Source organism: Cynocephalus volans, chromosome 2 (genome assembly GCF_027409185.1).
Source record: "Cynocephalus volans isolate mCynVol1 chromosome 2, mCynVol1.pri, whole genome shotgun sequence".
In the NCBI taxonomy this organism is placed as follows: domain Eukaryota; kingdom Metazoa; phylum Chordata; class Mammalia; order Dermoptera; family Cynocephalidae; genus Cynocephalus; species Cynocephalus volans.
Genome location: NC_084461.1, coordinates 12,946,367 through 13,234,724, shown reverse-complemented (window position 1 = coordinate 13,234,724; position 288,358 = coordinate 12,946,367). Strand labels below are relative to the sequence as shown.

The 288,358-nt window shown below is 38.6% G+C and overlaps 2 protein-coding genes across 2 annotated transcripts; both read left to right on the top strand.

Moving 5' to 3' along the window:
• Positions 1-17,473: 17,473 nt before the first annotated feature.
• Positions 17,474-18,006, top strand: LOC134369924 (small ribosomal subunit protein eS24-like). Its single transcript, XM_063086765.1, has one exon. It carries the CDS (start codon positions 17,507-17,509, stop codon positions 17,897-17,899), a length of 393 nt encoding a protein of 130 aa, XP_062942835.1. The 5' UTR covers positions 17,474-17,506; the 3' UTR covers positions 17,900-18,006.
• Positions 18,007-46,426: 28,420 nt separating this feature from the next.
• On the top strand, positions 46,427-268,918 carry DNAH5 (dynein axonemal heavy chain 5). The gene is made up of 79 exons (XM_063087541.1): positions 46,427-46,435; positions 46,703-46,837; positions 51,127-51,211; positions 54,672-54,832; positions 55,813-56,034; positions 57,285-57,422; positions 58,117-58,293; positions 60,137-60,250; positions 60,912-61,019; positions 62,699-62,821; positions 63,748-63,963; positions 66,857-66,964; positions 77,603-77,688; positions 78,181-78,502; positions 79,324-79,530; positions 85,059-85,230; positions 89,131-89,276; positions 97,568-97,733; positions 98,537-98,773; positions 101,788-101,978; positions 102,064-102,151; positions 106,817-106,950; positions 110,750-110,951; positions 111,516-111,751; positions 114,307-114,525; positions 115,595-115,657; positions 115,963-116,201; positions 116,944-117,184; positions 118,841-119,040; positions 123,638-123,791; positions 125,513-125,676; positions 128,472-128,628; positions 131,831-132,043; positions 132,866-133,090; positions 134,568-134,740; positions 143,198-143,376; positions 143,760-143,947; positions 144,298-144,492; positions 147,555-147,689; positions 148,522-148,629; positions 150,725-150,878; positions 155,141-155,287; positions 158,122-158,363; positions 160,827-161,003; positions 161,847-162,048; positions 162,911-163,053; positions 163,786-163,920; positions 173,156-173,278; positions 173,469-173,682; positions 174,964-175,187; positions 177,101-177,299; positions 179,887-180,059; positions 184,371-184,501; positions 187,715-187,868; positions 188,356-188,623; positions 197,556-197,787; positions 198,955-199,069; positions 199,332-199,508; positions 201,909-202,112; positions 205,232-205,411; positions 208,790-208,927; positions 212,003-212,138; positions 212,766-213,082; positions 213,702-213,857; positions 215,089-215,271; positions 225,020-225,263; positions 226,272-226,386; positions 226,881-227,071; positions 236,848-236,969; positions 238,807-238,956; positions 244,741-244,986; positions 247,461-247,680; positions 249,043-249,248; positions 249,884-250,087; positions 251,948-252,163; positions 253,763-253,975; positions 257,282-257,434; positions 257,852-258,083; positions 268,767-268,918. The coding sequence occupies exons 1-79, from the start codon at positions 46,427-46,429 to the stop codon at positions 268,916-268,918; spliced, it is 13,824 nt and encodes a 4,607-aa protein (XP_062943611.1).
• Positions 268,919-288,358: the final 19,440 nt, after the last annotated feature.

Genomic DNA, 288,358 nt, shown 5'->3' with positions numbered 1-288,358 from the left:
GTTATTATAGATGTGTAGGGATTTGTTACTGCCATTTTGTTACTTTTATTCTGGTTGGTTTTTAGATCCTTTTTTCCAGTCTTACTGTCTTTCTTTGTGATTAAGTGGTTTTCTCTAGCACTATATTTTGATTTCTCACTATTTATTTTTACCATGTCTATTATAGGTCTTTGTGTTATGGTTACTATAAGGCTTACAAAAAGCATGTTATAGTTATAACAGATTATTTTAGACTAATAAGAACTTAATCCTGATTGCTAAGAAAATAGAAAAAACAAAACCAACTCCATGCTTTGACATCATTCCCTCCCACTTTTTAATTTGCTTCAAGTTATACCTTTTAACATTGCCTGTCTCTTATATGGTTGCTGAGTCTTTTACTACCTTGTTGGGTTTGTCCTTTTGTTTACATAGTAAGGATACAAGTGGTTTATTCACTACCCTTACAGCATTGGAGTATTCGAGATTTTCTGTGTACTTACTTTACTAGTGAGTTTTTTATCTTCAGATATTTTCATGTTATACTTTAGTGTCATCTTCTTTTAGTTTGAAGAGCTCCCTTAAGCATTTCTTGTAAGGCAGGTCTAATGTATTTTTTGAGTGTGTGTGAAGAAGAGGGAATTTATTCAATCATCCATCAAATATTAATTCTGAATATCTGTTTTGTGCCAGATACTCTATTAGGCATTGAGGATATGGGAGTAAGCAGATGATGAATCTCTGATAGAACTTGCAATCCATCAAGAAGTATTTACTTTAAGAGAATGAAAAGACAAGGTAATTGGGAGAATAAGAGAAAATATTTTCAAATCACATTTATGTACAGAATACGAGGGCACTTCAAAAAGTCTGTGGAAAAACAGAATGAAAAGATAATACAAATCATTCCACAAAGTTTTTGAAGTACTCTCATATATAAAGAACTCTCAAACACAAAACAACAAACAACCCAATTTAAAAATTGGCAAAAGCCTTGAACAGACACTTCAGTAAAGAAGGCAAATATGCACATGAAAGATGTTCAACAACATTAGCTATTATAGAAATGTTAATTAATGAAATGTTACTACATACCTATTAGGATAGCTAAAATAAAAATTACTGACAACACCAAGTGCTAGTGAGGATGTGGAGCAACTAGAACTCTCATACATTGCTGGTAGGAATACAAAATGGTACAGCCACTTTGGAAAACAAGTTAGCAGTGTTTTTTTTGTTTGTTTTTGTTTAATAACAATGTTATTGAGATCTAAATCACATAGCACACAATTCATCCATTTAAAGTGTATAATTCCCTGGTTTTGAATATATTCACAAGCTGTACAATCATCACCCCAATCCATTTAAAAACATTTCCATCACCTCAATAATCTCATACCCATTAGCAGTATCTGCCCATTTCCCCAACCCTTCCAGTGCTGGGCAACCAATCTACTTTGTTTTTTATATATATATTTTTTATTTTATTTTTATTTTTGGCCACGAAACAAGTCTTAATACACTTAAAAAGACTAAGATCATAGAAAATAATGGAAAATATGTTCTCTGACCACAATAACAGAAGGAAATTTAGAAAATTCACAAATTTGGGGAAATTAAATATCACTCTCTTAAATAAACAATTGGTATAAAGATAAATCACAGGTAAATTAGAGTACTTTGTGATAAAAATCAAAGCACAACATATCAAAATTTATAGGATGCAGGGCTCATGCAGTGCTTAGAGGAAAATTTATGCTTGTAAACACCTATATTAGAAACAAGAAAAATTTCAAAGCAGTAATGTAAACTTCTACCTTAAGAAAACAGAAAAATGAGCAAACTAAACCAAAATCAAATAAATATATGTAGGAAATAACGAAGATTACAATAGAAATGTATGACATAGGAATTATAAAACAATAGAGAAAATCAACAAAACCAAAAGTTGATTCTTTTAAAAGATCAACAAAATTTGCCAACCTTTATCTAGACTAACCAAGATAAAAACAGAGAAGACTGAAATTACAAAATCGGAAATAAAGCAGAGGCATTATTACATTGTCTTTATGGTTTTTTGTGGTGGTAAGATTTAGTTTCTTTCTCTTGCTTATTTGCATTTTTGTCATACCAGTCGGTTTTGTTTTTTCTTATGTATTCATGGTAGTGGTTATAATTTTCTGGATTCCAGATGCAGGACTTTCTTCAGGAATTCCTGTAGGGCTGGTCATGTGATGGTGAACTCTGCAGTTTTTGTCTGGAACATACACAATTTCTGAAGGATAGCCTTGCTGGGTATAGCATTCTTGGCTGGCAGTTTTCTTTGTTTCTTTTTTGAATATGTCATCCCATTTTCTTCTGGCTTGTAGAGTTTTTGTTGAGAAGTCTGCTGTTAGTGTGATAGGGGCTCCCTTATAGGTAACTTGACACTTTTATCTTGCTTCTTTTAAGATTCTTTCTTTGTCTTTGACCTTTTCCAGTTTGACTATAATGTGTCTTGGAGAGGATCTTTTGGAGTTGAATGTGTTGGGGGATCTTTGAGCCTCCTGGATCTAAAGGTCCATGTCTCTGCCTATACCTGGGAAGTTTTCCCTTATTATTTCAGTGAATAGGTTTTCCATGCCTTTTCCTTTCTTCTCCTCTTCTGGAACACCCATGATATGAATGTCATGTGCTTAATGTTGTCTGCTAGTTCTCTTAGGTTTTCTTCATTTTTAAAGTTCTTTTTTCCTTTTTTTTTTTTTGTCTATCTGGGTTATTTTGAAAAGACTATCTTCAAGAGCAGAAATTATTTCTTCTGCTTATTCTAACCTGCTACTTAAATTATCAGTTGTTTTTTATTTCATTAAGTAAATCTTTTATTTCCATGAGTTCTGCTATATTCTTTTTTAAGGTATTAATCTCTTTGTAAATTTCATCCTTCATATTCTGTATCTTTCCCCCCTCATTTCATTATGTTATCTGACTGAGTATTCTCATGTCTCAGTGAGTTTCCTTAAGATTGTTGCTTGGAGTTCCTTTTCAGTCATTTCAAGTTTTCTGCTCTGTAGGGTCTGGTATTTGAGAATTACTGTATTGTTTCATTGTTGTTGTATTTCCCTGGATTCTCATATTTCTAGTGTCTCTACATTGTCTGGTCATCTGGTAGGGCATTTGCTTCTTCCATTACTCTGGAATAGGCTTTGAGGGGAGAGGCATCCACTTCTTTTTCTGGCCACTGCTGGTGACTCTCCTTGTGTCAGTGCCATTGAGTGTCTGGTGGGCTGCCTGTGCAGTGGCTGTGGTACTGTTATTGTGTTGAGCTTTTTTTGTGGCAGTGGATGTGGTGGGCCATGCACATGGAAGTGGTGTTTTCAGCATGCTCTCTTGCTTGCTTCAAATTTGAGGGGGCTCCCCTTGATTCCTGTCTAGGACCCTAGGCATTGCTGTCTTGCCTGCATCTGGGTGGAGTGGGTGGCTTCCCTCAGCTCCTGCATAGGCCCCTGGTCTTTGTTGTCTTGCCTGCTTCCAGGCAGAGGGGGTGGCTGCCTTTGGCCAAGGCAGATCTAGTTTTGTTGAATTCCCTTAGCTTTTATTTGTCTGGGAAAGATTTTATTTCTCCTTTACATTTGAACCTCAGTTTTGCTGGATATAGAATTCTTCATCGACTGTCATTTACCCTTAGCACTTTGAGTATATCATCCCACTCTCTCCTGATCTGTAGGATTTCTGCTGAGAAGCTTACTGATAGCCTTATTAGGGCTCTGTTGAATGTTATATGTTTCTTTTCTCTTTCTGCTTTCAGTATTCTTTCTTTTTTTGATTTTTTATAATTTAATTATGATGTGCCTTGGGGTGTTCCTCTGTGGATTGAATTTGATTGGTGACCTCTGAGCTTCCTGTATCTGCATGCTGTCATCTTTCTCCATAGTTGGGAAACTTCCAGAAATTATTTTTTTAAATATGCTTTCTAGATCTCTTTCTTTTTCGTCTTCTTTAGATACACTAATTATGTGGAGATCATTTTGCTTGAAGGAGTCCTATAATTGCTGCAATTCTATTTCACTTTTTCTTATTCTTTATTCTTTTTGCTCCACTGGATAATTTCTTATGTTCTATCAAGCTCACTGATTCTTTCTTCTGTTTGATCAAGTCTACTGTTGGAGCTTTCTGTTGACTTTTTCATTTCAGATAATGTATTCTTTATTTCTAGAATTCCTATTTTGTTTTTTCAAAAAGTGATTCTATTTCTTTGTCAAGTTTCTCATTCTACTCCTGGATTGTTTTCCAAATATTGTTTAATTTTTTTATTGATATTTTCTTATGACTTCCTGAACATCTTTAAGAGGATTATTCTGAACTCTTGTCAGACATTTCATAAATCCATGGTTCTTCTGTGTCCACTTCTGGCACTTTGTTGGTTTCCTTTTGGTGTCATATTTCTCTATTCTTTCTTGATCTTTGTGTCTTTACATTGCTGCCTGGGCATTAGAGGAGACAGCTACCTCTTCCTGGTTTTATAGGTGTTGTTTGGTGGTGTTAGACCTTTCCTGCTCAATGTCAGAACTTTGTCTCTGGTCTGTGTTTTTCTTTTTCTTTTCATTCTGTGGTGGATTATTAGCAACCACCATCACTTAAAAACTGTGCTGGAACTAATTTGCTGTCCTGCAGTTAATTCCCAAATTGGGGGAAACTTCCTGTGGGGATTGGAAGTTGAATTCTGTGCCTGAGCTAAATTGCTGCCTTATGTTCTTTCTCATACTGAGAAAAACTTTTTGTGTGGACTGGATTTTAAACATTGGCCTTTTAGTCACTTCCAGGTCATTTGGGGTCACCAAAAACACCAGTAGGCTGTGTGAAAGTTCTAGCCCAGGACTGAGTGAGTCTTTCCCACAAACTGTGCTCTCTGCTCTTCTGTTGCACTGACTGGTCTCCACTGCATTGTGCTTGTGCCAATCAGAAGGCAGATCAGCTGCCTACGCTGCTCCCTAGTGCACTCCTGGTAGATCAGCTCCCACCCCTACTGCACCACAAACATTTTCCATAGGGCTGGCCCTGCACAAGTCCCCTGTGAAAATTCGCCCACCTCTGAATGCTTTCTTCTTCTGTGGCCCCTCCTTCCCTTGAAGGTGCAGGGGAAGCTTGCAAGCAGCTTTGCTGGTCTGGGAAATGGGATGGTGCACTCCGAAGTGATTTTTTTTTTTTTTTTTTTGCTAGCAGTCCCAACACTCTTCTCCCCTGCAGGCTCCAAGTAGATTCATGCACAGGGCACTCCTGCAGCTTTGCCATCTTTGTGCTGGTAGCTGCTCCGTGTGCTGGTAGCTGCTCCATGTGTGACTGGGGCTGGGTCTGATGGGGTAAACTCTCCTCCCATTCACTGTGGTTTTCTCTGTCTTCTTGGACTTTGCAGGGTCTCCTCCTCTTTCCCCAAGGTCCAGTGATTACAGGATGGCAGTTTTTGTTTTTTAAAAGTTGTGAGTTGATTAGTTGTGGGGGTGGGGGAGCAATGCCTGGATTGTGTATTTTGTCATCTTGGTGGTGTCACCAAACAATGAAGATTAGTTTTTAAAAAGTGTGTTTATTCCTGCCTTGTTTACTAGAGAACATTGTAGTGACAATAAAGAATTTTGCTTCATGCTTCTTACAGAAGACACTCAAACTTCTTTACAAAATTTGACCCTGACCATGTTTTTAAGAGGTTAAGACACATTTACCTCTTTTGCAGGAGAATTTTTCCTGAAGTCTGTGCTGAGGGACAGAGGACAAGAAATAGTTCTCTTGATTTTAGGCTTCTTGAGTTTCCAAGATGTATTTGTGTTCCCTCCCTCATCATGTAAACCCAGCCAAAGAAAGATGAAGGGCTCCCTCTCCATGCCCTTCTGTTTTCTCTCTTCACTGCCTCTGTCCTTTCTCTCACCACTGCTCTTCCTCCAGCTTCTTCCTCCCCTCCCTTGTTATTCCTTCCTCTCCCCAATTCCTGCTCTTGTCCCCTCCAGTCTGGGTCTACCTGCATCCTGTTAAAAGGGAATAATTCAGGAGGACACCTCCCTCCATCTGTAGTGCTAAGAGCATCAGCCTGGCTGAACTGACTCGTTTCTTTTTAGCTGTAGACATAGACTTAATTTGTTCACTTGCAGCCTCTATCTCAAAGAAGACAAACTTTTAAACGGTGCAGACTAATATTTAAGTTTTGCTCTACTTTCAGCTTTTACCACTCCCCTTTTTAACAATGTGGTTTTCTTTTACTTAGAAAAAAAAAAATTATGGCTTTCATGCCAGTCAGGTTGAGGCATGCTCTGGAGAGGCAAAGTCAAGACTTGTAAAGTGTGGGGTTGTAAATCCAGCCCCTAGACACCTACGGTGCTCTGAGAGGGAAGCAGCCAGCATGGAATAGTTTAGAAAACAAAACAAAACAAAACCAAAAAATCCCCTTGCCTCTTATTTCAAAGATTCTATTTGCATGTTTCTTGATCTTTGCAGTTAGTTTATTTGAGGTTAAACATTTCAGTGTTATCTATTTTTCAGTTTACATGTTTCCTTTGCTTGTTTAAAAACAAGATTCCCTTTAATAATAAAAACTTAAAGGCATTAAATAATTTTTTGAAGTTTTAAAAGCAAATATGTACTATTCCCTGTGGTACACAGTATCTCCTCTCCCTCTCTCCCTTCCTTCCTTCTCACTTTCATTTTTAATTTATCGTTTTTATTTATTTTTTCCTCTTGTTTTATTAGCACAGAACCTGAAGCTCAAATTCCTTGATCTGACTCCTGGATCTACCACTTATGCCTTGGGTTGGATGTCCCTCCAAAACTTACTACTCACTATAACTGTTGAGGGTGGGAAATCCTATTATGGCAATTGAAAGGTGGGACTTTGAAGAGGTGATTAGATTGTAGGACTGTGCAGTAGTGAATGGATTGAAAATGGTGGTCAGGGGCGTGGTTCTGAGGACTTAAAAGAAGAGCACATGAGAGGTTAGTCTCTTTCTGCTCTGCCATCTTCTGCAATGTGAGACCCCTGGGTCACTGTTGCCACCACCAAGACCCTCACCAGATGTGTTTCCTGGACTTTCGACTTCCTAGCCTCCAAAACTGTAAGCAATGAATTTCACTTTCTTACAAATTACCCAGTTCCATGTATTTCGTTATAAGCAACAGAAATGGACTAATACAGCTTATTAGCTGCATGGCCTTGAGTAGCTAACTTTACCTCCATTTGCTTCAATGATTTTATCTCCAAAAATGGGGTAGCAATAGTACCTACTTTATAGGCACTTTGTGAGGATTAAGTGAGTCGAAATTTATAAAGTGCTTAGAACAGGGCCTAGTATAGAGTAATAATACTAGTAATTAAATAAAAATAAAGATAGAAGTAAACCTAGGAAATGCAGCTAAAAAAAAAAAGAACACAAAAATACTCTGTAAGCCTACCTCTCAGTCTCAGAAATGATCACTCTCTCTCCCCACAAATACGCATATGCAATTTGTTTTGCTTTCATTTAAAACTTTTTTACAAAAATTGGATCATACTCTTTTGGAGTCTGATTTTTTTTTCCATTTTACAACATATTGTTAACACGTTTCAACGTCATTAAAATGCCTCTTCAGCAGAATTTTTAATGGTTGCATGGAATTCAATTGTTTAGCTCTTCAGTAAATTATTTATGAATCTCTTATTGTGAGGCTGCAAAGTTTTTGTTGTAAAGTATTATTTCCTCACATGAATAATTACAAAGAAATGTATATTTTCCTGCTGTTATTGTAATATTCCTACACGTCTGTTCCATCCCTCAGGCAACACATCCCCCCACTGCCTGGCTTTTGTCACCTCCCTTGAGCCTTCCATGACCTGTCAATACACAGCCTCATTTCTGCTCTGACTTCGTTTGAGAAATGCTATGCTAGAAGATATTTTTGGTTGTCAAAACATCTTGTTTAAATAGCAAATACACATCCCCCCCCCAAGTTAAAGAACAACAGAACTAAAGACCTCATTAAACATTCTGTAATACAAATGCCTCCCTCTCAAGACTGGGAGACCCAAGGAGCAGTAGCAATGAAATTTATGTTGCTCATGGAGAAGTAAAACATACTCTATGATTTAAATTTCTCCTACTTTAATTTCGTCTATGAAAAAACAATTTTCCACTTTTTGAATTGTGATAGTTCTTACATTCTCACACTATATATAGCCTAGTAAATTTCAATTTGTCAAAATAGCAAATTCTTATTCACTTAAATAAGAGCTGAGGCAACTCTGGTGTGAATCTTTAAATAGGCAAAGAATCCAATGGATGGTCAAAGCTCACCACCTAGCGGCTTTCCACAAAGTGGCTTCTTTCAATTTGGTCCTTTTTTGGTTTGGGTTTTCATGTGCCAGGTTTGTATAGTTCATTTGCATGTTCTATGTTTGTTTATCTCCAGGCAAAAGTAGGCATTATTTGAGGCGTTCTACTGAAGTATCTTATTAAATTTTCTTGTGTTTGATAGATAGTGAGGCATTAAACTTAGTTTATTTACTAATGTTATCTTATTTTCATTCTCTTGTGTGGGAAATCAGTTAGTGATATGTTGCTGAAGTAACTCTGAGGGTAATTTACTTGGAGGGATATCAATTGTTTTATGGTTTGTGCTTCTCTTACTTTACTATATTACTGCATTTTCCATTACCAGAAAGAAAACCAGCCAGGACTTTGTCATCTCTACCTTATTTAACTTTTATGTTTACCATAGACCTTATTTTAATCAACAGCATCTTGGAATGAATTCCCTAAAAAGCAGAGCCTGAGGCAAGGATCTGTGTTATTGGTTTATCAGGAGTGCAACCCCAGGGAAGCAAGAGGGGGAAGAGTGGAGACTCAGAGAAGGCAGGAAAATCAATATGAGATTATGTTATTTTCTGGCTGCTTCCAGGTAGCAATTTTGGGGCCAATCTGCCATGCAGCTGCATGATCCTAGGGCGGTCCAGGTGGGGGAGGGAGGAGAATTTATCCCGTGCTTAAGCTTCCTGTTCGTGAGCATTTTGCATCATTGGCCTTATTTCCCTGCACTGCCTGGTTGTGCATCATGAGTGACACGCAAATCCCAATAGTCTGTGGCCACAGGGAAGCCCTGGGGCAGCAGGCAAGAGGCGTGCAGTTTGTTTAACCCAGATTCTACCCACAGGAATCTATAGAGGAACCAGATAAATAATGGCTATGTAATGGTTATGGATCTTATTATGGTTTATAGTAAGTGTGTCCTACTGGATTCCATACCTTTGCAGTAATGACATCTTGTGCGGGTTAGGATTCTTTTGGTTGCAGGAAATATAAGCAAACTAATGCAGAAAAAGGGGAATGGGCCAGGGTTGTCTTGGGGAATCACAGCGTGGGTACTGATGATGCTGGGTCTGAGGAAGGGGCAAGAACCAGGACTGGCAGGTAACCCGGACCTCTCATCTGTACACGCGACATGTCTGCTTTGTTCTGTCCTCTCTTTCTGATGACTGGCTTTGTTTGCTTCCATAGTATTTGCAGACAGAAGCAGCCAACCCATGGTTTCTGAGCTCTCATGTTTATAGCCACCAGACAGCTGGATTCTCTCTTAGCTCTAATCCAAATTCCAGGAATGGAAACTCAGATTGGTCCAGCTTGGTCAGGTGTTCTCCTGTGATCCAGTCAACCCTGTAGGGTGGAGAGGTGGGGCCATTTCTGAAACGACTGTAGTGGCCTAGAAGCAGTAGAGAGAGGCTACCAGGGAAGGGGGTGGGGCAGTACTATATTCTGGGCTGATACATGGATGGACACACAATTTTCCATCCCTGGGCTGCTGGGCTGCTCAGATGCACACACATAGTCCTTCCAATCCCCTAATTATTTCCCAAACAGCCACCCCCACTCTCCCCACCCCCTCCGCCTCCCACAGGAGACCTCTTGAGGTTGTGTCTGGCTTTTGCACTTACTGGTGATTTCTCCAGGTCTCCTGCTAGTGGTCACTTCTTTGGCATGGTCATGATCTAGGCCAGGGAGTGCTTCTACTGCCGCCAGGGACTACGTGCTAAATTATTTAATAACCCCGAAGACACTGATGTAACATCATGGAGAGGGAAAAATGAGGATGAGGGCTGATGAAACCGAAATGCCCATTTGAAAATAAACTGAAAGGAGCAGAGGTCTCAGTGAAACCACTGGTGGTTGGTCGTGGGTCCAGCACACATGCCATTTGTGGACAGGATTAGTGTATTAGTCTGTTTCTGTTACTTATAACAAAATATATAGAACTGGGTATTTTATAAAGAAAGTGAAATTTAATGCTTACAGTTTCAGAGGCTAGGAGGTCCAAAGTCCAGGGAACACATCTGGTGAGGGTCTTGGTGATGGTGACAGTGACCCAGAGGCCTGACATTGCAGGATGGAGGAAACAGAGAGAGAAAAACTCTTTGTGGGGTCTCCTTCTAAAGTCCTCAGAACCACACCCCCGACCACCATTATTAATCCATTCACTGTAGCACGTTCCTACAATGCAATCACCTCTTCAAGGCCCCACCTTCCAATTGCCATAGTGGGATTTCCCACCCTCAACAGACACAGTGTGGATTAAGCTTTGATGAGGTTGAGGGCATCCAATCTACAGCAGTTAGGGAGGTGAATGCGGGTCAGGGATTCTTGTGGGCATCCTGTTGTTGGCTGGGAAGTGGTGTGAGGTCCTTGCTTGTCTGTTTCCTCCCAGCACTGCCCATAGAAAGGAATTCCCTGACTAAGGTTTCTTCTGGACAGTTTCCTGTCAGGGACAGGGTTCAGGAGCTATACAGCTTTAATGGGTAGATAAATTTCCTATGGCTCTTGTAATTAATTACCATGAACTTAGTGGCTTAAAACAGCACAAATTTATCATCTAACAGTACTGTAGGTTAGAAATCTGCTTTTGGTCTCACTGGGCTAAAATGAAGGTGTTTGCAGGGCTGTATTCCTTTCTGGAGGCTCCAGGGGAGAATCCATTCCTTCGCTTTTTCCAGCTTCTGCAGACTGCTGTTTTCCTTGGCTCCTGGCCCCTTCAGAACTGCAATGATGCCTCTCTCTGATCATGCTTCTTAGTCACACGTCTTCTCAGATCCCCTCTCCTGCCTTCCTCTTCCACTTTTTAAGGTCCCTATGATTACATTGAGTTCTTCGGATAATCCAGGGTAATCTCAACATTTTAAGAACAGGAGATTAGAAGAGAGGAGAGAACAGCACGGTCCATTTCTCTTTTAGTTCCAAATCAGAAAACCCACTTGTGCCACCCCTTCCCATAGGCAAGAACGTGCGAGGGCCGGGGAGGGAGACCAGGAATGTGACTCTACCTGAATTTCCTCGACATGGAAGTGTGAGACATGGGGCACAACTAACATTCAGCCCCATCTACTCATTAATCTCTTTAATAAAAGGTCAACTTTGAGCCATGCATGGTGCTGGGTGCCAGGGCGCAAGGCCTCCCCAAGCTCATGATCAGGTGTAGAAGTGTTTCTTCAAAAGTGCATTTCCTAGACTGCTGACATCTGAATCATTTGGATTTCCACTCAATGCATATTTTTCCAGCACCTGCTATGAACCGGGTCCTCTTCTGGGTACTGGGAATACAGCAGTGAACACAACAGACCACATCTCTGCCCTCCTTAACTTCAATTCCAGTGGGGATTGTAGGTACTATGTCAGGTGCTGATAAGTGCTGTGGGCAAACGTAAGCAAGGGGGCTGGAGAATGCTGTGGAGAGTGGGTGTGGTGATGGGGCTTGCTATTTTAAATAGGGTGGTTGGAAGCTCCCTCACTGATAAGGCATGTAAGCAGGGACCTGAGGACTTGAGAGAATCATGTAGATACCTGGCAAACAGGGTTCCAGGTCATGGGACCATCATGTGCAAAGGTCCTGTGGCCTGAGTGGGCTTGGCATGTTAATGGAACAGCTGAGGGATGTCATGTGCCTGGAAGGGAGTAAGCAAAGAGGAAACGTAGTAGGGGATGGAGTAAGAGAGGTATGCGGAAGATCACGGTGGCCTAGTAGGAAGAACATGACTTGAACTCCATTTTGAAAGGACATTTCTGGTTTCTGTGCCAGAAAGTAGAAGGGGACATTTGGAAGCTGTTGCAACAGTTCAGGTGAGAGGTGATGGCGGCTTGGCCCAGAGTGGTAGTGTGGATGAGCTCAGAAGTCGTCAGAGTCCGGATGTAGCAGAGCTGATGCTGGATTGGAAGTGAAAGCAGGTGAGAGAGCAGAGTCACGGTGTTTTGCCTTAGCACTGGAATGATGGGGAAATTGGGGGAGGAGCAGGTTTGGGATGGAAGTAGGATGTGATTTGGGAAATGCTGTTTGATGTCTGAGTATGAGATGTCCGCACAGATAACTGGGACTTGGATGACCATGTCTGGAGTTCAGAGGAGTGGTCAGGGTTGGAGATAGGAATCTGGAGGTTGAATGAGATCATCTAGGGTAAGAGTGAATGGAGAAGGGGGCTGAAGCCCACGCTCTGAGCTAACTAGGCCTTCAGAGGTCTGGGAGGTGAGAGACTGAGAAGGAGAAGCCAGCAGGTCAGAGCAGGGTCAGGAGAGGGAACGTCCTGGTCAAGTGAGGAAGGGGTTCCAAGGCCAAGGAGGACCAACTTTGCCAAAAGCAGCTGACAGGTGAGGCGGAGACAGAGCTTCCCAGTGGACTCGGCCACGTGCAGTTCCTGGTGCCCTGAGGAGCTGTTTCAGTGTAGCCGAGGGGACAAAGGCCAGACTGGGGTGAGCTCAAGAGACAATGAGGAATGCAAGGGGGATAAGGAGTGAGTAGAAACCATTCTTTACAGGTGTTTGGATGAGAGGAGAGTAGCTGGGAGTGGAGGTCAAGAAGGGGTTCATTCATTCCACACACATTTGTTGAGCATCTACTGTGTCTCAGGCACAGCTTTAGGAGTTTGGGTTACATCTGTGAGCTAAACCAAAAAATCCCTGTCCTGGTGAAGCTTACATTTCAGTTGAGGGAGACAATAAGCAATAGCATTAAACACACTTTATTGGTATTTAGAAGATGATTCATGCTATGGAAAGAAAGAAGGGAGAGAATATGGAGCTTCATATATGTGTGGTGGGACTGAAAGTTTGAATAGGGTGGTTGAGTAGGCCTGGTGACAAAGGTGACATTTGAGGAAGGACTTGCAGGAGGTGTAGATGTTGGCCATGAGGACATATGGGGGAAGACCATTGTGGCAAAGGGAACAACAGAGGCAAAAGCCCTAAGTTGGAGGGTGGCTGGAGGGAGCCAAGAGGAGAGGACCAGGAGGTGAGTCCAGGACGGGGAGGGGCTGGGGTTTGCATAAACGGAATGAAGTCCTGGAGCCCGTGGTGGGCAAGTTGGTTTTTATTCTGAAGTGAGGAGCCAGTGGAGGGCAGAGGGGGCTGCTGGGTGAGATGGAGTGGTGGGGCCAGGTGGCAGTAGTTGTTTTAGACAGGGTATTCCAGATAAACAGAAGCAATAGGATGTGTGTGTACAGGTGGTCCCCAACTTAACAGTGGTTCCATTTAAGGTTTTTTGACTTTATGAAGATACCCACACAACCATTCTGTTTTTCACTTCCAGCACAATAATCAATTAATTACATGAGATATTCAGCACTTTATAATAAAATAGGATTTGTGTTAGATGTTTTTCCCCAACTGTAGGCTGGTGTAAGTGTTCTGAGCACGATTAAGGTGGGCTAGGCTAAGCTGTGGAGTTCAGTAGGTTAGGCGGATTAAATGCATTTTCAACTTATGCTATTTTCAACTCACAGTGGGTTTTCAGGATGTACCCCACTGTAAGTCAAGGAGCATCCGTATATAAGTATGTGTATATTCATATGTATATACATGGTACACACACACACACAGTGGCTGGAGACCCAGCGGGGAGTGGATGTTGCAGCTCTAGTCCAAAGACAGTCTCAAAGCGGAATTCCCTCTTCCATGGGGGACTTCGTCTTTGTTCCGTTTCAGGCCTTCAGTTGATTGGATGAGGCCCACCCCCGTTATGGAGGGTAATCTGCTGTACTCAAAGTCTGATAATATCAAGTTAATCTTATCCAAAAATTGCCTTCATGGTAACATCTACACTAGTGTTTGACCAAATATCTGAGTACCATGCCAAGTTGACCCATAAAATTACACAGCACAGTAGTGGTGACAGGTGTTGGGGTCTGGAAGAGAGAGGCGTCCCTTTGGACCCAGCTGCAGGTAGGTGCTTTTATGAGCTTTGGGCCATTCTTTGCGCATGAATATGCTCAATATCCTCCTCTCATTAGGGATGATGCCTGGTCCCATGAGCATCCAAGCTGCACCAGCTGTTTCCCTCAGACCTCACAGAGGACCCAGTGGAGATTATGTGTGCAGCCCCTTCCCATGGGGGTCATGCATGAGCCATGGTTTAGGGCCTGAAATGTTTTCTGGGAGAGTTGCCTCTCTGCCCTTCTCTCCTGTTCCTCTCCTGAGATACTGTGCAAGACTCTCTTCTCCAGTGGCCCAAATACTGTAAAGGAAAGAAACCCCCTCAAAACCCTTCTGTGATTCAACTGTTAGGAACCACCCTCCCTGAAGACTTTCCCAGCTCATCTTATATGTCCAGATGTATCGAGATGGAGTTGAATCGTACTTGGCCTGGGCTGGGACCCAGGATACAGATGTGAGAGATCTGGGACAAGTCCCTCCACCCTCAAAGGAGGATTTGGAATTGCCAGTCTGGCAATGAACCAGAGAGGCAAGAAACGGGGAGGATTTAGCCACAGCCAGGAAAGAGGAAGGCAGAGGACAGAATTGAGGGGAGAGAGAAAACTTTGGAACATCTGTGTGTAGGAAATCCTGAAACAGTTTTGGGATATGAGAAAATCAGGGAGCAGAGGTAAGGGGCTTTTGAGCATTGTTACTATGGGTTATGAATTGAATCCCCTTCATATTCATGGAGATATGCAAGCAATAATTAGAATTAAAAAAAAATTGTCTGAGATTTTATATAACACTCCATGCAGAGACTGAGCCATGTGCACTTTGTCTTTTAAGATAGGGATACAAATATCTCCTTGACCACCATATGGTAGAAAAGTAAGAAAGCTTTGCAATCAGACAGACCCTCCCATTCTAGCTGGGAGACCTACTGCGAGATGCTTCTCAAAGCAGTGGGTTTTCCCTCTGTAAGATGCACTGAGTCAAGCTATCATGCAGGGTTGGGCTGGGGACCCAATGAGAGGAAACATGTGGAAGCCCTTTCTGCACACAGCGCTTGCTCAGCAGGCGTTACTGAGCCTTCCCCAGCACTCCCCGTTTTCTGCCCTGCCCCTCATCTAATAGACCTGAATAGATATTCTGCTTCTCCTGAGCTGATGTAATCGTCCAAACACCTCTGACTCTTCGCATGGCAATTTTTTTCCCCTGGGGGAATCAGGGGCTTCTATAGATTGAATGTTTGTGTCCCCCACAAATTCATATGTTAAAATTCCAACCCCCAGTGTGATGGCATTAGGAGGTGGTGTCTTTGGGAAGTGATTAGATCTTGAAGGTGGAGCCCTCATGAATGGGATTAGTATAATTATAAAAGAGATCCTAGAGAGCTCCCTTGACCCTTCTACCATGTAAGGACACAGCGAGAAGGTGCCATCTATGAACCAGAAGTGGGCCCTCACCAGACACCAAATCTGCTGGCACCTTGATCTTGGACTTTCCAGTCTTCAGAACTGTGAGAAATAAATTTCTCTTGTTTGTAAGCTACCCACTTTACGGTAATTTGTTTTATAGCAGCCTGAATGGATGAGGACGGGCTGAGGGGGCGCAGATGTGTGGTCCCACGCCCTTCACACAGGCTTTTCCAGCAAAATTGAGGAGAATTAGGGAGATGTTGAAGGCAAGCCTTGACTTGAGTGACCACTGCATGAATGAGCAGAGGCTGAGAAGTTACAGCTCCTAAAAGGGTGCTAGCAATATTAATCTTTTTCTTCAACTAATGATTCCTGAGTTGCAATCAATGAGCTGTCTGTCCTACCAAGATTGCTAAAGTGAGTGACACTTTGTAATGAAACATTTTCCAAATACCAGTGCATCCATCCTTAGTGACAGAATGTCTTGGAGGGTAGCTCCATCTTGTGGAGAAGACCAAAAATATTTTAGTGACATACTGCTCAAGGTTAAGGAATTGAGACAAAATAAATTTGAATTTTAATATTATTACTCTTTGTGGAAAACATGTTGAAGTTTTATATAATCAGACTAGAACATTTTGTATGAAACTTATAAATGTTATTATTCATAGGTGATAAAGTCACTTCATCAGATGATACGAACTCTTCCTAATTGCACTGATACCTAAAAAGAAATAGCTTATATGGCTTACTCAATTTTTTGCACAGAGCTATTTTCACAATTCTAATGCATTCCCCTATGTTAGTTTTAAGCAAATATAGGACAAAGTAAGCTTGTGATGATCTTGAACTTGAGTAAGGATTCCTATAAGCTTGCGGAGGCTAGATAAACCATCTAGGTGTAGAACTAGACTGATGAGAAGGTTTTGTGTTACATAATTGGAACATTCTCTGTTTTTCTAGCAGTTTAACAATGCTTCGAAATACAACATATTGATACATTTTTCCCTCTCCAGGTATGATAAATGTTAAGAAAAGGGCTGAAGTGGGATCTAGCATCATTTCTTACTAGAGAATCTTAAACCGTCTCTTTACCTTCAAATATGCGAAAAGACCATGAGCAAGGAACCCTGAGTTCTTGCCCTAGTGTGTCATCACCTGCCTCCAACATTTGGGGAATGTCACCAAACCTCTCTGGCTATCAGTTTCCTAATGTGTCCTGAGAGGAAGTTGGAAAAGATGATCTTGTAAGATTTTGCTTTTCAGGTTCTAAGAGTGGGAGAGAACCAGAAGCATCAAGTGCTGCCCAGGAGGAGAGGAGCAGGTGCTCTCTGCTGCTCAGAACCGCAGGTGTGGGTTGAGAGAGGTGGCTGGAAATGTGAGCTTCCTGCTCAGGGCCTTTACCTGTGCCTTCAAGACCTGATGGACAGTGTGAGATAATAGGAAATATATATTTGATCTCTGTGCCTGGCTTCTGACATAGAGCTCTTAAAACCCTTGTAATTTCTTGAGTGATCGGGGTGCTAAGCAGCATCTATTGTTATAATATTAGGTCTTAGACCTAGGTTCCTGACACAAGAGCTTCTAAGACCCTTGGAATTTCCCGAGTGTCTTTTGTATGCTAGTGAAATAACCCGTGGCTGGGGGCCCCTAGGTAGATTCAGGCTGGGGGCTGGGGTTGCCAGAGGAACTAACCATGTGATTAGAGGGTTGGAACTTTGAGCCCCCCTCCTGCTCCCCCATTGTGTCATTTAGGGTCCAACTCGGTTTCTCTTCACCCTGTTTCTTGCATTTGCTCCCCCAGAGTTGCCTGAATCCAACAAATTCCTTAAAGTCTAAAGGGACTGAAAGCACTTTTGCAGGAGGCTGTATGAAAAACTGAAGATTTGTGTATTTTTAAAAGGAAAAGGGCTCTTTTCCTCCTTGACTTCCCGAGCGTAGGCCGCCATCATGAATGACACAGTAACTATCCGGACCAGGAAGTTCATGACCAACCGACTACTTCAGAGGAAACAAATGGTCATTGACGTTCTTCACCCTGGGAAGGCAACAGTACCTAAGACAGAAATTCGGGAAAAACTAGCCAAAATGTACAAGACTACACCAGATATCATCTTTGTGTTTGGATTCAGAACACATTTTGGTGGTGGCAAGACAACTGGCTTTGGCATGATTTATGATTCCTTGGATTATGCAAAGAAAAATGAACCCAAACACAGACTCGCAAGACATGGCTTGTATGAGAAGAAAAAGACCTCAAGAAAACAGCAAAAGGAACGCAAGAACAGAATGAAGAAAGTCAGGGGGACTGCAAAGGCCAGTGTTGGTGCTGGCAAAAAGTGAGCTGGAGATTGGATAACAGAAGGAGTAAAGATTCTGCAATGACTTCATCTGTGATAATTTTGTGACGTTTTCACAAGAGGACTAATAAATTGTAAAAAAACTTAAAAAAAAAATAAATAAAAGGAAAAGGGCTCTCTTCCCATTGCAGGGAAGCAGTGGTAGAACTCATTCAGAATTCCAGAGAGGGGACTTGGGAGCAGGGAAAGAATGAAGGAGACCCCAGGTGGTAAAAACCCCCTTCAGTTCCCACCCTTTCTCTGCTCTGGGTCCCACCTTCAGGGCCCCGTTCCTTCTCTCAAGTACCTGGGGAGTGCCAGAGACATGTGCTGGGCACTGAGCTGATCCCGAAAGGGACCTGCACTCAGGGCATCATGAGGCAGAGCCCAGTCCTTAAGTCAGGACTGGTTTGGCCAAGTCAGCCTGACTAGGGGCACCCTTCCCCGACCCTTGTGACCTAGCATTCCTCACTGTCACCTTCCTTCCTCTCTCTACCAGACAGACCTCTTGAGTTTTTAGTGGAACTTGTTATATGCAAAATGGTCTGTATTTGCAATTTCGAGTTCTGCAAGGACCCAATAGTAATTTAAAAGGAGTCTTTTTCTAAATTTAAAAGCAGCTGAGAGATATAAAATTACTTCATGATTAATGACCAACTTATAAAAGTATTGTAGGAGATTGTGACTTCGATGACTTCTGCTCTTTTAAATGCATTAAGGTTTTCTGTGTTCTAATAAATGATTAACTTTGTTAAGCCTCTATGGCACTATAAAAGAGTAATTTGGGGGGATTATAAGGTTTAATATATTTCTATTAAAACATTCTATTAGAACACTCTTTAACAATAGTTTTTCTGTTAATGTTACCAGTGTTTCTGACAGGTTTTGCTTATTTCTTGTAATACTGTTTTTTGGTACTTAGCTACCCATAGGGGATTAGACTTTTTTTTTTTTTTAAATAAAAGTAAAATGATCCAAATATTTAAGCTTTTTTTCTTCAATTCTACTTTGTATGATAGTAATATTGAAGCAGCTATTCGTTTTCTGAATGAGTGCTGTATCTTTATCCAGTTTTAAACATCAAATCAATAGATGGAAAATTATCAGAGGAAAGATAGGAAGGACATGAGCAGGCAATTCAGCAAAGTAAAAAAAAATCAACAAAACACGGATGGTTAATAAATATTCTTAAAATGTTCATTTTCACTATTGTCAAAGACTTGAAAGTTAAACTTGCAAGGAGATAACAGTGGTGACTTATTGTTTCTTACCTATCGTGTAGGCAAAGATGAAACAAAATTACATTAAATTTCTTCATGGCTCAGTTTTGGGAGCTTGTGTGTGTCCAGAAATTTATCCATGTCCTCCAGATTTTCAAACTTGTTGGCGTACAGTTGTTTATAGTAGTCTTAAGTGATTCCTTGTATTTCAGATGAATCAGTTGTAATATCACCTTTTTCATTTCTAATTTTTGTTATTTGAATCTTCTCCTTTTTTTTGTTAGCCATGCTAATGGTTTGTCAATTTTATTTATCTTTTCAAAAAACCAACTTTTTGATTCATTGATCTTTTGTATTGTTTTTTGGGTTTCAATTTCATTCAGTTCTGCTCTGATCTTAATGATTTCTTTCCGTCTGCTAACTTTAGGTTTGGATTGTTCTTGTTTTTCTAGTTCTTTAAGGTGAAGTGTTAGGTTGTTCACTTGCCATCTTCCGTTCTTCTGAAGTGAGCATTTAATGCAATAAATTTCCCCCTTAATACTGCTTTTGCAGTATCCCACAGGTTTTGGTGGGAGAAAATATTTGCGAAATATACATCTGACAAAGGATTAATATCCAGAATATATAAGGAACTCAAACAACTTTACAAGAAAGAAACAAGCAAACCAATTAAAAAATGGGCAAAAGAGCTAAGTAGGCATTTCTCTAAGGAAGATATACAAATGACCAACAGACATATGAAAAAATGCTCAACATCACTCAGCATCCGGGAAATGCAAATCAAAACTACACTGAGATACCATCTCACCCCAGTTAGGATGGCTAAAATCCAAAAGACCCTGGACGATAAATGCTGGCGAGGTTGCGGAGAAAAAGGAACTCTCATACATTGTTGGTGGGACTGCAAAATGGTGTAGCCTCTATGGAAAATGGTATGGAGGTTCCTCAAACAATTGCAGATAGATCTACCATACGACCCAGCTATCCCACTGTTGGGAATATACCCAGAGGAATGGAAATCATCAAGTCGAAGGTATACCTGTTCCCCAGTGTTCATCGCAGCACTCTTTACAATAGCCAAGAGTTGGAACCAGCCCAAATGTCCATCATCGGATGAGTGGATACGGAAAATGTGGTACATCTACACAATGGAATACTACTCAGCTATAAAAACGAATGAAATACTGCCATTTGCAACAACATGGATGGACCTTGAGAGAATTATATTAAGTGAAACAAGTCAGGCACAGAAAGAGAAATACCACATGTTTTCACTTATTGGTGGGAGCTAAAAATAAATAAATAAATTCACACACACACAAAAAAACCCTGGGGGGGGGGGGAAGAAGACATAACAACTGCAATTCCTTGAAGTTGATACGACAAGCAAACAGAAAGGACATTGTTTGGTGGGAGGGGGGAGAGGGAGGAGGGAGGGGGGTTTTGGTAAAGGGCCACAATAATCAACCACATTGTATATCTACAAAAAAAAAAAAAAATTAAAAAAATACATTAAATTTATCATGACAACCAAAGGGTATACTTTTTAAGGGATAATTTTTTTTTCTGATAATTTATTGGAATAAATAAGCCGTGATCTATACAAGGATTTATACACAGGAATATTCATTACAGTGTTATTTATAATAGTGAAAAATTGGAACCAATCTAAAAGTAAAAAACAAATAGACATCAGCTAAGTTAATTAAGACCTATCTAATCAATATGATATGCAACCATTAAATCATATTTTACAGATTATTCAGTAATATGAGAAAGTCTTCATGAAACTTTTTAAACTAAAAATAAAGGTATATATATGCATATATAGACACATATGTATGTGTGTATATATATATTTTATGAAAATGGGAGCTATGGCATGTCTCATAGGCTGGAATAATATATGATAACAGTGTTCAAATTATGATGATATTTATTTTTCTAATGTTTCCCACAATAAATATTTACAATTCTTATAATAAAACATCAAAAACTGTATTTCAAAACATTAGTAATGGAATTGTTTAGAAGAGATTAAGGATCTTAAAGAAGACAATAATATTACACTTTAAATAAAAGAAAATGATCAGTCAACTTAGTGAATTCATTATGTAACTATCAATATTGGGATTGCTATATGCATATATTAGCATGTTTTTCTTATTTAGAGATTGATATCAAAGTTTTGGCCTCTTCAGTGTACCATCTTCCACGCAGTCAGATGTATTTTATTAGTTATGATTCTTTTATTATTTAGCTTGGCTCATGTGATGTAGGCAGGCAAAGTTTCTAAATTGGGAACTTTTGAAAAAGAAACTATTGGAACACAAAGACAGGTTTTTTATGGCTTCGAATTGTAAGAGCAGTCTTTGGATTCTCTTCCATTAAAACATTCAATAATTTTTCCACCATTCTATCTTCTTTGTAAACATGAGACAGTAAATGTAAATTGTTGGTAATCTTTGATGTACTCCTTAGACATGGGTCTGTTTTGCACTTCTTCAGCTGTGCAGGCAATGGGTGAGTTATACTTTCAGCCACTGGATGGCAGCTAACCTCCACTAGCAGTCAGCTGTTTCCAGAATCCCTCTTTCCCTAGTATAGACTGCTTTATTTAGTATATTGTGCTTGAAAGGAAAAAAGAACCAACATGTAGTATCTCTGGATTAATCTCATTTTATTAACCTCTGAACATAAGATTTTATAGGGCATGAGACTGAAATGCTGTAAATCTTGTAACTGGAATTCTGAGGATTTCTTCTTGGAAAAGAAAAAGCCCGATAAAGCTAGGACTGTGGGTTGCAGGTACAGAGCTCTTTTCATGTGTCTATAGGTCCGTTATTAATAGTAGAACTTTACCAATTTCACACCCCTGCATCACAAATAATATTGCAACAATTCCCTGTAAGGAAAATATTTGCAAACATTAGCCGATGGCTTTGAGTAATGGTAAGTTAATGCTCAGTATGTTGAAATTCACTCTTATGAATAATTCAGTTCACAAAATTCCAGTTTGCAATTCTATCCCATTTGATAATCACTCAGTAAAATGGTAATAAAAAAGAGCACCTGCCTTATATTTCAATGCAAGAAAAAATATGAGAGTTGATAGTGATGTAAACCTCATGCTTCAGTCTAGGCTAATAGAGGAATGTAGAAATGCAGAAAAAGCAAGTTTGCATCCTCTAATTAACTAGGGGCACAGACAAGAAAAGTGACACTTATGGGAGGGGCTAGAATTTGCCTTCTACATTTATCAATGCTTCTATTGCACATCCCCAAACACTGCTATCACTATCTATAGCAGCAAATTGGAAAAAAAAAAAATGACAAGAATGAGAACAACAATGGCAAAAAGAGGACACTTCAAGGGGATTAAAAAATAGAGGTATTACTTAAAGAAAGGAAATATTTTAGTTTATTACTATACACATATAGGTAACTAAAAATTATCATTCAATATGTATTTAATGAGCACCTATTGTGTGTCAGATGCTGTGCTAATCTCAGTATTCAAAGCCCTTGTTTAAAAGAAACCCTAGTATAAATCATATTTCTCAAATGTAATATTATTTAGTCTGACTACTATTAGAATAGAGGAATGAACAATAGAATTTCAGAGAGGGGGCCCTGAGATTCAGGAAGAACTTCACAGAGGGAGGGAAATGGGAACAGGTTCTTGACAGATGAATGGGACAGTGGCCGGCACAGAAGCAGGACGTGTGTTTCAGGCAGATTATGAAAGTGCATTTAGGGAAGCATGTACCTGGTCAGAGTGCACCATGCGATGGGGGTCTGGAGGGGCTGCAGGGAAGGGCGGGAGATTCTCGCAGTTCTTTCTTCATCATTACATGCTCTTGGTGAGGACCTCCCCTCCCCTCAGGCCTTGATTTTCTCTATATATACTAGAATAAAATTTTTACTTTGAAATGCAAGTTTCGAACTGATCTGTAATAAGGCTTAATCTCTACAAGAATTGAATAGAACTAATTAGGGATCAACTCTAAATGGAGTGCTTTCCCTTTCAAAAACTTTTTACAGGACAAACTTTTGTGATTTAAAAATGTTTTCCATTTCATTAATTTTCTTTAGAAAAAAGAGAAGTGTAATTCTCAAACGGGGATAACAGTTTGGAGAAAAATGGCCTTCAACTGTAGTTCTTTAGTCGTAATTGCCTCCCATTTTCTCCCAGGAGACTGCCGTGTGCATCTTTGAGCATTTTCTGGATTAGAAAAGCAATAGATTTTCTCCTATTGCTCTACATCACTCAACAAATTAACCCCTTCAAGTTTTGTTTTTCTGTGCTCTCTTATTATTATGTCATGAATTGGGCACATCCTGTTTTCTCCTTTTCGTTGTTTGGCAATGAAACCCACTCATGAAGACATGTTGTCTTGGACTGCCTTCACCTTCATGTTGATTGTGTGATCCTAACTTGTTTCAAAATGATGCTCCGAATGGCAAGAGCATTGGTGATGATGTGAGATATTTGGCTGAGAGATGATTTTCCTTTTAGGCTTTATGGTAAGGAAAGAGGGAGACCAAAAGTGGGTGGGAATGTTAAGAGAGAATGAGGAAGAGGCGACCTGGACGTGGAAGGTGGAATGGCAGAGAGATGAACAGTGGGGTGGTTTAATGGGGATCGGGGATATACTGTTCTTCTAGAATTTTCTATTGGAGCAGATTCAAATGTTAACCCTCTGTTTTGGAAAAGCGGTAGGAATAAAGCAGAAAAGCAGAGAAACTATTTTCTCTTGGCCTGCTCTAGCTCACTTTAAGAGCACTTACCTCAGGAATATGTTTTCATTTATTTTCTTCTATTATAAAAGGAAAATCCTACAGACTTTAGTTAGCTTTGAATTTTTTCCCTTTAAGTTTTAGGTGTGCTCTTGCTCCTACTTTATTCAGTGTTTTAGACTGATTTAAAAATTGAAATTTATAAAAAGTTCTTATCTTTTCAATCTTATTACATATTAAGGGTATATTTCACATATTTTGACTCACGAGCTTGATACAGCAGCCTGGATTCCCACATGTCTCGATAGGATCTTACAGTTTAATATTTTATTGTTGACTAGTTGTTTCCTTATTTAGTTTTATCTCCTTTGCTAGATTACAGACTCAGGGAAGGAGCTATGTCTTAATAACATTATTGTGGGTATATCAGAGAAGCTTAATAAATATACAGTGGTTGTCTTTGGTGCTATTAATGAGCTATAGTTAACTGTTTTCTTAAACTATATAGCATTTCTTTCTAAATCATACCTAAAATATGGAATTAACTTTGTTACCACCTAGAAAAGGAATTATGCATCAGGTTTGATATTTAGGGTCTTTCTTTGCTATCTTTGTTTCTATTAAAAGAGAAATAGTCCTATGTTTTTGATGATGTAATGTTTGAAATTTAAAACAACCCAAAGAAAGTAATTATTCAGATTGTTTTTATGTCAAATGCTAAATCACAGGTAAGTTCTATATTTTCAAAATTCTTTCCTTCTCCTGGCTATCATATTTTCATACCTAGGTACATTTATGTCCCCAACTTGGAATTTACTTCAGTCCATGAAAGTTGACTTATGGAGTTAACTGCGCCATTTCATTTAGATGTCTGAATCTACACATTTGATGTGGGGCCACATTTGAATATAAGGCCCAGTGTTAACTGTTTCCAGTAGAGAGTCAATAACAGATGGAAAATCAGGAAGCCGGCAATGCTTTAAGAAGCAGGAACTAGATACTGCATTATAAAGCAAATTGCTAAATCTACTTGTAATAGGAATGTATGTATATATTCCCTGGGTGTCCTGTCACTTCTGCTGTGTCAGGAAGTTGTAATGCTGGTTTTGATAAGAAGTAAGCTTGAAACTCATCCTCAAAGAAGCTCTGAAGGAATATTTGGTCTGCATAGAGTTTCTGTATTTTAGTTTTGTTAGCAATAAAATGAACTTATTCTTTATGTGTGTGGTAAACGGAGTTTGTGTTTGAACTTTGAAATGCTATTTTAGCATTTTTATGGTTGAAGAAAACAGCAATGTCTGAGATTTGTCTGTTAACATCGATAGGTAGTAATGACATTTATTACAAGTTATGTTATGCTGTCTAAGAAAGGTGAAATACAGAAAACACCAGGTAGATAAATTGGGTTATTTTTGTCTTCCTTGGCAGTATACATTTTGTTTTGTTGGTGGTGGACTAACTCTAATATAGTTTGTAACTGTAGGTAGTTGGGGGTTTAAAGCCCTAATTAGACCCTCGATGAGGTTATAAATGTTCGTTCATTTACTAAGCAGTTCTTCCGCTGCCCTCTGAGCTTGCAATGGTATTGGTGGAGGTTGAGAGTCACCAAAAGCATAGCCCCTGTGCCTGCTCTGAACTCTGATCTGCCGCCAACTGCTCGCTCTATTACTGTGGTGATCAAATTATTCTCTTTCTTGCTGGAAATGACTTCCTTTGATGTCTCCACAAGCCTATTCTTAAACTTTTCAAAGAGATACAAAACCTTCTTTGCAGAAACTACTGTCTGGTTTCAGATAAATGGATTTGCTGTATTGGATCCCATGCTTGCAATCAAACGTTTTTCTGCCTCTCAAATCAATGCATTCCATTTTAGTGCCAACCCCTTTGGCACGGGTGTTGAGTGCTAACCATTGGTGTTTATAAATACATCTTCCTTATTTTCATGGGTTTTCATTTATGATAAAAATAACAGTAAAAGGGGGTTTGCAAAGTCAAGGTATCACACGTTGGGAAGCTCCTCTATGATGGCGGTTAATTAATGTGCTTCCAAAGGGGTGATATTAGAGGCCCTGGGCTGGGTTATTCTTTGTTGCTTTGAGAAAATGTCTCTTGAATGGCTCAGCTAACAATTCCAAATATTGGAATTTTATTTTATACTGAATGACATTTGATTCATTTTTGTCATTAAATCTTTCTATAGGAAGGGATTTTGAGGTTACCATTTCATGATACCTTAGCACAAGAGAAAAGCAAATAGGGCCTATGTGCAATTTTAAATGAGAATTTTTATGTTCGTTGGCCAACCTAACTCTCTACTTATTTCTTTCTCTGTTTAACAAAACCTAACACAAAAGTGATAAAAAAGATCGCCCCCAGAATGATCCCTCAGTGAAACCTGAACCCTTGATCTCCATTTCCACAGCTGTCATCTTGGCTTTCTGCAGGGTTGTGAGTGTCTGCTGGTGGCACTCAGCAGGAGCGGGTGCAGCAGGCTGAGGACTTTCTCAGCATTATTCACTGCTCCTTGCCATCTTCAATCCCAGAGACCAGATCGTGGTATGGGCAGTGACTTGTATAATGAAATATATTTTTCCTTTTTTAATCTCTTTTTTTTTTTGTAGTGACTATTACAGGTATAGAACCATGGACCTTGGTATTATCAGCACCACACTGTAACAAACTGAGCTGACCAATCAGCCCAGATATACTAGAGCAGAACCAAATAAGAGTGAATATGAGTTGGAGTTTTTGTTGCTTTATATTTGGGAAAATAATCATGTATTACAATAGACAGAAATGATATTTATTGCAAGTTATGTTATGGTGTTTAAGAAAGGTGAATGGCCATATGTGCATTGGAAAAATATCAACTAAAGGGTATCATAAGGGTAAAGGTCATTAGCTCCTACTGCTTTCACAAAACTAGAATTATCACATTAATAAGGATTCTCATCTGTCTAATTAATACTAGTCATATCTTTGTTTGGATCTTGTATTTCTGAAAGCACAAGTAATTAAGGCATAGGGTCATTCCTATGCTGTTGGTTTTCCTTTAGGTTATAATTACAAATAAGCTTTAATTAAAGAAGTGTTATTTTTATGAGTTATGTATGAAATAGTGCTTAATTTTTTTTTTTTGAGAAAATTGTTTATTCACTTGACAGGGGAGAAAAAAACCTTTAATTTGGTCTTTACTTTCTACTATACACCGAAGTAATTTGAGATGGATATTTTTGTTGCAGCTCTTATCCAAAGTCATGGCATACTAGAAGAAAATAGAATGTAAATTGATCAGATCAGCTCTTTGCTAAAACCCTCATCCTATGTGAATGTAGCTATTCATTTTCCAGTGCCTGTGCCCGAGCATCTCAGTGCTCCTAGAATAAGCCTAAAACAAGAGAAAAGGCTTTTTTTACTATAAATTTATGATCACGCACTTTAAATGGGCCCTCAGTATTTCCCTTCCATCCTGAAAATTTTTCCTGGTCAATTTTCTCCTCTAGAAAAAATGTCTTTATTCTTTTCAAACCTCGAACTCTATTTCTCTTGGAAGGCTGAGCATCTTATGCGTTCATGTGACGTCCACTTACTTTCTACTTATCCTTTACATCTCAATTCAAATACTCCCCTCTATGGAAGGTTTTCTCTAACCTCCTCCAGACAAGATCAAGGCCTCCTATTTTATGTTCTCATAGCACTTTTTTTTTTTAATAAATACATGATTTTATTATTTATTATTTTTATTTTTACTTTTTTTAGTTTTGTTTTCTTTTGTCGATATACAATGTGGTTGATTATTGTGGCCCATTACGACACCTCCCTCCCACCTCCCTCTCCCCACTCCCTCCCAACAATGTCTTTTCTGTTCGCTTGTTGTATCAACTTCAAGGAATTGTGATTGTTGTGTCTTCTCCCTTCCCCCCCAGGTTGTTTGTATATTTATTTATTTATTTTTAGCTCCCACAAATAAGTGAGAACATGTGATATTTCTCTTTCTGTGCCTCACAAGGAATGATTGAATAACCAAGGTAGGCAATATGATCTGGAAAGGGTCAACATGATAAATAATAACTGTGCTGAGCAGCAGTACCAAAAGCAGGGTGCCAGAAAGACTTACTATAATAAACTCTATGGTTTGCACCTAAAATTTGATTTCCATATCTTCATTCAGAGCCCCTGAGCTTTGTGTGGTTAGGTTTGAAAGAAGAGTTTTATAAAGCACTACAGTTTTATATACAAAGAACAAATATCATGATCCAGGGAGCATCATTTGCTTAAGATTCGGGCAACTGAATGGAAAAAAAATTCCTATGGAGAAAATATCATAGATGTACCAGTACTGCAATGTTGAAGTGGTCAGTCTCAGATGATTAAATGATATCATGATTTTTCCGATATTTTATGTGCCATGTTATAAGATAGTACATGTAGAATTCATGTTAAGATAACAATGCAGTTACTTTAAGCATGTCGTATGCTTAAAGTTAAGTAGCAATGCAGATACTTTTAGCATGTGATCTAAGGTCACTCACTTAGGTTGTGAATTTTTCACAGATGGAAGGTGCCTGTAAGATCACTGGGCCACCTATCTCATGTTATTCATGGGGAAAATGGGGCCAGTATGGTGGTGGTTTATCAAAGGCTACACAACCAACCAGCATGTGCAAAAGTCAGGATCAGAAATATCGCTTCCCAAAGCCAAGAAAACATTATTTCTACAGAGATACGTAGAAGTTTCACCAGGGAAGACAGGACAAGGAGATAGGATGCCCCCAAGATAGTATTTCCTTAGTATATCCCTCTCTCAGTGCCAAACATTTCCAGTTCTTACTCTTTCTACATGAAAAGCACTATGCAGAATAACGTCGGGAAGGTGCATTTAGCACCAGGCACCTTTCTTCCTACAATCTACTCCTGCAGAAGTTGGATGCTGTGTTTAATGTTTCCTTTACTCTAAATGCATCAGCTTTCCGTATCCTCTTCTGGGATTTCTCCTCTCTTTCCCCCACTTCTCTCTTTTGAATTTTGACAGATGAGGCTTCCAGAAAACTTGTATATCTTTTTTAGCTTTTTCTGTACAATTTCAATTCATGAAAATGGTGGCCAAAGCAACAAACGATACCACTTCACTTGAAGCTTTTAGAATCATTATTTTATTTTGGCAGTGCAGCTCAAATGATTAAAACATCAAAACATTATCGGTTCCTTTATTTTCTTTTTGTGATAAGTTTTTTATAATGATGGAATAAAGAAAAAGGTCCTGGATGTTTTCGGTCTTGCATATAATTATACTGGCTTTCACGTTTTCAAGATGGAAAGACCGAAACGATGAGTAAAGAATCAGAGCTACATTTACATTTCTTTAGACATCCAGTCTCCAAAATGTACTCTTTCTCTAGATTTCTCCATTCTTGTTTGAGTTCCTTTGATTCTTTGCTTTATCCATGCTGGACAAAATGCAATAATCTCTGACAACTGTGTTTCCTTTCCTCTGCTACCAGCTGTCAGATTCCATCAGTGTGTGTGTGTGTGTGTGTGTGTGTGTTTTGGTGAGCTTTGTTTTACCTAGTCTTTACTGGTCCTTCTTTAACTAGGATTTCTATATAGGAGTAGCTTAGGGGTAGCAGAATGCTGGATGGGGACAAGGGGACATGCATATTTTTATTCAGCTTGTTTGTTCATATTTGGGTGGCTTGGGGAGACCTCTGCTACCACCCTTCTATCGAATCCTTTATTTCTTCATCCAAGGACACTGTCTTCACTGTCTCTTCACTCCACTCCTTCCTGCCTACCAGTGTAATCTTCTTAAGGAGGACTTTTGTCAATTTATTCTTCAGCGTCTTCCCAGTGCCTGCAAGGGTTGCTACCTTAGGTTGACACCCACTGTTCAGCCTTAACATACCTTTCAGGGATGAATCAATAATTTTTTCTCATAGTTGCAGCACAAAACAGGCTGTCTTGACTTCCAGCCTCCATGCCTGTTCTTGACACTTCCCACATATGTTATCTCTGCTTTTTCCTATCTATTTATTTGAATCTGGCGCTTCTTCAAAGCTTGCCTTAAATTTTATCTTCTCCAAGAAGTTTTCCTTGATTATCAGTGCTTATAAAACTGCATTGCATTTGACCTAAACCATCATCAGATGAAACATACACCACTGTGTCATTCACCAAGAAAGAAAAAACAGCTGTTGACTAAACTAGGATGCATTGTTTTCTTAGAATTTTTATTTTATTTTAACTGAAAAAGCTCTTTTAGACTTAAACATAGATCTTAAAAAATCAAATATCATCACTGTGTATCCATACAAAGATAAATGCAATGAATTAGTTAAGATATTTCTAAAACTTCTTCACATTTTAGATCTAACTCTTCCAGGATTTTATTCCAATCCACTAACACCCATTGTGCAAGTTGCGATGCTGGTCTTTCCCAGAAGGTGTCAGTGAAGATTTTTAGGAACAATCCAGGACACACATTCCTTCCTCAAATGGACCTTCAGTTGTTTGCCAACTGAAATATCAAGGTGCTGCAGTGGCCTCATCATGACACTTGGGGTGACAGCTGGTTCGCACAAGTGCTGGCAATGACACTCATGTGCCCAACTAACAGCAATGATAAGAGGATGCTGAATATAAGATGCACCAATTTTAACACGATAAAAGTGAAAAACATGTGCAACTCAGAATGGAAGAAATGTGGTGCTTTCTCATGCCACCGAACCCGTTTGCCATTTTTATATGCTGTCCCTTGTTTGGCTGTTTATAAGGCCATTAAACCGATGACTGTGTTTGATTCTGCTGGGCCTCACTAAGACATTCTTAGAGATGGTAATGTGGATGGTAACCTGCAGAGCCTGGCTTACGCTTTTTCTTGGAGTGTACTCAGAAATCAAGGGCAAAACTTCCAAAGAGCTCGAAACTGGAATTTGTGGGTTTGATTAATATCATTCCTTGGGAATTTGTCCCCACATTGATATTGCCACAAGTTGTAGTCATAACTCTTTTGCAAGTAAAACAAATATGATTATATCTTTTATTTATTAGGTGCTTCTGAGGATACAGGAGTTTTAAATATATTTAAATCCTTACCAGTCTGTTAGGCAGGTAGTTTTATTTCAAATGTATAACTTAGGAAACAAAAGCTCCAATGTCATGTAGCTGGAAGAGGACAGAGCTGGGATTTAAGTCCAGGTCTGTCTAATCCCAAAGTTGTACTTTTCTATTATGCTACATGGCATAGGTGGTACACGCAGGGCTTCAAGACCCAAAGTAGGTGACTCCATAATTTAGGGATGAGTTCAGGAAATTTTACACTTTGGAATATGTATTAGTCCATTTGTGTTGCTATAACAGAAATACCCGAGACTGGGTAATTTATAAAGAACAGAGGTTTATTTGGTTCATGATTCTGGGACAGCTGCATCTGGCATGGGCCTCAGGCGCTGGAAAGTGGCAGGCAGCCAGCAGGTACAAGCAGATCACATGGCAGGAAGAAGCAAGAGAGAGAGAGGGATGTGCCAGGGTCTTTTAAACAACCAGCTCTCACAGGAACTAATAGAGCGAGAACTCACTCATTAATCCTCCCACCCAGGGAGAGCATTAATCCATTCATGAGGGATCTGCCTCCATGACTCAAACAGCTCCCAACACTGTCACATTGGGGACCAGATTTCCGCATGAGTTTTGCGGGTACAACACATCCAAACTCTATCAGAATAACCACAAAATGGTAATAGTTCAGAACAGAGGTTCGAGTAAAGCTTTAACCTTACTTTTTAAATACACTTTCCAAAAATTTCTAATTATATTTTATTTATAATTATACATTTATTTATGTGGTATTTGTTTAATATTTACCCCCATTAAAGGCAGGAATGACCAGTTTTCATTGATTCTGAGATGTTCATTTTTCATATCTTAACATCTGTGAAATCAGAATGCCTCTTAAAATTGGTGCTGTATTTAGGTTTAATTGGCAGCATTTTATTTTCTCTTTCTGAGTGTGGCATTGAATAATTATGCATCTTCCAATTAATAATGTTTTTTAATGTTTGAGTAAATGTGTGTTTTTATTAGTTGCTCTATTTATAGTATATAGCACAGTGCCCGGCCCCATAAAAAGCACTCACAGACATTTGTTGAATGAATGAATGAAAGTGGAACTTCAAATTTTGCCTGAAGGTACTTGGATTTCTGAACGAAGTCTCCTGTGTATATATGGCCCATTGTCCACTCTTGTTTTCCCATTATGCCCGACTTAGGATTTGTGTACGGCCAATCTTTTCATGTGGGAGAGGTGCACTGTCCGTACACACAGGGCTGCACAACTCCCGGCGTAAGAGCTCCCACAGGTGGAGTCCTGCCAGTTGAAACCATTGCCTGATGGAAACTACTTGTATGAAAACCTTTCTGACTCTCTTACTGAACAATGTTTGATAACTTGTCCAACTTTCAGAAATTGATTTTCTTTCAGGGGGAATAAGGGATAGGGGGTCAGTCATAGATTCAGGCTTTTTCTCAGTGAGCCTTCTTCAGGGGTCTGGGACCATCCTAAAGATCCCTGAAGACACCTCCTGCTTCTACCTTGCCCAAAGGAGGTTGAAATTTAGCCACAGAGGCTGGAAGACTTTGCAGTTTGCTGTGAAACCTCAAGAGAGTCATGGTTACGCCTGCCAAACACAGAATGAATGCCATCAGCCGTCTGTGGAAATCTCAGAAAGCAACTCTCCCCAAGAGGTACATTGTAAATGGGCTGTTGCTGCCTAAAATACCATCAGTGAAGCACTGATTTAAATGTATCTAATGAAAGATAATCGATGATGTAATGAATTGTAACAGATGTGTCCTGAGGTCCTGTGTTGACAGAGGCTTCTTGGGACTGATAGAGCTGCTGAGCAAGGCGGCTCAGATCCACCTTCAATTCTCCGGTGCCCTTTTGACACCCGCAGAGGACAGCGACTCTGAGTGTAGGTATCTCTCTTCAATATTCATAGTTAGAACAGAAAACAGCCCTTTACCAACACACAGAAGCTGACTTAAAAAATATCCTGTAAATAAACTCAAACTTCTGTGCTCTAGTTATTTGCTTACCAAATAACATTCAGGTTAATGTTGTCTAAATGTTGTGTCTTTATTAACCCTGCATATGGAGGCCCCACACCCTAGAACTGGCTGTTGACTGGCGGAATCTCCCATATTCAGATCCCAAATTAGCACCACAGCTTTCAAGTCAGTCTCTCGTGAGGGTGAATAGCAGGATATTAGCAGGGTGAGTTTCTACTTTCCTGATTCTCCTCGTCTGACCTGATAGGATTTGAGTTGCTGGACCTTGAATTCCAAGGACTAAATCCTTGATTCAAGGAGCCCAACCTTAAATGTCTTGTCTGTCACTCATCTTGATGAGAGAAATCATACATAAGAGATCTCTCAAAGCACTTGGCAGTGTTTCCCCATTATATCTTCACAGTAAGGGTGATCAAGATGTTTAGCCACATAGGATAAATTACCAGGGTTTATGTATAGGTGGAACTGCGCAAGCACCAGTAATTTATGGACATCATTTGCTATTTGCATATGAAATAGGCTTCTTGTTCTTTATAGGGAGAAAACGGCTCCTTTGGGTCACAATTAGCCTCTCTGGCAATTAGTCACAATTAGTCACAATGCTGGCGGTTAATAGTGCACACAAAGTTGTTTAGACAAAGTAAGACTCAGTTTCTTAACCTGAGTGATGTATTCAGAGCTATGGCTTCTCTGCTTTCTGTTTTGATATGGTTTAAATTTTCTCATTGTTCAAAGAAATTATTTTCATATCTCTATTGACTCAAAGCTTATTGTTGGGTGTTGCATAGAATTAAACAAGCATCAGAAGAAGTTGTGTTGCAACCGAGCAGTTAAAATGCTTTGACGGGTGGATAAACACGATTAAGAGGCATGGTTAAGCTGCATAGTGTACACACAGTATTACCCTAACAACCTAAGGCTTTGGAACAGAGGAAGGGCCCAAGGGCAGAGACTCTAGAAGGAGAACATGAGCAGTACAGGTAGACTTTTCTTTTTTATTCTGTGAATGTGGTGAATGGTACATGCAAATTAGAACTGTGAGAGTGAAGCTGATCCTCCAGAGGACTTTTCGTTTGAAAGCCTATTGCGTGGTCTCTCAGGAGTTAGGAGACCATTCTGGAAGAGCTGACTCTGGCCAGTCCATAAGCTGTACGGATTGCTGTGATGTTTAGGATTGGCAGGAGACAGCTTTGGAAGCAGAGTGTCACCCGCGTTTTAACGGTAAGGACCTGTCACCTGTAAATCTGCATGTGTGTTATCATCTTCACATCTGGGTGGAAAAACACATAAAAATGTTCAAAGTTATACACTGATGAATTCATGAGGAACGTATTTGTTTACTAATGTTTGCATGGTGTGTAAGGCTACATGTTCTTATTACAAATTAAAAAAAAAAAAAAAAGATTTGCATCCTTAGGCTTTTCCGCCACCTAAACTGTAGCTGTGAGTAGAGACTGACAATGCATCTTTTGGGAAGACACTTGCCTGTGGCAAAAAACACATTGAGTTTAACCCGGCTTCTTAGTTTGAGCACTTTGCATTCTTTCCAACCTGTAAACTTCTGTTGGTGATTAGATAGTTAAGGCAGAGTCTAGGCTGCTCTTTGAAATCCCCCATTCTCCGTGTTCTCTGTGCCTTTAAATGAGGTCACCGACAGTGAGAAGCAAGGATGTGCCTTTGGAAGTCACATTGAAGGAGAGCTTCCTTAGCATAGGGCTCAGCTCAGCAGCTTTTTATTATGCAAACACACAGAGAGGGATTTGGAAGCGCTTCCACTGCCAATTAATGTCAGAAGAAAATGGAGATTTCTCTAGGACTCCTGTTCTCAACATTAACACATGCTTCTACTGGGCTTGATCACTGCATCTTTTTATGTATCCCCAACAGCCCAGATGATTCTCTCTAGCCTGGAAAAGAGCAGAATGCTGTCTCTGCATTTTCAACCTACTCTGCCACCTGCCCTCTCACTTCCCCAGGCGTTGTGAGTCTGATGCATCCTTCCCAAGGTGGACATCTTCCAGCCAAGCCCCTGCACTTGCTTGCTGGCAAACACTCATTGTTTAAGACCAAGTACAAGTGTTGTCTTCTCTGAGAAGCCTCCCCTGACATTTTCAGGAGGAGGTGAGCGCTTCCTTTCTGGACCATCTCAGCACTTTGCTTCTATGTCTGATAGAGCCTGGTCACATCACTGCAGTGAAATATTTGTTTACGTATCTCTTTCCCTAGATGCACTGTGAGCTCCTGGATGGCAGAGATGACATCCTCTCCATTTAAAAGTAACCTCCCCTTAACACAGAGCTTGGCACACAATACTGTAGGGGAAAAGGGAACTTTCTTTCCACCCTCTGATAATTTGAGTCTCTGATATCAACAGAGTAACAGGAGAAAAGGTATACAAATTTATTTTGTACATAGGCATGAACACCTCACAAAATACAAGACTCAAAGAAGGGCCAGGTGGTTGAAGCTTAAAGAGAATTTTGAGCTACAGAATGAAATAGGGGCGTGGGGCTTCTGGGGGCAGAGGGGATATTGCAACACAGGGTGTGGGAGGGTGAGGGAAGGAAATGCGTGATTAACAAAGCTTATCTTGTTATACAGACAGAGTGTCTCAAGTAGCAGCTCTCCGAAGACTAGGCAGTGTTGACCTTTAGTCTCCTTTCCTGTGCATTAATCTTCCCTGTCTGAGATGTTATAGGGAGGGGGCTCAGGACAATTACATTTCTTTTGGAGAAACTGCCCTTATTCACATAAGAGAACTTCAGGAAAAGCCCTTCCCTGCATTTGCTGCTCCACAGGTGTTCACAGATTGAAGTCCAAAGTGACATATTTTGGGGTATCGTTTTCAGAGCCACAACAATATACCTTAATGTATGGTGTGTAATAAATTGAATGAGTTTGACATTTCACATGTCTAAAAATGTTTCCTGTATTTCACTACCAAGTCTAAAATATTACACTGGATTATAAAACCTCAGGTATAATTATTGGAAGTAAGTTAAGTATTTTGGAGGATTCCTTTATATATTTAGGATGCTGGTTTATTTCACTCCAATGAGGTATGATATTAACAGAATTATCGTGAGAATGTTGCAGTACATTATGTAAGTAACTACGCATTTTCTATTTAGTGTGTTAAAGAAAAATTAGTCAATGATATTGGTTAAAGCATGGTAAGTAAGGATTTATTTAGAATCATTGTGATAGGTATTGGGACTCATACCGTTGGGGAGAGAGATTGGACTCAACTTTGAGTACAGCATATGCAAATGGAAATTTATAGCCAGGTTGCAGGGTGGGGGGTCAGTGGATGGAAAGCTACTAAGAGGAAAAATCAGGGGTAAGGGGGATTCTGGTTAAATCTACCTGCCAAGATTCTTGCTGAAGACAGGCCGGGGTGATCAGACATCACCTGGGCAATGGTGAAGGATGAGGATCCCAACAGGACATCGAGGGTGACCAGGTATTGAAGGTGGAGGGTTCTTGCTAAACTAACTTAACAGGATTCTTTGCTGAAACTGGATTTTACAGGTAAGTGCACAGATGTGCCTTGGGGAAGGTTCAGGAACCTGACTGAAGTTTGGTCAAGAAAAGAATCTTTGTCAACTGATATGACAATTTATTAAATTATAACTTCATGCCCTAAAATAACCATTGGGAAAGATTCCAAAGCTACCTAACATAAAACTATATGTTTGTATTTATTTAACCTTGGCCTGCAACTATTACTGTAAAGATGATATATTATAATTAGGTGACTGTAATATAATTGACTTAATCCAGAACCTACCTGCCAGTAACAACCAAATGTACCAGAAGCTCTGTGAGTTTAGAAAAGTCAAGTTATGTACCTTCCTCTTGTATAATAAACACAAATGATTTTCAGTTAAAAAACTTGAAATAATTCTGTATATATTCACTCACCTATTTGCAAAAAATATAACCCAGATGTGATGTCTGCCTTCTTTCTGCTTTTCTCATAAAGACTGCTCACTACTTAGTTACGAGTGTACAATGGACATGAACTCCAGACTTGTGAATTCTATTTTTCTTTCCTTTCCTAAAATAAAACAGAAATATATAATTTTACTGATTGACTTTGTCGACTTCCAGAAAAAAATCCCAACAACTTGAGAGATATATGACAGTCCTCTTGACTGTTAAACTCACCTAATTGCAAAGCTGGTTTTAAAATGGAGAAAAGTTTTCTCCCTATTGCAGGGCTGTGTGTGGTTCATGTTTTATACAGTATGTATTTATGCTAGGGAATACTGTTGCTCATGGACTTTCAGACTGCTACAAGTTTTCTCTCAACAGTGATTCTCTTGGGTGTAGAGGCTGTGGGGGAAACAGGCACACACTCAGCAGGGAGGCACACCCCTCTCCCCTGCTGAGAACTCTGCAGGAGGCAGCCATTGTCTCCAGTGGGTGCTTAGTGGAAGCCAAGACAAAGAGAGCCTTTGCTCCCAGGTAACTTTTGAACTCTGAAAGGCTGTCAGTTTTGTTATTCTCTGGCAAAATACCAAATCGATTTCAACATCCTCTGTTAATCAGGCACAGATCTATTGGGCCCTGTCAACAAATTTCACATATAGATGGTCAAAACAGTGTCCTTGGAGTGCTGAAAGGTGAACCGCTCTAGGATTTAGTGGGGAAGTGGGGAGGGGACAGGTACCACTTGTTAATTAAGGCTCAGTGAGTACACTCAAGCCTGAACAAGCTAATGCCCAAAGATGCCCACGTCGTCATCGTGCCATAGCCAGAACCCTGGGGGATTGTGACTGTAGGTGCAAAACGTATCCATTCCGCAAATGTCTCTTGAATGCCTACTTTGTACCAAGTGCTGTGCTCGGTGGTATGGCGGGGAAGAGCCCTTCCAACATCACAGAGTTTAGAGCTGAACTTTTTTTTATCATTCCATTTTTGCACAGTCTAGTAGGGAGAAAAAAAGAGGTCTAGAGAGTTAGAAGGACTATGCTTCTAACTCTAAATTTATGCCCTTGGACTTTCTCTGTTTAAGTTCACATGAGAACATCAAGTCAGAACCTGGTTGTACTAATTATGATCAGTTCATAAAATGACTTTCTTTGGAGCAGTGGTCTCAGGCTGGGCTGCACATTACAATTATCAGGGGCGCATTAGAGAAAAGTAGCAATGCCTGGCCCCACTCCTGACCAGAGAAGTCAGAATTTCTTGGAGGTGGGAGGCTCAGGCATCAGGATTTTAAATCTCTCAGGAGATTTTAATGAGCAGCCAGCCAGCTTTAAGCACGATGGTTTGTTGTATGAATAAGAAAAGTTTGGGAATTTCACCCCTGTCCCATATATATTGTGAACAGTGACATATGAGATTTTTCTTTTACCATATGGGCAAAAGGCACTTGAATTATGTGGTCCCTGCTGCCAGAGAGAACTCTTGGAATTCTACAAGAGAGGTACTTCTGATTTTGGAATAAAACCACTGTGGGGTTAGGGGAAAACACAATATATAGCCATGTGAAGGCTACGTCTCACTTTGGTCCAGAAATTTGGTACGCAGAAAACAGCTTCCAGGTTAGAATTTGGATGATGGAATGTTGGGGGGGAGGGGAGGTTGTGGTGATGGGGATGCCTGTGCAGCAAGTTTTGGGTTGTTTGGGCGAAAAATTCATACACAGTAAATGGTAAAGAGAGAATCTTTTATTTGCCTGGGAAGAATGACAGAGAAGGGAGTTAGTAAGTGGGATGACTTAGGGGCCCTGTAAACTCCAGCAAAAATAGACAAGATTCCAAAGCTTATTCTGGGACACAAGAAAATCGATGGTGCCTTCTTTAAGTGCTATCTCTTTGCAATAGAGGGGGAGTGTGGCTCTTGTTAAGCAAAGGAGGGCTTCACTGCAGCACCTGCTGTGAGTGGTATTAGCCAGCGTGGAGTCTCTGTCTCTTCTGGAAACTACTTTCCTGAAGTGCTGTTAATTCGGGAAGGCGGGGCAGCACTTCTTTGCAGCTGTGGTCCTTAAACGCGCAGACATGAAATGAAAGGAGAGTGAGAAAAGGCAAGATGCGAAAAGCACAGTTAGAAGTAGAGAGTTTCCAAATTGAGGTTCTCACACCCAATTAAAGAGCGAGTGAGGATGGGCCAGGCAGCAGCACAGAGCAGCCTCTTTCCTCCTGCAGAGTCTGCAAGAGGAGATGGGGTGTGGTGGGTTAAAACAGAAAGCTGGAAGACAGAGAGGGAGGCTTTTCTCTGTAGGAAGACATGGAAATGGGGTTAACTTTGTAGAGAAGGCTATAAAAGGAAAGGAGTGAGAAAACTGCTCCCTCAGTTTCCATAATTCAAAAAATTTATATGGGACGTAGGCTGTGGACCCTGAAAGAGCCCATTCTTCAAGATGGATCGTGAGTGGTTCACTGAGTCTAAATTCTGAATGGAGCTGGGTAGCTATTTGCTGACTACAGGTTACACATGTGCCCTAAGGTTTCCACAGGCTGCCTGTCTCTGCCTGTGTCACAGGTAACTGCTGTGACAAAGCCTTACCTTGCCACCTGAACTTAACCAATGGACTGCAACCTGTCAAGTGTTAACTGGCCAGAACTCAGCAAGCCAGGATCCGTCTTTTGCATAATGGGCCAAACCAATCAGAACTGAGCAAGCTCAAATCCCTTATTTGCACAGAGGACCAGAATGGGAACCTGGGTGGAAACTTTTGCCATATAAGACAATCCGTCTCTCTGTTCTGGTGGAGCCCACTTTAAATTTTGTTCACTGAATAGTCCCCCTTACATCCAAATCCTTTTCCAGTGAATTTTTTAAAACAAGGTTGAGGTTAGTTATCTTTGCTGTAAATTGAGGTGGAGTGATAACCCATACTCATGACAGAATTCCATGTAGTAGTTTATGCTGGAGTCACAACAGCACAGAAGACCTAGGAGCCAATTGACTGAAGTCTGGATCTGTGATCATGGAACTCACACTGGTCTAAAATAATTTGTTTCAGCCTTTCATTACTTGAGAGTGACTTGTAAAGTGATTGACCTGGTAATTTATCCACTGATTAGTTAGTAATTGAGGCTTTGCTCTGTGCAGGCACTGGTCTGGGCACTGTGGATATTGCAAAAATCAAAATAGAAAACATCCCTTCCCTGTAGAACTGGTGCTCTTGTAGGAATGATGAGATTCCATTGATATTTACTTTGTTCTACTGCTCAAGAGATAAGGATTAGGTTATATTTGCAGCAGATAGGTGAGCAAAACCAGCCTTGGCTATTGGGCATCCTTAAAAAAAGAAAGTAAATGCATATTTTATCAATAGACATATATTTCAGCTGGGTATGCACTTCAAATAATTTTCCCTTTCTGTTTGTGGATTTGCCCTGATTTATCTGCAGCTGAGGAAAGTGGAATAAAGTGAAATTCAGTGGCCTAATAGGAACAAACCTATGTCCTTGTCCTCTTTAGCACTATGTTCTCATCAAATGATCAACAGCCTATGGACATGAGATTGATATGGACAGCCAATGCAAAATCAGTTGTGGAAGTATTTACGTTGGTGATTTAAGATAAGAAACTTCAACAGTAATTCATAGACTCTACATTACTTACAATTATCTCAGGTGGGGATTTTAATCTGTATTACACTCTACTATGTTTGTTACATTACTATATGTACACACATACTTAAAGAACAAAACACCCAAGTCAAACAAATAGAAATATACTTACAAATATGCAACTAAACCTCACTAAAACATATCTCTTTCTTAGATTCAGACATCCAACAAGACTAATCATGTTGCCTAGAAAACCTTATTTTTATATTTCTTTGGCTGCAAAATCCATTGCTTTCCACACCCACTTCCCTGGGCAAAGGCATTGGCTGAGGACTTGGTGGACACAGTGTGAGGCAGATAAAAGTGAATTTGTCAGGTGGGAGCGGCAGCGGGAAGGTGAAAGCATGGAGCCTGGCCCAAGCAGGGAACCTGCCTCTGGGCACTTCCAGGAGTGGAGGGTGAGGTGGGGAGAGCTACCATGTACTGAGAGACCCAGGAGCACAGTGAGAGAGCCAGACACAGGGCACGTCTGCTGGAAGCCTCCTGGGTACCAGTGATACTGGCACTAAAATGTCACCGGTGTAACACAGCAAATGGTTGCTAGTTAGCTCCAGTCTCCACCTACAGCTCCTCGTATAACCCACATAGAGTATATGGGGCTTCCCAAACCCAGAGTGCCCTAAATAAACCTTGAGTGGAAATATAAGGCAAAAAGTCTATGGAATATGAATTTGAATGGATGCGAAAGTTCTTAGTTGCTTTTGGAGACCTTGATTCCCAGCCCTGCCACTTCCTTAGCTGCATGGTCTTGGGAAAGTTGTTAATGGCCTACAGTATTGATTTCCTAGTGTGGAGATAATAATGTCTGTTTCATAGGGTTTTTGTGACAATTAAACTGAAGCATGGTAAGCAAAGGATGATGAGCTAGCAATGCAGCCAGGGCAAACAGTGTAAAATGTGCCTTCCAGGAGGGTTGGTTAAAAGGGCGTTCCTGCCCCGTCACAGAGAGGCTGTTGGGCCCAGCAGTGCCGTCCTCCACCTAGTTCTGCTGGCTACCAACGGGGTCAGCCGGGCAGGCCTGGGTCAGAAACAAGCCTGCCAACAAGGCTGAGCTTTCGAAGGGCAGAGGGAGCTTAAACATTTGTAAAATTAAAAAAAAAATCATTAAAAGTTTTGTTTCACCTAAATTTTGATGTCCAGCATCAAATTCTTGGTCACCTCATTTTTAATTCAGGTGATGGTAGATGTAGTATTATCTCCAGTCTGCATGCACACGTCTTTTATCTCTTTCATAAAAATGGGACGTTTTATGCCCATTTTGTTTTTATCCCCATTTCTATAATGTCTCCCATATAGCTGGGGATTATCAACCTAGAGCCAAAATGAAAAACTGATCATGGGTGTAGTTCATACACAGTTTGTGTATATAAGCATGCAGACTTGGACTTCGGTTCTGCATAGTTAAAAGGCAAAGGCTAGTTTTTTAAAAAAATTGGATGGCTGGGTTAGTTTTGAGAAAAAGTCACAGAGCTTTCTGAAAGCACATAGCATTTGGGTCTCTGTTGGGATTTGTATTTTAAAGTCTCAAGTCTGTAGTGTATATTAACTTTTGAACCAACCAGAAGTATAGCCCATGTGTTAGAGAAGGTCCATTCTTTATGAATCTTAGCTGTCACCTAGTACAACACTTTAATTTTGGAGTTGAGGAAATTGCAGCCAGAGAGGTTAAATGATAGATGTGAGGTTTTGCAATTAGTGACAGAACTGGGACTAGAACCCATGACCCTACTCTGACATCAGTGCTCCTTCGTCTATGGGAAATTTCATGGCCTGGGAAGCAGGGCTCATTTCTTGTGAGGTAGCACTTTAGTCCCTCTCTCATGCCAAGGCAGTGGAAAAACACCTGTACACAAATTGCAGAAACGTTTTAATACCACTCTTGATTTCCTTGGACATTGAATAGGTTTCTGGCCAACCTCCCCTGCTACCCCCTCCTCCCCACTGAACAGGTGGTGCTTACTCATGCTATGTAAACAATTTTAATAGGATTCTCAAAAAACTCATTATGTAGTTGACCTCCCACCTTCTTAATCCCACTCTACTCTCATTCTCCGAGTATCCTAGACATTTCAGAGGCCAGCAGGACAGGCCAATGCCAGACTGCTTGTCACCTGACTGCTTGTTGCCACAGATCCCTAGCAGCCACAGAGCTGAGGGTTAAGTTCATGGTTTGACAATGCACTGATCTGATTACTAAATATTTGTTTGACATTAGTTGTGCTAGTTAAAAAAAACCCCTCATATTATCTCAATACCTTAGTATAATGCGATGAAAGTTGAGATTGATAAACACTGTGGTCTTCCATCTATATGGAACTAAGGTTGACTTCATACTACTTGTCTTTAGGAGATAGAACAATCAGTTTGAGTAAAAACGTATTCAGTGCTTAACATGCTTTTTAATATAGCTTTGAAAACATTTACTTTAAAACATGTTGAAAAGTTGCTTTGAATACATAAAACTGCTTTGGAAATTTCTTTCTTCCATGGTATTTAGGTAAAAATAATATAATTAATGTTCTGTTTTAGGGACTGATACTCTTTTCCTCCATTAGAATATTTTTTTCCCTCTGGTATCTTATATGATCGGGATGTACAGTAAGGAATGTGTTGCCATGGCAGAATCTTATTTAAGTTTCTGTATTCTTTGGAAGCCTTCAGTTGCTTTACATCTGGATTCTTCTCTCTACTTCTTTTATTTCTTTTTGGCTACTGAGCATTTGCTGTCTCTTTGTTTTGTTGCTGTTTCCTCTCTCCCCTGGTTGACCCCTGTGTTCTTAAGCTGTCAAATACCTTTAGTATAGACTCAGAGAGATCACTTAGAGAAAAGTCTTTTATTTCTCTCTGCCAGGAAGGCAGAAAACAGTTCAAAACAACAGGGTATCTTCCTGGTTTTAGTGACATTTGAAAAGAGATTTAAGTTTCTTCTATTTGACGTTGATGGAATGTGTACTTTGTGTCAGGACCCATGTTAGTTCTTTTTTAGAGAAGAGGTGAGGAAATAGGTAGATTGTTTATTTTTTTAAACTTAATCCCTGTCTCCTCCCACTCCCTCTCACCAAACTAAATTGTCTATCAGGTAGTCCTTCAGGCTTAGAGAAATGAATGTATATTACATAGGTCAACTGATGACCTTTCAATCACTGAGCAATCCCCAACTTTTTCCTCTTTACTTTTTCTTAAGTTTTTTTATATCTTAAAACACTCTTCCTTGACTCTACATTCCCCTTTATCTACTAGTACTACACCCTTTTCCTTTATAGTCAAGTTTCTGGAAAGAGTAGTTTATATTTAGTGTCTTTATATTTATCTTTTTCCAGTCATCCTTTTCTCAAGTCTACATACATTTCTTTTCTGTCCAACAAATGAAATTATTTTAACAAGATTACTCTATTATCTGTTGTTGCATAACAAACCACACAAAAACTTAAGGGCTGAAAGCAGCAACAACCATCTATTGTCTCTCCTGATTCTGTGGTGATTGGGCTCAGCTGGGCAGCTCTTCTGCTGCACGTGGCATTAGCTGGGTTGCAGTCATCTGTAAGCTCAATGAGATTGCAACATCTGAGATGGCTTAGCCACATGGCTGAAGGTTGATGCTGGGGTCAGCCAGGAGGTCAGCTGGGACTGCTGACTAGAATGTTTTGGTTCTCCTCCACATGGTCTCCTCATGTAGCTTGAGTTTCTCACAGTATGATGACTGAGTTCCCAGGGAGCCTTCCAAGTACAGAGGCAGAAGCTAAGATCTCTTAAAGATTAGCCTAGGACATTGCAACAATCTCACTTTCTCCCATTTTTTTTTTGGTCAGAACTGCTCACACAGCCAGGCAAATTCGAGGGGAGGGGAAAATACAGTCTGCTTCTTGATAGATTTGTGGCATGCTGCAGACATCTGGTAAACACTGTCACTAAAGATATCCTGATTAACCCAACCAATTCTCTATAGCATTAGCACTATTGGCCAGTGTACATGATTTATTGACGCTGCTGTCTCCTGCTTCCCTTTCTGTCTCTTTGCACACTCATCCTGAGAGTTCTTCACTTGTACTTCTTTCCCTCCTTGCTCCTGGCATACTGGTGTTCTCCAAGATTCTTTACCTTCTTATCTTTTCATCACCATAACTTTGTTAGAAAATCATATCTACACTCATAGTTTAAACTTTGATTTATTCATTCATTTGACAAATATTTATTGAATAACTGACATGCATATACCATCTGCTGGATGTAAGTGGTGCTGACATAACACCAAAAGATACCACTCATATTGTAGTTTTTATGTTGAGAATCTTACTTGATTTGTCTATGTCTATGTCCATGTGTGTCTATGTCTATATTCTATCAGTGGTAATCAATGGGGAAAGGGGGATTTTGTCTCACAGGGAATGTTTGGCAATGTCTGGAGACATTTTCATTCTTACAACTTGGTGGTGAGGAGCTACTGGTATCTCAAAGGTGGAGACTAAGGATACCACTAAAAACCCCACAATGCGTAGGACTGCCTCTCATAATGAGAATGATCTGGCCCATAAAGTCAATTTTGCTGGGTTGAGAACATGCATCTATATCTGTCAGAGTGGTCTGTCTGACACTTCCACCTGTGTATTGACACACCTCTAAATCCAGCACATCCAAAACCTCAGCTGGTGGTTGTGTTGTTTCAACCTGCTCCTGCTGATGCATTCCCAGTCTCTGGGAATGCTGCTATAATCCACTGGACTGCCTCCAGGCTTGCATAGCTCCAATCCACTTTGCACACTGCTGTCAGAATGATGGATTTTTCAATGCTACACAGACAGTGAAACATTCCTCTCTCCTGATTTGAAACTTGTCAATGATTCTCCATGGACTTGAGATAACATTTAAGTTTTCTAATGTGGTCCACAAAATATTTTATGACCTGATTTTTTTGCTCATTTCTCATTATGTTTTCCCAGTCCTTTTTAGTTCGGCCATACTGGCTGTCTTGTAGTTTCCAGATGTGTGATGCTTTCTTATGCCTCTTGGCCTTTGCATGTGCAGAAATGTCTAGGCTTGAGTCTCCTCCTCCTGAAAGCTTTCTTGTCACCCCACCACTACCCCTCCTCATCCCCAGGCTATAGTAGACAGCCTCCATTTTGAGACTTCTCTGAAATCCCATAAATGCTCCTGTATTTGGGGACCCATAAACCTGATGCCTCTGTGGCAACTGTAATGCCATTGTCTCATATTTATATTTTCTGCTCATATCCTGCCAGACAGTCTGTGAGCTTTTCTGAGGTTATTAAGTAATATTTGCCTCCACAGTGCTGGCACATATTTGGGGTTTAATAAATGTTTGTTGATTTAAAGAAGGGCTCTAAAGGGGCCACCTTTCCTCTTCCTAGTAGGAATTACTGGCTGGCATTAAAGATAATCTGCTTATTTCAAGAAAAGTAGTTGAATGTTCACTGGTGGCAAAGTTGTTGAATAAATTATGGTGCATCCATATTGGATATTTTGCAGCTATTATATGGGTTGGAATGGTCTGTATTAAACCAGAAAGAAGTCTATAATGTATTGTTAAGGAAGAAATGCATGAAAAAGTTTTATAGTATGATATGAATATAGATGTGTGTATATGTTTGCATATGCTTGTATGAGCATAGAGTATATGAAAACATAAGCTTCAAACCATCACCTTTGGTTATATTTAACATGCTTTATAACTGTAATTAACAATCAATAGTCAAAAAGTAAACAATGATATTCAGAAACTAATTTCAAGAGCAGATATGGACCTGTAGACAAACAACGAAGAATAGGAGATGTTGTAGAAGAATATTACTTTATTGACTTAGAAAAATGTTTACAAAAATGGAGATTTCTTTTTTCGTGTGTGTGTCAGTTGCATGCTTTTGTATGCATAGAAATAAATCTGTAAAAATTTAGAACAAAATGTTAACAGTAATAATTTCTGGATGGCAGGTGATTTTTATTTCTTCTTTTGGCTTATCTGTATTATGCAATTTCAAAACAATGAGCACATCTTATTTTCACAAAAGAAATAGCATTATCTCTAAAAATAGAAGATAGTACATAAAAACTGGTACTATTAAGCTGTCTCTTGTTCAAATACCTAAGACTTGAGAAAACAATAGTATGAAATTATTACAAAATGAATCCGTCTGAGAACAGCAGTTGCCAGATAACGTTTTTCTTTCTTTCTTCTAGCAAAGACTGAAGGAAGAGCAGGAAGCCAAGCGGGCGCGTTTGGATGGGAGGCATGACTACTTATTCGCGATTTTAGCTTCCTGTTTGGACCTGAACAAAACCGAGGTGGAAGATGCCATTCTCGAGGGGAATCAGGTGCGCTGCATCTGCGTCCTTACTGGATTGATTATGGAGGGCACAGACGGTCTGCTGACACTGTCCTGTGGCAGGAGCTCATGCTGTGCCCAGAGGAGAGTGGCTGTTTTAACAAGGATGGGGCTCCGTTCTGACTCTGTTCTGGTGCTGGCAGAATGAGCTCAGGGCTCTCCAGCTCTCAGTGTTGGACAGGGGAACTTATAGTTGTCAACTGAGTTCCACAACTCTGATGACAATGTCTGTATCTCTCTACGTCCAATGAAGCTGGGCTCTTGTGCCACTTTGGAAGCTGAGGTTGGAGAACGGAATCTCCTCTCAAGCTGGGGGATATCTCTTGTGTTTACCTCATTCTAGGCCTGGAGACTGACTTGAGCCATGGTTTCCTGCCTTTGACTTTGGTTTGACAGCTGAATCTAGTTTCTTTTGTTCCTAACCTTGATTTCCATTTTCTGCTATGATTCCTTCTCCAAATCTGGGATGTGATTTGCTTGGTGATTTGACCTTGGAAAGAGAAGGACGAAATACATGAGAATACATAATTTCCTAGACGGTGAGGAAGATGTCTCAGGAGCACTGCGATGATTCCTGAAGTTGCTGTTGTTGTTGTTGTTGTTTTTAACCAATTAGGCATTAGAAAAAGAAAGAAAGCCCTTTTCGTTAACAGGGTGCCACACCATTGATAATGCATTTCAGTGGTAGGCTTGTCAATGTTTAACAACTGGCTTTGGGCACTGTGTGTGTGTGGGGGGGGGAACTAATTTGAGGTTAGCTGATTTCTCTGATGTAAATACTCCTGCCATGGCTGATTTCACACTACAAACATGATGTTACTAAATGCTGAGCTGGAAAGAGTTGTCTTCGATTGGATTGCGTGAGCCAGTTTAAGCTGGCTCCAGAAGGCTGCTGGTTTCATGTCTTCCTGCAGGGCTGCTCTGGAGCAGCTAACACGAGTCAGGGGAGTAGTTATGGGTGTATAACATTAATAGGTGTAAATACAGAATAAATCAAGCAGGAGTTGTGGAAATGTCTTCTCTTTTTTCCTTCTCCTCATAGCTAGCTTTTATTGAATGTTTACCACATGTCAGCCCTTGTCCCAAGTGATTTACATCTATTATCTCATTTAATCTTCATCATACCAGGTGGTAGATAATATTATTCTCTAAACATGGAGGTGTAGAAGGAGACAGGGTCAGATAGCTGATTCAGCCTTGGGGAGGTCATTCCAGAGGTAAAATGCGTAATTCCACCCTGCCTCTCCATTCACACATCTGGATTTGGGATAATACAGGTAGGATAAATGAGCAAAAGTTCAGAACCGTAGAAATCCCAAGTTAGACTGCTATGGCAAATTCAGGACCCAGGAATATCAGAACCTGGAGGTTTAAAGAAAGCATCTAGCTCAGGCTTTCAAGCAAGGCTAGAGGGGTAGCAGTTATAATTCTGTCTGTGCTGGAAGCATCTCCTTCATGACATTCTTGGCTTGGGAATTAATATCAGCAAATCCTTCCTAATTCATCCCTGTAGCATCCTCAATCAAGGAAATATGACAAACAAAACAGGGCAACTTGCTTTTCCTCGTGTGTAATGGTTTAACATTTTGTTTGTAGTGTGGTGGAAATTGAAAGGGGCTTATTTTCACACTTAAATTTTCAGGCTGAATTTTATCCTTTAAAAAATTATTTTAAATTGGGGTAAAATACACATAACAGAAAACCTACCATCTTAACCATTTTAAGTGGTGCAGTAGTGTTAAGTACGTTCACGTTGCTGCGCCACCGATCTTCAGAACTCTATTTATCTTGCAAACAAAAGTTCTGCGTCCATTAAACAATAGCTCCCCTTTCTCCCTTCCCTCCAGCCCCTGGAAACCAACATTCTACTTTCTATCTCTATGAGTTTGGCTGCTGTAGGTTCCTCACATAAGTGGAGTCATACAATATTTGTCTTTTGTGACTGGTTTATTTCACTGAGCATGATGTTTTCAAGGTTCATCCATGTGGTAGTATGTGTTATTTCCTTCCTTGTTAAGGCTGAATAATATTCTGTTGTGTACATATACCACATTTTGTGTATCTATTCATGCCAGAGACCAGCTCCAGTCGAGTTGTGGGTACCCGAAAAGGGAGAGGGAGGGTCGGCGAAAATAACAAACACAGACAGAGACCTCAATGCATCAATATGCATGTTCTCTCTCTGTGGGCTATCAGCGTGTTGCAGCTGGAGCCCAGTAGAGCATGGGACAATGCCTTTTATTTAAATTTTTCTCTGCAGGGGGGTTTTGGGTATTATTTTTATTGTATCAGCAAGCTTAAATCAATAGTCCAAAAAGCAGGGAGGAACCTTTTTTAGAGGTCTGCACATCTTAGGTGATCAACTTGTGCTTCTTTTTCCTGGAATCCGGTTTATCAGATTCAAACCATTCCTTCATTGTCTGGAAGTTATCTTGTGACCTTTTTCTGTTAGCAAGCTGTGGTTAATATCCACCCTGTTAACAGGGTGCGAGCCAAATGTAAAAAGAACAGTGGATATTTGAGCAGCATTATCATGCACATTTTAAGGTTATGCATTGGCTGTGGCCCTGTAATCTTGATCTAAATGTCAAAGTGTCATTGTGCACAGCACCATCCCTCACAAAACCAGTTACATTTACCTCTTAGGTCTAATTTTGCAGGTTTAATAATTTTACAGCATATATTTTTATCCCAATATCTAATTTTTAATGATTTATTAAAACTGGACACCACCAAGTAAAGGGAATTCTACGGTTTTATTCCCATATACTTAATTTATCCCAATCATATAATTTCCCTGTTAATGCCAACCATTTTCTTGCCATTAATACAATCTCCAATAAATGATGTTTGCCAACTTACATCATATTTTGGACGTCCCCTAGGGGGATACCAAATTTTTCCTTTCCCTATTTTGTTACCCAGATGGTGGGGAGAGGATGGAAATTTCCTTTTTGAAATAACTTCACCTATTTAGGCTGCAGCTCATATTTATTTAGTCATGAGCGGTGCTTTTGAAGCATATGTTGGTGTGGTCAATTTGTCATAAAGGGACAATTTAGAATTATCCAATTTACTCGGATCCTCTGTGGGAATGTTTAGTTCAATGACCGCATAATTATTTGTGTTATTTTTATAATCTTTTGGGAATTCAGAGAACTGCTACGCTAACCAAAATATCGAAAGAGAGAGTAAAAGCAGTACGATGAAGCCAAGGCAGGCAGCCCTTCCAGTTGCAGCAAGTGCTCGTAGCTGTGGCCTTGCCGACAGCTCTCCCTCTGGTGGTCCTGCCAACTCAGAGAGGGCAGCCCATGCTGATTCCTTTAGGATCCTACCATGGTGTGGACCGTGCCATATTCATCCTTTGCTTTCACCTTTTGTGGACTCTATTGTGAGTAATGCTGCTATGAACATGGGCATACAGATATGTCGTCGAGACCCTGCTTTCAATTCTTCAGGATATTTATCCAGAAATGAAATTGCTGAATCATATGGCAATTCTATTTCTATTTTTTTGAGGAACCGCCATACTGTTTTCCAAAGTGGCCATACCGTTTCACATTCCCACTAACAGTGTATAAAATTTCCAATGTTTTTACATCCTCACCAACACCTGCTATTTTGTTTTTGTTTTTTTTGATAGTGGCCATTCTAATGAGCGTGTAGATTTTATTTTTTCTTCCTTCTCATATGAATTCCAAACTGAGAAAAAGTGCTTCCATTGGTATCAGGCTGGTTGTTGGAACCCTAGACATACCGTGAACTTCGTGGATGGGACTAAGTGGCAGGCTGCTACTGGAAAGAGTGTTCGTAGTCATACGTGTTGCATGGCAGTTCTCAGTAATTATTGCAATTTAATATTAATTATCTCCAGTGTGTTAGGCTGGGTTTTGAAAGATTTGTTCTCTCCTTCTGGTCTGCAATCGACTGGAAATGAAACGCTCATCTATATTTACATCTGCTTTCAACAGCTCAACACTTTAGGAAATTAACAAAAATGGGATGATCTCTTTTCAAATGTGTATATGTAGCAGACATTTCTATGATTAATTAAATTACTTCTTTGGGTTGAATCTTTAGTATGGTGAGACATTTATTCTTTCACAGTTTTTAAGTTGAAAAAAAAAATGCTCCCTTGTATATGGGATGCATTAGATACAGTCCTGTTTGAAATAACAAAGATGATAATAATTTTACTGTTTTATACTATCAGTGCTGATTTAAATGCGGTTCATAATTCAGAACAAAAGTCATTACTTTGTCTTTTCTTTTTCCCAGATTGAAAGAATTGATCAACTTTTTGCTGTTGGAGGTCTCCGTCACCTTATGTTTTACTATCAGGATGTGGAGGGAGCAGAAACAGGTATCCAAATTTGATGTGACATTACCCAGAAATGCTTTATCTGAGGGTGGCCTGAAGAAGAAAGCCACCGTGAGAACTGACCAGGCCTCTTGCTCCTTGGCGATGTGGGGGAACCATAGAGTGGCCGCATGGAAGAGGTTCTGGCTTCACCTCCAGGACAGAGGACAGATAATGGGGGGCATTTAGTCTGGTTGCTCTAACTTTATTGGAGATGTTTGATTTTCTTTCTCAGGGTGTGCTGGTAATAGGGGAATAATAAAGTAGAACATGTTTAGAGACTTCCTTTTCTTATATTCTAGTTCATTCTATAGAATTATGTTGTAGCACTTCTAATGAGCATCTGTTTCTCGTCTATATAGATATCATTTCTTTTTAACATAGGAATTATTTCCAGTATGGAAGTGTAATATGAATTTTTCAGTTAAATATCACATTATGTTTATTTTCTACTGACTCTGATTAAATGAGTAATATCAAATGACAGGTTTTGTCATTCTCACTTAGGAAAAATTTGCAAATATTTCTATGGATTTAACCAGCATGTATCATTCTACTTTTTAGTGCACTAATATAGTTTTTAAGGTTAAACTACAGACATAAATGAATATATTATTGTTATATTACAATATTGTACAATCTTCTCATGACCTTTTGGAAAGGAGGGTTGTTGCTCTTGGCGTAAAGTATAACTATGTTCCTTTGTTTAAAAACTGAAGAAATTATGCATGCAAATTATAACTGACTGGCGTTTCCCCAAAGTTTTCAGTTTGCTATTTTGCACTGAGAAAGTTCATTTCATTCTGACTGAAATATCAAAAGATGGAAGTTTTGATTTCTACCCCAGACTGCAAAACATAAACTCATATGAAATGTTAAGTTCATCTATGAACTGTGCTCTGGGTAAAGCTGGCCTCCTTGTGTAAATTTTACGTGGAGCAAGAAGGGGTCATAGGATGTAAACATAAATGCAAGTTCATTTTTGCATCTCACTCTACCTTAGACGTTCTCAGTGGGATAGTTCTTCTTTGGATTAAAATTCGGGCAGTCCCATGACTTTTCTGGACATTCTTAGATAAGAAAAATTCCTATGGTCATTTCAAATCACAAACATGACTTCAATTAAAAAATAAAACATGTGCAGTTGATCTAAACTAGTTGATCAAAGGTTACATTTTCTCCCCTTCTCCCCCATGAGCCCCGCACCCCCCAGCCAGAGCCTGTGAAGGTTGCTGTTTGCAGGGGAGAGGGGCATGTGGTCCTCCTCTGCTTCCTCAATTTATTCTTCCACCCATATACACATCGACTTAGCCACAGTGCCTGGTGTGCCTGGCCTGAGGCAGAGCAGAGACAAGAGGACAGGGGGGCAGGAAAGTTTTCTGTTTTTTGGTGGCTGGCTGGTAAGGGGATCCAAACCCTTGACCTTGGTGTTATCAGCACAATGCTCTAACCGAGTGAGCTAACTGGCCAGCCTGCAGGAAAGATTTTACCAGTCTGTCACTGTCATCACTGGCTGACCTTATGCTCTCTGGGCCCTTGCTTTTGTGGACACCCTGGTGGGTTCTCCCGAGGCGGCCACTGGGAGCACTGGCTGCACACCCCATGGGGATGTGCTGTCTATACCATGGCCATTGCCCTCTGCCTCGTATTTTGGTAGTATACACCACCCCAACTCACTGTGTCATCCCTCCAGCACTCCTCTTAAGCATGATTTGAGATGGCTCCAGTCAGCTCTCTTTTCAGCAGGGCTCCCACCTGGTTCCCTGGAAAGACTACTCCTCTCGTCCCTGCTATCTGTGGATGTGTCGTTAGCTCCCCAATCAGTCCCATCGCCCTCTATCTGCCTTGTTGCATGCTGTGTTTAGATTTCTGGGGTAGGTGTCATATTCCAGTCCATTTTGTCCCTCAAGCCCTGGAGACATAAGTCAGGCTCTTTAGGTAGTTGGGGTGAAGGGTCTGTTTCTTGACGAGGGTGACCCACTGTCCTGGTTTTAGCACTGAAAATTCCCTACCCCAGGAAACCCCTCAGTCCTGGGCAAACTGGGATAGTTGATACCTCATTCATGACCTGAGGTCAAAATGGAGACCCTTCACACCCTACCCTTGGCACAGCATGACAGTCCTCATGAAATCCTCCTGCAGTCTGCACTCTCTTCAGCCTTTTAGATTCTGATGCGGGGAGGGTGGGAAGGGGGAAGATATGCCTACTTTGAAATTATTGCAAAATTTATGTTTTTGCCTTAATGTTCTCTTTGTTTTCTGATATCTATAATATCTTGGTGCCTTGGTTGAAGCTTCTTGTATAATATCTTATTACTCATGAGACCCAGGTGATATTAGTCAGAAGTGGGACCCAATTTTGAATGAGTGAGAGAGAGAGAGAGATTTTCTAGTTACCTTTATTGCAGGTTCACTGTCAAATAACCAGTGCCATGGGTGGGAAGAACCATCAGGGAGGCTCACCCCGAGAGGTTCTAATCCTAGGGTTTTAGAATTCACCTTACGTTTCACTCCCCTTCCAAATTTCTCCCTTAGCATCATCCTTCTATGCCAATAATTTTGATTGAGCTACCAATTCATTTGGATATCTAAACATTTCTTGGGCAGACAAGAACACAGTGGAATAGCTCAGAGAATATTCTGTGTACTTAAATGATCCACTCAATAAACTCCATGCTTGGACACCGATGATGAATTTTCAAATACTAATAATGATAATGCATACTGAACTGGTATTTTTATATGCTTTTCTAATGCCTTTACATGTATGAACTCATTTTACCCTCACAACAATTCTAGATGATCAGTTCTAGTACTATTATTCTTATTTTTAAGATTAAAAAAATGAGGCACAGAAAGATTAGGTACCTTGCCCAAGCTCACATGACTAGGAAGCGCAGCCCAAGATTGATGTCCTGGGAATGTGACTCTAGAGCCACACTATTAACCACTACGTGGTGCTACCTTTGCACGATCTTGACTCTGTAGATAAACTGAAGGACCAGCCAGCTACACAGAGTATGACAGAGGAGAAACAGCATGGGGAGTAGGGGTTCTGAGTTTTGCAGTCAGAGCTGGGTTTTGACCTTGGCTCTGCCATCTATAGGCTGTGCAACCTGGAGCAGGTCACAGTTGCCTCAAGGCTATGAATTTTAATAATGCTCACAGGGTACCTAGCAGAGGGCCTGAAATAAGCACATGCCAACAAATGCTTTCTCTTCCCTTGCCCTTTCTTGCTGCCCCTGGAACAACAGTTTTGAAATAAAACCTGTGATCTGGAATGAAGCGGATCCTTTTAGATTCCTTTAGAGCTCAGGCTAGAGATTGTCCAAATGGTGGACCCATCTAGGGCACCTGAACGAGTGAACAATGGCAATATTTTAGCAAGGAAACTTCATTCCAAGAGGCAACCACACGGACTGTAAAGGGCATTTGTGAAACTAAAATTCTTTTGCATTGGTAGGACAACTTGACTCTCCAGGAGGGGGACATCTCGTTTCTGGAAAGATTAAAAAACCCAAGGTGTTCGTGACTGAGGGGAAAGAGGTGGCTCTTACGGGTGTGTGCGTGTTTTTCATCAGGACCGACACTTCCAAAGCCATCACTGCTGAGAACATCCACCGGGTAAGGGCCAGGGGCAGTCGTTTACCCTGAATTACCAAAAATGACTTAAAGTGCACAAAAATACTCTTCTTGTGGAGATAACCGTTGTGCTCATCACAACATCTAAACCTACTTTCATTTTTTTTTTTAATAGTGGTTACCAGAGGCAGGGAAAGGTGGGGAGGGAGGGAAGTTAATGGGGAAATATTGGTAAATGGTACAAATTTACAAAGTCACAGTTAGATAGGAAGAAGTTCTGGTGCTCTAGAGTGACAATAGCTAATAACACTGTATTGTACATTTCATGATAGCCAGAAAAGAGGATCTTGAATGTTATAACCACAATGAAATGTTAAAAGTTTAGGTGATAGATATGATAGCTATTCCGATTGGATCATTATACAATATAGGCATATATTGAAGCACCAAACTGTACCCCATAAACTTGTACAATGAAAAAAATAAATAAAATAAAAGACTACTTTCAAAGAAGCTTTTTAAAAGCATTTAAAGCAAGCAATTCAGAAGATACTTCTTTTTAATCTTTTGAGTTAGAGGACTTAACATTTAATTATTCAATTTATTAACAAAAATGGATGTAACATTCTGTGTGGGTATAACAGTGAGGTCTTTCCTTTTAGAAAGAATTTCCCATACATAATTTACTTAATTTTCATACATTTAAAATAAGATTTCTAAAAGTAGATATGTATTTTTTTCTGCCAGATAAAGTGCATTTGTACAATTCTCTCCCCAGCCTCTAATGGGAGCGTTGTCTTCTTGGAGCAAATAAACTGGTAAACATCTGGCATTCTATTTATTTCATGCTTTTATTTTGACGATGACAGTTTAGAATAGTGTAAAGCTTATTTCTTAACCAGGGTGTCAAAATAGTAATTTACTGGGTACTTGGTTAATTAACAACATTTAGAAGTGACTTAGTAGCTATGTCGTGGTTGAGGATCAATTTTGCAATAAAGACTCTCCTAATTGCTTTTCAGGAGGTGAGCTTTAACATGTTGGATGCCGCAGATGGTGGCCTGCTAAACAGCGTGAGACGTTTGCTGTCAGATATCTTCATTCCTGCTCTCAGGGCTACGAGCCACGGCTGGGGCGAGCTCGAGGGTCTTCAGGAAGCATCCAACATTCGGCAGGAGTTCTTGAGCTCTCTGGAAGGCTTTGTGAGCGTCCTATCAGGTGCCCAAGAGAGTCTGAAGGAGAAGGTATAAATGAATAAGTGATTCCTTTACAAATGATCAGAGGGTCGACAAATACAATATGGAAGTATGTGACACTTCTCTTGCAGGATTTGAAATTCCACTGTGTTGCAAATCTTGAAACAATTTTGTAGGCAATTTTATTACCCCCTCAAGATGGGATGGTGACTAGATTGAAATGTCTACAGTTTGTCATGATTAATGCATTCACGGATTCCATAAAAATGTTGGCAGTGTTGAAGGGTTGTACTCAGTCAGTCAGATGTGTGACTGCAAAGACAAGAATGTGACATGCTTGTGGCATTGCTGTGCATCCTGGAATGAAAGGAATTTGGAGCCAGAATGGGGTGTGTGTGTGTGGTGGGTGGCAGGCAGGGGGTGGGAAGAAATCCTGAAGAGGTGAAAGAAGAGGAATTGCTAGGTCTGGAGAGAGCAGGTCAGGTCCTGTGTTGCAGCCTGTGACCAAAATGGCCTTTGAGAATAAGTTTGGCAAATGTGAGATTTAGCTTCTGTGCGATTTGTGCTTCTACAGTAAGTCTGTGTTTGTAATCACTTGGGGTGAAGGGTGGTGGGTGCACACACATACGTGTGCGTGGTGGGGATGGGGGATATAACAGAACAAGTAGAAGATGACAAAGCCCAGGCCGGGCATGTATGGGGGGAGGGAAGCAGATCCTATGGTAACTATGACGATGTAATGCTCTCCCCTCCTCTCCAGGGGATCCTGATCCTACTGGGGTATTAGGAGGGGTCATTGCGCTTTCCAAAGGATGTGGAATTGGGGATTTGAGCACATTTTATCCAGATAGACACAGGATGACTCCAGCTAACATCTGAGTTATATTTGTGATTAACTGTGATGCCGGCCAGACCAAAATGAAGGTTGGGCCAAGTGAAATTGTTGTATTCTCTCTAAAAAAGTAGCGTTTTTTTTTTTCCTCTGGCCCCGCTTCATATGGTAGTAAAGGTATTAAACAAGTGGGATGGGCCCCACTCGGGAGGAGGTGTTCTCCGTGAATGGGAGAGGTCGGTGGGCCTTGGGGTGGGTCCTGGAGGTGCAGGGTGGTGGGGCAGGGCTGGCAGGCCCTCCCGGCTGGGGCAGTGCACAAAGGCCTGTGGGAGTGGAGTGGAGGTCTGTGCGGCCTTGACGGGCTCTCCAGAGCTCTGTCACAGCGCGGCAAGGTGACAAACAAGAGCCCAAAGTACATGTGTTCTAAAATAGCATCCTTTTATTATTTAATTTTCATTGTAATTAGGTGATCCTTCAAAAGTGTGACATATTTGAACTGAAAAGCCTGAAGGGACCTCTGGACTACTTGACTTTAGCTAATAACCCTGAAACAATGGGAAAAATAGAAGGTTGTATGAAAGTGTGGATCAAACAGACAGAACAGGTAATTCTCAGAAACCAAGTGTCAGAGTTTTGGATGCCATGTTCCTGAATTAGCCAGTGGTGGGAGGTATATCATATGACATTCCGTTTGCCTAAGTGTTCTACTAGAAGTCCTTAAAAAGGTGAGAAGTTCAATGTGGATTTTCATTTATGGTCATTAGTCAAGAAGAAATAGTAAGAATTCTAAGAGATGAAAGTAAATGGCTTTGTATAGTAATATAGCTAGAAAGCTGCACTTTACCAATCTTCCTTGAGGTCTAATTTACTTTGGAGTCACCCTCTGTAGAAGTACCAGGAGTTTTGTAATTCAGCTTGTCCTCCAAAAGGGAGCTTAAGACTTAACCTTTAAAAAATATTTTCATAGAATTCCTAAATAAAGAAATGAAGATAAACATGACATCAAAAAGGAAGCACAGTTAAAACTAACCAGCTTAAGGAAGACGTTTTCCTAGGATATACAGTAACAGCTCATTAAAGCTCACTAACTAGTTTTCAGTTAGAACAAATTGACTAAATTTTTGTTGAATTTTAAAAAATGGATACTTGCTAGTAAAAGGCTGTCATTCAAAGCATGTAAATGAATAAAATATATCATGATTCAGATAGCATAATTTCTTTATTTTTTGCCCGTGTATAACTTTCACATCTCCAGGCTCCCTCCCTCAATGATTCATGCTTTTCCTGTGTATTTTCAGATCCTTGCTGAAAACAATCAGCTTCGGAAGGAAGCAGATGACCTTGGGCCCCGAGCAGAGTTGGAGCACTGGAAAAAAAGACTATCCAAATTTAACTACCTTTTGGATCAGCTGAAAAGCCCCGAAGTGAAGACTGTGCTTGCAGTGCTTGCTGCGGCCAAGTCAAAACTCTTGAAGGTTGCCAGTCATTTCTTTCGGCCTTATGAAACAAGAATGAGAGTGTTCCATATGTATTTTCATGTCATAGGGTAATTAGGAACAGAAAAATGTTATTACCCTTTTTTGAAAGACTTTTTAGATTGCATAATATTGCCCTTAAAGAATTTTGGATACTGTGGAAATAGCCTCTGAATTAATCATTTGTTAACAGTTGTACATGTATGTACATGTGTTATTAGAGGGCATTGCATGTAATTATGACATAGCATGATAATATGATTATTTATATATTATGAATTCAGACCAGCTCGAAGTAGTAATTATGAAAACATACCTTCTCCATATTTATTTTTTAGTCCTGGTGTATTAATTTTATATTGTAAAACAAATTACCCCAAAACTGAGCAGCTTAAAATAACACGTATTTTTATCTCATAGTCTGTGGGTCAGGAATCTGGGTGAAGCTTCCCTGGGTGCCTCTGACTTAAAGTTTCTCATAAGGTTGCAGTTGTGGTGTGGGCTCATCTAAAGGCTCAGCTGGGGGAAGATCTGCTTCCAAGTTCATTTGTGTGGTTGTTACAGGATTCAGTTCCTTGCTGGCTGCTGGCCAGAGGCTTCCTTTTGTTCTTTACCACATGGGCCTCTCCAAAGGGTAGCTTGGTGTACAGTAGTGCTAGGCATCTGTAATTAACAATGATTTATTGTCTATTGTCAAATGGCTAAAATAGTGGAGCTTAAATGTTCTCATCACAAAGAAGCGGTAAATTTTTGCAGTTATGAATTTGCTAACTACCCTGATTTGATTACTATCATATATTGAAATATAGCTCTTTACCCCATAAATATGTACAATCAATACACTTCAATTAAATTAAAAAAAAGACATAGCAGCTGGTTTCCCTTCGAGGGAGCAAGTGAGAAATTGCAAGAGAGTGATCGACATAGAAGCCACTGTCATTTTGTAAATGAATCTTGGAAGTGACATCCTGTCAATTTTGCCATATTCTATTTATTAGAAGCAAGTCATTAGATTCAGCCTATGATCAAGGGTAAGGGATGACATGAGAGCTTGGATACAAGGCATTGGGTGATCATTGGGGACCATCACAGAGGCTGCCTAAGTCACCTGGCATTGGTGCCATAAAGACTATTTATTAGCTATTTGCATGGATGTTTCAATCCATGCAAATAATTTAAATAACCAATAATAATTTGTGTCAATAACAGTGCTTAGGTTTACCTTCTGTGATTGCTCAGAGAAATATGAGAGGTGAGCCTTGCAATACAGTTCAGAAATATCATCAGTAGGACTTCTGTGAAGTCAACTGAATGTATTGACTTGTGCTGAATCATTTCCTTTTACTTCTCCTACTTTGTGATAATCCTTCCATTTTGAATTTCCTAGCTCATAGCACTATCCTTGCATATGGTTGGCAGATAAGAAATAATTACTATATTAATGGATAAGCAAAAGTATAGGTATATAGGAAAAAGAGTTCAGGTTAGAATAGAGGAAAGATAGAAAACATGGGAGTGAGGTCCAAATGGATCCAGTAGCCAGCGGACAAGAACAGGTGTGATTTTAAAGAAAGGTGCTTCCCTCTTGGTAATCTGTGCTAGTTTGGAATGGATTTTATAAGAGAAGGCCTGAAAGTGATTCTTATGAAAATTTAGTCAAAAAAATTAAATTGTTCTTCAGCATAGCGATATCCCTCACCCCTCTGGATTCAGTTTCATGCAAGATGCACAGAACAAACTGAAAGTCTAACCCAAGGGACTTGTGGTGACTCGTAGTAGTTGCTATATTGGAAGTTCCTCTATGAATAATTGCATTTAAATTGCTTTCCTGTATTGTGCTTAGACTTGGCGTGAGATGGATATTCGAATCACCGATGCAGCTAATGAAGCGAAGGACAATGTCAAATATTTGTACACACTTGAAAAATGTTGTGACCCTTTGTACAGTGGTGATCCTGTGAGTCTGCTGTTGACCCTTTTTGTACCAGCTGAATTGAGTGTTGAATTTTGGTTCATAGGTAGTATAGTGTGTTGAAAAGGTCTTAGAAACTTTTTTTCTCAATGAAATATATATACATATTCATATACACATCTATATATCTATTTCTTTGTCTCTCATTTATCTATCAAAAAGATTTTATGAGATGTTATATTTTAAACACATTTATTGCATATTACATTTTTCATTAAATAGTGTAATTGATATTCTTGACTATACCCCAGAGAACTCTGGGAAAAGTCATTCATGATGTTTTTCTTATCTTTTAGCTTTAGGAAGTGCCTGCTTTTATTTATAACAAACTACGTGTTATTAACAATTAATCATTAATAATTGTCAGTGACAGTTAGCATTTAACTCTCTGTTGCTTGTTATTAACGTAAGTTAGTGTTTCTTGCATTGAAATAAATTTGATTAACCATGTATGACTAAAATAATAAAAATAATATTATTATTAAATATATTCAAGTAAAGCATTAGAAAATATTATTAAGTCTGTAATAAAATCTTTAACAAAAATCTTAAATAAATTTTATTCTTATGATGATGTAGTGATTAGACTATTTTGCTGAACTATATATATATATTTTTCTCAGAAAACTTTTGTGGTATCTTCCAGATATCCATGATGGATGCTATTCCTACACTTATAAGTGCAATTAAAATGATCTATAGCATCTCTCATTACTATAACACCTCTGAGAAAATCACGTCTCTGTTTGTAAAGGTAAGTGCAGAGTGTAGAGTTTATGGTCACTTATATTCTTTTGCCACTGGTCAATTTTTTGATAATTAAAAATGACCACATTAGCATAGTCCAATGTCCATGTAACTTAAAATTTTTAAAAAGTTTAGTCTACCAACAGAGGTAAAATTAAGTTTTTTTTGAGAGACTGATTCTAGCAAATCAAAAAGCATTATTTCCCAAAGTAATCATTAAAATAAGTATTTTGTTTTTATATAATAAAAATGAAAAAAGATTCTTTTTGGAATTTCTTTCCCTATATTATTTAGCACATCAGTTATTCCTATTGGGTAAATTTTAATTAAGAAAAACTTCATTTAACTGGCTATCTCCTGTTTCATATTTTATATGCCACTGTTCCAAATTTATTTGATGCCACAGTTGTTTACTTGGTATTGTTAGACCAGTAATCATGGTAATAAAAGCCACTTGCAACTTTCCAGTAATCTATAAAGCAATTATAATAATTCTGCAGAAAAACATAATGATGTTTAAACCTTTTGTCCTAACTTGTAAGTGTTTATGGTAAGCACTGTTGCTAGTCCCATTTTGAATAGTCTCTAAGAAGTAAATGACTTTTTTATTATCAGGGCAAAAATTTTCAATGTTGAATTAAAATAGAGGAATTTTTGACCCATCAAGACTTGTGTTCGGGATACTAATGCAGTAGGAGGTGTAAATCATCCTGGAAATAGAGACATCCAGACTTAAAAGCTTGATGGGAAACTATTTTTCTTCTGCTCTCATGTGAGCAGTTCAGGTGGAAAAGAGGAATGTCCACAAAATCCTTTCTCAATATCTTCACATTTTAAAACTATATGTTATAGTCAGGGGGATATTCCCTGGGTAAATGAGACAAAGTCAATTTATGTTATTAATCTAGATTTCATGCATATTATTTGCAAAACCATTTAGAATAAAATTGTAAAACCGCCATTTATCTAGTTATTGAAAAACTTTTTTTATGGAAATTTTGAAGCAAGTACGAAGGGAGAGAGGATTGTATACTGAATCACCCAGATTCAGCAACTATCAACATATCTTATTTCTCCTACACCTCTACCTCTTGCACTGCAAATCCCAGGCATCATATCCCAAGCATACAGTAAAGTCATTTAATGTTCTTTTTACTTTATTTTTGAAAAATTAAGAAGTTTGTGAAAAGAAGGTTTGAGAGATGAATAAAATATTAGCAGTTTCATGTATTAGCTTTATTTTCTCTTCTCTCTGTGGCCTTCTCCTTTTGACATTTTCACTGCAGATCCTAGTAGCATGAAAAATCAGGGTGGGTAGCACTTTACATGTGTGTATAAACTGTGGGTTAGATGTTAGAGCAGGCTACCTAAAAAGATCAGGGAAACTCACATCACTTTTAGGTAGGGAATTGAATCCTTCCTTGGTTGGTTAAGACATTCATTCTGCATGAATTCTGGCCTGAATTGCTGATTTTCTATAGTGTTTCCAATTCTGTGATTTCACAAATGATTTTGACTTTATCAAAAGGTCAGGGCTTGATCATGGTTGTGGTGGAAAAAAGTAAGCCTGAAGCTCAAGTTCACAGATTGCAAACTCTGAGAGGTACAGAGTTAAGGACCTTCTAGTCCAATTTATCACATGTAGCTGTCTTATGTACTTAACATCATTTAACTGGAAAATTCCAGGTGACGAATCAGATGATATCTGCATGTAAAGCCTACATAACCAACAATGGAACCGCTTCCATCTGGAACCAGCCACAGGATGTTGTTGTAGAAAAAATATTATCTGCAATTAAACTTAAGCAGGTAATGGTCAGCTTAGTAATACATTTAGATGTTTTGCTATTTTTATGTTATTTTTGCTGACACCATCATAAGTCATTTAGCAGTTATCATGTTATTGGTTGCTTAAAAAGAACAACCATTCTTTGTGGTTAAGAAAATGGAGTGCCAATAAACCTTCCCAGAAAATTTATTCACTTATTCTACCATCATTGGGAGTCTGTTATGTCCCAATACCACACTGTATTAGTCAGTTATCTCTTACTTAGAATATCTGAAACTGAGTAATTTATAATGGAAACAAAATTTATTTCTTATAGTCTTGGAGGCTGGGAAGTCCACGGTCCAGGGAACACATCTGGTGAGGGCTTTCACATGGAGAGAACGGCCTGAGCAGAAGAGCTCACCTGCTCACTAGCTCCGCTTTTAAAGCCATCAGAACCACACCTATTACTCCATGAATGGATCAATCCATTCACAAGAGCGCAGTCCTCACTAGCTAATCACCTCTTAAAGGCCCGGCCTTTCAAATACCATCATAGGATTCCTACTCTTCTTAATACTGTTACAATGGAGATCAAGTTTCTGGTACATGAATTTTTGGGGGACACATTTGACCCATGGAGATAGAAATGTTTCTAAGATGAGGTAGTTTCCCTTAAGCATCTTATAGATGAATGGAGAGATAGACATAGAGTGATGCTGTTATCAAAACAGTGGAATCAAGGTGGGAAACCCGTACCTTTGAGCTGTATCATGAATAACCAAGAGTTTGCTAAATTGAAAGATGGAAAAAGATGGTATTCCAGGCTGATGGATGAGTAAATGCAGAGGCACGAAGCTGTGAAAAGGCTGGCAATTCCATCCAACTTTGCTGTAGCCTTCCTTAAGAAAATAAAGTTGATACCTTTGTTATGTTCCCTTTCTTATATTTGGGTTTTCATTGTAAGGAATACCAGCACTGCTTTCATGAGACAAAACAAAAGCTTAAACAAAATCCGAATGAGAAACAATTTGAATTTAGTGAGATGTATATTTTTGGAAAATTTGAAACTTTTCACCGATGCCTTGCCAAGATAATAGACATCTTTACAACCTTGAAGACATACTCAGTCCTGCAAGATTCTAAAATTGAAGGGCTGGAAGACATGGTTACTAAATACCAGGTATTGTACTTTAAAATGATATTTGCTACCATTATTCGTAACTAAGCTTTAATATTTTATGCAAATAACTGTACTTAGGAAGATTCAGATCACCAGTCTATAATGTAAGTTATAATCTCATGGTCTTTTAACAATAAGGAAATTAGATTTATTTGAGAATTGTGGAATGATGCTAACGTGTTCTTTACAGGTGTGTGGTTATAAGAACAATTTCCCAATTGTCTAAAATTAATCACCATTAGAAAAAAGTATTTTCATTAGTAGCACAAGAAAAATGCTTCAATATAACATTAATTAATTAATTCATGTAAGAAATATTCAATGAAGGATATACTGTGTATCGGGCACTACCTGACACCAAGTTCTGAGTGGCATTGGATTATTCTGCATTTAAGCGTATTATTTGAACAGATGTTAAAAAACATAAAGGACCAGATTTAATTTTAGCTCTAACATCCCTAGTTATTTTGATTTTTAACTGCTTTCTTTTACGATGGTATCTGTGTGACTAATCTTAGTTTTGAGAGCTTGTTTGGAGGTTTTGGCGCAGCTATTCGCATACCATTAACTGAAGAATGGTCCTTTCCTTTATTGGGGAAAGCCATCCTCTTTCACCGAGTGCGCAGCTTCGGGAGGGTAGTACATGGAGACTTAGGGGAGGAAAGGGACCCCTGTCTAGCTAGCTAGATCAGCCGAATCAACCGTGGTGATCGATGGGGTGACATGTTGCAGCCAGATCGCTCTCCCTCCTAATCTTTGTTTTAGAAGTGGGCACAGTCTAAAGATTGAAATAAAGAAAAACAGTTTACAAACAAAATGGGTTTAAAAATTTTAATGTGGATGTAGTCAATGTTTTCTTGTTTGAAGACAGTGACACTAAAACAAATAATTTCTTTTTGTACTTGAATTTGAAAAGAATCATATAATTTACTGCCACATGTAAATTTTTGTACTCTAATAATTTATGCCAGTATAAGAAATCTTTTTTGTTTCCTGAGTACACCAGGTTTTGGGAGAGAAAAAAAAAAGAAAATACCTTTGTATAGCGGGAAACATTTGAAATGTGCTGTGTGCAATCTGAAAGGTTAATAATCTACACTTTGAAAGTAACAGTTTTTCAAGACAAAGAGAATACACCCATTTATTTTTCAGTTTAGAATCTAATGGTTTCATATTAGAGTGTACGGAGCATACTTCAAAGTTTATTTTTGAATAAGTTACACTGAACATCTAAATGTGGGTAAGAAGTCTGTTCTAACCTGATAAAAATACTGCGAAATTGATTTGAAAATTCAAAATGAAATACTGGGTAAAATGAAGGTAGTGAGGTAAAATGTAGATGGTGCAGGAAAGTGTAAAGTGAGCATTTCCTGGATCAGCAGAAATGTCAGCAGCTCACAATGGCGTCCCCGGGAATGAATCTCCTGCTCTTTGCTTGCCAGTCAAGGCTCTGTCCACCCCTCCAGCCTCCTTTCCTGTTCCTCAGGTCCTACCTCTGTATCATCAACTGGTTGCTTCCTCTTTGGCTTCCAGATCTTTATGTAAACGACTCTCTCAGTGAAGTCTTTCTCAAACTCTGTTCCACCTCAATCACCCTGTCCACATCGCTCATTTCAACACTGCCTGAAACTCTCACCTTCATGATCTGTTACTTACATGTATTACATAAGTGTGTGAATTACTTGATGCAGGGACATTTGTTTGTTCTCTTCATTCCTGTATTTCAGAGTTAACTGGCACATAAAAGTGTGCAATAGGTATCTGTCAAGTAAACGATTAAGTAGATTGAGATTGATTAGTGATTTAAAGGTCGCGATCAACCATTTCATTTATCTTAATACTCCTAAGTGATCATTAAATCTAATAGAGCAGGATTTCCTCAGATCCCCAAATCTTTTAAATTACTATGTTAAAAAGTAGTAATGTAGCTTTTCCATACCTTTTAAAGACCTTGTGTATGTGTATGCATATATACACATAAACTCTAAATAGAACAAATTTTGTACTTATACAACATGAAAGAGTAGGGTCTTTTAACTTGTGAACTTGACCCAAGAAGTTATGCAGTTTATACCCTATATTTGAACTGATGTTTGAATGGAAATGACTTTGAAGAGGAGATTATGGAAGGAGACCCAATATTCTTCATAAAAATTATATGCCTCTGTCAACATTGTGGACACCTCAGTTTGAGAATGGCTTAGTACCTGGTTAAGAATGAGCACAGAGCATTATAGCTCATTATTCAGAGCAAACACAACTTCTGATAATAGTATTTTCAAGGAGGTGAACTGCCTAATTTGTACTTTGGAAGTCACAGACTGCAGCTTTGCAAAGCAGTAGGAAGCAATTAATTCTAGAGAGTTTTTAAGTGGTAGTTTGTGGCTTGACATTTTATTGAAGACATCTGAGGCCTGGAAAATAGTATTTCATCTGTAGGTATTACAACATAATTATTTTCTTTCTATATTGTTTATGTTCTCTGAAAGCCTTATGTATTTTCTGAGAAGATTTAAACTTTTCAACAAAAAATATTTTAGTACATTCTACTCCGGGCTTCTTTTTTATTTTTTCAGATGTGATTAACAAGAAATTTTTTAGACAACATCTCTTATAAATTTCAGCTGTGGTTTTTATTTTATATTTTTCTTCAGAAATACATAAAACCTCATAAAAATGCTTTCCGAGTGAGTGATTTCTTTGAATGTAGTATGGCAACATTATACTGCCTGTAAAATAATGAGCACTAAGCAATGTGAGTAATTAAAGAAATGAACTCCCTTTAAACTGATTTTTTGGGAATGATTGTACAGGTTCTACATGGTAGGGTCACATTTTGTTAAGTAATGCAAGGATATTAAAATATTGTCTTATTTCTTTCATAATATTTCAGGGCATTGTTGCAGCCATAAAGAAAAAGGAATATAACTTCTTAGACCAGCGGAAAATGGATTTTGACCAGGATTATGAAGAGTTTTGCAAGCAGACTAATGACCTTCATGTAGGTTGTATAATAAAATCCCATCGACAATTGCCTGTTTATTTTTTCCTCTCTGTATAATGCTGTTTATCATTATGCATTCTGAAGGGAGAAGTGTCTTCATCATGGAGGTGATGGTTAGCAACCTCAGCCTGCATATTTTGTGATTTCAGATTAATAATTGAAGGCTCTTTTTCATAGATTAAAAGGTCATAAATATAGCTTTGGATAATGATCTGTAATCACAGACTTCTGCATGTCTTCTGTCTTAGTTCTTAGAAAATTAACTTTCATCTGCTGTTGAAACATTATGGCATTATTAGATTGTGGACATTTATTTCCACTTGTTTGTCACTCTATAGCAATGATTATGACCAGAGGTAGCTTAAGCAAGTAGTCAGCGATGTCTGGCAGATCCCAAAGGCAGGAGTTCAGCTGGCCTTAAAAATGCAGCCCCTTTCTTCTCCACCCCTTGCAATCCCCTCCCCTAGTTCACGCCAGACCAGCCATTCCCCGTGAGCAGCAAATGGCGATCATCAGTTTCTGGGGACATATCTCAGGACCAACCCCAGCTCCAGATTCCTGGGGAAGGGGTGGCTTGGCCAGTTCTAGTTGGGTGCCAAGCCCTGGACGTATCAACAGTGGGATCGTGTAGTAAACACAGGGGGGATGAGACCCACAGGGGTGGTTGGGAAGGTTTATCAGCAAAGGGAAGTCAGGGAGAGTAGGGTGCGAAGACAACCCATAGGTGTCTACCATAATTAGTCGGTAGTATTTTTAAATCCCAATGAGCTGCAGATGTGCATCTTTCTGATTATAAGAGGAAAATGGCCATTCTATTCCTTCTTTCCGAGAATTATTGATTTGAACTAAATTTGTATACTTCAAGGTAAAGAGTTCTGAGGCATCTTTGGAGGAGTGAGTCAGCGGTAGAAGAACTCATAATAAAGCTAGCTAACTCTATGTGCCAGGCACTGTTCTAAGCACTTTCTATGTATTAATTCATTTAATAATCACAATAATCCTGTAAAGCAGATACTTTATTCCTCTCATTTTGCAGAGGAGGAAACTGTGCCCTAGTAAGGTTAAGTGACTTCCCAAAGTCACAGAGATAATAAGTGGTAGAGTTGGGGTGAGCCAGGCAGTCTGGCTTTAGAATTTAAGTTTCTAACCATTAAGGTATATGACACATTTCATTTGATTAGAAGATAGAGTGCCTCTAATGTCAGCAATGATCTTTTTTGGGTGCTGATTTAGACATAAAGACAGTAGATCTTGATCTCTTTTTGTTGGAAATTGATGGACAATGGCAGATACCGATTCTACGCTCTATGGTTAGTATCCATTTGTCAGGTCTTTCTTTATGTTTCCACAATGATTTCTGATTACAATATACTTCATTAGCTCACATGTGGAATACAGGTAGAGGGTGAACACCTGGGGGACAGGGATCATGATTATTCCTCTTTGTTAATAAGAAGATGCTGATTTATTGCAATGACACAAGCATTTAATGTACAAGTATGTATTAGTCTTCTGTGCTGTCAGTTATGAATACAGAAATAAATCAAGTAGATTTGCTCCCAGAAAGAAGGCAGACTGTGATATGACTGAAATGTAAGTTCATGTATGTTAGAACACAGTGATGAATATAGCACTAAAAAAAGGGCAAATAGGGACTACAAATCACTAGTTATAAAAGAATAATACTCTGATATCATGCCAGAAAGTGAGGATTCAAAGATTAAAAGACATAATCCAAATCCTACAGAAACTTATAGAGAAGATAGGCCTGCAAAACATGACACAGAAACTGATCATTGCTACAACCTGTATGATGGTGTATTAGTCCATTTCTTTTGCTTATAACAAAATACCTGGAACTGGGTACTTTGTAAGAACATGGAATTTATTGCTTACAGATTTGGAGGCTGGGAAGTCCAAAATCCAGGGAACACATCTGGTGAGGGTCTTCTTTGGTGGTGGCTTTATGGCATTGCAGGGGTCTCCTATGGCAGAAAATGGCAGAGCAGAGAGAGCAGAGAGATAGTTCCTTAAGCTTTCTTCTTTTAAAGCCCTCAGAACCACGCCCCTGACCACCGTTTTTAATCCATTCACTACTGCACAGTCCTACAATCCAATCACCTCTTCAAAGCCCCACCTTTCAATTACCATTGTAGGATTTCTCGCCCTCCACAGTTGCAGTGGGGATTAAGCTTCTAATATGTGAACTCTGGGGACACAATCCAATCGATGCACAGCAGGTAGGATGTGAATCTAGGAAACAATGATCCCATACTTCCTCTTGGCTAGGTTAGGAAAGGCTTTAGAGAGAAGGTGATGCTTGATCTGGAATATTTGTGTTCTCCAAATAAATGGAGTGGAAATGAACAGGGTAGGTGGGCCTTTTCAAACCTGTGCCCATTTCTTATAGCACTAAGAATAAAATTTTATAAATGTTCTAAAGCCTGGATTTTAAGCATCAATCATAGATATTCACTCCCATTCTTCTTAACCTTTTTCTTTTAATCCAGCACGATTATTCATCGTGTCTTCCATCTCAAAAATGGTCTATTTCTGTGTTTGGTTTCCTGACAAGTTTTCCTTTGACTTCTTTATTCCTTTCCCTATTCTCTTTCTCTTACCTAATCATTCTACATTCTCTCCTTCAAATATTCACCCAATCTCAGGAATTCAGCCCTTGTCTCTGTAAAACCAGGGCAAAAATATTTTCCCAAGACTCTGGATGGAGGGAGTGGGGGTAGAGAGTCTTGGAGACAGGCATGAGAGGCTCACTCACTATGGTTTCTTAAGTGAAAGACTTGGGGGTCTGGTCTCCACAAGTGATTTGGATCAGGCTGTGTCCAGGGCTCCACTGTCAAGCGGATCAGAGCCTGGAATCCTGTCTAGATTTAGAGTTCATGCTAGTACTAACAGGTCAAAGAGGGACAATGTGTTGGAACCAAGTAGGCCATTGGAAGTCTAGAAACATACTGATTCCGGAAAGTAAAGCAAGGCTTTAGTAAAGGACAGACCATTTAGGTGGCAAGCTGAGTTCAAAACTGGTGAGATCTGAGACCTTAGAAGTTATAGGAACACTAGCATGAAGATTCCATAGCCAAATCCCAAAAGACTGTAAGAATGGACCTAAGGTTCAGAGACAAACGTGTCGTATAGCATAATGGTTAAAAACTTAAATTCTAAAGCCAGACTGCCTGGGTTTAACCCCAGCTCTACCACTTATTATCTCTGTGACTTTGGGAAGTCACTTAACCTTACTGGGGCACAGTTTCCTCCTCTACAAAATGAGAGGAATAAAAGTTCTGCTTTACAGGATTATTGTGATTAATGAATTAATACATAGAAAGTGCTTAGAACAGTGCCTGGCACATAGAATTAGCTAGATTTACTATGATTCCTTCTACCACTGACTCACTCTTCCAAAGATGCCTCAGAACTTTTTTTACCTTGAAGTATACAAATTTAGTTCAAATCAATAATTCTGGGAATGAAGGAATAGAATGGTCTTAAACGTTCATGAAGAACTCAGCCTAGGCTTTTGTGAAGCCAGAGCCTAGGAAAACAAGGAAAACCAGGTACAGATGAGAGGGCTCAGCAGGGATTTGCTGGTGCCTGGAGGAAAGGGAGGGAGCGGAAAGATTATAAATGCTCTAGTTCCGCATAGTTTATACATAGAGATTTTTCATGTAGTAAAATCATTTAGACGTTTATTTAGGTAGGCTAACTACACTATTCTTTACTGCAGGAACATTTTTTTGATCTGAGGATGTGATCTTTGTGGAAGAAATAATATCATTTCCAAAAACATGAATACTTTCAGTAGAAGTAGTGGCAAGTATTGAGGACAAGGACATGTTGTAACAGGCGTACAGATCCTTCAGCTGTGGGGCTTTGCTGAATGGGGCGGGGAGCATTGCGGCTTGAGCCCAGATACCTCTGTCACCTCAAGTGGCAGTATTTCCAGTGGTGACCTGAATGCTGCCAACTGATTATCTTGCCAAACTACTTCTGACCTAACATTGTCAAAAACCAAGCCCATTTAGGTACTAGTTCTTACTGCATAGTAAACTGGTTTCGCCATTTCAATACTGCATCAATAAATGGTTTAAATTTGCAGAGGCTCAAAACTTCTGTTTGGTAAGTTCAGAAAAAAGGATTGATTGGGACCTTACCTTGAAGAATAAAATGGAAAATAAATAGTAAAATAATAAAATAATTTTTCTGCATTTTATTTAACCAACTTTTAGATTTTAATTACAACACTGCACTAAATCTTGTGCTTAGTTTTTTGGTACAATTTTTTTTGAGGAAGGCCAGAATTGCATCATAGTGTAACATATGTGAGGTTCTCAGGACAACCCATAAAGGTCACTTTGGAAAATGTGTTTGAGCACTTTATGAAAGAGTTGTCTTAGAACTTTGATATTTAAGTCATTCCTTTTGTGAACATGTTTTATCTTTATTGCTTTTTTTCTAAATTTTAATTTCTGATTAATCTCACTCTGTCACATTCTCATTTGCCAGATTCTCTTATTGTGAATTTGCCTTTTTATGCCCCTTGTCAATCTTGCCAAAGGTTTGTCTGTGTTACTGTTTTCTCCAAAAAAGCAGCTTTTAAATTGTTAATCTTCCCTGTTGTTTCTTTGTTTTCAGTTTTATTACATTTTGCTTAAAATCTTTTTTTTCTTCCTTCTTTGGGTATATTTTGTTATTTTCACCTTACTTAAATTGACTGCTTAGCTCATTCATTTCAATTTCTCTTTTCTTTTCTTTTTAAAATAGATGCAGGAAAGGCTGTACCTTTTCTACTAAGGACCACTGTTGCTATTTCTTTTAATATGCAGTACACATGTTGTTCAATTTAAAAAATCACGTATTTTTCATTATGATTTGTTATTTTACTCATGGATCATAAAAGGGTATTTTTAATTTTCCTGTTGTACTCCATTGGCTCTCATTTTATTGTTGATAAATTTTTATTTTATTTGGATTCGAGAATGGGGATTATATTATATCAGTGTTTTGGCGTCACTAAGATGTCCTCTGTTACCTAGCTCATAGTTAAGTTTTGCAAATGTTCCATGTATGCTTGAAAAGAGTAGTGTTTCCTGTTGGGATTGGGTTCTTTTTATGTCACTGTATCAAGGTTCTAATTGGGTTACTCAAATATCTTATGTCCTTATTAAAATTTTTTTGTATAAAATAATTATATTTTTGCAAAAAAGTTACAGATACATATAGCAAAAAAAGAGAGTAAGCGTAAAAGTTTATATTTTGTTACATCTTCTTTGACTACGGGATTAAATGATTTTTATTTCCTATTTTTACAAAATTGTTTCTTTTCTTTTTTTTTAAACATAAAGTTCCATGGTAGTTTCTTTTTTTAATTAAAAAAAATTTTTTTAATTTTTCAATTTGTCAATATACAATGTAGATGATTTTCGTATCCCTTTATCAATTCCTTCTTTTCTTCCCTCCCCCCTCCCGCTATCAACATCGTAGCTGTTCATTTATCTTAACAAGTTCCAGGAATTATTGTGATTGTTGTGTCTTCCCCCCATTTATTTGTTTGTATATTTGTTTATTTATTTTCATTAGCTCCCACATATAAGTGAATTATATTAAGTGAAATAAGCCAGGCACAGAAAGAGATATTAAATATTTTTTAAAAAGACAATTATTTTTATTTTTAAAAAAATATTTATTTATTTATTTATTACGAATATTCATGAGATACAAAGCTAATTGTCCCCCCACCTGCCCATGATGTGGGGGCCAGATTCACACTGGGGACATACCCATTATCAGAAATTGCTTTTGTACCCTTTGTCCCCTCCCAATTATCCCCCAACTTCCCTCCCCTTCCCTCTCCCCTCAACTCTGATTTGTAGCCCTAGGAATGTTCCCTCCTTCTGCTGGATCACGGCACTACTGTGGTCTTTCTTTCCTTCCTTCTTTCTCTCTTAGCTCCCACATATGAGTGACCAGATGCAGTATTTATCCCTCTGTGCTTTGCTTGTTTCACTCAACGTAAGTTTCTCCAGGTTCATCCATTTTGTTGCAAATGGGAGTATTTGGTTTTTTTTTTTTTATGGCAGAGTAGTATTCCATAGTGTATATATACCACAATTTCCTTATCCAATCATCTATTAATGGACATTTAGGTTGGTTCCATATCTTGGCTATTGTAAACAGAGCTGCGATAAACATGGGAGTGCAGGTATCTCTTCCACCTGATAATTTCCATTCCTCTTGGTATATACCCAGAAGAGGGATTGCTGGATCATATGGAAGATCTATCTGTAGTTGTTTGAGAAACCTCCAAATTGTTTTCCAAAGTGGTTGTACTAATTTACAGTCCCACCAACAGTGCAGTAGTGTTCCCTTCTCTCCACACCCTCGCCAGCATTTGTTATTCACCATCTTTTTGATCACAGCCAGTCTGACTGGAGTGAGGTGGTATCTCAATGTGGTTTTAATTTGCATTTCCCTGATGACTAGTGATGTTGAGCATTTTTTCCTGTATCTGTTGGCCATTTGTATGTCTTCCTTTGAAAAATGTCTGTTCAGCTCCTTTGCCCATTTTTTTAATTGGGTCATTTACTTTTTACTGTATAATTGCTTAAGTTCTATGTGTATTCTGGATATTAGTCCCTTGTTGGATGCATAGTTGGCAAAAATTTTCTCCCACTCTGTAGGTTGTCTTTTCACTCTCTTGATTGTTTCCTTTGCTGTGCAGAAACTTTTTAGTTTGATATAGTCCCATTTGTTTATTTTTTCTTTTGCGGCTTGTGCTTTTGGGCTCATGTTCATAAAGCCTGTGCCCTGTCCTAACTGCTGAAGTGTTTCACCTATATTTTCCCTTAGTAATTTTATAGTTTTGGGTCTTATACCTAGGTCTTTAATCCATTTTGAGTTGATTTTAGTAAAAAGACAATTTTTAAAAGCAGTTTTAGGTTTACAGCAAAATGGAAAGAAAGGTTCAAAGACTTACCATATACCCCGTGTTCCTGGCCCCACCCCCACAATGTATAGCCTCCCCAATTATCAACATCCCTCAGCAGAGTGGTACATTTGTTACAATTGGTGAACCTATATTGACACGTCATTATTACCCGAAGTTCGTAGTTTGCATTAGGGTTCAATCTTGGTGTTGTACATTCTATGGGTTTGGACAAATGTATGATAACATGTATTTATCATTATAGCATCATGCAAAATATGGTATCTTCACTGCCCTAAAAGTCCTCCCTTCCTTGGCAACCACTATCTTTTTAGTGTCCTAACCCCTGTCAACCACTGATTTTTTTACTGTCTCCATAGTTTTGCCTTTTCTAGAATGTTATATAGTTGTATGCATACAACATGTAGCCTTTTCAGATTGGCTTATTTCATTTATTAATATGCATTTATGTTTCCTCCATGTCTTTTCATGGCTTGATAGCTCATATCTTTTTAGTGCTGAATAATATTTCACTCTTCAGTTATGATGTGCCACAGTTTATTTATTTCCAAGTTTTGGCAACTGTGAATAAGACTACTATAAACATCTGTGCAGATTTTTGTGTGAACATAACATAAGTTTTTAACTCCTTTGGGTAGATATCAAGGAGCATGATTGTTGGATTGTATAGTAAGAGTATTTTTAGTTTTGTAAGAAACCACCACACTGTCTTCCAGCATGGCTGTACCATTTTGCATTCCCACCAGCAGCGAATGAGAGTAGAGTTCCTGTTGCTTCAAATCCTTGCCAGCATTTGGTGTTTTCAGTATTCTGGGTTTTGGCCATTCTAATAGGTGTAGTGCTGTATTAAACATTTTTGATATTCTTAATCTGTTGGTTTCTAAGAATCTACAACTAAATTAGCTTGCTTTATATATTTGGGTTTGATTAGTTGGCTGCTTACAGGCCCCAAACTGTTATATCTGCCAGGGACATTCCCATTTAACACCGAAGTGACCATATTTACCTCCAGGGGTGATATAGCATATGGTTGGAATATATATAAATATATGTGCATATATATTATAGCTGAGACTCTCCTCTAATTGGTTTAAACCACTTAGAATGACTGATTCCTAGTATAGTTAGAATTATTTCTAAAATCTATTTTAAGATTTTATTTAGTGAGCTTTTTTTTCTTTGACTCCTTTTGTTTTTCCTTTTTATATTTTGTTCATTAAATTTTTATTATTTCCTTTCTTCCTCTCCTACTGGTTTGGGATGCTCTATTCATATTCCTAGTGGTTTGAGCATATATCCCTGACTTAAAGTTTAAAATTAATTGATATTTCTATCCACCTCTTATTTCAGCACTATCGTTGCTTTGCATTTAAATTTTACCTTGCTTTTGCTTTTAAACTTTCCGAACTTCTTGTTATTTAGATTTACCAACATGCTTACCAGCATGTTTACAGATTTCTTTCTTACTATTATATCTTTCAGTCCTCTCCCTCTTTTTTGAGTTCATTATCATTTTTAAAGAAGTATGTTCTTTAGTGGTTATTTCAACAAGTCTGTTAATGGTACGCTCTTTAGTCTTTGCCCCCAAATGCCTAAAAATTTCTCGATTTTGAATGTTGGTCTGATTTTACATGTAATTTTAGTTTGGAAGTTATTTACTTTCAGCACTTAGAAGATCTTTTTCTTATTGAATTTTGGCATCTATTGTTCTCGGTGAGGTATTTGTTATCAGATAGTTATTTCTTTATAGATCATTGTCTTTTCACCCTCTCCGATTGTTTTTAACGTCATTTTTCTTTTTATCTTTAGCATCTGTGTGTGAGTTTTAGGTGTGATTTTTTTTTCATTTTTCTTCTTCACAATTTGGTGTGCTTCCTCTATTTGAAGATTTAAGTCTTTTTTTTCTTTAATTGTAGAAAATTTTTTTCCATTATCATTTGAAATACTTTAGGTGCTTCTTCCAGGATTTCCAAAAGATTTCTGTTAGACCTTCTTTTTCTGTCTTCTATCTCTGTTAACCTTTTTTTTTGTATTTTCCATTTCTTTAATTCTCTGCTACATTTTGGGTGGTTTCTTTCAGAATTTTATTGCAGTTCATTAATTTTCTTTTTAGGTATATAATTTGCATCCATTGTCTTTTGAATTGTATTGATTTTCTCCTTTATATGTATGTTTTGTTTTAAAAAATCTGAGTGCTCTTATTTTATACTGTCCTTTTTTATGGTTTCTGCTTCTTTACTCTTTAATAATCTTTAACACACTTATTTTATAGTCTCTTTCAGACTGTTCTACCGTCTGTAGTACTTGAGTGTTAATTCTGTTAGGGCATTCTGCTGTTTCTCACTCAAAGATCATTTCTTCATTTGGCATTTTAAAATTTTTTCTGAGCTTATCTTCTTTAGGAGTTATTTACTTATTTTTTTCTCTGTACAGTCTTGTGAATATGGGCTTTGGAAGTGTTACTATAGAGTGGCTTTGCATTGCTTCTGCTGGGGTCCTAGTGGTTTTACCTTTCCAGACCAGCTTTTATGTTAATTTCTTGGGTTAGATCCCTTATATCTCATGTGTAGTATAAATTTGAGCTCCTTATCTAGGTGTGGAATGGTGTGGGATTTCAATTGCTTTGGGGCAGGGGGTCAGCAAACTGTGCCCAAGGGCCAAATTATGCCCTGCCTATTTGTTTATGCATTGTCTACGGCTGCTTTGGCATCACAGTGGTACACACCAGCGGTTGTGAAAGAGACCTGTTGCACAAAGCTGAAAATATCGACTATCTGGCCCTTGACAGAAGTATGAAAACCCTGTTTTATGGTGACTTTTTTATTTCCTTTCATGGTTCTGGGCAGGTGGTGTATTGGTCTTTTCTGTTGCTTATAACAGAATACCTAAAACTGGGTAGTTTATAAAGGAATGAAATTTATTTCTTACTGTTTTGAAGCCTGAGAAGTCCAAAGTCCAGGGCACACAGCAGATGAGGGCCTTCTTGGTGGTGACTCTCCACAGCAGTGCAGGGTGTCCAACAGGGAGAAGGGGCTGAACAGGAAGAGAGTTAACCTTCTCACTTGCCCTCCTTTTAAAGCCATCAGAAGCACACTCATTACTCCATGAATGGCAGTCCTCACAATCTAATCACCCCTTAAAGGCACCTCCTTTCAAATGCCCTAATTGAATTTCCCACTCTCTTAACACTGTTATAATGGGGGTCAAGTTTCCAATACATGAAGTTTCGGGGAACACATGGAAAGGTGCAAAAAGGCCTGCCGCCTACTAGGTCAACTTTCCAAGCTTGTGAGCAGTCATTTAATTCCCTTTGTATGCACTAGTCAGCACTTTAAGGGTCCCGGCTTTCTGTAGGATCTGTTGAGAGTGTGGGGATCTCATAGCTTCTCTCCCCACATTGTGGTAAAACCTCAACCACTACACTCCAGGCCCTGTGTCTGGCCAAATACCCATGGAGCCTGCCATGGTGCTAACCCATGACCACTCTGGCTTTCATATTCCTCTTTGTTTCTGGCTTCTGGGGATTTGTCCTTATTTTAAGCTCATTGAATTTTCTGTTATATTTTGTCCTGCATTATATGTGTTTGTAGAGAATGTGGAGCTCTTTTATTTTGTTGCCAAATAAATTCCCAATGCTGATCCATTGTTCATAATCAGATTTTATTCTGTTTTAGAACGAGCTGCAGAAGTTTATGGACGTGACATGTGAAAAGATTCAAAACACAAATCAAGCTCTAAGTATGTTAAAGAAGTTTGAAAGGTAAAAATTTGAAATAGTGTTTCAAGTTCTATTTTCTAAAATTGGGGTAATATGAACATAGTTTAGCTTTTATTAACATTGTTATTAGTAGCATTGTTATCATTATTTCATATTCCAATGGGAAAAAAACACCCTCAACAATCTGGATCACAAGGTCTCAGTTTTTAAGTTCTTCAGAGGATTAAGAGAATTAATCCTCTTATGGATTAAGGATTTGTTTTATTTCTGCAAATAGGGAATACTCTTAGCCTTGAAGTACTTTGTCACTGCCTATATAGTAATATTTCCTGATGCTGAAGTAATTTGAAGAACTCATCCCAGGTTAATAGTTTTGCCTACATTTAAATATTGATACTATTTTGATTGTTTTAGTATGCCACACAAATAAGTAATTCTTTTCCATTCGCATATGTTTTAAAATAAATATTAATAAATGAGATTAGTAGATATCTTTGTATTAATTCATGTCTTTTGCTTTTTGTTTTTGATCAGATTGAATATACCTAATCTTGGTATTGATGAAAAATACCGACTTATCTTTGAGAACTATGGGGCTGACATTGATATGATTTCAAAGCTGTATACAAAGCAGAAATATGATCCTCCTTTGGCTCGAAACCAGCCTCCCATTGCTGGAAAGATTTTGTGGGCTCGTCAGCTCTTCCACAGGATTCAGCAACCCATGCAGCTTTTCCAGCAGCACCCAACTCTGCTAAGGACGGCTGAAGCCAAACCGATAATTCACAGTTACAACAAGATGGCCCGGGTCCTTCTGGAGTTCGAGGTCCTCTACCACAGGGCGTGGCTTCAACAAGTGAGCCTCTAAATTTATGCTCTTCCAGAGGTCTCCACTGCTGAAGCAATCAGAACCCTTCCTTTAGCATTTGACAGTGTTATTCCTATAGAAAGTTTGGTTTGCAGGTATTTTATAAGACAGTTTGGTGAATCTAACTAATCAGCCATGAAGAAAAATAACTAAAAATCTTGAAAGAAAATTGTAATCCAGGTAACAGAAACCTATTTTTATTTAATTTACAGACTTCTCCGTGAGAAAATCCGGTTTATTTGTTCCTGTACTGAATTGGCTAGGATTTCTTTCTTTTTTAAATTCAGTAAGATCCTGAATGTGTCCATATACAGCAGTATGCCTGTTAAACAAAGCCTTAAATTTCCTTTGGCCGTAGTAGTGTTTAATCAACTTATACCCTATCAATATTTGTATTTCTTTGTAGATTCACAGGAAGTGATATCTCCATAGATAACTGAAAACTGAGTTTAGTAGGTTTAAGAAACCTTTATTAGAAAAAGTAACTGAGTAGACCTAAAGGTCCCAGGGAGCTAAATGACTTCTGAGAAGTTGCCACTATTGTAATATTCACTTATCTGTCAGATGTGAGACAGACACTTTACATTTTAAAATACTTTATTGAATTGTCTGTGCAACATCACTATCAGAACTTGAAGTCTACTTTCTGAGAGTGAATTAGACGGAAGAGTGATCCCATTGCATTCAATTTAGGAAGCTCATGTCCACGGAAGAACACTTAACGATCTTCATTCCCAGAGATGGCTGAGCGGGATATTCTGTGTATGCATTGAACTTTCTAAAAGGAAAAATGTTTATTTCTTCCACAGATTAAAGAAATCCACATAGGTCTTGAGGCTTCTTTATTAGTGAAGGCTCCAGGCACAGGAGAATTGTTTGTAAACTTTGATCCTCAGATATTCACCTTGTTTAGAGAAACAGAGTGCATGTCACAGATGGGTCTAGAAGTCTCCCCATTTGCAGCTGCCCTCTTCCAGAGAAGGGAGAGATATAAAAAGAACTTCAGTAACATGAAGGTATAGTAATCCCCCCCCCTTTCTGTCTAGCTCTAGAATGCATTAAAAAAATTTGGTGGGGTGTCACACTCGAGGAAAAGGTGGTGGCAGGATGACTGGAATGGAATGAGTCAAGGGGACAGGGCTGTGGAATGAGGCTGCAGAGTTGGCTAGGGCCAGGTGTAATGTGGGAGCCCCAACTCTGAGAGGGCACTTGCATAGTGTTTACCTGTTCCAAAGAAATCACCCAGAGGTCCAGCAGGTAGAGACACTGGTTTATTAGACTTAATGAGAGGTATTGAGGCAGCAGTCAGTCAGAAATCCATGCCGCTGTGGAATACGTGGAATACATACAACAGTTATATACTTAACAGATCAGAGTAGGGGTATAAATCATTTCCAGGCTTATGTGCAGACCTTCACCCAGCTCACATAACTCAGAGCGTGCAGGAGATCTGGTTGGGTAGATAAGTTAATCTACTGCTACTCTCCTAGTACCAGAGTGTTTGTTCATTTACTTAGGGTCCCTGCTCCCTCCAGCTTCTGTTTGTCTTAAAGAGGACCTGCCTTTCCCTGGGTAACTACCTTGGCCAGAGGTAGTCTCCCAGGAGGGAGAGGGGACTCTGGTATGTACAGGGAGGGGAGAATAGGGCTATGTCCAGCATTTACTGTACACCAGGCCATTATCGGTCTTGTAGACCAAGACTGGAATTTCAGATTTTACTTTGAGTGTACCAGGAAACCACTGGAGGACTTTGAGCCAGAGAAAAAAGCAAAGCCTATCTCCTTTATAGTAAAAATCATTCTTGCTGCTGGGTGGAAAATGGATTTTAAGGGGGACAAGAGTATCAGTGGGAAGCCAATTTAGTGGGCTGTTGCACTGTTCAAGGACGGAGATGATGGTGGCTTGAACCAGGAGAGCAGAAGAGTCAATCGGACAATTTAGATAGTTATGTCAACAGGTAGGTTATGAAAGAACTCAGGGGTAATTCCTTTGTTTTTCATGTGAGCAACTCGATGAGTTGAAGTAGGGCTACCATGTATTGCTGTGTAGGTTGCCTTCTGCACATCGTGCACAATAATGTACAGTGGCCCTGAATGTAAGTTCCGTTTATAGAGGGGGAAAAGACTGGAATTAACTAATTTTGGGGGCAGGAGGAAATCGATACTTCTTATCTTCTGCATAAGATAGTTTTTAGATAGGATATAAATATGTATCCTAACCACAGATAGGATATCTAAAAACTATCTTATGCAGAAGGTGAGAAGTATCGATTTCCTCCTGCCCCAAACCATATGGAGATGGTATCCATGCAGTTAGATGTGTAAGTCTGGAGTTCAAAGTTGGAAGCATGCTTTTGAGAGTATCAGAATATAGTTGCTATTTAATGTCATTGTCCTGGATGACAGCTCTGATGGCGAGAATACAAACAGAAGAGTAGAGGACCATTGGACCAAACACTGGGTTGCTCCAATATTAAGAGGTCTGATAGAAGAGGACTGATACACACATAAAACTAAGGGTTGATGCTTGGGGAAGAAGGAAAACAAGTGTCAAAGAAACCAAAAGTAAGAAAAAGCTTATGAAGTTGGGATTGGTCACCAGTGACAAATGCTGCTGCCCAGAGAATGAGAAAGCTGAGGTCAAAGATATGGCCATGATATTTGACAACAAGGAAACCATTGTTAAAATTTCACAGCAGTTCACATCACATGATAATACCAATTCCACACGTTTGCATTGGGTCTTACATTTTAAGCCATTTGTCAGCTCATTATTTCATTTGCTCTTTTCTACCACCACGTTAGGTAAGTAGGACAGAATACTATTATTTTATTTTATAGATGGCAAAACTTTGGCTCAGAGAAGTTAAATTACTTAGTCAAGGTCATAGCTAGTAATTGGCAGAAATAGGACCAGAACCCAGACTTGTAGTCTACTGGTATCCCACTATTTCATATCCTCACTTATAAGTGGGAGCTAAAATAGAGAAAGAAAAGAAAGAAAGAAAGAAAGAAAGAAAGAAAGAAAGAAAGAAAGAAAGAAAGAAAAGAACCACAGTACTACATTAAACTTTCACGCTATCTTAAAAAGTTAACATTGGCAAAGGACAGATATTCCTCAAATGTGGACTCAAAATATTAGTCAGCATGTTGAGCTTTCTTTTCAGACTCTTGCATGTTAGGAAAACCACATAGTCAATCTACATATTCACAAAAAATATTTTTACTAAGAAATACTAGTTATAAGATTATAAAATTACCAGTGACAACTCTCCGAGAGAGTTGTTGTTTCAGTGTAGTGGTTTACTACGAACATTTGTTATATGTCATGACTGTAGGTGAAGAATTCAAGTGGGGCTTGGCCAGGTGCTGCTTCTGCTCCGTGTGGTATTGACAGTGGTGCTCAGCTGGCCGACATTCCATCTGGAAGCTCCAAGATGGCCTCGTCTCATGTCTGGTTCTTTGGTGATGATGGCTGGAAGGTGCACTCAGCTGGGACTGTGAACTGGAGCATCTACATGGCCTTCCAGGATGGAGGCCTCAGACTAGTAGAGTTTCTTATATGGCAACCCAGGGTTCCCAGAGCAAGCGTTAAACTGAAAAAGGAGGGAGCTGTGTGGCCTTCGTGTCAGCCGCAGGTGTCTCACAATGTTGCTTCAGTTGTACTCTGTTTGGCGCCATAAGCCCACCCAGATTCAAGGGGAGGGGACATAGCCCCCACTCCATGAGGAAAGGAGGTTCAAAGGATATTTGAAAGCCACCACAGTTGTACGTGACATTTCCAGGAAGTAAATTATCATCGGGTTGACATTTATTGTATCTTGGAGGTTGAAAGAGTTAAGGGTCCACGCTCAATCTGAGTAGCTGGTAAAAGCAGATGTATTGGTAGGTTTGGGGGACAGTCTAAGTGTTGCAGAGTTATTGTGCTGGATATTTCACAGAGTTTTTAGACTTCTACAGACATGACAAAGTAGCTGAGAGTTTGTTTTCTTCATCTATTCCTCGGAAGATAGTTGAAACTAGAAAGGGATGAGCTGGCACAGGATAATAGTTACAAATATAAATTCTGAAGCCAATTTGATCTGGATTAAAACCATTATCTTTGGGTAAATAACTTTACCTTCTAAGCCTTGGTTCCTCTTTTGCAAAATAGACAAATAATGCCTCCTGGGGTTAAAAGATTAAAGGTGAGAAGTAGAAAGCCTGCTGGAGGCAGATTCTAGGAACTGCTTTCCAGATAGAATAAGTGATGGACATTAAATAAAAAGGTAAGCAGTGGATAAAATTTCAGGAAATGTCTAAGTAGCTCATAATAGAACCATCAAACTTAGACTTTTCTAAAGTGGCTTTTATGGAAATTGAAAGGCTATTATAGAAATTGTGGAAAAGTATTATATGAAAAAAAGATTATGAGGTCTGTTTGGAAATATTGGATTTGACAAAATTCTCAAATCCCTTCAGGGCTTCTTACTTCCTTATAGCAGGTTTTCCAGAATCACTAATAGTTATTGTGATTATCCAAATGGGAGATATTGTACACAGAATTTTCCAAATTTATCCATCTAGGAGCTATTTTTTGTTACAGAATCTCTTGGGCCTAGTACTCCAGGGAAAACACTGTGGAAAACATTGATCTAATATCAAGGAATACCAATATGCACATTACAAATACGGGCTTAATACCAACTGTATGTAGGAGGCACATTAAAGTTACTTTCTTATAATTAATGATTAGTAATATTGACATTAACCTGAAAGGTAGGCTGGAAGTACTATTAGGCTTATTTAAAAATGGTAACATATGAACAAACATAATATAACATTATACAACAGGTAAATTTCAATAGAGGACAAAAACCCATGAATTTCAGATCACAAGTGCTCCTTCCGATAACAACTAATTCATTAATTAGAGAAATATTGATTGATTATTTTCTATGTATCAGGTACTATTTCAGGTACACTGAACAAAGCAGACAAAATTCTTGTCCTTGTACAACTTATATTCTAGTTGCGTAAGGAAGATAATGAGCAATGAACATTGTAAACAGGTAGGTTATATAGTCTATAGGAATAAAGTAATAGGTGCTATGGAAAAAATAGAGCAGGGGATAGAGAGTGTGAGTGGTTTATGGTGGTGGTTTACAATCTTAAATAGGTAGAGCATAAGCCTAATTGAGAAGGTGGCATTTGAGTAATTATTTGGAGGTGGTGCAAAGACTTGTCCGAGACTAAGGACAAGGAAGGCAGACAGTAAAGCAGGAGCAGGTGAGAGAGGGGAAGGGTGGTTGGAGATGAGATCAGAGAAGTAATGGGGATCAGATTAGGTAGGTCTTTATAGATCAATATAATAGCCCTGAATGAGATGGAAAACCATATAGCCATGTAAGCAGAGGAGTGACAGGATCTGACTTAGATTTTTTTGAAAAGTTTATTTTATTTTTAGCTGACATATAATACCGTTGAAAGGATCACTCTTGCTGCTAAATTGAGCCTAGACTTTAGTGGGCATGGGTGGAAGCAGGGAGACAATGGTAGATCATTCCAGTAATTTAGGGAAGAGGCAATAATGGCAGTCGCGGTGGATATGGTTAACAGGTCAGACATAGGAACTCTCTCAAGGACAGAGCAAACAAGATGTCCTGATGGATATCGTGTGTGTGTGTGTGTGTGTGTGTGTGTGTGTGTGTGTGTGTGTGAGGCGGGGGGGGAGAGAGAGAGAGAGAGAGAGAGAGAGAGAGAGTCAAGGATGACTCTGAGTTTTGGCCTGTGGACTGGAAGGATGAAGTTGCCATCAGCTGAGATGGGGAATGCTGTGGGTAGAAGAGGTTTTGAGGAAGAACAAACTTTCAGTTTTGGACAGGTTAAATTTGAAATGTCTGTTAGATATCTGAGTGGAGATATTGAGTATGTTCTTGCTGTATATGAATCTAGACTTCAGGAGTGAGATCTGGGCTGGAGATGTCAATTTGTTTGTCTATGGCATATGGGTGAGATTTAAAGCTATGACACTTGATGAAATTAACACTGGATCCTGACTCTCCCAGCGTGCTTTGGGTGTTACATCAAAAATTGGCCTACTACGCCAGCAATGGGCTGAGGTAGACTCTGGTGACCCAGAGGCTTTGGGTGATTTGTGTGGTCCAGTGCCCAGAGGAGCAGGATGCACATTGTCCCAAGTTGAATGAATGAGTCTGGTGATGCACAGGCTAAGCGCAGTTACCATGACTTCACATGGTTTGGAAAAGTTATTTGACCTCAGCTTTTCTCCTCTTTTAGGTTGGGTAGGAGGTGAGAAACCTTTCCTTTTAAATTCTTCTTTTTTTAATCCTTAGTTGTATTTTATTGGATTAGGAATTTGTAATGATGAAGAGTCTTTCTTGTCTGTTCTTTTCTTATTTTGTTTTGGCCACTCTACCTACAAGGCTTTTAGAGCCCTGCAATTTTACTCTAAATAGAAGGAATCATTTTGTATAAAAAATGAGATATTAGTAGATATTTAAAGTGAGATATTAATTGATTATGAAGCCCCCACTTCATTGCAGATGATGTTGGCTGATTATCAGAGAGTGAAGTCCAAAATGCCTCCCACCATCGAGCAACTGATGGTCCCTCATTTGGCTAAAGTAGATGAAGCTCTCCAACCTGGCCTTGCTGCACTGACCTGGACGTCACTGAATATTGAGACATATCTAGAAAACAGTTTTGCAAAGATCAGTAAGTCTGTCTCAGTGCTTACTATTTCTAAGTTTTAAAGACTGAGTTCTTAACATCTGTTGTATAATTCCTTATTGAGATGGTGGTGTAGATAACGAAATGGGGACTGTTCTTGAGCTGTTCCATAAGGAATTGTACCAAAGTATATGAATGCAGTAATTTCCCGGAAACTATAAATATTTGCTATTTGATTTTATCCCCAGAGATTAACTACATATTTTCATTTATTTTTATTTTTGGACCTTTACAGTTATTCAGTTTTTTATACTAACAGGTTAGTGTATTTTGAAATCCCAGTTTGAAAGTTGTGGAGATTTGGATAGATTTGGGTGTTAAACAACAGGATACATGGGGAAAGTTTAAACAAACACTATTTTTTCTTCATGAGGGTAGAATACTCTTCAATATATGTAAGGTAGTATATTTCATAAAATACAGTTTCCCAGGATGTGTCTGGATATGCTACAAACAAGGGGTCTGGGCTCAAATGGGTCTGGGAAATCCAGAGGAAGCAGTTCGACAGGTTTCTTCTCTAAAGCACTTTTCAGAGCCTTAAATACACCAGTGTCCAGTGGTCTCCGAAAGTGGGTTCCTGTATGAGGCATTTTCCAGAATTCCCTGGCTGCCTTCTAGAAGAACACATTAGCCCCTTCCGGATCTTCTGTGGTAGGCAGCAAACACAGTTTGGAACATGGTGATGGAGGGTTTTTTCAGGAAGACTTAGACGTTGCCATTCTACTCTCCTTTCTCCTCTGTATGGCCCACTTGTCCCCACTTTCTGTAGCCCAGGGTAGATCCTACTCCCAGGAAGCCTATTCTGATTACCTCCCTTATGTGACTACTTCCTCCTGTGACCCCCTGCTGTATTTATAGTTGGGACCAGAGACTGTATATTTTGCTTGTCTTCTAATGATTTAGTAATGAAAATCAGGCTGTTTCTTAAACTTGTTTTGTATTACTTGGGTGCATAGTAGACACCCATACACTTACAGATGCATAATTGCAATCACTTTATATAGTTCGTCCTTTCCATTTTTTGATGTCCCCAACCTCATTCCTACCCCTTGAACCTATCAATTCATTTCTGGATTATTCCTTCTTGGGCCTGCCTTCTAGGTACCTCTTGTGATGCCTCGTTTTATTCTCTGTCTCTGTCTCTGTCTCTCTGTCTCTTTCTCTCTCTCTCTCTCTCCCTGCCTCCCCCCCCTCCCTTAGGTCTTTCTCTTGGTCTGGTATTTGTAGCTGTGGAAGTAGTACCTGGTCTATTTATAAGCTAAATTGTTAAGAGTTGTCTTGTCAGTAGGTTTTCACTGTACTTTCCAAACATCTTAGGGCTCAGAAGGGTCCAGCTATTTAAATAAACAGGTGCTTTATACTCAAGAATGCTTGCGAAGTACTGAGGTGGAGTGGGGAGTAGAGTGAGAAATTATGGTTGAACCTCCTGCCCTCACCTCCTTTGTTTTGCTTTATAGATTGGGAGCTAGATTCAAAGACAAATTATGAAGGGGTTCTTGGATATGAATGAAATGTGTTTTATGCTCATTACAATTTGACGGTTAAATAATATAAAATGAATTATCAGACAATTATAACAAAATAGGGGTAGAGGAAATTATAGAAGTAATCTTAAATAGTACCCTCAACTTAAAGGTTGGAAAATTATGATCCAGAGATGCTAAGTGATTTCTAATGTTACATAGATTTAAGCAATAAGAATGAGTTTAGAACCCAGTTTCCTTGCCTCTAAATCAATATTCTTTCCTAAAATACATCTTCTTGGGAAATAAAACAAGAGAAAATTGGCTAAAATTCTCTAAGGAGTCATTTATAAAATGTGTAAAAACTTCATTGTAAGAGATATCATAATCAATATAGAACAGGCTACCAAGGTAGACTTTAGTAATATTATTCCTAGAGAACATTAGAATTAGAGTGTTAACAGTTTGGATGTTTTATCAGAGTGTTAGCTGGAGACAAGGAGATAGCTTCTAAACAAACTTCTTAGTGGTCATATTCTACTGTGTTTTCCTTTTTGTAGTTTAAATTAAGGAACTAAGGTAAAACAAATGTTAAGTTTCTTTGGGAGACAAATTATGTTAAATCTCATGAACAGTTGGATTCTTTATTGGATTAGTGAGCCAACCCTTCAATTTATAGGTGGTTATTTGTATCATGCATTTAAGAGAGTACCGGCACTCTTCAAAATAACAAGCAGGACTTCTATGAACAGTTTTGTACAGTGTATGCATAAGTGTTGTGTTGATTTCTTATTACTCTGTTAAGAGTTGCCACAAGCTTAGCGGCTGAAAATAACATGATAATGGAGCTCAAAAATCTAAAAGTCTTATGGGGCTAAAATCAATATGTCATAAGGAAGGGTTTCTTCTGGAGGTTCCAGAGGAGAATCTTTTCCTTAGCCCCTGTCAGCTTCCGGAGGCTGTCTACATCTGTTGGCTTATGGCCATTCTGCCTTCAAAGCCAGCATCTTCAAATCTCTTTCTCTCTGCCTTTCCATGGTCATATTGTCTTCTGTCTTGACCCTGACCCTCCTGCCTCTCTCTTATTATAAGGATCCTTATGACTACATTAGCTTCACTTGGATAATCCAGGACAGTCTCCCCATCACAAGATCCTTAACTTGACCACTTCTGCAAAGTCCCTTTTGCCATGTCAGCTGACAGTCACAGAGGATTAGGATGTGCACAGCCTTGGGGGGCTATTTTTCAGTTGCCCACAGATGTCTTTGAAGATGCTTAGAAGAATCAATCGGTTAGAAAGAGTAAAGAATTTTATCGAGCACACGTACTTAAATAAAAGTGTTGGTTCTCTTTTAGTAGCGAGTAAGTTTAACAGGCAGAACTATTTGGTATCCTGAGTAGCCTCTTTACTGATTAGCTTAGAAACGATCAAAAACTTTTAGGCTTTTATTCTTGAGGAAGAAAAGGTATTTACTTAAGGAAGTATTTATGTCTCTGATACATCATTAGTATGTCATATGCTAATATGAGGTTCATATTAGTACATGAACTTCAAAAAGTTCATGGAGGGGCTGGGCGGCTAGCTCACTTGGTTAGAGTAGTGGTGTTGATAACACCAAAGTCAAGGGTTTGGATCCCCATACCAGCCAGCTGCCAAAAAAGAAAAAAAAATTCATGAAAAGGTGTGTGATATTTTACAATTATATTTTTCCATAAACATTTTGGAGTATCCTCATATAACATTGACTTTTCTCTATTTAATTTCAACTTCACTTCCTAGGAGAAAACAGTGTTAGAAAAAGAGATATCTTACTTCATGGTATCTATTGAAAAATGTGTTACCTCTTAGATGAATATTCATTAACCATCATTCCTACTTTTGATGTAAAATTGTTGTTAGTTTCCTTCAGAGTTAGCCTTTTCATCGTGGAAGTTAGTGTTTGATATCATTTCAGCACAACTGAAAAAAATGTACCTTATGATAGTAAGAGTTAAAAAAAAGAAAAACGGGCATTTCACTTCAGTAATATTTGTGGAATACCTCCTGTGGAATGGGCACTGGGCTAAATGTTGAAGGTGTAAGCATGTAGAAGATGAATTCCAGAAAAGACAAGACACGTGAGTAGACAGTGTGCTATCCACAGGGATGGAAGGATGCGCAGGCTACCCTGGCAGTACAGGAGGCGAGCACCACTGTAATACATGCAGATTCACAGAAAGCCTCCTGGGGTAGATGCTCTCAGATGCAGGCAGGTGGAGAGAGCTGGGAAACTGGTTAAAGAGAAGATAGCATGAGACAACTCAGTGTTAGCTGGAGACGTAAACTGAGAAAGTTTAATCCTGGTTTTACTACTGTCATTTAATCAAGTGTTGACTTTTTAAACAAACTGCTTCACTCAACCTCTTTTATTTTCTTCTAAAGAGGACCTGGAGTTGCTGCTTGACAGGGTCAATGACTTGATTGAGTTCCGCATTGCTGCCATTCTAGAAGAAATGGGCAGCACGCCTCTTTGTCACCTTCCCCAGGAGGAGCCACTCACCTGTGAAGAGTTTCTCCAAATGACAAAGGTTATTAGAAGAGTGATATTTTTTAAAAAATATATTTTTGTGATTTGTTTTTCTATAAAGGGCATTGTTTCAAAGCACAAATTAGCTTTTTTTCTCTACTTGGGATGCTGTGTGATAGATGTGATTCAAACATGGAACCCTCTGACAATAACTTGAAAATGAAGAAAATTTTATCTAAACAGTCACTTAGATATGATGAACAAATCATTTCAGCTCAGTAGGAGGGAAACTGGTGTGGAACACACTTCTGATTTTTCCATATTTTATGAAGAGTAGGACTATTTTGCAGAATAACATCTAGTAAGCTAGGGTTAATTAATGAAGAATTGCTTAAACATTTTTTTCTTTATTGGAACATAATTGATTGTACATATCTGTGGGGTACCACACTGAATATCAATACTTGTACACTATATGTGATGCTCAAATCAGGATAAGCAACATTACACAATGAAATCGTTTTTTGTGGCCCTTCAATTTCTCCCTAACCACTCCTCCCTTCCCCCTTTCCCATCTCTGGTAATCTCAGTTCTGTTCTCTCCTTTTGGAAATTCAGCATATTATTGTGATTGTTGTATCATTCTTTCTTTTTCTTTTTCTTTTACTTATTATTATTATTATTATTATTATTATTATTATTATTATTATTATTATTATTATTATTATTATTAGCTCCCAGGTATGAGTGAGGACATGTGGTATTTCTCTTTCTGTGCCTGGCTTACTTTGCTTTACATAATTTTCTCCAAGCTCATCCCTGTTGCTGCAAGTGGCAGAATTTCATTCCTTTTTATGGCTAAGTTGTATTCCATTGAGTATATATACCATGTTTTCCTTATCCAGTCATCTGATGATGGACATTTAGGTTGGTTCCGACTCTTGGCTATTGTGAATAGAGCTGTGATAAACATGCGAGTGCAGGTATCCCTTCAGCATGATGATTTCCATTCCTTTGGGTATATACCCAGGAGTGGGATTGTTGGACCATATGGCAGTTCTATCTGCACTTGTCTGAGAAACCTCTATACTGTTTCCCATATTGGCTGCACCATTTTACAGTCCCACTGACAGTGTAGGAGGGTTCCCCTGTCTCCACATCCTCGCCAGCGTTTGTTATTCTCTGTCTTCTTGATAATAGCCAGTCTAACTGGGGTGAGATGATATCTCAATGTGGTTTTGATTTGCATTTCTCTGATGCTTAGCAATGTTGAATATTTTTTCATGTGTCTTTTGGCCATTTGTATACCTTCCTTTGAGAAATGCCTATTCAGTTCCTTTTCTCATTTTTTAATTGGGTTACTTGTTTTTTTTTTTTTTTTTTTTTTACTGTTGTTTGAGTTCCTTGTATACTCTGGATATTAATCCCTTATTGAATGTATAGTTACAAATGTTTTCTCCTATTCGGTAGGTTGTCTTTTTGCTCTGTTAACTGTTTCTTTTGCTGCGTAGAAGCTTTTTAGTTTGATATAATCCTATTTGTTTGTTTTATTTTTTGCTGCCTGTGCTTTTGGGGTCATATTCATAAAGTCTTTGCCCAGTCTTACTTCTTGAAGTGTTTCCCTTATGTTTTCCTTTAGCAGTTTTGTAGTTTCAGGTCTTATATGTACATCTTTAATCCATTTTGATTTGATTTTGGTACATGGTGAGAGGTATGGGTCTAGTTTAATTCTTCTACTTATGGATGTCCAATTTTCCCAACACCATTTATTGTAGAGGCAGTCTTTTTCCCAATATAGGTTCTTGGTGCCTTTGTCAAAGATCAGTCGGCTATAAGTATGTGGGTTGATTTCTGGGTTCTCTATTCTAGTTCATTGATCTGAGTGTCTGTTTTTATGCCAGTATCATGCTGTTTTGGTAAATATAGCTTTGTAGTATACTTTGAGGTCAGGTAGTGTAATACCATTAGCTTTATTTATTTGCTTTTTTGCTCAGGATTGCTTTGGCTGTTCAGGGTCTTTTGTTATTCCATATGAATGTTAGGATTGGTTTTTCTATTTCTGTGAAGAATATCACTGGCATTTTGATGGGGATTGCATTGAATCTGTAGATCACTTTGGGTGGTATGGACATTTTCACATGTTGATTCTTCCAATGCAAGAGCATGGAATGTATTTCTATCATTTTGTGTCCTCTTTAATTTCCTTCAGCGGTGGTCTGTAGTCCTCGTTATAGAGACCTTTCACCTCCTTGTTTAAGTTGATTCCTAGGTATTTTATTTTTTTGGTGTCTGTGTAAATGGGTTAGCTTTCTTGATTTCTTTTTTCTGCTAGTTTGTTGTTGGGGTATAAAAATGCTATTGATTTTTGTTTGTTGATTTTGTATCCTGAAAATTTACTGAAATCACTTATTAGCTCTTAGAGTTTTTTGGTAGAGTCTTCAGGTTTTTTTTAATATATAGGATCATGTCATCTGCAAACAGGGACAGTTTGACTTCGTCTTTTCCAATTTGGATGCCCTTTATTTCTTTCTCTTCTCCTGATTGCTCTGGCTAGTACTTCCAATACTATGTTAAATAGGAGTAGTGAGAGTGGGCATCCTTGTCTTGTGCCTGTTATTAAGGAAAAGGCTTTCAGATTTTCCCCTTTCAGGATGATATTGGCAGTGGGTTTGTTATATATGGCTTTTATAGTGTTGAGATATTTTCATTCTATACCTAATTTGATGAGAGTCTTTACCATGAAGGGATGTTGAATTTTGTCAAGTGCTTTTTCTGTGTCTGTTGAGATAATTGTGTTTTTGTCTTTGATTTTGATGATGTGGTATATCATATTTATTGACGTGCATATATTGAGCCATCCTTGTATCCCTGGGATGAAACCCTCTTGATCATAGTGTATAATTATTTTGATGTGTTGCTGTATTGTGATTGCTAATATTTTGTCAAGGATTTTTGCATCTGTTTTCATCAAAGATATTGGCCTGTAGTTTTCTTTTTTTGCTGTATCTTTGGTTTTGGGATTAGGGTGATGTTTGCCTCATAAATGAGTTTGGGAGAATGGCCTCTGTTTCAATATTTTGGAGTAGTTTGTAGAGAATTGGTATTAATTCTTTTTTAAAGGTTCAGTAGAATTCTGTAGTGAAGTCATATGGTCCTAGACTTTTCTTTGTTGGGAGACTGCTGATTACAGTTTCAATCTCTTCGATTGTTATTAGTCTATTCAGATTTTCTTTGTCTTCTTGCCTCACTCTTGGTGTTTGTGTGTATTCAGAAATTTATCCATTTCCTCTAGATTTTCAAATTTGTTGGTGTATCGTGTTTGTAGTAGTCTATAATGATCCCTTGTATTTCTGAGGTATTGGTTGTAATATCACCTTTTTCATTTCTAATTTTTGTTACTTGTGTCTTCTCTCTTCTTTTTTTAGTTAGCCTTGCTAATGATTTGTCAATTTTATTTATCTTTTCAAAAAACCAACTTTTTCTTTCATTGATCTTTTGTATTGGTTTTTGGATTTCAATTTCATTTAGTTCTGCTCTGATCTTATTTATTTTTTTCCATGCACTAATTCTGAGGTTGGATTTTTCTTATTTTTCTAGTTCTTCGAGGTGTGGTGTTAGGTTGTTTATTAGAAATCTTTCTATTCTTTTGATGTAAGCATTTATTGAACTAAACTTCCTTCTAGTACTGCTTTTGCAGTATCTTACAGGTTCTGATATGATATCTTTATTTTCATTGGTTTCAAGAAATTTTTTGATTTCCTGTTTAATTTCTTCTTGGACCCATAGGTTGTTCAGGAGCATGTTGTTTAATTTCCATGTATTTTTATAGTTTCCTGAGTTTTGCTTGTTATTTATTTCTAGTTTTAATCCATTGTGGTCTGAGAAGATTCTTGAAATGATTTCAATTTTTAAAAAATTTGTTAAGACTTGATTTGTGACCTAACTTGTGGTCTATCCTGGAGAATGTTCCATGTGCTGATGAGAAGAATGTATATTCTGTAGTTGTTGGATTAAAAGTTCTATAGATATCTGCCAAGTCCAGTTGGTGCTAAGTGTAGTTTAAGTCCTGTGTTTTTGTGTTGCTTTGTTGCCTAAATGATCTGTTCATTGCTGAGAGGTGCGTTCAGGTCCCCAACTATTATTGTATTGGGGTCTATCTCACACAGGAGTAATCTCCTAGAAGTGGTGCTCTCTGAAGAGCCCCTTCACAATGTCTTTTTAGCATCACTTACAATATTCCCAATGGACATCCTGATGAAAGGGACTCTTCAGTGATGATTTTAATATGGGGTGTCAGGGTCCCCAAGACCACTCCAACTAGGAGAACTCATGGAACTCAGCACGTAGTTGCACTCAAGGCTGACACTTCTTACTGTGACATGATGAGGAGACTCTGCTGGATGATAAGGGAAGAAGATAGGCAGAGTCTGGGGGAATCCCTCTGCAGGCCTCCTTATGCTTTCTCTCTCACAGGAGGGCTCACACAAACTCACTTCCTCCACAGCAAAGAAAATGCAGCAACCTGTGTTCTGCATTCTGCCCAGGGAAGCCCATTAGGGCCTCAATGCCCAAGGATTTTATTGGGTCTGATTCCATAGGCATGCTCTGCCTAGCATGGACCAAAATCCCAGGCTCCCAGAAGGAAAGCAAGTGTTCAGCATAAACCATATTGTTTGCACTAGCAGTTGAGGCATGGCCAACCATCAATATCATCTGAGCAATCATGGGAATCCTCCTGAAATCCAAGCTCCCAGATGCCAGCCAAGGGCCAACCTCACAAGCAGACCTGAGATTGCTCTCCTTAAAAGCATGTGTTTTAAGTTTAAAAGAAAGTTTTAGAATATTTACAAAATGGGAAAAATATCATTTTTATCATCACCATTGTAATAGTTTTGATGTATTTTATGCATCTTAATAAAGTTGTGAACCTTATTATACGTACAGCAGGTTTTGAATAGTGTTTTTTTCTTAGTTAACATTTCTTCAGAAAATATTTTTCACGTTGCCATATAGCTTTCATATTCACACTTTTAAAGATGCCTTCAGAATAGTCTATTGAGTTCAGAATATTCAAACCATAGTTTAGTTACCAGTTTCTTCTTGCTGGACATTTAGATAGCTTCCAAAGTTTTGCTATTTTGCCAAGAGCTGCAGTGACTATATTTATGTATCATATTTTTTCCTCCTTTAGGATTATTTCCTCCCCCCACGTAAGATTATTGAGTCAAAGAGTATGGCTTTATTTGATGACTGAAGATATTTGTAGCCAAATTGCTTTCCAAAAGGTTGTTAACTTGCAATGCCACCAGCAATGCAATGGTACCAACTTCACTGCCTTCCAAGAAACACTGTTTTATTATAATTTTCCAATTTTAGTTTAAATAGCAAAATCATGGGGCCTAATTTTAATTTGCAGTTTTGATAACCAATATAAGTGAATAACTTCTCTTGAATTTGTTTACTTTTTAAAATTCAATTATTTCTTCAACAATTTTTGTGGAGCTCCTATCCGAACCACTGTTGGGGATATATAGCAGTAAGCAAAACAGATAAAATCCCAGGCATCATGGAGCCAGCTTTCAAGTGGAGGATACAGAAAAACAAACAAACAGATAAGCCAATAGGCAAATGACATGTCAGGTGGTGATAAGTTCAATGGAAAAAAAATTAGGAGGGTAACGGAGAAAAGAAGTACTTGACAGAAAGTTGTTATTTTATGTCTATGTCCAGGAATGACTTCTGTGATTATATCTGAGCAGAGGAGGTGTGAGAGCAAGCCATGTGCACATCCTTGCGGAAGAGCATATCAGGAAGAGAAAACAGCAGGTGCAAAGGCCCTGAGGTAGAGGCATGTTGTTATGGTAGCTGGAAGAAGGTGTTGGGTTGAAGTCCACTGAGGATGTTCATAGGCTGAGGAGAAAAATCAAGTGGTGAGGAAGAAAGGGGGTGGTTGGTGAGCATGGTCTCTGGGGAAGCAGGAGAAGTCGTGATTCAGAACTCAGGTTGTGAGATTATTCTCGAATCGAAGGAGAACCATTGCATTCACTAAAACAGGAGAAAAAGGGGTTCATGGTGGGGGCCGATTTGTCTTCTGGATGAGGGTTTGGGGTTAGGGAGTTGGGTGAGTCCCCTTGTCATGGCTTCCATGTGCTTTGTGTGGTAGAAGTCAAGGTCGTTAGCTGAGTATGATGAGGACGGAGGTTGTAAAGATTTGAGGACACAGGGATTTGAGGACACAGCTATTACGGGGCCTGGTTGATAAAAGGGACTGTAGTCATGAGGGATGATTCCTGGGTAGTACGAGGGGCCAGATTGAGTTTGGGGACCATGAATTTCCAGTGCCAAGCATCTGCATCACCATGATCTCTGTGTGCAAGTGGAGAGGGTAGACCACCTGGTTCATTTGGTTGAGATTCTCTGGGGTGGAGCAGTGTAAGGAATGATGGAGTGAAGGATATTTGCAAAAGAATGGTTGAAATCAGAAATCATCTTGTGATGGGAGGGCATGAGCCAGGGGCTATGTGAGTAGACCTGGAGCCAACGTGGGGTCTGCCAGAGCTGAAGCTCCATGCTGATTCATCAAGGACAAGGCTACTCAGGATTTGAAGACAGAGCCTTTCAGTGGGTCCCAATGTCCAGGTGTCATCACGGGGGTGAGTTGTTGAAATGAAGCAGGGTGAGTGGAAGCAGTGTCTTTGATTTATTTTGTTGACATAGGGAACATTTTAATGAATCTGTTTATTACTACTTTCTCCACATTCTGTTTATATTCTGCTGTGTTAATTTCTATGCTGTTTACATTTTTATGATTATGTCTTCTTTTAGAGAATTAAGAGATTTAAACCATTCTATTAGAACTATACTAGCCTTTGAGAGGTTATTAATTCTGTCTTCCAGAATCCTCACTAAAAAGGAATTTTGTAATTTCAAATGTGTGTTTGTATTACTGAGAGGACTAGAAGGACTGCTGGAAAGTTAATTGAGGGAGCGCTTCTGGCATTGAGAACGAGGTATCACATCGTGTGTTTCTTTTTAAGGTAGAGTCAGAGGAATTAAGATGCAGACTTTAAAAAATATTAGCCATCTTTCAGAGAATTACATATATAAATGAGGTGAAGGAGCTTGGCAAATGTTCAGGTCCTGCAGTTGTGTGCTTTGCTGACCTGTGATGGTAACAAGTGCTTCTTGAATCCTTCTGTGTCAGGCACTGCTCTCAGCATTTTGCATGCATCATCATATGGAATACTTGCAAAAATCTAAGGTGGGTTCTACCATTATCACCATTTTATGGATGGGGAAACTGAGGCCAAGAAGGATTTTCCAGAATCATGCAGAGCTAGGATTTGAACCCAGGAAATTTGGTGTCAGAGTTTATACTTGTTACTAGGTGATGCTTATTCCACTGCCTCCCTTACCTAATCTCTGACCTACCTCTTTTTCTTTGTCTCTTTTTTTGTAACTGTCCCTAAGGTAGGGGTGAAGATTGGTGTTGGGTAAAGTTCTGAGTTGAGAGTGAAGTTTTATCCTTTCTTTCATGATAAAGTAGTCTGTTTCTAGACACATCAGAATGTTCCTGTGTTAATGGCATCAAAGTGCCATGTGTCCTGCAGCAGTGGAGGGGAGGTGAAGGTCATTGTGGTGAGGAGGTGACAGAAGCACGAGGCTGATATTTGAAGGGGATGGTCCAGGACACATAAGAGTATCTTGGGATGCATAATGGTGGACATGGAGCTGGAGACCATGACTGACGGACAGAGTCTGTTGTTTCATGGACTGACTTTCCAATCAGGTGGCAAATCACTGATTCTGTCTATACCATCTATCTATCTATGTATCTATCGATCCACCCACCCATCTATCATTGTCTGTCTAATCTCCTACAGGATCAATCACAGTGCCCCTACTCATATCAGTTTATATTTGTGAAATCTCATTCTTCAGAAATGTGTAATCCAGTTAAAGGGAAGGGAAATTTCTTTGAAATTAATTAGGACATTACCATGGCTTGTTGGCAAAGATAAGGAGAGAAGGAAGGCTAGCTAGAGCAGATTTATGTAATATGAAGAAAAACTTCACAGGAAGAGAGGCTGCTGACGGCTTTCAGAATTATTTCCTTCTTTGCTAGAGATGTAAGTGTAATTTTGGTCCATTCACACTGTGCCAGTTGGTTCCCTTGTCTTCAACGCATTCCTTTACAGGACACCCGGCCTGGGCTAGTGTGGAGGGTATGGCCACCGGGGGCTGAAATCCCACCCGGAGACTGAACCATGGTGTTGCTGCCTTTACTGGTGAGCTCTCAAGAGCTAGATAAACAAATATGACACTCTGCTAATCTTTTTTTTTTTTTTGTTAGGACCTTTGTGTAAATGGTGCTCAGATATTAAATTTTAAAAGTTCATTAGTGGAGGAAGCAGTCAATGAGCTAATTAATATGTTGCTGGATGTGGAAGTCCCATCTAAAGAAGAAAGTGAAAAAGTATCCAATGAGAACAGTGTTGATTCAAAAAACGAAAGTCCAGGTAAGCAATGGAGAAATGGAAGGGTCTTATTCTTTAGGGCATTTACTAAAAGCTAAAATTTAGTTTTCTGCATAGCAACTAATTTCACACTTCTGTAAACACCCTTGCAATTTTATAGTGGTATTTATAAATCCGAAGTTACGATTCTGAGCATATGGTAATGACGATGTCATTAATTCCAGCAAGTTTTTGTTTACAAACACGTACATTGCCTTGGCCTTTGTTAGTTCTGTTTGCATTTATGAATGTGTGTGTTTTATTTCACTTTATCAGTAGAATAGAGAGGATTATGGATTGAAATTACACTTGGACAGCATCTAGACTAGAGCAAACCTTTTGCAGGACAGATGAGGACACTGAGACCTGCAGAAGGGAAGTAATTCCCTTAAGGTTTTATGGCTGTTGGTGGGAGAGAGAATGCCAGAACCCAGGTCCCCGGGCCCAGTCTAGTGTTCTCAGCTGCAGCTCCTGCTGGCTGTTTCCTCACGTGGAGGAGGAGGGGCTCCACCAGTTCATCTGGTGCCCTGACTTTCTCTTCCTACCTTTGGATGGCCTCGCTTTCCAACAAGTGTGACGTTTAAGTGATATTGAACTTGCATGTAACTTATCTTCATTTTCTTCCCTTTAATTGCAATATATGGTCTATTCTATCTATCTATCATCTGTCTATCTATCTATCTATCTATCTATCTATCTATCTATCTATCTATCTATCTATCTATCTATCTATCTACCTACCTACTTACCTACCTATCTATCTATCATCTGTCTGATCTATTTCTATCTCTCTTATCTTGTAACAGCAAAAAGAGAAGGGAATTTCTACACTTCGACATCTTCCCTTAATACTGGGGCTGGCCTCTTGCCTTTGACGACAATCAAGAGAAAGAAGAAAGAGACTGAGATGTTAGAGGAAGAAGCCTGCGAGCTCCTGTCTCATTTTAACCATCAGAACATGGATGCGCTTCTGAAAGTTATAAGGAATACACTGGAGGCCATTCGCAAACGCATTTATTCCTCCCACAAGATTAACTTCCGGGGTACTAATCCCACATGGTTTGCTTGCTGGCCAATCAGGCCTAAGTTGCTTGTGTGTGTGTGTGTGTGTGTGTGTGTGTGTGTGTGTGTGTATGATGGTACTTCAAAAAGCTTATGGAAAGATAGAATTAAAAGATAATGTGAATCTTTCCATGAACTTTTTAAAAAATTTATTTATTAGTATTATTATTTTTACATTCGAGGATGTTGTTGCAGAGCAGTTGGGGAGGAAGGGGAGAGGGGAATGGGGGAAGGGGAGAGGGGAAGGGGAGGGGGACAGAGTGGGAGGAAGAGAAGGGAGCGGGGCATGATCAAGGCCTGTGGCACCCCCCTCATTTGGGCAGGGGAGCCCCGGAGCTTTCTGGTGCTGGCTTGGTTGTCAATGCTGGGCTAGATGCTGATATCAGAGGGGCTGTGACTAAGGCCCTCGGCTTTCCCCCAACCCCAACTTGGGAGTCCTGGGGGCTTCTGGTCATTTTAGTTTATAAGTGTTCTTTGGTGGTGTTATACCTTTACTGGTTAATATTAAAACTTTGTCTTCAATCTTTGGGTTTTTAAAATTTTTTCTTTCAGTTCTGTGTTGCTTATTCACCATTTCCACCTCTCAGACCCTGCACCAGAACTAATTTGTTGTCCTTTGCTTACTTCTAAAATGGGGGAGCTTTCTGTGGGGACCAGCACTTGAGCCCTGTGGTTGAGCTGAATTGCTGCTTTGCTGCTGATTCTCTGGGAAAGGCTTTCTGTGCAGCTCAGGTTTTAATTGTTGACCTTCTAAGCAGTTCTGGGCCTCGTGAGATCCAGTACACCTGGGTTGTGTGGAAACTCTGGTCTGGGCCTGAGACTTTTCAGCAAACTGCACCCCCTGCGGTTCTGTATTCCTGACCAGTCTCAACTGAGTGGGCCTGTGCTGACTGGAGGACAGATGAGCTGTCCATGCTGTGCACCGATGTTCTCTGGGTGAGCCCATATCCCCCACCGCCTGCACCCCAAACACTTCCCAGGGGTGGGCCGTGTGCCGGTCCCTTGCAATGACCCACCGGCTTCTGCATGGCTCCTTTTTCAAGTTGTCTGTAGCCCCTCGCTCCTGTGTGGGTCCATGGGAACCCTGTTAGTGGTCTCGCTGGTCTGGGGGCCACCAAGGCCCTCTTCTCCCCTGACACCTCCAAGCAACTTCATACAAATGGCACAGCTGTGGCTTCTGCCAGCTCTTGCTCTGTGTGCTCACCAGGGCCAGCCTTGAAATAGCTGCAGCTTGAGACAGAGTGGTCCTTTCTCTCATCGTGGCTTCTTCTGCCTTCGTGCACTCTGTAGGTCTCTCCACCTCTTCCGTTGAGCTCTAGTGGCCCCAGCTTGGCAGTTGTTGCTTTTTAATAGTCTTAAATTGGTTGGTTGTGGGAGAGAGCGATGCTGGGTACCGTCTATTCCTCCCTCTCGATCCCTTCTCCCTCTGTGAACTTTTTGAAGAACCCTCATATTCCTGTCAAATTTAAATAATTAAAAAAACCCCACCGTTTATTGAGTGCCTCCTTGTAAGTTAATACATTATGAACTTTGATCATCCCAGCAATTATATGAAGTGGATCCTATTGTCACTGTCATTTTGAAACTGAGAAAATTGGAGAACAGAGAGGTTAAGTAATTTGCTTAAGAATGCTTAGTTTTTGTTAATAATATAAAAATTGGATCACTTAGAATCTTTCTGTAATCAGATGAAAGCATGTAAAATGAATTATTTTAGTTAGTGAAAGAAAAAATACTTAAAAAAAGACATATGGAAAAGAATGTCATTGTTGAATTATTATGTTATATAGTTTTATAAAGTGAGAAAGATCTTATTAATGTCACATTCTTCAAAGCAAAACCTTTTTGCTGTTTTATGTCAATTTAGTGTTTTCCTCATTCTCAATATAATCATCTCTTCCTAAGCACAAACAGGTGTTGCATTTCTCAGACAAGCCACAAAAATCCATCAAATCTAGAGACATTCTCAAATTGTTTTACATTAAAAAATAGTAAGAGCAAATTGAAATAACAGCAATTAATTAAAAATGAAAAATAGTATGATAATACAACCTTTTTATTCATTTAGAATACTGGCATCAAAGGGAAAGCATCTTTAATATTTAATTAAAATGAATAAAGTGGAAACTTTGAAAGAACTTTTTGTTTGGTGGCATGATTTATTATGTTTAATTTCACTTCAGAATAGAGGACAGTGCTTTTCTTTGACACAGGGTTAATATTAGAACTTATCAAATATTGGGTCAATCTGCTTAATATTAAATCACAGGTTATTTCCCAACTATATATATTATAGGTACATATATATATATAAAATAACTTTATATATATAAAGTTATTTATTATATATACGTACACATATCTATATATAAACTATAACATATATAAAAAGACTCTTTTATATAAATGGTGTTATACCTTATTTCTTTTCCATTTTTTAACTGCTCTGAGTTTGGATTATACACACTGTGGTAGGAAAGGCATATGTTTTATTTGAAATTCCACACTAGTCATTTGTTTTAATTTTGGTTTGTTCTGGTAGTGATTCTTGTTTTCCATTCCTTGCTTACTTATGAAGGGTCTTCCAAAAATTCATGGAAAGATTAGTATAATCTTTTAATTCTATTTTTCCACAAACTTTTGAAGTACCCTCATATTTTACACTTAGTTAATTTGTTGGCATCCTCGTATATGAACATTGTTATCTTTAATATTTTTAATAAGATTTTACATGTCTTAGCCTGACCCCACACAGTGAATTTTCCTTATGGAGGGTGTACCAATGAATTGCAATCAGCGGAAAATGGCTCGGGTTCCACTGAACTGCTATGTTAAATTGACCAAAACTAGATCCTCGTTGGTTTTCATTCATTCAACAAATATTTGTCTGATTCTATATCTCTTATGTATTATTTTATTTTTTTCTGATTAAAAATGAAGTAAATTCCATTTTAAATGAAACATATTAACTCTTCCCTGTTTTGTATTAACTCAGACAGTAACAATGCATCTAAGATGAAGCAAAGCAGTTTGCCCATTTTCCGGGCAAACATCACTCTGGCCATTCCCAACATCGCCATGGCCCCTGCCCTAGAAGACGTGCAGCAGACACTGAACAGAGCTGTGGAGTGCATCATCAACGTGCCCAAGGGGGTTAGACAGTGGAGCAGTGAGCTGCTGTCCAAGGTGCGTGTGGCATGGAGAAGTTGTTTCCTGTCAAAGCTGCTTCTCTTACTCAAGGGACGGAGCTGAAAAATATTTTATATTGCAGAAAAAGATGCACGAAAGAAAAGTAGCTGCTTTGCAGAATAATGAAGATAGTGATTCTGATACTGAAATGGGAGAAAATGAACTTCAAGGTAAATAAATGTTCTTTAAGTTTTTTTAAAAAAATAGTCATTGCAAATTGACATTTATTCAGTTTAAATGTATTCCTTCCCGCCATATAATTCTCAAGTGATTTTAGATTGGAATATTAATCTATGAGCCAATGTTAAATGTACAAAATATTAAGATCCATGTATGCCAATATTCTAATATGTAATATCACCATTATTAATAGTCTACTTCTAGTTGGCTTGTTGTGGCTGTTAGTGAATCACTTATTTCTGGTCCAATGTGAAGATGAGGATGGGCGGCGAGAAGGGTTTTACAGTTTTACATTCAGAGAGAAACTTGTCTCCATCACAATGGATATTTCTTGACATTTAAGAGATATTTGTGACCTATTATGTGTCCTGGTTTGCTAACATGCTGTGATTTTTGCTATAGATCCCATTGTTTTCATTTGTATTCTGTAAAATTAGGGAACATAGATATCCAAGTTGCCAGTGACACTAAATGCTGTCTTTAGTCCTCGTATTCCTTTAAATCAACCCCCACACAGCAGACCCCGTATAAATCAGCTAACCCTAAGGAAGAAACTGTGGCAAGTTTCTCTTTAAAACGGTGTTACAGAGAGGGATAAAGACAGCTCAAACCAATTTAAATACAACTTACAATATTATTTATTTATTAATTTAACATAAAAAGTGTATGTTATTGTATTGATTTTATACTATTTGGAAACATTGCTTTACTTCCTAGAATAGTTTAAAATTCAGAATTTTCTAAACTCAAAGTATCTTCAGTCATGGATTATATCTTAAACTGAGGAGAAAACATAATAGAAATTGTGTATCTATTTTTGTTATGACAAAAGAGAGTTAGAATAAAGAAGTAAGCTGCATCTTTCTTTAGTAACAGCTTTGAGATATAATTTACATATTAATACGTACATAGTACACATAACATAATTTGTATAACATCCTTGAAAAGTGTAAAATTCAGTGGTTTTTTAAAAAGTATTTTCAGAGTTGTGCAACCATCACTACTCTTTAATTTTAGAGCTTTATTTTTTTTTATCACCCCAGAAAGAACCCTGTACCTCTTAGAAGTCACTCTGCATTCCCCTTTGCACCCCACTACCCCTGCCCCCGGGGCCCTCGCAGCCCCTGATCTGCTTTCTCTCTGTGGATTGGCTTATTCTGGACATTTCATATAAATGGGATAATACCATTCATGGTCATTTGTGTTTAACTTCTTTCATGTGACATAATACTTTCAAGTTTCATCTATGTCATAGCATGTATCAGTACTTAATTTCTTTCTATTGCTAAATAATATCCCACTCTATGGATATACTACATGTATTTATCCATTGGTCAGTTGATGAATGTTTGGGTTGTTTCTACTTTTGGATTGTTATGAAAAATACTACCATGAACATATGAGTAAAGTTTTTGTGTGGACATATTTTTTCTTTTCCTTTGGGATATACCTAGGAGTAGAATTGCTGGGTCATATGGTAACTTTATATTTAACATTTTGAGGAACTGCCAAACTGTTTTTCAAAGCAATCATGCTATTTTACCTTCCCTCCAGCAATGTATGTGGGTTCCATTTTTTTTTTTGTTCATGCTCACCAACGGTTGTTATTGTCTGCCTTTTGATTATAGCCATTCTAGTGGTTGTGAAGTGGTATCTCATTGTGGTTTTAATTTGAATTTGCCTAATGACTAATAAAATTGAGCATCTTTTCATGTGCTTTTTGGCCATTTGTATATCTTCTTGCAGAGATGTCTATTCAAATTCTTTGCTATGTTTAAAAGAATTGGATTATTTGTCTTTTTATTGCATTATGAGTTATTTATATATTCTGAATACAAATCTCTTATCAGATATATAATTTGCAAATATTTTCTCCCATACTGTGGGCTGTCTTTTCACTTTCTTAGAGGTATCTTTTGAAGAATAAAAGTTTTCATTTTGATTAAGTCCAATGTAGCTACATTTTGTTTTGGTTCTTTTGATTTTTTTTTAATCTAAGAAACCATTGCTTAACCTAAGGTCAGGAAGATTTACTCTCATTTTTTAAAAAAAGTTTTAACTCATATTTAGGTCTATGATTGATTTTGAGTGAAACATGAGTCTAAATTCATTCTTTTGAATGTGAATATCCAATTATATCAGCATCATTTGTTGAAAAGATTATTTTTTTCTTCATTGAATTTTTTGGGACCATTGTTGAAAATCAGTTAAGAATAAATGTAAATGTAAATATTTATTTCTGGACTCCTGATTTTTTTCCATTAATCTATGTCTAATCTTATTCTAGTACCACACTGTATTGATTACTGTAGCTTTGTAATAAGTTATGAAGTGAGCCACTATGAGTCTTCTAAACTTTTTCTTCTTTGTCAAGATTGTTTTGACTATTGTGGGTCCCTTGTTTTTCCATATGAATTTTAGAATCAGCTTGTTAATTTCTATAATAAAGGCAGTTGGGATTTTTACAGAGGATTGTGCTGAATTTGTAAATCAATTTGGGGAGTATTCAAATGAAATTAAAAGGATTTAAGTAATACAAAGTGTGTCCTCTGATCATGATGGAATGAAATTAGAAATGAATAACAGAAGGAGATTTTAGAAATTCACAAATATATGGAAATTAAAAAACATACACACAAATAACCAATGAATCAAAGAAGAAACCAAAGAGGAAGTAAAATTTATAGTCTTAAACACTGATATTAAAAAAGAATATCTCAAATCACTAACCTAGTCTTCTATCTTAAGAAACTTATCTTCAAGTTCACTGATTCTTTCTTCTGCCAACTCAAGTCTGTTGTTGACCCCCTCTAGTGAATTTCGATTTCAATTGTCCTTTTTGACCTCAGAATTTGTATTTGGTTTTCTTTTATATTTCTCTCTCATTATTGATATTCTCCGTTTTGTAAGACATAATTCTCATACTGTTCTTTAATTCTTTAGATTTGATTTCTGTAGTTCTTTGACCATATTTATAATAGCTAATTTAAAATCTTTGTCTAGTATGTCCAATGTGTAGATTTCTTCATGTATAGTTTCTATTGACTACTTTCATTTCTGTGTATGGACACTACTTTCCTGTTTCTTTGCATGTCTCACAATTTTTGTTTTTATTGAAAACAAGACATTTTAAGGGATATAATGTGGACACTCTCAAAAATCTGATTCTGTTCCCACCAGCGTTTGTTGTTGTTATTGTTTTTTCTTTGTTGACTTTCCTGGAATAATTCGTTAAAATGTGTATTCTCTGTGGTGTACAGCTACTGTAGTCTCTGCTTGATTAGTTTAGTGGTCAACCAATGATTGAAGAGGTTTCCTTTTATCATTTATTTATTTATTTATTTTTATTGAAGCTGGTGATTGTACATTTATTTATTTTATTTTATTTTATCAATATGCAATACAGTTGATTTTCATGTCCCTTTACCGAAGAGAGATTTCCTTTTAATACTTTGAACCAGTAAGTCTTCCATCCTTTGCCTAGGGACTCTGTGTGTGTGTGTTGGAGCACTTTGAAAGCTCAGGCAGTTTAGAACACTGCCTTATCATTTACAATGGTCCCCCGTTATCCTTGGAGAATACGTTCCAAGACCCCTTGTGGGTGCCTGAAACTGCAGATAGTACTAAACCCTATATAAACTATTTTTTTCTATTCATACATACTTAGGATAAAGTTTAATTTATAAACAAGGCATAGTGAGAGATTAAAAGCAGTAACTAATAATAAAACAGAATATAGAACAATATTAACAATATACTATAATAAAGGTTATGTGAATGTGGTCTGTCTCTCAAAACGTCTTGTTGTACTGTACCATGGGTAACCAAAACCGTGGAACATGGAGCCGTGGTTAAGGGGGACAACTGCACCTGCTGATTGTGCAAGGTCTTGAGTTCAGCCAGAGGTGAAAGACTGAGGCATTTTTTTGGTCATTCCTGGGCACGTTCACAGCTCTGCCTGCGTGTGTGGCCTTGTAGAGCCCTAGAAGGATGTCAGGGCTTCACAGTGCCCAGTGTGGGTATCTCATTCCCCAGATCTTTAATTTTTTTGACCAACCTCTTGTTTGCCCCAGCTAATATTATTGCCTCAGGCAGCTGTGAAGTTAGACAATTATTGCTGATGCTTTCTGACAAATGCCTTGGAGACAGGACGTTTTTCACTCAGTGAGTTCTGAATCAGATCAAATAATGATAAACTCTTTGAATGGGACTTTTCTGGTAAGTGTCCACACAGGTCGAAGAGTGACAATTCTGTGGAGGCCCCCTGAGGAGCTCCAAACTCAGTGTGGCCATTCCAGGGACTGCGAGACTGCTGGTTTTCATGGCTCTCATGGTCGTGAGGCTTCTGTTTTCAAGGCTACCACATAGCCAGAGGGGGGCGTTGGGAATAGAACGAGTTAAAACACTACAAAACTTGCTCATGTTACCGATTCTGCAGTTTTTTTCTTGAATAAACACTTTTTGGATTGTTACAAGCTTTGGTTAATTTCCAGAGCCCCCAAAAGTTGATATTGACAATTTTTTCCATTATTTTTACTGCTTTCGTAGAGGAGATTTTCGGAGGTCCTTATTTTACCATTGCAGAAATATGCTCATCTTTTTAAAGTATGTTCCCTGTGCTGTTAATACAATGTTTTTTTCTTTTTTGCTTTTAGATACCTTTGAGATAGCATCTGTAAGCTTACCCATTCCTGTGCAAACCAAGAACTATTATAAGAATATTTCTGATAACAAAGAGATTGTAAAATTAGTGTCTGTGCTCAGCACAGTCATCAACTCTACCAAAAAGGTAAGTCAAGAGGCTCTGGAGCCAGGGCCCTTTGCTTTATGACACGTGCCTGTGTGAACTTGAACATCACAAGCTTGACCTACATGGAACCTGGGTCTTACCGACTGTGCCTTCAGTGAGCTGCTAATGGCATTTTGTACGTGCTCAGGAAATGTTTGTTGAACTGAAGATCTTCCATTCTACATTGCAAGGTGAAAGAAAACTATTATTCTTATTTTTATATTGTGTTCTGTTTAATTCCTTAACCTCTTATTTTAAGACAAATGTATCTAACTTTAAAAAAATCGAATATGTTCCAAACCACAAGTCAGACTGGTATAACCTTTCACCTTCGAAGAGTCAGTGAAACTACAATATTTGAAATAGAATGAGGTTTGCAATAAATTTTTTATATTTGTGTAGTCAGACAAATTTTCTGAAGTATCAGATAAAAATGTATGTATATTGTCACATGGAAATTAGATAAAACTGAGAATAAAGAAAATATTAGTACTATAGATACAAACTTGTACTGGACATGGACTTAAGTTCAGGTTAATTCTTTCTTCCAACCTAATATTTCAACTTTCCTTTTTTTTTGTATAGGTAAATCTATTTCTATAGTCAAAAAAGCTCAAAAGCCTGAAGTTATCTTTTATTTTAAAAAATCTGCTAATTCACATTGTCACTAGACCTGTAGACTCATTAAAAATGTTTCTCAGTGTTGAAGAATAGTTGTCACTCTGTAAATACATCTTTTCTATTACTCAGTTTTGATAGAGTGAGTTACGTTCATTTGAAAGCACTTCGAAAAGCTACTGTTGCTGTAACAATGAGAGGAAATATTATTGTTAGTTTTAATGTGTTCCCAAGGGAACTGGAAGTCTTCGCATTTATGTACTTTTAATCTTCCTTAATGTATTGAAAGTACTGTATTAATTTTACCCTAAGGACAGTATTCATATAATTTAACAAATATTTATCTAGTGCTTAATTTTTCAGGCTCTATACTAAATGATAAAGATAAGTAGAGTATTTTGTTATAACCACAAACATTCAAACACTTTCAAATGTCTCAGTAATCATAGAAAATACAATAAAATAAATCAGCCATAAAGTCCATTACTTTATCTGAATATAATCAGTCATTATTACAGAAATCTAAGGGTAAAACATAATGTTGAAATTAACATGCTGCTGGCCACAAAACCCTTACCTCTGTGTCATTTTTTGTTGCATTTGCTTTTATATTAAATGAAGGAAATGTACAGAAACCAGTCTTTCTTGAAATAGTGGAAAGGGGTGGTATTTAGAATAACTTGAAGAAGTTATTGCAGATTTATGGGATGACCGAATTGTTTCTGGGAGAATATATGTACACTTAGTGATAGCACCAGGCCCGGCCAGCCTCCACAGCCACAGACCCTTCTGAATGATTCTGTCACCACCACAGAAAATCCTGTGACCCCTGCCCCTTTCCTCTTGCCATAGCTGATTGGATCACAGCATAAACCCAACCTACACACAGCACATTCATAGATTGACCTTCAACTTATAACAAGCCTGGCTTGAAAAGATGAGATGGACTAAACAATCAAAATAGCCCTGTTCATAAAAGTAACTTAAGCAGCACATTTCTAGTATAGTTCATCTAATTTTTCTTTTAAGGTCTACATTTCTTTTAAGGTCTACATTACCACCATTCTAAAAAGTTCCCATTTAATAAAGATTGACACTTTCTGATAAAATAAGAACCTAAAATTTATTTAGTTAAGGTATATTCTTAATATTATAAGCTCTTGGCTGTTAAAAGAGTTCAAGATTCTGGAATTTCTACCCATATCCAGGAGTCTTCAATAATATGTAATTCATTCTCCAAACTGTCATGCATTTGTGAATATGTCTATTTGCTGAGCATAGATATTTAATTTTTCTTGTTATGCATGCCAACATGTGAGGCCAGAGGATCAGTTGTGGATGGGACAGGCGGTAGCAGGCTTAGCTTTTTGCATTTTAGTGGATGGGATGTCTCAACACCCATTAGACCTGAGGCTCTGAGGGACATTTTAGCTGTATACGGGGAGTTGGAGTGGAACTACTCCTTGGTTTGGTGTAGGCTGGTGCAACTTACTTCAAATAATTGGACCATTTAGAATGCTGTTGGTAATAATTATTCTTATTAATTGCTTTGCTATTCTATGTCAGTTTAGAAAATTTTTTTCATGCAGATGTAACTCTGAAATTATAATGTAAGCTTGTAGAAAAACGTAATTCTGAGATAAAAACATGAGAAATGAAGAGACACATTATTAATTATTTGTAGATGATATTTTTATTTACAACTTAAATCCAAGAGGCTAATCTGAAAAAAATTGTGCCCTGAGAAGAGTTAAGTTAATAGTCAATTGAAATATAATTGTAGGCCTTTCTGGTACAACACCATAAACATGCTCCTGAAAATCCTCTTGTTTTGCAAAGTTGCACATTTCATATTAACTAGGGATTATAAGAAAAACAGGATTGAGGCAGACACACAAGATCTAGGCAGTTTTGTTGCCAGAGTAGTAACAGAAACAATAACAATTGTAGTGAAATATTAACAGTAACAATAATAGTAAAACATGTGTGCTTTTAACAACACCTTAGTAATTATAGAACTTTATATAAAAACATGAAGGAAGCCCCAGGGGGAACTGGTGTAAGGAGCAGCTGAGGCTGCTGTGGTGTGGGAGCAGGGATAATATATGCAAAGATCAGGTCAAACTGTGTAAAGAACATTCTTAAGACAAGGGATGGCCAAATTGGTCCAAAACGAAGTGGTGAAGGAACATGGCACATGGACTGCTCCTCTGTGGCTCGCTGCTTTAATGGGTACAAAACAGTAGCACTTGTTCTGCATTTGATAACGTGACCTCCCCATGACATTGACTCCATCCTCTGTTTACCAATTGCGACTGAGCCATTTCTTCCTACAGAAGCACACTTGGTAGCCAACTGGACTGCCGTTCATAGCCTGTTATAAAACAGTGGGAAAAGATCTTGTGTACAATGACAATGTCATTGGAAAGTACCCAGGAACATACATAATGAAAAGTGTGTGCAGATATCTGTGAAGATTGCTCTAAAGCTTAACAAGGAATTTTTGCCAAAGATTGGAAGATATGGAAACATGTACTGTGCTCCTGGGTAGGAGGATGTAGTATTGTACAGATGTCAATTCTTGGTACATGAATTTATATGTTTTGTGTGATTCCATGCGATCTTCCAATGGGATTGAGGCTGGCTATGTTCCTTATGTCCTCCCATCCCACCCCCGATCAAATCTCCACCCTTCTCTGCTTGACTGTCTGACCTTAGGCAACACATCAGTAGCCTCCCATTGAGGTGTCTGGTGGATTCATCTGGGGAGGAATCTTGGAAAAGATCGGGGGGCAAAGAGAGTGACCTCAGAGTATTTGTTTTTTTTCCATAACACACTCTCTCTGGCCTGACCTTGAGCTGTGGATTTTGACCTAAGATCCAGCTCCACTAAAGAGGACCCTGTCCACACAGTTCTTTGAGAACTGTTCTAGTTTCTAGAAACTGTTTCTCTCTCTTTTAGCTAAGATGGTAACAGTGAAACTATTACTCACCCTGGGTTACTGTTCACATTATTGTATATAGTCCCGGTTCTGTGGCATTTCCAACTAATTACACAGTTCACTAAACATTTTAATAAATCCATGGGAACCACCAGCAATTGGCAAATATTCACTTATGCCATGATGCTATTTCAGGTTCTTTCTTCTCAACACAAATCTGTTGTTTGTTTGTATTCTAGGAAGTTATTACATCTATGGATTGCTTCAAGTGCTACAATCACATTTGGCAAAAGGAGAAAGAAGAAACTGTTATAACATTTATTACGAAAAACCCCTTGCTTTCTGAATTTGAATCCCAGATTCTGTATTTCCAAAACCTAGAGCAGGAAATTAATGCTGAGCCTGAATACATCTGTGTGGGTTGCATTGCTCTGTACACAGGTTGGTTCATTTTCTTTCAGTCACACAAATTCAGCGGTATTGTTCTATCTCTTTACTTAGATGAGTATTCTGGAAAATTCTAGCTGTCTTAAACATTGACTTTCCTTTTATGGGCCTCAAGCTTTAAGACCAATTTGTAGATTTGTTTTTAATGCCTTTCTGAATAATTATTTATTCTGGACTATTTTTAACACTTTGCTGCTAAACCTTGAAAATAAAGGCCAATTCAGAGACAGGGGATGAGTTTGTTGCATTTGGAATTAAAACATACCCTTTATTTAATAAATAACAATAACAAGCATTTGAGGCTTATCTCAGAACATTTTGATATATATATTTTTTTCCTAGCATTTTGAAATGTGTTTTGAATTGTTGTAAAACAAGCTTCATAAAATGAAGGAATATATAATGATTAGGAAAAAGTATTTTTTTTTCCAGTTTGATTTTTCATGCATTAGAGGGCTGTAAGCTGCCAAGTATTTGCTATTGATGAACAGTAGCCCTGTGCCTTTTCATACTGACTCAAGTTTTTCAAACTGAACTGTGGACATTTGGGTTTTATAGCTGACTTGAAGTTTGCTCTGACTGCTGAAACAAAGGCCTGGATGGCTGTCATTGGCCGTCACTGTAATAAAAAATACAGGAGTGAGATGGAAAACATTTTCACACTTATTGAAGAATTCAATAAGAAACTGAATCGTCCAATTAAAGACCTGGATGACATTCGGATTGCGATGGCGGCACTGAAAGAAATCAGGGAGCAGCAAATATCCATTGACTTTCAAGTAGGACCTATTGAGGTAACTGATGGTTGTTTGTTCTTTGTATAAATATTTCTACTTGTTGGATGCTGTGAGCTGAATACTGAACAGGTCTGGTCTAAAGTTATGAATAGGTGCTAAACCTAAGCACGAATTTCAGCAATGATGATACCTATGCTTACAGGGTGCCCTCCATAGGCCAATGCTCATCCTTTACATGTCATCTAACGGCCCTAGGAACAGAGACTGAGATGAAGATTTCTTTTCTTTTTTCTTAAAGATAATTTATTATGCATATATATGGGGTACTAAGTTGACTTTTAGTAGTTGTGTACAATGTGTGGTGGTCATATCAGGATGGTTAGCTTATTCATCATTACAATACGTAATCATTCCTTGTGTCCATTAACCAAATTCTCATTAATTACCCTCCCCCTCCCTGTCCCTTCCCCTTTTCCATCTCTAGTAACCACAGTTCTTTTCTCTCCTTCTAAAAGTTCAAGGTATTATTGTGATTGTTTGTGATTCTTATTTCTCTCTCTCTCTGTCTCTCTTTATTGTTTGTTTATTTATGGATTCAGCTCCCACTTATAAGTGAGGACATACAGTATTTCTCTTTCTGCACCTGGGTTGTTTCACTTCGAATAATTTTCTCCAGGCTTATCCATGTTGCTGTTAATGGTGGAATTTCATTCTTTTTTATGGATGAGTAGTATTCCACTGTGTATATATACTACATTTTCCTATCCAGTTGTCCACTGATGGACATTTAGGTTGGTTCCATAGCCTGGCTGCTGTAAATAGAGCTGCAATAAACGTGGGAGTGCAGGCATCTTTAAAACATGATGATTTCCAATCCTCTGGATATATATCCAGTAGTGGGATGGCTGGATCATATGAGATGAGGATTTCTATGCAAGGAATTTACTGATGAGTGCTCATGGGAAAAGGGGAGTGAGGGAAACAGGGAAGAACGGTGGGGGTGGGGGAGAAGCTAAGTGAGGATGTGGTCTCAGCTGTAGACTAACTTAAGATTGACCCCAGGGGAGCATGGGGATGAGATCCCTCTACAGCATGAGTGATTCCATACAATTTGTCCCACTTTGAGGCAAGGGGACTAACATTTGTATCCCCAAGTCAGTGTGCCATTGACCATTATCTCCCCAAGAGGAAGCTCCCATTCAGCTGAGGACAATTTTCTAGGAAAGACATCAGTGATCACTTTAGCCAGCACTGTCAGTAGCTGGGGATGGAAACAGCAGCTGGTGAACAGAACCTGGATGGGGCTGTATCAGTGCCCCAAACATGGATTAACTCATTTCATCCTTGTGACTTACTGCCCCTATTTCCACACAAGGAAACTGAAAGTTAAAGACATTATGTACTTTAATCAGTGTTGCACATCACTTTGAATTTTGGAAGATTTCACATTATCATGAAAACGGTGCAGAGCACTAGCATTTGCACTTCTGCTGTGCTGGGCTGGGGGAATCACATGGCCCTCATGCTCCTCTTTGGAACTGAAACATTAAAGCAAAGAGCCCTTTCTTTGTGTAGGATCAGGGTAGTCCTTGGAAGCTGAAGAGGACAATCCTGTTTTCTCCCACCAGGGAGTTAAGACAAAAGTAGAGTCAAGATCAAAATACAGATTTTATTACTGATAGAACTAATTTGGAAGACATGATTTAGTGTACTGCTCTGGTTATTCCCTGTAATGCCCTTCCTCAAACACACACACTCTCACACACACATGCAATATGGGCTTGTGAACACTAAATCCCAATTACTGTACTTTCTCATTCATCAGAGGAGCACTGGAAAGCTGCAGGTCTCTCTCTTCCCTGATCCAATTTATGGTACTGAGGTGCAGAACACAGTCAGTCATGCCTCCTAAGAGAATGAGGGCACAGGGAGAAAGGCACTGGGGTATGCTTCCCCAAATCAACAATATTTTGTCCACATCACCAATCGGGTACTCATCCCGCCTCCACTGGGAGGAGTAATGGTGGGCAAGGAGGCCATGGATATTTAGGGAAAATTCTTTCTCATCAGAACCAACCTTTGCCTCATTTTAATCTTTTAGCCAAGAGAGTAGTCCAGAATTTTGCATGCTGAGGACAAGGACACCCCCTTGTGTCTTACTGTTGGAACCTCTTATCAATAAAGTGAAATGGGACAGAGTTAAAACTCTAGTTAATTTTGTTATCCTAATATCATAAGTTAAATTGTTTTATGTTTTTCATTTACATGATATAATTTTGTAGTCTTCAGATTCAATTTGGGGGCTTAACTAAAACTATCTTTTATTTGAATAATGTTTTATAGTCTTCAAAATGCATTTGAAATGATATTTTTGATATTCACAAAGATCCCATGAAGTAACCAGAGAATTTCCCCTTTTTATAGATGAAGAAACTGAAGCTGAGTGGCTCAGTTGCTCATTTAAGCCCTTGCAATTTTGCAAGTAGACTAATAGAACTCATGGGGTGGTTTTTACTATCATGCATATCTTTTCCATTTTAATGCTTTAAGAAATGTGTGTAGGTTTCTGCATCTGACTGGCAGAAATTAAGTTTTTCTTTTTTTGTGTGCAGGAATCTTATGCCCTGCTTAACAAATACGGACTTCTGATAGCAAAGGAAGAGATGGACAAAGTTGATACACTGCACTATGCTTGGGAAAAGCTGCAGATACGTGCTCGTGAAGTTCAGAATGAATTAGCTGCACTGCAGCCCAGTTTCAGGAAAGAGCTTATTAGCACTATGGAGGTCTTCCTCCAAGACTGTCACCAGTTTTATGTGGACTATGATTTGGTATGATTCTAGCTTTCTCTGTGTGCATTTTTGGGGAAGAGTGAATAGAGCATGTAAAATGTAGTTGTTTATAAATTCTGTGTCAAATTTTATGAAAATTTCTAGGAATTCCCTAGGAATGGGAGTTTTATTTTCATAACAGAGAAGGATTTCCCTTTCACTATCCCTTCTCCTTAAAGTTCATCAGAAACTGGGGAATTTAAAGTGCTGTTCATATTGCATCATGGGTCAGTTACTGAAATTGTTTGATAGTGTCCTAAATTTGTGTAGAGAATCACCATTCACATGTAGTTATAATAATAGTTCTCTTTTCCTCAAATAATATAGAGTACCCAGCATGTGCCCAGGCACTGTCCTTGGTGCTGATGACACAGTTGTGGACAAGACGGATGGAGCCCTGCCCCTTTGGAGTATCTATTTTAATCATACGTTTGGGTTTCAGTGCAGAATCTCTTAGCATATTTTCCAGTGTTGTGTAATGAGACTCATTTTCAGAAGATTATAATGTACTACAGAAGGAAAATACTTAGGGTATAGGGTAAAATTTGTACCTATTAATTAGTAGCACAACAAACCACAAAGCTAATAAAGTTAGGAGATTGGATCCGTGCACTAAGCACAGAAATCCACATACTGAAGGTATTCTAATGTAGAAAAACTTGTTTGGAACGTTAAGATTATAGGCCACTTTAGAAATGGGTATTAGAATGGTGAAGTCTGTAAGTTATATGGCATTTTAGTTTGAAACCAGACATTTCATGTGCTTCTTATAGAATAGCCATTGGCTCTTCTTTGCCTATGTCACCTAAGAAATGAATAATACATATTTTTAATTTTAAAAGTTTCTTGACTTATGAAACTTGTGGCATTAACTTGGATTCTTTAGACTTGAAAAATATTTCCACATGAATCACTTCCTGAGCCCTTTTTTACAAATAAGAAACCAAGTTTCCTATAACATATGTGACATGCATGAAAAATAACTTTGATATTCAAGTATTTTGAATTTACAAAATTTGTATGCAAGCAGTTCATTCTATTTTATATTTATTTTAACTTTTTTGTTCAGAATGGTCCAATGGCTCGTGGCTTGAAACCCCAGGAAGCCAGTGATAGACTTACCATGTTTCAGGTAATCTTTTTAGTTTCTATGTACTTCAAAATAGTGAAGACCTCACTATATTTTAAACATGCATATGCCTTTTTTTTAAAGATAGAAAGACCTATCATGGAATAGGGTATGTACGTATATTTAAAATAATTATTTCTGTGTTTACAACTAGAGGTTTCTGTAAATTAATTATACGAATTTAGTGTTCCTATTTACATTTGTCCAGAGAACATACATGCTTGCTTGTTTGCTGAGCTTTTATTTTCACTTGCGTGTTTGTTCATGTGTAAATCACTCTGATGAGTTTTTGCTTGTGATTATATTAGAATCAATTTGATAACATCTATCGAAAGTACATCACCTACACTGGAGGAGAGGAGCTTTTCGGTCTGCCGGTCACACAGTATCCTCAGCTTCTTGAAATAAAGAAGCAACTACATCTTCTACAGAAAATATACACTCTGTACAACAGTGTCATAGAAACTGTGAATAGTTATTACGATATCCTTTGGTCAGAAGTGAACATTGAAAAAATCAACAATGAACTTTTAGAATTCCAGAACAGGTGAGAAATTAAATGTTTAGCATGCCCAGAGCTACTGAACGTCAAGTGCTTTCTTCTTTGATAGGCTGCCGCATTCTCTTTTTCACCCCAGATGTTTCGAGAGCACATCTTGCTGCACGGTTGTTGTCTGTTGACATCACCCTTGTCAAATGTTACTTGTTAATTACCACTGTGTGTACACAGTGAGACAAGCATGTTCTTCAAACCTGGATACATCTTGTCAGGGGCTTTTCTGTAACTTGGAGGGAGCTGATTTTTTTTTATATTATATTTATCAAATATTGAAGTTTATGTTAGATGATTTTGTGGAATAAAAGCAAGGCCCCTATGATTTCTCTATATTGTTTTAAGTGTTGAACCCAAAGAAAATGGAGTATCATTTATTGTATATTTCAGTTGGCTTCCTGATAAGGCCATGCTGTTCTTTAAAGATAGTACGTTCCCAGTACATGTTTATAGAATTGAATGGAATGGAAAGGCACCTCTGTTCTTTAAAATAATGCCTCTATCTGGGCAATTGTTATGAGGCATTGGAAAAAATCTTTACTGATGAGGAGGAGCAATTTTCTGTAACATGAAAGTTAGTGTATTATATTAACAGATAGCCTCTGAGTCATGAGATTTAAAAATGGGATAGGTATTCGAAGAGACTGCTTTTGATAGAAGTGCTGGCAGACAAACTTGGACTGGTGAGGTCTGTGCTCACATTCAAATGGCCTTTCATGTTGGTTTCCCTCTGCAGGTGTCGGAAGCTTCCCCGGGCCTTGAAGGACTGGCAGGCTTTTTTGGACCTGAAGAAGACCATTGATGATTTCAGCGAGTGTTGCCCACTGCTGGAATACATGTCCAGTAAAGCTATGATGGAGAGGCACTGGGAACGGATAACTGCTGTCACTGGGCACAGACTGGATGTGGGGAATGAAACACTTAAGTTAAGAAATATCATGGAGGCACCTCTTCTGAAATACAAGGAGGAAATAGAGGTACAGTTGATAGAAAGCATCATGTGGTGGACGATTGGAAGGTCTCATGGGATTTATTTGATAACATCCCTGTATTGTGGAATGTTAGATCAGTAAGCTATGTTAGGATAATTGAAATTCTTTCTGGCATTCAGCCATGAATTTCTTCAACAAATGTTTATCGAGTGCCTACTATGGGCAGATTCTGTTTTGGGGACATAAAGATGCATTCCTGCATTTATAGGTCATGAAATATTTAGTATAATTAAATAAGCATTCGTATAAAGGTATAGTTATAAGCTGTGATAAATATAATCAAAGGAAAAGTATGCTGCTTCAGGAGAGCCTACAGTAAAGGGGTTTGGCTTATCTGGAGGTGGTAAATGTAGGGAAGCCGAGGTGCATGCACGGGACTGGCTGGTTGAGGGTGGTCGCATGGTGAGGGTGAGGGGCTGGGAAAGTGCACAGAAGATCACTGCAGGCAGATAGAACTTCATGTGCGGAGGATCCGAAGAGTGTTTTGAGGGAACAGAAGAAGGCCCATGTGGCTGGGGTATGGGGGTGGGGAGAGGGGAGACCCCTGAAGCCAGGGAGTTGGAGTGGACCGAGAGTGTTGTTGATTTAGGTTTTGGGAACAATGGGGAACCATTTGGGGGATGTGTTTATAGCAGGGGATGACGTTAGGTTTGCATTTTGTGAAGATCACTCTGGTAGCCACGTGGAGAAAAAATTTGAAGGAGGACAAGGGGGAAATGCTGGGAAAACCAACTGAAAGGTTATAAGAGAAGCCAAGCAGGAGATAATGGTTTGTTGGATGAGAGGGGAGGTCGTGCAGCTGGGAAGGAGAGAAGATCCCAGGGAATTTTAGGAGATAAAACTGGGCAGAATTTGGTGATAGAGGGAACATTGTAGGAGAACGAAGGGGAGGGGCTAAGGATGAATCCCTAGATTTCTTGCTGAGAGATCTAGATGAATGATGGTGCTTATCACCAAGACGGAATCCTGGAAGGGGACCATATTGGGTGACAGGGTACAAAAATGAGCTTGATGTTGGGCATGCATTTGATATTTTACAAATTGTTTGAGATTTACTTGAAACATCCAAGTAGGTTCAGTGGACAAATGGATGTGGGTTTTGCCTGAAGATATAAAAGGTTACTGAACACATAGGCTTAGACGATGTCAACCAGAGAGGGAATGTAGTGTGAGAAGAAATGAGGGTAAGGGTGGGCTTGGCTAGTGGTCCAGGAGAAGATGAGTCTACAGAGGAGACTGGGAAAGTGCCCAAAGAGATGGGAAGAAATCAGGTGTCTGCTAATTTCCTCCTCTCACATTGCATTCATTTGACTTTAGAGGTAAATCAGAAACACATTAAAATTTGTGTGTAATTAAAATTTCAAAATCTAAAAGGTTACTACATTTCTTTTCTGTCATCTTTCTGGAATATTTGGTGGGAACTTTTATAAATTAAGGTTCTATTATTTAGTCGTATCTTTATCCCCATCTGTCTCACTACATCGACATCTACATATGCACACACCATTTAGATCTGGAACTATAAGTGTTTATAGATACGTATGAAGCAAATAGTGAAGACAGGATCTCTGCTGAACCTAGACTGGTAAGCCAGGATGTGTGACTTTCATGTAATAAAATGAGAGCTTGCCATTTTGATAGGACATCTGTATCAGTGCAGTGAAAGAGAGAGACATTGAGCAAAAGCTGAAGCAAGTGATTCACGAATGGGACAACAAAACATTCACATTCAGCAGCTTTAAAACCCGTGGCGAACTCCTCCTGCGAGGAGACAGCACCTCAGAAATCATCGCCAGCATGGAGGACAGCTTGATGTTGCTGGGCTCCCTGCTGAGCAACAGGTGAGAGAAACATCCATCTTTTTCCTTATATTTGAGAACCAACATAATAAACATTTCAAGAGAAATTAATAAAAAATGCACTAAAATAATGCCCTTCATATGATATTTAATGTTGAAAATACTTGTTTTAACTTTAGCCTTTGGACAGCAGGTGAAATACTTGTTTTATTTCATTATCCTCTATTGGTGGGATGTTATCTGAGAACATCAATTAGACAAAATGATGCAACAGGTAATTAGTCACTTGGATCTTGCTGAACATTCCAACTTTGCTGCTGACAAGCTTGGCTGCACAGCTGACAGCCTGACAGACACTGGTGTCCCCAGGGGACATTATTCTAATTCCAGAATAATCATTGTACTTGAAAAACCTTTCTGCCAACATCTATGGGCTAGAAACTCTAGTTGTGTACATACTGTAATGAGATGACAGATCAAGACAGAGAATAAATTTAATTCATAGAGAGGAGTAAATCAGCATAGACCCCTACCAGTCCAACACTTCTATTTGATAGTAACAGCAAAGCTGTTGCATTTCGGACATACAGATCATAGACTCATGAACTTAGATTTCCTTGGTTCATTGCTTCCTTTTGCCCCTTACAAAATAACTTTTTGGTTACCAGGATTTTCTCAATATATGGTAATTGTGTAGAATGTGGATATCATTGAGATATGAATTTATTGTGCTATTCTAGCTTAAAAAATATCACTTTACTCCCTGGGTATATGTGTATCAATACTTTTAATGTAGGAAGTACTGTCTACTTAAAACTGTCTATTTCTTTTCTTTCCATGTACTTATTATACTCACGTGGGTAATATGGTGTATTAGTCCATTTCATGTTGCTATAAAAGAATACCTGAGACTGGGTAATTTATAAAGAAAATGAAATTTATTGCTTATAGTTTCTGAGGCTAGGAAGTCCAAAGCCCATCTGGTCGTGGTAACAGTGACCCAGGGGTCTCACATCGCAAGATGGTGGAAGCAGAGAGAGCAGACAGAGAGGCAGTTCCTCATTCACTGTGCTTTTAAAGCCCTCAGAGCCATGCCCCTGACCACCACTTTTAATCTACTCACTGGGCACGGTCCTACAATCTAATCACATCTATAAGGCTCCACATTTCAATTACCACAGTAGGATTTCCTACCCTCTTAACAGTCACAGTGGGGACCAAAATTCTAATACACAAAACTTGGGGGACACAATTCAAGCTTCAGGGAATTTTGGTGGGACATAATTTAATCTGCTGTATATGGGCTTATAAAATTAGTTCTTAGAGACTTAGAGTTTGGACTGCTCAGAATTGGTGAATTTTAATGAGCTTGGCTACAATTCATAACCAATCAGAATGAAGAATGGATAGACAATAACATACCCTAGGGAGGTAGAAAAGACACATGTATAAATTAAGTAAAAATTATCTCTGTTAGTGATGGGGAAACTTTTCTCACCAATGGCATCTAATCTATAGACAGAGTTATGTGAGGAACATTTATTCAAAGTATATTTATTGAACACCTGCTATGTTCATGTGCTCTTCTAGGTGCTATGGATAGAACAGTGAATAAAGCAAAGATCAGAGTTTCTATGGAACTGCATTCTAGTGGAGAATATAAAGAAAAAGCCTCAGATTTGTGCCATATTAAAACAATTTGGTTAACAACTAAGAATATGAAAATTAAAATTATATTCACTAATATAGCTAATTTTGGGGAGGACTTTAAGTCCATATTATGTAGGGCTAGAGAGATCAGTAAAGGAAGAAAAAAGAGAGGAGGAAAAATAATAATAGACTATACCATCATTTAGGATTGTTTGTGAATAACAGAAGCACCACATGCAAAATCACTTATACAAGACTGAGGTCCTAAGCTAGGTGGTTCAGGTTGGAATGTGGACTCCACCACAGCATCATGGACCCAAGCTTTGTCTGCTCACTCTCTGCCTTTCCCAGGTGTGACCTTATCCTCCATAATCCCTCTTACATCCAAGGCTATTAGCCACATCTGATGTAGAAGAGTGGTTCTCACACTAGATATACCTATGGAACTTTTAACAATCCTAATGCCTGGGCCACTTGAATCAGGCTCTTTCCGGGTGGATGCAGGCAGGCATCAGTAGTTTTAATACTTGCCAGATGATTCCAGTGTGCAGCTAAGATTGAGAACTAGCAATGTGGAACTTAGTCCTGTGACTGCTCAGTGCTGCAAAGAAAGCTGGTAAATTTTAGCTTTACCCAGTATTTTAGCTGGGTAGCTATATGCCCACATAGAAATGGAGTTCTATATAAAAAGAAAAAAGAGAAAAGGACGTTGGGAACCACTGGCAGTCTGTGTCTCCTGGGTAAAATGAAGAAGACAGATTAACTCTGGGAGAGGAAGCAAAGTGGCTGTCAGGGTATACACATATACATGCGTAAAGCCTTGCACACGTGTACACACAAACATGCGGGTTAGATACGGGTGAGAGAGAGACCCAGAAGAGGGAGGATAAAGAAAGAGTCCAGATATTATCATATTTGAAAATTGCATTAGTTGTCTGGTCCCCACTGATGGCCCTATAATTGCTTCATATTATATGAAAAACCAGAGACTCCATGGAATAGGTATAGAAGCTCAGCAGAGAGAATATTATTCTCTTGGTCATAGCAACAATGACCAGAATTGTATTTTACTGGCAGCTGGGTGAAATCAAATCTAATGCTTATCTGCTCTTAAATTATGTCTCACACATCTTTCTATGCTTTGTATCAAAAGAGAAAAAGTTAGACTAAAAGAAATGGTAACGAATTAAACACTTGGTAGAACCATTTTAAAAGCCAGCAACATAATCAAAGTTGTAAATAAATAGGTTAAAAATTAAGATTTTTTTAAAATCTTGATTTTTTAAATCCTTGATTACATTTGCCCAGAATTTTACTGATTACAAGGCACTTCTGCATGCTTGATATCACTTGACCTTGTTGGGTATTTAAGGAAGGTGTGGTTGAGATTACAATACCCATTTTAAGGGAATATGAGGCTCAGAGAGTTGACTTTCCCCAAGGTCCTGGTAAAAGACACCCATCCTCACCCTGAGCCTGCAGGGACAGCTTTAATGACCATTGCTGTAGGTGAGAGCTGGTCAGAATGCTATTGATTAACAAGAAAGTAACAAAAATAGCACATAGAGTGGTAAGTATATTAACACACGTGAATTAATTAACACAAAGATGGTAAATTATAGCTTAAAAAAACGTAGTTTCCTAGAAAAAATGTTTCTAATCTTTTAAGACAATAGTTGCAATGCCCTATGACAAATATGCTTGATAATCTTTGTTGTTATCATAAGCTTTTTGGTTAGGACTTACATTTATAAGATTTATAATCAGACTGTTATAAATCTTTTGAGGTTTTGCTTCTTCAAATTAATTATCTGTAAATATGGCATGAAGATGTTTCAGCAAAATAGTCAGAGGAAATCATCAATCTTATATGAGACCTTTGTCCATCGAGCCAATTTCTAACTCTATTATTGGTTTATTGTATTTTTATCGTCACAGAAATGTAGACATTCTCTAAGTTCCACATATTTTTTCTGTTATATTGAGGAAGATGATATCAATATAAAAGTTTATAAATTTTGACTCTGAGTCATAGAATTAGTGGTACATCCATTGGGAAACATAAAAAGGAAGTTTATAACAGCAACATTGCATAGCTAGAGAGAGCCCAGCCTTCTACTGCCAGAGCGATGGATAAACACATTGTGAAATTCTCATTTAATTAATAGTACAGAGCAGTGAAAATAAATATATCAGTATGGCTAAGTCTCAGAAACAGAATACTGATTGGAAAACACAAGTCTTAGAAGAATGCATATGATATGAAATAGTTTTCATAAATCTCAAAATCATGTAAAAAAACAACAACATATTGTTCAAGAATATAATACGATGCAATCAAAGTGTGAAGAAAGGAGGACGTTGATAAAAATGGAATCCAGGGTCGTGGCTTCCTGGGTAGCAGGAGCAGGGAGCTATGACACAGGAGCATCCAGTGTACTCACAACTTTCCATTTCATAATGTCCCACTGGACGTGGGGAGTTCATTCTATTGTCTTTGTAACTTTTCTATTGTATGTATTTGATAGTTAATAAAAACATATTTTAAGTGGTAGATCTGACATGCAGCTACCATTTCTGTACCCCACCTCCAATTGTGTGCCTGCTAGAAACTTGAGAGGGAAGAAGATAAAGGATGGTTATTTGGATTCAGCATCCCTAACAGAGATCAAGACTTACTGTGTGTCTACTAATGTACCTCTGCTTTGCAGGGCACATTCAGAGTGGGCTGGAAGGAGGCAGAAATAAATAAGGCCCACTTCTTGCCCTCGCGACACTTGGTGAAGACACTCAGGAGACAATGCTCACCTCAAGAAAAACCAAGTGCAGGAGGCAGTCTGTGCTTTCCTCATTTGTTGTCTGGGTTTCTACAATTCCCTCAATAGGAAAGAAAACCCAGTTCTGTCCACCTTTGATTTAAAAGTCTTTTTAGGTTGAAAACAATACAGCAAAAACAAAAACAACATACTGAATATATTTCCTGCTTTAGGTACAATATGCCATTCAAAGCCCAGATTCAAAAATGGGTGCAGTACCTTTCCAACTCAACAGATATCATCGAGAACTGGATGATGGTGCAAAACTTGTGGATTTATTTAGAAGCCGTCTTTGTGGGAGGAGACATTGCCAAGCAGCTGCCCAAGGTTTTGACATTTTCTTTGTGATTCCAACAGGTTTTTCAACTAGAGAAATGTCTAAAAACTAATTATCCCTTCGAAAATGCAATGATATTTTAATCTCTTTTGAACCCCTTCCCCCCACCTTTTCCTCATTGTTGTTGATGCTATTTTCTTCAAAGCGGGTAAGAAACTGTGGAAAGGAAAGGGGTGACAATCAGAAAGTAAGAGTGCTACAGAGCTGTGAGGTTTGATAGGAAACGGAGGCTTAAAAACACGAAGAATGCATGCTACGTAATTGATATGCTTCATCAGGTAATTTGAAGGTAGAATTTGGAACAGTGTAGAATTTTGGCTTAGTTATCCTGACAATGGTGGGATAATTTGTTCTTCTACTACTGACATTTTTACCCAACTATATCTGTACCGTAAGACAGAGGGCAGAAAATCTGCATTGAAACAGTTCCAAAACAAAAAGGCTTTCTTCTCAAGATGTCAACTGTATTTTTCTCCTCGACTTGTAATCATCTAATATGGGGTATATTTTGATATTTTTAAAAACATTTTAACCAGATCTCAAGGATTCTTATTCAATTAGCTTAAGTCGTTTGCAAGATTATACAATTTTAACAACATACAATATACCTGAGATTTGGTGCATGGTGCACCAAAGAGAGATTGAGCATGGTGAGACTGAATATTCTCTTCACTTAGGTTTCCTAACTTTCTCTTTTGTTAGTTTTCAGTGTAATTATAGAAGACATTTCAGTTACCTGACTCCAAGACAGATCATTTATTTTTTGGCTAGCAGTGAAATGTATTCACACACTCAAATTTTAAGTCTTTATTTTTGCTTTTATATTTGTGCATGTTTTTCTTCTTGATGGGAAGAGAAGAATCTAAGATTGGACTTAAAAGTGGAAATTTTTCACAAAATATTTAATGAGCTAGGTGGAATTTCTTGCTGTCATATTTGGTAGTATGTACTCACTGGTAATACACAGTATTTTCTTTAAGAAAGAAAATAAAAATTATCCATATTCTGCCCAAAATAATCTCTGCATTTTTCATTTTTGTTGAAAAAATCTATTACTTTTTTTCAATATTAGGGCTATACTAGAATTAATTTTGTCTCGTTATTCTTTAATTAATTTATTTTTATTGTTAAATTTTTTAATTTTCTTAACTTTTAAAGGTAATTTATTATACATACATGTGGGGTACAATGTTGATTTTCAATAACTGTGTATAATGTGTGATGGTTAGATCAGGATAGTTAGCTTATTCATCATTACAATACTCAATCATTCTTTGTGTCCTTTAACCAATTTGTCTCCTTATTTTGAAATGTTTGATTTTTTCTAAAATATGCAAACAATCCAATGCTCAGTGTAGAAAACTTGAAAATAGAAAATTGACTCCATTTACAGATAACCCATAAAAACAATTGCAGGTGGCCTCTCCTCCCAAGTTACCTTCTATTGTATTATTATTTTGTACCTGTTTTCTGTTTTGAATTAACATGATGGGAGTACCAGGGCTTAGCTCAAGATTCTTACTTAATAAAGGGGGTGATATGGTGCAGAGTGCCCAAGGAGAATTTGAACAGAATGTGTGTGACATTAGGCATGTATCGCTTGGGTGTCCGGATTGGTTAGAACTCTAGCCTCAGCTAGAGATACATGAGATAATGTGTCCTCGAGATCTCATTGTGGGTCCAAGTATGCTTTGTTTTCTCATTCTTATAGGAAGCCAAGCGCTTTTCCAATATAGATAAATCTTGGGTGAAGATCATGACTCGGGCACACGAAATGCCAAATGTAGTTCAGTGTTGTGTCGGAGATGAGACCATGGGTCAACTATTACCGCACTTGCTGGACCAGTTAGAGATATGTCAGAAATCCCTTACTGGGTAAGTTCACTGGCTCTTTGAAAGTTCTCATTATCCTAGAGATGGAAGGGAACAGAGAGACTAGGTGGCATTAGCTGCATTTGTTTTCTTTTGCTAAGATGTTGCACAGATGAAACTGATAGATTGGAGCCTTATGTTCTCTCCAGACACTTACTAGATCTGTCCTGATGCTGGAATCATGAAACTTAAGGCTGCTTCCATGACTGGGATAAGATCTTGCAAACGTTCTTATATAGTTCCTGCTTTTTAAAAATTAGTACGCCTATTTTTCTGATAAAATCCTTGGATAAACATCTGTAGAACCAAAGTACTTCATGATATTCCTTACATGAAGCAGCGCACAGTGTACACAAGTGGTCAGGATTATGAAGAAATGAGTGTCTAGTATAATATCTATCAATCTAAGCACACACTTATGTATATGTAGGCTTGCTGAATTCTGAGAGTCATAAATTTTTTATTTGCTTTTTTCTCCCTTGGCTAACCAAAATAAAATTATGTAAGTAGAATTATGTTAAATAGTAATATTGTAAGTGTACACTGACACTGCTAGCAGATATGCTCATTTTGAGCATTTAACCTAAATAATGATGTTTCCTTGGCCAACTTTGAGAGATAGATGACCTTTCCCCATGGGTCCATCCTCACGTCCTCATGACTTGTCATAGTGTCCTGTGAATAGCTAGCTTGTCCTGTTCACTGAGGAACCTGGTCACCTAAGCCAGGCTGCTCTCATAGACAAAGGTGATGGTTAAAATACTGGGCTTCTAATGGCATTTTAGAAGCATCTCTGTGAAGTAAATAGAGATGTTCATCAAACTTGAACAACAACAACAACAACAAAATGACTAAACTGAAAACGGAAGAAATACCTGTATGATAACATGTAAGTAATTTGAATTGCTTATCTATTCTTGGCTAACCAGAAAAAATTTAGAGATGGCTACTGAAAATAATGAAGTAATGAGAAAGTTAAAGTCAAAGGAAAAGAAGGGCTAATAAAGAAGGGCTAAGATGGTAAAACTGGTCCAGAGCAAAATCATAAAGGAAGCTCAAATTCAGAGACCAGAGTCTCTTCCTAGAGACCAGAGCAAAGAGTGATGTATGGTTAGGTGCAACATTCATAGAATCCACAAGACAAAAGGTACAAGTTGCTTTATAATAATGCAGAAAAACATTTTTTTTTTTTTTTGGTCCTTAAATTGTTGCCTTGGAGACAGTTCTATTGTGTGTCCTCTTAAAAGGGAATCCTGAGCAGAATCCTCACCTACTTTCTTATCACAGTATGAGCCAAGCGTGAGTCTTTCTAACAGAATGGCTTGATCCAGGGAAATAAGGGAGTGAATGACTGCATGCACTTCAACAACAGATCTTTCATGAATATCATTTTCTTGTCCAAGTTGGTGGAAGGTATTGGATAGTGTAAAATCTGAGAGATTTAAACTCTGGCAAGAATCCAGAGGATCAGCAATCTGCACTGCTGGTTAAGAAAAAAATTTAAAAGACCCTCTGAAATTTAAACAATAATGGTATATCTAAATGACAGAGTTTAGGTCAGATTGAGTTTAGATTAGCCTTCAGAATGACTATTAAACAATAAATACAAGGTACCCAATACTTTGGTGGCAAATGCTTAACAGACTCTGAAATGTCACTGAATTAGTAGGTTTTATGTTTCCATTCTTTTATTTATTTATTTTTAATTTTTATTGATTATACATATTCATGGGGCACACAGCTGACCATCAGCACCTGTGCCCAAGATGTAATGTATCATTTGGCTTTATGAATATGCTTATATATTTATATTTCCCATTTCAATTACAATAAATAATAGTAAATCATTTTATATACTTTCCATTTAAATTTTATATCAGATTTTGCAGAATAAAAATATATTCACTTAAAAAATATTTGGCCACCTTTAAAAAAAATTTCATGGACTTTGGCATTTGGTTGGGGAGCTGTTGAGGTTGGTATTCTTTTAGGAAAGTTGAAGAGTCTAAACAAGACCATACCTAAAGGGTTGTCTACCCCGCTACATATGGAGGTAGGAACTAGGGGTAAGGCCAAGATTCTCCTTAGCAAGTATTTACAAGTTTACTCTAATTTAAATGATGGGCACCCCAAAGGTCTATGCTATAGAGTATCACCATGAACCTTTCCTTTAGACAATTGTCCTAAGCTGGCATTATTAAACAGCATGATCATAGCCAATGCCAGTATCAGGAAAGCACCCTTTAACTGTCTACTCTAAAGCAAAACCACTTGCAAGTAATTCCTCCACCATAACTTTTTAGCAAAATGGGCTCTCAGGTAATAATAATTTGATCCACTTTATGAAATTGTTGGATCAATTCAAGTAACCATTGAAGAATGTTTGACAAAAAGGATTCTGGATCTCAAACGATGCTATATTATTCTTTTTAGCCACAATGATTACTTAGCATGATCAACCATGTTTCAGGCACCACGGTAGGTTCTTGGTGTAGACTCGACATGATTGTCATGCAGTCTATCACAAGGATCAGGCCAGAGAGAAAGCGAAAGGGTTAGAAAGGAAAAAGCTAAAGCAAACAAAATTATTAGCATAAAAGTAAGACTTTAAGAAAATGAGGGACTCCAGCTATTTGACAAAACTTGTAACAAATCAGAAAACCAAAACCACTGAGAAATCACGTGGGAAAATCAGATTGTCACGCAATCTTTCTTCTTTTTCCCATCCAGGTTAATTTATTCCTCGACAGATCAGCTTTGTGTATTTATAAAAGTTTATCTTTTCCCTCTGCACTTAGATACTTGGAGAAAAAACGACTTTGCTTTCCTCGGTTCTTTTTCGTCTCGGATCCTGCCCTTCTGGAGATTCTGGGGCAGGCATCAGACTCCCACACCATACAAGCTCATTTGCTGAATGTGTTTGACAACATTAAAATGGTCAAGTTCCATGAAAAGGTTTGCCTAATTCTAATTGCTGGCCAACAGTCACCGTATCTCAGAATCTCAACTGTCTTTATAAATTAGCTCTCTGAGATTGTGCTTGCAAAGGGCTACTTTCCTGTCCATTAACTTTTGACCAGTGATTAAAAACAAACTTTGGGGCCCAATTTACCATTAATACTGTGATTTCTTAATATCTAAAGTGTAGATTTAAATAAAAAATGATAGCTTAAATATAATTAAAAATGCATTGTAGGTAGCATTCATGGCTGCACATGCCAAGTTAACTACTTAGAAATCCAGCAAGACAAAGACACCAATTGTTCATAAAATAGTGCCTTGATTAAACAGAATTGCTGCAGTGATTTGATTGTTTTAATCAGATTTCAGATATTTTAGATGTTTATTAAAACTTTTAATTTTTTTTACACTCCCAACATGTTCATAGAATCATAGAGTTGTATGGGACCCAAAAGACGCCATTCATCTTGAGGGAGACTATACTTGTACAGCTGCCAAAAGATATTGTCTAATCCATCCCCCTCCACCCCAAATTCTCTAGGAAAGTCATCCTTCATGTTTGTGGTCACTTCCACTTGGTGCTCATACAAACCTTTAGTAGCATTCATTTATTCATGCAATTTACATTTATCGAAGTGCCCGATGTCTTGGTGACCAATGCAAGTACCAACCTTCAGGGAACTCGTGCTCTTGGGGGGGGCACGGGGGATAGAGAAGTAAACAGATGTTGTCTATAGAGTGCAGTTAGTGCAGTGTAGATGATTCTACAGACAGCAATTAAACAACAGTCGTTGCAGTTGTTGAGGTCAAGTCCCTTGCTATGTGCCAGACATGATTCTGGTCCTGGACTTCCAAGGAAGAATATGTCATAATCAGCATTGAAATTGTTTTTACACAGCATGGTCTTCAGGAGAAATTTGGCAATTGTTGATGATTTTGGATTTGAATTATTATTATTGTACTTGTATTAAACACAGGAAGCATGGGAATGTCCATCAGGGAGCCCTAACTGGGCTGTATGGAGATGTCAGGGAAGGCTTCCTGCAGGAGAACATAAACTTGAATTGATTTTTTGAAGATGAATGAAACACAACCAGGGAGGTGAGGAAGGGGGCATGGTCCAGTAAGAAGGAAGGGCCCGAGCAAAGACCGTGCCTCCCTTCTTCAGTTGTTTTATGCCACAGCAGCCCTAGGATGTCAGGGTGTGTGTGTGTGAGGGAGTATATTAGTTTCCTAGGGTTGCTGTGGCTTAAAGCAATAGAAATATATTCTTTGAAAGTTCTGGAGTCTGGAAGTCCAAAATGAGGTGTGAACAGGGTTTGGTACGACTGCAGGCTCTGCAGAAGAATCTGTTCCACGTCTCTGTTGTAGTTTCTGGTGACTGTTGGCACTTCGGGTTGCAGACAAGCCCCTTCGGTGTCTGCTTCTAACTTCATGTGGCATTCTCCCACAGACACACGAGTCTGTGTCTTTGTGTCTAAATTTTCCTCTTCCTATAAGGACACCTCTTCTTATTAGGACACCCTAATCTAGTACAACTTTATCTTGACTGCATCTGCAAAAACTATTTGCAGATGTCACGTTCACAGGTACCAGCAGTTAGAAATTCAATACCTTTTGGGGGACACAATTAACCCACACCAGGGAGTGCTAAGTGAAGGGAGAAGAAGGCATGAGCCAGATTCCAAAGGTCGAGTGCATCACACTATGGAATGTTTACTTCCTCCTGAATGTAACAAAAAGCCAGGGAGGCTTTTAAGCAGGATAGCAACCTGATTTATGTTTTTGAAAGATTCTCTGGTGCAGTGTAGGAGGTGGAATGAAAGGGGACAAGAAAACCAGTGTTGGAAGTGATTGCAAAGTCAGGATGGAAAAGGGTGAACTGCTGTAACAAAGCCTTGATAGAAGGGACAGGGAGGAAGAAAAGACAGATGGATTTTAATGATTCAAAATCAATGTTTCTTGTTGATCTATTGTACATGTGCATTGAAAGCAGGGACTAAATTAACCAGGTAGTTCTTCCTGATGTTTCTCTTAAGTCCTTCTGCTGCGCTGGGACTTCATGGTCCAAGAGCAAAGCTTCTCCTGTCTCAAGTTGTACATTGAAGATAACTAACACTTCCTCATTTGTTGATTAAATGCGAACAACATTTTAGCCTCTGTTCATAGCAATTATTTCTTAAGATAGCCTTGCGTTTGGTTTTTGTTGTTTCTGCCGTAAGGTGTCTATAACCAAGGGCTGATCCTGATTTTGTGGGCCTTAAATCTTGTAAAATTATAAATACAAATTTATATTCAGGACATTGGAAAAGGTCTGTGCAAGTGAGGGGCCGTTTGACTTAAGGCTCATAAGCTTTTTAGTAGATCACTTCTGTCTACAACTAAGGAGGACTTCATTGCACAGCACTAAATCTGAGCCCAAAGGGACAACTTTCCATTTTTTCAAAGAACAGAAACATCAGCAAACATTTGTGTTTACTTTAAAGTTTGTGTTATTTTGTTTAATTGGCATGAGTAGCTTGTGAGATGGGAAGGGAAGTAAGAAGAGCATGATTTTTAATGACTTATTACAGGCAAGAAATTTAGTCTCAGAAATGTTGTCCTACAACAGTGAATGGAAGGGGCCCCTTTGCATCTATATCATAGAACTCCAAATACTGTGCTATTCTCATTATACCATGCTGCATGGAAACTAAAGTGAAATGACCAGAATAGGCACTGGGTTTGAATTAGAAAACAGTATGTGTGACCAACAGCTCCTGTAAAGAGCACCATGTCTGGTATATAATTGGGATTACCTTGTATGGTTTTTCCATTGATCATATTGACCAGGTCATTGCAAGTGTCAACTTGATTATCTTGTGCTGTAGAATGATAGCCTCTTAGAGAGTCTCATTTCATTAGAGAAATTTTAGAAATTTTTTTTTATCATCACCTTTGCATTAAATATTTTTTAGAAAATAAGTATTCCTCCTTAGAATATAGATTATTTGGAATTGATTTAATATTCCCTTTGAGAATTCATGACTAACTTTAAAAAATTGCTTTAGAATTGATTTATATTATATTTTGCCTTGTAATTTATAACCGGTAGCTTAACTTTCTATGGAAAGGATAACATTGACAGGAAAAATCAAAAATAATTTTTCATTTTTTTATATGAAGATAGCTATTTTTTTTTTGGCTTCTAACATAGATCTATGATCAAATCCTGTCAATTTCATCTCGAGAGGGTGAGACGATTGAATTGGATAAACCTGTGATGGCAGAGGGCAAAGTAGAAGCTTGGCTTAATTCTCTCTTGGAAGAATCTCGGTCCTCATTACATCTTGTGATTCGACAGGCAGCTGCAAATATTCAAGAAACAGGTTTCCAACTGATTGAATTTCTTTCTTCCTTCCCTGCTCAGGTCAGTGTATTGAAATTAGAAAGTATTTTTTATAAAATAGTCATCTTAGATCTCAGGCGTTGCCTATTGTAAGCTTCACAAATGACTGTCATTTCACCCTGAACCAATATTAAAATTTTCATAAGAATTCATTAATTGTAGATAAAAGATTTCAACACAGATTACTATACACACACACACAGATATATATATATATACATATATATATATATGAGGGTACTTCAAAAAGTTCATGGAAAACTTAGCATTATCCTTCAGTTCTATTTTTCCACAAACTTTTTGAAGTACCCTCGTGTGTGTGTGTGTGTGTGTGTGTGTTTATTTTATAGACTTAAACATGTATTTGGGTTGTAGAGATATTTGATGTATTGTCTTTAACTTAAAACACTTTTTCCCCTACTGAATCCCTTTACAATGTATAAAAATCATAAAATATACTGAGTGGGTGCTTTATTAAAAAAATGAAAAAAATATATTTTAGCATTAACATACAGGAAACAATGTTTCCTTAGTCATGTGATCACTAAGGATTTTGTGAGTACTCTGTGTAAACGCTGTGCTAGTTTGGGTAAACCAAGTTTAAGACAACATATTCTTTACCTGTGAGTAACTTAAAATCCATCTAGGGAGAAATGTGACAAACATAAATGACTTATAATGACAAGAAATAGAATTTCCATAGGTTGTGAAACAAGGTATCAGATTGATGTAATCAAGGCTTTACATTTGCATAATAATCACAACTATTCATTGTGCTGTAATTTCTATTTAAATGTATAAATATGCCACACACACTCATAAAGCCTTTTTTATTTCCATAAGGTTGGATTATTAGGAATTCAAATGATATGGACACGGGATTCAGAAGAAGCCCTTAGAAATGCCAAGTTTGATAAAAAAATCATGCATAAAACCAATCAGTCTTTCCTGGAGCTACTAAACACACTGATAGACATCACCACGAAGGATCTGAGTTCCATGGAACGGGTTAAATATGAGACTTTGATTACTATTCATGTGCACCAAAGGGATATCTTTGATGACCTGGTAAATTCTTTATAATTGCTGCGGCATATACAGAAATGCAAATACTAGACACTATCTGTGTTTACTCACTGGAATTAGTTTGATTGAATTCAAAGAAAAGATTAAATTCAGGCAAAGAATCATCTTCACACTCAGAGCTTGTTTGTCGCATAGTCTTTTCTGTCTGTGACCAAAATCTCAGTCATTTTCTGATGATCTATGCTAAAGTGTTATTGAGGCAATTGAGTTTATTTTAAAATTATTATTATTATTATTTTTGGCTGCTGGCTGGTATGGGGGGTCTGAACCAGTGACCTTGGTGTTATAAAGCTGCACTCTAACCAACTGATAAAATTATTATGTGGTTATTTTAATGCAAAAATGTCATACAGCATCCTGAAAAGCTTTCGTTTGTCTTGTGCTCTTTTTAGTTGTTAATTGAAGATCGCTGGTTTCTTGCTACAGAAATTATTATTAATATTGCTAATTGGGCTCTTTAGGACTTCCTTTAAGGCTTTTGAAACATCACATCTTTTACAAGTTTTGCTACATTCTATGTCACTGATTGCAAATGATCTTTCTTAAAATAGCTGTGACATTCAGGTGTCATGCAGATTTTTGCCTTTAAAGAGAGAACAGGGTGGAAGAAGAGAGTTTAGTAGCCATAGAGAATAGGAAATGTGAAAAGATGTGAAATTTGTCCTCTGCTGTAAAACACAACATTAGATAAGCGGCAAGACACTCTCATTTTCATAATAACTTTCTGGATCGTGTCTCACTCTGTTATATTAAAAAGATTATGAAAGATTTGTTCTGACTTTGTGGAAATAAAGGCAGCACAATCAAGCTATTGTGTGCTAATCTTCTCTCTTAATAGTTAAGCACACTGTTTGCCTCTCTGAGAAAGAAAGGGCTCAGGGTAATTTTAGATTTCTCCTTTGTCAAAGAAAAATGATTAAAGTGGCCTAAAATTTTGGTTAAAAAATTCAGAAAAAAGTATTGCTGGGTAATAACCTGTCATTTAGATGTTAAAAGTTTTGGCCAACTGTCATTCCTAGAAAAAAAAAATGGGTTAAAAACCCAATGATGTACTTGGTCGTAATCTTAAGAGATTTCTTTTTCCTAAAGAGATTGTTTAGTTCTGTCTTTGTATGCTAAAATATCTTTTTCATAGATTGTATTTCATCGTTAGGACTATGGTATTGGGCATTGGAGGGTGAAATTTAAGAAATGAATATCTTACTGTTAAAATAAATCAGGCCATTTAAATTGGGGGCATAATATTATTCTTGAATTTTCCTATTTCTGTATATTCTAAAGTTTCTTTTTTGTTGATCAATAATTGAATGGGTTGGATGGTGATAGAGTTGACATCTCTGAACCAGTGGGGTAGTCTTTGAGTTCCATTTATTTCACTTGATGACCTACATGAATGCTAATGTGTATATTTAATAAATGATTCTTGTCTCAGTTTTAATACATACCTTGTGCATTTCAGTGTCACAAGCATATCAAGAGCCCTACGGACTTCGAGTGGCTGAAACAGTGCAGATTTTATTTTAATGAAGATTCTGACAAGATGATGGTCCACATCACAGATGTAGCTTTCATATATCAGAATGAATTTTTGGGCTGCACTGACAGGCTTGTCATAACTCCACTCACAGACAGGTGATGGGAGGATTTTGTGATTCCGTAACCCTGTGTTCCCCCATCTCCTCTCCCATTTTCATTCTTTAGAGCTGTTCAGGGGATTTTTGCTTAATGAATCTTTAAGGGTTCTAGGCTCTTTTATACCAAAGACTTTGAAATTCAGTATTTTTAGCTTCATACCTATGTCTTCACATGGGATTTAGGTTTGCCACCAAAACAGACCTTGTTTTCTTTGCTTTCAGTCTTACAGAGATGAGGTTTAAATGTCTCCACAGATGTTGAATGGTCAAGAAAGAGAGTTAATTACCGTGTGTCACTGGGTGCAAATCACAGTGGACCTTGAGGTCTGCTTTAGTATTTGTTGTCATTACAGAGGACGATTAAGATGGTTTTCTTAGCAGGAAAGAAACTGAGCATCAATGCAGGTGCCACTGTGCTGGGCATCTGGGTTCGCTCATTCTGCCCTCTACCTGGTATTTTCTGATTGTGTTAACTACATCCATCATTGCAATCTCTCTAGACTCAGTCTCCTCGTCTGTAAAATGAACAGGCTGTCTCCAAGGGTCCTCCCAGGGCTAATATTCTGGAATTTGCTTGGTCTAACTTGATATTTGTGGTATCAGTCACAGTGTATATTCTCTGTTCAGGGATGCACCGACCACTTATTATGGCCAAATGGCTTGATTTAATCATTCCGCATTGTATACATAAAACAAAACATCTCATTACACTTCATTACCAGTCTCTGGCCTCAGCAGAAGCTGAACCTGAATATCAATCCTTATCAGGGACAACTTAAGTTTGATGTTATGTCACTGTCATCAGCTAGAACTGCCCCTTTACCTCATTTGGATACTAAATGAAATGCTCACTTTCAGCTGAGGTTGGAGGAGTCCCAAGAGTTTTTTTGTGTGTCTCATCTTCCTCTCCCATTTTCTTGTCATCATACTCTTTATGTTTTTTCTTAAGTCTGGACTGAAAATGATTTATACTCTATGCTTGTATTAGCCCATTTCTATTGCTTATAATGGAATGCCTGAAACTGGATAATTTGTGAATAAATTAAGTTTATTTCTTACAGTTTTGGAGGCTGGGCAGTCTAAGGTCCAGGGAACACATCTGATGAGGACCTTTCCTTGGTGGTGTCTCTCCACAGCAACTCAGGGTGCCTCGTGGTGAGAACGGGCTGAGCACGAGAGAGCTCACCTGCTCACTTGCTCCCCTTTTAAAGCCATCAGAACCACACCCATTACTCTATGAATGAATCAATCCATTCATGAGGGCACAGTCCTCACAGTCTAATCACCTATTAAAGGCCCCACCTATCAATACCATAATTGGATTTCCAACCCTCTTAATACTGTTACAGAGGAGATTAAGTTTCCAATACATGAACTTTTGGGGGACACATTTGACCCATAGTAATACTGTTGTACATCCTTTTGGAAATTTTTTCTGTTGTGAAGTGGGGAAGTGCTTATTTATTTAAGCAAATAAGGCAGGCACAGAAAGACAAATACCACATAATCTCATTTACATCTGGAATCAAAAAAAGTTAAACTCATAAAAGTGGAGCATAGAATTGTGGTTAACAGAGGCTGGGGGTGAGAGGAGGGAGGGGGGAAATAGGGAATTGTTCAAAGGGCACAAAGTTTCCGATAGACAGGAGGAATAAGTTTTGAGAGCTATTGCATAGCAGGGTGACTGTAGTCAATAATGATGTATTGTATATTTCAAAATACCTAAGAGAGAAAATTTCGAATGCCTCACCACAAAAAATGATAAGTAGTCAAGGTGACAGATATGTTAGTTAGCTTGATTTAGTCATTCCACATTGCATACATATGACCAAACATCACATTGTACCCCATAAGTGTCTACAATTATGATTTGTAAATTAAAATAACACTAATTTATAAAACAAATGTGAAGAGTTCCAAATAGGAATTTCCCCTGAAACACCCATGCAGTTATCTTTCACCTCCTTTCTCTCAAACCTCCAGCGATTCCTTTCCTTTCTCTCTCTGCACCAAAGGCCTATTTCCTGTTTTATTGAGAATGTAGATGTGGTCACAGGAATGACCATGAGCTCGTCTCCTGCTCTTACATCCATTACCCAGCTCCTGTCCTCATGCAGTCTCTTCCTCTCCTGGTTCCCCGGGTGGATCGTCTGTACGGCCATCTGAGGTCGACACTTGCACTGACACCAGGATTTCCTTTCTGGGAACATCATCAGTTTTCACTTTCTACCGGATCATTCTTGTCATTGTACACACAGGCTGTAATTGCTTCCATTCGGAAGACCTTACCGTGACGAGTCCAGTTTTCTTCCCATCTTGGTGCTCGCATTAAAACCACTCGAGAGCATAATTTGTCTCTACTTAGTCTGTCTTGGACTCATTCCATTCAGGACCTTGGTGTTAATTTTCTATTGCTGCCATAACAAATGAAACAACACAAATTTATTATTTTTATAGATCTGTACGTCAACAGTCTGACACAGGTCTCACTGGACTATAATCTGACATCAGCAGGAAGGACTGTGTTCCTTCCTGGAGATGCTAGCATGGGGGGAATCTGATTCCAGCTCTTTCAGGTTGTTGGCAGAATTCCTTTCCTGGCAGTTGTAGCACCTGCCAGGTCCCTGTTTTCTTGCTGACTATGTGCTGAGGACTGTTCCCAACTTTTGGAGGGGGCTGCCACATTCCTTGACTCATGACTTTCTCTATCTTCAAAGCCAGCAGTGGTGGGTCGAGTCCCTCTCATGCTTCAGTTCTCTCCTCCTTCTCCCGTCTCATGTCTCTGACTCCCTCTTCTGCCTCCCTCTTCCCCTTTTAAGGGCTCATGAGATTAGATTGGGTCCACTCGATCATCCAGGATAATCTTCCCATCTCAAGATCCTTAATATTCGTGACATCTGCAAAGTCCCTTTAGCCACATAGGGTAACATGTTTACAGGTTCCAGGGATTAGAATGTGGACATCTTTGGGGGGCCCTTTTTCTCAATATCACACTTTCCTCATCACTCTGATGAAACAGCTCTCGTGAAAGTCATCCAGACCTTGAGGTTGCTAAATCCAGTGGTTGTTTCTGGATCTCATCTTCCTTGGCTAATCAGCAGATTGGCTCAGCTGGTCGTTCTCTCCTTTTGATACCCTTTCTTCCCTCGGCTTCCAGGAGACCACGCTCACCTGGTCCCTTCTTCTGGTCTGGTTGTCCCTCTGTACCTAGTCCTACTGGTTCCTCTTTACCTCTCTCACCTCTAAGCATAGAACATGCAGGGCTCCTCTCCGTCCACACTCGCTCCTTGGGTGATCTCACATGGTTTCAAATACCATCTTGTGATGCTGATCTCTGCATCCATCCAGGGTTTCTTCCCTGAACTCCAGATGCATATAGCCACCTGTCCACATGACATGTCCACTTGGACTTACAGAGTATTTAACCTTAGCATGTCATTGTCCCCTGCAGGCCCACCCTCCTTTTACTAACCTTCATGTTAGTAAATGGTCATGACATTTTATCAGAGTGGAGGGGAAACTCTGATAGAGTAGTCGTTCCCCAAAAGATGTCCACGTCCATATCCCTGAAACCTGTGAACATGCTGCCTTCCAGCTGTCTAAGCCCCCAATCCTTGGAGTCTCTTTGAAGCTTTTCTTTCTCTCTCGCCTCACTATCCAGTCGACCATCAATTTGGTCCGTGCTGCTTTCAGAACACATCTAGAATGTGACCACTTTTCACCCGTCTGCTGTTACCACTCTGTCCAAGCCACCATCATCTCTAACCTGGTATTTCTGCTTCTGCTGTTGTTTCTCTACAGTATATTCTCAGTTCAGACACCAGAATATCAGTCAGAGCCTGTCACATTTTGCCCCAAACCCTCCACTGTGGTTCCATCTCCTGCAAAGTAAAATCCAACGTCCTTACATTGGCCTGTGATGCCCAGTACAATGTGGCTCCTGCCACTGTCTGCTTCTCCTTCCTCATTCGCCTTGCCGCCTGCTCCTTGGCTATTCCTGGTGCAGTCGCGGCACAGTCCTGCCCCAGGGCCCTTGTTTTACCCTTGGCCTGGAACCGTCTTCCTTCAATAGTGGCTTAGCTTGCTCGCTCACTTCCTCAGGCCTCTGCTCTAGGGTCAGAGGGGTCTTCTGACCCACCGCTTCTGAAGCAGCAGTCCCCACACTCCATAACCCTCTGACCCAGCTTTCTGTTCCCTGTTTCTTACTTTTTAATGTTTCCTTCCTTTACAGTGTAAGCTCCTGAAGTCATGGGATTCACATGACTTATCCACTCGAATCATTCTATCACATAATAGGTGTTGATAAATATTTCCTGAATGAAAGAAATGATTATTTCCAAATTTGTATCTTTATGGTGAAAAATTTAAATGATATAGAACAGAATAAAGTAGAAAGTGTGAGAGGGAAAATTTTGTATTTTTCAAAATGATTATGTTTATTTTTTATCCTTCTGAAAAGGTTGATGCTTATATGTTAAGACCCTCTTTAATTTTCACATATAAGTGTGATAGTTTACAGTCTTTTCTGCAACTTGATTCTTTCATTGTATTCATTATCTGGTCCAACTTTTTATATCAAAATACTTGAGAACTTTAAAAGCAAAACAAGTATTTATAAGTATATAAGTGGAGGCGATTCTAAGCTTTGTTCAGCCTGTTTCACCCCAAAATGTTCATTTCTTTATTTTTCTTCAACTAACTTGATTATGTGAGAAGAGAGTCATCATTTTCTGCTAGACATTGGGTTACATTGCAATATTTGCTGCCCTTTTACAAAAGAAAATTCCTCATAAAATGAATACTTTAAAAAAGTTAATTGCTGGAGTCCCTGACACGTATGTTGTCAACCTTTCACTGACTGACTTGTGAAAATTCACCAGCTGTGGCAGCTCTCTGGAGTCTGGGAAGTTCAATGCCATTGATAGAGTTGCAGATATTTTGCATGATAAAATAGCCACTATAATATGATAAAAACATATAGCATCATCCTCCAAAAACTTATGGTATTTTTAAGGACCAGTCCTTCCTTCCACTTCTGAGCACACAGACTGGAACTCCCCTGACCACTGCTGTCACTTAAGACAGAGGCAGAGGAAATCAGGGCTAAGAGAGGCATCTTCTCTGTTTGTAAGAAATGTAGCAGGCCACCAATGTGGGTCTTTCACTGACATATCCTCACGGCTTCTGTGAGATATACCTGAGTGTTGACCCCTCAACTCTGCCCTTAGCAGCTGTGTAGTCTTGGGCAAGACACCTAACCTCTTTGATTCTTTTCTTTTGGAATTGTTTGCGGACTAGAGGTATTGTAAGTACCCAGCAGGCCCGATGCAGAGTAAACGTTAGTTTACTATTATTTTGCTATGGCTGTTGGTTTTCTTAATCATTGGTAACTCATTCTTCAGCAACCTTTTCTTTCATTTCTCCTTAAGCACGTCCTGTAATCAAAGTGTGTAACTAAACCAAGTTCTCAACAAAGAAAAGCACCTTGCTAATGCATGGAAACCATTGTTTTAGGAAGGTTTTCTCCATTTTAGAATCAATAAGAGCTGAAACCACTTATGGCATACATGTGATGAAATGCATCAACAGTGCTATGAATACTTTAAACTTATGTTGGTGGCAGATTCAGCTAAATGGAGTGCTAATGAGCCCCATGTCATGGGGTCATTCACTGTTCATTCAGCCTTGTGGTCACATTCTGCATCTCTAATTCCAGTTGCTGTTGGGACAGGAAGACCAGATAAGGGTGTATGGCTGGACTGGCTCAAGCCATTTATTTGACAGATATTGAGAGTACATTGTGCCAGGGGTTAGGCAAGTCGTTGTGGGTACAGTGTGAGGTAGCCCCAGCTCCTGACAGCAGACACTTTACAGCAGTCTAATGCGAAGGTGGAAAATTAGAACAGAACTGTGAGCAGGCTACTGAGACATGTAAAAGGTCAGACCTTGTTCATGAATGGAGACATTTTTGAAAACACCTAGGAGAAAGAGACTGGAAAGGACAGCAGAGAAGGGAGAGAGGGAGGTCCCCGTACATGTGGAATACTCTGGGAAGAGTCTCATATACACTTATATGGAGGTGCTCTGATAGACCCGTGCTTGTCACTAAAAGGTGGTTTGGGTGCCAGTGTAGAAGCTGGTCTGAAGCCGCACCTAGTGGAGGAAATAAAGGATAAGTCCCCTGGCATGCCCACCCATTTTTCGTGTAAATAGTATGGTTTCTTTGAGGCAACTTAACACAACTTGCTAGTTTTCAGTTTAAATATAAACCCAACAATCCCAGTTTAAAAAAGGGTTTCAAGACGGGGCAGCTGAGTGTCCAGAGCTGGTGGAGATGTGCTTCCCACCCCGTTAGGGTGGACGTGTCCCAGAGCCGGGCAGCGAGGGGGCTTGGCTTGCAGCCAGATGGGCCGGCTCAAGTCTCAGCTCTCCCGCTGTGATCCTGAGAAAAGCTACTCAATCTCTGTGAGCCTCTTTCCTCATCTGTAACATGGAGAGAACAGTAGCTTCCTTGCAGGGTTCTCTGGGGAATAAAGGAGATAACGTATGCGGAGCTCATCGTGTTGGCTGTTAGTACTTATTACAGACTCTGCTCTGAAAGGGGTGGCAAAAGTCCAAGGGGAGAAATAAGACCCTGGGTTCTTGGGTTAAATGACAAAATCAAAGTGAGAGCAGGTGTCCTCCTGATTTCATACCCAGATCTTTTCTTCCATATTCAGGCTCTGAATACATTCAGGGCTGGGTCATTTACTTGCCTTTTTAGGATCTGTTTTCAAATAAAACAGAGACTCTGGGAGACCCCCTAGTTGGAGTGCCCACTGTTCATTTCTACCTCTCATGCTGGATAGTCACTTCCTTTCCTTTGAAATCTTTTTCAAGTCCTGATGAATGCTTTATAGTTTGGCTATAAAGAAACCCTAAAATGCACCACTTTATAAATTGTCTCCTTTGACAATACCAGGTGATGGTGGGAATCAAGAAATTTATCAGCAAGTTTCCAGGTTAAAATTTTTCCTTTACAGAGATTCTTGTATTCTCTCACTAAATGTTTTATTTGGTTATCTCATATAGAGGGTATGTACAAGTCCAGTAGATGCTCACAGAAACAGAGTCAAGGTGTGATGATTTAACATCGTGTGATTTAAATCCCAAGTTCATCAAATTATTGACTCAGATTCAAAAGTGGAGTAATCTACTTAAATGGTTCCCAATCTGTTTCACAGAATGTTATTCTTTATTTTTATTTCTTAAAAATAAAATTTATTGTGTGTATTTGAGGGTTGCAACATGATGTTACAGGATACATAATAGTAAAGTGGTTGCTATAGAGAAACAAATTAACATATCTATCATCTCACAGTTACTTTTTTTTGTGACAAGAACAACTAAAATTACTTATTGAACAAAAATCCTAACACAATACACTTTTTAGAGCTATAGTCCTCATGTTGTACGTTAGATCTCTAGATTTGTTCATCCTACATATCTGTTACATGTAACCACTTTTTATTCTTTGTAACCACTGTTTTATTCTCTATCTCTGTATATTTGACTCTGTCTTTCTGTGTCTGGGTTATTTCACTGAACATAATGTCCTCCAGGCCCATCCATGTTGTGGCAAATGGCAGAATCTTATTTTTTTTAAATTTTAGAGTTGAATAATATTCCATTTTATATATGCCACATTTTCTTTATCCATTCATCTGCTGACAGACACTTGGTGTTGTTTCTGTATCTTGGCTATGGTGAATAATGCTGCACTCAACATGGAAGTGCAGATATTTTTACAAGATGGGATTTCATCTCCTTTAGGTATATACCTGGACAAGGTATTGCTGGATTGTATGGTAGTTCTGTGTTTAATTAGTTCAGAAACCTCCATACTGTTTTCTGCAGCAGCTGCACCAATCTGTATTCCCACTGATAGTGGGCCGGGGATTCCCTTTCCTTTACACCCTCACCAATGTTTATCTCTTGTCCTTTTGATAACCCATCTTAATGGGTGTGAGATAATATCTCATAGTGGTTTAAATTTGCATTTCCCTGATGATTACTGATGTTGAATAAGTATTATTATTTAGACATGAACAGATTTCTGGTAAAAAGTTTTCAAATAAGTTTTGAAAATGCTAGGTACTTTTTTTTGTACTTGGAGATTCTCAGTATACATTGTGATAAGAAAGCCTGAAAAATTCAGTGGTAAGAAAACCTGTTCAATATTTTAAAGAGTTCTCAAACTTATTTGAGTGGAGACTTCCACCTCTTTTTTCCTCTACACATGTTAACATCCATAAGGATAAATGTATTTTTGGATGTAGTGTTAGAAATGTTGCATAGGGAGAATGGCCCGGGTCTTCTGTTTTTAATCTTGTGCGGGTTTCTTTTCGCTGTGATGTCTCAGAAGTATCTTCTAGATGCTGGTGAGATGGTTCTAGCGGTGTTTCTACCCCTCAAGGTGTTATATCACATTGGCTCAAGCTCTGGGGATGAGCATGGGGGGAGCCCCTGCCGGACCCGCAGGAACAGGCAAAACAGAAACTACCAAAGATATGGGACGATGTCTTGGGAAATACGTCGTGGTTTTCAATTGTTCAGACCAGATGGATTTCCGAGGACTTGGACGGATTTTTAAAGGTGAGGGTTGTATTTTTTATTTGATGAGAAATTTCAGCTAAGGTGGAATGTCTTGTTAAGATTTATTTTTCAACAATTGGCTACATTTTAGTGTCATGTTTCAACTTTGTAAAACTTTTGAAAACTTTGAATCTTACCAGTGTTGTGTGGACCAAATATTAATATCACTTGCCTTTTATAATGTCCCTTCAGCACTGCAGGTTGGGAGTTTACAAAGTGCCAAATCGTGAGCTGTTTTGGACCACTTGCCGCGTGACCTGTTCGTTCAACTTTATTTTAAAATAAATGTATCACTGGCTCATTTTGAAGCTGCATAATATTCTTTTCTTTGGCTTTCCAAAATTACATACTAATTGGATTTTCTATTTAATTTCCTTTCTAAGGACTGGCGCAGTCTGGATCCTGGGGTTGTTTTGATGAATTTAACCGTATCGATCTACCAGTTCTCTCAGTTGCAGCCCAGCAAATATCCATTATTCTGACATGTAAAAAGGAGCATAAAAAATCTTTTATTTTTACTGATGGAGATAATGTGACTATGAACCCTGAATTTGGTCTTTTCTTAACCATGGTAAGGAGCTGCTCAAAGATCTACTGAATTTCAACCTTCTTATCTCAATCTTTGTGCATCTCCCTGGTTATATGTCACCTACTTTTCATGAATGGAAATTGGGATTGTCATTTCCACTTCTGTTTAGAAGCCTTTGGTGTTAAACAAAGATCAAACTCATGACTTTGTCCGGGTGAAAGGAGAGTATGCTATGTAAATGAGGTCTCTGGTTGTCATTCCAGATTTGTTGCGTGTACATAATAAATCTTTTAATGTCATGCTGCTCTGTCTTCTCTCCCCATATTGAATTGTACGATTGAACTGAACTGAATGATTGTAGCATTCACCCTTGGGTTTTATTTTCTGTTTAGAATCCTGGCTATGCTGGGCGGCAAGAACTCCCTGAAAACTTGAAGATTAACTTCCGCTCAGTGGCCATGATGGTCCCTGACCGTCAGATTATCATCAGGGTGAAGTTGGCTAGTTGTGGCTTTATTGACAACGTTGTTTTGGCCAGGAAGTTTTTCACACTCTACAAGCTGTGTGAGGAGCAGCTTTCTAAGCAGGTGGGGGTTTTTTTGTTTGTTTTTTAAATTTCAGTGAAATGTTCTCACTCTGGAAAATTATAGACTGGTGTTGTTGACAAATTACCTATTGATACTAAGTAGAAAGGTGTATCGTTACAAAAATAATTAAGAACTACTTTTAAGGAAACTAATATTTACAGCATGCAAGTGAACTGAATATCATATGAACTGATTCAACAGCCAAAGAATTATGGATATTAACATTTGCTATTTCTACCACCTGTACATTCATCATAACATATGTTATGTGTCATCATGGCTTTCAGGAACCTCTCAATTGTTTACTCTTCTCCCTTCTAAGCTCACTAAAGTATTTGGCCAAGCTTTGCTAATTGTCTATCTTGCCTGGTGTAATCTTCTTGCTAGTTTCCTCTACTGTTTGGAGTAACAGGTTTGGACATCATGAGATTTCATAGTTAAGAGGCATAAAATTAATCATATGTTACTTTTGTGTTAGTTTTCTATTGCTATATAACAATCTTATCACAAACTTAGTGGCTGAAAACAACACACATTTATTATTCCACAGTGTCTGGGCAAGGAGTCAGCTTAACTGGGTCCTACGCCTAGTGTCTAGCAAGACTGCAATCAAGGTGTTGGCTGGGGCTGCGGTTTCATCTGATGCTTGAATGAGAAACTATCTACTTCTATCTCATGCAGGTTGTTGGCAGAATCCTGTTTCTTGAGGTTGTAAGTGGAGAGATTTAGTTTCTTACTGGCTGTTGGCTGGAGGCCACCTTCAGTTCTTACAGGCTGTGCCTAATTCTTTGCTACCTGGATTTCCCCAGTTTGGCCACTTGTTTCCTCAAAGTCAGCAGGGAAAGAGGTTCCAGCAAGATGAGTGCTGCAATGCTATGTAATGTGACCACATAATCACATACAACCTGTCATCTCTGCTTTGTTCTATTAGCTAGAAGCAAATCACAAGTCCTGCCTACTCTCAGGGAGATAAGACCATGCAAGGGCATGAACAAAGGAGGCAGGCATTATGCCATGGTTTCCTAGCACGTACAAATAAAAATTATTAAAACCAGATACGAAATAATGGCTTATTTCAATAAACATAAGAATATGACATGAATAACACCTCATAACATATATGACTCTTTAATCTCTCTCCTTCCTCAAAACTCCATTCCAAACTTCTTTGAATCTAGATTAACTTTTATACCCACATATTCAACCAAATTACATTCCCACTCAAAAATTATTTCCCGGTGAGTGTTTAGACCACATGGAGCCTTTTGACTCTGGTCATTAAGCCTTCCTGGTTAGCTGACCCTGACACTTTGCGTTTTACCACCGATGTTCTTGGTTTTGTCTGCTTGTTAAAGCCTTTATGCACTTGTATGTATCTTTCCCTCCTTCAAAGAAATATTTTTTCCCACGCTGCTTCTTGCATGTAGAAAACTTCCCACACCACTGACCCCTGCCCTCGTCCTCACTCCTGCTTACGTCTCCTTCCTTCACTCCTGCAGTCCAGCTTCACAAAGTCACTGTGACAGTGAACGACTCAATGTACAGAACTACTGCCCCCACGCAGACCTTGGTGAACAGTCTGTGAACCTCCTTCATGCCCACAGATTTAAGGCCGAGTCCAATTCTGACAGAAGGTTTTACATGATTAATTTCACCGACCAGCACTTTCAAGTCATGTTACTTTTAGAAAAGTTTATTCATATTTTATTTTATTGTCTTCATTAGAATTTAAATTTCCTGAAGACAGGAAGTCAATAGGAATATTTTTATGTGCTTTATCCTCCAAATGACTGGTATTAAGTGAGGCATGCTGTCCCAGTTACCCAGCAGATAACTGTGTGTTTTCTTTTTTTTACTATAGGTATTTTTTTTCATTGTGATAAGAGCATAGAACATTAAATTTACCATCTTTAAAGTGTATAGCTCAGTAGTGTTAAGAATATTCACAATGTTGTGAAGCACATCTTTATGACTTTTTCATCTTGAAAACTGGAAACTGTATACATACCCACTAAACAACTTTCCTTTTCCCTCTCCCCCCAGCCTCTGGTAGCCACCTTTCTACTTTCTGTTTCTATGCATTTGACTACTTTAGATGCCTCATGTAAGTGAAACCATACAGTATTTGTCTTTTCGTGACTGGTATATTTTACTTAACACAATGTCTGCAAAGTTCATCCATGCTGTAGCATGTGACAGGATTTCCTTCCTTTTTGTGGCTAAATTATATTCCATTGTATGTTTGTGCCTTGTTTATCCACTTGTCCACTGATGGACCCTTGGGTGGCTTCCACCTCTTGGCTATTGTGAATAGTGTTGCTCTGAACACGGGTGTGCAGATACTTCTTTGAGACCCTGCTTTCACTTCTTTTGAATACATACCCAGAAGTGGGATTTCAGGATCATATGGTAATTCTATTTTTAATTTTTTGAGAAATGCCATACTATTTTCCATAGTGGTTGGATAGTTGGATTTTAATTATTCCCTTTATATATGCTGACATTGGGCAAAAGAGAGCTTTTATAAACATAAACCAATGGAATGACAGAGCTGGTGGCTTGGTTTCCTGATTTGTCCTTATCGTCTCTCCTCCTGAAGTGCAGCTGTTTTTCTTACTCCTCAATACCTCTGTCTTCTCACTTATCCGTGAAAAGGCATATACTCATGTATATGTGACAGCCATGAGTGAGGCCCCAGTTTAATTCTGGTTCTGAATCTTAGCTTCAGAGATGTGAGCAAATTTCTTATATATGCTTGATTATGAAGATGCTCAAGGTATGTCTATATTCCAGGAGGAAGTTTATTCCTTTTCTCCCACCGAGCTACATCAGTTAGTTTTGATTTAAGAACTTAAGGTAATAATCCTAAATGGGAGGACTCTTTTGGATATTCTCTGTTTGCTTGAAATGTATGTCAATAAAGTAATTTATTGTTTGTATGAGTTTTCTAAAGAAAAATCAACATTTATTCATCATTATGATTAGGCCTTGTGTCTAATTTATATAGTTTCCATGGGTAGGCTAATATTGAAAATAAGCCCAGTGTATTGCAAATTCTTCAGGTACATTATGACTTTGGTCTGCGCAACATTCTGTCAGTTCTTCGCACCTTGGGAGCAGCGAAAAGAGCCAACCCCACAGACACGGAATCCACCATTGTCATGCGTGTGCTACGAGACATGAATCTTTCTAAACTGGTAAGATTCACAGATGGAAATGTTCTACCCGCTTAAATATCAGTTCAACTAACTAAGCACAAATGAGACTTGAAATATTTATTTAAAATGCCTAATTATCAGATAAAGGACTGGAACACATAATTTTAAATTATACTTTTTCAGTATATCTCGTCTAAAATATGCCTATTCCAATGGAATTAAAATGGATTAAAAAAATTTACACATGTGGCTTCTCAGCAATCATACCTGAATCAATTTTGTGTTTTAGAGCTGAAGTCTCCCCTTCTCTAAAATCTGTAGAGCCTGGCAAGAAACTGTATATAAATTTTACAGCTGTGTAATAATTTCCCACTCTTATTTCACAGTAGACACTGATAATCAATGTCCAGTGTCAGTGGATCTATGTACAGGGTGACAAAATGACATATTTTTATTTCAAAATAGAAGTATGTACCAAATTCCAATTCATGAATTTGCTTTTACCTGTCATTTAAAATATTCTTTTAAATTTAAACTAGACATGTATAGTAGACTGTATAGTATCTCTCCAAATTGGCTATTTTATGGAAAGATTGTCAGGTAGGCAATATTTTCTTTACTTCCATTTTCTTCCTTTCTTTTCTCTTCTTCCTCTCTTTTCTCCCCTTCTTATTTATTTACTTATTTATTTATTTATTTTAAGGAAAAGATGAGGAAAATATTACTCAGCCTCAATGAAGGTGCTATTTTATTTATTTATTCACAGTTTATGTTGAAATAACCTGGACTGTGTTGGGCATTTTCCATTTATCTGTACATTGCTGTTTGTGCCAAAATAGTCAGTCTGATTTCTCTTTCTTTTCAATTTTAGATTGATGAGGATGAACCCTTATTTTTGAGTTTGATTGAAGATCTCTTCCCAAATATTCTTCTGGATAAGGCAGGTTACCCTGAATTGGAAATGGCAATTAGTAGACAGGTAATATATTTCACAGAGCATCCAGTGCTGTTGTTGCTGGTAAACATCCACTGGGTCCTTGTTTACTGTGTATGCCAATAGAAACACACAGAGAGAAATTACATGTGACTCATTCTCTTGGAGGTGGAGACTTAAGAGGAGGTGGCCTTGTGGCATTAGAAGGTGAAATTTCTGTAAAAGTTGTGAAAAGTATGCAAACTTCCATCGGGCCAAATCTGGTTTAGATTAATTGGGAGTTCGGCCTCGGTTGCTATCACAGAGTGGCTTTCTTGCCCAATCAGCACTGAGTGAAAGTGAGGAAAGAGGAAAGACTGGTAAGGGAGAGAAAGGCATGAGACAGTAGCTCTCACTGTGTCCGTTTTGTCCAGACGTAACAGTAAAGTGGAACTGCTGTGGCCTGAACCTGTGGACTCCGAGAACAACGTGGAGGCTACAACTACATTTAAGAGAGGCCACTGCACGTCCTCCTGCGGGTGTCTCCTACCATCACACAGCTGCAGGTCCAGTTAGGCATGTGTGAGTGGTCCCAAATTGACAGAAACCAGATTGAGAAATGAAATGTGAGTGGTCAGCAGGGCCTGGGGTCTCAGCTGGCTGCCGTGCCCGAGCTTGGCTTGGCTCTGTCTTCCACCTTGCATTTGCCACGTCATTTTGATCTCCAGACTCCTGTATCTGACTGTTATTTGCAATAATCTCATGTGGCTTTCAGCCGTCATTCTTTACTGCCACCCCCGGCACTTGTGATTTTTTCCTTAGTCTCTGGGGGACCCAGAGGGTGCAGTGGGTGGGTTATTAGGTGTCTGGACTTCCCATGATACTTGGTGCAGCTTTAACTTTTTATAATCTCCCTAGGAATGGAAATGAATCATGTAAACCTGGTGCCTCAATTTCTTTTTCTATAAAGAAGAGATTGGGGAAAAATGTTGCTGTATAGAAGTGGTGATTATCTCATATTTATAAACTGCATTTAAATTCCTTGTAGATATTTGTAATAAAAATCAAATGTGGTAGTATTTAATGTATATTTTGCTTTAAAAATCAGTATAGAAAATCTGAATTTCATGATCAGGTAAGAGTTATCATTCATTCTGCAAATGATTTCTTCATCGTTTGGCTAAGTTAATTGTAGAACTACCTAAAAAGCTAAGTTTTTTATAAGATGACTTACATTAGCAATTTGTAGCTTATGAAAAATCTGAAGGGCAAATACAAAACATAAAGTGACACATGATTAGTGTCCAACATTACTTAAATAAAATTAAAATAGTCATTTATAGTGAGTTCAATCATAACATAATGGTTAAGCACATGGACCGTGGAGCTGAACTTCTTGGGTGCAAATTCCCACTCCATAACTTTACAAGTTGATCATCTTGGGCAAATTCGTTGGTCACTCTGTGCCTCAATTTTCTTGTTCTGTAAAATAAAGATATTTATAGTACCAGTTTCATCATGTTATTATGAAGATCAACCCTAGAATAGTGTCTGGCACAGAGTAACTTCTACACATTTATTGATAGGCAAAATCTATGCAGCAGACTTATAAAGACAGCTTGAAATTTATGTGGAATTTCAATCAACCTGGTATGCTATAAATTTTGCTAGTTGTGAGTATCAACTTTTAAATTAAATATTTAAAAAACATTTTGCTACTTGAGTCCTCATTGTTAACTTGCTCCTCATATGTACGTTCAATAAAGTGTTAATATAAATGTATTAAATTCCCAAAGACAAATGCGGATGTCTCTCTCAGACTGGGATAACAGTTTGATTATACTCAGCGTGATTTTTGTCTATGTTCATGCAATACATTTTTTTTTAGTTTTGTAAAATATATAACATCAAATTTACTATTTTAATCATTTTTAAGTATCTAGCTCAGTGGCCTTAAGCACATTCGCATTGAGCAACCATCACCACCACCCATCTTCAGAACTTTCTTCATCTTCCCAAATTGAAACTTTGTACCCATTAAACAACAACTCCTCATTCTCCCCCTGCCCTCCATGACTATGCATTTTTTTTTTTAAGCACAATGTTAAGTCCACATTGTTGTTGATGTGGTCCAATGCAGGGTTTTTTGTTGTATTTTCAGGTTGAAGAAGCTGGTTTAATCAACCATCCTGCCTGGACACTGAAAGTCATCCAGTTGTTTGAAACGCAGAGGGTGAGGCACGGAATGATGACCCTGGGGCCTAGTGGAGCGGGCAAGACCACCTGCATCCACACCTTGATGAAAGCCATGACAGGTACGGGGCAGCCAAGGTCATTGCCCTGGGTGACTCATTAATCTAGTTTTGGCATATTAGACTGTTCAGGAGGGACCCAAAGGCAGATACATTAACGTATTTTTTATAGGAGGGAATTCTGCTTTACTGATTCTTGGGTACATTTCAGAGATAATATATTACATTAACGGGCTAGAGAGAAAAAACAATTTTTTAAAGTGACTAGGCACTGTGCTGTATGTTTTACATATGTATGTCATTTAATTTTCATGATGATCTTGAGAGAAGGCTATTATTATCCCCATTTTGTACAAAAATCAAGGCTAAAATTCAGAAATGTCTAAGGTCACAAAGATGGTAAGTGATGGGATTCAGAGTTAAGCTTAGGGCCCACTAACAAAAAACCTCAGACTTTTCACAATATACCGTGCCACTTCCCAATAAATGCAAAATGCAACATGTTACTTCCTGATAAATTTAAAATAATTCCAATTCCAATGCTTAAATTCTATGTGTTGAAATTTTCCTAGTTATAAACTAATTTTCCACTTAGAATCAGATATTTTTCTGATGAAATTAAATAGATGGATTCTATTTCCAGATGTCCCTAAGCCTGACATCTAAGTTCCTCACCTTAGGTCATCTATTGCCACGTTCATGATTTTTCTTGTTTTCACTGGTTTTGATCAGACATTGATGATTCTCCTCCTAAAAATATTGGCAGCCCTTAGTCATGGCAGCGTTGAGTTCCAGAATTTCCCAGAATGTTGGCTGTTGGAATGCGACATATATACTCCCACAGGGAAAAGGTACCTGGTTGAGTTTTCAGTCAGCTCAGGGAGCCCCAGGGCACTGCTCCTGGTGCAATGCTGGTACGTTGTAGGTGGTTGCTGGAGATTGTCAGTATTCATTCTAGGGCCCTGCACATATTGGATTTAGACTCAGTTTCCTCAGTTATTGGATGAAGTGAATTCTGTGTATTCTGAGCCTGTCCCTACCTCCACCAAAACTGAGAACTCACACCTGTGAGACTTATCATGTGATTTTTTCATGTATGCTATTAAGATTCTGTTTGGAGATTTTTATACGTTTTAAAATGATTATGCTTTCCTTGTCAAATGATGTTTTATAATATTTTTATTGCAGTTATAAAGCTGCCTCCTGTTAACATAAAGCTACAATGCACCTGGTATAATGACTTGAACAAAATGAGCATTACCTGTTAAACATATAGATACATTATGTATAACACATCTGAGTTATGTAATCCATATGGCATCATTGAGTTTGGAGAGGTCCCCTGCAAAAATGAATTAATCATTAGACTAGCTCCTGTTTATTAACCTGCTCTTGCTTTTTGTACATAGGGCAAACCTTTATTTTCTTAAGTAACACATTGTTTCTTGCTGAAAACTTTAACTGTCCAAAAGATTGAGAAGATAATTGGATTGAACTTCTACTAAAGAAGTGCAGATCCATGCATGGCATTTTTTCCCTGATTTATCATGTATTTGCTTATCAAGTGTTTTTAGTATTCTGTACATTTGATGTTCTGCTAGATTCTGTGTTAGAGAGGGAAAACAGGTATGAAAAAGGATAGTCATGTGTTTAAGGAGCTTAGAGTGTAGTGGGAGGAACAAACATGGACAGAGATAATTATAACTCAACATGGAATTGCTATGAGGAAAATTTGGACAATTATGCTATGAGTAGAGGCAAAGGAGATCAGAAATTCCTTCTAAGGAAGTACAGAAAGACTTATGGAGTAGGGGCCACTTCATCTGAATCTTGAGGGTTGAGTAGCAGTTGGATAAAAGGCACTTTTAGGAGAAGGAAGAGCATGTGCAGATAAGAGGGATGGGAGAGAGCATGATATACCCTGGGAAGTGCATTGGCTTGAAATGCAATTTGTGTGTGGGGTAGGAGTGGGGGAGGTGAGGCTGGATGTGGAGGTATAGGAGATGCTATCGGTGCCCAGCGCCACCCTCCTTTGGCCTCGTCTGCTGTAGATGAGGCTGTGTTGGACAGTTCACCCCCGACTCCCAAGCTCTGGTGGTGTCTCCCAGATTTTCAGCCTTAAGGCTTTGCTTGAAGCCAGGAAACTGGCTCAGCCTCAAAGTAGGAGTTGAGTGGGAATTAACATCGTGGAGGCAGCCATACACTCAACCAATGGAAGAGAAGAGGTGGTGACAAATGTCCTGCTTCCTGTTTCAGAGGGATACTACATCTGTGACCAGATCAGCAGTGCACCTTTTATTGGCTTTTTCTTCTTTTCTGTTCACTATCTCTGTCCTATCACTCCAAACTCTCAGGACACAAGTCCTTGTCTTAGGCTCTGCTTTCAGAGGAATCCAAATTAGGACAGTAGGCAGGGCATGAGGAGCCTTGTAAGTCATGCTGAATACCTGGATTTTATTCTGTAGGTGATGGGGAGCCATTGAGCCGGGGAGTGGCACCATCATTCCAGTGTGTAGAAGGCCACCTGGTGGTCATCTGGAGAACAGACTGGGGGCAGGAGGGGCGGTCTCAAATCCATAAGGAGATGACAGCAAGGGAGGGGTCCATGAAGGTGGAGTGATCAGGACCAAGTCAAGAAATGCCTAGGAGAATCAAGAAGAATTAGTTTAACCAACATTGTGAAAATCAAGCATTTTTCTTGGAGTGCTCTTATAAAAATGTTATGGTTCTTTAAATGAAAACAACAACAAAAAAATTCTACCTACTGTCATAATGAAATAGTTTTTGATAGTTCCTTTTGTTTGGGCAGCAGCTCAAGTTCAGTTTTCACGCATGATACTGTCACACGCTTTAAGATTTTGCTGGTCTTTTGTAAAGTGTGATTAGATTTAAAACATAGTGTTGCCAGAGTCTTATGGATATCATCTATTGCAAGAGCTAAATTATGGCTGTTCAGTTTAACTTCAGCACTATACCATATTGCAGATAACTATCCTGATCGTTTTTGTGATTTCTAAAAAGAAAAATGTTATCTAATTTTCTAAATAAGTTTATCAGTTAGGGTTCTCTAAAAAAGCAGAACTAGTTGAATATATATACACACATACATACATATATATACACACACATATATGTGTATATGTGTATGTGTATATATAAATTAATGTGTATATATATATGGAGATTTATTCTGAATAACTGGTTCAAGCAATTACGGAGGCCAAGAAGTCCCATAATCTGCCATTTGCAAGCTGGAGACCCAGGTAAGCTGGTGGTGTTATTCAGTCCAAGTCCCAGAGCCTGAGAACCAGGGGAACTGATGGTGTAAATCCTAATCTGAGGGCTGGAGAAGATGAGATGAAGTGTCCCAGCTCAAATATGCAGGCACAAAGCAAAAGGGGTGAATTCCTCCTTTCCCTGCCTTTTGTTGTATTGGGGCCCTTGACAAATTGGATGATGCCTATCCACATTGGGGAGGGCATTCTACTTTGTGGAGTACACGGATTCAACTGCTGATCTCATCCGGAAACACTCTCATAGACACATCCAAAAACAGTTTAATCTTGGCACCCTGTGTCCAGTCAAGTTGGTATACATTAAAACCCAGGAAGATGGCTAATTTTATAACATCTTCTAATGTGCACGTGTAAGTATGCATGCTTGTAGTTGCCAATCTATCACTCAGCGAGTAATGTTTTAGCATTTGCTCTTATGATTTTATACTTTAAACCCTACTCTTCACTCTTCTGCTCATTAGCCAGTCCCTTATGTGCAAACTCCCATCCCGCCTAAGGGTAGGTTTTGAGTTTGAAAAATTCGAATACATTTCTTGAAGTTGGCCACAAAAGAAAATCCTGGATTCATGCACAATTCGTTTAGCTTATCTTTTCCAAGGTGACCAAGAAAACGTATCAGCAAATCAAAGCTGGAAGTGGAGAGAATGAGGCACCTTCTAGGTGATATTTCAGGCACAAGGTTTAATCTACTATACTATAAATCAAAGAGTTTTTGAGTTGAGAAATTTAGAGAACTTCCAGATTATATTAGTATTTTCATAAATCCCAGCATGGTATCCTTTTTCTCCCCTAAGCTATATCAATTTTCTTTCACAGAAGATAAAAAAAAAAAAAGTGCTTTAGTCAGTAAAGTATAATGAGGCTAATTATGATAATTTGGAATGCAGTAAGACATATATTTTCAATGTAATTTTGCATTTTTCATATTTTGAGCAGCTGCTGACAGTACACCACAAATTACTGCAATGTTGCTTAATGATGGTTCACTCCACATCTGAGAAGTTTATAATTTGGATTTACTTGATATAGATTGTGGAAAACCACACCGGGAAATGAGGATGAATCCCAAAGCAATTACTGCCCCACAGATGTTTGGTCGGCTTGATGTGGCTACAAATGACTGGACTGATGGGATCTTTTCTACCCTTTGGAGAAAAACATTGCGAGCTAAGAAAGGTAGAAAATGAATTATGAGTATTATTTTTGACATGTACTTCTACGTAAAATCCTTGGAGGCTGGATAGAATTAGTAGAACAACTGTATTCTCCATATCTTAGCCAAGACTAAGAAGTCATAAATCAGTGTGATATTTGTGACTATTGAAATAAGAAAGTTATGAATTCATGTATTTCAAATCTTCCCCCCCCTCTTTTGAAGCAATAATTTTTGGAAAAATATTTCTGCATCCCTGTGATATCTTAGAATAAGATAGATGGAAAAAGGTGTTAAGGAACAGCTTTTTGATAGTATCGAATAACATGATTTTACCATGACTGTTTTCACTGAATATTTTACATATGTTACTCTTATTTAAGTATAAGTAAGTACAGCCTATTTTTAAAAACACTGGTTCCCCTCTAAAATCACAGGAGAAAATGGGCTTCTTTGGAGAGAAAATTGTGTATTTCAAAAATAAGGTCTGTATTGAGCCAATTAATTACTCTGTTTAGATGGGCACCAGTGTTTGGTTGTTTAAGCAAATGTGTTAAGGGTTAGTGGTTCTGTCTGAAAAGTCTCTCACTTACGGACCCTGTAAATCGAACCCAGTGTTCCCAGAACATAAGCTCAGATGAAAGCGGTGACAGCAGCTCTCCTCTCATTGCGTTTTCTCACTCCTGAGTGACTAGGAGAAAGACACAGTAAACATGACTGCAGGGAGAAAGAAAAGCACGGGACAGGGAGGAGATCCTGGGTTTACCTTCTGGGTCTACCCTTTGGGCAACCGTGTTCTACTGAAAAATGTTTAAGGTAGCACCATTGACGTTCTCATTGAAAGAAGGTAGACGATCAACCTCACATCAATTATCAAAAGAGGAATGAAAATGCTTCATTTCTAAATTGTGTTTATATTACAAATTGCTGTTGTTTTACTGAAAAAAAAAATCAAATTTTGTTTCTGGTTTATTCCAGTACCCTGTGTAAACACAGACCCTGTGACCAAAGGCTACCTCAAAGAATAGGAGCTCAGAGAAGGTTTTTTTTTTTTTTTTGTTTTGTTTTTCCCTCTGAAAAAGGCAGCACATGCCTTTTCTTTCAAAGTGACTCTGGTGATTAGATCACCATTTTACTTGAATTGTGAATTGAATGGGCCTGATTAGGATTTTTGAAGCATTTTATTTGCAATGGAATATTCCACAGTTGTTGCACAGCAAAGAAAAATTAGAACCACAAACTTGGTCATAGTGATGGTAAGAGGAGATAGTAGATAAGAAATTAAGCAGAATGCTACTATTAAATCCAATACCTAAATTTAGAATGGCATTCCTGTTGGGCTTTCTACTGATATTTGTCATTTTCTACACCTCCAAGTATCTCCTTAAATGACTCCTGTCAGATTTTGTTCCCAGTGTCCCTCTGAAGTTAGTCTATCAAGGATACTTGTGACCTCTGGCTTGTCAGATACAAATTGCCAGTTCGTCCTGCTCTCAGTAGTATCTGGCCCAGTTGATCCCTCTCTTCTTGAAACCTTCCTTCACTTGACTTCAGGGATTGTTCATCCTGCTGGCTCTCCTCCCATGTCTGCTTCCTTGAGATGTCTGAAGAGGGGCGAGCCAAGAAAGGAGACCACAGAAGTCTAAGCCTCTGTCTTCAGACCTCCTATTTCTCTCTCCACTTACTATCTAAGAGAAACTTACCCTGTCCCATGGTTGTATGTACCGTCTCTGTGCTGATGGCTTCCATATTTTAACCTCCAGCCCCAACCTCTGTCTTGAGCTACCAACTCAACAGCTCCTGGACATCTCAAACGTAACAAGTACAAACCACAATTGATTCCATAGCTCTGCCTGTCTTGCCAAGTCTGTCTTTCCAACTGCACTCATACACTTCTTCCCCTCCCTGTCTTCTCGCCAACCAGGTTCAACTTCTTATTGTTTCCGGGACACGATCACCTGTTTTAGTACATTTGGGCTGCTATAACCAAGTACCATAGACTGGGTGGCTTACAGACAACAGAAAACTTATTTCTCACAGTTTGGGAGCTGGACGTCTGATATCAGGGTGCCAGCATGTTTGGATTCTGCAGAGGGCCTTCTTCTGGGATGTACATAGCTGAGTTCTCACTGTGTTCACACATGGCATAAGGGGCAAGGGAGCTCTCCGGGGTCTCTTTTATAAGGGCACTAATCCCACTCATGAGGGCTCCACCTTCATGACCGAATCACCTCCCAAAGGCCCCACCTCCTAATACCATCACTTTGGAGGTCAGGATTTCAACACATGAATTTTGGGAGGTCATAAACTTCAGTCCATCGCATTACCCAGAGTTTGTACCTGCTTCAGGGTCTTTGCACTTTCTATTCCCACTGTTTGAAAAATTCTACCTCTAGATCACTTCATTCTCCTCTTGGAATATTTCATTGACCACCTTACCTAAAACAATGCCCCATCCCCCAATCCTGCTTAATTTTTATCTTACATATCTCTTTGCTTATTTGTCTGATTGTCATCTCTACCTCTTAGAACGTAAGCTCTGTGAAGGTAGCACATTGTCTTATTTACCACAACATCCCCAGACCCTAGAACAGTGCTGATATATCGAAGGAGCTCTATGAATATTTGTGCAATGTACAAATGACTTTTTGATTTGATTTTGAGCCTTAAACAACTGCTATATAAAGAACATGAAAAGCCTCATGCAATCAAATAAGATAGTCATTTAGATCAAAGCTTTTTAAAAAATATCAATAGAAATTGCACCAAATTATAGTACTTCTTCCAGCTTTATAGTTATGTATATTTACATCTACATGTATGTATGCTTTTTTCCCTTTTTGGTGGGGTAATTTAGGGGAACATATCTGGATAGTTCTTGATGGTCCAGTAGATGCCATCTGGATTGAAAATCTGAACTCCGTTTTGGATGATAACAAAACTCTAACACTTGCCAATGGTGATCGGATTCCCATGGCTCCAAACTGCAAGATAGTTTTCGAACCTCATAACATTGACAATGCTTCTCCTGCTACTGTCTCAAGAAATGGAATGGTTTTCATGAGTTCTTCTATCCTCGGCTGGAGTCCTATTCTTGAGGTACGATTGAATCCTTCTTTTGTATAACTAAAAAGGAAAACAGATCCTATAGCACTCTTCTAGTGTGTGTGCCAATTTTTCTGCAGTTGGTGGTGCAATTGCGTTTTTATGCTAATGCTTATGGAAGATTTTTGAATGCACTGGGACATTCAAACCCTGATGGCCCCTCACGGGTTTCTTCAGTGCTCTCCTCTAATCACTTCAGAACTGTGATTTGCATCCCGTGGGTTGCAAAGTAATTGCCAGGCCTACGTGAACCAATAATCCCGCCAAACCGTGTCTGAGGACTGAATAAGTAAAATTTAATTTGTTCACTTTGAGGATTCATTACACTTTTAAAAGGTACTCATTCACATAAAGTTTGGGACCAGCCATCTTAGAATATTAACTTGGAGACAATTTATTAAAATTGCATATAAGGAATTTTTATGAGATTCAGTAGTCATAATATTCGTTTTAAGTTTGTGCTTGGAAATAATATTTCAGATAATATCTCTTCAATTCATGATCAGGTGTAGTATTTTATTACCACCAATATATCCTAGGAAATATTGGTCAGAATTTGATTGTAATTAAATGCCTTGTATTCTTAGATATTATACTCAATAAATATTATAATGTAAGGCAGATGCTTATTAGAGAAGCTTATTCAAAAATCTTTTTTGATGTAGTTGGTCAAATTGATTATTTTAATTTACATAAGTTTTTTGAAGATGATTTTGCTTGAAAATTTCATGATTTAAATAAAGTAGATGTTTATTTCATATTGCCATTATATTTTTCTACTTTTATTTCTATATGGGTGTATCCTCACTTTTATTGATGTCTTTCCAGAAATTACACAACTCTGGGTTACAAAAGGGTTTAGATTTGGTAAAGTATGGAGACGTGAAGAAGGAGAGGATTATTTAGTAGAATAATACTATATATAGTTGAATGTGTCACTAAAAATACTTCTAAGGTTTCATATTTTACAATTAAATTATCCATTCGTTAAAGAGAAAAAGGAACAGGGGTGTCTCAACCCTTGCTTTGCAAATGTAATCACCAATGACAGTTCTTTAAAACCCAGAAGTTTGGGTCACATCCCAATCCTACCAATTAGAATCTCTGGGGAGGAGACTCAGGACTTTTTTTGAAAGCAGCACATACATTTTTTCATATAGCCAGGCTTAGTAGCCACAGATACAGAAACTTCATGTAAAAATATATTTGTGTGATTTTTTTTCCCCAAGATACTTTGATTTGACAAAGGTTTTTGAAAAATACTTTTATACTATGAGCTAATGAATATTTAGAGTTTTCTGTTTATAAAATAAGCTTCTATTATAGTCTGTCCATCTTGAGGCTGAATAAGACTTTTACATTAATCCTACACCTACTTAATAATATTTGTACACACTTTTAAATAATGCAGTTTCTCCTTAGAAATGGTTGGGTAGAAGCAAGACTCACAAAGAATCAGACTGGGAGTGTTTAGAGCACTGCTAGGCAGATCTGAGAGAGTTATTAGAGGGTAGATCCATTGAGAAGTTGTGCTGGTGGGCATCTCCAGTCTCAGGGAGTCGAGCTGGTTACCTGCCCTAGTGAATGTGGTTCTTTGGTTCAGTCAACTCAAAAGTGCTGTGTCATGCTTTTGTCGAGGTGAAGTCATGGTAAATTTATGAATTAATAAATAATTCTGAATCAACATTTTCTTGCTTCTCTTCTGAGTCTCTAATTGTTTCTAGCAATATTGAGGTGGAGAATGAGCTGGTCTCTTGCCTTGAAGAAAATTTGCCTCACCTTCAGAAAATGTTGTGTGTTAAGGGTTATTTTGCCATGAATGACACACACTTTCTTAATATTAGGATCCCCTAATGACTAAGTTCTTCATTTTCTTGAATATTTGCTGATATTTTTCTACACTGATTATTAATTTAATTAGAGGAAATAAAAGAAAAAAACAAATTGTTGTAAATCTTTGTTTTTCATTTTAAAAAAAATCTGGGAATGGATTTCCTGAGTTCATCTTTATTCTTTACTTTTCTCCCCCTAAGTTATTTCTTGACTTATGTATATGCCTCCTATTTTCTCCTAGTACATTATCAAGAATTGAAGACTGTTTATCTTGGCTTTAAGCATATGTATAGAGTAGGAGCTGAGCCTGTGGACGCTGGAGCCAGACTCTTTGGGTTTGAGTCCTTGCGAACTACCAACTGTGGGATCCCGGGCAGGTCACTTACATTCCCTCAGCCTCAGTTTCCTCATCTGTAAAGAGGGATAATGATAGTTCCAACATCATAGAGTTGTTCTGAGGATTAAATGAATTATACGTGAGAGTTTATAGCAAGGCTTGGCACAACATAAGTGCAGTATAATCATTAGATATTATTATTATCATGGTTAATTGATACTTTAAAAACTTTTGTCCAAAAATGGCCATTTTCCTGGAAGGTAATGCACTAATCTGTGAACTAACAGAGTTTTCTTAAGAAACGCTCACCTCAAGAAGCTGAAATCCTTCGTCAGTTGTACGCTGAGTCTTTTCCGGACTTGTATCGCTTCAGTATTCAGAACTTAGAATACAAAATGGAGTTGCTGGAGGCCTTTGTAATCACGCAGAGCATTAACATGCTTCAAGGCCTGATCCCTCCGAAGGTAAACTGCTCTACTTTTCAGAGAATTTCTTTTATGAACGGGACCATACTGTGCAGAAAGTACAATATTTGAAATGAGATTCAGTTAGAGCTGTGCGGGAGGGGGAATGTTTTAAACATGAGCCCTGAATAAGTTGTGTTTTTTTCCCACATCTTTTTTTTCACAAAGCAAGCTGTATTAATCCGTTTCTGTTGCTCATAACAAAATACATGGAACTGGGTACTTTGTAAAAAAATGAAATTTGTTTGCTTACAGTTTTGGAGGCTGGGAAGTCTATGGTCCAGGGAACACATCTAGTGAGGGTCTTGGTGGTGGTGACAGTGACGGCAGGTTATCACATTGCAAAATGATGGAGCAGAGAGAGAGAGAGACAGACTCTTCTCTCTCTTCTTTTAAAGCCTTCAGAACCATGACCCTGACCACCATTTTTAATCCATTCACTAGGTTGGGTCCTACAATCCAACCACATCTTCAAGGCTCCACCTTTCAATTACCAGACTAGGATTTCCCACCCTCAGCAGTTACAGTGGGGATTAAGCTTCAAGTATATGAAATTTGGGGGACAGAATTCAGTCAATCCACAGCACAGGCCATGGATTTGGAATTTAGTTGCTGGTTCACAAAGACATCTCATAGTGTCCCTAATTTATTTTTAAAGCCAGCTGGGTATTCCTAGAGATCAGTTCCTCATTTGGTCCCCAGTTTTTTTCATCCTGTCCCTGGTTCTTGTCTTGGGGGAAAGTACTATCCTTTTCTATGTGTACTGTTTCCATTGACACCCTAAAGCAAAGTTTTGGTTAGAGAATCAAGCAGTGGAAAAAGAGAAGTTTCTTTGGTCCCCAGGAGCAAGGCGGGGAGGTGAGCCCGGAGCACCTGGCGAGGCTGTACGTCTTCGCGCTGCTGTGGAGCGTCGGGGCGGTGCTGGAGCCCGACGGCCGGCGCAGGCTGGAGCTGTGGCTGCGCGCTAGGCCCGCCGCGCTGCACCTGCACCTGCCACCGGAGGGCGCCGGCGACACCGTGTACGACTACTACGTGACGCCCGATGGTGAGGACTATCCATTCCGTGCTGACACTGCAGATGGGGACAGTTTCTTCCACATGGCCAATGTTCACACCAAGTATTTTCTTCTAAGTGGTAATGAAGACGGTTGGCTGTAAAATTAAAACGGAAATTTTCATGTGTAAAGAAAGCTCATTGTTTCTTTTTAAAAAATTCACTTTGATGTGTCCTGAATGCACGCTTTCCCCTTGTTACACATGCCATGCATTGAACTTTTGGTGAATCAAGAACAATTTAAAAAATCCTAAATCAGATTCATTTAAGCCATTCATTCGATATAATCAGCAATTTACATAAAAATGACAAAAGTTTGAAGTATATTTTTAGCAAATATGTGTGTATGTATCTCTAACTATATTTCTATCTCTCTATCTCTGTCTATATACTTTAAGGTTATTTATATGTGCATGCGTATATACAAAGTATGTATGTACATATACATGAAATATGCATAAACATTTATATATTATTTTTAGGTATGTGGCATCCTAGGGTCTTTTGCCTAAAGCTTGTGAACGTAGACATTTAAAAATGATTAAGATTTTGGGTACATGCTACTTTCACTCTGTTCTGTATTTTTATACACTTATATTATTGAAAATCTGCATATTTAATAATCAATTCCAAGATACTTTCTAGTATTTCTTAATATTACCACTTTGTTATAGTTCCTTGGGAAATTCTGGCTCAGTTAACATACTTGTATTCTTAGGTCTCTAATTCAATGATCTTTATTTTATGAGGAGCATTTAGAAGGTGCCCTCATAAAATTTCAAGGATATCTGCTCATCACAGTCAGGAATTAAATTATTGATAGGGAGATGCAAATGTTCTCTGTTCCCTTCAGGTAAATGGACGCACTGGAACACCTGTACCCAGGAATATGTGTATCCATCTAATACCACCCCAGAATATGGCTCTATCCTGGTGCCAAATGTTGACAATGTGAGGACTGACTTTCTAATTAAAACCATTGCTAAACAGGGCAAGGTATGGCTTTTTAACTTTTATTTAAAACGGCATATTTTAAAATATCACTTGAAAAGATGAAGCACTCTGCATTTATTTTAGAATGTTTTACGTTTCTGTTTAGAATAAATAAAAATATTACCTAAATTAGCAAGTACTTCTTTTTTTATTCCCAAATAACAACATTGGAGTTGAATAGTTGTAATTCATAATTGTCATTATTTCTCATGTATTAGTTGAGAGAAAGTGAATTTTGACTTGTTTTTCTAAAGAGAAGTCCTTCCCTTTTGATCACTGACCTAGTTTCCCAGGGCTGCCGTAACTAAATATCACAGCCTGAGTGGCTTACACCACAGTCATTTCTTTTCTGACAGTTCTCGAGGCTGAAAGTCCAGGATCAAGGTGTCAACAGGTTTGCTTTCTCCTGAGGCTTCTCCCCTCGGATTTCAGATGGCCGCCTTCTCACTGTGTCCTCCTATGGCCTTTTTCTGTGTGTGTGTGTGTGCATCCCTCGTGTTTCCTTGTGTATCCAAATTTCCTTTTCTTGTAAGGACACCAGTTAGTTTGAATTAGAGCCCACCCTAAGGGGCTTATTTTACCTTAGTCACTTCTTTAAAGACCTTTTCTCCAGAGACAGTCATATTCTGAGGTGTTGGGGGTTAAGGCTTCAACATGTAAATTTGGGGGGTACACAATTCAACCCATAACAATTACTTTATTTCTCAAATTTCTTTCTCAACTCCTCTATTTTAGGCTGTGCTGTTAATTGGTGAACAAGGAACAGCCAAAACAGTCATAATCAAAGGATTTATGTCAAAATATGATCCTGAAAGTCACATGATCAAGAGTCTGAACTTTTCTTCAGCAACCACCCCCCTGATGTTTCAGGTACTGGCTCTTTGGTATTGCTCATTAAACCCAAATTCCTGATAAACTTTGGAGGCTTAGATCTTTTATTATGCCTATGCCCACCGAACTTTCATGGCCGTGATAAACCCCCTACATATGTCTGCCATTATCTCTGTTATTCGAAGGCAATAGTCTCTCTTTAGTTAGATTGTAATATACACTCTTAAGTTATGGAGAAATAAAAAGCTTATATAAGGTGCTGCAGGCCTCAATACTTGTATTAGTCAGGGTTTTCTAGAGAGACAGAAGCAATAAGATATGTATGTAAGTATATGAGAGGGGATTTATTAGGAGAATTGACTCACACCAGGCTGAGGGGTCCCACGACAGGCCGTCTGCATACTGGGTGCTGATAGCATGGCTCAGTCAGAGTCTGACCACGCAGCCAACAGTGTCCTTGGTGTAAGTCCTGGAACCCCAAAGCTGACGAGTCTCGAATTCTGATGTTGACGGACAGGAGGATGGATAGAGAGAGCTGGGATACACCTTTTTTCTCCGTTTTTGTTCTCTCCGGCCCCCCAGTGGATTGTATGCTTCCTGCCTGTGTTGAGGGAAGACTTTTCCCACCCAGTCCACTCAGGCCCGCATGCTATTGTCTTCTGGAAACACCCTCGTGGACACACCTAAAATGATAGCTTTACCAGGTTTCTCTGCATTCCTTCATCTAATTAAGTTGACACCTAGAATTAACCAGCACAATATTGTTTAAAATATCTATGTAAAAAAATGCTGTGAACATGCAAAATCCAAAATTTGAAAGAAATATCATTCGTACTTCCACCTAAACATACATTCTCTTCCCAGTGGCTGCTTTTCTGTGGGTGTTACTATTATTCTAGACTTTAAGCGAGGCACTTTGGAGTCATCTTAGATGGTCTCTCTTGAATCAAAGGCTGTCAGTGTGTCTAAAGAAAGGCTTTTCACATCTCTTCCTTTTTGTCATGCTCTCTGTTCACTTCTGTGTCATTCACTTCTTCATGATTCCATAGCAGGGTATCAGCGTGGAAGAATCGCAGCTATTCTTGGTTCATGTCTAATTCTCTTCCAGTCTAGATTTTATTTCCTTCCAATCTCTGTTTCCTAAAATTCCACTTTCATCTTGTTGTTCTCTGACTTAATATTCCACCATGGCTCCCATGATCAATTGAAACAAGGTGTAAAATCTTAGAATCTTGGCATATGAAATATTTCACCCTATCATATCGTAGAGGAATGACATTTAAAAAAAAAACCCCTCAGATTTGCATTCCTTTTGTCAGTGAAACTGCTGGGAATAACCTGGGTTTGCAGTGGCTGAATGGTTCTTTTTCTTCCAGTCCTAAATTGTGTAAGATCTTATTGAAACCAGGGAGGAAATCCTAAATGTCAGTCCATGCTTCAATAATTGCTCATCATCTCTCGTCTTTATTAGAGCATTAATACATTACCAAAAAGATACATCTCATAAATTGAAAATGGAAAGGAAATTTTTAGGGAAACAAAAGTTTGCTTTTGATGAACTTTGTCATTTTTTAGTTGCTTGAATGAAAATATCAGATCAGTGAAAATTGTTGAAGTCATGGCTAAATCGTGACTTTTTATCAGTTAGTTTAATTGGTGATAGCAGCATACCAATACACTAAGACCATTGAGTAAATTTTTAAATAGGAGAGTCAACTTCATTATATTCTTCTGTTGGAGATGGAATTTCCAAAACCGGCTAGCCTTGTGTTGAATGAATACCATTTATATAGTGTCTTGGTGGAAAGATCTGGATGGATGGTTAACCTGAAATTGCAGTGACTCAGCAATGGTGTTTTTGTGTTTGGGGAACAGCACATTGAATTATCCTATGTTAACTTGCAAGATGTATATGTATTCCATTGATACCGCTTTACATTTAAAGAGTTTTTATTAGTTTTAATTTAATTTTAGCATATGAAATATTTTACTTTATATTAGGATAGGTCCTAATGTTAGCTGGCAAGATGCTAACATTTGTATTCCATTGATATTGCCTTGCATTTAAAGAGTTTTTGTTGGTTTTACTTTTGGAAAAAAAAATCCTCTTTAAAGATTATAACCTTATTTGAAGATGAAGTGTTTTAAAAATCATATAGAAGTTTGATTTCTTTTCATTATGTAGGCTAATTATCTCACTCATCATGCTTCTTGAGACTGTATTAAATCATTAGGCTACAATGTAATTCTGAAATAACTACCCAGAGTTAGTGTATACTTCATAGGTTAAGGGCACAGATCTCCCCCGAAGGCTACCCTTACTTCCTATACCAGCCACAGGTTCAGGGGTTCCCAGGCCACCCACACTTCTGACCAAATGGTTACAAATTTGGGTGTTCCCATGATGCTCTCAGGTTTGATAATTCACTAGAATGACTTATAGAACTCAGGAAAGTGCTATGCTTACTATTACAATTTTCTTATGAAGGATACAAATCAGTATCAGCCAAAAGAAAAGATGCATAGGGTAAGGTTGGGAGGATCTCAAATGTGAGTCTTCCCTGTCCTCAGGATGTTTTACCCTTCAGTTACATCATGTACATCACCAACCAGGAAGCTCACCTGAGCCTCAGTGTCCTGAGTTTTTACTGGGGTTTCGTTGCATAGGCATGCTTGCTTGATTGAATCACTGGCCCTGTTATTGAACTCAATCACCAAGTCCCCCAGGCCAATATGAGTGACAAAGACACTTCTGTTACTCAGGAAATTCCAAGGGTAGAAAGGCTCCCTCTCTGGAACCAGGGACAAAGACCAACCAGATTCTTTATTATATGACAAAGCCTTGTCACTGTATTTTTGTTAGCAACTTTGTGATATTTGCTTCTGTAAGGAAGTAAAGATCTATGCTCTATTTCTCTTTAACATGACAGATTTATTAATTTCCCAGAAAAAGCCATAGTTATCTAGAAAATCTGTTTATTGTTTGGTATATAAAATCATAAACCATATAATAAATTTCTAGAAGTGGTACCATATTGAAGTATAGTAATTAGAAGCATAATAAAGTAGGCTTTGAAAACATAAAAATCCATATTCTTTACAGTCCCATATTTTGATTCACAACTGCTCTAGCCTGATTCCCTCTTACCCTTCAGAGTTAAGGTGGGGTCAACGTGTCACTCTTTCTTTTTCTGTTGAAAAGCATCACAGGATCATCTACTCTGTTTAGTGCCTGAGCCTGTTTTGACTGCTGAGCATTAGGGCTTTCTATTAAGCAAGACTCATTAGTTTTAGAAAGCTTTCAATTAGCCAAACTGCTGTAATTAACTTTCTCACTGAGATTTTCAGTCATTCATGCTAAACAGTGCTGATGGAGCAGAGCATTTTTCTCTGTGCCTCCCACTTATCTGGATCCCAACCAAATTGAAACTGTAGATGAGGAAATAGATACTGTCTGTCTCTCCTCTGCTACCGTGATGGCACGTTGTCCAATCAAAGACACACATCTGTTCCTTGACAGATTGTTTTCATCAGGGTTTCCTGTGTTTGCACCTTGGTGTCAACAAGTCTTTTATCAGTAGGAGGACTGTATGTCCCTTTTTGCTAGGGTAGTCCAGTTTACTTCCATTGTTTCAGATTAGTAATTAATAGCATTTCCTGTCACTATCAAAAGTGTCTGGTTTGGGCAAAAATTATACAGTCACCTTAGTTTTTGGCTAAGGGAATTCAGTTGGTTTTTAAAGAGAGATGTCTCATTTTTTTCCCCAAAACTAATATCATGTTTTTAAAATTTTCTTATTTTTGAAAGTAACTCATACATACTTTTAGAAATTTAAACAATACAGAAAGGGAAAAAGAAGAAAGTAAAAATTACTTAAGAGAATTTCTGAAAAGGCTTATTTCTTCTAAAAATAATCTTAACCTGTTTCGAGTACAACAACCATCTTACAAATGGTTGCATAGCAGTAGGTTTTATGTTTTAAAAATCAGAATCACAACACCTGGGAGGAAATTTTACATTTTTTTTTTCTGAGTTCAGAACCGCTTTCCAAGTGACATTTTATGCAGAAGGTTCATCTATAAAATAAGTAGCCATGGATTTGCCGTAGTGATATTGGAGCTGGGCTCCTGAAGCCCCTTCCAACCTGATCTTTGCTTCCTGCAGGGGTCCCTGTAGTTGCAGAAAATCTGTTTGGCTCCTCAGCATATGGTCTGAAGTCTAGTTTCAGGAGGAGAATCCTAAGAGATAACAAGTGAAAATATTTTTTCATTGTAAAGCTCTCTTAAAATGCCAGGTTTTACTGTTAACATTAATGCGCATAGGTGGAAGGAGATTCAAGTCCTATCTGAATTCAAGTACTAAGCTAGAAACCAGATCTCCATATGCTGTGCTGTGCTTTTCCAACTCACCCATATGCCTCCCTCCAATGGATTTTCTTTATCCATGTTAATATTCAAATAGCTGATTTATCATTTAGAGCACTTGTTTTATTTTTAGCTTTCAGTTATGCATTATTGTATTTTTATGTTATTTTTGATATATTTTACTTTTTATATTATACTATTGAGCATTTTAATCATTACTAATGTAAGTAAAGCTTTTCATTTGGTTTTAGTGAATTACAATAAAATGGGAAAATATGTAGGCAGTAAATTTCTTAATAAAGAGTATAGCTCTTCATTTTTATCTTTCAGTTAATAGTACACGTATGAAAACCTAAAACTAAGTATATTTCATATTTCAATTTAATTTTGTATAATATATATGTAAAATGGTTTAGGTGCTAATATATAGAGATATACATGACATAATAAAATATCTTTACATTTTAATAACACGTTAAGCTCACCAAGTGCTTTCACATTATATCATTAATGCGTAATACTCTTATGTATATCTATACACACGTATATACACATGCATGCATATATGATTTACATATCTTTACATACACTCACACTTCTGGGCTGTGATTCAGAAATATGAAGTGACTTACATGAGATCACAGAGCTAATAGTGGAGGAAGCTGTAGTTTAACCCTTTTTTCCCCTCACTGTAAACCCAATCAGAGCTGTTATGTAGGCCATGCTGATTTTGTGCTGTGTTCCATTCATAGAGACAGTTATGTGAACAGTGAACTCAAGAAACAGGCAGTGCACACCCTCAACCGTGCGTGACCCTGCCAATAGCTTTTCCAATGCCGTGTTCCTCCCTTTGTTTGGTTGGGAACACATGCGTACACAACCAAGTACAGCTGATGTGATAAATGCTACTTATGGTGTAATCTAAGTACTAGGGAGCCCAGTGGAGGAGGGGATTAGTTTCATTAGGGGATTATGGAAATCAGTGTAATGAAAGAGTTGACCATTACTTAGGGGAATTTAATATTTATATTATATTAATTTTTGAGAATTATGAAGGCTGAATTGTCTATTAAGAAATTAATTCAGAAAATCGAATTGTCCCAGGTTTAGGGCTCCTAGCTTTGAATTGAAGATGAGAGCTTTCTTCACCTCCATTCTGAAGCCTACCTGGCTTTCTAACCATCTAGCTTTTATTTTTTTAAATGCTGCTGTTGCAACTAGGGTTAATGTTGGTATCCTGTGTGTGTAGATGGACAGACAATGAGATCAGAGCCTTCTTTAGGTTCCATAGATTTCATAAGATGATGTCATGCTGACTACTATTCTCCAAATTCAGAGTAAAGTTATCATCTATTCTCCAAGAACAGCATAGACTGCTGATAGTCCAGGCTTTTGGTAGGGATATCAATTTTTTAAAATCAATATCTGGCTTGAAAGAATTGACATTTATGGAAGCTTATTCATCTAGGCAGTATTTCAAAAAGTGTGTTTGGCTAAGGCTAATTTTGAGAGATTTTGGGGCTTAGAAATATTTACTCTAGAACATATAAATAAGGATCCCATAATGAAAACTGCAAAGCAACATCATTTCATGATACATGTTTAATCGCTGAGTACAAATGAATTAAGACCGTGTGGGACTGGAACAAAGTGGCTGAGAAAGATTATCTAGAAATGAGACTGGAGGAGCAGGCAGGGGGCATCATGCAGTCCCCTGTAAGCCACTAATGGGGAACTTCTGGAGTATTGGGCAGGATTGCATTGCATTTTAGAAAGGTCATTCTGGTTGCAGAGTGGAAAATAAGGTGGAAAAGATAGGGCTGCACTCAGAGAGACCCGAGAGGAGACAGTTGCAGTAATTCCTCAGGAGGGAGGTTGGGCTGGATCAAGATAGTAAAAGTGGGAATGAAATCAGAACAAGGATGCATTCAAATTGTGGTTGGATAGTGGATCTGACAGGACTTGTGGGTGATTGAGTGGATTTTATTGGAGGAGAGACATAGGAGAGAGAGAAAAGTCAAAGATGACTTTGGATTTCTTATATTTATTTATGCATTGAATATTTCCTGATAAATATGTAGTACCAGACACCTTTCTAGACACTGAGAATGCAATGATGAGTAAGGCAGAAAAGGAGCCTGACCTTCTTACATTCTGTGGAAAGACAGACAACAATCAAAGAAGCGAATATACCTACTTGGTTTTATCAACTGGACTATGGTTCATACTTCCAGAACAATGGATGAGGTGGGAACACAGATCAAAGAGATAGGAAAGGATACGGGTGGAAGAATATTACAAAGGTTCTTCAGACTGGTTTCTTTGGGAGATAGGAAATTCTAGATAAAATCATAAACTATGCAATATACACATTGTATATGACTTATAAAGAAGTTTCCAGGATTGGCTGGAGGCAGAGAGGGCAATTTAAGAAGTAGTGACGTCAATCTCTGTGAGAAAAACAAATAGCTGAAGAAGGGCATAGGATTGTTCAGAGAGGAAGAGATACTTTAAAAAAGCAATGTTGAAATTGTAATAGAAAGAACTTAGCGATATTAGATGTGGAAATGTTTGGGTGAGACAAATAGGTAGGTGGTGCCAGTGTCTGCGTAGAGCATCTAGGAGGGGGTGAAGACTTTCTGGTGAGTAAGAGTCTATGTTTAGACATGTTGATTTTTGTGATGCTCTCAATCATCCAGGTGGGAAAGTCCACTTGGAGATACCACTCCAAGCATACAGTTTTCCAAACATCCCCAAATGGATAGATATGCGAGGATACTTCAAAAAGTTTGTGGAAAAATAGAACTGAAAGATAGTATGAATTTCCCGTGAACTTTTGCTTGGATAATGGAGTTGAACATGCAATTATTGTGTTTCAGGCCTTCGAGAGGTCTCGCCAAACTCCAAAATTTATTAAGTAACTATTGAATGGGCAGCAATTCTAAAAACAGAAAGAAGTCTCAACTTCCAGGCTTACAAGCTACTTAATTTTTCTCCCTCTTTTGTTTTTGTTTTTTGTCAACTTAGCTCTTTTATGACATATAACTTACTAGAAATTTCCTGTCATTTCAAAGAAATTAGGGTCATAATGAAAAGAAAGAAAGTACAGGTATGTGGGTATTACTCTGTATTATTCTAACTATCCTACCTATGCCTTTTTAGCTCTAAGAGGGCCCCCAAATGTAAATGGGCTGGGGAGTTCTCATTAATAGAAATAGGAACGTCTGGAAGGCTCTAGTTTGCTGTAGGGAGATGTCAGGAGATTATTAATTGGCATATGCTTTTAAATTCATTGAAAAGCAGAGTTAAATTTAGCCTAGTACATTAAACAGTTTGTTTTTATGTCAGGGGAATATGAAATTCTTTTTGCCATTTTCCTATTTCATGGGAGATTTGTTTTGTAATTGAATGAGTTGTGATATATTTATCTTCCTATTTAAAATTGGTGAAAAATTTTTACATCTCGTGTCATTATTCATTGAAATGTGAAGATTTCCAAGGACAAATGAACAGATTTTTGCTTATATCTTGGACACATTTTATGGTTGTGTCTTGGTTATAAAAGCCATTTTCAACTGGTTTGCTCTTTATCAAGAAATAATAATTTTTTTGGATAGGAGGAGGAGAATTTGTTTTAACTCAATATACCTCCATTTCCTCCTGTATTTGTACATCATCTTTAACAGGATTAAAAATTACGTGTCTGTAGATTCCTACAGTGGTAGTAGTGAAATGAGGTAGTTAAGATTTTGAGCTTCTAGAGTCTGAGAAGTTTGAAGCCCTTTCTCTTTTCTTTGCAATGCTAGACTCTGGTTACTCAGTACATACATTTTCAATGCAGATTGATTTCCAAACTACATTGCAGCACCACGGAAATGAGAATACCCGTCAAGAGTCTGGGGTCCTTCCCCCACATCCTTCCTACCCCTTCTAATGCCCCATCAGTTTGAATATTCTTTTCCATATTGCCAAGAAGGTTTTTATCGAGCACAGTGTGGACTCCTCCTGTGCCACCTGAGCTCAGAATGTAGAAATGAAATGAGAGAGGAGACACAGGTGGGATTCATTCCCCATTTTGTGCCAGGAGAAGAGAAGTGACTCAGAGTGATTGCATCTGCCCCAAAGAGTGGGTCTGGATTGTGTCAGGTTACAGCAGCTGTCGGCAGCCCTCTGCATGAAGAGGGCAGCCTCAGCCCGATGCAGGCTGTACAGTTAGCTTAGAGCACAGACCCAAGCTGCTTCTCACACAGTAGCCCTGTTTAACTTTATCTCTGGTTATAGGGAAACTTTTTGCAGGACTGGGGCCTTTGAATAATGGACTTATAGAGTCATCAAAATAGGCACAATGAGACAAAACTAAATCTTTAGAAATGGACAACAGAGTCTCCTCTCATTCAAAATTTACATTAATTAGAATTTTACTTACAGTCGTCCCCCCTTATCTGATTAGGACACATTCCAGGACCCCAGTGGATGCCTACACCTGCAGATAGTGCCAAACCCTATGTACACTATGTTTTTTCCTATACGCGCACACCTGTAATAAAGTTTAATTTATAAATTAGGCAGAGTAATAGATTAACACCAATAACTGATAATAAAATAGAACAACTATAACAATATACTGTAATAAAAGTCTGTGGTCTCTCCTTCACTCTCAAAGTATCTTAATAGTTTGATTGCAGTTGACTGCTGATAACTGAAACCATGGAAAGCAAACCAGATTTTCAAAGGTTGTGAAGGTTATGCAGGATAATTTATGTACTGTAGAACTTGTTTGCCAGAATTAAGGGGGGAATTTTGGCTCTTCTAAGTAATTCTTGTCAATTCAGAGGTTCCAAGTTTTTTTTTTTTTAAACAATTGACCATGTTTTAGGAGATATTTTCATAGATGTTTCTTGTTCAACAGAGGACAATAGAGAGCTACATGGATAAACGCATGGGTACAACATATGGCCCTCCTGCAGGAAAGAAGATGACTGTTTTTATTGATGATGTGAATATGCCAATAATCAATGAGTGGGGAGATCAGGTATATTGATCCTGTGCATTTTATTTCTTTAACTCAGCATTGATTTATTCTTTGATAAGTAAATACTTTCTACTTTTTAAAGATGCACTTCCTGAATTCCAATAACGTCCATTCTTTGGAAATATTCAAGGAGTTAGAGTCCGGGGATATGAAGGAGTGATGTTTTAATTCTTAAAGTTGTCTTCCGTAGGTTACTAATGAGATAGTACGACAGCTGATGGAACAGAATGGATTCTACAATCTCGAAAAGCCTGGGGAGTTCACCAGCATCGTGGACATCCAGCTGTTGGCAGCCATGATCCATCCTGGAGGTGGACGCAATGACATACCCCAGAGACTCAAGAGGCAGTTCTCTATATTTAACTGCACATTGCCCTCCGATGCTTCCATGGACAAGATCTTTGGTAAAATGAGTATCAGTGGGGAAAGGGGAGGGAAGAACACCTGTCCGTGTTCCTGTGAGGAAATATCCACCCAGAGGTCAACACAGAAAGACCACTGGGTGGCTCCTTAGTCTACAGCCTTCTTTACTCTCAAGTGGTGCATTTTGTTTCATATAGGGATTTATTGGAGCTGAGTACTGAATTGGATGCCTAGGTAGATCTTTTCTACCTATGCTTTTCTTTAATTGCTGCTAGCTTCTTAAGCAGGGAGGTTAAACATTAAATGAGCGTGGGGATGAGATTGTTTCCTCATAAATAAGATTATTTCCTCATTGACACACATAGTTGAGACCTAAATTGTTATATTCCATGTCAAAAGTTTATGTAGCTGATACTTTAACCAACCCATATCATGTTTTTGGTCAAATAAATATTGGTGCCTAGAGCAGAGATTTGCCACAGTATAATCTTTGGGATTGTAATAATTTATTGGTTGATGAAATATGTAGTATTTCATAGATAATTTAACTGAAGAACCACTATCCCAGCAAGTAACCATGTATGTTAACTGAGAAATTAAAATGCTTTTATGACTGATTTTGGAATTACTTTTTGCCTAAAAAGAGTGTAAAATTATGAACACATGCATGTTAGGTATCAATTTACAATTTCTGAAATTACTATTGAGAAGAAAACTCATTAGGATTACTCTAATTAATTTCTGGCAGACTAAAATGTCATCTAAGTGCCCCAGGCTAGTGAAGTATAGCAACAGCGGGCAAGGTTTGAAATCCAACTAACATTTGAATGATCCAAACTTGGGAAAAGTAAAATGGGTCAGAAAGAATGGATGTTATCATTCTATTCTTTATTGCCTGGAATATTTTACATAGACAATAAATGAAAAAAATTCTAATGCATGGAAAGGCAACAACAGAGTGGAGAAGACTTAGAGGACTTGAAAACCTTTTTCTTATCTTTTTATAAGGCAAATTTATTTATTTGTCATTGTTACCTATTTAATGATATTGAGTTGATAATTTTCAGTAGTATTTCTTAGATAATTTTCAGTAGTATTTCTTAATCAGCTATTCAGCATTTTGAATGATAACTTACTTTAACCTGTATCTATTTTTTTGGTATTCGAAAAAGCAGGAGAACATCAATTAATATAATTTTCTGTAATATGTGGTTATCTATTAACACGTATAATTACATTTGTTCAAACTCTATAGTGCTTTTCATTTTAATTTAGTTTATTTGAATGGCTGGTCAAAGTGATAGGATTTTCCCCCTTTTCAGGTGTGATTGGTGTGGGCTACTACTGTACCCAGAGGGGGTTCTCAGAGGAAGTGAGAGATTCAGTGATGAAACTGGTGCCCCTGACACGCCAACTATGGCAGATGACCAAGCTGAAAATGCTTCCTACCCCTGCAAAATTTCATTATGTGTTTAACCTTCGAGATCTTTCTAGGATCTGGCAGGGAATGCTAAACACTACTTCAGAGGTCATCAAGGATCCAGATGTAAGTGATACCCAAGAGAGAAAAACAAGCAACATTGCTATTAATGTTTTATTTTTATTAATTTAATTATTAAACTCCACCAAGAGTTTTAAGTTAACTGAATGTAGATGTCATCCATTGCTAAATATTTTTATTAATTTAATTTTTACTTGAATTATAAAAATATTTTGGGATGTTTCAGTATGGATATTCTTTTGCTTGCTGCTTTTCAACTAACGTAAGTAAGAAAAAAAGTAAATATGTCAGGAAACTTCAATTAAAAATTCTAATTAAGTTAGGTTTATGTTTAAGGAAATAGTGTACACAATTATTTTCTAATGACTAGAATAAAAGAAACAAATAATTTTATTTTTTCATCATAAGATGGAAAAATAGTGATGGTTAAATAATGGAAATAATCACTATTGATTTTATTATATAATAGTCTTCATATTTTAAACTTGACATTTTACTTAGAAAGCAATTGCCTTTATAAATAAACATTTACAATGAAAAGAAACTGTTTTGTTGTTCATCACCCATGATCTTTCCTGTCTATGTAACTAGATGAACTAAAAGAATTGTGTTTGTGGTAAATTGAAAAGAGGCAGCAGAGTAGAAAGTTTATTTAATAGAAAAACAAGCATTTGCTTGTACACTTGAACGTGACAGTTCCCAGTGTTATGAGAATTCCCTTCAAACTAAGAACGTTATGTAAAAATCCAGTATGTTTTTTTGTTTTTTCTTCCCAAAAGCATATGTTCTGTTCTCAGGCTAAGGTGGGATTGGCCTCTCTCTTTCAGCCCTTCTGGAGCTGAGGAGATAATTAAACAAATAAGTTTTAGGGGACTTTTCTACATAATCTCACAGAGACAATTGAAATATCAACAAAATTGTCATTGAGAACATCGAGTGTTGACTACCAAAAAAACCGGAGCTCTGCCCCAGATGCTTGCAAAATAGATAACCGTACTTGCTGACTCTTGAAGACTAAACATTTTGGGGAAAACTCACTGTCCTTATTACAGTGAATTGAGAGTCAATTTAGCAGCAGTGAACATTTTAACTTGATTTTTCCGTCGAAGTTATTGACAAATTAAAGGAATTATGAAATGCAGATTCTAAATATTACTCTTTATTTGAGTAGCCATTTTTAGTGCTTATATTAAATCAGCATGAACAATTGTAGCAACTGGAGTTATCATGAACTTTTGTCTTAACTGAATCATTGAATGTATTTTACCAAGTTCCTTTTATATTCTGGCAGCCAAATATCATTTTATCATGAGTAATACAATTACTTAAAAACCTTCTAACCTGCAAAATGTTACCAAGTTAAGAAATTTCCACCAGTCTTTCAGACTAAATAATGAGCTTAAACAAATATTTGTTATTTTTGCTATAGAAACAGGAGTATTGAGCAATCAATTCCCTAAACTTTCAGTTAACTTTGGGCCCTGGGTTATCTGGACTAGTTGATTGCTTGGTTCAGATAACCCAGATTTTTTGCCACAAATTTCTTTCACTTTGTATTACGTAAATGTACCTGTGTAATATCTCATTGTATACGTGACGGTGGTTCATACATTGTATTTTATTTTTGCTCTGGCCACATGAATGTAGATGTCATCCAAAAAGACTAATTTATCACAAATTTAAGACCTTTACATAGAATATTAGATTGTTGCTTGATCAGAAAATTTTTGTTGAGGTGTTTTTTTTTTTTTTAAAAAAATTGAAAGACTGCCAATGAATAAATTACACTTTCTATTTACGTGACCAATTATAAGTGAAGCTGAGCATATTTTCACCTGAACTTTTTTAAGTATTGCATCTTAAATCAGGAAGGATGATGCTCTGCAATGTTGTTAACTTGAGTTCCCAATTGCGGCATAGTAGGAATTAATAATGCATTTTAATTATGCTTTCATCAGGAACTGTTAAAATTGTGGAAGCATGAATGCAAACGTGTTATAGCTGATCGTTTTACAGTGTCTGATGACGTGATTTGGTTTGATAAAGCTTTAGTAAGTTTGGTAGAGGAAGAGTTTGGTGAAGAGAAAAAACTCTTGGTGGATTGTGGAATTGATGCTTATTTTGTGGACTTCTTGAGGGATGCACCGGAAGCTACAGGTAAATTATTGAAACGGAATTTGAAATTCCCCAAAAGGAGTTTCCAAAAGGGGGATCTGAAAATAAAATATTCGGTTTAGGGATGTTGAGTTTCTGTCTAGTTAACTTTAGTGAAACAAGCCTGGGGCATAATTGGTGCTCAGTAAATATAGAATGAGAGGATAAATGCATAATCATGGAGTTTAAAGATTAACTATTTTTATGCATTTCACACTTGAATATCAAGGTAGAGTAGGGAGGCAGGATCAAGTAGAAATAAGCACAGAGGATTTGTATTGTGTCAGATAGAGGAGATTTGACAAAGGGTGTACCAAACATTAGACGGGTGTCTCTGAACTTTCTTGAACCTTACTCTCCTTATTTATAAAAATGAAAATATTAATATATTCATCCTGGGTACTGTGGGAAATAAGTGAAATGATATCAGTAGAATGGCTTGGGCAGTCTGTGGCCCATAGTCACTACCACCTGAAAGGTAGCAAAAATAACGATAACTATTGTTATTCAAGTCATCCTGAATGTTGAAAATGAAAAGAAAAATTTCAAATAATATGACAGAGCCATTGAGTATAATTGGAAAGAGAATGGGTCATGTGGAGGCATGCTTTTGTGGTTATTGTTCTGTGAAAAGTTGAGATATATTAATTTTCTTACAAAAAAAGGCAGTGCTTCATTTTTTTTTTTTTCCATCAGAAATAACAGCTTAAGTAGAACATTTTTCTTTCATTTAATAACCTCTTCTAATAGTGAGGATGGATTTTAAGTTAATTTGCATATCTTAAAAGATATGTTAAAAACATATTTATATCTTCTAAGTGATTAGAAAAGACCTCCACTAGACTTGATAGCGATATGTGTGATCTATAAAAAGTTTCTAAGTGACAATTGCAAAAGGATGTTTATTGCTGGCTTTGCAGTTGGAGTGATCCTTCCACAGCAAGAAGCTGACACATCTTATTTTAAGTTAGGTCAAGCACACAAATAAGGGTAAGGGCATTTTACAAGGTCATTAGAATTTGTGCATTTTATTTCCTCTAATTCAAAATTAGAGGAAATCATAATCATTGGATTATGCTTTTCCTGGAACAAAGCTCAACTACTGCCTTTTTGGGGTGGGGAAGATCTAGAAGCAAAGGCATAGCATTTTGATTTCAAAGCACTTTTTCTCAAAGCTTGATGTGAGCTTTCAGAAAAGAGTTGTGACTACTGAAATTGATTGGTGAGAACTTTGCAAATAGGCCAATCATAATGATTATGATAAGCCAATTTCCCTGCTTTCTCATAAAAAGGTTAACATACTTTTTATATTAGGACAGGGTTAATTGACAATAATTATGTACTATAAGATTTGGAAGATCCACTCACTTTTCTAGAACCCAGAGAATTTCCAAGTTGTTATTGGTATATTTAATGAATGTGTCACTTTTTTTCCCTGTTACTAATGTTAACTGATAGTGAATGTATATATGCCTAATTTGGTTTTTTTTTTTCATTATGCTTTATAGTCAATATAGGAAAAGTGTTAAGCTGGTGTATTATGTGTTCCTAATTTTTAAAAACGATATTGATTTTCATACATCTTTTCCTAGTGAAATAATTTAATTATTTTCTATTTTTCCTCAACACTCCACCCTCATTCCCTGTATTAGTCCATTTCTGTTGTCTATAACAAAATACACGGAACTGGGTAATTTAGAAAGAAAACAAAACTTATTGCTTACAGTTTCTAAGGCTAGGAAGTCCAAAATCCAGGGAACACAGCTGGTGAAGGTCTTGGTGGTGGTGACAATGACGGCAGGGTATCGCATTGTGAAAATGGTAGAACAGAGAGAGCAGAGAGAGACAGACTCTCCTCTTCTTTTAAAGCCCTCAGAACCACACCCCTGACCACCATTTTTAACCCATTCACTACTGCATGCTCCTACAATCCAATCACCTTTTCAAAGCTCCACCTTTCAATTACCATAACAAGATTTCCTATCCTCTCAACAGTCACAGTGGGGACCAGTTTCTAATACATAGAACTTGGGGGACTCAATTCAAGCTTCAGTGAGTTTTGGGGAGACATAATTCAATCCACTACATTCCCTAAAACTCATTTCTGTTCTCACCACTAACCTAAAATTCCTGAATCATAAACATTTCTTGAGCAAATGCAATGACTTTTAAAAAATCTTATTAAAAAATTATGTAATTCTTTACCTCCCTTGTTAATTTTGATATTAGATAACTACTTTTTTCACTTTCATTCTGACCATTAAGCTAGTATCTCTGGAAGGATCGAGATATTGAAAAGCTGACAGTCAACTTGTGGGTTCAAATTAAATTCAATGAATACAGCATTATTTGAATTTGGCTCTTTGTAGATAGGAAAGAACTAAGACTGCATATGATCACAAAAATCCTAATGCTTCTACTATTGTTTGCTTCCTCCTTTTTTCTAAAAATGCATGATGTGGCATTTTGATGAAAATCAGTATTATTCAGTGTTAAATTATAGAGCTATGAGTGTATTAATCTAGGTTGAAGAAAGTAGTGAAGTCCAGCGATTTGAAGACACTTAATTCATTCCTCTTCCCCACCAAAGGTGAAACATCTGAGGAGGCTGATGTTGAAATGCCCAAAATTTATGAGCCCATTGAATCTTTTAATCACCTAAAAGAGCGTTTGAATATGTTCCTGCAGCTCTATAATGAGAACATCCGCGGCACTGGCATGGACATGGTGTTCTTCACAGACGCGATGGTTCACTTGGTCAAGGTACAGTAGCCACGTTGAGTAGCACCTTACCAAAGTGATAGACACTTGGCTTCACACCAACACCAGAACCCTCCCCCATTTTCACTTTCATCCCCTAGGAGAATCTTCAGTTTAAAAATAAACTCAGTGCTGTATTCCAATTTAATTTCTAAACAACATGTCATGCCTTCGAGGCTTAAAATAAGAGCATGTGTATTTCAAATGAGTGATGTGATAATTTTATTCAATGTTGCTGATATACAACTTCACGCTCAATGCTTTCACCACATAGGATGAATATGGTTGATCTCTGTGTTCAAAGCACAGGCAAAGTCTGCTTAGTTTTGTATCGTGCAGCGAATATCACAATAAAAAGTAATGCATAAAACTTGAGGACTGTAAATGAAATAAGCTGGACACAAAAGGACAAATACTGTATGATTCCATGCATACGAGGTCCCTAGAGTAGTGAAAATCATAGACAGAAAGTAGAATGGGAGTTGCCAGGGGCCGGGTGGAGTTGGTGTTTAATGGGTTCAGAGCTTCAGTTTTGCAAGATGAAAAGAGTTTTGGAGGTGGATAGTGATGATGGTTGCACAACAATGTGAATGTACTTAATGCTGTTGAACTGTACATTTAAACATAGTTACAGTGGTAAATTTCATGTTATGTACATTTTACCACAATTAAAAATAATAATTTAAAAACAGTGCATAGACAATGGACTTGGAGCAGGTGAAAATTCTGTTAGAATGAAATCCATCAGGAAAGCAGTTTCCATTCTACCTTGTTATATGAATCATTACAGTATTCATTTTTAAGAGAGTTTGTCAAAGGTCAAAAGTAAAACATAGCATTCTACTTGAAAACTTAAGTGACCTAATTTGTCTATAGTGCGAGATAATGCCACTTAAAATCTGTTGATATTCTCACTTTGTTGATATCCACCACTTTTTCCGACTACATCCTTTCAGTTAGAAAGAAGACAATTCGAGGCTGTCTTCCGTTACTTAGATTTAACCATGAGGAACAATCTCATAATTACAAATTGTTGAATAATTACTGGCTCTTAGAAATGAAGAGGGTTGAAGAGGTTATCTAGCCAACCCTTCCTCTGAAAATGGGGATTGCACACCTTGCTTTCTCCCTGCAAGAAGCTGAGGAGAACATTTCTGCAAGGCTGGAAGGAAGACAGGTCTGTTCTGGGGTTGGATCTCCCCAGCAGGAAGGCACTTAGCTTGCTAACTCTGTGAATGCTCAGAATCTGAGACACCTGTACTGAATTATAAGCCCAAATATTCCTCCAAACTTAAGTTTAAGGAACGTTTTGAAATTAGCTCCTAACTTACAGTTGATTAAGAGTTAACTAAGTGTTTCAGGAAGAATAGACATTCTGTCATTTGTAGTCATTAAAAGGAAGAAAAAAATGAATTTTTTCTCTCCTACCAGGCAGTAACCAAAGGCAACTTCATGACAAAGTGTCTATTGGAGACAAAATCTGATTGGCCTGGAATTTAATAACAACTCAAATTGAGGAGGAGGTTATTTATGTTAGTCTTATGTTCACGCAAGTTTGCTAGAACAGTCTTTTTTCCTGTGTTTTGGAGCATAGACAAGAGCCATAAACCTTTCTTTGCTTTGGCGGGGTGTGGGGGCCTAGGTGCCTCAGTGCAGGGTTCTTGCCAGTGTCTGCTGTCACTCTCAGCCTCTAGCCTCTCTGCTCTGGAATTGACCAAAGATTCTGTGACTGGAGTTTTTGAACTAAAATGCTACATTCCTCACCATGTTCTAGGCCAACCCTCTCTTCTACACTCTTGTTTTCTGTGCACCATATACCCAGACTCTGTGTCATGCAGCGTAAGCGTGATTTTGTGACCTAGTTATAGGACATCATAGAGGCTACTAGACAGAATTAGAGGTAAAAACTGCAGCCAAAAATGTGTGATATGAAACCCGGCATATTTCTTAGTTCCTTTCTTAATTAAAATAACGATTTTCTCTCAACACAGAGATGTCTTTGTGGCATCTCTTTTGGCTCTTTTGAGAATGTTCAAACTACGGAGTATGTGGTGTCATGATCTAGCGCCAGCCTACCACCCAGCCTCGTGGGTCATGCTCTGCTGGTATGTAATACAGACAGATGAACTGCTGATGGCTAAACACATCCTGATCCCTGAGCACCTCCCCAGTATGCATTCCCAGCCCGTACTGCATGTGTAGCGTTTACCTGTGTATATGTCTGTCTTTCCTACCAGACAGTAAACTCTGTGGGGCTAGCTCCCTATCCTAGTCACCACAATCTCTATAGGAGGAACTACTGCTGAGATGATCACACAGGAGACACTTAACAAATTGTCTGGAATTTAAGCAAGTCCCCAATATGGCCCTAAAAACCCTTTGCTGCCTCATCTCCTGCTGCTTCTGGACCCCATATTGCATTTCCTACCCTCATAAGGACATATCAGGCCTTTTGCTGACTCTGAGATTTTGTGTGTCCCATTCCTTCTTAAAATGTAACCCAACTCCTGCCCAGCACGCCACTTCCTTTGTATGGTGACTGTTTGGTCATCTTTAAAGTTCCAGATCCCGTTCCAGCTCCACACCTAAGACTTGCCTCCCCCAGGCAGTGGTGTCACCTTGGCCTGCCTTCCTCTGCTGTCATTCCTAACTCTGTGCCAGCATTCACCATGCATGTTACCCTGGTCTCTTTCCCCTCCTAGAGTGTGAGCATCTGCCAGGCAGCATGAACATTATTTTAAACACTTGGTAATGGGATTAAAAAATGAATATCTCTATGTTATAACCCATATGTAACAGGATAAAATAGCCCCATTTGAGGGTCTCACTTGACTGTTCTTCCACCTATAATCTGTTTTTTACTAAATTGTGATGTTTTTGAGTCTGTTTTTAAGGCCTTCTATTTGTTCATGTATCTGTTCATTTGTCAGATGTTTTGAGTGTTTACCATGTGCCAGAAACTGTGAATAGAACATTTTAGTATAAGACCTCAGCCCAGTTCCAGATAAAGATGTTGGGACGAACATTTCTTAATAGCTAATAAACTAAATTTATATAAACCCTGAGTATATTCACCCACATCAAACAAAGAAAATGATTAGGGCTGAGAAGTGGCAACCCAGGAAAGACACAGAAGGTTCTAGAGTAGCTCCTTACCTGCCACGTCTGTGCTTCTTGAAGTTGTACCGCGGACAGATGAAGAGACACGTACCACTCCCTCGACCCACCACAACTTTGGAGACAATCACATAGAGGGGATGGGCAGGAGGCTGGGACAACAGGGCTTCACATTAAATTGGAGGAGGTAATTCAAAACCCATAGGTATTCCCAACAGAAATAGAACATATTCCAGGTACTGGAGGGAATCCTGAGAAAAGATGTTTTAGAAAACCTTGGCGGAGTGCAGAGCCCTGGTGACCTTGGGAAGCTTCCCCAGCCACAGAGAAGTGACCCTGTCTCAGCCCCCACCCTGCCCTCTATAATTGTTTAAGAAAAGTGGGTGTCACAGTGATATCCCAGGCTCAAACTGCAGTTAGGAGGGAAAGAGAAAGAGTTATTATGCAGTATCATATAAAGACATCACATAAGGTGGGGCTGGAGGCCTGATGGTATAAACAGTTTATTCAACACTAATAAAGCCAAATAAACATGAGTTTTTTCCACAAGGGGAACTTGGAATGGTCTGGGGCTTCTGACCAGCACAGTGGCCTCCTGACTCACCTGTACTCACAGCCAGGCAGGTACCTCATGTATCACCGTCTTTGCCAAATAATAGGGTGATGTTTATGCTCATTTTCTTCTTTTAAAAAAAAATTTTTTTTCATCATCTACACCATATTTTGGGATTTTTCTTCCCTTCCGTTTAAGCTCTCTATCGCTTTTCAAATGTGGAGGACATTCTAATCAACTGCAGGCTCTGTATTCTAAGGATAGACATTGTTCTGAAACTTTTGTTCCATTTCCTATCATACTATGTTAGGTTGGGCAAACTAAAAGGAAACCTCAAAGTCCCCTTCATTTATCTCCTTTAAACCCCAGGGAAAGTCTGGGCTGTGTGCTGACTTCTCTGCACAGGCATCCTCCTAGTTCCTAAAGGAACACCCCACAGTGCCCACCCCACCCCATGCATCCCAGATACTGCTCTATTCCAGGAATGCCCTCATTCTGCCAACCAGTTTCTCTCTCCAGTCTGAGCTTGAGACACCTGTATCTTCCAAAATCATTATTTGACCTTATTCTTATATTGAATAAACAGGAAAAAATAGAATATTTACATTTTGAGAGATACATCCCTTTTTTATTCCATGTTATAGATCTCTCGAGTCATTCGTACTCCTCGGGGAAATGCCCTCCTGGTCGGGGTGGGCGGATCAGGAAAGCAGAGCCTGACACGGCTGGCTTCGTTCATTGCTGGCTACACTACTTTCCAGATCACTCTGTCAAGGTAATGAGCACTTACTTTAACCTAAAATGGATTTTGATAGAAGGTTCTTAGAAGCCACCTGAAGTTAAGAATGTATTTTTCTTCTACATAAAAAAATCATGATGGTTTTCCTCCTTGAATGTTGACTTATTATCTTGCCCTTTCAACCTCTGTCATAGACTGTGAAGATTTCACATTAATAATTTGCTTTTGAAACATTTCAGCCTCTTGTTTAGTGAAGAGCTGCCTCCCTGTTTTTATGTTACATGGGATATGTGTATTAGGTGTACACCTTTTGGTATGTTTCAGAAGAAATGGATCCCTACTCAGTGTTAATTCAGACTTCAAGGATGTTAATACAATGGAAAAATCGATGAAAATTTATATTTATTTACCCATTCACACATTTCAAAATACTTGTTGAACACTGACTATGTGTCAGGCACTGGCTAGGTGAGCAGGGTAGCTCTTAGCCTGTGTCATCATGGAGCTTGTGTAACTCAAGGGGCACAGACAACTGAGCAGCTCATCCAGTAAGGTGTGACTCGTAGGTCCTATCACAGGGAAATAAACTCAGAACAGCTCCTTTCGAAGCACGAGGGAGGGGCTCCTAACCTGGTCTAGGGGATGGTCAGAGAAGGCTTCTGGAGGAAGGGATGTTTAAACTGGAACCTGAATATGAGTAGGAATTAGAGAAGAGGAGTAGTAAAAAATGTTTCAGGCAGAAGGATCAGCACATGTGAAGTCACATTTGAGCCCTGGAAGAAATTAAATATGGTTGTGTGTGCTGGGAGAGGTGGCATGTGGGAAGGAATGAGAAGTAGAGGACTTCGAAGGTATGGTAAACACATGCGACTTCATCCTAGAGCAGTAGGAAACCATTGCTGAGTTAGCCCTAGGGAGGACATGTCAGATTTGAATGCACAGAAGGTAGATGGAAGGAACTAAATTGGAATAGTGATAACCCGTTTCAGAGGTCTGGGCAAGCTGTGATGGTATCACAAGTGGTAACGGTGAGCACAGAGAGATGGTGATGGAGATTCAAGAGGTCACTGGAAGTTGGGGCTTTTGGATGTGGTGCGTCCTGGTTTTTGCCTTGGAAGCTCGGTAGATGGTGCTGCTGCTTGTCCAGATCGGGAATCCTAGAAGAGCTGTCCTCAGATGTCTGTGTCCGTGCAGGGAGAAAACAGGGGCTTGCAAGTGAAAAGTGAATGTGAAGAGATGAGCAGGGCTGACTCAAAGCTGAAACAGAATTTCATGGTTAACCAAAATAAGGTTAGAAGCAGGAGGCCAGTTTGGGAAGTTTAGTTGGACTGAAAGTTATCTGAGGTTAATTTCTAGGTGTGGTAGCAGGAAGTCTTGCCTATTGGGCATTGAGGTGCTGAACGTGCCGCTGACCTGTCTCACTGAGGGAGGCCCGCAGACACCTGCTAGGACAAAGGCTGGAAGTCATTGAACACTGGGTTTGGAGATCCAAATATTCAAGCTGTTGTAACACTTTGTGTCTGGTCTGAATTACAGCTTCGTCTTGGAGAATAAATCCAAAGACTGCTGTTTTATTCAAGTACCAGGATAGAGAGAAATAATTCTAGTTACCTTGTATATAATTCTTCTAGTTTGTGGATAGAAGCTGAGCTAGATAAAAGATAACACACACAAGAAAGGATTGGACTCTGGAATTTTTGTTCCTAATATTTGTATAAAACCTCGTAGTAGTCTTCAAAGCACTTTTATATGCATGAACTAATTTGATCTTCAAAAGAATGGTGTGGGTTAGCAGGGAAGATAGCAATAGCCCATCTTGCAGCTGAAGCTCAGAGAGGCTATGACTTGGCTGACATCTCAGATCTAGACAGGAATTGGTTGTAGGATTCTGGGTTCTAGTCTGGTGTTGCTTCTACCACATTACAATGCCTCACTAAACATACCTCGATGACCCTCACTGTGATGCATTCGTTTCTCTGCATGTTCCATGAGGAATGATCCATTACTGATGGAAAGGAGGGAAAGGTGTTCCTTGCCTTCTCATAGCCTTCAGGACACTATCTTTCTCCCTAAGCCATTGCACAGCCCTGTGGAGAAAGCTGGGATGCAAGAGCCTCACATTTGGGAAGCACAACCGTTTGTTAGATGTCTCAGTTCATAGTTTTTGAGGCAGTGGACCCTTGAGATCCAGAGGACTGGGCTCAAGGTTTTCCCCATATCACATATCAAAAGAAGCTGGGTGAGATGTTTTCCTTTGTCTTTTTATTTTTTATTTTTTAAAGGAAGACTGTGTCTTAAAATACTTTTCTGATCTCTTGGCTCTCAATTCTCTAGACGTCTTCTACAAATGTTGATGCACAGTTGCGGTATTTCCAGTTCTAAACTTTAGGTTATAGACATTAAAAAAGGACAAAGTATAGAAATTAAATATTTAGTATTTAAAAAAAAATCAGATGGACGTTTGTTCATGGGCTCTGAATTCTGAGTTTAATGACACAAAATACAAATAATAATTTAGTAAGTCTGAGTCTCCATGACTGGAATATTTTTATTTTTACTTTTGGCAGTAATGGACTGCTCTGTATTGGGACCTCTCTAATATTTCTTGATTGTCGGTTGACTCCCACCTAAGGATTGCTTTTGATAGTGAAAGATTTAGAGTGAGAAATTTCCTAATGTTTCCAGCTGTTCTACTATAGTATACTGATAGCTCACTAACGCCAACTTTTTTTATGGAATCCAAAGGTGTGAAGGGAATAATAGTGTTGGGGGATGAGGATAGCACTGTTTATAACAGGGCATCTCTCTCACCCCATGTGACCAAAGCTTAGATTGATTTAGTTTAGCTTAATTTAATTTATGAGATGTCTTCTAAAATACCAGTTGCAGGTGGGTTCTTAGTAAATATTCTAATTTGACTATTCCATTATCATTGCCAATACAGGCTTTAAAAATGATACATGTACACATTCAAATAACATTTGGTCATGGTACAAATTATATTTTTGTCTCAGGTTGACTTTTCATTCTAGTTTTTTTGGTGTGTGTGTACAAACATTAATTGTAATGTTTTATGAAATGTGAAGTTTTAAAAGTCCATTAACCAGTAACACTTATGTACAGTACATACCAGTATGATGGAATAAGATCAGCATTTTTTGTAGTTAAATGGCATAAAGCATTGCTGTAAGTTTCTTTCCTTCCCACAAAAATGTTTTAGCTAATGATGCAATGAAAATATTTCTTTAGATCCTACAACACATCAAATCTGATGGAAGACCTGAAAGTTTTGTATAGAATGGCTGGTCAGCAAGGCAAAGGAATCTCTTTTATTTTCACAGACAATGAGATTAAAGACGAGTCATTTTTGGAATATATGAACAATGTTTTATCATCGGGCGAGGTAGGAGCTCGTTTAATTCATTTTTTTGTCTCTTCAGACTTCTTCCGACTTAGAGCTCTCCATATTTCCTTCTACTAGAGTCTTGAATAAGTGCTATTGGGGATCAGGTGATCAGTAAGAAGCATGGCTTTTTCTACTGGGTTTTTGAAGAACAAAACTCCCAATCAAAACGTGGAGCTAAGCATTTAAAATGTCACCAAATGCTCCCAGTGAAAAATGAAAAGCAGGGAAGGGAGGTTAGAAGGAAAAGCTGATTAGAACTTTGGTATATCCCTTTACCTCCCTTAAGGACTCTGACTTTGCTGTTAATAATAGAATCATTTGTGTATTTTAAAATGTGGTGTATTTCATCTTGAAAACTTTCGGTTAATTTTCTAAAGGTGAGTTTAAGACACAAATGGAGGGAAAGATGTGCCTATTGAGCTGCATAGTTTGATTTGCTTTCACACGCATGCACTGAATTTACATGCCTGTACTTCTTTTGAAGGTCTCCAACCTATTTGCTCGTGATGAAGTTGATGAAATCAATAGCGACCTGACACCAGCCATGAAAAAAGAGCACCCCAGGCGCCCCCCTACCGGTGAGAACCTGTGTGACTACTTCATGAGTCGCGTCCGACAGAACCTGCACGTTGTGCTCTGCTTTTCACCGGTGGGGGAGAAATTCCGAATCCGATCTTTGAAATTCCCCGCCCTTATTTCGGGATGCACTATTGACTGGTTCAGCCGATGGCCTAAGGATGCCTTAGTTGCTGGTGAGTGTGTTGGAAATATTTATGTCAGGGCTCCCAGTTTACAGTGTTTGTTTCTTTATTTAAAATTCTGTGCTGTTTGCTGCGAGGGTCGAGCCAACTCAGCTCCGTTTGTCCATCATTCGAGGATTTTTGCTACAAGATGGTGTTCTTTCTTATTTGGTGTCTAATTTTTCCCATAGTGTGGTTGTCAGCAAATGAGATCTTCAATCTGTATCCCCTTGGGTTAATTTTCAATGATTTTAATGTTTTCAGGGAAGCTTGAAGGCTTTGCCTCATTTGGATCCCCAGGTAAGTTCCAGGATGTCACAGGAAGGCACAGATTTTAATCTCCTGGATAGTGTTTGTGTTCTTTTCAAGTGGGTTTGTCATCCCAAGAGTAGTTAAAGCCATGTGTGTCTTGGATATTTCCTTTTTTTGCGGCTGCAGTGCTGGAAATCAAAGAGGAAGAACACTATGCAGCAATCCTCCGCTGGTTTCTGTCCTTGGTAAAGGACGTTAACCAGATGTTCGCTGCCGGAGCCTTTCTGCCTCTACTTCCTTCCACTCGTCCATCCCATGGAACAATAATGCTTCTCTAACTCTGGACGTGAAATGGGAACATAAAAGTAGCACAGGAGAGGATAGAGATTATACACTTAGTTTACTCTCTCCCCACCTCCAGCTTTTGGTGATAAATTATCTGTGGATATTTTAAAAGATGCAGATACTTAGGTCTCATCCCTGACCTACTGTATTGGAACCTCAGGGGAACCCTGATTCAGGGTGGTGGTTTTCAAACTTTCTGTCTGCTTATTGTGCATTAAGCAGAAGAGCCTTATTTCCCAGTAATACCTTTCACTAACCCTAGTAGATAAATCAGTGTAAAGTAGAGGAGAGGAGGAAGTGCTCAGAGCCTCACCCTCTTTCTTACCCCATTGCCCCCACCCCTGCTGCCCCCACCACCGATTCCCAGCTCTCTGGTGCCTACTGTGAGAATGACAGTTTAACTTGTCTCCTGCCCTTTAGAGATGGAGAAACCGGAGAGCGTGAAGTCAAGGCTCTTGTCAGAGGTGGAAGTAGCTAGCAGGATCAGTACTGGGACTAGAAGCCAGGCTATCTATCTATCTAATCTATTAATTATCCATCTATCATCTATCTGTTTATATCTGTCTCCTATCTATTATCTTTATATCAATGATCTATCCATCAATCATCCATTTATTTATTTATCTATCTCATCTGTTTATTTTTTAAATCAAATTCTTATCCACTGCAGAAGTTTTGTTCTCAGCACACTACTGTTTTTGATTAATTTTTTTTAAATTGACATTTATTGATTGTACATATTTATGGGGTACAGAGTTATAGTTCAGTACAAGTATGATCAAATCAGGGTAATTAGTGTATTCATCATTGCAAAAATTGATCATTTCTTTATGGTAAGAGTATTTGAGCTTCTCTCTTCTAGCCATTTGAGAACATACAATAGTTATAAATTATAGATGTCAAGCACTACTATAGACCACTATAGACCACTAGCTGTGATTTTGTATTCATTAATCAGCCTCTCCCTATCCTCGCCCTTCCTTCCCAGTCTCTAGTAACCACAGTTTGACTCTCTAGTTCTGTAAGCTCAACTTTTTTATTAGCGCTCATGTATGAATGAGAACATGTGATGTTTATCTTTCTGTGTCTGACTTATTTCAGTTACCACAATGTCTCCCAGGCTCATCCATGTTGCTGCAAATGGCAGGACTTCATTCTTCTTTAATGTCTGAATACTATTCCATTGTGAATATATACCATATTTTCTTTATCCATTCATATGTCAATGGTTGGTTTCATGTCTTGGGTATTGTGAATAGTGCTGCAATAAACATGGGGTGCAGATATCTCTTTGGTATGTTAATTTCCTTTCCTTTGGTTAAATACCCAGCAGTGGGATTGCTGGATCATAGTTCTATTTTTAGTTTTTTGAGGAATCTTCATACCATTTCCATAATAGCTGTACTAATTTATATTCCCACCAACAGTGTACAAGAGTTCCTTTCCTCTGCATCCTCTCCAGCATTTGTTATTTTTTGTCTTTTTGATAATAGCCTTTCTAACTCAGGTGAGATGATATTTCACTGTGATTTTGATGTGCATTTCTCTGATGATTAGTGATATTGAGCATTTTTTAATATACCTGTTGGCCATCTGTATTGACACTAAGGGTTTTCCGATTTGTGGATTTTAAACAGAATATTTTAGCATGTTTGAAGGACAAATGTACAGCACAGTTTCTTCTTCTGTCTTACAAGCTTTGAGAAAAGACTAGTGATTTAAAATTTTAAGTCCTGTAAAAACATAAATACAACTAGAAGTAAGATTTTGAAATTTCTTGAAGTAGGATATACATATATGGCATGAAACAACAGTGTTTCACAGCTATATTAAAGTTTACTATAAAACATGTTAATCAATATGCAAGTACTATATAAAATGCCATAAAAGATATTATCATTAACAGTAAAAATTTCAGGTGTCAAGTACTGCAATATACCATAATTAAGATAATTTAATTTAAAAATGGAGCCCTTCCTGCTAGGTCCTTATTTCAATCACCCCTTCTTTTATGACAAAAGTCTTATTGATCCTTTCTTTGCTAATTTCTCACAAATCTGCCCCATTATTTTAAATCTCATCACATCAATCCAAGCCAAGATTATATGGAGGGCAGGAACATTTTCAATTTTGTGTTTCTGGTTCTTAGCAAGCATCCTGACCTTTATGCCTGAATCTATTTGCTTGTTTATTCAAAACATATTTATTGAACTTCAGTGCCATTTATTGAACCAGGCACATTGAAGGGCAAGGTAAACTCATTTCTTTATTCCAGATTCTATCCTCAGGAAAGCTCATCCATAACCTCCTGTACAATGTGCCCCATCAATTTTTATCTCCAGCCTAGTCTGTCCCTGGCTTGAAATCTGTGCACTCAACTGCCTGCTTGATCCATTTTCATGGATGTTTCACAGGCTTCTTGAGCTCAAAATATCTGAAACTGAACTGGTTCCCTCTATCAAGAAGTGTCACCATCATTCATTGAACTAGGCAACCAGAGACCTCTCTGTCTTTAACACCTCCCTTTCTTTCCAGTCTCAAGTCTAATCATCACCACATCATGTTGACTTTATCTCCTAATTATTGGTGGAATCCATCCAATGCTTTCCCTTTCATTTGCATCCTATGCCAACCTGTCATTGTCGCTCACCTGGAAAACCCAAATAGCTTTCTAATGATCTCTCCTTCTCTTTCACCTGTCTCCCATCTATCTCACACTGAAGACAGAGAAATGGTAAAAACACAAACCCAATCACATTGCTTTCTGCTTCAAAGCTTCCCTATCCTCCCATGGCTCCTAGAAAAAACAGTATGATATTTAGCATGATCTTCCAGACTGAGAAGAGCTGGCTCTGCCTTCCTCCTGAGACTCACCTGAGGTCACCTTTTCCTCCTGCTCTGTCTCCATGGATACTCGAACCTGCTATTTTTTCATCCCCTTCAATGCCTTCCTCCTCCCATACCTCTCTGCATCCTCCTCCTTTGTCTGGATAATGCTGGCTCAGCTAAATGGTACCCCTGCAGGGAAACTTTCCTCTGCTTCTTCCTGTTCCCCACTAAGCCAGGTCCTCCATTCTCCATTTCATAGCATGCGGTGCTTTTTCTTCTTGGGACTAACCATGGTTTATAGGTTTATAATTTGCATACCTGGTGTGTGATTTATTTGATTAAAGCTTATTTATCCTACTAGACTAAATATTCCATGAGGTTAAGGATTACATATCTTTTGTTCAAAATTTCAGCAGCTACTGTTGTCTGACACTTATGATGTTGAATGAGTGAATCAAACTGTTGACATTCATTATCTTTCCATAATATGGCCCTAACTCACTTGCAATCTTTCTCTAACCCAACACAAACCTTCCCTTTTTTTCCCTTCAGATATAACCTTTTGTTCTCTGAACATGCCTTAATCATATTTATTTTTCCATGCATGTTCCTATATCAAGAATGTTCTTACCTGTCTTTTGTTTGTCCAAATTCCAAAGCTTAATGAAGACTCATCACATCCTTCCATTCTCCTCTCTTTACTTAAGAATATTTAAAAATTTCCCTTTTCTTGGACCTCCTATATCTCTAACATTTATACTTTATATAATGCAGTTAGGCATTTAAATCTTTTTATACCTTTTAATAACCAGTAAGCTTTTGTGGTTATATCTCAGATTTAGTCTAGTAAGTATTTACAGCCTGCACACTATGACTATTTAGTATTATGCTAGTCATAGTAATGGATAAAGTAATTTAAAGATATAACACATGGTTTCTTTCTTCAATAAATATAAAATCTTGTTGGGAAAACCAATGTTTATACACCTAATACTAACCTGTCTTATGTTATTTTGAAAGAATGCCATCTGTGGATATGAAAAGTGCTTAATACACTTAGAGATTTGAGTACTGTTTATTTTTAGAAAATTAGCAACAGTGTTTTCAGAAAAACTAATTTTTATGTTGCCTGAAGAATATTGATTCTGAATTACATTATTTTCTCTAGCTACATCAATAAGGAAATATTTCATCTTGTTTGTGTTAGCATTTTAGATTATAAGAAATATTTCAAAAAAATAAATGTGTTAAATTATTGTATGTTTTTCTAATTTAAAGTCTCAGAAGATTAATATAAGATTTCATAGTACTTTAATAACTATAGTACTTTTGAAAGAAAGTGAGTTTTTTATATGCGTGAATTTAAATGGACTGACTTTCTTGACAAAACATTTAAAGAAGGAGGTTCTGGTCAAGATGGCAGAATAGATGGTCCCCAGTGTCACTCTCTGTCACAAATCAAGCAATTTACAACTATAAAAATGTAACAATAACCAAGCTGGGGCCACTGGAGCTCAGGAGAAGAGGAGGAGAGACCTCATGAAGAGGAGAGACCTTATGAAGGTGGGAGAAACTATGATGAGAGAAAGAAAAAGCTGCTCTGAGCATTTTGGGCCACAGCCACTTTAAGGCTGGAGCTGCTGAGCACATGGAGCAGGAGCTGGCAGAAGCTGTAGCTGTGCCCTTCGGATGGAATTACTTGGAGGTGGCCGGGGAGAAGAGGGCCTTGGTGGCCCCCAGGACAGCAAGAACACTAATAGGGATCCCGTGGACCCACGCAGGAGCGCGGAGCCAGAACAACTGAAAAAAGGGAGCCACTCAGAGGCTGGTGAGTCTTTGCAAGGGACATCGCAGGGCCCATCCCATGGGAAGTGTTTGGAGCACGGGTGGTAGGTGAGACAGGCCCACCAGGAGAACACTGGGACACAGCAAGGACAGCCAATCTGCCCCCCAATCAGTGCAGGACCACTCAGAGGATACTGGTCAGGAATGCAGAATTGCATGGGGTGCAGTTTGATGAAAAAACTCAGGCCCAGATCAGAGATTCTACAGAACACAGATCCACCAGGTCTCTAGAGAGCTGGAAGTACCTATAAGGTCAACCATTAAACCCTGAGCTACACAAAAAACCTTCCCTAGGGAAACAGCAGCAAAGTAGCAATTTAAACAACCACACAGCTCAAGTACTGGCTCCCACAGGAAGTTCTCCCGTGTTAGAAGCAAAGGACAAAAAATTAGTTGCAGTCCAGGCACACCACCAGCACCTTGGGTCCTGCCTGGGAACTACAGGCTTGGATCCGGGGACTGGACCCCCCTCCCACAACCAGGCACACCATGCCAACGCCTCGGGACATGCCCAGGGACCCAAGGCATGGAGAAAGGGGTCACACACCCCTCCCACAACCAGGCACACCAAGCCAGCACGTCGGGTCCTGCCCAGTGACCCAAGGCATGGATCTGGGGACCCAACTCTTCTCCCACAACCAGGTACACCATGCCAGCACCTTGGGGCCTGCATGGGGACCTGAGACATGGAGAAGGGGATCAAACACCCCGTCCACAACCAGGCACACCAAGCCATTACCTTGGGTCCTGTCTAGTGACCCGGGGCATGGATCTGGGGACCCGACCCTCCTCCTACAACCAGGCACACCATGCCAGCACCTTGGGGCTTGCATGGGGATCTTAGACATGGAGAAGGGGACCAAACACCCCTCCCACAACCAGGCACCCCAAGCCATTGCCTTGGGTCCTGTCTAGTGACCCGGGGCATGGAACTGGGGACTGGACCCTCCTCCCACAACCAGGCACGCCATGCCAGCAACTCAGGGCCTGCCTGGGGACTTGAGGCATGGAGAAGGGGACCGGACCCCCCTCTCACAACCAGGCACTCTGTGCCAGCACCTCGGGGACTGCCCAGTGACCTGAGGCATGAAGAAGTGGACTGGACGCCCCCCCACAACCAGGCAAACAGCACCAGTGACTTGTGGTCCACCTAGAGACCAGAGGCATGGACAAGAGGACCAGACACACCCCAGCACCAAGGAGCATGCCAAAAACATCACCTCCATGTGGGTGGTCCACCACAGCCACCACAATAACCATGGCTGCTGTGAAAGTGGCTAGATGCCACAACCACCACGCAGATGGTCCATCAGCCACTGAAGTGCATTCACCCAAAGAGACAAAGAAAAGAAGAGGATGTCTCTCTCCACAAAGCCCATTTCAGAGTGACAGAAGAAGCATCTGCTCTACGATAATATTGGGGAACCTGATCATACCTCTCAGCATTGGACAGCTCATCTAGGCAACAAATCAACAGAGTAACCATTATTCTTTCAGAAGGAGAGAAGAAATCCAGGGTTATCAGAGGTGGGAGGTGGGAGGGAGAGGGGGATGGGGAGAGACTGGGCAAGGGTCATAAAGAATAAGTATGATTTGTAACAATATATATGCTAGTAATATTGATTTGATCAACATATCTCAATGTTCAACCCCAAAATATGTATAATTGATTTTGCTTCAATAAATAAAATAAACTAAAAATAAAATAAAATAAAATAAGCAACACAAAATGGAAAAAATAAAAAATGAAAATGTATAAAGACATAAAAACCTCAATATTTAAAAAATAATTTTATTTTATATATTTACAGTATACAAAAGAGTTTTGAGAGCAATGATATTGAATATGTGTCATTTTTGAATAAACTCTTTTTTTTGGAATAAAGAAAGGAAACGTTTAAAGAAAAATATGCTTTGTTTTATGTTGTAAAATCCTTGAAGGTGACCACAAAGCTGCATTGCTGCCTTAGTGATCGGACATTGAAGACGACAGGAAGGTTTTCCATGGCCTCTTAACTGAGTCTTAGCAGGCGGGCCACCCTAAGAGGGAGTATTCTGGTCCTTAACATAATCTTCAACCTTTCCTGTTCCAGAGAGTGTGGGTCTGTGGAAAAATATACTTAGAATCCATCCCATTTTTATTCCTTTGACTTTTTGGAGAGTCAAAAAGACAACTCGCTACATAAAGGAAAAGGTGACCATTATCTATACTCTGTTCACATAAGAAGGAAAAAAATCATTACATGGTAAATACAAGTACGTTTTCAGAAATTGGGGACTTCCCTGAGGACATCCCATAATGCCAAGTAAAGCAGCTGTCACGTAGTGAGTATTGCACCTGTCACATAATAAATATTGTAGCCATTGTGGTAAACACCTAGAAAAGAATTGTCATAGGTAAGAATTGTGCTTATGTTTCCAGTGACCAGACTTAAACTTCTAGAATTTAAACTGTTTCTTTATAATGGTTGCTAACGTTACTTGAGAAAATATGACTTCTGAGGGTCTTAGTTTATTGCCCTTTAGTGTAAGATAAACTGTACTTTTAACCAAGCTATGAATGGTCTCTATTATTTACATAGATGTAAATGCTGCTCCACGATAACAGCATTAAAAACTTAATTTAGTGATCAGCTACTCATGGTGAAAGATACCATTTTTAGGTCTTTGCTAACTGTCACCTGTTAGGCTTGCTGACTTGATTTCTTTTCTTTCCCTCCCATTTTTGCTGGACATATTTCTATTTACAACTCTAATGAATATAGGCTATTTCTTCTAAGATACATAGAAATAGTTGTGATCATTTTAAACAGCATTATGCACAACCCTTGTAATTCCCTTGGGGTTGAGACCAGATTTCATGCATGTCTTTCAGTCTGGCACCCACCACAGTGGGGGCTATGTAGTAGGCACTCAATATTTATGTGGTGATTGATTAGCTCTGACATTATGGCCTATTCTTATAGCAGGAAATGCTATTTTAGAATAGGCCCCCTATTTGGCACTGTGGGAAAAGTACAAGGATACTTCAAAAAGTTCGTGGGAAGATTCACATTATCTTTTAATTCCATGAGCCTTTTGAAGGACCCTCGTAAAGGGTATGACAGGAGATTTTTACCCAAACATTTTTTAAGGATGCTGTAAATTACAACAGACACAAGTGGCCATACCACATTTAAGAACAAGATGATCTGGGCATAAAAAAATTTAGTGATGAAGATTTCCATGTGTCAAATGCAATCAGAGTCTGGGGGAATTAAGGGGATGGCAGCTTCTGAATTTAAAAATAAATGGGATTGTTAAATACAAGTACCAGGTGAGTGCTGATTTCTGAGTTATTTGTACAATTTTTGTCCTTATGTAAACCTTAAAATAGGCTAGCTGCTGACCAGAACCTGCAGCTGTGTAGAGGAGACTTCTTTGCATTAGCACCAGAAAATAAAGAATGATGGTAGGCTTAAAGTCTTTTATGGTTTTATACATGAAAGGGAAAATAAAATTGTTGATGTCCTAGGCCTGGGGCCAAAAATGCTGACATAGATCAACCCAGTCGAATCTACAAAAATGGCATGCAGACCGAAGAAATGTCTACATCTTTTAAAAATAACAAGTTAGCTTTCATGATGGTAATTCACATTTACATGTCACACACTATCATCTTTATTCTTTCTAGTGTCCGAACACTTCCTCTCTTCCTATGACATTGACTGCAGTTTGGAAACCAAGAAGGAGGTGGTTCAATGCATGGGTTCCTTCCAGGATGGGGTGGCTGAGAAGTGTATTGATTATTTCCAGAGATTCCGACGTTCTACCCATGTGACGCCCAAATCGTACCTCTCCTTTATTCAGAGCTATAAGTTCATATATGGAGAAAAGCATGTGGAAGTGCAGACTCTGGCCGACAGGTATGTGTGAAGTGCAAATATAAAGTTATATTAAAGCAGCGGCTCTCCACCAGAGGCAGATTTGTCCCTAGTGGACATTTTGCAATGACTGGAGACATTTTGGTTTGTCACAACTGGGATGGTGGGGTGGAGGAGGGGTGCTACTGGCATGTAGGGGGTAGAGGTCATGCTGCTAAACGTTCTACAGTGCACAGGACAACCCCCCACAGCAAAGAATCATCCAGCCCAAAATGTCAGTAGTGCTGAGGCCTAGAGCCTATACAGAGGTCATCCATTGGCTCCTAGGGGCTTTATTGTTACCCAGTAGGATAAACCGTTACCAGGTTTTTATGTGGCTTCCCACTTTCTGGGATATTGAATGACATTCTGATAGAAATAATAGACTTGCAGGGGGTTGACAATGCTTACATCCCCTCCTTCCTCCTCTCGTCCCTCTTGTCCCAACCCTTCTGAGTGACTGAGACAGAAGAGCCTGGCTGGTGTATATGTTCACTGCATAGGAAACGCCCAGCTCCCCTGAAATTTGTTCCAAATGTCACTGCTCTGCCCTGCTCTTTTCTGAACACGTGCATCATCTGCCTGAATATGGCCAGGGTCAGGCAGGGTTGCTGAGTAAGGGATCCCTGGGTGGGTGATTGCACTAAAACACTCAGGGCTCCCATCTTTAAGGTCACATTATTTCAGGTTCAGGAAGAAGGCTAATTTCTTCCTGGGGCTGTTCTGATGGCTTTCAGTTTGTTTTATTTCTTGAGTCCAAACCTTTCTTCTTTTCAGCTTTATTGGTATCTTTTGAAAAATAGAGGTTATTTATTTTCCTTCCACTGCGAGAGGACTTTAAGCATTTGAAGTCTATTGTCATTTAGCTAAACGTCATTAAGCATGTTTCCTTCATGATATGGATTCTAGACCCACTGTCGTTCCTCGTGTCATGAAGCATGTTTTCAAGGGTCTTACTCTTCCCCATGTGTTCTAGGAAGAACACGCACATGCCGTCAGTCTGGAGTCAAGCCTGACTCACATCCCTTTTGTTAAGCCCTCTTGGGTTTGCTTTTTGCATATACTCATTCTTCAGATATGACCCTTACTACTCATTAGTGGATCAGTACTTGGAAAATGTGGCCAACTGCCACCAATTTTAACATTGCTCACATGGATTTTTAATTCCAGAATGAATACTGGATTGGAAAAGCTAAAAGAAGCTTCAGAGTCTGTCGCAGCCCTGAGCAAAGAACTAGAAGTAAAAGAAAAGGAACTACAAGTGGCCAATGATAAAGCCGACGCGGTGGGTGGACACTTGCATGTGTGCTCTATTCCTTCCTTTGGAATTTCCAGTTCACAAATATTAATGATATACACATATTCATTATGTGCATTATGACCATGGAAGTCTAACTTATTTATTTCCATTGGAATAAAATACTATTAATTTTATGTATGCAAAATTGGGTAAGTGGACAAAATCAACAAATCAAGGCAAAAATGTGCATTTTCAGCTGGGTCTTTGGTAGTTTTGAAAAGGTATTTTTTGTTTTATGTTGAATTAGGTCTTAAAAGAAGTGACTATGAAGGCACAGGCTGCTGAAAAGGTCAAGGCCGAGGTACAAAAGGTAAAGGACAAAGCCCAGGCCATCGTGGACAGCATCTCCAAAGATAAAGCCATTGCTGAAGAAAAGCTGGAAGCAGCAAGACCAGCTTTAGCAGAGGCAGAAGCGGCGTTGCAGGTAAATCCATGTGATGTAACAGATGTCAGCTTTGGGGCCTGGGAGGAGGAATAGGCAAAAATGGTTAATAACAACAAGGAAACAAGGAAATGCTCTGCTCATTCAGACCAAAGCTCTATGCACTGGAATAATTTCAAGTAATATTTTCCTCTAGGAGACTTAATTAGCTCTTATTTAATTATATATTAATTAAATATCTTAATTAATTATATGTTCTGCACATGCTACTTAACATCTCATTCTCCTCACTGGTGAAGAGTGGGCAGTGTCACATACTGGTGGCCAAAAGTCCTGGGTTCTCATTTCAACTCTGTCATCAGTAAGCTATATGATTCTGGAAAAATCATGCAAACTTTCTAAAATAACATTTCCTCACTCATTTATCGAGGACATTGGAGTAGATGATCTGTAAGATACAACGTCCTCTGAGTCTACCTACAAATTGTCCAAATAAAGTATTACCGATATAATGTAGCTCACTAATTACAGAGTTTGAGCAGGCTTCCAACCAAACTAAACAATGCAATTGTGTGGCAGTAACAAACATGGTACATTTACAAGGAAGGTTGGATTTTGAGAAAATATAATGAGTTTAGTGAACTAGGCCACACCTTAAAGGGATGGTCTAGCTTTGAAGATTCAATTTGTACTAAGAAAATTCCAGGTGCATCCAAAATCTAATGTTTTGGCATCAGGTAACATAAATCTATATGCATCAAATAAGATGACAAATCTTATTTGTGCAGTGTGTCTCTTCCTGTCTTAATACTAATCTGACTTTAACCAGCTTGAAGCAAAGATAAAAAATACCTCCAGATGTTAAATAACTGTTATATTGCCATGGTGTACAGGAGATTATATAACAATTATATTGCTTTGCCTGCAGAGAAAAGAGGAATTTAATACTCAGCTGAAACAGGTTGAATTTGAGATCTGCCTCTTCCTTCAACTCCTTTTACATGGGTACCTAACAAAGCTGAGAACAATTCTGCTTGAAAATTCTTTGTAAAGCTAAAGTAAAATAACCATGTCCAGCCCTTACATTTTATATAACTTTAATTTGACCATGCTTTCCCCACTCTCTGCTATTCTATTTTTCTCCTTTCTTTTATAGCCATACACATCAAAGAAAGGTCTATCTGCCATTTCTAGTTTCATACCATGAATTCTCCTTAACCTCCAGCTGTATGTACATACCTTCTCAGGGTATGTAGTTGCATTCCTAATTTACCAAGTTCAGTGTTCCCCGCCCCTCAGTCCTCAGAGAAAAGATCATGAGCTTTGAAGGGAAGACCGTTGGTTACCTTCTCTTGACAGGAGGGTCACAGATGCAAATGAGATGGAAAGTGTGCAAGATCCAGAAGGAGTATATATATATTACTAAGTATATACACTACTTGTCCTAGAAATAGGACTCGATCAGATTCTCATATTTAATATTTTTCCAATACTTATTCCATAGAATTTAAGAGATAGAGCAGTTATTATCAACCAAGATGGGTCTTACTGGTTGATAATAACCAAAACAGTTATTATCAACCAGCAAGAATGGTTATCTACTGGAGGTCAGTGAGAATGAAGAATTGAGAATGAGAAATGACTCCTTTCTAAGTACAATTTTTTACAGTTTTAACTTTTGTAAGCATGCTAATATTTTACATAGTCAAATTAAACCTACAATCTCTTTCTCTCCCATCCATCCATCTATATCTGTCTATCTAGAATCTACCTATGTAGGTGTTTATGTACAAACACACATGCGTACATTTACCAGCTCTGTGCACCTAGAAGCTCAGATACTATGAGACAGTGTCTGTGCTAGAAATGAATGGAACTTTCTGAGAGAGCTTAGTGAAATTCATATTGCTCAAGTTCCTTCATTTAAAGGTCAGTTTCCAGCTAAGAAACCTTTAATTATTCAATCTGTCTGCCCCCTGGCTACCCTCTAGTGTCAGTCTACTGTGACAAATCTGAGCTGCATAAGAGGAGGCACATTCTTGACCTACATCACTAATGAGTAAAAAAAGCACTGGAAATATTGTTTTTTTTCCTGGATTTGAATCCCTGGTACCTACTAAAGTGCTGAGTATTCTTTTTTTTTTTCAGATTACACTTTTCTTTTTCTGACACTAAGCAGTCTGTACAGTTTTAGAGAAGTCACAGGTCCTCCTCTGCTCACCAACATTTCTCTCCTCTCGCTGTCAGTTTGAATTGTAAAAATGTGAACTTTTGGGGACATGCATTTCTTTGGGATTAAATATGCATCTAGATCCCCTGACTCTGCATCTAACTTAAAAATGTTTTCAGTCTTCCGTTGACATAATAGCATTTAATCATGAAGGGTTTGTTTGCCTGCACTGTCTTATCTGAGATCGGGTGACCCCTCCTCTCATCCCCCAGACCATTAAGCCTTCCGACATCGCCACAGTCCGCACGCTGGGCCGACCCCCTCACCTCATCATGCGGATCATGGACTGTGTGCTGCTGCTGTTTCAGAGGAAAGTCAATGCAGTGAAAATTGACCTGGAAAAAAGTTGTACCATTCCTTCCTGGCAGGAATCTTTAAAACTGATGACTGCAGGGAACTTCTTACAGAACTTACAGGTTGGTAGTTCAATAATGATGCACTAAAAGGAGACTCAGTCCTGATTGAGGTATCTGAGTCCTTTAGTAGAATGAGTTTCTAAAAAGAATTTGGCTGACATATATATTTTGAATAAGTACTTAAGTATTTTTTTCAGAGTAGAATTATCTCTTTCAAATATAAGACATTATAAGCATTAGAGCTTTTCCTGACAGATTTTAGGTGTATTAAAGCATTATCAGTAATATGCGTACTTTAAAAAAGTTTAAAAAATAATTTTAAGGAGACAATATATTATGTTATATGCATATGAATACAAACATATACATATATTTATAGTTTGAAATTCTCAGCAGTAATTTTTTCAGTATTGTTTACATATTTTTTATTTTGCTATGAGATAAAACATACATGTAACAAAATGCACACATTTTAAGTGTACAGCTTGATAAATATTTACATATGTATATACCTATTAGCAAATACTGAAAGAAAAATATAAATTTCCAGACCTCAGAAATCTCTCTTGTGCCCCAACTTAGTCAATAATCTCCTTTAAGATAATATTTATTCTAACCCTGATTCTGATAATTAGTTTTGCCTGTTTTGAAGTTCACATATATGAAAACATATCATATGACCTCTTTTAACCTCTTTCATTCAACATGTCTGTGAGATTTATTCTTATTATTGCAAAGAACAGTATTTTCTTCTTTTTTCATTACTGTGTAGTTTTCCAGTATGTACATATGCAGTGGTGTGTGTGATAAATGTTTAACAACTGGTTCTTGGGGGAAAAAAGCAAAAAAGCAAAACAACTCTGATTTGTAGTGTTTGCCATGGTGTAACCACTTCCACAATGGCCATTTTCAAGCTACCAACATAATGTTGGAGAATGTTCAGTTAGGAAGAGGTACACAATAGCATGCCATTATATGGTGTAGATACAGTAGATGTAAGTGACCTCAAAAACATATATGATAGTAAAATGTAGTAAAATAATTAGGAAGTGACAAGTCTGACTGTGTAATATCTTTGTTTTAAATATAATTTATTTAATTTTGTTTATATAATTTAATGTTTAATAATGGCTGTGTTTGACTACCAGTTTGTAAAATTCCTGAAAATTTAACAATAATTTTTCAAGCCATTGTGAACCAACACCAGTGCAAAACATTATAATATGCTTCGATTTGTTTGTTCAATATACTGTTGATGGGCTTTTGGATTGCTACTAATTTTTTGACTTTTATAAATAAAGCTTCTGTGAATATTGGTCTATCTACAGGTCATCTGTTGGCTGTTTGTATGCATTTCTGTTGGCTGTATACTCAAAAGGGGAATTTTGGGGTCTTAGGTCATACACGTTTAATCAGCTTTAGTTGATAATGCCAAAGAGTTTTCAGAAATGGTTGTTAATGTACACACCCATCAGTGGTGTATAACTTATTCCACATCTTCACCATTTTCTACTTTTAGCTATTCTGTTGGGTTTGTAGTAGTGTCTTATTATTGTGGATTTAATTTGTGTTTCACTGGTGACTAAGGATTCTGAAAATCTTTTCATAGGTTTATCAACCTCTCGAGAATTCTTTTGTTAAGTGCCTGTTTGGGTCTCTTATCCATTAAAATTTTTTTTTATTACTTTGTAGAGGTCTTTATATATAAAATATCACTAATTTATTTTTTACATGTTTGCAGATATCTTCTGCCACTTTCTGGCTTAGTTCACTTATATTAATGGTGTCTTTTGATAAGCAGAAGTTCTTAGGTTAGGGTAGTCCAATTTATTGATATTTTTCTTACTAGTGTTTTCTGTATTTTGTTTAGGAGATTTTGCCCACCTCTAAGGCAGAATGAATTCTGTTTTCTTGTAGAAGTTTTATTGTTTTATCTTTCATATTTAGATCTTGAGATAACTACTTGGAAATACCCAATTCACATTCATTTCCCAGGCTATAACTTTAGCACTATCTTTCATGCAATTTTCAGTTTAGTATTGCCCAAGTGGCTGCTGTGGCCAGAGCATCTTGTGAGGCATCTTACAGCAGCTACAACAATAAGGAGGTTATGAAACTAGTGGGCCCTAGACAGACTTGTCTCAGATAATTATAACACGAGACTCTGTGTCAGCGGAATTGGACTTGAGTGGAATACTGGCAAGTGACTCCAGGTTCCTGCTTTACCTTACCCGGTGGCAGAGCCAATACTCTTGGAAACTCCCTTGCTCCTTGTCTTTTCTCCATGGCCATCCTGTTGCTCCCAGACATTCTTCTGGCTTCACTACTTTTCAAGTCTCAGAAAAGAAATTTGCATTAAATGAGGTCTGAATAAGAGTGTGTTTTACTCTACAGAGTGTGTGTTCTGCAAAGACTTGATTCACTGAATTATTTAATTGCTGTACTTCTTTCTACGTGGAGGACATTTAATCATCCACTTTTAGATGGTCAAACACCACTTTTGGAAGGTCCAATTTCATCATTTGGCCAGTCTTCCCTTCTGATGCAGGAAGGCATTCTTAATTTATTTCTGCTACTATTTTAAAATTTTATCCCTCCAGAAGATCATAATTCTCTTATATTCTTGATAGTTCTATGATTAAAAATTAATTCATCACCCTCAAGGCTGAATGCCCAAGTTATTATCTTTATGTTTCAGGTGAGAGCTTCTGTCTGAATGCATTAAGTATTTAGTTGCTGGTAAATGCTAAATATATATATATGTCCTTGGGCTGAATGTACCTGTGTGTGTGTTTGTATTTCATTGTTGATTTTATGGGTTTGTAATTCATCTATTTAGAATTAACGAAAAGAAATTTTTATTGCTTTGGAAATTCTAATAACTGTATTAGTGTTCATCACCTAAATAATTTACTTTTCCCTGGATCTCAGTGTATTTATTTAGGTTTGATATCTCTTGTCTATAGAAGACAAAGTGTACTCTACCAGACTTTTTTGCTATTCTCCTTACTGTGCTTTCATCTTTAGGACTTTTGCCTAGTATCTTGAAGTATTGACAAAATATGATGCCAGTCATCCATTTTTGGTTGTTCAATAGTTTCAAAAGCATTGAGAGCACATGTGAGTATGGTGTAATAGAAAGAAGTGTTTTGACTTTATTTCATTCTCTTCTTTCACAGCAATTCCCCAAAGATACAATCAATGAAGAAGTGATAGAATTTTTGAATCCTTACTTTGAGATGGCAGACTATAACATCGAAACTGCTAAACGTGTGTGTGGGAATGTAGCCGGTCTTTGTTCCTGGACGAAAGCCATGGCTTCCTTCTTTTCTATAAACAAAGAGGTGCTGCCTCTGAAGGTAAGCCTTCTAGGTAGAACTGCGAGAAATGCCCCTGGGAGGGGTCTCTAGGTCAACTGCTCTTATCTTTTCACAGTAGCACAGGAGCCTTTGGCCTCTAGTGTTATTGTGTTTAGGTCCCAGGGAGAGCAAGTATTAGAACTGCTGAGCACAGAATGTTTCTTTCTTCTCTGTAATCCGACTCTGATCAGGATCGTATGAACCTTTAAGCATGGACTGGCTTTCTCTATAAGGATGCTAAGTCAATTGTGGGCTACTGGATATTTTTCCTCCACAGTGTTAACTAAAAAAAAAAGTGAAAGAACAACAACAACAACAACAAAACCCATGGAAATTATAGCACAGACTCCCCTGATAATGTTCAAGATCTCCACCCAGGGAATCCTATGAGTGAGGCAGGGTCAAGACACAGAGAATGCCTATAGGTGATCTTGACTGTAAGGCATGACAGTCTTCCTACCCTCTCCTTTATCCCTCAGGAAGGAAAGAATATCATCTATTTGCTATTTAATTGACTTTTGAGACTATACCTATGTTTCCCTTTGAGTAATTGAATTTTAAAAATTTATTTGTATATATCCCCCTACCACTAAAAGATACTCAGTTTTTAGCAAATGAAATACTAATGTCTCAAAAATTATATCTAATGGCTCGGTTGATTATTTTGCTTTTGTATAAGTCTAAGCTCTCTCAGGCATCAACTGAAATTCACTTACGCTTGTAAACTACTCAAGAAACCTGAAAATCATGATAAAAATAATTCAGAGGAACAGGAAAATAGACTTAGAGTTAAAAGTCCCATTTCATTTTCTAATTGTAACTATACCAAGACCACTTACTCAGTAATTGAGGCACTCGGGATCCTAGGACAACTTTAAGGAACAAAGACTCATTCGATTTAGAGAATTTTAGGGTGAGTAATTGATGTCATGCTGTCTGACATCATGGGCATTGCAACCACTGAAACTCCAGCATAGCTCAAAAATGACCATTCTGATATTGACTAAATTAAACTGCCATATTGCATGAGAAGCACAGGGCATCCTTTGTGCATTTTTCCTGTGGATAAGCATACATAGTATCTTAAAGGGAATTACGGTTGAATTCATGATGTGTAGTTTTTGTATTATTGTGGTTACTTTAAGTATAGTGAGCTGAAATCATTAAACATGGACATTCTGAACAAGGTTTACATAAAAACAGTGAAGTCCTTTCCCCTATGCTCAATACCTTCCATATTTCAACTTTCAGCCAGTCTTAGGACAGTGTAGATCATACAGTGGGGAGCAAAGGGGCACCTTTTTCCTTCCTCCTACAGCCTGTATTTCTGTTTCTGGGAAGTCTGTTCTAGGAGTTCCCTCGTATATTCTTATGACCGTCCAGCATCTTGGACCATTCAGCTTGTTGGGTCCCTCCTATGTCAGTCAGAAAAATGCATTCAGTTACGTAGATCCTACCTGCTCACTTGCATTGGGAGAAAGTATAAGATGAAGGGAGTGAGGTTATCATTGGGTGATTCTGCTGAGTATATTAATACATGCAGACTGAGGCCTCTAACTTCACTTATTCCTGGAGGGTCTTCATTTGCAAGCTCCGTGCCTCCTAAGTGAGGAGAGGGCATGGGCACTCCCTACACTCCTGGTGGAATCCCTTCTGTACTAACTAGTAGTGGAGACACCGAGGGGCTGTCTTCTCTCATCTTGCAGTCCCAGTAGATTGGCCAAGTGACTTCTACTAGTCAGCACATTTAAACAAATATTAATTACAGCAATAGCAATTTAGATTCTATTCAAGTTTATTGTAATGAGATTTCTCCATGAAAACTATGAAGATCAGTAAATATCTATCCATATTAACAGAATGTTTAAAAAAGTAGAGCCTTAAATGTTGAACGTGGATAATAACAATAACATCTATTGTTTATTGAACTCTCATGTGCCAGATACTAGGTTTGGGTTTCTACATATGTTATCTTACTTAATCCTCACAAAAAAAAAATCCTAGGAGGTAGTTTTTAAGTATTTTAATGGATAAACTGAGGCTCACAGAATTTAAGTAACCTGCACAGAGTTCTAAGCTCCTAAGGTGAGCAATTGAGTTGAAAGGATTTTGGTTAGCAACTATCGAGAGCTTTATTTAAAAAAAAAAACTTTTTGATGAGCAAAGCACTAGAAAACGTTCAGAATATTTGGGGCTGTCATAGTATGACACTCGTGGGTCACTTTATATTGTACATTGTTTGACATTGTGGCCTTGCTTTTCTTCTGTTTGAGCCATGGCAACGGCTGCAGTTTAAACCAGTGCCGAGAAAGAAATGTTCCACCCGTCAGATTCGTTTTAAATTATAACTTTTAAGCTATGCTTTGGCCTGTCTGGGTCTAGTCAATTGCCAAATGCTGACTTTTTCCTTAAAGATTTATTCTGCCAAAATTTGAAAGCCTGAGGTTTTGAAATAAAAAAAATAATTCATCTCAAAAAATTTTAAGTAATCTTTTCTTCTCAAACACCCTCAGAGAGAATATGGCTTCTAGTAGTGGATCTTCCCATTAAAGTCAATTTTAACATTTTGTAGACTTAAAAGGGAAAAATTTTATTAAAATTTTTTAAAGGATCTAAATTCCTGTAAGCATGAACTATTTTCTATATACCTCATCTTTTGCTAATATTGCTTTTGATTATGTCTTTTGATTCTATTTTAGTATCTTCCTCAAAATGGATATTTTTAATTGGTCATAGCTCAAGGTATTAATACTGCTTTTCTGTAAGGCAAGAAATATATGAAAACTACTGGAACAACATCAAGACCACCACACACAAAACCTAGATCTTTACATTCAGTGAATATTTATGTTCCATCCTTTATTACTTATCAACAGTGATGAGCTGTAATAGGTAGATAGTTCTAAATATTCAGTTTTTTTCTACGACTTTTAATATTACAATGCTCTGTAATTTGCCTATGTACATTTAATAATACAGTGTTCTAATTTAGGGACAAGCAAACTATATTGCACTTGTATTTGTATGGCTGGTGAAATAAGAATAGTTATTACATTTTTAAATGGTTTTTAAATAAGTACCTAAACAATAGCTTTGAATTTGCTACTTGGCATAAAAAACCTAAAATATTTGTTGTCTGGCATTTTACAGCAAAAATTTGCCAACTTCTGTTCTAACGAACTATACTTTTCTCCTTGTAAATATTTATGTCAAATTCACACTAAGATTTGGTTTTGACTTAGTGCAATTTGAAAAGATTCTAGGGGTGGAACAAAGAAAAGGTGTAAACATGTGACAATGCTGGGTTCTCAGACTCTGAAATGCAGGACGTTTGGAGGTTTGCTGCCTGTCCCTTCACTCTGTGTGTGTCCTGTGCAGGCCAACTTGGTGGTGCAGGAGAATCGCCACATCCTGGCCATGCAGGATCTGCAGAAGGCCCAGGCTGAGCTGGACGACAAGCAGGCAGAGCTCGATGTGGTGCAGGCTGAGTACGAACGGGCCATGACCAAAAAGCAGGTACTGGTCCTTTGTCATGGGAGGGACTGTCACACACTACATGGCTACTGTAAGCCCTCATTCCATTTCTACTTTTTCTCTCCAGGGGTTTGGTTTCCAGGGGGAATTTGCTGAATTTATATGTAATTCATACACAGCACATCATCCCTCACTGAACCCTGGACTTTTTTTCTAACAGACACCATAGGTCTGTGGTGAGATGCCAGCATGGTCAGCCAAGATAGCAGTCAGTTCTGGAACATACCCATTCTGAGTTTCCTTATTAATGGGGATGGTGATAATAACATCTTTGGTGGGATTTTTATATTTTTCAAATCACATCTTCCCACTTTATCTTATTTAATCTTTATGCAATCTTGCAAGAAAGGGTGGATATTTTTATTCTCATTTTAGGGAAAGGTACTGAGGGCAAGAGAGGACAAGGGAATGTATCCTAGTCGTAGGGCTGGTCAGTGGCACAGTCTGGATTGACCTTGGTCTTCTGATGTTTACTTCAGGCCTCTCTACTGGATCAATGTGACATGGCTATATCCCGTGTTAGTGACCATTGACAGCTTTCTCAACCTGTGCATATTTTGCAACTTTAGTGCTTTTAGAAATCTAGTTTCATACATTTCTTTTCCACTAGCTCTTTATTTTATTTATACTAATTTCAGCTCCATCGAGACCTTCTTCCTTCTGGTAATCAAGGCAGATTTAACATCAAGCTAATGTAGCTTAAGCTTCAGGATCTCTCATTTGCACAGGTCCCCACGAGTGCTGCGGTTACCAGGAGCTGTAGAATGTTCTATAGGCAGGGGAGGCAAGTTTGTGATCAGCAAGCATGTGTAAGTTAGCATTCAGGCAAAATGCCTTAAGAAATCTCAGAGGAAAGGCACCTGAGTTTCTAAGTCACCAGGCCTTGGTCATAACTTTTTTTCCTCTAAATGCTTATCACTTTCGTTTTTTATATTTATAAAAATTCTCTAATAATTTTTCTTAAAGTGGTTTCTCCAGATTATGTAAAGATCTGGTTCTACAAAATATGTATCTGTCTCTGATAAATTCTATATTTCGTAAATAAGAGCTAGATTCACTCTACTCTTTCCTTGATGATTTAATGGAATTCACCCCTGCTCCTTCTCAACCTTCACTTGGCCAGATTGAGATTCCTGTGCTTTTAGTTTTATAGGAGACCCAATAAGGGAATTTGGATAAACATTTAAGTTCCATTGAATGCACGAGATACGGTATTTTCTCTTGAAGATAAGTCTCCTGAAAGCAAAACAAAAGGCTTTTAGAAGTTTCAAAGGAGCAATTGTATAGCACCTACATGGGTTTGTATGCCCCACACAATTCACTTATATAAGGAGAAAATTAACATTGCAGGTTGTAAGAGTCCACATTAGAAACTGTGAGGAAAGAGTGTTCATTTCTACCGTTTCGGACGCTCACTTGTATCAGGAAGCACTACTGAATACCACAAAAATATTTTACTTTCTCATTGTATTGTGTTTAAATTTTAACATTTTTGCGTTAACTTATTCAATAAGTGTTTTTGCTTTTGAGCATCTGCTATTAGGTAAATAATCAGAGGACCACACAAGAACTGCGACTGTAAAACTATGGCTCTAACATTAAAACTTGAGTTTCCACAAATGTCAAATTTGTTTAATTGAGTAAGAATCTGGCTACGAGCCCTCCTACCCTCACCTGTGACCTTGATCTTCAGTCATTTTTCCTGCTCTCTCCCCTCCACAGGGCTCCATGGGAGTCCAGGGGGCTTGTGGCCCACCCAGGAGGCGGGGGAAAGGCCTCTAGTCTCCAGCTCATCCTGGTGCAGGCCTGCATGGTCCTTTGAAGGAGGGCGTGTCATGGCTGCTCTCTACATGGGACACAGTGTCTTTGCTTAGGGTCTAGCTTCTCTAGACCTCCTGGAGAGCTAGTCACCCCTCTGGGCCCCATAAAAGAGCAAAACTTGGGAAGGGTGCTACTTGGAAACTCAGTAAATTCTGCATACTCCTCCCAACCAGGCTCTAAGGACGATCTGCTTCTCCCTCTGTACCCACAGATATTTACTCTTCTCTCTTCCCCCATATCCCAATTCCCAAAAGGAGCCTGGGCTTCCAGAAAACAAAGACCAGGAAGAGAGAGGCCTGGCCATTTATTCATTTGGCTGAATGGGAGTGGGGTGGAAAATTTAGGGAAAACAAATCAGTATTAAAAGTCTCTTTTAAATGAAAAATGTGTTTCTAATAAATGATGTAGAATCCTACTTCCCAGCTGGCATCTTTCCTCCTGGGGATAAAAAATACGGGTGTTAGAGATGTGGAGATGAGCCAGCCTCTCAGTTTCTTTGCATTAAGTGTAGGAGGAAGAGAAACAGAAAGTAGACTACGACAGACTAAAATAAATATCTTGTTTTTGAAAAACATTGCATTGTGTGTTGTGTCTTAAACATAGAGAAACAGAATGATTTGTTTTTAAGAACTAAGCACTGAGCGGCGACAATATGGGAACGTGTGGGTTAAAGGCCTTTTACTGACTCGGAAAACAGCAGGAGGGGATCTGCTAAGTCAGGCATGGCTGAAATTTGTCCAGGAGTCTCAGAGCACCACAATCTAAAGCTTCACCCACAGTAAAATGAGGTGTGGAGTTAGGTAAAGCAATAATGTTACCAGAACTTCAACATGAGAGATATTACTAATTTTTAACTAAGGAGATGTATTTCTTTACATTTTTTGTGCTGTGTGATATTAGCATGTATGCTTGTATTCTATTTCCATTTTTCTTTCTAGGGACATAATAAATGATGCAAATTTTCATTATCTCTCAGTTATTAACATGTGAGGAGGGTCTGACCACTTGGCTCAAGACACAAGCTGGAGGGATCCACCCAAGTTCCGTGAATAGGACACAAGAGATAGGAATGGGCTGACATAGACACACGAAAATGGCATCTCAGGCTTCCTGAGAAATAAATGGCTCCCCTGTCTCAGAAAGGCAGATAATATATAATGTTTTAAAGTTATATTTTTGTGCCAGAGGCTATGTTTATCTCAATAAAAGTTTTCTTCTGGTTATGGCCTTTTTCAGACCTTGCTTGAAGATGCAGAACGATGCAGACACAAGATGCAGACGGCTTCCACGCTGATCAGGGGCTTGGCAGGAGAGAAAGAAAGATGGACAGAGCAAAGTAAGGAGTTTGCTGCACAAACCAAAAGACTCGTAGGTGAGCAAATTCCTTTCTGAATGGGATTATGTGTTGACTCTGATAGGGAGTTAGCAGGCTCAAGCTTTAATTAAAATAAAAAAATACTTGATTATTTCAAATTCCTCTGTGTGTGCATGTGCGTGTGTGTGTGTGTGTGTGTGTGTGTGTGTGTGTGTGTGTGTGTGTGTCTCCAGCCATTTCAGAGGGATGGACATTGGTCTGACATCTATGCTATCCTTATTAGATGTGTTAATGACCATTATGTCTCTTATTATCAGGTTACTTTTGAATTCTCCTCTGAGTGCATGGGTGTGTTGGTCAAGGTCACTTTGAATGAAAGTGTTGTCTTGAGGTTTTGCATCTCTTAAACTCAGAGGTCATCCTCTCGCTTCCAACAAAAGTCAAAATAATCCATTGATTGACTACTAGCAGTTATTACTTGGTAGGCTATGTGGACCTTGTTTAACAATGAATCAAACTACTGCTTATTCACCAAGGCACACAGCAACATGTGATTACAATTGGATTTGTGGAATTTGGTTTAAAAAAATGATTGTCTTTTTAATTTTTTTCATTTTTAATATGTTTCACAATTGTCACCATGATCATAAAGTATTCCAGTGGTGTTTGTATTTTCTATTTTAGGAGATGTATTGTTGGCTACGGCTTTTCTATCTTATTCTGGTCCATTTAACCAAGAGTTTCGCGATCTGCTGTTAAATGACTGGCAGAAGGAAATGAAAGCCCGGAAAATTCCATTTGGAAACAATCTAAATCTCAATGAGATGTTGATTGATGCTCCCACTATTAGTGAATGGAACCTCGAAGGTCTGCCAAATGATGACCTGTCCATTCAGAATGGCATTATTGTCACAAAGGCATCTCGCTATCCTTTGCTAATTGATCCACAGACCCAAGGCAAGATCTGGATTAAAAATAAGGAAAGCCGAAATGAACTCCAGGTAATTTGTGTGTCAGTGCATTTATGTTGCTGATCAAGTTTGACTGTCCCAGATCAGCAAGAATCCAAGAATAAAGAAATATTTGAAAACATTAGAGATTTTTAAATAATCCTTGGTAGAACACTAGCAGATGCAAGCTTAAATCTAATATTAAAATATTTTCTAAAAATTTAATTATTTGCATTTGTGTTCATCTTTACTAAGGCCGTATTTCATTGGTTTCAGATTCTATTCTGTTAAAGTCTAGGGCTCTTACCTAAGCAGAGAAGGACAGAGCTGTATCACACTAAGTGTGCAGCACTTTATAAGAACACTTCTTAATTATTCCATTATTTGCCACAAAAATGGTAATAGTAAAGGAAGAGCAAAGCTGCCACACAGAGCCTCTACATGCTTCCCAGTAGCAGAGAATAACAGTTTCTGCTAAAGAAAAGAGTGGAAACAGTTTGAGCTTTCTCTACTGTTTCATCAAGTATGGGCTCCAAAGCCAGGGATCTCTAAAAATCTATCTATTTGTCTCTAGCAATATAATGCTTTAGGCACCATTTGATGCCAGTTATCCCTGTGCATTGCATCATGATACTGTCTGTTAAGACTGACCTTGTGACCGTGCTTCTAGATCACATCTCTAAATCACAAGTACTTCAGAAACCACCTGGAGGACAGCCTTTCTCTAGGAAGACCCTTGCTTATTGAAGATGTTGGGGAGGAACTAGATCCAGCCCTGGACAATATTTTGGAAAGAAATTTCATTAAAACTGGGTCTACCTTTAAGGTAGGTTAAACATATTGATAACAATGTGCAGAACAATTACCATGAGTCCAGGTAAACATGACATACATGGAATTCTCTCAATAGGCAGCAACTTAAATTTGAGTCAGTGGCAAGAGGCATTTGTTTTTCTCTTCTGCACTTCCTGAGTTGGGATTAAAGTGTTCAAGAGCAATCCTTTTAGGAATATCTACTTCACTTTTGTAAAGGAGAGTCTGGCTTCATTTTGATATTTGACTTTTGCAGTGGATTGAATGGTTCCCCAAAGTCATTGAAGCTTAATATCCACTGTGACTGTTTAGGGTGGGAAATCCTATAAAGGTAATTGAAAGGTGAGGCATTGAAGAGGTGATTAGATTCTGAGGACCATGCCATAATGAATGCATTAATAATGGTGGTCTTGGGTGTGGTTCTGAGGGCTTTAAAAAGAGAGCACGTGAGAGTCTCTGTCTCTGCTCTACCATTCTGCCATGTGAAATCTCTGTGTTACTGTCACCACCAAGACACCGGATATGTTCCCTGGACTTTGGACTTCTCAGACTCTGAAACTGTAAGTAATAAATTTCATTTTCTTACAAACTACCCAGTTCTGGGTATTTTGTTATGAGCTTCAGAAACAGACTAATACAACTCTTGACAGATTTTGAGCCCCTCCACACCCCTCTCCCGTTCTGCTCCACATCTGGGAGCTGATAAGGAAACCTGAGCACTCTCCTTTGGCACTGGTCAGAAATCCAAACCACAGAAGTCCCTGCCCACACCCATGTGTGGGAGCGCTCATCCCAGCTGCAGCCCTTAACCACCATGAAACCCTAAACCAGCTGCCCCTCAATGCTCTTTCAAGCCATTTTTGGGTCCTGCTTGGGAGCCAGCTCTGATCTCCCCAGAAAATCTCATTATGTATGTTAATAAGCCTTTTCTTACCCTTTTGGGTATGTGTGGCATCATCTGCCTTGAACTCTGAACCAAATTTTGGGCGAGGGATCCATCTTGCTTCTGTGGTATGATCACAACAATTTTGGAACTAAATTTTATATTTATGAAGTTCCTTTCTTCCTTCATTCCTGCATTTTTGTGGTTTGAAACCTTGTGAATGCCTAATGACCGTTTCTTTTTCAGCATACAAATGATCTCCAGTTATGTAATTGCTTAAAGCAATATTTGATTCTATGCAAAAAGGACACAGTAAGACATATCTCTGTTTTATTATTTTTACTTCCTTTTTATAAAAAAGGTGAAAGTTGGTGATAAGGAAGTAGATGTTATGGGTGGCTTCATGCTCTACATCACCACCAAACTGCCCAATCCAGCCTACACCCCTGAAATGAGTGCCCGTACCTCCATCATTGACTTCACTGTCACCATGAAAGGTCTAGAAGATCAGTTACTGGGGAGAGTCATTCTCACGGAGAAGCAGGTGCGTGAAGGCTGCCGACCTCCTTTTCTGTACTGCATTGAGATTCTTTCGCTGATGAAAATAATATAATAAAAGTTGCAACAGGATTTTTTCTCTCTTTTATTCCCTTTTTAAAATTAATTACCAAGTGTCTTCTTTTCACCTACAGGAAATTACTAATCAATTATCTACCCATATGTTTCATATTTGCCTCATAAGTTACATGTATCACATTGATTGTTTTTATACAGACGGATGATGTAACTATGAGGATATCAGTCTCATTTTCGGCATCATTATTCTGGTCTTAAATTGCTTTATTTTTCTCATAAGTTTGTTCTATTATGAATTCTACTCATCTGCTGATTTGTTAGTTTTTCTTTCATTTGGTTCATTATTATGCTTTTAGAATATAAAACTAAAACTTTGTACTCAGATAACAAACAGCATGATCAATTCTTGTTTGTTGTGATGGGGTGTGATGTGAGAAGATAGACGTTTGTGACACTAGAGTTTCACGGTGCACCTTCTAATTATGCTCTGGATGCAAAGCTCCATGTCTGTATTCTCTACTTCTGTTTTACGGGATAACTTAACACTCAATGAAAAATGGCCTGGAATTTATAAACTTCCTTCTTCTGAGTCAGCGTTTTCTCTAGATAGCATATGAGGCTTAAGCAAAGGAATGCAGAGGGTTTTAATGGGGCTGCTATGGTGAAACTGCACGAACTCTTGAAGTTGCTATTGATTTTCTCCTGGGTTCAATAGCAATGAGGAGTTTAGCTTACTTTATGTCCCCTTCTACACTGACCTGAGGACTTAAGTTAAGACCACTGGCAAATCTTTGGAATCCATCCCTCCCGTTATCTTTACCTTTTCTGTATGTTGTGTGATGCTTGCCCTTCTGATCCCTCCTATGTGCCTATCTCCTATCCCCGCACCCCCTCCCCGCCCTGGGCTTCTTCCTTTCTCTCCCTCTTCCTTTTTCCTGAATCTTCTCTTTTTATTTTTAATTTTAGCACGTGAATCACAGGCTCGTAAAGTTGGAAGCTGCATTAGGAGCATTAAATCCAGTTTCATAAATTCACATGGTTGATTGACCTCGATATGGCAGATACTGATGCTATAGTTCCTATCTCAGACTAGCTGTTTAATGACAGCCTTCAAAATATGTGCTCACTTACCTTTTGAGTCCTGAGTTAAATCTCGGTGGACGGGGTTGAGGACATTTAGCGTTGCATACAATTACTTCAGAAACGACTGAGATTCTTAGTCAGCAGCATGTAGCATTCAGCAAGTGGGATCCCTGAGAGTCTTCTGGGCCAGGATCCCACCCTGGGCTTTGTTTTTACCTGTAGCCTTGGTTCCAAGGAGATAAGAGCCCTTGATGGCAGCTTGAATACTATCCTTGTCATTGGTTTTCTTATATTAAGCTGAGATGAATACAGTCTCCTTGGAACAAACTGATTGGCCTGACACTTCGGTGGCAACCAAAAGAAACAATAAAAACAGCAAAAACAACACCAGCACTGAGCCTTAATTGTGGCAGCAGAAGTTTAAGCACTTCAAGCTCCTTTGAAAAAACTTTTAACATCCTTGAAAAGCCAATATGGATCCACCTTCTTACTTCCTGGGAAAATTGAGTGTCTTGAGAAAATTACTCTTTAGCTATTGTCTCATTGTCAGAATCTGTTCCAAGCTCACAGTAAATAATTCTCACAAAAAGTGTAGCCAGAATAACATGACACTCTTTCTTTTATAATAATAGAGGGTCATCTTACCCCGAACCACATTGTAGTACAACACCTAACTTCTCTCCACTTCCCCAAAGTGAAGTCTCATGAGGCAAGAAGTGATTTAAATGCTGGATTTAATTTTGATGGGTTTTAAGTAGAATACGTTCTTCAGGAGGTGCGGTTTATTTATTTATTTTTTTCCTGACAGGTACTCTTGCCTCCGTATTCCTGAATCTCCTCACGTTGCTGAATCTTCTCAGCTTGGGTGGTGGAGAGTGGGCCTGAGTTAATATCTGGTGCTTTGGGGTCATTTCCTATAATCCAGTTATTCTATTGAAAAGAGCCCTATGTCTGTGCCTTATGGACACAGATACATAACATTTTTTGAAGTCCAAATTGCTCCTTTGAGTTCAGTGACAATCTAGTCTTTATGACTATAATCACTTCGTGGGTGATTATAAATACAAAATATCAATATAAAATTTTATATTGGGCCAAGGAGGGGTATTGGAAGCTAGGAAGATCCCACAGATAGGAGATGACATTACTGGATTTCACACTTTTCTGCTTCAAGGCAGTCATTTTATTTTATTTTTATTTTTAAAAATTAAAAAAAAATTTTATTAATTTTTTTTTTTTACATTCTGCAATGTTGTAGAGCAGTTGGGAGGGAGAGGGAGAGGGAAAGGGGGAAGGAAATGGGATGGAAGGAGGAAAAAGGAGGAGGGGCGGGATTGAGGACTGTGGCACCCCCCACATTCCCACAAGGGAGACTGGTGGACTTCCAGTGATGGCTTGGTCATTGCTGGGCTGGGTGCAGATGTCAAGGGGGTGTGGCAATAGCCCTCTCCCCCCATCTCAGCTCAGGAACCTGGGGCCCTTCTTGCTGAGGCTTGCTGGTCATCACTGGGCTGGTTGAGCATGGGAGTGGTGGTGTGGTTGAGACCCTTGGTCCCTTGCCACCCTGGCTCAGGAGAGCCTGGGGTGCCTCCTGCGGTGGCTTGGTGGTCATCACTGGGCTGGTTGCTTATGCAGGGGAGGGAGGGAATGGACAAGGCCCTTGGCCCCCCACTGCCCTGGCTCAGGTGAGCCTGGGGTGCTTCCTGCAGTGGCTTGGTGATTGTCACTGGCATGGTTGCACTTGTCAGGGGGGTGTGGCTGAGACCCTGGGTCCCCATCCTTGGGACTGCTTGTGGGTGTCAGGGGAGCATTGCTGAGGTCCCCGGTCCTCCTCCCTTTCTGGCTTGGTAGCCCAGGGGACTTCCAGTCCTTCTAGGTGTTACAGGTGTTCTTTGGTGAAATGATACCTTTACTAGTTAATATCAAACTTTGTCTCTGGTTGTGGGTACTTTGTTTTTTCTTTCAGTTCTGTGTTGGATTATTTGCTGTTCCCACCACTTAAACTCTGCATTGGAACTAATTTGTTGTCCTTTGCTTACTTCTAAAGTGGTGAACTTCCTGTGGGGACCAGTACTTGAGCCCTGTGGTTGGGCTAAATTGCTGCTTTGCTGCTGATTCCCTGGGGAAGGCTTTTTGTGCAGCTCAGGTTTTAATAGTTGACTTTGTAGGTACTTCTGGATCTGGTGAAATTGGGTGCACGTGGGTTGTATAGAAACACTGGTCTGGGCCTGAATCTTTTCATCAAACTGCATTTCCTGACCAGTCTCCTCTGAGTGGTCCTGCACTGATTGTGGGCAGATCAGCTGTCCTTGCTGTGCCTCAGTGTTCCACCAGTGGGCCTCTCTCCCCCACCGCCTATGCTCCAAACACTTCCCATGGAATGGGCCATGCTCTGGTCCCTTGCAGTGACTCACCAGCCTCTGAGTGGCTCTGTTTTTTCACTTGTTGTGGCTCCTTGCTCCTGTGTTGGTCTACAGGAACCCTCTTGGAGGTAGAGCTGGCCTGGGGGCCACCAAGCCCCTCTTCTCCCCTGCTGCCTCCAAGCAATTCCATCTGAAGGGCACAACTGCTGCTTTTTTGCTGGCTCCTGCTCTGTGCACTCAGCAGCTCAAGCCTGAAAGTGGCCACAGAACAAAACGGTCAGAGTGGTTTTTTCTTTCTCTCATCATGGCTTCTCCCACCCTCATGCACTCTGTAGGTCTCTCCTCCTCTTCCCCTGAGCTCTAGCGGCCCCAGCTTGGCTGTTGTTGCTTTTTAATAGTTGTAAATTGGTTGATTTTGGGGAGAGAATGACACTGGGGACCATCTACTCCACCATCTTGACTGGAAGCCTAAGGCACTCATTTTAAATGCATGTGCTGTTCAAGTTCACAACAAGGCTATATTCGTTTGTTTACCTGATGTACTTGTGAGCAGATTTAGATAGCCTGCTGTTGTTATTAGAAGAGGATGTATCCAGACTATTTTAAACAGGCAGCAAGCCCATAGGCCTCCAACTACTTTCCTTTATAGAAACCAAGTCTCTGAGGCTCACCCTCACCTTGATCCTAGTGAATAAGACAGAAAGAAACTCAAAGAGAACTATGTCCTATTAGGAGAAAAATATCAATATCGATCTACTTGTCACACAGTGCAAGGCCTTGGGGATCGTCATTGTTCAGAATACTGAATGAGCAAACAGGTGTGTGATTTCCTTTAGAGGTAGAAGGACCTGAACTTGGTGAAACTTGCATGCGAAGTAATTTCATAAAATCACTAAACAGACATCATTATCACCAGCTCACGGGTGGTGGAGGAAAAACTAATCTCTTTCTGAGTTCTCTTGTTTAATCCTTCTATTTTAATTACTTGTATAAGGAGCAAAAGAGAAATCATCTTAGGCAATAAAGCCTGGGTGATACTTTTAAAAATGAGAACTCTGAAAGGCTGCTATCCATTTCTGGTTTTTTTGATTTAAAAAATTTGGTTACAGGTGCAGTTTATGAACACAAATAATTTTAGTTTTCACTTGCTACTTTGTTAATCCAGTTACTTTTTGATCATTTAATTAATAAGTGCTATTTTCATGCAACTTTACTGAACCATATCTGTACTTTCTATATTCACTTTGGAATATTTTTCCAAAAAAAAATATTGAGCATTATCACAGTTTATGTAAAAATTTTACATTGAAGCCTTAGTATGTAGAATACAGAGCACAAATGTTCCCTCTCAATATGTCTGTCTGTTTATCTATGTATCTAAATGCTAAGAGATAATCCCTTTGGTGGGAAAAAGGCTTATACACTAAATTATTTTGATTCATTTTACCCCATTATATTAATTTTAAAAAGTACTATTTTCTTCTTATGTATTGGTGGAACTAAATTAGTACTTCAATAGAAATATGTTTAAATCAGCCATATCAATAAATATATGTCTAAAACCATATACCAATGTAGGTTTTCAATTTGATAATCTCAAATGAAAAGCAAACAATAATTGTTCTATTTTCTTTCTCAGATAATTTTTCTTTTGCCTGTAACTATAATCCTATTCTAATATGTGGTCACCTGTCTTCTATTTAATATACAGATTGCTTTTGTAATTTCAAGTAGAATTTTATATGTTACTATTTACTTTAGAGTATTTTATTTTTACCAGTTTCAAACTTTGGGGAAATGTACTTCTTAGCCTTATTTTAATCCTTTGGGATTATAGGTAGTTACTTTAAATGACAAATTTGTTTAATTAATGTTGTTAATGATGATATTAAATTGATTACAACCATCTCAATAATGTTCAATCTTTTTATCTACTTTTTTTTAAAACCAGGAATTGAATAATTTACCCCTTATTATAAATATTACTACTAAATGCATTTATTTTATTAATAATGGTTTTCATAAGCAACATGGAAGCATGATTTTAGCCTCAACCTCATGGTTGTCAAGTAGAGATGAGATGAGAATGTAGGTAGACACAGGTTTTGCAAACTGTTGAGGATTGGACCTTTCAAAAATAGCTAAGAGGGATCCCCTGAATGACTATGGGCAGAAAAGGGGGTGATGGCAGAGAAAAGGGTCAGCATGAAGACCAGCTGTAGTTAGACTAGTCTATGAGTGAAGAATTAAAGCCTAAATTAGGGCAATGGCTATGTAATTGGAAAAAATGGACAGAAGATAAAGGTTATTGTGCAGAAAGAATTGAGAAGACTTGGTTTTGGGATTTGACAGACCATGCTTTTGTCCTCGGTTGACGCAAAAGCATGAATCTTTAGCATTCTAAGTTCAAGATTAGAAAGTTCCTCTTTCTTATCCTGTTCAGCTACCTTAGTGTATACTTCCAACATAATACGTGAAATTCTGTAGACTCATTTATTTTGTGCCAACTTTTAACTTGATTTTTCAAGCTACTTATTTTCCAAATAAGCATTATCATCCTTCTCAAAGTTCTGCTGGAAATGAATCAAGGGAGGAGAAGGAAGGGAGAGACATATTTTGAGCAGCTGTCATAATCCAGTCACTGTCTTAGCTGCATTGCTGGTGACATCCTCAGGATCACTTTCTGAGCTGTCTTTATGTCCATTTTGCAGATAACAAAAACTGAGTAGTTATGTAGCATGGCCCAGTTCATGCAGCTAATACATCCTGGGAGTTCTGATTTAATTGTTTATCTTCCTGATGTCAAAACCATCACTCTTTCTGCTGCTTTACATTCCTTCCCTTAACTGCCTTCAGGTGGGGGCCTTTACAATAGTCATCTTTAGGGACTCAGAAATGATATTGATAGTGTGTGAAGTTTATGAAAATGACAATAAAAATTGTTTGAATTTTCTCCACTTACTATCACTTTATTTCCTAGTGTGAGAGCTTTCATTATAACTGTTTATGGAAAGGAATCTTATAGCCACTTGTCTTAAATGTCACTTGTCTGTACTAATTTCTACAGTTTCTAAAATTTGGCATTCTCATCTAGTGAACAAATGAATTAAAATAACCACTAAGGAAGCTTTCAAATGTAACCAGATAACAGATGGAAGCAAAGATGATAAGAGGAGATTTTGCTTGAGTTGCTACATCTCAAAGGACTAGGAATTGATATGTTTTGAGCTTTTGTATTGCTTGAAGTGGGAATTCTTTCTTTTCTAGAAGTGCTCAGACCCGACTCACTGTTCTCAGAGCATGAGGTGAGAGTCTAGTAGGGTCCTACCCACCATCACTGCTCAATCAATGGTGAATAACTGGCTGGAACATAAAGCAGAGGACTGTGGTCTTTTCTCTTTGCCTTCATGGTTCTCTGAGAGTGAGAATTTTCATGTCTCCTAGTTCATTACGTGTTTCAGCTTATCAATTTGAAAACAGATATAGTATTTCATCACTCATTCGACAGTATTAATTGAGTGCCTACTTGTACCAGGCTCTGTTCCAAGAGTTGGGGGATATATCAAAGAACAAAACAGACCAAAAAACCAAACTATCCACGGAGCATAACAAAAAAAGTAAATTATATGTTATGTCAGAAGGTGGTAAGGCTATTAAAAAAAACAGAGCAGAGTAAGAGGGAGAGCTGGGGAGTCAGGTGATGGGTTGCAGTTTTGAATAGGGGGTCAACGTGGGCTTCCCCGAGAAGGTGGCATTTAAGGAAGACTTGAAGAAAAGGAAAAAGCGAGTTATCTGGAAGAAGAACAGACCCGATAGAGCAACAGCCAGTGCAGAGGCCCTGAGGCAAAAGAATGCTTGTGTGTTTAAGGCCTGGGTCTCACAGTGTGGTGCCCAAACAGCAGCATCTACAACATTGCATCACCTGGGAATATGTTGGAAGTGCAAATTCCCAGGCCCTGCTCCAAGCCCAGTAAACAAGCTTTGCAGGTGATTCTAATGCACGCAAGTTTGAAAACCAGTGATTCGAGGAATAGCAAGCATGGGTGGAACAAAATGAAGGAGGGAGAGAATGGAAGGAAATGAGGTCCCAGCAGTGATGGGAGAGGGGGCAGCTTGGCAAAGCCTCCTAGGCCTTGGTAAGGAAGTTAGCTTTTATTCTGAGTGGAATAATTGGCCATTGGAGGGCGCTGAGAGAGGAGGTGTGTTTGAGCAGCATTATTCTGAGGGCTGGTCTGGGAATAGACTATGGGGGTAAGGAGGTAGGGAGACCTGCTGGGATCCTGTAAATTAGAAAAGAGGCCATGACGATAGACTGGACTACGGTGATGACAGCGGAGGTGGTGAGCATGTTGAATTATGAATCTGTTTTTGAAGTAGAGATAATAGGATTTGCTGATGAATTTGCTATGGGATTTGAGAAAAAGAGAGCGATGAAGGAGGGTTTGCAGGTTTTGGCCTGAGCAGCTGGAAGAATGGGGTTGCCATTTCCTGGAGGGGGAAGATGGAGGTCGAGCAAGTTTGAAGAGAGGCTCGATCAGAAGTTCCCTTTTGCTAATGGTGCTGAGTGGGAGATGTCTTTTAACATCCGAGTCAAGACAGTGAAAGGATATGTGACGTGGAGCTGAGGAGAAGCTGAGATAGAAATTTGGGAGTTATCAGGATATCAATAGCATTTAAGACAAGACATAATCCGTAGAGTCTTATGAAGATAAGTTTCTCATATGATCAAGAAAGTACTGAAAATGACTAATGGTATTAACCACTAAAGTGAAAGAACTTGCACAATGGTTAGCAGTGACAGTTCTGGCTGGGTCTGGCTTCTCCTTTTCCTTGATGTTGGTGTGAGTACTCGATCATAACAAAGGTAAATCGCCTAACTAATCATGTAGTGAATGAGTAGTTCCATTATGTTTTATATGATTTCATATAGTTCTTCATTGCATGACTTTAGATTTCTGGTTTTCTCAATAGGGTGTAGAACCAACAAAACCTAATGAACCATGTCCAAAATGCCCAATGGAGTATTTACCTTTCTGAAGCTGCTCTAGAAATTTGAGCTTGGTACCATATGTGCAGGTGGCTGCACTGAGTTACAGTTGGAACTGACAAAAATATTTTCTTGTGATTTTGCTGTTCAAGTTACCTGCACTTAACCCTAGTATATCCATATTATATTTATATGGAATTATACATTATTAATGCAGTGGAACTTAGGTAAATTGTCAATGGACACTGTTTAGAAAGATTTTCAAGTAAACTCTCCAATGCATCTCTTTCAACTTTTAAAATACTATTTACTCATTGTCCTTTCCATTTTTGATTCTTTTCTTTAGCTTCAAAGTCAGACTGCTTAAACAACTTGACTTTCATGTATCACGTGACTTGGTGCCAGAAGTGTATTTTCTCTGCTGCCCCCTGCCTCTGGGCTCCATGCTTCCTCTGGCTCACTCAGTGTCATGTGCATTGCTTCCTCCCCCTACCCTGGCCAGCCCCATATTTTCTTTCCTTCTCTTCCTCTGTGTCTCCCTTTCCAAGCTGCCAAGAAAAAGAAGTAGCTGATAAAGGCAAAGGTCTTCCAAAGCCTCGTCTCGCAGCTATCTATAAAGGTCTTTCAGAGAAGATACAAAACTTCACTTCTCTTGGAGAGAATCAGCACCTTTTTGGGCCAAGAGGATTTTTCAATTTAAGTGTACCTGCAATAGCAGTTCCGGTTGCTTGCCTAAGTTTTCAGAAAGTTGGTTTACACAGAATTCTATACTATTTCAACTAGCAAGTTTGAAATAACCTTGTTCAAACAATGGTGGAGATCTTTTAAACAAGAAACTAAATGGAAGTAAACTATTTAATCAGAGACATGTATTTTTGTCTTCAAATATATTTCACCTTAAAAGAAGATTATGCTTATATGTTAAATCTAATCAATTAGGAAAGATTTGACTTCAGAAAATAAATAGCTGATAAAAGGATATTGGTAATATTTTGGGGCAGATTTCATCTTGTTTGCCACCTATTCTTCTTTCTTCAGTTAATTCCACTCCTCCTTTTTAGACATCCCTATTTCCTGCAGTCAGGTATGAGAGTACTTCAAAATATTTGTGGAAAAATGAAAGTGAAAGATAATATCAGTCTTTCTGTGAACTTTTCTGTGATCCCTTGTTATGACAATTACAGGACAAGAGCTTGGGAGCAGGTGTGGAGGTTAACTGTCTAAGGAATGCCCCAACAATAGTTGTTAATTTAGGAAGAAAATATATTTATGTAAATTAACAGGAATTGGAGAAAGAAAGAACTCATCTTATGGAAGACGTAACTGCAAACAAAAGAAGGATGAAGGAACTGGAGGATAATTTGCTTTACCGCCTGACGAGTACGCAGGGGTCCCTGGTGGAAGATGAGAGTCTCATCGTTGTGCTGAGTAACACAAAAAGGACAGCTGAGGAGGTGACACAGAAGCTGGAAATTTCTGCTGAGACAGAAATTCAAATCAACTCAGCCCGGGAGGAGTACAGACCCGGTGGGTATGGTAATGAAAGACAAATGTCCCAGGAAAATGAAGCGAGAAAGGAAGGAAAATTACAGAAAGGAGGTGAAATGAGGAAGTTGTACCAATGACCGTGCAAAGTGGAGCAGCCATTTATGTTTTGTGGCATTTCTTTTGGGAACTGTTGAGTAGGATGGAGATGAAAAAATTTTAGAATGGTATGAATTTGATAGATGCTTGTAATTCATATTAGTTGGCACATCCTTTAAGGTTCTCATGAACTTATTAAGTTAGAAAGTAAAGAGAGAGTTTTGTTTTCATCTGACTACAAATTAGTGAAATCTGAGGAATCAGTGTAATGTTGTGGACTGTTCACTAGTTGTTTATTATTGGGTAACAATATGCCAGTATTTTGTTTATAGTCTTTGTAGGAAGGTAGTTCTCTGGTCTCATGGGAGATCTTCAGCCTTATCCGCCAATTTGCAAATCGGTGTCGTAAGTCAGTTCTAAGAGGACACTGCTGTAGAATTCAATTGGCTATCCTTTAGTAATTTCTCATCCCTCCTGAAAACATAATGGAAACAATGTCCTCTGCTGGTGGAGAGCATCGTCTCTGCAATGGCTTGATTTGCAAACTTGAGGCCAAGTTTAGGCATGGTTTCTTCCTGACCTTAAGAATGAGGTCCTAAATAACTACATCACTTGCTGGCCGTTTCACAGATAAGCTTTGAGATTCCTTTGGTGGTCTTTTCTTCCTATGGTAAAATAAGTAAAATATATTCACAAAGGTTCTAGAGATTCTAAAATGAGAAGTACTGTTTGATAAACATGAATAGCAGACTACTTACACAGAGCTTATCAATAAGAATGAAGTATATTCATAAGTGAGCATCGCTGTATTTCTCATTGCTGGTAGACAGCCACTGAAAAGACACAAAAATGAAAGTTGTCATTTTCACTGAGAGTTTAGGCTGATCTGTTAGCATGTGTCATTTCTTTTCCACTCTTGCAGCACAGACAACCTTGCTCTTTGTCTTTCAGTTGCTACCCGGGGCCGTATCCTTTACTTCCTCATCACCGAGATGCGCTTGGTTAATGAGATGTATCAGACTTCGCTCCGCCAGTTTCTGGGCTTGTTTGACCTTTCCTTAGCCAGGTACGTCTGTCCTCAGGAAGCCAAGCTGAATTCTATATCTGTGGACTAGAGATGACACTACATTTATCACTTCCTTTTCCTTTGTTAGTAAGAGTCATTTTTCTTTTTATTCTTAGATTAGTGTAATTAACCAATGTGTTAACAAATCATTCTGAGAAGGCATTTTATGCCTGGAGAAAGCTCTACTGACTATATTCATCCATTGATTTGATGCCTTTGGTTTCCTGTGTTTCTGTTAAACAAGAAAATTCCAAAGACATTGTTGTGAGTGATAACGCCCTGCAGGTGAATTGATTTAGACAATGCTGAGGATTCTGTTACATTATTTCATGTTGAGAGAATGCTTGTTATTTTAGATTTAGGAAGCTTATTCTTGATGTGTAAAAAGAAGAATTGGTTCTCTAAAGTTTCTTGTTTTCTATTACAGATGTTGTTTTTGTAGACAATTGAAAAGGGCAGTGGGATATGTCTGATTTAAATGCTCTCTTCTCCAGGTCTGTCAAGAGCCCAGTTACAAGCAAGAGGATTGGTAATATCATTGAGCACATGACCTATGAGGTTTATAAGTATGCTGCCCGTGGACTGTATGAGGAGCACAAATTCCTGTTCACCTTATTGCTTACCCTAAAGATCGACATCCAGAGGAACCGAGTCAAACATGAAGAGTTTCTCACTCTTATTAAAGGTCAATGTAATAATAGAAAGTATTGTACACAGGTGCAGATGTAGGAATCATTGTGAAGGCCCTTTGTGGTATTTTTTGTTTGTTTATGAAAATTTCCTTGCATTTCATTTAAGGTTGCATTTACATGTGATATTTTATCCATTTATGAATGAAAAATAAATATTTACTGAGAACCCACTGTGTACCAGGGCATAAAATAAGCATTTGGGAAGTGTCAGTGAACAAAAACCCTTGTACAGTGTGTGTGTATGTTTTTGTTCAGTAACATATATATATTTATTTGGGGAGGATCCAGAAAAATAAGAAAATATTAAGTCAAATATGTAGTATGTGGGAAGATAGTAAGCACTATGGGGAAACAGAGCAGGGTAAGAGGATGAAGAGTTGAGGGAGGATGAAGAGTTGAGGGTATGTGGTGTGGGGAGGTTTAAAACTTTGAATAGTGTTTAATGGGATCTCTAATGAGGGAGGCCTTCCTGAGAGATTGCAGGTGAGCAAAGACTTGAAGGAACAGGGGTTCTGGCCATGGTGACATCTAGGGGAATGGTGTTGAAGGTAGAGAAGATAGCATAGAGGCCTCCAGTAGAGTGGGTCTTGTGTGATGAGATAAAGCAAAGCCACCAGGTGGCTGGAGTGGAAGGTGAGTGACTGTACAGCTCATCCCAGGTATGGTTTATTGTGTAGCTGTTGAAGTATTACTCACAGCCAATTACCTTGGGCCACTGGAACCATACAGCCCAGGGGAAGGCTGGGAAGCATGAATTTGCAATCACATTCTTGAATGTCTGGAAAAAATATTTAAAGTAATTGTTTGTCTTAGTCACTTTGCGCTGCTGTAACAAATTACCATGGACTAAGTGGCTTACAAACAACCAACATTTATTTTTCACAGTTCTAGAGGCTGGAAGTCACAGAACAGGCTGCAGCAAGGTTGGGTTCTGGTTAGGGCCCTCTTCTGGGGTGCATAATAGCTATCTTCTCATAGCATCCTCTCATAGGAGGAGCCGAACAGAGGAAGCAAGCTCTCTCATGACTCTTATGAGGGCACTAATCCTACCTATGAGTTCTCCACCTTCATGACCTCATCTAATCCAAATGATGTCCTAAAGGACCCCACCTCCTAATACCATCACAATTACGGGGTGGGATTTCAACATATGAGTTTTATGGGAACACACATATTCAGTCTATATCACTATGAAAATGATGTCAGGGTCTAAACTAAAACGGTTGTATTTACTATACCTTTCTAAACAAAATCTTTAAAGATAAGACACAATTTTGTCTAGTTGGGGATTTTTATGTCTCTACTCAGAGAGTAGATTTGTGGAGGAATTTGAAGATGACCCCTATGGGGGCAGTAGGAAAGGTGGTGGATACACACATGCTGTGCCTTGGGGTGGGTAGGTAGTATCGGTCCACATTCATACTTGTACAAATACAAGTACAAAATGTATTTTCATATTTATGTACATCTGCATATGCACCTTATAGTAGCAAGAAACACTAGTTTACATGTGAACTTAGAAATGCTTAATTTATGGACAGCATCTTTCTCTTTCTTTCTCTCTTTAATTCTTTTTTTCTAATCCTTGAACCCTTGCTCCTTATCTACATCTGAACTTTATTTTCCAACTTTCCTAAATCAGAACACATGGCAGATGAGTATCTGGAGAGACACCATCTTAATAATACGTATGTGTAGGAGTTGCCTTCTCTAATGAGCCCTTGATATGTCACTGATTTCTGGCCTCAGTGACTGGTCTCCCAGCTGATGGAACTCTTCTAATGGACAATTATTCCTGACATGCTCAATTCAGGCATAAAATGCATCTACTCATAGAAATAACATTGAACATAGTGTCCAGATCTGGTAGAAATACTGTAAAGCATGTCAAGTTTGGCATGATGATAACAAATGTGGGATTTAGAGTTAGGAAGATGAGAATTAAAATACTGGCTTGGTCGCTTTCTAGATGAGTGGTCTTCAGCAAGTTACTTAACCTTTTCAAGCTTCCGTTTCCTCACCTATAAAACAAGGATAGTAAAATCTATGCAAAAAGACTATTGAAAATTCATGCACTTTATGTAAATTCTGGTATATAAATTATGCTCACCAAATGATAGGTGTTGTTTTATTATCTTCAGTATTTTAGTTTTGTTTAGTCTGATGCTTGCGTAGGTTGGACAGGGTTTTATGGGTCCTTGGCATTCAACAGTATTTGTAACAGAGTTTCAGAGGGAACTTTGGAACAATTATGTTGTAAATCTTCCCTTTAATAGTTAGTTTGGTGAGAGCTATCTGATGATGTGAACTCTCTCTGCTGCAATTTAAAATCATTTAAGATAACTTACAACATTATTTAGACAGTGTCCTGGTCTGAATGTGTCACCCCAAAGTTCATATGTTGAATTCCTAACCCCCAAGGTGATGATATCAGAAGGTGGGTCCTTTGGGAGATGATGAGGTCATGGGGGCAGAGTCCTCATCAAAGGGACTAGTTCCCTTATAAAAGAGGCCCTAAAGAGAGACCCCTCGCCCCTTCCGCCATGTGAGATTTCAGTTGAAATATCATCTTCTATCAACCAGGAAGTTGGCTCTCAGCAGACACTGAATCTGCTGTTACCTTGATCTTGGACTTCCTGGCTTCCAGACTTTGAGAAATAAATTTCTGTGGTTTATTAGACTACCACCCAGAATATGGTATTCTGTCTCAGTTGCCTGACAGCTGCTATAACAGACAGGAGCAGTGTTTTGATGCTGGTCTTTTCCTCATCTCTAAGATGGGAAAGGATCAACCTAGATGACTTTCTAAGTCTGCCTTAGCTATGATACTTTCTTTTTTTTCTTTTATTTTAATTTATCAATACACAATATAATTGATTTTCATGTCCCTTTATCAATTCCTCCTTTTCCTTCCACCCTCTCCCCCCTTCCCCCTATCAATATCACATCTGTTCACATCTTAACAAAATCAAGGAATTGTTGTGATTTTTGTGTCTTCTGTCCCCACCACCCCCATTCATTTGTTATTTACTTATTATTCATATTAGCTCCCACAAATAAGTGAGAATTTTTTTTCGTGCCTGGCTTATTTTACTTAATATAATGCTTTCTAAGTCCATCCATGTTGCTGTGGATGGTAGTATTTCTTTCTTTTTTTTTTTATAGCAGAGTAGTATTCCATTGTGTAGATATGCCACATTTTCCTTATCCGCTCATCTGATGATGGGCATTTAGGTTGGTTCCAACTCTTAGCTATTGTAAATAGTGCTGCGATAAACATGGGACTACAGGTATCCCTTTGACATGATGGTTTCCATTCTTCTGGGTATATTCCCAGCAGTGGGATAGCTGGGTCATATGGTAGATCTATCTGTAGTTGTTTGAGGAACCTCCTTACCATTTTCCATAAAGGCTGCACCATTTTGCAGTCCCACCAACAGTGTATGAGAGTTCCTTTTTCTCTCCAACCTCACCAGCATTTCTCATTCTCAGTCTTTTGGATATTAGCCATCCTAACTGGAGTGGGATGGTATCTCAGTGTGGTTTTGATTTGCATTTCCCGAATGCTGAGTGATGTTGAGCATTTTTTCATGTGTCTGTTGGCCATTTGTATATCTTCCTTTGAGAAATTCTTATTGAGCTCCTTTGCCCATTTTTTAATTGGGTTACTTGTTTTTTTGCTGTTAAATTGTTTGAGTTACTTGTTTATTCTGGTTATTTGTCCTTTGTCAGATGTATATTTTGCAAATATTTTCTCCCACTCTGTTAATTGTTTCTTTTGCTATGCAGAAGCTTTTTAGTTTGATATAATCCCATTTGTTTATTTTTCCTTTGGTTGTCTGTGCTTTTGGGGTCATATTCATAAAGTCTGTACCCAAATCCTACTTCCTAGAGTGTTTCTTCTATGTTTTCTTAAAGGAGTTTTATTGTTTCAGGATGCATATTTAATTCTTTAATCCATTTTGAGTTGATTTTGGTATGAGAGGTATGGGTCTAGTTTCATTCTCCTGTATTTGAATGCCCAATTTTCCCAGCACCATTTACTGGAGAGGCAGTCTCTTCCCCAGTGTGTGGTCTTGGAGCCTTTGTCAAAGATCAGATGGTTGTAGGTGCATGGGTTGATTTCTGGATTCTCTATTCTGTTCTGTTGGTGCATGTGTCTATTTTTATGCCAGTACCATGCTGTTTTGGTTACTATCACTGTGTAGTATAGTTTAAATCAGGTAGTGTTATGCCTCCAGCTTTATAATTTTTGCTCAGGATTGCTTTGCCTATTTGTGTTCTTTTGTCCTCGCATATGAATGTTGGGATTGCTTTTTTCCAATTCTGAGAAAAATGTCATTGGAATTTTGATGGGGATTTTGTTGAATCTGTAGATCACTTTGGGTAGTATGGACATTTTCATAATGTTAATTCACCAATTCAAGAGCATGGGATATCTTTCCATCTTCTTGTGTCCTCTTTAATATCTCTCAAAAGTGGTTTTGAAGTTCTCATCATAGAGATTTGTCACATCCTTGGTTAAATTTATTCATAGGTATTTTATTTTTTTGGTGGCTATTGTAAATGGGCAAGCTTTCTTGATTTCTTTTTCTGTCAGTTCATTGTTAGAATATAGAAGTGCTACTGATTTTTGCATGCTGATTTTGTATCCTGAAACTTTGCTAAAATCATTAATTAACTCTAAGGGTTTTTTTGTAGAGTCTTGAGGCTGTTTGATATATAGGATCATGTCATCTGCAAACAAGGACAGTTTGACCTCATCATTTCCCATCTGGATGCCATTTATTTCCTTCTCTTCCCTGATTGCTCTGGCTAGTATTTCCAACACTATGTTGAATAGGAGTGGCAAGAGTGGGCACCCTTGTCTTGTTCCTAATCTTAAGGGAAAGGCTTTCAATTATTCTCCATTCAGGATGATGTTGTCAGTGAGTTTGTCATATATGGCTTTAATTGTGTTGTGATACTTTCCTTCTACACTCAATTTATAGGGAGTCTTTATTATGAACGAATGTTGAATTTTATCAAATGCTTTTTCAGCATCTATAGAGATGATCATATGTCTTTTTGGTTTGATTTTACTGATGTGGTGTATCACATTTATTGATTTGCATATGTTGAACCAACCTTGCCTCCCTGGGATGAATCCCACCTGATCATGGTGAATAATTTTATGTATGTGTTGTTGTATTCTATTAGCAGGAATTTTATTGAGGATTTTTGCATTGATATTCATCAATGATATTGGCCTGAAGTTTTCTTTTTTTGTTGTATCTTTGTCTGGTTTGGGCATCGGGGTGAGGTTTGCCTCATAGAATGAGTTTGGGAGAGTGGCTTCTGTTTCAATTTTTTGGAATAGTTTGTAGAGAATTGGTATTAATTCTTCTTTAAAGCTTTGGTAGAATTCTGCAGCGAAGCCATCTGGTCCTGGGCTTTTCTTTGTTGAGAGACTGCTGATAACTGCTTCAATCTCTTTGACTGTTATTGGTCTGTTCAGATTTTCTATGACTTCTTGGCTCAGTCTCGGTAGTTTGTGTGTGTCTGAAAAATTTATCCATTTCCTCCAGATTTTCAAATTTGTTGGTGTATAGTTGTTTATAGTAGTCTCTAATGATTCCTTGTATTTTAGAAGTATTAGTTGTAATATCACCATTTTCATTTCTAATTTTTGTTATTTGTGTCTTCTCCTTTTAGTTAGCTTTGCTAATGGTCTGTCAGTTTTATTTATGTTTTCAAAAAACCAGCTTTTTGTTTCATTGATCTGTTGTTTCATTTGTTGGGTTTCTATTTCATTTAGTTCTGCTCTGATCTTAATTATTTCTTTCTGTCTACTGACTTTGGGTTTGGATTGTTCTAGTTCTTCTAATTCTCTGAGGTGAAGTGTTAGGTTGTTTACTAGCCATCTTTTCATTCTTCTGAGGTAAGCATTTAGTGCAATAAATTCCACCCTTAGTACTGCTTTTGCAGTATCCCACAGGTTTTGATATGATGTGTCTTTATTTTCATTAGTTTCATAAATTTTTTGGTTTCCTGTTGAATTTCTTCTTGGACTCATATGTTATTAAGTAGAATGTTGTTTAATTTCCATGTATTTGTATAGTTTCCAGAGTTTAATTTGTTATTGGTTTCTAGTTTTAATCCATTTTGGTCAGAAAAATACTTGGAATAATTCCAATTTTTTTGAATTTGTTGAGACTGGATTTGTGACCTAACATGCGGTCTATGCTGGAGAATGTTCCATATGCTGAAGAGAAGAATGAATATTCTGAGGCTGTTGGAGGGAATGTTCTGTAGATATCTGCCAAGTCCAATTGGTCCAAAGTGTTATTTAGGTCTTGTGTTCCTCTGTTGAGTTTTTGCCTAGATGATCTGTCCAATGTGGAGAGTAGGGTGCTCAGATTCCTAACTATTATGGTATTAGTGTCTATCTCTTTCTTTAGGTTTAATAGTGTTTACTTTATAAATCTGGTTGCTCCAAAGTTGGGTGCATAAATATTTATAATTGTTATATCTTCTTGTTGGATAGATCCTTTTATCATTATATAGTGGCCTTCTTTATCTTTTTTTTAATGGTTTTTGTTTAAAGTCTATTTTATCTGATATAATAGCTATTTCATCTCTTCTTTCATTTCTATTTGCATGGTATATCTTTTTCCATCCTTTGCCTCTTAGTCTATGTGTGTCTTTACAGGTGAGGTAGGTCTCTGGAAGGCAGCATACTGTTGGGTCCATCTTTTTAATCCAGTCAGTCTGTGTCTTTTGAGTGGGGAATTCAAACCTTTTACATTAAGAGTAAATATTGAAAGATATTGATTTACTCCTGGCATTATATTGATTTTTGTTTGGATGTTTCAAATATCTTTTGTCCCTTTCTTTCTGATTTACTGATTGTCTTCTGTGTTTGTTGGTTTCTTGGAATAGTGGATAAGCTTTTTTTTCTCTCTTTATTGTTTACATTTTATTTTATGGGTGGATTTTGCTCTATCTTGATTATTCATGGTAGTGATGGTTATTTTTCAGGTACCAGACCCAATACTCCCTTGAGAATTTCTTGTAAGGCTGAACTCCCACAGTTTTTGCTTGTCTGGGAGACATTCTATTTGTCCTTCATTTCAGAAGGATAGCCTTGCTGGGTAGAATATTCTTGGCTGGCGATTTTTGTCTTTTAGTATTTTAAATATATCATCCCATTCTCTTCTGGCTCTAAGGGTTTCTGATGAAAAGTCTGATGTTAATCTGATTGGGGTTCTTTTATAGGTGACTTGATGCTTCTCTCTTGCAGCTTTTAAGATTCTCTCTTTGTCTTTGAGTTTTGCCAATTTGGGTTGCATATATTGGGAGATCTTTGAACTTCCAGTATCTGAAGATCTGTATCTCTCACTCTACCTGGGAATTTTTCTGCTATTACTTCATTGAATATGTTTTCAATGCCATTTCCTTTTTCCTCCCCCTCTGGAATACCCATGATTTGGATATTGGAGTACTTGAGGTTGTCTGTTAGCTCTCTGAGATTTTCTTCAAGTTTTTAAATTCTTTTTTCTTTTTTTTGGTCCACCTTTGTTATTTTGAACAAGCCATCCTCAAGTTCAGATATTCTCTCTTCTGCTTGTTCTAGCCTCCTGGTTAAGCTCTCCGTTGTGTTTTTTATATCGTTGAGTGAATCTTTCAGCTCCACAAGCTCTGCTACATTCTTTTTCATGGCATTGATTTCTTTGAACATTTCCTCTTTCTGGTCCTGTATACTTTTTTCATTTCATTTTGTTGTCTAACTGAGTCTTCTTGTATCTCACTTAGTTTCCTTAGGATTGTTGTTCAAAATTCCTTGTCAGTCATTTCAAGGACTTCCTGTTCTATAGGATCTAGAGCTTGAGAGTTGTATTCCATTGAAGGTGTCATACTTTCTTGGTTTTTCATATTTTTAGTATCTCTCTGATGGTCTTTAATCATTGTGGGTAAGGCTATTGCAGTCTACATGTTCCACCCTTGTGCCTGGAGCAGTATCAGGGAGTTTTGTTGAGGCTCAGCTGTCTGTTGCTGCCTCAGTCCAGGGCATCTGTGGTGGCTGTGGCCTCTCTTTTGGGGGTGGGGACTCACCTGGCTGTTGGCCTGAGGGTCCCACATGTGTTGAGGGCAGTGGAAACTCCGTGGCAACGCTGCTGCCTTGGGTCCTGGGGGGTCTGCGGCTGCTGTAGCCTCTCTCTTTTAGCTATGATACTTTATGGTTGTGTGGTATAACTTGTATGTGTCTTTCATCCCAAGCACGTATCATATTTATGAAGTATTATGGTAGAAACCCAAACTTACTTTTTTCCCCAAGAAAGAGTTTGAAGAAAGAAGGAAATGGCATAATTCTTAATCATCTTGATAATTAATTTTGAATCATTCCTTTCTCAATTGTTTATTCTTCAAGGGTCTGTTTAATTTGGTATAACAGCATGTCAGAATATGTCCCCTCTTCCAAGTTACAATCATTCCTTGTGCCCCATTGCAAACTTTGGGAATAGGCAGGATGTTCATGACATAATTGCTCCCTACTACACAATGAATAATGCCTTGGCCTGCAAGGCATTATTCCTTGTTTGTTGGGAAATGGACATTTGCTGTGGAAATTGATACAACATTTATTTAACACGATGCCATTGTCGTTAGGTCATTAACTGCTCCCTGGTGTTAAAACAATGTTTTTGTTTTATGAGCTAATATTTCCACTGAAATGGCTTCAAGGCCACACTTACCTTGTTGTAAATATACTAAAATGGATTTGACAAAAGATAGCATGTTAGTGGTGTACATGGTGCCTGGATAAAATAGAGATTGGTTCAATAAACATCTTGAGTGTTATTATTTGCTTATAATCTACTCTGTTCCAAAAAAGATTTTAAAGATGGCCAAATGGATTGGATTATATCCTTTTAAGAATAATGTTTAGAACACATTTCCCATAAAATACTTTAATAGATGTTATTTATTAAACAGTACACTTTATAAGTTTTTCTTTGACTTAAAATATGTTGTTCACACATTTAGTTTTTCAGAAGTGGGCAACAATAACATTTTTAAGGTGTCATTTATCTTATGGTGCTGTGAGAGCTTTATGAGTTACATGAGCTTAAGTAAATCATCAGTGAAAAGATAGGAGTCAGTACCAAATGGAAATGTTTGTTGTGGTTAGACTGACCAAACATAAGTGATATAGTATGGAGCCCTTGAGTTGTGCTTAAACTGGATGCAAATAACATACTGATTTATAGAAGAGAATTCTTCAAATACATGTAGTGCTACTAACATTTCTAGATAAATTCTCTTTAAAATTAGCTTGTGCCAATATTGGCAGTTCCTCATATTGACAATAGCTGCTCACTTAGTGACCTTTTGCCATGTCCTCAATCCTGTTTTGTGTACTTTACCCATGTACATCCTGACACCTGGCTTCCCTATTCTCATTTTACATATTTGGAATTAGAGGCCCAGACAGAGGAGATGATTTTTCTCAGACCTTGGCCAGGTGGAACTAGGACAGAATCCAGCATCTGCCTGGTTCCAAAGCTATATTACTGATTATTAAATGTGTTTTTCTAAGATCACCTATTCTCATTTATTAAATTTTAAAGCACGTTCTTCACTATAATTTGTATTTCTGTGCTTAACAAATGTCAAGGTAGTACAATAATTGGAATTAAAATAGTTCAATAAAACATGTTTACTATAAATAGATTGTTTTTAAGTAAAGAAAGAAAAATCTGATTACTTTATATGTTTAATTTTAAAGGTGGTGCCTCATTGGACCTTAAAGCCTGTCCTCCTAAACCGTCGAAATGGATCCTGGACATGACCTGGCTGAATTTGGTGGAACTCAGCAAACTTAGACAGTTTTCAGATGTCCTTGATCAGGTAACTTGTGCTTTGAATAAACTTAAGCTAAAGCAGTCACAATGAGCAGCTCTCTGATTTATCACTAGCTACAATATTTGTGGAAGAGACATGTTTTAATATTGTCACCCTTAAAATCACATGTGCTTGACCTTCCTTGAAGCTCGCCCACACTCTGGTAAAGCATACTTCATCCATTGCAGACTGGTCTTACAGGAGGAACTACGTCCAGGAAGTTTAATTAGTGCTGTCTTAGGCCATATGTCAATATCGCCAAATGGAGGTCTACAAATAGAAGAACTGCTAGATTTGATTAGGTTAAATAATTATATGTGCTTAAAAGGCTTTGCCTTCTTTCTAGAGATTAAAAGAAAAAAAAATATGAACAGCCTGCCTCTAAATACTAAATTTCCTTTCTTGCCTCTGATTTCTCTCTCCCCTAATTCCTCTCCTCCTCCTCCCATTATACAACCTTAGACATACACATGTGAATCTCATGCATACACCTGGCCTTTTGGAGCTTTTAGAAGTTGTCATACTTCCAGAATAAGCCAGTTCCTGATGAACTGTACACATGTTGGAAGCTGGGGATAGAAAGTTGAATTGGGACAAACCAGGAAACAGGTTCTTGAAAATCAGGTGAACACAGAGAAGTGAGGTTGGGAGCAAGGTGGCTTTATTCAGCTACAAGTTGAAGGCTTTTTGACACCAGTAAATATCCTAAGGTTGGTTCTTGCCTTTCCCAGTTTAAATTGACCAGATGCTTATGTTCTGCTAAATTCTTATGGTTTGGCTGAAAACTGGTGATGTTTGTTATTACTACCATGTACTTGCAATACAAACTATTCATTTGGGTTAAAAAACTTTGTTTTGGGAGATGTTAATGCACACTAGTTTATTCCCCCATGGCGTGACCCTCAGAAAGCTTGTCCAGACCATTGTCTGTTATTGAAGTTGCTACCTTCTGGAGATTAAATCTTACGCCTGAAGTCATTCCACATTAAGTAGCCTTTTATCATTGAAAGAGATATTATTTTTATTCTTACATGATACTTTCTGAGTATGAACCTAGAATGATTTTCCCTTTGATTAAGCACCCCCAAAATACACTGAGACTTTAATCAAAGGGAATATACCAGAAAGCATAAAATTATATTTATCTGTAGACATTGTTTGTTTGTTCAGTGTTTTCGATATGCTTGCCCATGTCATGTTTGTCTGTCTTTATTTTTTTAAAAGAGGAATAATAAACATTCTCCAGAGGATAATGTACAGTGTCCTTTTACTCTTTACTGACTGTCTAAAGGTAGCAGGTGTCTGATCATTCATTTGGTGATAATATTAAATGGTATATTTCAAATTACTCTAGATTAATAGCGCATTAACCAAAAACATGTTCATTCAATAATAAACATGTATTGAATGTCTTCTTTTGAGTCTGTAATGGTCCTGAAAAATGAGGAAACATCAGTAAATGAGATTTGGTTCCTAACATGAGAGGATTTTGTGGAGTACCTCATACTTCCTTCAAATAATGAAAACAAATTTTCCCTGATTTCTGTATTCCTTACAAATTTGTTACCACAAAGGCATAGAAGAAATTAAATATCATAGAACTCTCCCTACTCTGAAAGCTAACTGTAGGCTGGAGTTAATATAGGCTGTCTTTGGAGCAAATATTTGATTTTAGGTTATCGAACTTCTTGATCCTAGAGTATAAAATAAATTTTTAAAAAAGTAGTCAAGGAATATAATTCACATGTCTGGAATGGTCAGAAGATTTAAGGAAAAATGCCTGTGAATTGTTATTACTGAAAGAATTTTGTGTGACACATATTTTATCCCATGGTATTTTCAGATATCAAGAAATGAGAAAATGTGGAAAATTTGGTTTGATAAGGAAAACCCTGAGGAGGAACCTTTTCCAAATGCCTATGATAAGTCTCTTGACTGCTTTAGACGCCTTCTCCTTATTAGGTCCTGGTGTCCTGACAGAACCATTGCACAGGTAAAAATTACATATTACAGAGAATACAAGGAACATATTTTAAAGGATAATTTTCTTTTAAATTTAAACAAATACTTTATTTTTTATTTTTTTTATTGAAACATAATTGATTATACATATTTGTGGGGTACAGAATTGAATATCAATACCTGTGTATGATATGTGATGATCAAATCAGGATAATTAGTATATTCATGATTGTAAAGTGTAATCATTTTAAAGAAATATTTTAAATGTTAATTCTGATGAGAATTTTCTTCTAGGCCTCCATGTAATTTTTTAGCAATACAAATGTGAAAAATGGAAAAGAAAACAACAAATAAAAGTACCAAGGTGTTCACTTGGGCCATGTGATTTATTAGCTTCTTTTGTCCAAGCAGTGCAACAAGAGTAAATGAGAAAACCACAATTCTAAGGCTGGCGTGTAGGTATAACATAAAGGTAGTGCATTACTCTTCTGTATCCTTTTATATTAACTCAACAATGATATGGCTGCTGCATTTTGCTAGTAGTAAAACAATATATCTTTAAGCAGGAAGAATGTAAAGGCACTAGGGAGAGAGGGAAGGACAGGATGCCCAAACCTGTAGTCATTTCTCTGGAAAATGTCACAGCTCTAAAGGTAAGTAAGTGGGTTGTCCTAAAACTGAATTTTAAATATAATTTAAAAGTGAATCCTGCCTCTGGAAGATTCGTCTTTGCAAAGACCTTTAATCGGCAGGCCTAGTATCATGGAAATTTACCCACTAAAAAGGCTTGTACCTTGCCTTCACATGTTAATTAATTTAATTACCTTCAAAATTAAATTAATGTCTAATTTTAAAAATTAAAAGTTTTACCCTACTGTTCAGCACAGGCTGACTCCTTAAGGGCTTTTCCAAATAAGCTGTGGAGTAACAACAGAATGTAGGACATTTTCCTCACTTTCCAGAGGGAGCATTAAAAACTTATGGAGTAACCCCCTCCAGGTCCATGTAGGTCCCGTGGAATCATGAAAACAAGTAGAGTCAGTGATTATTGGGAAAGGAAAAATGGCTTTTGCAACTCAGGGCACTGAGCTCACCCTTCCTTTCAGTCTTCCTCTCAACTTCATACTTTTATCCTGCCCAAATGAATTGTCAGTAGTAGCTGTATGTAAGGGCAGTGCAGAAAGGAAGGTTTGAGTAGCTTCTTTTTTTTTTCATAGGCAACTTTATTTGGTTCGACACTGAAATTTAAGTCTATGAAGCTCCTTTGTAACATTGTCATCTTCATCCAGTTCCTGTCATTCCTAGGCTGACCATAGCTGTGGCCTCCTAACTGGTCACCTTTCGGTCCTTCTGGCCCACTCTTGTCTTTCTAGTATACTCTAGAAGAAATGGAAAGAGTGTGACATTCCTTAGCTTTTCAAGTCCCGCAATGGCTTTCTATGGCCCTCGTCATAACACCCAAGTGCTAAACAAGGTTTAGAAGGCCCTTCTGGAAAAATGTTCTCTCCTCTGAAGGTCTTCTTGCTTTAGAGTCTGTATTAGTCTGTTTTCTGGTGCTTAAAACAGAATACCTGAAACTGGGTAATGTAGCAAGTAAAGAGTAAGAAAGAGTATTTCTTACAGTTTGGAGGCTGGGAAGTTTAAGGCCCTGTGAACACATCTGGTGAGGGCCTTTTTCTTGGTGGTGACTCTCTACAGCAACACGGGGTATCACAAGGAGAAGAAGACAAGAGCTCCTTCATGTGCTCTACCTATAAAGCCACCAGTCCATGCCCATGACAGCCCATTAAACCATCAGCTCTTTACTCCATGAATAGATCAATCCATTCACAAGAGCATGGTCCTCATGATCCAATCACCTCTAAAAGGTCCTGTATTGGGGGTTAAGTTCCAACATGAGCTTGGTGGGGTGGACATGCAAACCACAGCAGATTCCTTTTGTGATTTTTCAACCAGACACCTAGTTGGGAAGCATATTAGAAGGTCTACAGTGTAGATCCAGTCTATCCCTATTCCCCACAAGCAGCCTTAGGCTATGCATTGCTTGTTCTCTGCATTTTGGCTGAGCATGACTGTCCACACCAGGGGATGTTCAGCAGCCTAAGTTCAAGAATGGCACACTGTCAGAGGGTGTCTCGTGCCACATACACATTTATGTCTCAAAAATACTCAGCAGGTGAGGAGGTTGATTTGTTCATTTTTTTCTCTTACTCAGAGGTTGAGTCTGCTTCATCCAGACAGATATTGGGACAAAAATGGTCTTCAGAGTTGTGTGAAGCATAACCTGTGCAAAGGAGGCACTCGGTTTCTATTCATGCCAACAAGGTGTTAGCTTTCATAGTAGATGAGCAAGCTGCGCAGGAGCCTGGCTGGCCCAGACTTGAATCAGCTCTTACATGAGTCATATTGGACATCCTTCTGTCCATTGTCAGTGACTTGCTCATTGCTGCTCCATGGTCTCTGCAAATGTGCCCTCTGTGTGGAAAGCTCACTGCTTTGACCCACCTAGCTGTCTTCTTTGTCCTGATAAATCCCACTCAACATCAGGGGAGCAGTTTAAATGCTCCTTTCACAAGGGGGCCTTCTCTGAGATATTCCTGCAAGATTAATTGGTTTTGTACTTTCATATTAGACTGCAAGCTGTAAATCCTCAAAACTAGTTTATTTGTTATTACTTGCTAAATGTATGTCTCATCCTGGGGAAGGAAAAGCTCCCCAAGGGCAGTGTCATTAGTTTAACAGCTTTGTCTCTAAAACCTGTCATACTGCTTGGGACAGAGAAGGAGGTTATGGACCAACATTTATACGAGGGAAATTATCTGGAATGAAGAGACCCAGTAATGCCTGAAATTATTGTCCCGTTGGCCTAGTAAGATAATGCGGGGTGCTGGATTGAAGTGGAAGTAGAGAAGAAGAAATGCACTCTTTCCAGCACACATATGTGTGGTTGTAAATCCATGCCTACTACTTTGGGGGCTTATCTGGAATTGTTGAGTATCCTTATGTAATATGAGAATGTTTTTGCACCAAATATTTTTTGCATTTGTACATATTTGCACCACAGACTCATTACAACCCTTAGACTTGGAGCCAATTTGAACCATGGCTATGACCCTCTTTGAGAATGTCCCTTTTCCAGGAGCATAAATTTAATCCTCAGAAAGGGCCTTGAGTTATGATTTTCATTATGAACAAAATAGCCTTCTCTATTTTCTATTCCAGGCATTGGCAAACTAGGGCTCACCAACAAAATTTGGCCCATTGCCTATTTATGTACAGTTGGTGAGCTCTAAGAATGGTTTTTATATTTTTTAATGCCTGAAAAAAATCACTGAAAGAGTAATATTTTGTGACATATGAAAATAATATAACATTCAAATTTCAGTGACTATCAAGTCTTATTGGAGCACAGCCATGTCATTTGTTTATGTACTGTGGCTGCTTTCCCCCCCCCCCACAATGGCAGAGTTAAGTAGTTGCAATGGAGACCATTTGGCCAGCAAAGCCTGTAATATTCGCCATCTGGCCCTTGATGTATGCGAGCATGTTAGTTCATGGCTTGAATGGTGAGGTCCATGTTGGGTCAATGCTGAGTTGTATGGCAGAACTGGCCATTTTGTGCTTCTTACAACCCTGGAGTAGAGAGCACTTGAATCTTGATAAGGTGCACTGTAGAGATGCTGCAGTGATGGTAGGTACCCATGCTTGAGAAGTGACTGCAACTGTGGAGTGCCTAAGTGTCCAGCCTTTGAAGTCCTTCCTGATCTCAAAACTCACCGCATTGGTGACTGCTTTGGAATGTGTACATAGAGCGAACTTTTGGGGAAGTCAAAGGACATGTCAAGCAAACTTCTAAAACACCTCTCAGAAGGCTGCAGAAAAATGTGTGGGCATTTATACTTTGGTGAGAGATTTTGATGCTACATCTGGCCAACCTAGAAAAAATAAATGGCCTCTTGTGCCCCAGATTTAATTGGTCTGAACTCTACTTCCTCAGAATTTCTCCCAACCACTGAAACTAGTAGATGAGAGGAAGGTTGGAATGGGTGATCATCTCCACAAGTTGAGGAGCTCAGGCACTGATTGGCCATTTCATTGCCGTTGGCCTAGCCCTGCCAGTGAGGGCCCTGAATGCTACTGCTTGGATCATTGGGGAGCCAGGTGGGGTGCCTTTCCCCAAAGTCATAAAGAGATAGTTGCCAAGGCAGGAAAACCTGTGCACTCTACCAAATTGGCATTTCTCCTCATCTGCCATTGATGTGGTGGACTGGACATTATGGGGAAGGATTACAGCTTGAAAAGAAGGAGGGGGACCCACAGCAAAACGAGTCGGCTCTTTCTGAATTAGCTGCTGCTGGTTGAAGGAATGGAAAATTCATCTTTTTGTTTTTTGCACTCTCATGGGGAAGATGGATATTTCATGGCAGACTGCTTTTAAAAGAGACTCTTTGCCCTGTCATGTGCATAATAATGCTTCTTTGGGAAGTGTCTAGAAAGGAGGAGTCAGGAAGTAGAGCCACTGTGGTCATTCAACAGTCTAGACTCAGTTGGCACCCATTTCTTCTCTCAGCGAGATACGAGAAGGTAAGAAGCCAGGAGACTCTCTGCTGTAGCTGCTACGCTCCCACTCTAACCTGAACATGGGCTGGGAACATCAAACCAATTTGTAACCTCAGAGACTTGGTGTACGACAACCATTTCAAGGATGAATAGAGCATAGCAAGGTACTCAAGATGAGGGAAAAGCCTGTATTATTGGCTGAAATCAAACTCTGGAAGCTTTTAAGCCAAAGATAAGGGGTGAACCAGCTCCACCCACCTTTTGGTCCAAGACTATCTGAAACCTTTCTTATTCAAAGAAAGCTCCACCTGAAGCCTTTTTGCGTTTCTCTAGGAATCTAAGTGGGGAGGCTCACCTGCTTGGCCCTTGAGAGTGCTGTGGTTCTTGTTGCACTCACAGCTGGGCTCTGCTTGTTATGTGAAAATGACCAATTTGGGGAATCCCAATGGGGAGAGAAGCTTGGGTTTTACCCACTTGAGGTGGTGGAAGACATCGGAATAGGAGGAAAATTTTCTTTGAGTGAATTTAATTATTTATGGGGGAGAAAATATAGAATAAGGTTTATACTCACAATGCTACTTGCTAAAAAACAAATGACCCTTTTACCTTGTGAAAAAACATAGACTATGTTCTTACTAGAATTTATTTATGGTTGAAAATAAAGTTGACAGAGTCTTTGATTTCGTGAGCGTAGATTTTATTTAAACAAAATTAACAGTAAAGGAGATGAGCCAAAAATGAAAAGGGATGATAACAATAATGAGAAGAAAGATGATGAATTAAATCTTTAAAACTATATTAATTGATTCAATAAGTACTCAATTAATTTCATTCAGTAAGTAGTCATTCAATAATGATCCATTTGATAAGTACCCATTAAATCCCAGGCGTTGTGCTGCTTACTTGATTATTGAAATGCATATTTATTTGCCTTAAAGCATCCTAAATAATAGTGTTCTAATATTTTTATATTTTATGTATAGCAAGAAGCAGCCAGTGTATTGAAGTGGGTTCCAGACCAGGAGTCATCCAGTTTGGGTTCTGGTCTTATAACTGCATGATTTTGTGTTTGGCAAGTAACACAGAATGGGGATATAAACAAAGAAAGAAAGAAAAAGTCTCTGTTCTATTTCCCTGGCAGAGTTAGTGTGGACATCCTGAGATAATCTGTAAAAATGAATTTTGGAAACCACACTGCATTATACCCATGAAGGAGTTGGACCTATTTTTGTTGACTTGTGCGCTGTTTTGTCAGGCCCGCAAGTACATCATGGACTCTATGGGAGAAAACTATGCAGAAGGGGTTATTCTGGACTTGGAAAAGACGTGGGAGGAATCTGATCCACGGACACCACTCATTTGCCTCCTGTCTATGGGCTCAGACCCCACAGATTCCATCATCGCCTTGGGGAAGAGATTAAAAATAGAAACCCGTTTTGTGTCCATGGGCCAGGGCCAGGAGGTGCATGCTCGGAAGCTCCTGCAGCAGACCATGGCAAACGTAAGTCCAAATGTCTGCTTTCGTCCTCTGCTGTTGATGTTACAGGTTATGGAGTAGCAATGCAGAAAAAAAATCATGGATTAATCAAGAGGTTAAATTTATGTGCTGCATGCTGTTTACTAAACCAGGAAAGGTATAATGTCTATTAGAAAACTTTCATGGAAAAACAAATATAAATTCAAAACATTTTGTGCTGAGACTTGATGTATCAGTTTGTACAATGTAGATATTATTGTACTTAGATTAAGGAAAACACTTATATTAACAAGACATCTATTTAATTTGAATTTGAAATAATCATGTAACTAATAACTATAGCTTTGGGCAAGTACACTTTTAACAATTGAAATAATTTTTAACCTTCAGTTTATCAATGCTTCCTGTTTAGTAGTTTAATTTCAACTAAATTAAAAAATCTTTATTGTTATTAGCATGCTTATAACTTTTAAAACAACTGTGTTTAGAACTTTTTGTAAGAGAAGCTTATATTAAAAGTTTTGAAGCAATATGGCAGAATAAGCCAACTACCCAAGAAAAGCAGAAGGAATGCTCTACTCAGTAGGAAGAAAACAGCATTAGTAGAGAATATGACAATCCCAAAGAATCAGCATTGGCTAAGAAATTATGTTTGTGAAAATGGAGCATAAATTTCTCACCTAAGAAGCTTAGACCAGGATTCATGTCTATGCTGGACAAAAGGGAACTGAAGCATTTTTGTTGTTGTTATATTTTATGTTAATTCCTTTTTTTTTTCTTTTAATTGATTATACATATTCATGGAGCACAGAGCTGACTGTGCCCAAGATGTGATGATCAGATCAAACTATCAGCATGCCCACCACCATGAGTCACAATTATTCCCTGTGTCACCCCTCCTGGCTTCTCCCAACTTCCTTCCCACCAAGCAACCCTAGGTCTTTTGTATCCCTCTGCACCACTGTGGTCTTTCTTTCCTTCGTTCTTTCTCTCTTAGCTCCCAGTTATGAGTGAGGACATGTTGTGTTTTTCACTCTGTGGCTTACTTATTTTGCTTAACATATTTCTCCTTGTTACTGTGTGTGGCAGAATTTGTTCTTTTTTATGACCAAATAGTATTCCATTGTGTAGATATACCACATTTTCCTTATCCACTCATCTGGTGATGCACATTTAGGTTGGTTCTAACTCTTGGCTCTTGTAAATAGAGCTGCAATAAACATGGGAGTGCAGGTATCCCTTTGACATGATGATTTCCATTCCTCTGGGTATATACCCAGAAGTGGGATTGCTGGATCATATGGAAGATCTATCTGTAGTTGTTTGAGAAACCTCCATACTGTTTTCCATAGTGGTTTTTTCAATTAACAGTCATTACTTGGAAATGTTGGTATCTCTTTTTATGTTTTACTTTCGTTATTTTCATAACTGCTACGATACATTGTTACTACAGTTGGTATGCTAGTATACTGTGTGTGATATTGTGAAAATATATATTTGGTCTTCGCCCATGTCTCCTGATATATAACTCCTAAAATCCTCAAAATCTCCAAAGTACTGTCTTCTTATATGCTAATGAGTGACTGATGGCTGGTGGCCCCTAGGTAGCATAGGATGGAGGCTGGTCACAGGAAAGACCAAGATTGAACTGCTAGACTCACCTGCCAACCTCCAGGGAGGAGACAGGAGCTGAAGATTAAGTTAATCATTAGTGACCAATGATTTAATCAATCAGGCCGATGTAATGAAGCCTCCATAAAAACCCTAGAGGACTAGGTTCGGAGAACTTCCAGATAGCTGACCACGTGGAGGCTCCTGGAGTATGGCATGCCTGGCAAAGATATGGAAACTCCACACTCCTTCTCCATACCTCGTCCTATACATATTCTTTATCACTTGTGATATCCTTTATAATAAGTCAGTAAATGTAAGTTCGTCTTTCCCTGAGTTCACTCTAGCAAAACCAATTGAACCCAAGGAAGGGGTTGTGGGAACCCTAATTTGTAGCTGATTGGTCAGAAGTTTCAGAGGCCTGGGTTTGCAACTGGCATCTGAAATGGGGGGCAGTCTTGGGGACTGAGCCCCACTGTGGGATCTGATGCCGTCTCCAGGTAGATAGTGTCAGAATGGAATTGGAGGACACCCAGCTGGTGTCTGCTGGAGAATCGCTGGCTTGCTTGATAGTGGGAGAATCCCCCATACATTTGGCCACAGAAGAAGGTCTTCTGTATTGATGATTGTGCTGTGAGAACAGAGGAAAGATGGTGTGTTTTTCCCACTCACTCACTGTGGGACAAATGCATGGAACAAGAAAAAACATAGTTTATCTCAATTAAATTAAACATTATTGTATGCTTAGGTTTGACCTAGATTAATTTAAAGTGGTTAGTGTGCTTTTCCATTAAATTTTAAGTAGTTAATTTCTAAAGAACGTAGTAATTTAAATCTCTGGGTGAAACACAAAATAACCTAACTGCCATTTACTGTTGTTGACTTAGGGAGGTTGGGCACTTCTGCAGAACTGCCATCTGGGACTCGACTTCATGGATGAGCTGATGGACATAATTACAGAAACTGAGGTTGTACACGATGCCTTCCGCCTGTGGATGACCACCGAGGTTCATAAGCAATTTCCCATTACACTCCTTCAGATGTCCATTAAATTTACCAATGAGCCCCCACAGGGCCTCCGGGCAGGACTGAAGAGAACGTATGGAGGTGAGTCAAGGAATACTTCTCAGTCTATGGGAATTTTTTTGTACTTAAATTGTTTTCTTAAAGAAATTATAAAAGCAGAATTAGCTAGGACACAGTTATAGCAAGTAGTACTATCATTTAACCTAATGGGGAGGTGATAGTCCCCTTTTGCCACCCTCTGTGTGGAATACCCTCTGGCAGCGTTAGGGAATCAGAGCTCATGATAACCCACATTCTGTTTTTCTGTTTTTCCAGTATTGCTCTGCTGAAGCATATACTATTCTCCAGCTAGACACCTGCCTTTTCATGTTAACATCAAACATGGTCGCTTGTGTCATTGACGGTCTTTACGCTCCATTCCTGCAGTAGCCTCTTCTAAGAGGAGACAGTCTGAGTTAAAACCATTTTATTAGGGCCATATGCCAGAATGTTAGTTAAAAGTCAAACAATAGTAACACAAACAGACCAAAATGCCCCTCCAGACATGACTGGAACTGCCATTGTACTCTTTGCCTTTGGTTCCACTGCTTGGTAGCTTCAAGGCTGAGACTTGTGGTCAGGAAAAGAGTGTGGAACTTGGAGTCGGACATCCCGATGCTGGTCCTTCCTCTTGAGAAATGCTCTGTTTCCTTGGGTGCTAGTCACTCAGACAACCTGAGTTTCCACTTTCTCACATGTAAGATAGGGACAATAAAAATCTATTCAGGAGGATTGGAATCAATTGTAACTAAAATAGTGTATTTAATAGTAATAAATATAATATATTTCAATTTGGGGGGAATTGCTAATAACGCTCCAATTTCTGCCAATCAACAAGGTAATATGGATATAAAATAGAGGTAGAAGGATAATGGCAGTTAAACAAATCATATAATATATAATTACATATGCAATATCATACATAAATATGTAATAATTATTATTATTATTTGGGGAATGCATTTGTGTTGCAATGGGCTTCTATATACAGTATTTTAATTAATGTTAAATTCATTAAAATATGTACCCCAAATAATAATAATAATAATAATGTAATTATTATTAGTAGTAGAAGTTATAGTCATAGTAGCAGTATTTATTTTAATTGCTATTAGCCTTCTGTCTCTATTTTATCCCCAAATTATCTTGCTAGATTGGCAGGAATTTGACCCATGTTAGCAGGCTCCCCCCTTCCCCCCAATCTCTTTGAAGATTTTTCAGAGAGAAATGGCTTCTGGACACCCAAAAGTTAGATTATAATTTTCATGTGAATGTAATAAAAATAATTCAAAATAAGTGAAGTTTAATGTCAGAAATTTACAAAAATAATTCATTTCTTATAAAAGCAGTAGAAAATAAAGACATGTGAGATGGGACATTTTTTCACCTGACTACCCCCAACAGGAATGAGCCAAGACCTGCTGGATGTGGGCACCGGGGCCCAGTGGAAGCCCATGCTCTATGCCGTGGCTTTCCTGCATTCCACGGTCCAGGAGAGGCGCAAGTTCGGTCCCCTGGGGTGGAATATCCCCTATGAATTTAATCAAGCAGACTTTAATGCCACTGTGCAGTTCATCCAGAACCACTTAGACGACATGGACATCAAAAAGGTACTGCTGTGCATGCTGCCTCGTGCCCTGCTGATTGCAGGATCAGGCTGTAAGCCCATGTGAGACCCCCCGCCCCCCCAGCTTCAGGGAAAATTATGTAGGAGTGAGGATTTGTTGTGCTGGAAAAGTCATCTTTAAGTCCTAGCAGCAACTAGGGTCACACTTACCTCTTGATTTCAGGAAAACAATGGACAAATTTTGATTATCATTTTAATTCTCAAAGGCAAGTTGAAATTCCATGTAAGTAAGACAAACAAAAGGGGCCTGTTGTGGGGATAATGGGTGGAGAAACTTGGTTTTTAAAATCTTAAAAAGTGAAAATGAGAGCCTAGATTATGTTTGAAGTGTGTGCTTTTTAAGGAACTGGCTCAGTATTTTCAAAAAGTCAACAGTTTTTCTGTTAAAATATGAAAACCTATGAATGCATCGACAGAGTCTATTGAAATCATGAACGAGCTTTGAGTGACTCTACATGTTTGCCTGTTTATTTTTCTTTCCACGTTTTCTCTGCCAATTACTGATGACTGGCTGACTGAGTGACATTGATGATAGTGAATACATACATGTTACTTGGCAGGGAAAATAGTGATGGGACGGTAGCCAGTTCTACATAATCATTCTCTAAATCTTCCCAGGGCGTCTCCTGGACCACGGTCCGCTACATGATAGGAGAGATTCAGTATGGAGGTCGGGTCACTGATGACTATGATAAGAGATTGCTGAACACATTTGCTAACGTTTGGTTCAGTGAAAATATGTTTGGGCCAGATTTCAGCTTTTACCAAGGATACCATATTCCAAAATGCAGCACAGTGGATAACTACCTGCAATGTATCCAGGTTTGTCAACTGCAGAATTTTATGTATTGAGCAAAGGTCTGCAGCCATTTGACCTTTTTGATATTTATTTACATTGTACATAGAGCTTTTAAAGTAAATTTTAATGGTGAGATGTACTAAAAATTCTCTTTTAGATGTTTTCTTTATATTTTGATATTCACCTGATGATTAAAATGTTTATATCTGTCCTGAGTATGTTTTGTGTGAATCTCTCCCCCACCCCTGCTTTTAATGCCTCAGTAAGGAATTTTCTTTGGGAAGCTGATAGATTGGCAGATTTAGAACTAGAGACCTACACACATCACCTGGAGCTCTCTGCCCTTGAGACTTCAGCTACCACAACGGTAGGGCAAGGGCAGCCTCTGGACTCAATCTGTTCTAGTTTTCAATCCACTTGGCAATATCTCTTCCTTCATCCTGGCCTAATGAACAGCATATGGGTATGTCTAGAAACCTGCTTTGAACAAGAGCTTCCTCTAGGACAGGAGTTCTCAGTATCAGCACTATTGATATTTAGGGCTAGATAATCCTCTGTTGTGGGGAACTTGATTTGTAGGATGTGATTTGTAGGATGTCCAGCAGCATCTCTGGCCTCTGCCCACTAGATGCCTGTAGCATCCCCCTATGCAGTTGTGAGAGCCAAAAATGTCTCCAGACATTGCCACATATCCCCTGAGGGAGGAACAGAGAATTGTTTCTGGTTGAGAAGCACTTCTCTAAGAAGAAATAAGGTAGATTTTGATAGGAAATTTGGGAATATGTAGGGGAAAAAATCTGATTTCCCAAGTAACTACATTTTCTTTCTTTATACCTTGAATTCATCAGATCATTATTTAACCATCTCTTTGGCCTCTATCTAAGATTTATCTTAGAGTGAACAAACTAAAGCAAAACAGCTCCAAAGGGCTAAATTTATCAATATATTTACAGGGTTTTTTGATATATAAATGCAATGAATTTATCGTGTATCACCACCTCTACACTTTTATTAATTCAAATCAACAAATATATTTGCCTTCCTGTACTGTAGTGTCCTTAAATCATCAGCACTGAATAGCAAAAGTGCCCATGAAGGTATAAATTTAGGGATACCTCCACATATATATTTTTTATACATAACCCATTTGACAATGAATTCGAGGTAGCTCATAAGAAGACATTAGGCAGAAAGGGATAAAATAAGGGCAAAGAACAGAGAGAAAAATATGAGTAAGGCAATAATAAGGTTAAGGATAAGATTCATATACAGAAATACATGTCCCGTTGTAGGTCAATTTTCTTTTTCCAAACGGCTGAGGGAGTTTTGCCTGCTCGTTCTGCTCTGCTGTCTCTCGCTCTCCCTGTGTCACTGTCTCTTTTTCTCTCTGACTGTTGCTCTATCAGTATTTCTTTTCCTAGTCTCTGTCTTTCTCCTTGGGAAAACTCAGCTCCCACCTGTGACCTTACCTAGGCCATGATTGCTAAAACTGTCATTTCCTGGTATCTTATAAACCTAATAACCATTAGTTATATAGCATTTATTTAAACAACTGGTTTGAATTAGATTAGATGATCAGAAAAGAGAATACCAACCCACAGCTCCTTTCTATCTTACATCCCCTATTAAATAAGACATTATCTCTTTGACTGAATTTTGCTCTAGGTGCAGACCTTAAAGAACCATGAGCCCATTTTATGTTTCTCAGTGTTATTTTGTTTTCAGAGCAACTTTTGATTCTTTTCTGGAGAACTTACTGAGGCTTGCAGTATGACACAAACAACACATATCATGTAAATGCTTATTCTAGATTTCCTAGGACAGTTCAACTTACCTGGTTTGTATGTTGGCTGTCTGTGCTTATCTGGGGTGTTGCTGTTCAGGGCTTGCCCGCCTACGACAGCCCCGAGGTGTTTGGGCTACACCCCAATGCCGACATCACCTACCAGAGCAAGCTGGCCAAGGACGTGCTGGACACCATCCTGGGGATCCAACCCAAGGACAGCTCTGGCGGAGGGGATGAGACCCGTGAGGCAGTGGTGGCCCGGCTGGCCGATGATATGCTGGAGAAGCTGCCCCCGGACTACTGCCCGTTTGAAGTGAGTTTGGCCATCCTGGCACAGTGACAGCTGCCAGTGTGCCTGTCGGGGAGTGAGGAAGAAGGAAGAAGGACAAAAAATAATTTTTCTGAAATTTTAAACAATTATTTAAGAAAATGAGCTTTCTAAAGTACCAGAAAAAGAATCCATGCATCTATGAAATCAGTCACTTCAGAATATAAACAATTAAGGAATGTTGATATTTGTTCTTAAATTACAAGCATGCACTGATGGTTTAGAATGGCTTTTTTAGATACTTTATATTGTCAGATACTTTATAATGTCATTTGTTTAAAGGAAAGCAATGCATGCTTAGAGTAAAGCACCTAATATTTTATATATATATATATATATATATATATAGTGCAGTTTAATGCACGCCTTAAAATTCAGTCCTTAATTTCAGTGAGTCTCCATTTATATCATTACCTCTCTTCAGCTTCTTATCACACTAGTTTTAAAAATTGACATTTTTTAGGATGTAAGTAGCCGCTAATCAACTTTATGATTACAAAAGTTAATTTTTAGACATTTTAATGAATACTGTTAAAAGATTTACCCTGATAGTGTTTTTAAATATCTTTGATTAAACCAAAAATAAATGCCTTACTTTCCATGTAGTCTTAAGAGATGACCTGGACAGCCCCTGTGACACTTTGGCACAGAGCCACCATGTTTCTTGGTATTTTGTCCCTTTTCACCTGGTTTTCAAAATGAGTCCTGCAGCATTTTGGGTCTTTAGCATCCTAGTGTCTTCTACTAAGCAGGCAATTTTGGCTGCGAGTACTATAGACTGAACTCAAGGATCTATTGTCATGGGAATAATATCTATGGAAGAATCTCTGGTCACTTGCTTGCAGAAAATCAATAATGTGACCAGATTTCATAAGCACTATTCATTATAGAATCAGGACAGAGGTCATTTACATCTGACAGGGGTTAAAATATTTATGAAGCAATAAAAATATCTAAAAATAGGATAATAATTGCATAAGCAAATGGTAAGGAGCAGGATTAAGGTAGGCTCTCTCCTTTTGCTGACTTTGTCAGTGCTACTTTAGAATAAAGCAACTCAGCCTGGCACAATATCTGATACATGGAAGAATCTCAATAAATATTTGTTGGGTGGAGATGGATGGGTGGAGATGGGTGGATGGATGGATGCTTTGATGGGAAAAAACAGAAAGCTTTTAGAAGAGAAGCCTAGTTTTTTGAGACAGCCGTCAGAATGGTTGTATGTGTGTGCATGTCTGCTTGTGTGAGTCCATGTGTGTGTTTGGAAGAGGTCAGATTGGCAGTAAGTGGCTATTTCTTAATAAGTACATTTGCTGCGTGGAAGACTGTGTGGTTGTTGTTGTATACTTTACATTCTCTGAATTAATGGTTGCCTGTTGTTTTCCCCATGTGTGAGAATTCAGGCTGGTCATCTAACAGATGCTTCCTTTCTTATGTCTTCTACCACTGGGGGAAAAAATAAAAGCTTATAACTTATGGAATTGTAAAATTGTGGGCCTGTTTAGAACCCCCGTGGCACCAGCTCCATAAAACCATTAGTAGCTGTCTAATTTTTCACCCATGCTTTGAATGTCTCTATGGCAGGTGAAAGAGCGGCTGCAGATGATGGGGCCCTTCCAGCCTATGAACATTTTCCTCCGGCAGGAGGTAGACAGAATGCAAAGGGTACTCAGCCTTGTCCGTAGCACCCTGACCGAACTAAAACTTGCTATTGATGGTACCATTGTAATGAGTGAAAATCTACGAGATGCACTGGATTGCATGTTCGATGCCAGAATCCCTGCTTGGTGGAAAAAAGTATGTATGAGCCTACTCTTACTCTGCCTAATCACTTATTGCTGTGAATAGCTGTAACTGGAAAGTGGAAAACATCTAAGAATAATTTACTTAAAATGGTTCTATTGCTTAGGGACGAATTCCCAGATAGTCCTATATTTTTACATTGTAGGTAGGAAGGGAGATTATTTAGCATATCCCATGTATCAGGTGCTCTACGAGGCAAGTTCCATGCATTATTTCATTTAAATTTTGCATTTCATTGTCCTCATTTTACAGATGAGGTTGTGAGAGGTTAAGTCTTTTCCCAGATCACACACCTAAGAAATCCAAGAATCAGAATCTAAACCCAAGCTCCTGGACTATAAAATTCATGATGTTAATTTTATAGAAGGAATTGTACTGTCTTCACCACCACCACTACTGTCATCACCATCACCACCACCACCACCACCACCACCACCACCACCACCACCACCATCAACCATCGCCACCATCGCCACCATCGCCACCATCGCCACCATCGCCACCATCACCACCACCATCACCACCATCGCCACCGTCGCCACCATCACCATCACCACCACCACCATCACCACCACCACCATCGCCACCACCACCACCACCACCATCGCCACCACCACCGCCACCACCATCGCCACCACCACCGCCACCACCGCCACCACCGCCACCACCACCACCATCACCACCACCATCACCACCACCACCACCATCACCACCACCATCGCCACCACCACCGCCACCACCACCTCCATCGCCACCACCATGGCCACCACCACTATCGCCACCACCACCATCGCCACCATCACCACCACCACCACCATCGCCACCATCAGCACCACCACCATCACCACCATCAGCATGACCACTACCACCACCACCACCATCACCACCACCACCACCACCATCACAACCATCACCACCACCACCACCATCGCCACCATCGCCGCCATCACCATCACTACCACCACCATCGCCACCATCACCATCACCACCACCACCACCACCACCACCACCATCACCATCACCACCACCACCACCACCACCACCACCATCCCCCCCCCACCATCACCACCATCATCACCACCACCACCATTGCCACCATCAGCACCACCACCACCATCACCACCACCACCACCACCACCACCACCACCACCACCACCACCACCACCATCACCACCACCACCATCACCACCACCATCACCACCATCACCACCATCATCACCATCACCACCATCACTACCATCATCACCACCATCACCACCATCACCACCATCACCACCATCACCACCATCATCACCACCACCACCATCACCACGACCACCATCATTGTTGTCATCCTCATGATTATTAGGCGATTGAGTGGAAAAGTAAGCCAAGAGCCAAATTTCTTGATGAATAAGTAGGAGTGACCAGTAGGTGACAGAAACAAGAAGGGATAATATTGGGTGTCTGGATGGCTGGAGGCTTAAAGGAAGAGAATGATGAGAAATGATGACCCGCCGATAACAGCCAGAAATGACAAGGACTTCTGCTCCTCCCCTGGTTCTGAGTGCTCTGGAGCCTGAGGAAAGCAGTAGCCTGAACTCTGAGAATGCTACAAAGGAAGCAGTCTGTCCTGTCTGTCCAGTCTGAAGTCTGGGGAGCAGACTTCAGTTAAGGCAGGGGGTGGAGGGAAAATCCAGGAAAGAGGGGAAGGATCTAGCCTTTTCTGATCATGGCAGCAAAGATGCTGAAGGTACAGTGGACAAGATGGGAGGGCAGGAGGGCTGGAGATTGGGTCAGCTTGGGGGAGGTACAGAGAGGGCAGCATGTAGAGATGAGATTGGGGGATGGGGTGACTGGACACTCGCCCCCTGATGGCTACTTGGCCAAATGAGAAGGTGAGACATGATGGGATTAGAAGTGATCATCTCTTAGAGAAGACTTGTTCAATCTTCTGAGCCTCAGAGGTCTCCTCCAGGGCTTCGGCAGATTTCCAGGAGTGACCCCTGCAGGCAGCAGATAGCAACTGGGGCTCCTTTCTGTTGTGTCCATCTTATTTGATGACACCACCCTTCATCCCTCCAGACACAGAGTTTAGAAGCTCAGAATCAGCTTTGACCAGACCCTTTTATTTTCTTTTCACTTTCAATAAATTCATTTCCAAGGTCAGAGAGTTATCTATCTGAATTGTTTCTTCTCATTGCTGACAGCAGAGGGAGAACCTTCCAGATCACCAGCCATTGCAGGTTCACTCCCCACTAGACCAGCTCAGCCAGCACCTGGGAGGCTCTGGAACAGGAATCTTTACCAGGAGGCACTCCACAGCAAATGCAGCAAACACACATCTCTCTTAGTTAACACACCTATAAAGATAGGATAGGATGAGTTATTTAATTGTTAAGTTATGATCTTTTTGTTCAGGTTTTTATTCTATTCATTATCATCTTCGGAATCTCAGTAGCTCTTGACAAATAGGCAAGTTAATTCTTAAGATATTTGAAATTCAAGTGGTATGCCTATCCAAGTTTATTACTGCATTTATTCATACATAAAATCTTACAATTACAGTGAAATGTTATAAACTGTGATTTGGGGATACCTACCACTGCTGCTGCTGATAACATTAATGACATATACATGCCAATCGTCGTAATGAAATTTCCACAGGTGAATTCAGGGATAAAGTTAGAGGCAATGAATGCAAATGATTTGTGGATAGTAATCTGACTTAGGTTTCCATTTTCTGCTCCTTTGTAAGAGCAAATAAAAGTGCAATCTAAAGCGACGTGCATTCCAGAAAATAAATGTTGTTTAGCTCATTAGAAATAAGTGGAGAGAGGCTTATATGATTTATTAGCCACAGAATATGTTTTGTGTTGATGATGTGGTAAGTATATTCATGTAAATAGAAATCTTGTTTTACATTGTATCTATTGAAATTGTAACCTAAGGAAATATGCCAAAAGCCTGTTAAATTTAATTCATTCAATTGTTTTGATTCCTTCATAGCAGAATTGGGGATGAACATATTGGTATGTGGATGTTGCTTCTACTGACATCAGACATCCTGAACAGCTCTGTGAATCGATCTGGTATTCATGTGATGATTAGCTGGTTCTAACATATCTTAATACCATTAATATCATTAAGGAGAAAGAATAATTTGAAGAGCTTACATGTTAGAATCCAAGGGAAATTCATGACTTAGGGACTATTCCATTGTAAAAATGAAATTGATATTTTATCATTTTTTTTCAGTGATCATAGCCAGTTTACATAGAATTAAACTTGTATTAAAGTGTTTTAATGTGTGTATTTCAGGCTTCTTGGGTTTCAAGTACGCTGGGTTTCTGGTTTACTGAACTTATAGAAAGAAACTGCCAGTTTACCTCTTGGATTTTCAATGGGCGACCCCACTGTTTTTGGATGACAGGCTTTTTTAACCCCCAAGGATTTTTAACTGCAATGCGACAGGTAATAGCTCTGATTTGCACCCATTGTATTATTGTGATTTTCCTCTGCAAGGTTTCTTCTTTCGTTACAGTTTTAAAGAGTATATAATAAGACAGAGAATGATTGTCTCTGTTTGGTACTAGCAGTTAACATCGCAATGAACATAAATCCAGCCACTTGTTCTCAGGCTGCTAGCTTGAATTTTAAAATATTTATTTGTTATTTTTGTATTTGATTTGATTTTATATTTCTTTTGAAAGTACAAGTGGTTAAATTAGGACGTGGGTATTTTTTATGAGAGAATCTTTTAAATTCCTTAAATACTGTTCTATTACCTTTGAATTAGAGTGACTTGGTGCTTAGCTTTCATCACTGTCGTGCTCTTTCTGTTGAGACAAACTTCTAATTGCTCCCTTCATCCTTTGCTGCCTTGGATAGGAAATAACTCGGGCCAACAAAGGCTGGGCTCTGGATAATATGGTGCTTTGCAATGAAGTCACCAAGTGGATGAAGGATGACATTTCAGCCCCTCCCACAGAAGGCGTCTATGTCTATGGCTTATACCTGGAAGGTGCTAGCTGGGACAAGAGGAACATGAAACTCATCGAATCAAAGCCAAAAGTGCTCTTTGAGTTAATGCCTGTCATAAGGATTTATGCAGAAAACAACAGTAAGTTGTCTTATATATTCAGTGAGAGTTGATATTATTGGGTTGAATGACATTATAAACCCAGGATTTCATTATTTTTGTACTCATGTAGTAGGGATTTTACTATTTTATCAACTAGCTTTACATGCACACCTGTGTTTAATGAGTACTTACTGACCTGTATACACTTTTTTGAGTACTGTTGGAGAGGCAATAGTTCTAGATAGTTCTTGCCTATCTAATAAAACAGATAAAATGTGTATGAGTACTCATGAAACTTTAGCTGTTAAGAAAGAACTGTTTGGCATAGTTAAGAAGTACGGAGAAAGGAGGGTGAGATAACAGTGGGACGAAGTGGTCAGAAGCTGGGTCTCAGGTGCATTTGGGCTTGGACTGGGCTTTGAAAGATGGATATAATGACGTGGGGTGAGTGGCGATGGGCTTGCAGGTGGAACTGCAAAGCGCTCACTTGGAAGCCATGGCTCCACCAGCTTGGAAGTTGGAGCCAGGTTCTGAAATCCAGATCGAATTCATGGGTATTTGGCTTAATCCTATAGCTAATAGTAAAATGGTGGGTTCTTATTTTAGCCTTCGAATCTAATAACACTTTTATGAAGCACACATGTTATTTTACTTGGACAAAATTCTCAAAGCTCTACTCAACAAGTCTAAAAATAACTGTTTTCCATTGCTGGCTTGATGTTTTCTGGAGGCTTTTGTGGTTGCACCTGACATCTCTTCAGCAATAACCACCTTTCAGCACACGAGAGAATTCTCTGTTCATTTTAGAAGCGTAAGCTATAACCTCTAGAGGTAGCTAGGATACTGGGTCCTAAGAAGTATGATAGAAGCACAGAAAGATTCTAACAAATAAAGGGATAAAATAACCCCTTTAAAAGACAGCTGGTAGTATCCCCACCTCTTAGATAAGTAACACATTTTGTAATATGGGTCTGGGAAAAGAGTTTATAAACTATAAGTATTTATATTTTTAAAACAAACATTTGGTGGAGACTTAATGTATACATATCAGCCACGACTTTAGATGCTAGGGATACAAAGATAATCATGAACCGTATCCTGCCCATGGGGACTCACAGTCTAGTGGAGGAGACCCATGAGTAAATAAAGAATTAAAATAAAATTTGGTAAATGTTATGATCGAGACTCACTCAGGATGTTCAGGGGGCCTAGAAGGAAAACATAACTATGCCAGGACGGTTAGGGGAGATTGCTTTTGAGGTGTGCTTTGGAAGACAGGAATGAATGTGATAGGAGTTAGAGAAAAGACTGCTTGGTAGAGGGAAATAGCATTACTCATTCGGTCATTCAGTGACTGTCTCTCTGGCATTGACCATGTACCAAGCACTCCTCTCGTGCTGGGGGTGCAGCAATGAGAAAAGACCAGGCAGCACCCCACGCTCATGGAGTTCAGCCTCAGAGCGGGGACAGCCCTACAAGAAGCAATACAGTCAGGCCTTCTTACTTGCAGATTCTGTATTTGTGAGTTTGCTTACATGCTAAAATTTCTCTTTAACTCCCAAATCAATACTCATGGCATTCTCAGGGTCATTCAAGACATGCACAGAGCAGTGAAAAATTTGAGTCCCCCGATGCACACCCGTGCCCAGCTGTGGCAGAACAAGGTGGTCTGCCTTCTTGTTTCAGCTCTCACACTGTAAACAAGCATCCTTTTCGTGGTGTATTTAGTGCCACGTTTTCCAAATTTTTATACGTTTTACTGTTTAAAATGGTCCCCAAGCAGAGTACTCAAGTGTTGTCTGCTGTTTCTGAGCACATGAAGGCTGTGTTGTATCTTCTGGAGAAAATGTGTGTGTTGGAGAATCTTCTTTCAGGTCTAAGTTATGGTGCTGCTGGTTTTGAGTTCAATGTTGATGAACCAACAATGTATATTAAAAAGGTGTCAAACAGAAACACACATAAAATAAGATTATATATTGAATGGTTGATGAAAATGTGACCAGAGGCTGTTAGGCAGCTAACCCTGTATCCCCTTAGGAGCAAGGGCTCAGCATTCCTTAATTCAGGGCTCATGGCAGCTTTATGGGCAGTAGCTACCCTGAATAATGAGGATTGACTGTCAATGAGCATGTTGATTTCAGACAGTTCTTGTTTCTCTAAAGAACACACACGTGGTATGCTAGAGTGGGAGTAATTTAGGAAGTCAGTGAGAAGGGAACGTTGAACTGCAATCGGAGGGACAGAAAGGGGCTGTGCTAATATCCAGGTGCAGAGGGAAGATGGGAAGATGTGAGGAGGTGATGTACGTGCCACGTTTGAGGAACAGAAAGAAGGTGTGTGCGGCTGGGGGACAGTGAGGGGCGAGAGAGCACAGGATGCATTCAGGGCGAGGTTAGTGAGGGCTTCTGGTGTCATGGGAGACTGTCAGGAGAGAGTGCCCAGGATGCGGATGTGATCACATGAGTGTCTGGACCAGATTTTCCTTATGGAAGGTGAATTCACACAGGAGTGTGGATGAGAATAGGAGACGGTCTGAGAGGGAGGGAGCCCTGGAGAGGCTTCCAGAACAATGTATTACGTGATAAAGAGCCAGGCTGCAAAGAGGGTGGAGAGGACCCGAGTGAGGTGGGTGTGAGCCACAGCCAGGAGGTGGAGAAGACCTGGGCATCCTTCAGATGAGATGAGGGAGGGAGAGAATTCAGCACGACGTTAAGGTTTCTGCACTCTCCTCTCATCAGCGCGCATGAGTTGTGAATAGGACAAAAGAGACCCTCACATGAAAACGCAGGAGTGGCGTCACTGAGTAGGAGCAGTGGCAGGCAGCCTGTCTTAGTGACTTCTCCTGGCACGTGTGTTCCCAATGGGGCAGGTGTTGAGGACCGGTACCCGAGGGGAGACGGTACGAAATTATGAGGTTAAAATGACTTTACAGGTCTCCCCTTGGGTACTGGTCCCCAACAAGTGGTGCCTCACCAGGGACCCGAGTATGGAGAAACTTCTTGGAAACAGGTGAGGGAACTTTTGTGTTTTAGGGTGTGCACCTATTCTGTTTAGGAACAAAGGCATATAGTTAATAGTTAGGAGTAAAAATAATGGGACAAGGTGGGAGCAAGGAGCGGGATCTCTTTCTCCAAGTCTTGAAATCTATGCAGCCTGGGGCTGCAAGGCCTCTATTGTTCAGTTAGGAAAATGTTTACATCACATTCAAAGTCTGCCCCTGGTTTCCTGAAGAAGGGACAGTCAATATTGAAACTTGGGAACATGTTGGGAGATGGCTCTGAGACCATTATCGTGTTGTGCATCCTTCTAAGGTCCCTGTTGATACTTTTTCTTTATGGAATTTGATCAGAGACTGTTTACATCCTAGCCATGAGGCTTCTAAAACCCTGTGCTCTCAACTCTCTCAAAACCTATTGAAGTTTCTGATATACTTTTTCCCCCCGCTGATGTTACTGAAAAACCTTTGATCGGGGAATGCACAGTAGAGATAGAGGATAAAGGGGAAATAGTGAGGCAGAATCACCTCCTGCTGAGCCATTGTCTCCACCCCCCACCTTTGGCTGTTGAGTCCCCTGATTTTTTGTTGACTTTGACCGTCTGATGAAGTCCTGCCATCAAAATCATAAATGGTCTTCAAAGGCGTCCTCTTTGTCTTCCCATGACCCCGTGGTGCCTCAGACTTACTCTATCCTACACCATGCCCCTCAAATGTCTCCTTTACAGAAGGACTTCATCCTTGTCCAGGAGTTCATATGCAGACTGTAATAAAGTATGGATTGGATGGGATAAAAGATAAAAAAATTGGTGCTCCAAGAGCCCCCCCAGGGCTGTCTTCCTGTGCGAATCAACAGGGACAGCCTTTCGTCAAACACCCCCAGTGGCTGGAATGCTATGATCCCACTCCCGCCTTGCACCACCCTGCTGGGTTTTCTTCAGATGATGAGAAGGCGGTATGGGACTGGATGCCCCCTCGGGTACTGGTCCTCAGCAGGCAGGTGGCTGCCAGCACTGCCCTCCATGTGAATGTAAGAAGGCTGCTGTCAGAGTTGAAGCAGAAGCTGGTTCCTGCCATGCCAGTGCCCCTTTAGATTTAAGTTTTCGTCACGATTCTGGAAGAACGTAACCTGTGTAACCTGTCAGTTTTATGTTTCTGATTAGAGAGGAGTGAGGTGGATACAAAGAATTATTTGATCCATGATGGGCTCTCCAATCCTCGAAGCAAACTCAGTGCCACCAGGGCTACCTTGTTTTGCAGAGCTGGGGCAGAGAGAGGAAAAGCAGTGCCCAGGGGTCCTTGCACAGTATAGCTGCCCCCAGCCTTCTTGGGTCCCGGGAAGCCCTTCTCCCCACAAGGCACCCCCTGACTCTGGCTTAATACCTCCTCACCTGCGGGTTTTGAGTTTATCTTAGATCCATGACTGCAAATCCATTTCTCTTTGACTAGTGAACACTAGAGGAGGGGGAAGAATGTCTTTCAGAAAGATGCCAGATCTGGGTTTTGGATAAGATGATGTGGAGGTGCCCATGATACATCTGGGAGAGTTGTCTGGTGGACCGTCAACAACACCAGTAGGGACAGCGACAAACATAAAGGAAAACTCAGTTTTCTCTTTAACTTGTGGTATGTGCCAAGCTTTCCCCTAGACTTTTATAGAGATATTCCGTTTTGTTTCCCTTATAGTGGCCCTTGAAGGCCATTATTCTTATCCATATTTTGTCTTTACTTTAGCAGGAAGATGCCTTGTCTCAGGGAAGTTAAGTGACTTGCATACAGTTAAATAGCTAGTGAGCAGTAGAGCTGGGATTGAAGCCTCGGCTTACCTGACTGGAAAGCTGAGCTCCTTCTACCACGCTGGCTCATTCCAAGAGTTTAGATGAGGGATTTAGAAGACAGGCTCAGTCTGGGACATTTGGATGTCAGCAGTGTTTAGGGGAATAACAAAGCTTCCTCATGAAGGAGGTCGTTCAGGTAGAAGGTGAAGATGGGGCGGAGCTGGAAGAGAGAACTGACTTTTATTGAGGGTGTTTTACAGGTAGATTTCACACCGTGTCTCATTTAATCTTTATCACAGTTTGCTAGAGAGACTTTATTTCTGCTTTGAGGATAACAAGCTCAGAGAAGTTATGTGAGTTTTTCAAGGGGCCAAGGATAACTCTGGGAGAGAATCAGTGTTGAAAGAAGGAGGGAAGGAAGGAGAGCCTGCAGAAGGGAGCTGAGCATCCAAAGAGGAACAGGAAGGTTGTCAGTACGCTGCGTGGCACCTGTGCTGCTCAGTATTTCTTAGCTGAGTCTGCCAGGATAAATGTGCCTGCCCGGGCTTAGGCAAGCTTGCTGCCTGTGGCTTTGTACTTATGGGTTCTTAGGATGGTGTGAAGTCCTGGGTCAGTAATTATTTAACAGAAATAATAATCAAATGTTCTTTTAGCCAAAAATAGTGTTTTAGAAATTTTGCTTTATTGTATCATTGCATGTAGTTAACATGTTGTAAAAATGTTTCTCTTATAAAATGAAAGAAAAATCTTTTTCACATTGAGTTAGGTGTCACTTTTTTTTTTTTTTTGTGACTAAACTGTAAAAATCCATGGCAGCTTGACATTGAACATCTCAGCATGGTAATAATAAAGTAATAATTTTGATAATACAGGCAATTCTTTATTATTTAAGAACAGAGTTTTATAGCGGAACTTTACTCGCCCTGCTGGGCATTAGTCAGTGGTAATGCTCATTAGCAGCAGGAAAGGGAGAAAATAAAATAAGCAGAGGAAAAAGAGACTAATTTCAGAGTATTAAAAAGAAAAACCTTAGTGCTGTATTCTTTTTTTTAGTTTCAGTAGAAGTTGGTGGGAACTTGTTTTGCCAAGTAGCTTTGTTGTTAAAGAGGGGTTTCTTTAGTGATGGAAAATGAATATCCCTATTACTCTTTTCATGCTATGAATTCAATTTTCATTTAATTTTGATAATTGAATAGGACTCTAATTGAGATAAAGAGGGGTAGCATCATTAATTACCATAGGACAGTCTAAGTACAGCATTTTAAAATTAGAATTCTTACAGTTAATAGTTTTTACATTAACATGAATGGTAATTTCTCAGTTGAAATAATTCATCATTGAAATTTAGATATAGGACCAATTTGTTTTCAAAAAGAAGACTAGATATTTATTTTAATTCTAAAAATTGAATGATATACCCTATTTTTTTTTAAAGTTCATGTTTCTTGCTAGGAAATCATCGAAAAGTCACCCACATAGTGCTGAATTTACCAAGAGAGTAAAACTGCACACACAAACTCTCTATCCTCTTTTCTCAAAGGAAGCTAAAGAGAGGAAGATATAGGAAAACTATGATTCTTTACAGACTTACTATACAGACAGAATGATGCTTCTAAGTGAACTTCAGAGCTTCAGTAACTTCAGTAGCTGATGTGATGGGAAAACAGTGATTAGAACATTTATTGGAGGCGGGGATGAGATAAGATTTGTATGTACCTGTGGTTGCTAAGTAGGGCATGAGAGGGTTCTCAAGGCTTCTGAAGCCAATGGGGTTATTTCCTACTAGGGAAAAAAAATATCTAAGAATGCCCTGTGATCCCCTCTGATCCAAGACTGTGCAGATAAAGGGCTGCCGTGGGGAGAGCCACATGTGGTGACTGGAAGGTGGAGACCTCCTGCCTCCTGAGCCCCACAGTGTATCATCTACTTTCATCTTATGAACCTGGAACTCTGTCAAGGTCATGGGGAATGTGAGTCATGAATCTGGGGAATTTGTTTTAGTGAAAAGATAAGTGTTTAGCATATGCGTATGTGTGCTGGTGTGTGTGTGGAGAGAGAGAGAGAGAGAGAAGGAGAGAAAGGAGAGAAAGAAAGAAAAATAGCAAAGAACATATCTTAGGTATCTACCACATTCCAGGCTTATATGATACCAGGCATTCACATATATTAACTTATTTAGTCTTTACAAGAACTCGGTATAATTTATCCTCACTTTTCAGATGGGGAAATCGAGGTTTAAAGACATTAGGTAATTTGCCCATGATTCTTGGCTACCAAGTGGGAAAGCTGGTATCAGAATTATATGTATCTGAACCTCTGGGAATTCCTGTGGCTTTGGAGGAGTTTCAAATATGCCACACATTTAACTCAGGTATTTAGTTATCTCCACTTCGTTTTCACATCTCCTTGCAAAGACATGAGCTATACACGCTTAGTGCATCCCTGGCATTGCAGAGATTAGGAACACAGCCTGTGGATCTATTCTGCCCAGATTTTATTCTTAGCTTATCATTACAACCATACAAAAGTACTTCAAAGAGTTTGTGGAGTAATAGAATTGAAAGATTATGTGAACATTTCCACAAACTTTTTGAAGTACCCTCTTATAATCTTGAACTAGTCATTCACCTCCTTATGTTCCAATTTTGTAATCTGTAAAGTGATTTAATGCTAGTGCCTATCACATAGAGTTGTTGAGAGAATTAAACTGACAATCTTGAGCATATAGTAAGTGCATAATAAATGCTTTTTATTATTAATATTATTAATATGTTTAACTCCCATGACTTTTAAAGAATTAAAAGAAGTACTGTATGTAAGAGTGAACTATTTTGTGATTTAAATGTTTTTAGCAAAGGGAGATTAAATAAAGGGATGGTTTAAAGGTAATGTGGAGACTGTCTATGTAACTTGGTTATTTGGGATATTGGAAGGAGTATATATAAAGTGTACCATGTTTGGATGAAAAATGTAGGATAGGTAGGAAAGTTACATACTTAGAAAATGAAATTCCCCCAAGGTGTTTTATTAAAACCTTTAGGATCCTACAGCGTATAGCTCACTGATTTATATAACCTCTTCTCTCTGTTCCTCCTACTGAAACCCTAAGGCTTTAAACATGTTTAGCTTATTTGTTCTACCTACCTAGCATGCTTATTTTTGTTTTCACAGTTATTTGTCTAAGCAGAGAAATGGTTTCAAATCATCTGTTTGTGTAGTTGTATACCATCTGTCAGCATTTTCACTATGAAATTATACTTTCAGTGGCTTCTAATCGTGCTGCAGACATTTGCTGCTTGCTGGGACTTGGCATGGGCACCTCCAGTTCTGGAGCAATTAAAAATAAATAAAATTGGATAAATATTTCACGGAATTATTTTTTACCTGCTTGTTGAAAGGAATGTTATATATATTTTTTCCAATTCCATTTTTCATTTGAGATTAAAATACAAATAGTTGAATACTTCCCAAGGTGTAATTAATATAATTATCATTACGTTCAGATGTTCTAAGACACCAGTGGCTCACTCTAAAGTTTATAAAAGGAATATTAATCAAATTTGCAGGAAGAACAACAATTAGTTATATATTTGTTACGTGTTTACAGATCCTAGGATTAACGGGCTTAAATATATGTTAGTATAGTTAATATTAACTGCATTCCATTTTCATTTTCATTCAGTACTTGATCAGAATTTTTCATATATACAAGGGTTCTTCAAAAATTTCGTTGAAAAATAGAATTAAAAGATAATATGAATCTTTCCATGAACTTTTCAAAATGCCCTCATATTTGCCTAATTAATATTATTAGTGATATCATCATAGTAATTGAAAAAATAACATCCAGGCTTAAAAGTTAGGTGTAGTATTGTTTTAGGTTGTTACTAATTATTAATTTTATGGGATTAAGCAAGCACACAGTTTTAAAATACTGTAAAATATCTGTAATTTTATTACCTTAGAACGGGGTTTCTCAGCCTTGGTACTATTGACATTTTTGGTCCAGATAACTCTTTGCTGTGAGGGGCTGTCCTGTGCATTGCAGGATGTTAGCAGCTTCCCCAGCCTCTACCCATGAGATGCCAGTAGCAAGCCCATAGTTGTGATAACCGAGAATATCTCCAGATATTGACAGATGTCCCCAGTGGATAGAATTGCCCATAGTTAAGAATGACTGCTTTAAAATACCTATTTTATATTGAAACTTATGTATAATCTTATCATTTTTGAACGTTTAACTTCCAATAAAACTAGTAAACTTTATAGTGGATGTATAAAAACACATGGCACAACAGGTTGAAGGCTCTGTTAGGTCAAATAATGAGACTTTCAATTCTGATTGTACCTTGCTTTTGTAATTTGTTATAAAAAGAAAAATGATTACATTGTATATTGTTGAATATTAGCTAATTATCCTGATTTGAGCATCACATATTGCACATGGGTACTGATATTCAACTCTGTATCCCACATATATGTACAATCAACTATGTTTTGATAAAAAAAAAAAAGAAAAAAGTTAAATTGTTGAGTAAGTTACTTTTGGGAAATAAATTTCATAACTCTGATATGTTAGCATAGCATTTAGATTTAGGAAGTTACTGTTTTCATGTTTCGGTGCCCAGCTTTGTAACACTAAGTCACCAAAGCAAAGCTATCCTCTTGGTCAAATGTGATTTCTTCTCAATAGTTATGTGAGGGTCATTTACAATATTGTATTGGCCTTCCGGAGGAGTACAAGGACGGGTGCAGACACAACTTCTGTCCTCAAAAAATTTATAATCATGAAGAAAATGTAAAATAATATTCTTTCTGAGATGGATGTTATGAGATGTGCAGATAAACCCCTGTGGGCAGAGTGGATTTCATAAGAAGCTAATAAAGCTCAAACTCCTAGGCTGCTCACATGGGGAGGCTCCTTCCAAAACCTAATTTTGTATTTGTAGTTTTACTCTTTTTATTAAAAAGGGCGCCCATGAATTGTGTAAGTTTAAGGCCCTGCAGACCCAGATCTGTCCCTGAGCATGGGGTTTCCAAGTCTGGAGAGAAAGAGAACCTGGTTAGGGACAGATGCATTTGAGAGGCTCCTGGAAGGATGGACATTCACAGGTTGTCTTTCATTGCATATTCGATTTTGGAAACTGCATCCATTCTACTCCTAAAAGGTAGAATTGAATCTCAGGGGGCTGAACTGTGCCATTTCTGTCTGCTTCCCAGACATTTTTATTTCCTACATACATGGAGTATTCACAACACCTGGTTGGGCAGGAAAACCCTCCATCCTGTGATTTAAAAGGTGATGTGTCCTATGTTGCACAGAGTGTTGAAGATGGGATTTGGAAATAATAATAATAATGAATGATGCTCACTGGTGCTGGATGTCTGATTAAAAATGGCAGGCCTTGGGCTGAGCCCGTGGCGCACTTGGGAGAGTGCGGCACTGGGAGCGCAGCAACGCTCCCGCCGCGGGTTCGGATCCTATATAGGAATGGCCGGTGCACTCACTGGCTGAGTGCTGGTCATGAAAAAGACAAAAAAAAAAAAAAAAAAAAAAAAATGGCAGGCCTCTTGTGCCAAAGCCAAGCCATAAAGAGAGAAGGGGTGTGTGCACAAGACTTGGTGGAGAGGTAAAGGAGAAATGGTATAGGGGAACACTGAGCTGACAGGTGGAAATGAGAGGAAGGAAGGGTGTGGGCAAGGATTACTGTCAAGGGCATTGGGCATGGAGCCAGTGGGGAAACTGGAAGTCATTTGGGTGCCTTGCTCCATCCTTTGGAAACAGGTTGCAGTGTCTGCCTCAGTCTAGGGATTGTGTGACCTCAGGAAGACTTCCCTTATTCTACCAAACGCTTTCCTCTTTGGAATGACCTTTAGAATGCACATTCGGCTCTGCACTCTCTCTGAGCTGCTTAAATTAGAAATTCACCAAGTTCCTTTCTTTTGTAGCTTTAAGAGATCCTCGGTTTTACTCCTGCCCCATCTATAAGAAGCCATTTCGAACAGACTTGAACTACATCTCAGCTGTGGACCTCAGGACAGCCCAGGCCCCTGAACACTGGGTGCTCCGTGGGGTGGCCCTTCTCTGTGATGTCAAGTAACGTGGGAAGTGTCCCGCCTCCAATACTTTGGAAAATGCAAGATCCAAATCATTGTAAGCTTTATTCCTCTGTGAATGCCGGACAGTGCGTAAATCAGGTTGCTTGTGGAGGTAATGAACTGCAAAGGCTCCTCCCGCTCCTTAGTTAGATGCTTAATTACATGTCACCTGTTTTAGTGACCAATCTCTGTGTTTGCTGAAAAAGTTACTAGTTTAGTGTTGTAAAAGTAGAATTTATAACTTCCTAGTGAAGTGTGGCCCTCCAATCCCCAATGAATTTTCTTCTTACCTCACTCAGAAGACCAACTAGGTTAAGCAGACAACATTTCTCTTGAATGGATTATGCTTCTGTGACCATGGTTTGCTAACAGCCAAGTTCTCTAAGGTAATGTAGCAAGTTTCTGCTGATTTTGCTTCGATTGCCTTTTGCATTTAGGTTAGGTGAAGAGATTTATTCAGAGTTTCAAGCAGCCAATTAAAAAGATGTTTTAAAAGATGGAAGGGAATAGAATAATGGGTGAAGAATGTAAATAGATAATTCATATAAACCTACAGAATAAACATATAGAATAATGTTCAATCCTACTTATAATTAATAAAGAGATACTAATGTCTGTTTCTTACAATAAAAAATTAAAGCTAAAAGTCAATCACAGTGTCCTCTCTGTAAAGCCATGAGACACTCACAAATTGCTAGAGCCATAAATTGGCCCAACCGTTTTGTGAAATGATTAAATTAAATTAAGCATAGAAAGAGCCATAAACATGTTCCCATGCTTTGATCCTTATTTTCTCTATACCAAGGAAATAGTTTAAAAGGCTGACAACAGATCATACATAAAATTGTATTTAGTAACAGAAAAAAAATGCTAATCCCCTAAATGTTCAATAGTAAGACTATGCTTAAGGAAATTAGGAGGTATTAGGAAGCCATGAAAAACAATATTGCAGATTTCATAACATGTAAATACTAGTATAGCACATGCTATTAAGTGAAAGATGTACTTTACAAAATATTGAGTAGCCTGTGATTATAACTGTAGAATGTATTTCCATGTGGACAAAGATTAGACAACGTGAAAAAGTAAAAACAGGTGTGACAGCATGGTAAAGGTTATAGCTGGCTTGAAAAAATGTAATGATTAGAAGAAAAAAGTGGGAAAAGGATATATGTTTTAGATGGTGTGTGGGATTTCACATGGGCTTTTGTTAATTAGAAAAATGTTATCTAAGGAACCTTTCGTATGTTTTTATTTTAAATTCTGGTTGTAGGTTATAAACGGCTTCATCCATAACCTATTGACTAAAAAACTTGGTTGGCATTAAATTAGAATCAGGGTTTACAGACATTTGGTTAGCTCTGGATCTGCATGACTGCATGCTTTTCTGTGCTGAAGGCTTTTATGGGGGGTGGGGGGATGGGGAACGTACGAGGAGACAGGTACGGGTCCCTCTCACTAGGCTCTGTTCTGTGCAACTGGCTTTATTGTTTTATGCTAATTATAATGAGAGTTAGCCTAAGTGGTTCCTGTAACTCCAACGTATCTCATATAATACCGTTTTCATTTGAGTAGCTTCATTTGTTGTGGATTAATACAGTATATCTGTTGATCTGTGTGAATTGTGATAAAACAGTCATTTTATTTTGAAGAACAAATAATGAAAATATGAACATGATGCAAATTAATAAAAAGTTATTAGTAAACGCCTGAATTGTAATTGATGTTTACTAGAAAAAGGAGTAATTGCCACTAAGTATCTAGAAATGAGATTTTAAAAATGGATTTTTTTGTCAAGTGATTTGAAAGTGTATAATTCATATAGTTTGTGATAGACACCTGTTAGTATGTATGTGTGGGTCTTGGAGATCGAAAATAGAAAAGGACACCATGAACACAACTAGAAAATTTTAGGAACCAGTTCAACAAAGAATGTCTCTGAAGCAGTGATGAGCCACTGAGGTCCCTTTCAACTTGTGCCCCAGCCTGACCCCCCCAGCTCCTCCCACTGAACGGCGCTGGGCATTCTACATGGGCAGGTGGGCAAGGGGGGACCAATTTATTGAATCCACAGGGTGATGGAGAGAGTCTGTGACTGCCTTGGATGTGGAGAAAAAAACAGCAAGGGGCTTTGTACCATTGAAATCACAGAGCAGTCTTTTTCATCTGTCTCAATATTGATTTAGGAAAAAATAATTTATTTTGCACCTCCCGTGTGCCAGGCACTGTGCTGCACTGGTGGTACAATGGCAAAAAAAAAGTTGTCTCACTGCCTGATCTCACAGAATTCACCTAAGAGGAATAGACGCAGAGAATGAGCAATTATTCAGGTATGTAGTTACATGTAATCTTGATTTATGATTGTATAACGTGACATACATGGGATATATAGAAAATGATATCAAGATTATGCTTAAGTGCTATAAAGAAAAATACTGGATGCCATGAGCGAAAATAACAAGGAGAGACTGCAGCATCTCGGCTGTGTCAGATCAGCGGCAGAAACAGCATCCCCATTCGTCTCTGAAAACAGAACACAACAGCAATGAGGTGCTCCCCGGAGCCAGAGCAGCTGCTGCACATCCTTGCCTGGGTTTCTGTGGTTTCTGGTTCCCCTGTGCAGCCCACAGCTGCTGGTGACCCTCTTTATGCAAGTAAGGACCTTCCAGAGTTAAATAAAAGGGAAAATCTTGCTTCATAAAGAACTGTCTTTTTAAGCTTAGGGCTTACATTGCCATTTCATAGAAACTTACCTCAGTCTTTTCTGAGCTTCTCTTTAAGGGAACGCTGGCAAACACTGAACAAACTTGGTATTAGCGAGACCACGTCCTCATCAGGGGACAAAGCAGAGCTATGGTTCAGGTGATCTTGAGCAGCGTCTCTACCCTGGACGCTCTTTGCCTGCAGAGACCTAATTTGATTGGGCCATAAGGAAAGGCAGTTTTCAGAAGGTGACATCTAAATTTAGAGCTGAAGGAAAAAGGGAAAATGTCTCAGACACTCAGGAACTGGGGACTGGCCTCTTGCTCCCTAAAGGGGGAAAGTGAGCATTATGCCTGAAGAAGTGACAGGAAAGCTGGCTTGGAGTGGAGGACTGAGGTAGGCTGCTTCCTAAATGAACTGTCGCACCTTGTTATGAGGCGGCCCATACACAGTAGAGGCTGATGGGAATCGTGTTCTTAAGTCACTGGGATGAGGAGTACATTTTGTGTTAAATGCTTTTTGCCATGGAAAAAACCTCATCACAAAGAATTCAGTATTAAGAAACATAGTGAGACAACCACAAATTTTCCGGTTAAGCAACATTCTACTCTTGCATTGATAAGGTTCGTTTTGTTTAAAGTGCAACACAGGATAAATCTCGCCATTGAAGACAGCTAAGAACACGTTTGTGGATTCACAGTTTCTTAGCCAAATCTCATAGTAGATTCTAAAGCTGACCTTGAATTCTCTCCTGTCCTCCTTCATTGGAGATAACTGTGAACACTGAATATGCATATGTCGGACACAGCAGATGTCAGTCAATTAACCAGAATGTGTAAACCTCAAGAATGCTACCAAGATTTTCTCCTGTTTTCAAAACCTACTTATCTGTGTATGTTTTCCAAAGCATTTACTCAATCTGGGAGACCATATTGTGAATATAAGTGTACCATTTGTCTATTCTTAAGTGGCATTATTTTGATGTGCTGACAGGGGCTCCTAATCAACAATAATCAGTTCCACAACATAACATTCAAGAATCACTCCCAATAATTGCAAGAAAAAAATTATTAAAAATGTAAAAGCAATTATGAATCACATCAGGGCCACTGGCAGGAGCTGGGGTGATGGGTATTGCAGATTTTGGGGGGTTAGTATTTTCTTTAAAATTTCTCATTCATATATTTTATTATTTTTATCATTACCAAAGGTTTTTGTGTTGCAAAAATTTCTGAAAGTATGTTATCAGCATGTACCACACATCTAGTTCTATATAATGCTGCATCTTTTAAAAATGTACCATAAATAATAATATTGTTGTTGCTGAGTATTTTGTCTCAGCTATAGAATCCTACAAGCTGCTTGTCCAAACTGCATCCCAACAGGCTTTTCTGGTTCTGGTCTTCAGCCTGGAAAAGCATAAATCTGAACAGCCAGGTAGACAGTAATTATAGAAAGAATCCTACTCTCTCCTTTTATTTGCATGAAAAGAAATGAAAATGTAGAGACTGGGGGGTGTGTTGAGGGGGAGGAAATAACCTGAAGGGGAGAAGGAAATATCTTGAATGGGATGTGATGATGGATAAGAAGTAACTTCACGTCTCTTTTCCTCCGACCCTATTGGAATTTGTTTATCAGCAATAACCCCAGCAGATCAAGATGATGAATTGATCTCAGAACTCCTCAAATGAGCCTATAAAAAATGGCTTCTTATTCCCTGGATTCCAAAATTTTCATTACGAAATGCCAGCCAGTATTGTGGCCTAATATTATAATTTCAATGCCTTAAAGAATTTAATCTGAGGTCTTATAAAAGTTCAGTTGGTTCTTCCCTCTTAGGAATGCCCATAAAGCATGTGGATTAGGCTAATGAGTATTCTTTCTGTGCCTTCTTTGTGCCTTCTCTGATTTAGGGCACCATTTAGTTTTCCAAGGCTCTGGATTTATAGGCATGCTTAATTGCTTCCAAGTTTGAGTTTATGTTGGGTGGGTGCAGATCCAAGATTGTGAGCCTTGTCTTCTCTTTAATTTGCATGCCAAATGGTACTTTTCGTTGGGCAATACGTTATTGCTCCTTGCTGTGCATCATGTGGGGAGAGCCAAGACATATTGTGAAGCAGAATGCTCTGTCCCTGTTCTAGTAATATTTTATGATCACTGTAATGCCTTTCTTCATTTATTTCTTAGCTTAGGCTAATATGCACAGCATTCATATCAAATGTAATCACACACAGACTAGACTGGGAAGCCAATTAAGTTTTCCCCAATATTTTGTGCAGGAGTCAATTTTAATAACACCACATGGAGTGTTCAGTCTGAGTAGCTGAGAAGGAAGAGAGATTAAATGTGATGAAGGACACTGAAGAGACTACCTGGAAAGTCATGGAATGAAGGATCATGAGTCAAAATATGTGCTGTAGCTGATATTGAACACTCCTCTTTACTGCTGAGCACAGTTTAAAATTCACTCTTGAGCTTCAGCTCTCTCAGTGCAGTCAGCTGTGATGTATCCATTTATAATTTATTTATGCAAATATTTAATGCAAATCCCGGGAGACATGTAGAAAAAGAGCTTATAAAACATTTTAGTGTTTTATCATTTGAAATCTGATCATTTGCATGCACCAATGAAACTTTTTGCTATTCTAGCAAATAGTGAAAATGTTTTTAGTGTTTCTGGAACATAATAGATTGCTATTGTTCACATTTTATATCCCATGATACATTATACCACTGATACTAAAGATTTATAAGTGGTGCAAGTGGGGAGCTTTAAAAAAGATGATTGCTGTAAGTTGAATCATATTCTTGGAAGACAAAATTTTTTTCTAGATATTTTGGTTGTATCAGAAATTGAGCATTAACTGGAGAATATAGCTAATGAATATATCCATATTTGCTTTAGACTACTTTGGTTTATTTCTATTTGTTTTTTGTTTGCTTTCCTAGTCTATTTTCCCCATGCTAAAAGTCCACAATAGTCTGCAGTGGAAAACAGCAGAGCACATTATCTGATTCATATTCATACCATATAAGGTTGGGGAATTCACTGATAAATTTGGGCTGAGTGTGAAACAAGAGAGAACTTTTCTTTTTTTTTTTCTTTTTTCTTTTTTGTTTTTTGACTGGTAAGGGGAACGTAACCCTTGACTAGGTGTCATCCGCACCACGCTCAGCCAGTGAGTGCACCAGCCATCCCATATAGGATCCGAACCCACGGCCTGGGAGCTACCAGGGCCGCACTCTCCTGAGAGAGCCATGGGCCAGCCCCAAGAGAGAACTTTTCTAAGTTGATGTTAGAAGTATAGAGTCATTGCAAATTGAATTATTTTGATCTCTGCTAATGATAACATGCTAACATTTAGATATAAGTATATTGTTACTAATACAAAATACCTTCTAAAATTCAATGACATGTACATGAACAAAAATCAACTAGCTTTTTTTGGAAAATTTAAATCCCTCTGTTATAAAATATTAGTGGGTCTTTAGGTCAATGGTAAAAGAGAATGAGGCATCATCTTGGAATTAAATAGATCTTAGCAATATCATTTCATGCCAGTCTCTTCATAATTTATGACAATCTCATATGACACCAGAGCCCTGTACTGTGGCCTAAGGTTTGTGACTGTATGTTGCTGCAATGACGTCCTCCTAGTTCTACTGGAATAGAGTCCGTGGTAGACAGTCCCTGCTATGGAAGAGTGCTTTAAGGTGAGCTTCTCACAAAAATCCCAGGGTGGTTTGCAGGGTTATATAGACTGGGACAAGCCTTTGCTAAGTTGTGAAACTCACAAACTGTGTCTTTGCAGAAAGACCCTTTCATTTATCTTGTTTCCATTTTCAGCCATATCCTTGGCTCTCATCAGATGGAACTACTAATGGTTTAAAGTGAGAGCTCGTTGGAAGAATACCTGCATTTAGGTAGAGACCTGGACCCCACGAGGCCTGTGCTTGCTATTCTTCACTGGCCTACACTATTCTTTCGCCCTTCCAGAGACATAGTTTCATGTCCACTGAAGCATCTTTGCAATGTGGGGAATGGTTGACTCAAAGTGTATGAGGACTTGTCAGGTTAAAAGGAGGTCTCTATGACGGGTTGTCTTTCAGATGTAACCACGTGTTAAAAGGAGACCTCTGCATCTCACACTGGAGACAATGACAGATGCTGCAGATTCAAATCCATCCTGGCCTAATTATTAACAATAATTTGCCATAAATGGAAAATGTAGGAGTACCAAAACCAAGTGGCACCCCAGGACAACAGTTGTAAACCTGGAATTCTGTGACCTAATCAGTTGTCCTGTTCGTTCACGTTGTTTAGCCCCAACCAGACCACTAGAGGCTCTGTTAACCATGAGCCTCTTTATACATAGTCATGACACTAATCACTAACTATCTGTAACTATCCATGGGAAAAAGTCATTCAGAGTTCTAGATCAGGATGCTAATACCATCCCCACCCCCATCTCAAGCCCTTGCTTCTAGCCCTGTTCTATTGGGGGTTCTAGTTTTCCCACTTCTACCATCTACTTGCCCAACTCAAGTCACCCGGTGGTGGCTCTTATCATCTGGAGCACATAAAAATAGGAGTGTGAATAACCCTGGGCTCTGGAGCATCCCACCTGGATAACTTCCTACTCTCAAGGATACTTCTTATCAATAGGCTTCCGGTTCGTATCCTTTCTTGACTACTATGATGTCTGGGAGGCAACAGGATGACCAGAGAAAGAAGAGCATTTGGAGCACACAGATGGGTTCAAACCCTGGATCTACCATTTACTAGCTGGCTAAATTGGGGAAAGTTGGTTAGTATTTCTGAGGCATTATTTCCTTACCGGCAAAATGGGTGCACAAGACCTTCCTTGGGAGGTTGTCATGATGACAAACCAATCAAAAATGTGCGGAACAAAGCAGTGTTCAAACAAGGTGAGTTCCTTTCCCCTCCTTGTTGCAATTTGTGTATGGAGGAGAGAGGGTGGGCTGCCACCACCTGAGGTGATGACATGTGTTTAGGAGGGACCCTCGATGATCAGTATTGCTGTGGTATGAATACTTGTGTTTCCGCCAAATTCATATGTTGAAATCTATTCCCCAAAGTGATGGTATTAGAAGGTGGCATCTTTGGGACGTGACTAGGTGAATGGGATTAGTGCTCTTATATAAGAGGCCCAAGAGAGACCCCTTGGCCCTTCTGTCATGTGAGGACACAGTGAGATGGTGCCATCTATGAACCAAGAAAGGAGTCCTCATCAGACACTAAATCTGCCTGCATCTTGATCTTGGACTTCCCAGCTTACAGAACTGGGAGAAATAAATGTACAGTATGTCATTTAAGCCACCTGGTCTGTGGTACTTTGTTACAGTGGCCCAAGTGGACTAAGACAAATAGGTACAGTCCTTCTACTCATCATAAGGGTATTAAACCCAGCTTTATCTCCATCAATACCATTCCCTCCTTTTCTTTAATTAAGAATCGAATGACATCCTGGAGTTCCTTTTGTCTTTGTTGTTTTGATGGCAGTACATTTGTAAGTCAATTCCTAAGTAAGGCTCTAGATCCTTTACAATTTCTCTCTACATGATGTGCATAAATATACCAAGTATGTAAAATAATATGCCATTTAATGCTGATGTCTGATGCTGATATTTATACTATGAGTCATCAAATGATACTGCTTTTCCTTTGTGCTTGTTCAGACTAGCAAACCAATTACTTCATTCACAAACTAGTGACCATCAGTAAGAGATGACAAAAAGCACATTTAAAACAGAAAAGCAGATATCAGGTTGCAATCAAAGTTACTACTTTTATTTATTATAAAATCCATTAATTTGTTAAAATAATTGTTCTTAATCCTGGTTGTACATTAGCTTCATCTGAAGAACTTCAAAAAATATTTACAAGGCTCCACCACAGTCTAATTAAATCAAAATATCTGGGGGGGGGGGGGGCAGGGCATCCTGTTAAAGCAGCCAGGGTTGAGAACCACTACTTTAAAGTACGAACTGATTGGTACTACTAGAAAAAAACCTCAGTAAAATAATTGGAAAGCATATATTTGTGGTTAAAAAATCTTAAAGCAATTACAAAACTGAAGACAATTAAGATGGTAAAAACTACATTTTAGAAATTAATGTTGAAATCCTTTTCACATAAATAGTCTCTTTCATGTATTCTTCAGCGTTCAAATCTTTATTGTTCAATATTGTTGCTCAATTCTGTTGCTCTATGAAACCATGAAACTGACAGATTCTTTTAAACTGCTGTGCAAACATACCACCTGGGTGCTTTTTATTAGAAATGTGGCATAATGTACTAAAGCAGTATTCTTAGATTTTAATATGCACTTGAATCATGTGGGGATTATTAGCCCTCATGGCCAGCTTAACATCTGCACGGCCATGATAACCAACTTTCCACCCTCTTCTGCCTTGCCCCTCCCTATCTCTTAGACCTGGAGCTTTCCGAGCAAAACTGCAAAAATTATTACAAAATGTCTAAAGCTATTTCAAACCCTATAAAAGCCCCTACTAGCCTGTATGAGGGCAGGAGCTGATCTGACATGGTCTTCCCTCCACACTGGTGGAATAAAACCTCTTGGCTGAAATAAGCGCCTGGCTTGAGTCTCCCTTTTCTCCATCTTGCCAAACCTAACAGGGATCTTGTTATAAATGCAGATTCTTAACTCTTCTCACCTTAATCTTAAGGTCGGGGTGAGGCACAAGACTACATTTCTAGCAAGTTCCCAGATGGTACCAATGCTATTGAGAAGACACTACAAAATATCTCTTCATGGATTTTGAGACTCTGTTGCTGGGTATGTATACCAAGGACTGTCATGGCTTCGTCGTGAATTAAGCCCTTGGTTATTATGTAATGTTTCTCTTTATCATTGGTAGTATTCCTTCTTCTGATGTTTCCTGGTTTGATATTAATATAGTCACTCCAGATTTCTTTTGACTATATTTTTCCATCCTTTTATTTTCTATCTTTTAAACCTATCTATGCCTTTATACCTAAAGTGTGCTTTTTATATAGTTTGGTCTTGCATTTTAATATAATCAGGCAACCTCTGTCTTTTAATGGGAGTGTGCAGACCATTTATACTTTATGTAATTGCCAATATAGTGTGAGTTGTCCCCTCTCTTCTTGGTTCCCTTTTTCCTCTTTTTTCTTCCTGCTTTCATATTGAGTGTTATTTATGATTCCATTTTGCCACCAATATTGACTTAGAATTTATAATTAATTTATTTTTACTTCTTTTTGATGGCTGTCCTAGGGTGACCAAGAAAGCCTTAATGTCCCCTCAGATTGACTAAACTTTTGATAGTCTTCTTCTTGACTACACCCTTGGTCTTCCTTTTCTTACAACATTTGCTTTAGAAAAGTTACAATTGTTAATTCATTTTCTGCCCCCTTGAGATGTAACTCTTTTTAAGGACCTGGGAACCATCCCTTTGAAATGTAAATATCTAGAAAGATAGGGCCCTTATCTCTCAGTCTTTGTGGGAGTGTAGGAGCCAAACTTTGATAAGTGACAATCAACAAACCTGGATGGCCTAATCACATTTGTCACCCCCCCCTCAAGTCTTTCAGCACTTTTCCGTTAGTTCACCCAGCATTTTAAAATTCTACCACCTTTTGTTTCAGCAGAGTTAAATTCAATCTCTCTTCCCTATTGTAAGAGTCTCGAATAAAGTCTTCCTTGCCATTTATTTTACTTTTTTAAAATTTATCAGTATACAATGTGGCTAATTTTGGGTCCCTTAACCAATTCCTCTTTCCCCCCTCTGTGTTCCCCATCCCCCCAATCAACATATCTGTTCACTTGTCTTAACAAGTTCAAGGAATTATTGTGATTGTTGTGTCTTCCCCCCCCACCACTTATTTGTTTGTTTGTTTGTTTATTTATTTATTTTTAGCTCCCACAAATAAGTGAGAACATGCAGAGTTTCTCTTTCTGTGCCTGGCTTATTTCACTTAATATAATTTTCTCTAAGTCCATCCATGTTGCTGTGAATGGCAGTATTTCATTCTTTTTTATAGCAGAGTAGTATTCCATTGTGTAGATGTACCACAGATTCCTTATCCACTCATCCGATGATGGACATTTTGGCTGGTTCCAACTCTTGGCTATTGTAAAGAGTGCTGCGATGAACATTGGGGAACAGGTATACCTTTGACTTGATGATTTCCATTCCTCTGGGTATATTCCCAGCTGTGGAATAGCTGGGTCATATGGTAGATCTATTTGTGATTGTTTGAGGAACCTCCATACCATTTTCCATAAAGGCATCACCATTCTGCAGTCCCACCAACAGTGTAGGAAGGCTCCTTTTTCTCTACAACCTTGGCATTATTTATCATTCTTTTGGATATTAGCCATCTTAACTGGAGTGAGATAGTATCTCACAAGTGATTTTGATTTGCATTTCCCAAATGCTGTATAATGTTGAGCATTTTTTCATTTGTCTTTTGGCCATTCATATATCTTCCTTTGAGAAATTCCTATTGAGCTCCTTTGCCCATTTTTTAATTGGGTTACTTGGTTTTATTGCAGTAAAGTTTTTGAGTTCCTTGTATATTCTGGATATTAATCTTTTGTCAGATGTATATTTTGCAAATATTTTCTCTCACTCTGTTGGTTTTCTTTTCACTCTGTTCATTGTTTCTTTTGCTGTGCAGAAGCTTTTTAGTTGATATAATCCCATTTATTTTCCTTTGGTTGCCTGTACTTTTGGGGTCTTATTCATGAAGTCTGTACCCAATCCTACTTCTTGGGTGTTTCCCCTATGTTTTCTTTAAGCAGTTTTATTTCAGGATGTATATTTAATTCTTTAATCCATTTTGAGTTAATTTTTGTATATGCTGTGAGGTATGGGTCTAGTTTCATTCTCCTACATATGAATATCCAATTTTCCCAGCACCATTTACTGAAAAGGCAGTTTCTTCCCCAGTGTGTAGACTTGGTGCTTCTGATGGTGATCAGATGGCTGTAGGTGTATGGGTTGATTTCTGGATACTCTACTCTGTTTCATTGATCTGTGTGTCTGTTTTTATGGCAGTACCATGCTGTTTTGGTTATTGTAGCTGTGTAGTATAGTTTAAAGTCAGGTAGTGTTATGCCTCCAGCTTTATTTATTTATTTTTTTGCTCAGGATTGCTTTGTCTATCTGTGGTCTTTTGTTATTCCATATGAATGTTATGATTGTTTTCTGAAATTCTGAGAAAAATGTCATTGGAATTTTGATGGGGATTGCACTGAATGTGTAGATCACTCTGGGTATTATGGACATTTTCACAATGTCAATTCTTCCAATCCAAGAGCCTGGGATATTTTTAAATCTTCTTGTGTCCTCTTTAATTTCTCTCAGCAGTGGTTTGTAGTTCTCATCATAGGGATTTTTCACATCCTTGGTTAATTTTATTCCTAAGTATTTTATTTATTTTTTGGGTGACTATTATAAATGAGCTAGCTTTCTTAATTTCTTTTTTGGCAAGTTCACTGTTGGAGTATAGAAATGCTACTGATTTTTGACTGTTGATTTTGTATCCTGTAACTTTGCTGAAATCATTTATCAACTCTAAGGGTTTTTTGGAGAGGCTTTAGGCTGTTCGATGTATAGGATCATGTCATCTGTAAACAGGGACAGTTGGACTTCATCTTTTCCAATCTGTATGCCCTTTATTTCCTTCTTTTCTCTGATTGCTCTGGCTAGTACTTCCAACACTATGTTGAGAGGAGTGATGAGAGTGGGCATCTTTGTCTTGTTCCTGTTTTTAAGGGAAAAGCTTTCATCTTTTCCCTGTTCAGGGTAATATAGCAGTGGGCTTATCATATATGGTTTTAATCGTGTTGTGATACTTTCTGTCTGTAACCAACATATAGAGAGTCTTTATCATGAGCGAATGTTGAATTTTGTCAAATGCTTTTTCAGCATCTATAGAGATCATTTGGTTTTTGTCTTTGCTTTTATTGATGTGGTGTATCACATTTATTGATTTGCCTGTGCTGAACCAATGTTGCATTCTTGGGATGAATCCCACTTGATCATGGTGTATAATTTTGCGTATGTGTTGCTGTATTCTGTTAACTAGTATTTTATCAAAGATTTTTGCATCTATATTCATCAAGCATATTGGCCTGTAGTTTTCTTTCTTTCTTTCTTTCTTTCTTTTTTCTTTTTTTGTATCTTTGTCTGGTTTTGGTATCAGGATGATGTTTGCCTCATAGAATGAGTTTGGGAGAATGGTCTCTGCTTCAATCTTTTGGAACAGTTTGTAGAGAATTGGTATCAATTCTTCTTTGAAAGTTTGGTAGAATTCTGCGGTGAAGCCATCCGGTCCTGGGCTTTTCTTTGTTGAGAGACTTCTGATAACAACTCCAAACTCTTTTATTGTTCTTGGTCTGTTCAGATTTTCTACATCATCTTGGCTCAGTTTTGGTAGTTTCTGTGTGTCCAGAAATTTATCCTTTTCCTCCAGGTTTTCAAATTTGTTGGTAGTCTCAAATTTATAGTAGTCTCTAGTGATTCCTTGTATTTCTGAGGTATCAATTATAATGTCACATTTTTTATTTCTAATTTTTATTTGTGTCTTCTCTCTTCTTTTTTTAGTTAGCCTTGCTAATTAATGGTTTGTCAATTTTATTTATCTTTTCAAAACCAACTTTTTGTTTCTTTGATCTTTTGTATTTTTTTTTTTTTGTGTGTTTCTATTTCATTTAGTTCTGCTTTGATCTTATTTCTTTCCATCTATTAACTTTGGGTTTGGACTGTTTTTGTTTTTCCAGTTCGTTAAGATAAAGTGTTAGGTTGTTTACTTGCCGTCTTTCTATTCTTCTGAGGTAAGCATTTAACGTGATAAATTTCCCCCTTAGTACTGCTTTTGCAGTATCCCACAGGATACTGTGTCATTATTTTCATGAGTTTCAATAAATTTTTTGATTTCCTGTTTAATTTCTTCTTGGACCCATATGTCATTAAGTAAGATGTTGTATAATTTTCAGGTATTTGTATAGTTTCCAGAGTTTTGTTTGTTATCTATTTCTAATTTTAATCTACTGTGATCTGAAAAAATACATGGAATAATTCCAATTTTTTTGAATCAGTTGAGACTTGATTTGAGACCTAACATGTGGTCTATCCTGGAGAAGTTTCCATGAGCTAATGAGAAAAATGAATATTCTGAAGTTGTTGGATGGAATATTCTGTAGATATCTGACAAGTCCAATTGGTCTAAAGTGTTGTTTAGATGTGTTTCTCTGTTGATTTTTTGCTTAGATGATCTGTCCAATGTTGAGAGTGGGGTGTTCAGGACCCCTGCCTATTATGGTATTAGTGTCTATCTCATTCTTTCCATCAAATAGTGTTTACTTTATAAATCTGGAAGCTTCAATGTTGGGTGCATATATACTTATGATTATTATGTCTTCTTGATGGATAGATCTTTTTATCATTATATAGTGGCCTCCTTTGTTTCTTTTTATGGTTTTTGCTTTAAAGTCTATTTTACCTGATATAGGAATAGCTACTCCAGCTAGTCTTTTGTTTCTATTTGCACGATATATCTTTTTCCATCCTTTCACTCTTAGTCTATGTGTGTCTTTACAGGTGAGGTGAGTCTCTTGAAGGCAGCATATTGTTGGGTCCATCTTTTTAATCCAGTCAGTCAGTCTGTGTCTTTTGAGTGAGGAATTTAATCATTTTACATTAAGAGTTATTATTGAAATGTGTCAGTTTATTCCTGGCATTTTATTGATTTTTGTTTGGATGTCTTAAGTATCTTTTCTTCCTTTCTTTCTAATTTACTGATTGTATTCTGTGTTTGTTAGTTTCTTGGGATGATAGATAAACTTTTTTTCTCTTTACTCTTTTCAGTTTCATTTTACTTGTGGGATTTGTTCTTTCTTGAGTATTCATGGCAGTGATGGTTGTTTTTCAGGTACCAAACCCAGTACTCTCTTTAGAATTTCTTGTAAGTCTGGTTGTATGGTAGTGAACTCCAGCAGTTTTTGTCTGTCTGAGATAATATACTATTTGTCCTTCATTTCAGAAGGATAGCCTTGCTGGGTAAAGTATTCTTGGCTGGCAATTTTTGTCTTTTACTATTTTGAATATATCATCCCATTCTTTTCTGGCTTTTAGGGTTTCTGATGAAAAGTCTGATGTTAGTTTGATTGGGGCTACTTTATAGGTGACTTGACTCTTCCCTCTTGCAGCTTTTAAGATTCTCTTTTTGTCTTTGAGTTTTGCCAGTTTGGCTATAGCATGTCTTAGAGAGACCTTTATGGGTTGAATGTATTTGGGAATCTTTGAGCCTCTTGAATCTGATGATCTTTGTCTTTCCCTTTATCTGGGAAGTTTTCTGCTATTACTTCATTGAATATGTTTTCAATGCCATTTCCTTTTTCCTACCCTTCTGAAATACCTGTGATTGGATATTTGAGAACTTAAGGGTGTCTGTTATCTCCCTAGATTTTCTTCAATTTTTAAAATTCTTTTTTCTTTTTCATTTTCTCCACCTGTGTTATTTCAAACAGACCATCTTCAAGGTCAGAAATTCCCTATTCTACTTGTTGTAGCCTGCTGATTAAACTCTCTGTTGTGTTTTTTATTTCATTGAATGAATCCTTCAGCTCCACAAGCTCTGCTACATTTTTTTTCAGGGCATTGATTTCTTTGTACATTTCTTTTTTCAGGTCCTGTATACTTTTCTCATTTTATTGTGTTGTCTAACTGAGTTTTCTTGTATCTCATTTAGTTTCCTTTGAATTGTTGCTCAAAATTCCTTCTCAGCATTTCAGGGACTTCCTGTTCTGTAGGATCTAGTAGTTGAGAGTCATTATTTTCCTTTGGTTGTGTCATACTTTCTTGGGTTTTCATATTTCTGGTATCTCTCCTTTGATGTTTAATCATTGTGGCAGAAGGTTTTGTGGTCCATTTGTTCCACCTTGGTGTCTGGCCTGGATCCCACAAGGACTGCCAATTCAGAGCAGCTGCCTCTTGGCATGGGGGCTCATGGATTGGGCCTCTCTGGGGGATGGGGACTCGTCTAGACTGAGGGTCCCATGTGCAGCGGCTGCCAGTTCCTTCCTTGTCATTTTTAACAAGTATCTGGTGCAAAATTTTCTATTTCTTTTTCTTTAAATTAATTCATTTTTGATTATACATATTGATCGGGTACAGAGTTGACTATCAGTATCTGTGTACAGTATGTGGTGATCAAATCAATATTATTAGCATATTGATCATTAAAATTCATAATTATTGATAGAGTTTGGATGTGTTGTCCCCCCAAAACTCATGTGCAAATCTGATTCCCAATGCGGCAGTGTTGGGAGCTGTTTGAGTCATGGTGGTGGATCATTCATGATGGACTAATGCTCTCGCTGAAGGGGTTGGGGGTAGTGAGTTCTCGCATTATTAGTTCCCATGAGAGCTGGTTGTTTATAGGACTCTGGCACTTCCCCTTTCTCTCTCTCTTTCTCTTGCTTCCTCATACCATGTGATCTGCTTGTACCCACAGGCTGCCTGCTGTTTTGTGCCATGAGTAGAATCAGCCCAAGGCCTGTGCCAGATGTAGCTGTTCCAGAATTGTAAGCCAAATAAACCTCCATTCTTTATAAATTACCCAGTCTCAGGTATTTTGTTATAGCAACACAAAAATGGACTAATACAGTCACGAATCATCAGGAAAATGCAAATTAAAAACCACATTGAGATATTGCCTCACAGCAGTTAGACTGGCTATCATCAAAAAGACAGAGAATACTAATGCTGGTAAGGAAGTGGAGATAAGGGAACTCTTCTACACTGTTGGTGGGACTGTAAATTAGTACAGCCGTTATGGCAAACAACATTGGAGGTCTCTCAGAAAACTACAGATAGAACTGCCATATGATCCACCAATCCCACTTATGGATATATACCCAAAGGAATGGAAATTATCTTGTCAAAGGGATACATGCACACCCATGTTTATCACAGCTCTATTTAGAATAGGTAAAATATGGAACCAACCTAAATGTCCACGGATGGATGACTGGATAAGGCAAATGTGGTATATACACACAATGGAATACCAGTCAGTCCTAAGAAAGAATGAAATTCATTCACAGCGACATAGATGAGCTTGGAAAAAATCATGTTAAGTGAAGTAAGCCAGGCACAGAGAGAGAAATACCACATGTTTTCTACAAGCGTTTACTATATATGTCTTTCCTCATCACAGTCTACCTTCAAATTGTATCACTTCTTGTATAAGAACTTCAGAACAATTCCTTCTTCTCACCCTTTCTGCTATTATTGTCATGTTTTACTCTTACATGTATTATAAATTCAATACATTATAACTGTCCATTTTTGTGTTAGTTATCTTTTAGAATGATTAAAAATAAGAGAAATGTCTTTTATATTTACCTCACTTTTTCCGTTCTCTTTACTCTTCATCTCTTTGCATCTACTATCATTCTGCCTGCATTAATCCTTTTTCTGTTGCTTATAACAGAATGCCTAAATTGGGTAATTTATGAAGAGGTGAAATTTATTTATTATGATTTTGGAGGCTGGGAAGTCCAAGGCCCAGGAGGCACACTTGGAAAGGGCCTTCTTCTTGATGGGGACTCTATAGAGTCCTGTGGCAACACAGGGTATCACATAGCAAGGGCTGAGCAAGAGCGCATTTTCACATGCTATCTTCCTCTCCTTATAAAGCCCCAGTCTACCCCTTGATAATCCATTACACCATTAACCCATTAAATCATTAACCGATTAATCCATGGGTGGATTAATCCGTCCATGAGGGCATAGTTCTCATGATTCAATAACTTGTTAAAGACCACACTTTTCTAATAGTGTATTGTGGATTAAATTCTAACTTGAACTTTGGAGGGGACAAACATTCAAACCATAGCACTGCCTTTGCTTTAAGAACTTCTTTGAATATTTCTGCTGGCATTTTTCAGTATTTGTTTTCTGGAATAGTCTTTATTTCACCTTAATTTCTGGCAGATATATCTGATGGGTGTAGAATTCTGGGTTGTCAGTTTTCTCCTTAAAATTCCTTTTAGCATGTAGTTAAATTTGAAAGAGAAACTGTCATCACCCAAATCCCATTTTTCTTTTCCAGTTCTTTCAGAGACAGCAGGCAGGGTGCTTGCTAATCAAACCAGGTGCCCTGAGATGTGAGACGCTGAGGACTGTTCAATCCTGAGGTCCTAGAGTTTGGGGAGGGCAATAGGCCCCCTCTGGGTCAACCACACCTGCCCCACAAAAAAATTTGGTGAACATTCTGACGCTGTTCCCTGAAGGATGAAAGAAGAGTGTAGACAGGCAAAGCATAGAAAACAAAGATCTCTTCAATGCTAGATCTCTGTATAATTATAGTTTATAGTTTATCTGGCTTTTTCTCACTATTAGAATGGGAACAACTCTCTTTAAAACTTTCTACATTTCTCATGGAAGCAAAATACATGATTTTTCTAATTTTCTAAGATCAGTTCTCATTGTTAATATACCATCAGTCTCTTCATGTTTTCCTGGACAATAGAATCTCTATTTAAGCAAAGAGAAAGTAACTTACTCTGTAAAATGGGTAACTTTCAAGATACTAGCAACTTAATTCATATGCATATAAATGTTTTAATTAAACCAACTGTATTTATTGCATTTGAGTGCTGTAACAAATTACCACAAACCTGGTGGCTTAAAACAATTAAAAATATGTTCTTTCACATTTTGGAGGCTCAAAGTCCAAAACCAAGATGTCATCAGATGGGCTGTACTTCCTCTGGAGGCTCTAGGGGAGAACACTTCCTTATGTCTTCCAGCTTCTGGTAGCTTCTGGCATTCCTTGACTTTTGGTGGCCTCACTCCAATGTCTGTCTCTTTCTTCAAATCACCTTCTCCTCTGTATATGTGCCTAATCTCCTCTGTCTCTCTCTTATAGCACTTCTAATAGCATTTAGAGCGCACCTAGATAATACAAGATAATCTCTTCTGAAAATTCTAAATTTAATCACATCTGCAGAGATCCTCTTTCCCTCTAAAGTAACATTTACACGTTCCATGGATTAGGACATGGCATCTTTGGGTGGCCATTATTTAGCCCGTTCTATCAATGTTGCTTTATTTTTACTGTATGCAATCTTTCCTTGAAAAACACTTTTGTGTGGGTTAATAGACCGTTATGGAGGCATTCTATAGCTAAAAGGAAGGCTAGAATACAGAGGTATTTGATTCTGGGCCTTTAATGCATAATCATCATCACAATAAAGCTAATGTTTACTGAGTATTTACAACGTGCCAGGACTGAGGAAACTTCCTGAAACCTTTGCTATTGAAAAGATGGTCTGAGCACCAGCAGTGTTGAAATTGCCTGGAAGCCTGTTAGAAATGAGTAATCTTGGATCCTACCTTGCACCTATTCGATCAGAGTATGTTTTATCAAGATTCCTACTGATTTGACTGAACATTAAAATTTGAGAAGCCTCTTTTGCAGTATTAATTTATTTAACCCTCACACATAGTCTATAATGTAGGTATTATCGTAAGTAACTATTCTGTAGATGAGGACCACAGGCTTAGAGAGTTTGGGTAACCTGCTCAAAGCCATTTAATTAGCAGAGGTGGATCCCATAATCCAGTCCAGATCTGCCTTTTCCTAGAGTGTGCTATTAACCCTCTATGATGTTCTGCGTCTTCAGGAAGCAAACGATAGATGTTGACTCATTATG

Bases quoted from the DNA above. Each gene is read 5' to 3' on its own strand.
- DNAH5 (XM_063087541.1), top strand. The intron at 78,503-79,323 runs GTGAGCCTCTAA...TTTCTTCCACAG, and splicing joins ACAGGGCGTGGCTTCAACAA to ATTAAAGAAATCCACATAGG. The intron at 177,300-179,886 runs GTAAATTATTGA...TCCCCACCAAAG, and splicing joins GGATGCACCGGAAGCTACAG to GTGAAACATCTGAGGAGGCT.
- LOC134369924 (XM_063086765.1), top strand. From the start codon at position 17,507: ATGAATGACACAGTAACTATCCGGACCAGGAAGTTCATGACCAACCGA.